General features: G+C 43.9%; 2 protein-coding genes and 1 long non-coding RNA gene across 8 annotated transcripts; 1 reads left to right on the top strand and 2 right to left on the bottom strand.

Annotated features, from left to right (window-relative positions):
* Nucleotides 1–61,130: 61,130 nt before the first annotated feature.
* Nucleotides 61,131–74,435, bottom strand: LOC122459221. 2 transcript variants are annotated; one of them, XR_006279755.1, is made up of 4 exons: nucleotides 74,200–74,435; nucleotides 72,212–72,532; nucleotides 70,575–70,678; nucleotides 61,131–61,760 (listed from the first exon to the last, which is right to left on the bottom strand). It is a non-coding gene; the product is annotated as an uncharacterized LOC122459221 (long non-coding RNA). The 2 variants fall into 2 exon arrangements; XR_006279754.1 differs by lacking the exon at nucleotides 61,131–61,760 and having other exon boundaries at nucleotides 70,344–70,678.
* A 102-nt stretch (nucleotides 74,436–74,537) lies between these two features.
* Nucleotides 74,538–193,415, top strand: HPCAL1 (hippocalcin like 1). Of its 5 annotated transcripts, XM_038393982.2 has the most exons (6): nucleotides 74,979–75,250; nucleotides 97,295–97,430; nucleotides 98,623–98,668; nucleotides 184,834–185,236; nucleotides 186,628–186,733; nucleotides 192,469–193,415. In XM_038393982.2, the coding sequence occupies exons 4-6, from the start codon at nucleotides 184,859–184,861 to the stop codon at nucleotides 192,564–192,566; spliced, it is 582 nt and encodes a 193-aa protein (XP_038249910.1). In that variant the 5' UTR covers nucleotides 74,979–75,250; nucleotides 97,295–97,430; nucleotides 98,623–98,668; nucleotides 184,834–184,858; the 3' UTR covers nucleotides 192,567–193,415. The 5 variants fall into 5 exon arrangements, with proteins under 5 accessions (XP_038249911.1, XP_038249912.1, XP_038249910.1 ...); XM_038393983.2 differs by lacking the exon at nucleotides 97,295–97,430 and having other exon boundaries at nucleotides 74,538–75,250; XM_038393984.2 differs by lacking the exons at nucleotides 97,295–97,430; nucleotides 98,623–98,668 and having other exon boundaries at nucleotides 74,789–75,250.
* Nucleotides 193,416–231,895: 38,480 nt separating this feature from the next.
* ODC1 (ornithine decarboxylase 1) lies at nucleotides 231,896–242,689 on the bottom strand. The gene is made up of 12 exons (XM_038396472.2): nucleotides 242,550–242,689; nucleotides 239,896–240,035; nucleotides 239,680–239,808; nucleotides 238,859–239,032; nucleotides 238,462–238,634; nucleotides 237,392–237,526; nucleotides 237,099–237,180; nucleotides 236,574–236,657; nucleotides 235,045–235,207; nucleotides 234,842–234,954; nucleotides 233,918–234,132; nucleotides 231,896–232,375 (listed from the first exon to the last, which is right to left on the bottom strand). Exons 3-12 carry the CDS (start codon nucleotides 239,779–239,781, stop codon nucleotides 232,231–232,233), a joined length of 1,386 nt encoding a protein of 461 aa, XP_038252400.1. The 5' UTR covers nucleotides 239,782–239,808; nucleotides 239,896–240,035; nucleotides 242,550–242,689; the 3' UTR covers nucleotides 231,896–232,230.
* Nucleotides 242,690–288,358: the final 45,669 nt, after the last annotated feature.

Genomic DNA, 288,358 nt, shown 5'->3' with positions numbered 1-288,358 from the left:
CGAGGACGTCCCAGAACACGTGGTAGAACTCCACGGTCAGCCCATCCATGCCCGGAGATTTATTGGTGGGCATGCGAAGTAGGGCTTCCGAGAACTTGGCCAGAGTGAGAGGCAGCTCTAGCTGGTCTCGGTCGCCCGCACAGACTGTCAGGAGCTCCTCCCAGAGCACTCTGCAAGTTTTAGGATCGGTCGGATCTGGGGAGAAAAGGCTTGCATAGAAGGCTCTCGCCCTCCCGCACATCTCCACCGGATCCGTGAGGGGGGTGCCATCTTCTGCCAGTAGGCAGATGACATGTTTTTTAGCCCCCCCCCTTTTTCTTCAGGGCGTAGAAGAAGCGGGAGCCGCGATCCATCTCCCGAAGGAGATGGATGCGGGATCGAACAAAGGCACCCCGGGCCTGATGGTCCTCGAGGGCCAGGAGCTCCTCCCGCTTCTCCCAGCACACTCCGCAGAGGGGTGGATCCTCGAGGTTGGCAGCCAGATGCCTCTCCAGCTCTAAGACCTCCCGTTCCAACTGCTCTATCGCCGCATCCCTCCGTCGGCTGGCGCCCCGGTGTAGTCACGGCAGAAGAGCCGGGCGTGCACCTTCCCTAGGTCCCGCCACGCCAAGGGAAAGGCACGCCGCTGCCCTCGCCATGCCAGCCAGAACTCCCGGAAGGACGCCACGAAGCCCGCGTCCTCCAGCAAACGGTTGTTAAAATGCCAATAGGCCGGCCCCGGCCTCTCCGCGCAGAGGGAGGCTGTCACGGGGGCTAAAGGATGGTCAGAAAATGGGGCCAGCTGGATGCTGGAGGAGTGGTCTCGTGAAAGATGAAAGCGTGATAAATAAATGCGGTCCAACCGGGAGTGGCGTGACCGATGGGCCTCCACCTGGACAAAGGTGAACGTGGAAGTGTCATCCGGGGGGTGGTCGCACCAGACGTCCACCAGGGAGTGGTGTTCGACTATCTCCTGGAGGGCGGCGGCGGCGGCCGGGTTCTGCTCGGTCCCCGAGCGGTCCCGTTCCTCAAGGGTGATGTTAAAGTCCCCTCCCAGGACCAGGCACTCATGAGGATCCAAGGTGCCGAGGAAAGCGGACGCCTGCTCATAGTATTGCAGCCGCTCCGGACTTGCTGCTGGGGCATAGATGTTGACGAGGTTGACTACGAGCCTCTCCACGCAGACCCGGAGGTGCAGCAGGCGTCCCAGCACAGCCTCGGCAACCCCCAGCACCTCGGGCTGTAGGTCGGGGGAGAACAGGGTCGCCACTCCAGCCGTACGAACTGTGAGATGGCTAAAGTAGACCCTGTCCCCGCAATCCAGCCGCCAGCTGTCTTCGGCGGTCGGATCCGTATGGGTCTCCGGCAGGAAAACCACAGAATAGCTCCCCTCTTGAAGGAAGGAGAGCACCTGGGACCTGCGGAAACCCATCCTACAGCCGCGGGTGTTCAATGTTGCGATGGTAAGAGGTGCCATGAGGAGGGCTGGGGGGGGATCCTCACTGGCAGGGACGCACGCGGCTCCCGACGGGCCACGCAGCAGTCTGTGACCTACCCTGTAGGTGAGTAAGGAGTCACGGAAGAGGTGGACCTGCTGGTAGGCCACGGCGCCCTGCCTCCCGGTCCTTTTACCCTCCCCCATGAGGGCCCTTGCAGCCCGGAGGATTTGATTAAAATCCCCCCATCGCTGGAGAGCAAGCTGTACTTTGTTGCGGGAGCCAAGGACATCTTCTAAAAACTCCCGCTACTTCTCTTGCCGCGCATGGGGGGCTGGGGTTACGATCTCCTGGTTACTTCCCGGTGGGGCCTTTGGTACAGCCCCATGGCCCACCAAGACGGGCAGACAGGGTGCGGACCCCCGCCGGGGCTCCTGATGGGTTGGTGCTTTGAACTCTGGGGCGATAGGGGGCGGCGGAGGGAGGATAGCAGCCCCTGGTGGTTCGGGATGGGTAAACACAAAGGCCGCTCTCTGGGAGTCATTGATTGGAAAAGGGAAGGAGACAGCCCTGGGACGGCAATAATATCTTGGGAGGTGGATGGAATAGGGACAGGGGTAGGGGCAAGGTTAGAGGTGAGATTCTGGACGGGGAGAGGGCTCTCAGTGATGACGGGTGCAGGCTCGATGGTGGATTTGGCAGCCACGGCATCAGGAGGTGGACTCTCTCGTGTAGGGCCCTCTCCCGGGAAGGAGGTTGAATACTCCTCACCAACAAGGGGTGCCCCTGGTGGCTCAGCTCCCGGCCACGTGGCACTGGCTGGCGCCTCAATAGGCTCGGCGGCTCTCAGCAGGGTGGCATCTGCAGCCGGATTGATGGAGGAGTCCAGGGGCTCCTCGGAGGTGGGAGCAGAAGCAACGGTTAGGGGGAGGGAGCATGGGGAAAGAGGGGCTGGAGTGAAGTCACCTAGATCGAGGCCCGCTGGCATAGGGTAGTCCTCCCCGTGCGTTACCGGGGTCAGACCCAGGGCCTCGATCTCCTCATATATGGACGGGAGATCAGTTTCTGCCACCCCGGGATTCTCCCCGCCGGCACCTGATGCGATGGTCGCCTCGGGGCACACTGAGGTTTCAGATGGCGCCAGGGTGGGGGGGGGGGTCCCTCAGGGACCTGGGAGGGGACGGACTCCTGTGGAGGGGAGATACTGCCTTCCAGTGCGGCCACGTCTTCCCCAGCCGGCACTGGTGGATGGAAAACACCCGTGGGTAAAGCGGAAGGTTCGGCATGATGCCCCCCTTCCTGGCCTTCCGGGGGGCCTCCGCATCAGATGGAAGGAGCGGAGCTCGAGCCTTCCAATTGTCCCGCTTCCCCTGGACTAGGGCCCAGCCCTTCATGGCATCATCCAGGGGCTGGCTAGCAGGAGTCGTGTCAGGGGGCAGAGGCGATGGCTCAAGGACTCGAGGGGATAACAGTGGGGCAGCAAAAAGGAGGGAAGATTCTCCTTGGGGTGGGCCCTCTGGTAGTACCTCCCCCACTGGTAGATGGTCCTCTTCTTCCCTCCGTGGGGCTTCAGCAACTCCAGGCAGCAGACTCCGCAGCAGCAGCAGCTCCAGGAACTCCAGGTGGTGGTCCAGGCAGGCAAAAAGGACCCTTCTCAGGTGGTGGTGGTGTCCACAACAGCAGTGGTTGGGGTCCCTCACTCCTCCTCTCTGGAAGATGGGACACCAAATTCGTAAATCGCGGAGGTCCCTCTTCTTCGGCAATAAGGCGAGCACGGCTCGCCTGCACGAAAGAGGGAGGACTCCGCTCTGCAAAGACTCGGCCCAGACGGTGACTAGGTCTGGGCCGAGGACATCCCAGAACACGCGGTAGAACTCCACGGTCAGCCCATCCATGCCCGGAGATTTATTGGTGGGCATGCGATGGAGGGCTTCCGAGAACTCAGCCAGAGTGAGAGGCAGCTCTAACCGATCTCGGTTGCCCGCGCTGACTGTCGGGAGCTCCTCCCAGAGCATTCTGCAAGCGTTTAGGATCGGTCGGATCCGGGGAGAAAAGGCTTGCATAGAAGGCTCTCGCCCTCCCGCACATCTCCACCGGATCCGTGAGGGGGATGCCATCTTCTGCCAGTAGGCAGATGACATGTTTTTTAGCCCCCCCCTTTTTCTCCCGGGCGTAGAAGAAGCGGGAGCCACGATTCATCTCCCAAAGGAGACGGATGCGGGATCGAACAAAGGCACTCCGGGCCCGATGGTCCTCTAGGGTCCAGAGATCCTCCCGCTTCTCCCAGCACGCTCCGCAGAGGGGTGGATCCTTGGGGCTGATGGCCAGATGCCTCTCCAGCTCTAAGACCTCCCGTTCCAACTGCTCTATTGTCTCATCCCTCCGTTGGCTGGCATCTCGGGTGTAGTCACAGCAGAAGAGCCGGGCGTGCACCTTCCCTAGGTACCACCACTGCGGCGCTGAGGGAAAGGCACGCCGCTGCCCTCGCCATGCCAGCCAGAACTCCCAGAAGGACGCCACGAAGCCTGCATCCTCCAGCAAGCTGTTGTTAAAATGCCAATAGGCCGGCCCCGGCCTCTCCGCGCAGAGGGAGGCTGTCACGGGGGCTATATGATGGTCAGAAAATGGGGCCGGCTGGATGCTGGAGGAGTGGTCTCGTGAAAGATGAAAGCGTCATAAATAAATGCGGTCCAACCGGGAGTGGTGCGACCGATGGGCCTCCACCCAGACAAAGGTGAACGTGGAAGTATCATCCGGGTGGTGGTCGCGCAAGACGTCCACCAGGGAGTGGTGTTCGACTATCTCCTGAAGGATGGCAACGGCGGCCGGGCTCTGCTCGGTCCCCGAGCGGTCCCGCTCCTCAAGGGTGATGTTAAAGTCCCCTCCCAGGACCAGGCACTCTTGAGGATCCAAGGTGCCGAGGAAGGTGGACGCCTGCTGATAGAATTGCAGCCACTCCGGGCTCGCTGCCGGGGCATAAATGTTGACGAGGTTGACTACGAGCCCCTCCATGCAGACCTGGCGGTGCAGCAGGCGATCCGGCACAGCCTCAGCAACCCCCAGCACCTCGGGCCGTAGGTCGGGGGAGAACAGGGTCGCCACTCCAGCCGTACGAACTGTGAGATGGCTAAAGTAGACCCTGTTCCCCCAATCCCGCCGCCAGCTGTCTTCGGCAGTCGGATCCGTATGGGTCTCCTGCAGGAAAACCACAAAGTACCCCCCCTCCCGAAGGAAGGAGAGCACCTGGGACCTGCGGAGACCCATCCTACAGCCGCGGGTGTTCAATTTTGCGATGGTAAGAGGTGCCATGAGGAGGGCTGGGGGGGGATCCTCACTGGCAGGGACGCTCGCGGCTCCTAGTGGGCCGCACAGCAGTCTGTGACCTACCCCGTAGGTGAGTAAGGAGTCACGGAAGAGGCGGACCCGCTGATAGGCCGCGGCGCCCTGCTTCCCGGTCCTTTTACCCTCCCCCATGAGGGCCCTTGCGGCCCGGAGGATTTGATTAAAGTCCCCCCATCGCTGGAGAGCAAGCTTACTTTTTGCCGGAGCCACGGACGTCTTCTAGAAACTCCCACAACTCCTCTCGCAGCGCATGGGGGGCTGGGGTTACGGTCTGGTTACTCCCCGACAGGGCCCTTGGTACAGCCCCGTGGCCCACCGAGACAGGCAGACAGGGTGCGGACCCCCGACGGGGCTCCTGATAAGTTGGCTTAAATGCTGGGGCGATAGGGGGCGACGGATGGAGGATAGCAGCCCCTGGTAGGTAGGGACAGGTAAAAACAAAGGCCGGTCCCTGGGGGTCATCTGTTGGCAAGGGGCAGGAGACAGCCCAAGGGGTGGCAATAGTATTTCGGGATGTGGACGGGACAGGGACAGGGGCAAGGGCAAGGTTAGAGGTGAGATTTTGGGTGGGGAGAGGGCTCTCAGTGAGGCCGGGCGCAGGCTCTATGGTGGATTTGGCAGCCACGGCATCAGGGGGTGGATTCTCTCCTGTAGGGCCCTCTCCCGGGAAGGAGGTCGAATGCTCCTCATCAACAACGGGTGCCCCTGGTGGCTCAGGTCCTGGCCGCGTGGCACTGGCCGTCGCCTCAACCGGCTCGGCGGCCCTCGGTGGGGTGCCATCTGCAGCCGGGTTGATGGAGGAGTCTAGGGCCCCCTCGGAGGTGGGAGCAGAAGCAACGGTTAGGGGGAGGGAGCATGGGGGAAGGGGGGCTGGAGTGAAGTCGCCTATATCGAGGCCCGCTGGCATAGGGTCATCTTCCCCCTGGGTGACCGGGGTCGATCTCCTCGTATATTGATGGGAGATCAGTTTCCGCTACCCCAGGATTCTCCCTGCTGCCACCTGACGCGACTGTTACTTTGGGGCATACTGGGGTTTCAGATGGTGCCTCGGGGGTCTTGGAAGGAAGGGACTCCCGTGGAGGGGAGATACTGCCTTCCAGTGCTGCCATGTCTTCCCCAGCCGGCAGCGGTGGATGGAACACACCCGTGGGTAAAGCAGAAGGCTCGGCATCAGTGCCCCCCTTCCTGGTCTTCCAGGGGGCCTCCGCATCAGATGGGAGGAGCAGAGCTCGAGCCTTCCGCTTGCCCCGCTTCCCCTTGACTAGGGCCCAGTCCTCCATGGCATCAGCTGGGGGCTGGCTAGCAGGGGTTGTGTCAGGGGGCAGAAGGATGGCTCAGGGACTCGAGGGGATAATGGTGGGGCAGCACAAGGGAGGGAAGATTCCCCTTGGGGCGGGCCCTCTCCCATGCCCGGCAGTGTCCCTGCCACGCCCTCCTCCACAGGCCCCACCAGACTGCAAGCAGTGGGGGTGGGGCTCTCCCGTTCGTCTGGGCATAGTTGGGGAGGTGCCCCTTGGGCCTGAGCGGGAGCAATGGTGGACTTGGAAGGAGGAGGGGTGGTTTCGGGCGCTGGGCAGCCAGGGGTGCCGGCGATGATGGGGCCGGTGCCCTGCTGGGGCTCGGGGGTCCTGGATGCCCCTCCTTGCCAGGGCAGGGGGCAGTCCCTCCGGACGTGCCCCATCGCCCATCAGAGGTAGCACCGGCCCTCCCCCGTGGAATAATGCACCCAGTAACAGGCCCCCTGGTGGGCGACTAGGAATGACCCCTCCAGCACCTCTGCATCATGCGCCAGCGGCGGCAGTTGAAGCTGCACTTGCTGGCGGAACGAGAGAACGTGACGGAGGGCGGCGTCTTTGCAGCCCAACGGGAGAGGGCTGATGACAGAGATGGGCTTCCCCAGGGTAGAGAGGGCGGGTAACAGGGCGGCATTGGGAAGAAAGGAAGGGACAGAGGTCAGGACCAGGCGGACGCCCAGGTCCTCTAGCGGCTCTAAGGGGACAAACACACCCCCCACCGCCACCTTCTCCACTGCCTCCTGGGCGGCGGCCTCCGATGTTAAGAAGAAGATGACCTTGCCATACATTTTGGAGGCCACCACAATGGCCGTGGGCCCCACCACCCTCGCCAACGCCTGCATATAGCTCTCCACGTGGGGTGAGGCGGGCACCAGGAGGCAACGAACGCCGTGCTTCCTGGTCATGGTGGGAAAGGGGCCCCGGCCGCTATAGATGATAGTGGAGGCGGTGGAGAGATGACCTGGGCGTACGCTTTGGGGGCCGGGGGAGGGACACCCGCAGAGCTGGTGGAGGGAACAGCGGGGAGGGGCGCCCCAGCCGGAGATGGGGCCAGGGCATTGAGGGCAGCCCCTGCCATGGAGGTCCTCGTCTTTTTAGAGGGGCCTTTCCCCTTCTTCTTCCCCTGGCCCTTCCTGCCGGCTGGGGGGACTCCCCCCGAATCTGAGGGGGTGAGAGACGTGGCAGCAGTGGAGGTCACCCCGGTGCTCATCGCTGCTGGTGCCCCAGCAGGGGCGGTGGCAGATGGTCCAGCGGCGGAGGTAGAGGCTTGGGGGGGTGACAGAGGGGCAGGTGCGGGAGGGGTAGCTGGGGCTGCTGGAGGAGCCCCACCCGTCTCATCCCCCTCCATCCTGAGCAGAGAGGGAAGGAGAGACACCAGAAGGAGGAGGGGAAAGGGGAAGCAGGTCGACCACTCCTCCCTGCTAGGCTGCAGGCAGGGGAGGAAGGCGCCAAAAGGGGTGGGTTGGACGGGGGGCAATCAGGGGTTAGGGTTCAGTCGCCAACACAAGGTGGAATTCCGGCTTCTCTTGGTGCACTAGGGGAGGGGGGGATACAACAACATTGGGGGTGCAGTGAAGAGGGTTCAGACTAAAATGGGGAGTTGCACAAGTGCATGGGAGGGGACATGGGCACACGGAGGAAGGGGCTAAGCAGGCTGGAGGTAGGGCAGGGAAACCAAGGGGCTAGCCTCAGAGGCTGGGGCAGGGCAAACAAACAAAGGCTGCAGGAGGAAATGGGTGGGGCAGGCAAACAAACTGAAGGTAGTAAGCAGGGGCTGGGGCAAAAGCGGGGGGCAAAGCTGCAGGTAGCAAATGGGGCAGGTTGCAAGGGCAAAGCTGGGGGTGGGAAGTCCGCGGGGGCACTTGCACCCACGTGCGCTTTCACAATGTCACAAGCTGGCTGCTGCTTCTGGCCCAAAGGGTGAAAAGAGGGTGTGGCAAGCCAAGCAAGCAGCTAAGTCCAGAGGCAGGAGCTGAGGCAGATGGTATACAGCCAGTGGGGGTGGTGAAGGGGGCAGCGGTGGTGGTAGTAGTGGTGGGGGTTGGGGGGACACACAGATGGATCGGGGGGCAGCTCCACGCCACACCCCCTGTGTCCCTACAAACACAGTCAGGACCCCCACCACAAGAGCACAGTTTTGAAAATTACTCAGTCTTAGGGCCCCCTCCACGGTGGTCTGCAGAGTCTCTAGGTGCTCCCCACTGGTAGATGATCCTCTTCTTCTCCTCCTCGGGCTTCAGCAGCTCCAGGCAGTGGCCTCTGCGGCAGTGGCCTCTGCAGCAGCAGCAGCTGCAGGAACTCCAGGTGGTGGTCCAGGCAGGCAGAAAGGACCCCTCTCAGGTGGTGGTGGTGGTGGTGTGCACAACAGTAGTGGCTGGGGTCCCTCACTCTTCCTCTCTGGGGAGTGGGCTAGCAGCCCCCCCTCCGCCATGGGGCTGCAGTTGGAGCAGTAGCAGCACCCGAGAGTGGGGGATCCAGCAACCAGATAGCAGAGAACGGGGGGGAGGGGGTGTCTGGCCCAGCCAGGGGGGCAGCTGGAGCAGCAGGGAGAGCTTAGGGCCTAGCAGCAGGAGTAGCAGCTTCCCACCTCTCTCCAAGCTAGATGGCTATGGGAGAGCAGTGGGAGAGAGAGAGAGATTCGTTCCAGGCTAAACAAATGCCTGGTATCAGGATAAGTGAAATGGCAGCTGCTCCAGTTCAGTTAAGACACCTGGGGCCAATTAAGAACTTTCCAGAAGGCAGGGAGAAGGCTAGGTTGATTGGGACACCTGAAGCCAATCAGGGGCTGGCTGAAACTAGTTAAAAGCCTCCCAGTCAGTCAGGTGGGGGTGCATGTCAGGAGGTGTGGGAAGAAGTTGCGCGTTTGGAGAGGCTGAGTAGTACACACCATATTAGGCACGAGGAAGGAGGCCCTGATGTAAGGGTGAAGAGGAGCTTGAGGAAGTGAGGGCTGCTGTGGGGGAAGTAGCCCAGGGAATTGTACATGTCATGTTTCTAAAAGGTCAGCTACCATAGCTGATACTATTAGGGTGCCTGGGCTGGAGCCCAGAGTAGAGGGTGGGCCCAGGCTCCTCCCCCCCCCCACCTTTGCCCCCTGATTAATCACTGAGACTGGGAGACAACAGAGACTGTGCAAGGAAGGATAACTTCTCCTCCCCTCCCTCGCTGCCTTATGATGAAAATGGATCAGTAGACTGTGACCCTTGTCTCTAGCGAAAGAAGGGTCACAGTGAGCCTCTGAGGCTAGCAAAATCCACCAGGAAACACGGGACCCACGGAGGCAAGGACAGAGCTTTGTCACACTACGTAAAAGAATAAATGGACACAAATCAGATGTCAAGAATTATAACATTCAAATACCAGTTGGAGAACAGTTCAATCTCTCTGGTCACTTGATTAGAGACCTAAAAGTGGCAATATTTCAACAAAAAAAACTTTAAAAACAGACTCCAACGAGAGATTGCTGAATTGGAATTAATTGGCAAACTGGATACAATTAACTTAGGCTTGAATAGAGACTGGGAGTGGATGGGTCACTACACAAAGTAAAACTATTTCCCCATGTTTAGCTCCCCCTCCCCCCCCACCACTGTTCCTCAGACATTCTTGTCAACTGCTGGAAATGGCCCACATTGATTATCACTATAAACGTTCCCCCCCCCAACTCCACCCCCGCTCTCCTGCTGATAATAGCTCACCTTAAGTGATCACTCTGGTTACAGTGTGTATGGTAACACTCATTATTTCATGTTCTCTATGTATATAAATCTCCCCACTGTATTTTCCACTGAATACATTCGATGAAATGAGCTGTAGCTCACGAAAGTTTATGCTCAAATAAATTTGTTAGTCTCTAAGGTGCCACAAGTCCTCCTTTTCTTTTTGCAAATACAGACTCACACAGCTGCTACTCTGAAACCTGTCATTATGTAAATACAGTTTACTCCTGTTCTGCTTAGATATTCAGCAGATAGAACGGTGTCAAAGTGATCAACTTTGGCTGGTGTTTGGTTACGAATCACCTTAGTACTGAATGCAGGGGTAGTGAAATATGGTTACCAATGTTGTAATTCTTGTAGGAAAGCAGATGTTGTAATTCTTCTGTTTAACTTGTCCCAAATGACAGGGTCACATGCAGTTGAAATAACCTCATTAAGCCTGGGGCTCGAATGCCAGAACCCTGTGAAAGTAAAAGGGGTGGGGCCAGGTATCTCAGCCAGAAGGCTGCAAACATTACCAAACGTTCTCCTTACACTGGTTTAATGTGTTCCTCCCCACTGTTCAAAGAATAGTGCTTAATGGGCTTCATTAGGAGCCTCTTTGTTATTTTAAATGCTCAATCAGAGCTGAAATCGCTTGTGGGAGGACTGTGTTTCTGCCCTTCCTACTAAGAGATAAAAATCAAAAAATCACTGAGAGCTGAAATCACTTGAGATGGGGCAGTGTTTCTGCCCAGCCTGTGAAGAGCTGAAAATTACTGAGAGATTGATCTGCAGAGGTCACAGCAGAGAGGCAGGTGGCAGCAGAAGGTGACTGACTGTGGCTGACGAATGAGTGCTTGGTGAGGTGGAGAGGTGCAGCACGTGGCTAGCAGGGTGGCTGATGAAGAGGCGTGGCGTCCGGGTGGCTGGTGGAGAGGTGCAGTTGGCAGAGGTGTAACAAATGGCCAGAAGTCCAGCTGGCAGAGAGTGCCAGAGCAGAGCCCCACAGAGGGGGGCGGAGAGAGTGCTCGAGCAGCGGAGCAAGTAAGGTGCCTCTTTACCCGCCTCCCCTCCACCCAGGGTGGGAGGTAAACTCTGCAGATGCACCTCTGAACTCTGGGTCTACACTGACCAAGGACAGCAACTGTGAGTGGGGTACAGAGATGGGAGGGGCATGATAAAGGGACTTTTGGGTTGCTAGACTTAAGAACTTGAGGGGAAAGGAGGATGCCCACCTTACTTGGGGGTGGGTCTTTTGCTCTTGGGTTATGATAATGAACTCTGTTTGTGGTGTTTTGCCAAATTAATGCCGAGTTACTTCCCTCCTTTTATTAAAAGTTTCTTTTCTACACTCAAACTCTGTGCTTGCGAGTGGGGAAGTATTGCCATTCAGAAGTGCCCCGGGGTGGTGTGTAATTTTTCCCAGGTTACTGGCTGAGCCAGTTCTGCGTTGTATGGATGGAAAAGAACCCCTAGATATTGAACTGGACCCTGCTTGCTGCTGGCTTCGCCGGGCAGAAGAGTTACACTTGGCACCTGATGAAAAGAAGGCTGTTCCAGGTGTAGGTATGATGGGCTACAACAGGGATCGGCAACCTATGGCATGCATGCCAAAGACGGCATGCGAGCCGATTTTTAATGGCACGCTGCTGCCTGCCAGATACCAGCTGCCAGCCCTGTTCAGCCCACTGCCGAACCAGGCCAGGACCCCGGCAGGCAGCAGCGTGCCATTAAAAATCTTGCCCGCCCCGGCCTGTTCTTCTCCGCCCCCCCACAGGGGCAAGGTGAAGAAGCTTGGTCCTGCCGGCTGCTGCTGCAGGGCAGGCAAGTTCCCCCTCCCCCGCCGCTTCCCCCAGTACGCTGGGTTCCTGCCCCTCCTTCTCTCCCTCCCTGCCGCCCATCAGCTGATGGCCCTTGCGAGGGAGAGGGAGAAGTGGAGCCGCAGCATGTGCGCTGCTCTGGGGAGGAGGCGGAGAAGAGGTGCGGGGGGTGGAATCAGGGCATATCCCCTCCAGCCCCTGCTGTGAGCAGCTCTGGGCAGGGAGCTGGGAGCGCCCCCACCACCCTAGCCCACACCCCCAGCCCTCTGCCCTGACCCCTGCACCCCCCTCACACATACCCAGCCATGACTCCAGCACCCTCCCACACCCCCCAGCCCTCTGCCCTGACCCCTGCACACTCTACACACCCCAGCCTCCTGCCCTGACTCCTGCACCCCCCACAACCCCAGCGCTGACACCAACACCCCCCACACATGCCCCCAGCCCTCTGCCCTGACTCCTGCACCCCCCACATTCCCACACCCACCCTGAGCACCAAATGGGAGCTCCTGCACCCCGTCCCCCACATTCCCATCTGCACCCCTCGCACCAAATGGGAGCTACCCAGGTAAGCACTCCACACCCAGCCTCCCTCCTGCCCCAACCCTGAGCCCCTTCCCTCATTCTAGCTCCTGGCCAGACCCTACACCCCAACCCCCAGCGTGCTCCTTCACCCCCAGCCCTGTGCTCAGTGCACTCCCACCCTTAGCCCAGTGCAGAGAGAGAGGAAGAGAATAGGCTAGAACTAGGGAGAAGGTAGGTACCCGCTGTAAGTGGGCAGGGCTGGGACCCCAGACCGGCAGCGGACTGAGCAGGGCTGGCAGCTGGGACCCTGGCTGGCAGGAGCCAGTGGATGGAACCCCAAACTGGCAGTGGGTTGAGTGGTAGTGGGCTGAGCTGCTTAGCCCACTGCTGGTCTGGGGTCCTGGCCGCTGGCCCCACTCAGCCCGCTGTCAGTCTGGGGTTCTGGCTGCTGGCCCCTTGCCAGCTGGGGTCCCGGCCGCAGGCCCCGCTCGGCCTGCTGCTGGCCTAGGTGAACGGAACTCCAGGCTGGCAGTGGGCTGAGCGGGCCGGCGGCGTAAGATCAGCATTTTAATTTAATTTTAAATGGCGCTTCTTAAACATTTTGAAAACCTTGTTTACTTTACATATGTCATATAGTTTAGTTATATAATATATAGACTTATAGAGAGAGACCTAAAAATGTTAAAATGCATTACTGGCATGCGAAACCTTAAATTAAAGTGAATAAATGAAGACTCAGCACATCACTTCTGAAAGGATGCTGACCCCTGGGCTACAAAAAGCCAGGAGGTTACGTTCAGGAGAAGGACACAAAGAACATAGATTACCAAGAATTGGCTACAGGGGTGTGTGGATAAGCAGGATATAGAGCCATAGAATGACAAGTGAGATGGGCATTATCACCTCATGAGCAGTGCTCAGTTGTGCTTGGCACTATAAAAACACATAACACTTTCCTGCCCTAGAAGCTTCAGTATAAGTAGACAAAACAGACAACGACTGGAGGGGAAGCAGGGGTACAGAGCAGTAAAGTGGCTGGCCCAAGCTCATGAAGCTTGTCAGTGACAGAGCTGAGGATAGCACGCAGGCCTTCAGAGTCCCACTCTAGGGCCCTATTCATCAGACCATGTCAGACAATTTGTTCTCATTGCTGAAACTTCCTGTTTGGATTAAGACTTCCTTTGAGTCTGCATAGAGACACAGATCAAAGACAGGAAATAGAGACTGGGAGGGGGACTACACCCAAAAAGACTTCTTGAGATAGTTTCTTTCTTGAGCACAGAGCTGAGGGCCAGATTCTCAAAGATATGTAGGTACCTAACTCCCACTGAAATCAATAGGAGTAGGCATCCTACTCCTAAATAGATTCACAGATTACAGGGCCAAAAGGGATCATTGTGATCATCTAGTTTGACCTCCTGTATAATACAAACCATAGCAATTCCTGAAAATAATTCCTAGAGCAGATCTTTTAGAAAAACACCAATCTTGATTTAAAAATTGTCATTGATGGAGAATCCACCATGACCCTTGGTAAATTGTTTCAATGGTTAATTATTCTCCCCATTAAAAAAATGTATGCCTTATTTCCTGAATTTGTCTAACTTCAATTTCAAGCCATTGGATCATGTTACATTTTCCTCTCTAGACTGAAGAGCCCATTACTAAATATTTGTTCCCCATGTAAGTACTTGTAGACTGCAATCAAGTCACCCCTTAACTTTCTCTTTTAGCTAAATAGATTGAGCTTCCTGAGTCTATCACTATAAGGCATGTTTTCTAGTCCTATAATCATTCTTGTGGCTCTTTGAACTCTCTCCAATTTATCAACATCCTTCTTGAATTGTGGGCACCAGAACTGGACACTCACTTCCAGCAGCAGTCACACCAGTGCCAAATAAAGAGGTAAAATAACCTCTCTACTCCTACTCGAGATTCCCATTTCAGTATCCAATGATTACATTAGCTCTTTTGGCCACAGCATCACACTTGGAGCTCATGTTCAGCTGATTATCTACAAGCAGCTCCAAATCTTTTTCAGTCATTGCTTTCCAGGATACAGCCCCAATTTATTAAGCAATCCAGATCACTCTGAATCAGTGACCTATCCTCTTCATTATTTACCACTTTCCCAATTTTTGTGTCATCTGCAAACTTTATCAGTGATGATTTTATATTTTCTTCCAGGTCATTGATAAAAATGTTAAATAGCTTGGAGCCAAGAACTGATCCTTGAGGGACCCTTCTGGAAACAGACCCACTCAATTATGATTCCCCATTTACAATTCCTTTTCAGGATCTGGGTCTATGTGCTATGAGTGCAAAGTGAGGATGTTCCTTTCAATGATGAGTTCAAATAGTTTTCTCTATAAGCACACGGTGTATGCTTTAATAAGTACTGAGTTGTATATTACCATAAATATGTATCTTATTAGCATTTTTGTCTAATATCATCTTCATGTTTCACTTAGATATAGGAATTATTTAAAAACAAGTTGTGAATGCAGATTTAATGATGTTGTAATTACTGTACCAGACAAGTTGGCTCATTTTAGAGGGAAAGTAGCTACAAATACAGCCTGTCTCATAAAAGAGACTTCAATTAAGTTGAGAGGTAAAGTATAATAACAGTATATTTAATGTAGGTGTGCTGTATCAAATATCCCCAAGACTGACAGGGATGGGTTCCCACTGGTTATGGTTTCCACGTCAACATAATTGTTGATTTTAGCACTTAGCTGATTTAATGATCCTGGTTTTATTTTGCTAGCTCCAGCTATTTTTTGATAAGACGGTTTTCATTTTCATTCGGAATGACTGGCTTAATAGAGCACGCTCTTTTTTCTAAAGATGGGTGAGAGGTCCTAAGTTAATGGAAATGACCTAGTTTCTACTAGAGTTCTTCAAACTAAGCTTAAATGCTGGACACCTTTATTCATACCAGACTGCACCCACTCAGCAAAGCTACTTACTTAAACAGGGTGACACATGGTTATTGACTGTTACTAGCCTAGCAGGTGGGAAACACTTCAGTCTTCTCCCCAAAGCTGAATGTGAACTGTTCTTGTCTTGGTCTTGTCTGGGTAGCTAATGGACTAGGAATTATTTGATCCCCCTCTGCTGCTACGATAGACAGTGACTTTTATACAGTCCCCATGAGCTGGCAGTAGCTTCCCTCTCTCTGGAGCCTCTTGACACCTTTCCCCAATAGACCTACTCCTTGCCTTGGGCTTCCTTTCCCATGTGAATCCTCTGGGGATGTCTTTTGATGGCTTCTGTCTCCGCTCCCTTCCCCACCGGAACTCCTGACAACTTCTTGGAATGGCCCCTCTCCATCGTCTCCGCATCCCCCTTAACAGCATCATTCCAGGACTCCCCTCCTTGCTAGAATCCCCTTGACATCTTTTCAAGAAGTTCCACTGTGCACTAGAACGTACCTGGCAATGACTCTGCTTCTGATTCCAAGCTTTCCTCCTCAGTGGGATGTGTCTCTGGTATTTGTAAAGCACCAAGCACCTTGGTATCTGCGTGCTGCTAACTATTCCCTCTCCATTGCAAAGTGATAACTTTAGATTAGTGTTGAAACACATGAATAGGGTCCTTGAGGAAGCTTGCACTGCTTCTTCCCAGGTTGTACGTGTTCTGTGGAGAAATAATGGAGTCTCCTCTGCTGTCAATACTGCACTTCTCACAAGTGCTGAATTCACAATATGAAATCTAATGATAATAAAATGGCAAAGGGAAGCCTACCAGAGGGTGGATAGTTCTAAGATTACATGGGTCTTGAGGACAGGAATTTGTACTACTTTTTTATTGTTTAATAATGCAAACAAACACTTTGGCTTTCAGAGCAGAGCAGCGCTCTAATGGATTAACTTGCAATCCAATTAGTAGTCATGTATGCTAATTTAAGCACATGTTTCAGAGCATATTGATTACATTTTCCAATTTGCTTGTGAGCAGTTTCATTTATCCAGTTTAGAAAATAGATTTGATTTTTGTTGCTGAATTGGTGGCTGTTGTGAGGAGCAATGGAGTCTCCCTGAATATTAACTAAGCTCTGAAGAGTGGCTTCAAGGAAAGCAGGAACTTCCATCCACAGGGCTCTGTACAGTTGAGCTTTTTTAAAGGATCCACTTGTTAAATCTAACCAACATGAGAAATTCTGCAGGTATCAGTAATGTAGATGGTGGAGATGTAAACACTTTAGGAGTAAAAAGAAAAGGAGTACCCGTGGCACCTTAGAGACTAACAAATTTATTAGAGCATAAGCTTTCGTGAGCTACAGCTCACTTCATCGGATGCATTTGGTGGAAAAAAGACAGACAGACTTTAGGAGTAGAGACTGGTTGTATTCTCTCTTGGTAACATGATCTAGTTCTACGTTTTTTATCACTTTGGACCTACCATATGCTGTGTGATTTAACCAGTATATCTGATCCACCAAGTATAGGTCTCATTTTTTTTTTTTTAAACGGGCACAATACTCAGTTCTGTCCAGAAGGCAGCTAATCCTGTCAGGTAAATGGTACAATCACCCAGATTTAAGAGGTCAAGGTGTTGTCATTTGATACTAATATGGCCTTTGGAGTAAAAGAACTGACTGGCCAGTCCAATGCAATTTCTGTTGGATTTGGTATTAATTTTTAACTTCAGGTCCAAAAGAATTGCTGAGTTCTCTTCTGGTGGTGAGTGAACTGATTAGAGGCTGAACTCTTGAGCTCCTCAATCAAACTGCAGCTGAACTGGTTTCATGCAGGTGTAACTCCAGTGAAGGATGGCTTTATGATTAAGGTATTGGGTTGGAATTTGAGAGACCTGGATTATACTCTCAGGTCATCCACAGGTTTCCTGCAAATCCCTTAAACTCTCAGAGCATTGGATTCCCATTTGTGAAATGTGGATAAGAATGCCTCCTTTCTCCCTCGATTTGTTTGTCTTGTCTATCGAGTTAGTCAGTGCTTTGGAGGGAAGGACTCTCCCTGTGTATGTGCAGCACTTAGTACAGTGGTCCCCCAATCTTTGTTGGCATGGTATAAGAGCTACCACAACACTATTACTATTACTATTTGTAGTTGTAAAGAGGCTAAAAACTGGTTAGGGAGTGGAGAATCAACTTCCATATTTGTTCATTTGACTTAAGTGGGACTGTACAAACAGTAGGCTATTCCTCAGCGTGAATAATGGAGGCACAATTTGGCTCAGAGCACACACATTTTGTGTTTTGTAAAGAGCGCTGGGATCTCCAGGAGGGAAGGTGGAATGTGAATGTTATCTGCAAGTGTTCAATACTTTGCTGACTTAAAATAATTACTGTTCTTGTCAGTGTGATTACTGGAATGAAGCACATTTTTTGGATTCAAATGAGGCTTTGAGAGCATCGCTCCTAGAGATGATTCCACATTTGTTGGCGTCCTATTAAATATGCTGTCAGCGGGAATCCACTCAAACTGATTCTGCAATACAAAGAACAGTCAGGTCTGCTAGCCTATCTTATACCAAGCCATTTATTGAGACAAGTTTGAAGATGGGGTATTAACTGCCCATTTGCAACAACAGCTGGTAGCTGGGATTGTCATGACTACTTGAAAAACTTTCAAAGATAGGAACATTCCCACTGGCAACATATCAGCTCACTATTCCTGTACCAGCAGCTGGTAGCAACTTTAATGGCCTCTCATCCAAACCACATCCTCCTGCAAAACTTTGTTTTTCTTATAACCTTTGGTGTTGGTAGTTTTTATTCCTTCAGACCAGTGGTCAGTTCCTTAACAATTATTTAAAGTGCATCCACTGCCATCAGCAGTACATCCAGGAGGGTTTTCAGAGGGGAAAATCCCTGTTCAGTTTGTCAGTTTCCTGCCTTTAAGATCATTTTTCTAAAATGAAAGCTAATTGGGATGCCTAACTTCAAGGTTTGGTTTGCAGCAATTCAATGAGTTTATTGTTTTAGTTCTGTGCAGAGGCTTGTAATCATGAGGCTATTTGTGTGAACTGCTGACCTGATTGCTTTCAGAATGACTTCACAGGCATCTGGCTGCTCGCAAAGGCTCCCATCAAAGCTGTCTGTCATTTTTCTTCCACTACCTCATGCCTTAGGTGCTGTTTGCTTACGAGTCCTCCTGCTCTGAGTTGGATTGCCCGAAACACTTCACCTAGGCTCCAAGCGCTCGCAGCTTGTAAAAGGTATCTTAGTTCCATAGCTCCTATTTTATTTATAAATCTGAGCTCTCCATATTCATCCTCTTCCTATTTGTCCTCCGAGTTCTGTGAATCACATACTCATTTGTATCTCATCACTGCCTTATTGGTCCCCTTCAATTTCTATTGGTGTCTTCACAATCACATAGTGGTAGTTCTGCAGAGATATCAGTTTTGACTTCTTGTTTATTTTATAGCACTCACAAGTTTGCTGAGCATGTCAGGGCAGGTACCTGGGTTTTAGGTATTTTCTGTAAAGAATTTACAATCTTAATGATGGATTAGACAGCAAATAAAATGTACTGGGAAGGAGGACATAGATATGATAATGCAGTCACTCAGGCATACATACAGCTTGAGGGCTCAAAAGTGTCTTGTATGTTAGTGTAAACACTTTTTTTTTGTAGTTGATGCAAAACAGTGAGCTGAAATAGGTGAGGGTGGAGGGTTGACAAAGATTTTTGGAAAGTCTCCTTAAACATCAGGGCAGAATGGAAGGAGGTATGGAGATGTTTCTGAAATACTCTAAAAGGGATCTTGAAACTGACATCACTGAAGTGGATGGGACAAAAGGAGATCAGGTCAAAGATATAGACAGGACCTAAATGAAGAAGAGACTTGAAAGATGACAGCAAGTTTGAATGTGATGTACAGCACAATGGGGAACCAGTGAAATGACTTAAAGGCATGGTGGATGTGTTTAAAGTAAGACTAAAGACAGTCAGAGGACCAGTGGCTAAGTCTGCTTGATTGACACATAATGGGTTTTTGAAGTCTTAGGTCATGACAATGCAGGAGGTGTAGAAAAGCATCTTCTCCTCCATCACAACATCCACAAAATCACTAACAGTTGGGATGTTCCAAGTGGTGGGTAGCCTGGGTAATATGAGTTGCGTCCACTCGGTTTGAGTGAAGATTTTCTTGCTTCAAGGAATTTTCATGCTGTTCTGCAGACCAGATTGCTCAGATTCATACTCCACCATCTGTCTCCATAGCAGCAAAACAATGTCTCGTGGGGACAAAGGGTATACCTTTTTTGCTTGGACTTTAGCCAGCGTTGCTCCATGGATGCTATGGAGGCACTGGGGGAGCTTTGGATCATGACTTCTGAGGTATATTCACGATGCTTGGGTTTGTGAAAGCCAGTGGGTAAACATTGGGTCTGCTCTTGGTATGCTCAATATCTCCTTTAAGGAAGGCAAGGTGTCAGGTTACTGCAAGGAGGCACTGATGAAGCTGCTGCTCTAAAAGCCAACATTTGATATGTACCATTTTGCCAAGTAGTATGAAATCTTCCGTTTTGGGACCAGTGTATTCATTGAGAAGGTTTTGGCAAGGCAATCCTGAGGGTGTGTGCAGCCCTCACATTTTCTGGACTACAGTTCATCTGGTTTGGGATCTGAGTAAGAAACTGAACTGATCATGTTGGTTAGTGACTTCCTCCAAGTAATGGATGAAAATTGCGTGTCTGATTCTTTTCAATCTGTCAACCTACTTTCAGTACTCTTGGCCATGACATACTGTTGACACACCTCCTGTCCCCAGCAAAACCCATGATGTCATTTGTGAGGAGCTCCATTCTTTTCTTTATGACAGGTCCCAGTACTGGGCAATTGCTTCTGTTCCCAGCAGTCTCTGATGTGGGGTACCACAGTGTTCTAAGGTTTTATCCTCCCATTCAGTGTGTACACATTGTACTGGTGACATGTGACCCAGCTGGCGTGGTGGAACAAATGACGTGGTGTCTCTATTGAATTGTGGCAGTTGCTGGCTGAAGCTTAATCCAGAACAGACTAAGATACAGACAGTCAGTGTGTGGGGAAGAAATAGCAGGAATTATACCAGCCTCCCTATCTGAGGCAGTATTTTGCAGGTTTAAATGTGGGGGTCATTTTAGATCCCCAATCGCCTCTAGATATCCAGAGTATCTTTTAACCAACGTAGACTCACTGGAATTACCCTTCAGGGCATACTGCAAAGCTCATCTGTTTTCTGAGGCTCTTGGAAAAGGGTGGTTGGAGGGTAGTTTGTTTTTACTGCATTATTGGTGACTTATGCTGTTGGGTTGGAATGAAGCAATTCATTTTTGCTATGGTTTTCCCCTTAAGATTGTATGATCTGGAAAAAAGTGCAAAAGCACATAGAGACACTGTGATAGGAGCTATCTAGAAATAATACTTTTTAGAGAGCACATACCTGTAATTCTGTGTGGCCTAGTGGCTAGAGCACAAAAGTGGGACTTAGGAGAGCTGGGTTCTATTCCTGATCTGCCACCAGCTTGCTGGGTGACCTCGAGTAAGCCACTTAACCTCTGTGTGCCTCGGTTTTACCATCTGTAAAATGGGGGTAATTATACTGACCTCCTTTGTAAAGCACTTTGATATTTATGGATGAAAAGTTCTATATGAGAGCTAGGATTTACAATTATATTAAAGAAGAGTTTTTAACCCAGAAAAATCAATAAATTTAGAGACAAGATATTCTTCCTCTCAACAACTCCTCATCACGCTATGTATTTTTTCTCACCTACTCACCATCCTCACACCTCTCTTTGCTCTGTCCCCTTTGCATGCATGCTGCTACTCTTTTACACCTAGCGATGCTCCACATGCTTTTGCACTTAGCGGTTGATGCGCATTGGTGGGGTGGTTTTTGTTACCATTGGCCATGGGGTACAGGTTCTGTGGACAAAAAGCTTCACTGCCCAGGGATGCCAGTCTGGTATCTGATCAGAGTGTTCAGTAGAAATACTTGGGAAAAAAAATAAAAGAATCTCATCAGACTTCCAGTAACACTTGCATCTCTACAGCTAAGAATTCTTATGTACTAGCTTTTCCTGCTTTAATATTTAGAAATATCATTCACTGCTTTTAAAGATGCAAATTAATAATAATTCTTGCTGGACTGGATCCCCTGTGATGAATTCTGTTTTGGTCTACACCTATGTGACTCTGAGTAGAAGTCAATGCAGGTGGCTAGGTAGGTCAAAAGGAAGAATTTGGTCTCCTGCCTTTTACACATGAGGACACCAGAACAGGGGAAGCGGTGGGGGGGGAGGGGCAAGAGGCCATGGCCCTCCCACTTTTGAAAGCGGATGGGCCTGTCCTGTCTACTTTTTTGCCACGGGCCTGGCCTCCCACCCCTCCTCTTCCCCCGGAGGCCCCACGCCCCAGTCAGGCTGGCAGCTGGAATCTGACCTGGGTAAGATTGGCCTGGAAAGCCTGGGCAGCTATGGGGAGCCATGGATCGTCTACCTGCCTAGGGTAGGGAGGCCCACAGCAACCCATTTCCCCGCCCCCCGTCCCTCTGCCCAGGGCAAGTGGAGGTCTGCCCCTTCCCACAGTTGCCCGGGCAGCCCTTAGCGTGGCCCGGCTATGGCTCTGTGGCCCCCCAGGCCAGACCAAAAGCTGGAACCAGGTCGGGGTAAGAGCTGTGAGGGCAGCTGTGGGGAGCTGTGGACCCTCCACCTGCCCTGAGCAGGCAGCTCAGGGGGCCGGACCAGGGACTGCTCTTGGGACCTCCACTCCAGCCAGGTGGTGGGGACTGGGTGAGGTTGTGGCCTGAGATGTACAGGAGGTCAGACTAAATGATCACGATGGTCCCTTCTGGCCTTAAAGTCAACGAATCTTTGAATTCTTCAATTGGTTCTTGATATCAAAATGGTAGTAATCCAAATGTCTGAACATCTGAACAAGTTTTGTTATTAGTCAGTCCAATCCAGGAACTAAATGAGTTAAACAGGAATGAATGGAAATCCCACTTCTACATTAACAGTATCTCCTATTCATTTCTTTGATGCTGCCAGAATGATGCTCTTTGCTGGATTATCATCCCTAGAAACCAGTGGTGATTGCATGGAGAATATATCCATTCAGAAATGTACCTGTCAAGTTAATATGACAAAAGGTGTCTGTTAGGATTACAACCTGTATCTTAAACACAATAAATTGTCCTGACATGCACTCATGCCTGAATAGTGCTGCATTACTCTACAGAAATGCTCTGACTCATGAAGATCGCAAATAAATCATAGGAGGAAATACGACAACGTGGAAAGTTTTGATATGAATCCCTTGGGGATTTGGAAATTGTACTGAATCCCAACAAATCCCATTCATCCTTCATACTCCTTGGAGGGCAAAACTGAATGACTCACAGATATGCTTAAATGACAAGCTGTATATCATCCACGTTCTTTCAACCAAAGCATGGCTGGGGGGGAAAAGGCATTTTTAATTTATTTTGTTTGCCTCAAAAAATCATCTTTGAAAATCCCTTTAATAAGATCAGAGAGTAAAGCAGATGCACTGAGGCATGAAATGGCTCATGTCTTTGTGGAAAAAATGGTGATTTGTAGAACATATATATTTCTTTACTGTCTTTTAGTACTATCTGGTATTTGTTTGTCTCCATGTACATGGATTTTGACTGTAAAGTTTATGGGCCTATGCGGCCTCAGCTAGCGTAAGCCAGCATTGCTCCATGAAAAAAGTGGGTGCTGATGTACTCAAGAGAGGATCTGGCTCTGTTTCACAACTTACCATATTTCTAGTTCAAAGAAGCCAGTACGATTTTCATATAATGTATGGGCACAAATTGTACAGATGAAAATAAAATGGAGCTGAGTGCTGAGTGACTGCAATGTTTGTTGAAGTCAATGGAATCTTCAAATGCTCAGCACCTCTCAGGAGCCAGCCCACGGAGTAGCATATATGTTGTGAAGGACTCGGTTTACCTGATGGCAGGGGTGCCCAACCTACGGCCCATGGGCCATACATGGCCCACCAAAGCATTTCATAAGGCCCACAGCCTGCTTCAACACAATATACTAATGGCCAATTAATTAGTGTTTTATTGCCATATTTACATTTTAATTTACACCTATCTAAATACATATAAAATATAAATAAATACAGATGACTTTAAGTCCTATTAAAATATGTGGAATTTGTCTGGCCCACACAAGGTTGTGCTTAGGTTTATGTGGCCCTCCTGTGTAACAAGGCTGGTACCACTGCCTTATGGTCCTCTTCCCAGGGCATCTCTGTCACAAGCTGACTGGCCCTTTAAGAGATCTAGTGGCTCAACTTAGCTATCCAACCCAACCCAGCTGGGGGATACCTGGGGATTTTCATACAGAGCTGGATGAGCTCAGTTGGAAAGGAAAGAGCCAGAGGAAAGGATGTGGGAAGTGCCCGCTCCCTCTGGGAAGCAGCCTGAAAGAAGGCTGAGAAGCGGGAAGGGGAGAAAAGCTGATATGCTACTCCCAGGGTGAGCTGAATCCTGACTAGAGGCAGGAACACTGATGAGCAGCACCCTGCCTGACCCCCTAAGCAAGGGCAGGAGTGTGCAGCGGGGTTGTAGGAGGCACAAGAGTCTGAGATTGTAAAGCAGAGGTCTTTTCCTGCAGCCATAGTGTAAGATCTGAAGCTTTTTTCCTGCAGCCATCTTAGGAGAGCAGCAGCCATGTGCCAAGTCACATCCTCACATTCCATCTAAATTGTATTAAAACAATGTAACATGGGCTATTAAGAGGGCGATCCTGTCCGAATAGCACCCACGATCACCAGATAAATAAACAGATCTTAAGATGGTTAAAGAAAACTTTGTTTGACAGCATTCTGTCTGGCAAGTTGTGGTTGTGAAATCCCTGCTTTATTGATTTATCTTTACTGTCACCACTTCTCTCTTGTTTATCTATATGGTCTCTGTCTGGTTCTTTGTTTGTTGCATAACTAATTTTGCTAGGTGTAAATCAACTATGATGGGTGGGGAATGATTGGTTACAGAATTGTTTTACAATATGTTAGGATTGGTTAGAAAATTTTTCAGTAATATTTTAGTAAAAGGATTGGTTATAGTAAAGCTAAGCAAGACTCTAGTTTCACTGTATAAACTGAAGTCCAAAAGGAAGTTCTTTGGAACCAACTTCAGGACACAGCCCCAAAATCAGAGCTGCCAGACCTCAACACCCTGCCCATCATAACCATGCAGCTGACCTGATCCTGACTGGCCATTAGGAAAAATTCATCTGTCTTATTGGGAGTGGTGAGCATTGTATGTTTAGTGTGTGCATTCTGTTTTGGTGATTGTTAGTAAATAGAGATAAAGTAGGATATTACTGTGTAAGGCTCTTTCACTGGTAAAAGACCCTGTAAACTTTCAAAGATTAAGCCCCGAGTCCACAGGGAATGGGTATTTGCTCTGAGTCTACAGGGAATGGGGGTTTACCCGGCGCTCACAGAGTGGTAAAGTTAGGTTCCTTTCACCTGGAGCCCTAGGAACTGGGAAAGGGTGGCGGTGCCTAAATCAACTGGGTTATGCCTTGAGCCCTAGAAACTAGGTAGAGGTGGAAGCCATAAGCCCTAGGAACTAGGTAGAGGTGGGATGTCTTAGAGTGTGCAGGCAACAAATTTACTGTAAAGTTGGGTGCCTTATACCCAGAGCCCTAGGAACTGGGAAAGAGTGGGGGTGCCTAAATTAACAGGGTTACTCCTTAAACCCATGGAAGGGTAAAGGGCAGGTGCCCTAGAGTGTGTGTAATCGCGAATTTTGTGCAGGTAACAGGGTTAGGCATGAGGAAAGGTTAGAGCAATCGAGGTGTGCCCAGGAGGAAGAGGTGGCCTGCTGAGCCTGGCTGGGCTGGAGGTTTAGTTATGTTCATATTATCTGTTGGACTTTGATAAAGGACTCTGTTTTACAAAGTCCAGCCCCTTCTGGGGCCCCAATCTGGCTGGAGGGCCAGTTGCTCCTATGGCCAGAATAGGCTACAGAAAAGCATGGGAAATTGGGGGGAAAGGTGCTGCAATTCCACATCCAGCCAGGAGGGGTTGTGCTGGCATGGAAGCTCTGCCAGAATACACTCAGGGTATGTCTACACTATGAAATTAGGTCGATTTTTATAGAAATCAATTTTAGAAATCGATTTTATACAGTCAATTGTGTATGTCTCAACTAAGCACATTAAGTCAGCGGAGTGCATCCTCACTACCATGGCTAGCATCGACTCACGGAGCAGTGCACTGTGGAAACCTATCCCACAGTTCCTGCAGTCTCTGCTGCCCATTGGAATTCTGGGTTAAGCTCCCAATGCCTGATGGGACAAAAACATTGTCGCGGGTAGTTTTGGGTACATGTCGTCACTCTCCCCTCCCTCCCAACCTCCCTTCCTGAAAGCAACTGCAGACAATCATTTTGCGGCTTTTTTTCCTGGGTTACCCATGCAGAGGCCATAGCACGGCAAGCATGGAGCCTGCTCAACTCACCAGTGCTGTTGCGAGCATTGTAAACACCTTGAGCATTATACTGCAGTATGTGCAGAACCTGGCTAAGAGACGGCAGCACGAGGATGATTGTGAGGAGGACATGGTCACAGATGTTTCTGAAAGCACGGGATGTGGCAATTGGGACATCATGGTGGCAGTGGGGCTGATTGATACAATGAAATGCCGATTCTGGGCCCGGCAAACAAGCACAGACTGCTGGGACTGCATAGTCTTGCAGATATGGGATGATTCCCAGTGATGCAAAACTTTTGAAGCGTAAGGCCACTTTCCTGGAACTCTGTGAGTTGCTTTCCCCTGCCCTGAAGAGCAGGAATACCAAGATGAGAGCTGCCCTGAAGTTGAGAAGCAAGTGGTGATAGCCGTGTGGAAGCTTGGAATGCCTGACCGCTACCAGTCAGTTGGGAATCAATTTGGAGTGGGCAAATCTACTGTGGGGACTGCTGTGATTCAAGTAGCCAATGCAATCACTGACGTTCTGCTATCAAGGATAGTGACTCTGGGAAATGTGCAGGTCCTAGTGGATGGCTTTGCTGCAATGGGTTTCCCTAACTGTGGTGGGGCGACAGACAGAACCCATATCCCTATCTTGACACCAGACCACCTTGCCAACCTCTACATAAACCGCAAGGGGTACTTCCACCAGGGCTTGCAGCACCATTGAGATCACAAGGGACGTTTCACCGACATTAATGTGGGATGGCCGGGAAAGGTGCATGACACTCGCATCTTTAGGAATTCAGGGCTATTTGAGCAGCTGCAAGAAGGGACTTACTTCTCAGACCAGAAAATTACTGTTGTGGATGTTGAAATGCCAATATTTATCATTGGAGACCTAGCCTACCCCTTGCTCCCATGGCTTATGAAGCCATATACAGGCAGCCTGGACAGTGGTAAGGAGCAGTTCAACTATAGGCTGAGCAAGTACAGAATGGTGGTAGAATGTGCCTTTGGACATTTAAAAGCTCGCTGGTGCTATTTGCTGACTAGGTTAGACCTCACCACAACCAATATTCCCATTGTTATTACTGCTTGCTGTGTGCTCCATAATATCTGTGAGATTAAGGGGGAGACGTTTATGGTGGGGTGGGAGGTTGAGGCAAATCGCCTGGCTGCTAATTTTGAACAGCCAGACACCAGGGCAATTAGAAAAGCACAGCTAGGCACGCTGTGCATCAAAGAGGTTTTGAAAACCAGTTTCATGACTGGCCAGGCTACGGTGTGACAGTTGTGTGTGTTTCTCCTTGATGCAAACCTGCCCCCTTTGTTGATTTTAATTCTCTGTAAGCCAACCACCCTCCCCCCTTCGATGACAGCTGGCAAAGGAAATAAAGTCACTATTGTTTTGAAACCATGCATTCTTTCTTAATTTAAAAAAAAAGGGAGATAACTGATAAGGTACCCCGGGTGGGATGGGGGAGGAGGGGAGGACAAGGGCACATTGCTTATTGTAACCAAACTACAAATCAAAACTGTTTAAATGACAGCCTTCTGTTGCTTGGGCCATCCTCTGGAGTGGAGCGGCTGGGTGCCTGGAGCCTCCCTCCCCCGTCCCCCGTGTTCTTGGCGTCTGGATGAGGAGGATATGAAACTTGGGGAGGAGGGCAGGCGGTTGTACAGTGGATGCAGCAGCGGTCTGTGCTCTTGTTGGCTTTCCTGCAGCTCTACCAGATGCCTGAGCATGTCCGTTTGCTCCCCCATTAGCCTCAGCATTGCATCCTGCCTCTTCTCATCACACTCACTTAATGCTTTCCTGGACTCTGCCACTGAATGCTTCCATGCATTCAGCTGTGCCCTATCAGTGCAGGAGGACTGCATAAGCTCGAAAAACATGTCATCGCAAGTGCATTTTTTTTCGCCTTCTAATCTGCGATCTCCTCAGGGATGGAGATGATAGGGGGAGCATAGAAACATTTGCACCTGCAGGGGGATAAAAAGGGAGAGTACAATTTAAGATGATACATTTCTGAGAACAAAAGGGAGACTTTTTCACAGTGAATCAAGAAGTTCACAGCAGACAGCACATGTGCTTTAGGTACAAGGTCGCATTTTGCCTTTGATATTGAGCGCCTGCTGGTATGGTGACATCACACATGGCTGGGCAACAGAATTCGGTTTCCAGGCAGCCATGGTAAGCCAAAGGGTATGCGGTTTTGGCTTCTAACGCCTTCATAACATGTGGGAATGTTTTCAAACTGCAGCATCCTCCTTTCCCATAGCAAGCAATGCCGGTTGGGTTTGCCATTTAAAAGGAGGGGCTCTGGTTTTTTGGGTGGATGTCCAGCACAGACTTCCCCCCATCCCTCCATGTGGCTATTTGGGATGATCCCTTCACCCCTCCCTTGCCGCATGGCTATGGGATGATCCCTTTTAGCCAAGTGCAAACAGCCCAGCATGAATGGGGTCCTTTTACTGTTCCCTTACAAAAATTCCCCTATTTCAACCAGGTGACCATGAATGATATCACTCTCCTGAGGCTAACACAGAAAGATAAAGACTGAATGTTGTTTGAATGTGACCAGAATCCAGGACCATTCGCTGCCATGCTTTGTGCTGCAATGATTCCAGACTACTTGCTAATGGCTTGGCATGGTAAAGTCTCCTACCGTGGAGGACGAAATAAGGCAGTTCTCCCCAGAAACCTTCTGCAAAGGCTTTCAGAGTACCTCCAGGAAAGCTTCATGGAGATGTCCCTGGACAATTCCTGCTCCATCCCCAGACACACTAACAGACTTTTCCAGTCTATACTGGCCGCGAATGCATCCCAAGTCTTCAGGGCAAATCAAACATTAAACACTATTGCTTTTAAACCCTGTACTGTAGTTACAAATGTGCACTCACCAGAGGTGCCTTCTCCGGCTTCAGGGTCAAGGATCCCGCCTTGGGAGGGTATAGGCTCCAGAGTGAAGAAAAGGTCCTGGCTGCCAGGGAGAACGGATTCACCGCTTGCCTGCTGCGCATTCTCCTCTTCCTCCTCCTCTTCCTCATCCACAAAATCCTCCTCCGTTTTGCATGAGACTCCCCCCTTGCAGGTGTCCATGGACAGTGGTGGGGTAGTGGTAGGGTCCCCCCCTAGAATGCCATGCAGCTGATCATAGAAGCGGCATGTATGGGGCTCTGACCCAAAGTGAACGTTTGCCTCCTTTGTCTTTTGATAGGCTTCCCTGAGCTCCTTGACTTTCACATGACACTGCTGTGTGTCCCTGTTGTAGCCTCTGTCCATCATGCCCTGTGCGATTTTGGCATTTCTTCTTTTTGATCAGAGTTCTGCCTGCACAGACTCTTCTCCCCATACAGCAATCAGATCCAGTGTCTCCCATTCGCTGCATGCTGGACCTCATTTGCGATTTTGGGGGGACTGCATGGTCACCTGTGCTGCTGAGCTCGCCATACTGACCAAACATGAAACTCGCCGGGGAGGAGTACAGAAGTCTATTTTAAGAGACCTTTAGGTCGAGAGAACGGGGTTGCTTTTGTAGACACATTCATTATAAAATCAACCTAACATGGCTAAATTCGACCTAACCTTGTAGTGTAGACCAGGGCTCTGTGTCTCGTTTCTGCTTGGCTCATCCTAATGTAGATGATGGCAGTCTCCCCTGCTCAACCAAGACCAGTAAGTCAGATATCACAATGAAGCAGTCATAACTGTTGTTTCTCTGACAATATACGGGGAGCATGTGCAGCTGAGCATGTGCAGCTGAGAACATGTAGAAATAAATTGGATTAAAACACTTAGTCACCACATACCACCTTGTCATCATGCATCAGGAGATCTTTGATCATAAAAGGAAATGTTAGATATGGGTTCCTTTCCTCAACATTGTCCCAGACTTCCTTTGTATCCTCAATCACACTCAAACCACTGTGTGAGGGTATGTCTACACTGCTATAAAACACCAAGGGTGGCCCATGTTTGCTGACTCAGGCTTGCGGGGCTCAGGCTGCGGGACTATATAATTGCGGGGCTATAATAGTGTAGACATTCGGGTTTGGGATAGAGTCTGGGCTCAGAGACTCTCTCCAACCTGAGCATCTGCACTGCAATTTTATAGCCCCACTGCCTGAACCCTGCGAGCCCTGGTCAGCTGATGTGGGCCACCCATGGGTGTTTTATTGCAGTGTAGATATACCCGGAGAGGCTTCATTCTTCAGTGACTGTAGAGCACTTGGTGAACCTAAGATTCACATTGCTATTGGAATGTAAAGTATGATCATTTCCTAGCTCCTGTTTAGGGATAAGAAATCTTCATGTCTCTCTTGCCATGACAGGCTGTCCAGCATGGCTTGGAATTCTTTCCTGCTCATCCGGGCAGTGACTTGCTAATGGCTATTTAAGGCTATGTCTACACAAGCACTTTTGTTGGTTTACTTATGTCACTCGGGGTGTGGAAAAAACACCCCTCTGAGCGACATAAATTATACCAACAGAAATGAGCTGTGGACAGCTCTGTCGTCGGCCGACACAGCTACCGCTGCTCATTGAGGCTAGTTTAATTATACCGGCAGAAGAGCTTTCACCCATTGGCATAGAGCGGCTACATAGGAGCTCTTACAGCAGCACAGCTGCATCGGTACAGTTGTGCCACTGTAAGGTCTGTAGTGTAGACAAAGCCTCACTGATACAGAGGATCATCCCTTTGTCTTTCTAAGTTTGGATGTTGGAGACAATATTTCAAAGCCCTCATTGACCTTTAATTATTTAAGCATCTTCCTTGACTATTTCAATATTGGGTCAAACTCTCAGCTGGTGTAATGTAGTGTGGCTCCATTGACTCCAAAGGAGCTATGCTAATGAACAGCCGCTGAGGATGTGGCCTTGCCTTTATTCTAGTATAAAGGAAATTAGTAATTGTACAGGTGGGTAACTGACACCCCCATGCCCCGAGCTATTAAATTAGCTTTCACGCTTCTCCTTTTGATGAGCTATACAGGGTGGTTTTCCAGACAAGGATTCAATTAATGTGCAAATACCTGACTGGAAAAAAAATAGCTAACACCTCTGTCTCTTTCTGAACTTAATTCACAAAACACTGTAAGTGAAATTATTGTAATTGCTGAGTAGGTTAAACTAAGTGTTCAGAAAGATCACTGCAATTGTAGATACAAACCAGGAATTAATAGGGCACACAAAAAATGTAAGCTCATGGAACTCTTATTTAGTACCATGGGTTTCCTGCCCATGGAGGTCTTACAAGATAGGGGTTTAATATTGTGAATAACATTTGTAACTAGCTATTACACCAGGACAGTAAGGTACCTCAGTCACTTAGACATTAAAGAGGTAGGTGCTAAGTGTAAACTTAAGAGATCATAGAATCATAGAAGATTAGGGTTGGAAGAGACCTCAGGAGATCATCTAGTCCAACCCCCTGCTTAAAGCAGGATCAACACCAACTAAATCATCCCAGCCAGGGCTTTGTCAAGCTGGGTCTTAAAAACCTCTAGGAATGGAGATTTCACCACCTCCCTAGGTAACTCATTCCAGTGCTTCACCACCCTCCTAGTGAAATAGTGTTTCCTAATCTCAAACCTAGACCTCCCCCATTGCAACTTGAAACCAGTCCTCCTTGTTCTGTCATCTGCGACTACTGAGAAGAGCCTAGCTCCATCCTCTTTGGAACTCCCCTTCAGATAGTTGAAGGCTGCTATCAAATCTCCCCTCACTCTTCTTTTCTGTAGACTAAATAAGTGCAGTTCCCTCAGCCTCTCCTCATAAGTCATGTGCCCCAGCCCCCTGATCATTTTTGTTGCCTTGCACTGGACTCTCTCCAATTTGTCCACATCCTTTCTGTAGCAGGGGGCTCAAAACTGGACGCAATACTCCAGATGTGGCCTCACCAGTGCCAAATAGAGGGGAATAATCACTTCTCTCAATCTGCTGGCAATGCTCCTACTAATGCAGCCCAATATGCTGTTAGCCTTCTGGGCAACACGGGTACACTATTGACTCATATCCAGCTTCTTGTCCACTGTAATCACCAGGTCCTTTTCTGGAGAACTGCCGCTTAGCCAGTCAGTCCCCAGCCTGTAGCAGTGTAGACTAATTTCCTCTGGATCCTCTGAATCTGACCCCAGGACAGCATTTTACAGCTGGCTAGGATGGTGCATTATTGGTTGGGAGGAGAGTGTTGTCTAAGGTATTGGCCACTTGCTGAGGCAACATGCCAAGCCAGGTCAGTGATCTCATGCAGTATGGCAAACATTTCCTGACTGTGCTTTGTGTGGGTGGACTGGCACAGGGAGAAGGAGCTCATTTTTCAAAAGCTGTTTTTCAGAAGCAAAATATTGAAGAGAGCTATTTCTTCTCAGTATGTTGAGAGCGAGAGAGAAGAAACACTTTATTTGGTGAAACCTCAGGTACCAAATTTCATTGTGAAGAAAAAACTTTTGTAGTGGAGTTTTCGGCTTTTGAGTTTCATAGATTCATAGATATTAAGGTCAGAAGGGACCATTATGATCATCTAGTCTGACCTCCTACACAACGCAGCCACAGAATCTCACCCACCTACTCCTGCGAAAAACCATTCACCTATGTCTGAGCTAATGAAGTCCTCAAATCGTGGTTTAAAGACTTCAAGGAGCAGAAAATCCTCCAGCAAGTGACCCGTGCCCCATGCTACAGAGAAAGGCGAAAAACCTCCAGGGCCTCTTCCAATCTGCCCAGGAGAAAAATTCCTTCCCGAACCCAAATACGGTGATCAACTAAACCTTGAGCATATGGGCAAGATTCACCAGTCAGATACTACAGAAAATTCTTTCCTGGGTAACTCAGATTCCACCGCATCTAACATCCCATCACAGGCCATTGGACCTATTTACCATGAATATTTAAAGATCAATTAATTGCCAAAATCATGTTATCCTATCATACCATCTCCTCCATAAACTTATCAGGTCTAATCTTAAAGCCAGAAGGTCTTTTGCCCCCACTGCTTCCCTTGGAAGGCTATTCCAAAATGTTACTCCTCTGATGGTTAGAAACCTTCGTCTAATTTCAGTACTACTGGGAGATGGTTAACTTTGATCGCACACTTGGCACAGATACAGTAGCAATCAGAATGTTAATGAGGAATGTTCTTAAAAATATGCGAAACAAAAACCTTAGCATAATTTGTCCTTAACTTGTGGTGGTGTTTGCACCTGCACTTGAAAAATGACATGTTTGAAATTGGGGGTGGGATTTTTGAAAATGCGCATGGCAGGTTTAACTCTGCTCCCACAGAACTCAACGGGATATCTGCCATTGACTTCAGTGGGGTCAGTCAGGCCAGCGCATAATGCTTTGAAAATGCCACCCTGAGGGTCAAATATGCCCACTCTCCTGTCCCTTGAACTGATGTTGGATAAGTGCTTTTGTCCAGGTGTGACCAGGATCAGCTAAATTCTATAACCTTTGCACCACTGAGGGATTGTCTACATTTAAAATGCTGCACCAGCACAGCCGTAGCGTGTCAATAAAGACAATACCTACCCTGATGGGAGGAGTTCTACCATTGGCGTAAGCAGTCCACAGTGGTGCAAGTAAAATCCATTTCTTATCGGTATGGGGGTGGGGCACCAGCTAAGGGGGGCATCTGACCTCCCAATGTAACCCTCCATGTGACTCCTCCCCACCCGGGGCTCCCACGCTTTCCCTGTCCCCTCCCCATGTTACCTGGGGTGGGGGCTCTGTCCTCCTCCTGCTGCGCCAGAGACTTCAGGGCAGGGCTCTCCCGGGAACTGCAGTGGGGAAAGGCGCAGAAGGAAGAATGGAGATGCAGCTGCGTGGAAGGGCAGGGGGTGGGACTGGGAGTTCTGCTCCTTTCTTCGTTGGGAGGGGCAGCAGCATGCGGGGAAAGGAGCAGAATGCCGGCAGCTCCTCCAGCAGCTGCACTGCCCCCAGCCTCGCTCCACCACCCCGGCCCTGTCCTCCTGTAGTACACAGACAGAGGAGAGACAGCTGGCGTGGGGCTGCCCAGTGGCCCCATCTTCTGCTCCTCTCCCTGCTGCAGCTCCGGAGAGCCCTGCGGTTCAAGGGCCAGCTCTCCCAGGAGTTGCAGCGGGGAAAGGAGCTGAACCCCCAGCCCCACCCCTTGCCCTTCACAGAGCTGTGTCTCCATTCTTCCTTCTGCTCCTTTCCCAGAATCCCTAGCCCTCTCCTCTGGCAGGTCTGCTGCTGTGTCTTTCTGGTACGCCATACCAGCTATAAATAGCGTGCTGGTACAGCCTACTTGCACTGCTGGTAGACCACCTCCCCGAGAGGAGGTAGCTAGATTGACAGGAGAATTCTCCCAACAATTAGCGCTGTCTACACTGAGAGTTAGATCTGTTTACCTGCATCACTCAGGCGATTTTTCACGCTTGGAGAGGTAATTATACCGATCTAATTTCCTAGTGTAGACCAGGCCCATGTTCATGAGGTGAAGATGTTTTGCTATCATGGAGAATGAATACAGGTGTACATGTCTACACCAGCAAGAAAATTATTTCCAACAGCAGCTTAGTAAGAATAAGGCAGCTGCTGTACTTGACACCTAGTATCCCGTATGTCTGTTTCAAGTGCACAAAGAGCCTTTGTGTTTCTGTTCTTCCAGCCCTAAAATGGAGAAGACAATAAGACTTACCATGCTTTATGGGAATGTTGTGAGGCCTCATTCATTTATGTTTTAATGCACTTTTTGAAATCATTGGTTGAAAGTTGCGTTGGCTTCATTTGGATTACCCTAGTGAATAAGGGCTTGCAAGATTGGGTCCTATTACTGTATAACAAGGTGTAAGGCTATTCCTCTGAGGGAGTTTGTCATTGCTACTAAATTAAGCTAGAGAGACTTCTGCAGTGCTGAAAGGCCATGGTATAGTCAATAAAGATGTCCTACTTGTTCTTCAGGATTTAGCTTATTGCATCAATGATACTTCCTTTCACCTACCTTTCATCTGTCTTGTCTATGTAGACTGGAAGTAGGTACTGGCTGTCGATACAACATTTAGGCAAAGGGGCCATAGCTCAGATTTAACCTCCAAGTGTTACTATCGTATAAATAACTGCACCTTAACTAAATGATGGGGAAGACATAATAATATGATCATGAGTCATCTACCATGAAATGTCTCTTGCATTTCAGAAGCTAATACCCCTACATACACATACTACGCTGTAACTGTGATTATTATCATAATTTAAATGTTAAGCACAGACAATATATTCATAATATTAGTGTGATATTTCAGAGTTCTCCTTTCTATACTTTTGAAATGTCAAAAAATTTTCATTCTGGAGTCTGCATTTTTAGTGTTATCTCTATTCATCACACTAAATTATATTTCCTCCCTTTCTGATGTGCATATCAACTGGGGTTCACAATTTTCCCTCTATTATCCAAGATTAAATTTCTCAAAATTGTGTTTTCTCTTTCAAATAAGAATGACCATACAGTATGATATTGCTTCTTCTCTGGGAGTATTAGATTTCTCAACAGATAAAATATAGATGCTATTAGAGAACACTGACTTTGTTTTTAAACTGTAAACAGTAATGGATAAAATTGGTAACATGGACCTTTTTAAAGCAAATTTTATCTCGTTCTAATGTCCCCAATAATACTTTAGCTCAGTCTGAGATGGAAATTAATTTTACATAATAGGAAGAGAGAGATTCATGAAGGTCTCAACGAATATATCTTCCTATATATGTCCCTGAGGAGAGTAGTTCTATTGTCTCACAAGACTATTCCATTCTCTGAGGTAAAAGACTAATGATGATATATTACTGGATTTGTGTTAGATCTTCCACATACATAAAAAGGTATCCAGGTCTGAGGGATAATTATTGCAATTACTGTATGTGCTAGTTTTATAATTGGGTATAAAAGTACACTGGATATGGAAAGCAGTATTTTAGTCTAGGCTAAGGTCCTTGTATATTTGGAAGGCTGGTATTTATCAGAGGTTTGTATGGTGCCGAGCAGCACTATAACTTTTATCAAAGTAAGATCTGTAAGGGTGAAATTAATTGTATAGCCCACTACATAGCCCTTGTCAATATTTAAGTTATACCCTAGGACTGTGTGCTGCTGTTGGGGAAGGAGAGGGAGAGGGAGAGGGAAGTGAAGTGGCCGTGCATTGTGGACCTCTACTGCTCCCATGTATTGTGGAATAGGTTCTGAACTGCTCTGAATATGTGAGTGTGGAGGGGCTGTTTTTTGGGTGTGGGGCAGCATTGGATCTGCAAATGTACACAGAACCAGAAGTTAGAGGCTGATGGCCTACCCCCTAGACTGGAGGGTTGTTATTAACCTGCCCTCCTCCTCCCCACTCCCCAATGTCCTCTGCAGAACTGGAGCAAAAAAACCCAGATTACTCTGGGTTTTATATACAGCACTCACACACTTCAACCTCAAAGGAGTTAAAATAACTCATAAAATGCAGGGTTCTGTTCTGACTTGTGTGCAGGGACCTTTCTGGATACAGACTAGAAAAAAGGTGGGGCTGAGTGTGGGAGAAGCAAATGGAATGGGACAGGGTCGATCTGTGTAATGCAAGGGGGAAGTGAAACAAAGAAAAGCTGGGCTGGGAAACAGTAAATAGTGGTACTAGAATGGAGATAGTGCTACCTTCTTTTGTGAAGCACTTTGAGATCTATGGCTGAGAAGCTCTGTGCTGGTAAGAGCAAAGTATTACTAGTTATTGGTATTGCAAGAGTGCCCAAAGGGTCAGGCACTGCACAAACACATAAAAGCACCAAGTAAATTTAGATAGAGTTTAGTTAGTGACTAACTTCCACTTTCACTAAGATCATATGAACATAAAAATGGCCATACTGAGTCAGACCAGTGGTCCATCTAACCTAGTATCCTGTCTTCCGACACTACAAATACAGACTAACACGGCTGCTACTCTGAAACCTGTCTTCCGACACTGGCCAATGCCAGAAACTTCAAAAGGAATGAACAGAACAGGATAAAGTGATCCATACCCTGTTGTCCAGTCTCAGTATCATGCAGTCAGAAGCCTGATCATCTTGGCTAATAGCCATTGATACACCTATCTTCCATGAATATATCTAATTATTTGTTGAATCCAGTTATAGTTTTGGCCTTCACAACATCCCCTGGCAACAAGTTCCACAGGTTGATTGTGTGTAGTGTGAAGAAATTCTTTCTTTGTTTCTTTTAAACCTGCCTATTAATATCATTGAGTGACCCCTGGTTCTTGTGTTATGTGAAGGGTAACACTTCCTTATTCACTATCTCCACACCATTCATAATTTTACAGACTTCTATCATACCTCCCCTTAGTTATCTCTTATCCAAGCTGAATAGTCCCAATCTTTGTAATGTCTCCTCATATGTAAGCTATTCCATACTATTGACAATTTTTGTTGCCCTTCTCTGAACCTTTTCAATATCTAATATATATATATATATATATATATATATATATATATATATATATATATATATATTTAGATGGAGCAACCAGAACTACATGCAGTATTCCAGGTGTTTATATTTATATAGTGGCATCATGATATTTTCTGTCTTATTATCATCTATCCCTTTCTGAATGGTTCCTAATATTCTGTTAGCTTTTTTGGCTGCTCCTGCATATTGAGCGGATGTTTTCAAAGAACTATCCACGACTCCAAGATCTTTTTTTTACTGATAACAGCTAATTTAGATTTCATCATTTTGTATGTATAGTTGGAACTATGTTTTCCAATGCAAATTACTTTGCAGTTAACAGCATTGAATTTAATCTGCCATTTTGTTGCCCGGTTACCCAGTTTTGTGAGATTCCTTTGTAATTCTTCGCAGTCTGCTTTGGACCTACCTATCTTGAGTAATTTAGTATTATCTGCAACCTTTGCCACCTCCCTAGGGTTGCCAATTTTGGTTGGACATATTCCTGGAGGTTTCATCACATGACATAATCTTTAATTCCTGGAGATTCCAGAACAATTCTGGAGGGTTGGCAAACCTACACCTCACTGTTTACCCCTTTTTCCAGATCATTTATGAAGATGTTGATCAGCACTCATTCCAGCACAGATCCCTGGGGGACACTGCTATTTACCTTTCTCCATTCTGAAAACTGATCATTTATTCCTACCCTTTGTTTCCTATCTTTTAACCAATTACTGGTCCATGGAGGACCTTCCCTCTTATCCCATGACTGTTTGCTTAAGACTTAAGCCTTTGGTGAGGGACCTTGTCAAAGGCTTTCTGAAACTTCAAGTACACTATTGCCACTGAATCCTCTTTGTCCACATGCTTGTTGATCCTCTCAAAGAATTTTAATAGATTGGTGAGGATGATTTCCCTTTACAAAGCTGTGTTGACTCTTCCCCATCAAATCATGTTCATTGATGTGTCTAATAATTCTGTTCTTTAGTATAATTTCAATCAGTTTGCCTGGCACTGAAGTTAAGCTTACTAGCCTATAATTGCCAGGATCACCTCTAGAGCCTTTCTAAAATATTGGCATCATATTAGCTATCCTCCAGTCAACTGGTGTAAAAGCTGATTTAAGCGATAAGTTACATACCACAGTTAGTAGTTCTGCAATTTCATATTTGAGTTCCTTCAGAGCTCTTGGGTGAATACCATCAGATCCTGGTGACTTACTACTGTTTAATTGATCAATTTGCTCCAAAATATCCTCTACTGACATGTCAATCTGGAATAGTTCCTCAGATTTGTCACCTAAAAAGAATGGCTCATGTGTGGGGAATCTCCCTCACATCTTCTGCAGTGAAGACCAATGGAAACAATTCATTTAGCTTCTCTGCAATGGCTTTGTCTTCCTTGAGTGCTCCTTTAGCACCTCCATCATCCAGTGGTCCCACTGATTGTTTGGCAGGCTTCCTGCTTCTGATGTACTTTAAAAAAAAATGCTGTGAATTTTTTCAATCTTTTGCTAGTTGCTCTTAAATTCTTTTTTGGCCTACCTAAATTGTACTTTTACATTTACTTGCCAGAGCTTATGCTCCTTTCAATTTTCTTCAGTAGGATTTGACTTCCAATTTTTGAACTATGCCTTTTTGCCTCTAACCACTTTTTTTACTCCATTTAGCCATGGTGCTTTTTTTTGGTCCTCTTATTCTTTTTAATTTGGGGTATACATTTAACTTGGTGTTTTTAAACAGTTTCCATCCAGCTTGTAGGCATTTCACTCTTGTGACTGTTCCTTTTAATTTCTGTTTAACTAGTGTGACACTCTATACCTCAGGGGAGCACCATGTAACCCCCATATTCCTCATTTTTATATAATTGTGATATTTTGTATAACACATGCCATGTGAGGTATTGTGGGAAAGACTATGATCTACTGAAAGCCATTGTTCTATCTAAGTATGTACATCATTAGTGCATATAAAGTTATGAGATTATGTTGTATGGTTGTCATTAAAATATGTTGAGAGTTGGGGAATCACCCAGATATTAGCTCCCCAGCAACAACAACAAGGGAGGTAACCAACACCTGGGAGGGTGTAAACAACCATCAAAAGCCATTGTCCAGCAAGGGAGTTACAAGTCAATGACTCACTTGCACAAGGCCACAAGAGGTGAATTGCTCAACCTTGCCTGGTGACTCAGCAATGCCCACCAATCATGCCTTGACTTGTGTTCTCCAAGTACAGGAAATGTGGATATAAAATAGGACACACAGGCCATTTGGTTTGTCCTTTCTCCTCTCCCACCTACACTGAAGACAACGAGAATGCTGAAGCTAAGGACAGTGATCCCCAGGCATATGAAAGACTATAACCAACCTGTAGTATCCAATGGGGTGAGGAAAAACTACTTAGTCCAGATATTGCCTAGTCTAATAAGGTTGAGAATTTAGACTCCGTGCTTATCTTTTATTTTCCTTTGGTAACTACTTAGACTTTTCCTGTCACTTACAATCAATTAAAATTCATCTTTTGTAATCAGTAACCTTACTCTAGTGTTTATCCTTACCAGTGAGTTTGACTGAAGTGCTTGGTAAATCTGCTCAGGTTACGAAGACTGGTATATGTCCACTTTCCATTGATGAAATGGTGAACCAATTCATAAATTTGCATTGTTCGAGAAAAGGTCTTGAACAGTGCAAGACAGTATATTCCGGTGATTCAAGGCTGGGAGCTGGGGGATTTGGCTGATGCCATTCTCTGTGTGATCTGTGAGTGACTCTGGGTGTGGGGCTCCACATGTGTTTGTACTGAGTGGTAACAGCACCTGGAGGGGTTTGCTTCTCATCACCAGAAAGGCATTGAGAGACAACCCAGATTAGTGAGTTAAGGTGGTACAGTGGTCCACAGTCCCAGGTTGCACCCTGGGGATTCCATCACAACTAATTTCCTCATTTTTTGTAGTTCCCCTTTCTGAAATTAAATGCTACTGTGATGGGCTTCTTTGGTATTTCCTACCCACCCCACAGATGTTCAATTTAATTATTTAATGGTCGCTATTACCGAGCGGTTCAACTATATTCACTTCTTGGACTAGATTCTGTGCTCCACTTAAGACTAAATCAAGAATTGCCTCTCCTCTTGTGGGATTCAGGACTAGCTGCTCCAAGAAGCAGTCATTAACTATAACTATACAGAATGTTTTAAAGAACTTGTATTTGATCAAACTTTACCCTTTTTTAAAGTGCTACTAGATCCTTGGATGTATATACTTCTTATCCTTAATGGTAAGTGCTGAAAAATGTTGCTATAGGCAGAGCTGGCAGTGATGCCTACAGTTAAGGTTGCCTAACACTTTCCACCTTTATAAGGCCCTGTTTTCTGTTGCTTATAACTTTGCTAAGATTTAACATTTGGGCTGAAATTTTCCACGGCATGTATCTGCCTCAGTCTGAATTGTTTTGGAAAATTTCAGCAAAGTCAGTCCAGTCGTTTCAGAGGAGGAGGCTAGGGGAATATACCTTGTCTTGCCAATGTTGAAAACGATTCTTATAACTATTTAGTTGAGAAGCTCTAGCACCTCATTGCTTTGGAGCAGAGATGTGAAATTTGGCAGCAGGGGTTACTCTGGAGTCTGAGGTACCTCTTTACTATTCCTGTTAAAGTCCACAAAATTTGGCCAAGTTATAAGCTTCTGAAAATTGCCATTTCCACCTGCTGAGTAGAAGTTTGTCAGTTTTGCAGTTAAATTCTCTGCAAATTCTGTCTGTACTGAGCATGCTCCAAGGCTGCAGTCACTGAACAGGGTCTTTCCCAGCTATTGCTCCTCCTGATTCCTAGGGCCACTCTGACACCAGGCACTGGAACTGAGAGCAGGAAGATTGTCTTTCCAGGGCTCTTAATCTCCTGCTGTTGGTGCCTACGTAACATGGAAGGGGTAGCAGCATCTGGACTCAAAAGGAAAAGGAGTACTTGTGGCACCTTAGAGACTAACAAATTTATTTGAGCATAAGCTTTCGTGAGCTACAGCTCACTTCATTGGATGCATTCAGTGGAAAATACAGTGGGGAGATTTATATACACACACAGAGAACATGAAACAATGGGTTTTATCATACATACTGTAACGAGAGTGATCACTTAAGATGAGCTATTACTAGCAGGAAGGGGGAGGGCGGGAAAGGAAGAAAAGCCTTTTGTGGTGATAATCAAGGTGGGCCATTTCCAGCAGTTGACAAGAACATCTGAGGAACAGTGGAGGGTGTGTGTGTGTGGGGTCGGGGGGGAATAACATGAGGAAATAGTTTTACTTTGTGTAATGACCCATCCGCTCCCAGTCTCTATTCAAGCCTCAGTTAATTGTATCCAGTTTGCCAATTAATTCCAATTCAGCAGTCTCTTGTTGGAGTCTGTTTTTGAAGTTTTTTTTGTTGAAGGATAGCCACTCTCAGGTCTGTAATCGAGTGACCGGAGAGATTGAAGTGTTCTCCAACTGGTTTTTGAATGTTATAATTCTTGACATCTGATTTGTATCCATTTATTCTTTTATGTAGAGACTGTCCAGTTTGACCAATGTACATGGCAGAGTGGCATTGCTGGCACATGATGGCATATATCACATTGGTAAATGCGCAGGTGAACGAGCCTCTGATAGTGTGGCTGATGTGATTAGGCCTTATGATGGTGCCCCCTGAATAGATATGTGGACACAGTTGGCAATGGGCTTTGTTGCAAGGATAGCAGAAGAAGACAGAGGCGGACTAGAGGGTGGGGACACAAGCAAAGGAAGACTGTGGTAGGCTGGGTGGAGGGGCATAGAAACAGGAACAGGTCAAAAAGAGGATATGCTGGGGAGACATGCTAAGGAGAAGGCTGTGAAGGAAAGGGGCAGAAGGGTCTGTAACCAATTGCAGCACATTTTCTCCCAGAACCTGGAAGTGAACTCAGGATTCCCGAGTCTCAACATTCATCTGCTGTGCTGCAAATATCTGGAAAAAAACTAAAACCCACTAGCACAAAGCATGTCTCCTCCTCTTCCAGTGGCTGGTATACATAGACAGTAAGAGCCTACTACAGCTATCCGTTATTCCCTTAGCTCAAGTGATAGAGGTCTGCGCTGTGGATCTAAAAGTTCGAACTCTGATGATGATCCATTAAAGCCTATTGGACTAAGTGATGAGGACACATGCCACTCTCCAAATACATTAAAAAAACTGGGTTAAAGTAAAGGTTGCAAACTCAAACGCTCATACGTTGTATAATACCGAATGAAGGGTTATTGTCTGTCCAATCTTAATTTGCCTTCTTCTGCCTATGCATTTTGATATGGTCTTGGGAATGAATCAGGGTTGCGTAGGGAGTGAGGCTGTAGGACCGTTTGTTGGCTGTAGCTTCATTTGTTGCACAGGTTGGAAAGTAGAATGAGGCAGCGGACTGCAGCATGATGGTGTCATGGTTAAAGCAGTGGAATGCCACCTTGGAGCATTGATTCTATTCCTACCTCTGCCATAGAGTGCCTGCATGATGCTGGGTAAAGGTATGTCTACACTACAGAGACTATACTGACATAGCTACAGTGCTGTAGCTATGCTGGCATATCCCTGTAGCATAGATGCAGCTTACACCAATAGATTTTGCCATCGGTGTAAGAAAGCCACCTTCCTGAGTGATCATAGCTAGGTTGACAGAAGTGTTCTTCTGTTACTCTAGCTTCCTCTACACGAGGGGTTAGATCAACATAATTCCGCCACTTGGGGGAGGATTTTTCATGTGCCTTCACGATGTAGCTATGTTGACCTAAACTTTAAATACAGACCAGATCTTAGTCACTTAAACCAAAGTTTTCATACATGGCCATTAATTGTCTGTTCCTCGTTTTCTGAGTACTCAACTAGACACCCCTGGCTGCTGATTTGCAGAAGGGCTGAGCACTCTCAACTGCAGTCTATGAGAGCTGTGCTTTGGACATATGTTGTGCTATAAACAAGCATTGAAAAAATGAGGCCCTAAGCATCTAAAGTTTGGAGTTCAAAATTAATGGACCTTCTTTTTGACAATTTTGTCCTTAATCTCTGTGCCTCAAGTTCCCATCTGTAAAATGGGGATCATGGTACCATTTCATCTTATGGGGTACTGGGAAAAGAAATTCCTTAACATTTGTGAAGCAATCAGATACTGCAATGATGAGCATCGCAGAAGAAAACTACGAGGAAATTTAATAATTCTGTATTCAGTGCAGGGTTTGGATGGTGTGCAGTAAACTGAGGCATGGGGCCACACATAAAATACTGAAGATAGGTAGTTATTCAATATATATTTTTCTGTTCAGTGAGCTCTGTCCATTCTGTGCACTCAATGAGGGAGTTGTCCTGTACAAACAATAGTATGTGACCATGGAATTAAAGACTGTATCATAGTGCATATGCACAAGGAACCTTCATTCTGCTGTTCTTAAGTTCTGACTGTCTGACTTTGAAACCTTAATGTCCTTTAACATAGTTTTTAATGTAATATCATATAGACTGATAATTGAATCACTGGTGAATGAAAGCTAACAACATCTATGTGAGGATAGTACGTATTATTGTATGATGCTGTATTCTGATCAAGAATCACTGCTGCTGAGTGATGCTTCTTCTGGAATCATATAGTGATATAGTTAGAATGATACAGCTGAAATACTAGAAGACACTTGAGGGAAGGAAGAAACAGATATTACTTACATAATTTGAGCATTCTGAATATATGAACTAATTGGAGTTGACGTGTCACATGTAATTGGAAAGGTAATTTTCTCTGGATTTGCAACAAAGTCTTGAAGTTGACCCATAACCTTGATATCACACAGTACTTATGATCTCAGTGTAGTCCAATGATGATTGATTTGCTAGAAGATAATTAATTTGCAGGAATAAACTCAAATAGTAGAACTCATTCATTTGTAAAACTTTCCAAAAGCCTAGTGTGAGTTTTTGTGCCCTTGATATATGCACACAGAATCCTGTTAACGTCCATAGAATTCAACATGCAGATCATGGAATAGACTATTGATTAGTCTCTCAAGCAAGCTGCGGGAAGCCCCTCACTTTGAATAATTAAAACTAGACTGAACAAAGTACTAGAAAGTTATTCTTCGGGGCTAGTCCTTCACTGCAGAGAGATGGCCTAGATGACCTTGGTTTTCTCATTCTCTGTATAATGTGATATGTTACAGTATCTTATTTTTCAAATGAGAGGAGGATTTCAGAAGCTGCAAGTGCTAAAGTGAACCTATTATTTGAGGATTGGGACAGCCATGTAGGCCATTTAAAAAGATTTTGCTACTTCAGTGCAAGGAGTAAAAGCAGCTATTTTGCTCCTTGTCCACCTGGAAGTGACATACTAGTCCTGGGACAAACTTTCAGCAGAGAAACTTGTAGGAAAAAATCAGCGGTGCTGGGTTGATACGTCCTGTCACTCAGTCGTTGGGATTCCCTGTTGAGTCAAATGACTGTGATCGGGGAACTCGGGCACCTGCTTTGATTTGAAGCCCCCACTTCCTTTTCTTAGGTTCATAACTTTGTGAATCCTTTAGTTTAGGGGTCTTCTGTGTTCAGGATCTATCCCTAGCTGATTTTCTTTCTTCTGAAGAAAGATTGTACACGATCCCTTCAGCTGTTTGAGTTGTATGAATATGTGAATAATACTCTCCTTGTTTTAAAAAGCCATGCATTTTTATACAGAGCTACAGCAAAAAACAATTGAAGTTTGAAAACTTGGCATGGGCACGTTCCTCACTGAGAATGAATACCTGTACTAATGGTACTATTGATTTTCATATTTAAGTAAATACTTTTTGTGGGGGGAGTAACTTAAATGAAGCTGCTATAGAATTTGGAGTCTGAAGCCACTAAGTGCTGTAGAATCTGGGAAACTTGCAGCAGAATGCAGGTTCAGCTTGCCTTGGGGTACTTGGGGCCTTTATTTGTAGTTTAAAGTTAAAAGCCAGAGGAATCCTGAGACACACTGTACCTCAAAATAACACTCTGTAGCCCCCATATTCACCACTTTTATATGGTTATGATATATTTTGTACAAAGTATGCCTTGTGAGATATCATTTGAAAAGTCATAATTTGCTGAACATCATTGTCCTCTTAAAATGTGTGTATTGTCATTGTATATGAAGTTATGAAATGTTGCTACGTGTTTATTACTGAAACAAGTGAGTTTGGGGAATGCCCATGCACTAGCTCCTTGGAGATAACAAAGGAACTGTAAACAAAGGCCTTGCATGTCATCCCCAGAGATGGTTCGAGCCTTACGTACACAAAAGGTGTGAGCAAGAAATACACAATTCACCTGAAAGACGCTTTGAATCTCACACATACAGGAGACTGTTTTGTCCCCACCCCATCGGGTGGGTATTCCTCAAAGAGAGGAGGGTATAAAATAAGAGATAATGACATCATCATTTTACCTCCCCTCCCCCTCCTCTACTCATGGAGCAAGGTTGTTTGAAAGAAAAAGGAGCATAATTGAACTAGTGTAGTGGCTCTCAACCTTTCCAGACTACTGTACCCCTTTCAGGAGTCTGATTTGTCTTGTATACCCCCAGGTTTCACCTCATCTAAAAATTACTTGCTTACAAAATCAGACATAAAAATACAAGTATCACAACACATTACTACTGAAAATGGCTTACTTTCTCATTTTTACCATATCATTATAAAATAAATCAATTAGAATGTAAATATTGTAGTTGCATTTCAGTGTATAGTATATAGAGCCGTATAAACAAGTCATTGTCTGTATGAAATGTTAGTTTGTACTGACTTAGCTAGTGCTTTTTCTATAGCCTGTTGTAAAACTAGGCAAATATCTAGATGAGTTGATGTACCCCCGGAAGACCTCTGCGTACCCCCAGGGGTACACATACCCCTGTTGAGAACCACTGAACTAGAAGAGTGGTTCCTGGCTGGGGATCCAGCCTGTGAACTGAGAACTGTGAACTGCCTGCAGTATCTGTGAGGTGAGACAGTTGCTTATTTCAAATTTTACTTCATTTGGTAAAGTTTAGGAATTAGATTGCTATTTTATAATTTTATTTCTTATTGTAACCAATTCTGATCTTTTATGCCTGTATCATTTATAATCTATCTTTCTATACTTAATAACTTGTTTTAATATTTTATCTAAACCCATAAGCTTTGACTGAAGTGGTTGGGGAATCTCTGCTCAGGTTAACAAGGCCTGGTATGTATTCATTTTCTTTGGTTAAAATGATGGAGTTATGAGTTTACACTTTCCAAGAGGTTCTTGAACAGTGTAAGATGCACATTTCTGGGGTGCAAGGCTGGGGGGATTTGCGGGTGTCTCTCTGTATACAGTTCATGAGTGGCTGGAAGAGCTTTCACGTAACTTTGGGTATCCCTTCACATGCTGATGGCTGTGTGAGAGCAAAGCCTGGAGAGGCTGCTTTTCACTAGCATAGCTATATTAGAGACACCCTGGGCTCAAGAGTTAAGGGGGCAAAATGATTCCCCCGTCCTAGTTGTATCCTGGGGGATGTCTCAAAGCCCCTCTTCCTTTAATTATAATATACGAACAGCCTTTCATATAATATATGTGCCGCTGCCGACTACTGGTGGAGGTGAAATGCTCCAGGTAGAAGATTCCATTGGTCTGACAGATAGTTGTTCCCCAGATAGCTGCCGCATCCTAACCTCCCCCCAATGTCTGTTGAAACATGGTGGGCTGAGAAGCTAGTAGGGTTATAGCCTCAGCCAAGGCACCACTCATGGAAGCCCTGACTGGAGGATCACCTGACTTCACCGATTGGTCCAACTACTCTGTTTAAGCAAGAAGGAGGCATAGGAAATTTGTCTGAGCAACATGGTGATTTCCTGTTGTGGATGCATTGTGCCTGTGCCTCCCTCCTGCACCCAACTCTGTTCCTGATTCCTGCTTGACTCCTGTCTCACCACTGCCTTCACTCCTGTTCCTACCATGCTCCTGATCCTTGCCTCTCCTATTTGTTGGGAAATAGTCAAGATGGTTTATGTAAAGGGAAATCATGCCTCACCAATCTACTAGAATTCTCTGAGGGGTTCAACAAGCATGCAGACTAAGGGGATTCAGTGGATATAGTGTATTTAGATTTTCAGAAAGCCTTTGACAAGGTCGCTCACCAAAGGCTCTTAAGCAAAATAAGCAGTTATGGGATAAGAGGGAAGGTGCTCTCATGGATTGGTAACTGGTTAAAAGATAGGAAACAAAGGAATAAATGGTCAGTTTTCAGAATGGAGAGAGGTAAATAGTGGTGTCCCCCAGGGATCTGTACTGGAGCCAGTCCTATTTAACATATTCATAAATGATCTGGAAAAAGGGGTAAACAGTGAGGTGGCAAAATCTGCAGATGATACAAAACTACTCAAGATAGTTAAGTCCCAGGCAGACTGCAAAGAGCTACAAAAGGATCTCACGAAACTGGGTGACTGGGTAACAAAATGGCAGATGAAATTTAATGTTGATAAATGCAAAGAAATGCACATTGGAAAACATAATCTTAACTATACATATACAATGATGGAGTCTAAATTAGCTGTTACCACTCAAGAAAGAGATCTTGGAGTCATTGTGGATAGTTCTCTGAAATCATCCACTCAATGTGCAGCAGCAGCCAAAAAAGCGAATAGAATGTTGTGAATAATCAAGAAAGGGATAAATAATAAGACAGAAAATATCATATTGCCTCAATATAAATCCATGGTACACCCACACCTTGAATACTGCGTGCAGATGTGGTCGCCCCATCTCAAAAAAGATATGTTGGAATTGGAAAAGGTTCAGAAAAGGGCAACAAAAAATGATTAGGGGTATAGAAAGGCTTCTCTAGGGGTATGAGGAGAGATTAATAAGACTGGGACTTTTCAGCTTGGAAAAGAGGCAACTAAGGGGGGGGATATGATAGAGGTCTACAAAATCATGAGTGGTATAGAGAAAGTAAATAAAGAAGTGTTGTTTACTCCTCATAATACAAGAACAAGGGGCCACCAAATTAAATTAATAGGTAGCAGGTTTAAAACAAACACAAGAAAATATTTTTTTCACACAACGCACTGTCAACCTCTGGAACTCCCTCCCAGAGGGTGTTGTGAAGGCCAATACTATTATGGAGTTCAAAAGGGAGCTAGATAGATTCATGGAAGATAGATCCATCAATGGCTATTAGCCAGGATGGGCAGGAATGGTGTCCCTAGCCTCTGTTTGCCAGAAGCTGGGATTGGGTGACAGGGCATGGATCACTTGATGATAACCTGTCTGTTCATTACCTTTGGTATACCTGCCATTGGCCACTGTCAGAGGACAGAATACTGGGCTTGATGGACCTTTGTCTGACCCAGTATGGCTGTTCTTATGTTCCAGTCATCAGTTACCAGACCTTAAGTCTGGCTTGACCCTTGGCTCAGGAATTTGGTGTTTCACCTGAACTCTGACCCTCAGCATTGATTCCTGGTTTTGACTCTGGCTTTACCCTTGGTTCTGGTAACTGGCAGTTGACTCTGTGCTAATCGTGGACTTTGTTTCCCAACCTGGATGCCTGCTCCGCCCTCTAGATCTGACTCCTGCTCTGACTAGTAGGCCAGACCACATACATCCCAGTCCATAAGAGCAGGTTTACAGTTTTAGGGCCATTCTCCACAATTCTACCTTAAGAGGTGACTTGATTACAGTCTTTAAGTATCTACATGGAGAACAAATATTTGATAATGGGCTCTACAGTGTTGCTGAGAAAGGTATAACATGATTGAATGGCTGGAAATTGAAGTTAGACAAATTCAAACTGGAAATAAGGGATAAATTTTTAACAGTGAAGATAATTAACCACTGGAACAATTTACCCAAGGTCATGGTGGATTCTCCAATACTGACACTTTTGAAATCATGATTGGGTGTTTTTCTAAAATATTGTCTCTAGGAATTATTTTGGGGAAGTTCTATGGCTTGTGTTATCCAGGTCAGACTAGATGATCACAGTGTTCCCTTCTGGTGTTATAATCTATGAATCATATGGTACATACATATACAGAAAATGTTACATATGCAACTAATTTGTGATCTATACTGAACCATAGATGTGCATGGCACTTTGTATTAAAATAAAATTACAGGTCCATCCTTTGGTGAGCTTATGATTTAAATTAGGCATGCAGTATATTGCCAAATATATCAGCCTCTCCACCACCCCCCCCCCAAAACCCCAATACTGATATTGGCTTAAAAATCATGAGATTTTTTAAAAATCATTTTGAATTTCTTGTGTTTGCCTTCTGATGTTGGAGCATTTAGGGTTCATATTTTCAAGCTTTTGACTGCAACAGTGTGGGCTAGAAACTTACATTTTATTTTTTAATGAAAGCTGAGATTCTCAGGCAGTAACCTTGTTCTAGCAGCTGGAGCTTTATGAAAAACACCAAATATTATGAGATTTGCAATGAAATTGGGAGTTGGTAACACAGGACACGGGATAAGAAAGGGTGAGTTGAGAATTATATTGCTGTTAGAACATGGTGTTAAAGAAAATATCACTCAGTATTTACACCTGGGGCATAAATGCCATAATGGAATAACTTCACTCAATTCTTTCACATTTTCTATAACAAGATGTGCTATTTTAGTTCTCTACTCACAACATCAATCTAACAGAAGGGTTTGCTTTCTCTGACTGGGCTTAACCCATCCCTGGAGCAGCTCTGTTGAAACCAACGGAGTTATGCCAGGGATGAACTTGCCCCATTCTGCCAAACTGTCCTAGTAATAATTTGTCCTGGGTCCAAATGTTCCCCCAACTTGTTCTATAATTATCCTAAAATTGGATTTTTCTAAGTTTCATCATTTTACAGTTTCTTATAGTGTTGGCAATTAATTATTCAGAGCCATGGATACTCTCGGCAGCTTTTCCCACTGGCTTTTATGGACACTAATGTATATAACTAATGTAAAGTGGAATGTCTGCACACGCCGATATTTCAGAGTGAAAAGGAAGTGATTTTTTTCTTTAATATTACACACTTCATGCCCAGCATTTTCTGCTCTGATGTCCTTTCAAAATCCCTTGTAAGCCATTTGAAATCTCAGTGCCTAAGTGAAATAAATATTTCTCTTCTGTTGTCAGAATGCTTTACAGTTGCTCTTTATCCTTTACTGGATGCTGTTACCACTGATGTAAGCAGATCGACTAGACCATTACTTAATTCTATGGCAGCCTTAGAAGCCTAACTACAATCTATGAAACTAGATAGTGTAGGCCTAAGGTGCAGACCCTCTTCCAGGACTCCCACAACACATTAGCCTGATCCTGCAGGTCCCACCTGACCTTAGCACCCTGGCCGTGAGAGAAGAAGAGTTCTCTAACTGCCCTTTCTGGCTCATAAACTTTATCTTTGACTTCATCTCTTCACTTCACTTCTCTTCCCATTGTCTTGCTGGTAATAGGGGGTCGCTCATAGATCTGACCAGAGGATGCCAATTCTGTTTTGCAGCAACTTCTGAGATTTTTGAAAGTTAGTTTCATTTCACATTGTGACAAAATCAGAACCTTTTAACTGGTTCTACAAAAATGGAATTGTTTGGAGGGGAGTGTCTGTCTATCCCACTGGCTAGTGCACTAGCCTGGGATTGGGAAACCCAGGTTTTAGGCCCTATTCTGTCTGATTTAGCATAGACCTTTTCATTTTAGATCACTGTCAATCAGGCAGAGCAGGGATGCAAACCTGGGTTTTATACACCCCAGGCTACTGCCCTAACCACTAAGACTGCAGAGAACCAGGCACTCACAAAACCTTCCAGGTGAAAAAGTTGTCAAAACCAACATGTCTTTGTGGTGTGTTCAGACCAGCTCTAGTCACTAGAAGTTGCTAAACCTCTCCAAGAAGTGGTGGTGATGGTAACCGGTAGGCCAGAGGTGGCCAGTGGGATTGTTGTAGATATCCAACAACAGAGAGATTGTAAGTCAGAACTGGATCTCACACACCACTTTGCCTCACAAAATGTAGTGCTAGTACTGCAGGTTTCTTTGAGTAAAGTCTCTGTTTGTACTGTTTCACAGTCTGTTGTGGTACAGTTTGTTTCCTCTCTTGCCCAACATGTGTAATGTCCCTATTGGTAAGAAGCGATACGTGACCATGCCCATCACCAAAATAAATGAAAGGATGCTGTTTAAAATAGAACATGTGGCTCTCCACACAGCAACACTCCCAGCCCCCTTGGTGGCAGTTTCTAAAAGGAGAGGTATTATTTCAGGACACTAGATTCTGAAGACTGGATGAAGGCTCCAGGATGAGGTAATTCCCAGCCTGTCCTCACAAAGTTCTGCACTTCTCACCTGCTGACAGTTCCTGAATCCTCAGGACTTTAACTAGTAACAGTCATACACACAGCAGTAATTCAGATCAAGGCTGTGACGTGGCTTGGGGACACCTGCTTCCAGCATGCGACAGAAAAGCTAGGGAGAGACTAGAGATCTCATTTTGATGGCGGAGAGAGAGAAGTGGAACAGGAGTGAGGAGGGGATTGCAGGGCTCTTGTTGGGAAAGGAGTCAGAGGGATACTCATCTTCACTGTCTCACTGCAGACAGTGCAAAGTGAGTGTATCTGTCTTCTTTGTCCTATGTGGAATTTTGAAGGATGCTGGCACCAAGACATAGAACGAGGCTGAAATCAGTCCATCAGTGAGCAGGGCACAGTTTTGCTTGTTCAATAAGGAATGTATTTCTTTTAAAGTGCAGTTGTAGTCAGGAAAGCATGTGTGTAAAACTGTCACTCTCACACAATATATTTGCTCCCTCTGATGTGCACATGAGTCAGAGCTGCTTATTTTACTGACAAAGATCCCACCTGGGTAGACCTTTATGCCCACATGATGCCACTGAAGTGAATGGGGCTCCATCAAAGCTTAAGGGTTCAATCACATGGAGCTGCTTTCAGGATCAGGAGGAACAAATCTTTTACCTTGGTTATTCTTGCAGAGTTAATACGGTAAAGGAAAGTGAGCTACATTCTATTCTGCCACACACATCAAAGGAGTTAGTGCAGATTGCCAAACTTTTAGTAGCAGTGCACCTGTATGAGGCAGAGAGAACGTGTGACATTCAAATCCTAAGTGAAGTATGAAGGACTGGCAGTCAAAACAAAAATCATGTCTTGATACATAAATTAAGCAACTTTGATTGTGATGTAATTATAAGAGGGTAAATATGGAATCCCAGTGTCATTTTAGTCACTATTCTGACCACAGCAACACTTAAAATATTTTATTTTAAATCATACAGTGAACTGATATTAAAAGTAAGCTTGTTTTCACAAATGCTGCAAAGTTCCATCTTGTAACAATGCTGTAACACACAATGATGTAACAATATTCTATATAAAAATTGAAATTGTATATAGTACTGAGCATCATATATAGTACTCTGTTCTGTGTACTTCACTTTTAAATGTAGATGCCTGTCTGCTAAGCATACCTCTCAACCTGCCAAGGCACAAATGTGAGATGCAGTAATATGTGCAAAGACTTTAAAATGTAGAATGCAAAATAATTAGTCATAGATTAATGGATTATAAAACCAGAAGGGACTACAATGGAAATCTAGTCTGATCTCCTGCATAAAACAGGCCGTAGGCCTTCCCTGAATTAATTCCTGTTTGAACTAGAGCATATCTTTTAGAAAAACATTCAATCGATTGGATGTTTATATATATATTACATTATATATAAACCCATCAAGAACCCTGATTCAGCAAAGCACTTAACTTTAACTTTGTGACTACTCCTGTGGAAGTCAGTAGGACTATCTGTCAGTTTTAGATTTTAAACTGCTCATCACCATGGTTCCAGAGAGAGCGCCTCTGGCTTAAAGTTAAACATGTGATTCAGTGCTATGTAAGACTGGCGGCTCTAGACTGAAGGTGTAGGATCTGTATAGAACACATAACACCGGATAGTTTAGCACTATCTATTCCATGTGCTGAATGAAGCAAGTGTCCTGGGGAAAAAATAGTGCTGTATGTGGTCATGTAACTAAAGACTGCATCATAACACATGCATAAGGGGGCTGATTTAAGGTTGTATAGGCAACCTTGATTCTGGTATTTCTGATTCTGAGTGCCTGACTTTTCAATCTTAACTTTCTATAATGTAGGTATTATATATTCTGACAAAGCTCTGTCCTTGCCTCCGTGGGTCCCGCATTTCCTGGCAGATTTCGCTAGCCTCAGAGGCTCACTGTGACCCTCCACGTAACCCTTCTTTCTCTAGAGACAAGGGTCACAGTCTACTGAGCCATTTTCATCATAAGCCAGCGAGGGAAGTGAGAAGAAGTTATCCTTCCTTGCACAGTCTCTGTTGTCTCCCAGTCTCAGTGATTAATCAGGGGGCAAAGGTGGGGGGGAGCCTGGGCCCACCCTCTACTCCGGGCTCCAGCCCAGGGACCCTAATAGTATCAGCTATGGTAGCTGACCTTTTAGAAATGTGACATGTACAATTCCCTGGGCTACTTCCCCCACAGCAGCCCTCACTTCCTCAAGCTCCACTTCACCCTTCCTCAGGGTCTCCTTCCTTGTGCCTGATATGGTGTGTACTACTCAGCCTCTCCAACCGCGCAACTTCTTCCCACACCTCCTGACATGCACTCCCATCTGACTGACTGGGAGGCTTTTAACTAGTTTCAGCCACCCCTGATTGGCTTCAGGTGTACCAATCAATCTAGCCTTCTCCCTGCCTTCTGGAAAGTTCTTAATTGGCCCCAAGTGTCTTAATTGACCTGGAGCAGCTGCCTTTCACTTATCCTGGTACCAGGGATTTGTTTAGCCTGGACCTAATATATCTGTCTCTCATTACTCTTCCATAGCCATCTGGCCTTGCCCTGTCACATATTCCCCCCCCCCCCCCCGCTCAACACCATAGAGTTGGGCAACTTGGGACGCCAGGCAGTATGCTCATGACAGACCATCAGCATTGCCATGGTGGCATACAGCCCTATGCCGTATGCAGAATTGGAATGGTTGGAGGGATAAGAACCACATGGTGACCCTTGCAGTCTTTTCCTTATTCCGCTGCATCCAGTAGAGGGGTGCATGGTCCGTCACAAGAGTAAATTGCTGGCCTAAGAGGTAATAACGCAGTGTCTCCATAGCCCATTTGACAGCAAGGCATTCTCTCTCGACTACTGCATATTTCTGTTCTCTTGAGAGAAGCTTTCTGCTTAGGTAGAGTATGGGGTGTTCCTCTTCTCCCACCATTTGTGACAGAACTGCTCCCAACCCCACCTCGGAAGTGTCTGTTTGTAAAACAAATTCCCTGTTAAAGTCTGGGGCTATGCGTACGGGGTCATTACAGAGGGCCATCCGAAGGTCTGTAAATGCCCCCTCTGCTGCGTCAGTCCACTTTACCATGTCTGGACCTCGGGCCTTCACCAGGTCCATTAGGGGACTTCCCCTAGTGGCGAAGTGGGGAATAAACTGTCGGTAGTAGCCTACCATGCCTAGGAACGCACGGACCTGCTTCTTTCAGTTCGGCCGGGGCCAGTTTTGAATAGCCTCTAGCTTATTCATTTGGGGCTTCACTATGCCCCTTCCCACAATATATCCCAGGTACCTAGCCTCTGCTAGCCCTATGGCGCATTTAGCGGGATTAGCAGTGAGGCCAGCTCACCTTAAGGTGCGCAGTACTGCCTCAACTTTCTCCAACTGGGTTCCTCAGTCTGGCATATGGATGATGACATCATCTAGGTATGCAGCTGCATAACTAGTATGGGGGCACAGCAGCTTATCCATGAGGTGCTGGAATGTGACTGGGGCCCCATGTAGCCCAAAAGGGAGGACGGTGTACTAGAATAGCCCATCCAGGGTGGAGAATGCTGTCTTTTCTTTAGCTTCTTTGGTCAGAGGAATTTGCCAGTACCCTTTTGTCAGATCCAGTGTAGACAAGAATCGGGCACTACCCAGTCGGTCAACCAGTTCGTTGATGCGTGGTATGGGGTATGCATCAAACTGGGATATTTCATTCAGTCGGCGAAAGTCATTACAGAATATCATGGTACTGTCAGGTTTAGGCACTAGAACAACTGGACTGGACCACTGACTGTAAGATTTTTAAATAACCCCTAATTCTAACATTTTCTTTACTTCAGTCTTGATTTCCTCTCTTTTGGCTGCTGGGATTTGGTAGGGTCTCAATGTTACCTTGGCTCTGGGGATCGTGCGGATATGGTGATAGGTCTCAGTCGTCCGCCCTGGTTTTGTAGAGAACACATCTCTGTTGCGATTAATCATGTTGGCTGCCTCGATCTTTTGGATCGGCGTCAAGTTGGATGATATCCTCACTTACTCGTGTAAGTTATCCTCCTGGGGAAGGGTGCATGCCTCTCGATCGTGCCAAGGTTTTAGAAGATTGATGTGGTAAATTTGCTCTGATTTCCGGCAGCCTGGCTGCTGCATGTTATAGTTCACCTCTCCCACGGCTTCGATTATTTTGTAGGGTCCCTGCCTTCCGGGATTTGGCTCCTCTTCCCAGGCTTCTCTGGCTATGCCCCGAGGGTGGCGCCCATATAGTAGTTTGAATGGAGAGAAACCCGTGGAGGCTTGTGGAACCTCCTGGATGGCAAACCTGAGGTAAGACTATTGGGTATCCCAATCTTTCCCATCCCGGCTCACCACTTTCCTGGTCATGGCCTTGAGGGTCCTATTGAACCTTTCCACAAGGCCATCTGTTTATGGGAGGTATACAGAGGTCTGTAGGGCTTGTACATGGAGCAATGAACAGAGATCTTTCATCAACTTGGACATGAAAGGTGTTCCTTGATCAGTCAATATCTCCTTGGGTAGCCCAACCCAGGCAAAGATCTGTACTAGCTCCTTAGCTATTGTCTTGGAAGCTGTGTTGCGCAGGGGAACAACTTCCGGGTACCGGGTTGAATAGTCCAGTACAACAAGTACATGTTGGTGGCCCCGAGATGTCTTCTCTAGGGGCCTTACCAGATCCATGGGTATCCGTTCAAAAGGAACCTCTATTATTGGAAGAGGTATCAAAGGAGCCTGCAAGTGCGGGTGAGGGCTATGTAACTGACACTCCGGACAAGAGATGGAGTATCGCCTGACATCTTCATGTACTCCTGGCCAGAAGAACCTCCGCAGGATCCGTGCCTGGGTTTTCTCTACCCCTAGGTGTCCTCCACACAGGTGACTGTAGGCGAGACGCAATATGGCTTTTTGATGTTTTCGTGGCACCAGAAGTTGTTGTATCTCTTGCTCCTGCATTTGCACCACGCGGTACAGGAGATCTTTCTTCACTAGAAAGTAAGGTCCGGGACCCCGGACCTTCCCATCCACGGGTATCCCATCAATCTTGGCCACCTCTTTCTTGGCATTTTCATATCTGGGGTCCTCCGCCTGGTCCCACCCAAAAGTCTCTCTCCCGGGACTAACCTGCCCAAGCTCCTAGGGGCCGGCTTCTGCTTCTTCCAACGGCTTGCCGCCGTCATGGCTGGGGGCAGCTTCTGGCTCACCTTCTGTGGTGGAAGTTTCTTTGTTGGCTGCTCGCGTCCATCTGCCTACTAGGGAAGTCTTCTGGCCCTGGGTCAGGATCCGGGTTCCCAAGGCCTTTGTGGCCTTCCTCTCCTTTTTTGTCTTCCGGGTCTTTCGGGGGGGCTGAGAACAGATTCTGAGAAATCTCAGCAAACATCGGGGGTTGACATTCCCCCGGTGACGAGTCACTGTCCTCAGGGTCCCCACCTCCCTCCAGCCTCTCCGGGGGGAGTAAATTATGAAATCCTGGATAGTCCCTCCCAATGACTACAGGATATCGGAGTTTAGGAATTACGCCTACGGTCACCTCAATGGGGTTTCCCTAAACCTCTATCTCCACTGGAATGGTGGGGTAATGGCTCATGGCCCCGTGCACGCATGTCACTGGTACACGTTTGGCTTGTAGCAGCTGACTATTTTTTACCAGCTTACCCGATATGAGGGTGATAGCACTCCCAGAGTCCACAAGCACTGTAGTCTCTGCTCCATTTATCCTCACTGGCCTGGTGTAATTATGTGGGGCTAATGCAACCCCTGCGAAGTGGATAAGGGAGCATGGGACCTCCCAATCCCCAAGTTACATTGCATAGGCTCCTCGGTGCTGGGACACTGTGCAGCTATGTGTCCCCACTCCCCACATGCATAACATCTGTAATTGTTTTTAATCACTCCCCTATCCCGGGGGTTAGGGGGTTTAGTCCCAGGGCTCCCCCCCACTCAGGCCAATCCCTTCCTTCTGGGATCCCCGCTGGTTTTCAGCCCCCCCCTTCTTCCACCTAGGACTCCCCAGGGGTTTGACTGCCCAACCTTCCAGGGTTGGGATCGGGTGCTTGCTTTGAAAGGGACCTTCCTTGTGTATTCGGGTCAGTCCCCTGGCTGTCACCCGTCTTTCTACCAGTATTATCTTGTCGTACGTTGGCGGATCGTTCTGGCCTATCCATTTGCGGAGATCTGGTGGCAGTTCCCACATGTAATGGTCTATGACCAGGGTTTCCAAAATCTCCTCCGGCCTGCACACCTCAGGCTGTAACCACTTCCATGCGAGGTTATGAGGTTGAATAGCTGAGACCTCGGGGGTTTGTTCTCCTGGTATTTCCACTCATGGAACCTCTGGGCCCTTACTGCTGCCGTTACCCCTGCTTGTGCTAGGATCTCTGCCTTCAGACTGATATAGTCAGTGGCATCTGTGGCAGGCAAGTCAAAGTAGGCCTTCTGGGCCTCTCCACACAAAAAAGGGGTGAGAATGCTGGCCCACTGCTCCTGAGTCCACGCCTCACGCTGAGCAGTTCTTTCGAATGAGAGGAGATATGCCTCTACGTCATCTCCTGACGTCATATTTGGCAGACAACTAGTGGCCCTCAGGATTTGTGTCCCGTTGGACCCCTGAGCCTGGGTGGTGAGGATCTTCAGCTGGTCCACCACCTCTCTCAAGAGAGCATGATCTTGGGTCGCCTGGCTCATCAATAATTGATTGGTTTCCTGCTGTAGCCGCATAGACTCCTGTTGTGCCATTGCCTGAACCTGGGTGGCCTCCTGCTGGGCTGCCGTGGCTTGTACCAGAGCTCTTACCACCTCCTCCATTGTGGTACAAAGCAAACAAACAGAAACCACAACAAAAAAAATCCAAACCCCCGTGCACTTTTTAAAAAAAACAACAACAACAACAAAACCTCTTTCTTCCGCCACGCTGTGAACGAAATCCCACTCCTGACACCAGTTGTGACAAAGCTCTGTCCTTGCCTCCGTGGGTCCCGCGTTTCCTGGCGGATTTCGCTAGCTTCAGAGGCTCACTATGAACCTTCTTTCTCTAGAGACAAGGGTCACAGTCTACTGAGCCATTTTCATCATAAGCCAGCGAGGGAAGTGAGAAGAAGTTATCCTTCCTTGCACAGTCTCTGTTGTCTCCCAGTCTCAGTGATTAATCAGGGGGCAAAGGTGGGGGGGAGCCCGGGCCCACCCTCTACTCCGGGCTCCAGCCCAGGGACCCTAATAGTATCAGCTATGGTAGCTGACCTTTTAGAAACATGACATGTACAATTCCCTGGGCTACTTCCCCCACAGCAGCCCTCAATTCCTCAAGCTCCACTTCACCCTTACCTCAGAGCCTCCTTCCTTGTGCCTGATATGGTGTGTACTACTCAGCCTCTCCAACCGCGCAACTTCTTCCCACACCTCCTGACATGCACCCCCACCTGACTGACTGGGAGGCTTTTAACTAGTTTCAGCCAGCCCCTGATTGACTTCAGGTGTCCCAATCAACCTAGCCTTCTCCCTGCCTTCTGGAAAGTTCTTAATTGGCCAGAGGTGCCTTAATTGACCTGGAGCAGCTGCCATTTCACTTATCCTGGTACCAGGGATTTGTTTAGCCTGGACCTAATATATCTGTCTCCCATTACTCTTCCATAGTCATTTGGTCTTGCCCCGTCACAATATATATATATTTAACTTTGTACATGGAAACTCCTATTTCTTAGAGAAACACTGTTCACAATCTAGTTTAATCTATTTGGGTGGTTATCAAGTGTACAGGTGCCAGATATAATTGTCTCTCCACCTTTCCACTCTAAGGCCACATCTACACTACCTGCCGGATCAGCGGGTAGTGATTGATCTATTGGGGATCGATTTATTGTGTCTAGTGTAGACGCAATAAATTGATCCCCGATCGCTCTGCTGTCGACTCCAGAACTCCACCAGGGCGAGAGGCGGAAGCGGAGTCGACAGGGGAGTGGCGGCTGTCGATCCCGCGCCACAAGGATGTGAAGTAAGTGATTCTAAGTCGATCTAAGATATGTCGACTTCAGCTACGCTATTCTCGTAGCTGAAGTTGCGTATCTTAGATCGATTCTCCCCCCCCGCTCCCCCCCACAGTGTAGATCAGGCCTTAGAATAATTCCAGGGGCTGAGTTGTTAGCCCAAGTTGGCTTAGTCCTGCTAAGGGGCACACTAAGATCCTGATAGAGATCTGACATATACAGTTATGAATCAGGAATCACTCAGTGGAGTTACACCAGTATAAAAGTGCTATGAGATCAGAATCCAGCCCCACTGCAGTCTTTGTGATTTACTAAAACAAATGGCACCTCCTGAATTCTTTACTCTTTGGAATATTAATGATCTGTTCTCTTGATTTTTGTTTTAATAGTAATAGAGGGAAATCATATTATTGTGGAGGCCTCTCCAGCCACAGTTCAGTTCTACTGCAAGGAGATGCAGCTCGGAGTGGAGATACTGTGCGACTACTGTTTGAACAAAGTGCTGTCCTGCTGTGACAAAGGCATTGGGCTAGGTGTTGGGGGGGGAGGGGGAAGCTGGCAACCCCAATTATAGGAGGACAAAGTAGAAGGGGGTGGAATAAAACCCCAAAGACATCAGACAAAAAGTGGAATCTCTGCTTTGTACCTAGGGTTTGGGTACCTGGTATGGCAGTTCATTTACTTAGGGCTCCTCTTTCATTTTCAAATAAATCTTATCTTCCATAGCAACATGCTGCCAATCCCTCAAATGAATCCAAACCAAAACTGCATTCAGTGATAGTGTTCTTGTGAACTCTCCTAGGCAGGGATAACAAGTTCTCCTTTGTATTTGAGACTTGTTGCAGCTGATATTAAAACCTAAATTTAATTAAGAAGATACAAAAAGATTGAAGTCCAACAGTTTATATAACAAAAGTAATGGAGACAAGCACTTTCAAATATTCAGAAACTCATCTGGTGCCCTTTATTATTATTTCTCTCTGCCAGCATGCACAAACAGAAGGGAAACCTAGACAATGCCCAAAGGAGCTTACGGTCTAAATCAGACAGAGATAACAAAATACAGACACACAAAGCACTGGATAAAGGACTTCTCTAACTTGTTGGGATGTTATTTGATATGAAATAGGACACCTGGTATCACTGATCATGTTAAGAATCTAGCAGGATTTGCATTTAAGAGTGTGGGCATTTGAAGTGCTGTTGGGACAAAAATAATGTTTCGGAATGTTTGCGGTTCGTAATGTTTGCCTCAAACACTGTGGGGCATATCAGCAGAAACTACACGCACTGTTTTGTGCCTGCTTGATCTAGGTGTCTTGCCAGAACACTGGTGGGATGCTGATGGGAATGCAGGCAGTGACACATTTTGTCTGACTTTTTCTCATGTTACTGTTGGTTGTTTTGTGTTTTTAAATCCTATTCTTTCTGCCTGGTTTGAACTACATCTGATAAGAAAGAGGGTGACATTGCACCCCTGAATACTAGGAATGGTCCTGTTTGCAAGGCTTTGCCTCTGTCTCTGTCAGTTGATGTTTTATACTGCTTTCATAAACATAAGAATTGGCCTGAGAAATGAGCCCCCAGTGCCCATTAGTCCAGTATCCTGTCTGTAACCATGGCCAGTACCATATGCTTGAGAAAGGTCCAAGAAATCCTGCAATAGCTAGTTATGGGTTAACCTGCCCCCAGGCAAAGTTCCTTCCTAACCCCCAAAAGTAGGAAATTGGCTCCTTGGTATCCTGACCTGGCCTGATTCTGGTTCCTGGCTCATAGTTCTGATCACCAGTTTGTCTCCTGCTTCTGAAATCCTCCAGCTTTCCTGCTCCAGCTGACTCTTGACTCCTGTTTCATGACTGTGGACTCTGGCTCTGACTGCTAGGTGTGGCTGCCTACAACCTTGCTGTGACACTGCATCAATGCAAAAAATCCACCAAGCCCCCTGTCCTGCTTGGAAGGGCACTGTGCTACTGATGGTGTGAGATCACCATGTACCTCTTCTGGCTGCAGTGGGTACTACTCCTCACTCTGGGGTGTTGTGAGGCCAAGCCCGGAACGTGCTGCTCCTCATGGGTGAGTGCATCCCCCCAGCACTCCAGGATGACAGAGTACTGGGACCAGGCCCCCTTTTGGCTCAGTTACAACATTGCTTCTGCTTAATAGTCCCAGAACGGCATTCTGGCTCCACTGCATCACTAACCTTCCTGCCCACCCACCAGTCCAGTGTGGTGAACAGAAGCTGCAGCTGGCCTGCTGAATCAGTGAAGCTAATCACAGCCTGGCTAAACATGTGTGTGCCCCAAAGACCTACACCTGCGAAGCCTGCCACTTGTTGCTATCCCTGTCTTCCCCATTCTCTGGAAGGCCAGCCATTGATCTCTCTATTTCTTACCTTCCCAGGTGCCAAATGCCTCTGGTGCATGCACCTCCTCAGGTTCCCCGACATGGTCAGTAGAGCAAGTTAGAAATTTTTCATCAAAATGATTCTGAGATGGAAAATCAGAATATTTAGAAAGTGTCGCATTTTGATGAAATTTCATTTAGAAAAAAACTGAAATTAAGTATTTTGATGTCAGAACATCCTGTTTCAAGATTTTCAGAACATTTTAATTTTGTTTTGTTTCAAAACAATCTTTTGAAACTAAATGATTGGGTTTTATATAATTTTTATTTATATTCTTAAAACCATTAAGTTTGAAATTGGAACAAAATGTTTTGCTTTTTACTGAAATGTAACATTTTGATTAAGCTGGATCAAGATTTCAGTTTGTTTGTTTCTTTTCAGGCTTTCATTTCATGGGAGCTCTTGAAATGTTTTGGTTTTGTTCCAGTTTGAAATTCTGGAATTTCTCACAGATCAGAAAATCTGGTCCCTGCCTAGCTCTAATAAACAGTCTCTGTACTGCCTTCCTCTCCTGCTACTATTAAGCCCAGCTTTTCCTCTCTGAAAATCTGGTCGCGCTAGGAAAACTGGCAAGCTACACAGACAGCCTGGGCAGCACCAGGTGGCCTTAGCCTATGAAGTAGCTTCTGTGTCTGATTTAGGGTTCAGTCCTACAAGCTGGTCCAAATCCAGCAAAGCACTTAAGCATTAGCTTAATTTTAAACACACCACTAATCTCATTGGGCTAGAGGAAAAAGGCATGTTCTCGCCTCATGCTTGTTTATATATGATACAATCCTAGCAAAGACAATGTTTTCATACATGCAAGTGGCTTAAAATAAAGATGATGGGGGAGTCTAGCATTTACACTAATCTGCGAACTCAAGTTAAAATTACAACTGTCTTGTCTTCACTGGGATTGTACCTCATGTTAGGTGTCTTGTGTTACGTTCATTCTGACCTGGTGTTACCTTTCTTCCTAGTAAAGACTTAAATGAGACTATTCATGTGCTTGAAGCTAAGCACATTCTTCGTGCTTTGCTGGATTGGAGCCAGAGAGCTTGGCAGTTTGCAGGACTGAGACCTTACTACTGTGACAAGGGGGCTGCTCCCAACCCTCTGCTCCCACTGCAATGAAGTCAGAGGATATTTAAACATTTTAATCATAATCCTAATTTAATGATTATCTTGTAGTATTTGCTAAATGCCAACAATGTGCTGAGTTATTTTTAACTTCTTACTTAAATACTCTTTTCTGCAATAAACCTCCTTTTAAAAATTACTAACTTTTTTTGTCTTTATTTAAAATATTTTTAATATCCTCATCTGTGATTTTAATTTCCTTAATTACCAACAGGAGCAAGACAAGAGCTCTCCATAGCTGCCATGCTTGGGCAGATTTTAATCTGACTTCTTAAAAATATTATATGTTGGTTTAGATATAACAAAGCAGCCCACACTTTAGGCTCCAGTCACACAATCCATTACAATAAGTAACTGGTCCTGTGCAGAGCCCAATTGTAGTCAGTAATGATCCAGATGAGTATCCAGTTGCAGAATTGAGCTGTAGACCCTGATTCTCCAAGAATCTCCATATGAGCAGCCCCCCTTCCCCTACCCAGAGCTCCAGTGGGGCTTCATACAAGCACAGGAGCCTACCTGCAAAGGCAACCTGCAGGATTGGGGCCCAGATCGTCATGTGGAAAGGGTTCCAAATTCCCTGTCACTGTTCGTGTAAAATTCATTGACCTTTTAAAAAAAAACAAACAAAAAAAACAACCCAAAAACCCTGCAAGATTTCACAAGAGTAGCAAGTCCTCTGTTTTGGGTGGAGGCAGTCTTTCTTGGGCAGAAACCTGATATACAGGTTGAGTGTAATACTTCAAACAAACAAACAAACAAAAACCCCCTCACAATAGGAGTCAAGATTTTTTTTTTTTTTTTGCCACTACTGTTTTGGAAGTACTTTGGCCTGTTTGGAAATCTTGCATTGCTCGAAATGATTTTTTAAAAATAAGAAAGTTTGCAAAGTCTATGTGGGGATGTATTATTTTGATTTCGTAGCACTTACAGCCAAAATAGACAAGAGAGGAGAAAGTGGTGGGAGCAGAAAGAGGTGCAGAGAGAGCAACTGAATTACTTGCCCCAGGTTGCTCACCAGATCAGTGGCTGAGCTGGGAATAAAACCCAGGTCTGATAGATTCCAATGCCAGAAGGGACCATTGTGATCATCTCGTCTGACCTCCTGCATAACACAGGCCATCGAACTTCCCCAACATAATTCCTAGAGCCTATCTTTTAGAAAAACAGCCAATGTTGATTAATAGTTGTCATTGATGGAGAAACCACGATGATCCTTGGTAAATTGTTCCAATGGGTAATTACTCTCATAATTACAAACGTATGCCTTATGTTCAATCTCAACCGGGAGTCTGCTGCCTCCTAGTTCAGTACCCTATCCACTAGATCACACTGCCTCCCTGATCTAGTCCGTTTTCCTAGCTCCCTGGGCTAGCTGCATCTCCAGGAGCCTTGCAGAGGCTCATTCCATGGGAAGAGGGTGCATTTTGAGTTATTCCTGTGGATAACATTCAAAGTTGTACTGAGAGCCTCTGTTAGGTAAAGAGAAAGTCAGTGACATGTGGCCTTGGGAAAGGGGGAGTGATTTCTGAAGGACATCTCTCCTCTCAAAAAAGTGAACCTTTGCCCTGTGCCTCTGCATGAGCTCATTGCATGGACCATATATTGCAAGTAGAGCTGGCTGAAATATTTTGCACTAAAATTTGTCCTATGTGCAAATGTGGCTTTTGTCAAAATTCTGCAGGGGAGAAATTTTCAATTTTCTGATTGAAAGAATCAGAATGAAAAGTTTTGTTTCATAATGTCAATTTGAAACAGAGCTGGTCATTTAGAACCTTCTCATCCCATGAAATATTTCAATTTTCTGTTATGATTTGAAATGGAAAGAAATTTCAAAATGTTGGTTTCCCACTGGATGAAAATTCTATTTCCAGATCAGTGGTCATCACAAGGTTTTTCAACCCTTCCCTATAAAATTTGTCTTGGTATGTTGAACATGCATTGAAATTGTCAAGTCATCTGTATTTAAGAAGAGATCAAGGCACAAATGAAAAGCAACTATTGCTTGTAGATATTTAGCTTTCTCCTCATTCCATCCTGCAGGCCCAAGAGTTATTCTCAGGTATAAATGGATACGCATTTCGTGTGTATTTTGAAAAATCTGCTACTTGATCTGGAAATAGCAGGGCAGAATTTCCAAGATGGTACATACTAGGGCCTGCACACTGCAATTAGATCCATGCAGGCAGACCCTTCATGTCAATCTGCACAGGGGTAAGGGTCCACCTGTACCGATCCAGCTGCAAGAGGAGTGTGACATTCTGGGGAATCTTGTGAATTTGGGAAGATGTTCTTATGAAAATTGCTGTTCCACGGAATACTTCTGTCTATCCATTGTAACTGTCAAGACTTTAAGCACATCCTTCCCAGACTAGATACAATGGACTGTAGTTAACCTTTACAGTACTCTGACTAGTCAAAAGGTATGCTAAAGAAGTTGTATGCTTTGGGGGGTGGGGGGGTTGGTTTAGCTGCAGGACTAACAAAGGCCAGAAAAAGCAAAGGGAGTGTTAGGATATAGATATTCAGGCCTGTCTGTAAAGGCCTATACTCTAACAATTTAGGTGTATTCTTATCACTTGGCTAGTTATAGAGGTATAAAAGAAAGTATCAAAATCACTGTCTGCTGGTATAAGAGCCTTCTCTTACTGTAGAGACTAACAAATTTATTAGAGCATAAGCTTTCGTGAGCTACAGCTCACTTCATCGGATGCATTTGGTGGAAAAAACAGAGGAGAGATTTATATACACACACACACACACAGAGAACATGAAACAATGGGTTTATCATACACACTGTAAGGAGAGTGATCACTTAAGATAAGCCATCACCAGCAGCGGGGGGGGGGGGGGGGGGGGGAGGAAAACCTTTCATGGTGACAAGCAAGGTAGGCTAATTCCAGCAGTTAACAAGAATATCAGAGGAACAGTGGGGGGTGGGGTGGGAGGAAGAAATACCATGGGGAAATAGTTTTACTTTGTGTACTTTGTGGAAGCCCTCTACACCAACATTCCACACAAAGATGGACTACAAGCCGTCAGGAACAGTATCCCCGATACTGTCACGGCTAACCTGGTGGCTGAACTTTGTGACTTTGTCCTGACCCATAACTATTTCACATTTGGTGACAATGTATACCTTCAAATCAGCGGCACTGCGATGGGTACCCGCATGGCCCCACAGTATGACAACATTTTTATGGCTGACTTAGAACAACGCTTCCTCAGCTCTCGTCCCCTAATGCCCCTACTCTACCTGCGCTACATTGATGACATCTTCATCATCTGGACCCATGGAAAAGAAGCTCTTGAGGAATTCCACCATGATTTCAACAATTTCCATCCCACCATCAACCTCAGCCTGGACCAGTCCTCACAAGAGATCCACTTCCTGGACACTACGGTGCTAATAAGCGATGGTCACATAAACTCCACCCTATATCGGAAACCTACTGACTGCTATTCCTACCTACATGCTTCTAGCTTTCATCCAGATCATACCACTCGATCCATTGTCTACAGCCAAGCGCTACGATATAACCGCATTTGCTCCAACCCCTCAGACAGAGACAAACACCTACAAGATCTCTATCATGCATTCCTACAACTACAATACCCACCTGCTGAAGTGAAGAAACAGATTGACAGAGCCAGAAGAGTACCCAGAAGTCACCTACTACAGGACAGGCCCAACAAAGAAAACAACAGAACGCCACTAGCCATCACCTTCAGCCCCCAACTAAAATCTCTCCAATGCATCATCAAGGATCTACAACCTATCCTGAAGGACGACCCATCACTCTCACAGATCTTGGGAGACAGACCAGTCCTTGCTTACAGACAGCCCCCCAATCTGAAGCAAATACTCACCAGCAACCACACACCACACAACAGAACCACTAACCCAGGAACCTATCCTTGCAACAAAGCCCGTTGCCAACTCTGTCCACATATCTATTCAGGGGATACCATCATAGGGCCTAATCACATCAGCCACACTATCAGAGGCTCGTTCACCTGCGCATCTACCAATGTGATATATGCCATCATGTGCCAGCCATGCCCCTCTGCCATGTACATTGGCCAAACTGGACAGTCTCTATGTAAAAGAATGAATGGACACAAATCAGACGTCAAGAATTATAACATTCAAAAACCAGTTGGAGAACACTTCAATCTCTCTGGTCACTCGATCACAGACCTAAGAGTGGCTATACTTCAACAAAAAAGCTTCAAAAACAGACTCCAACGAGAGACTGCTGAATTGGAATTAATTTGCAAACTGGATACAATTAACTTAGGCTTGAATAGAGACTGGGAATGGATGAGTCATTACACAAAATAAAACTATTTCCCCATGGTATTTCTCCCTCCGACCTCACCCCCCACTGTTCCTCTGATATTCTTGTTAACTGCTGGAATTAGCCTACCTTGCTTGTCACCATGAAAGGTTTTCCTCCTTTCCCCCCCCCTGCTGCTGGTGATGGCTTATCTTAAGTGATCACTCTCCTTACAGTTTTCAGAGTAGCAGCCGTGTTAGTCTGTATTCGCAAAAAGAAAAGGAGTACCGGTGGCACCTTAGAGACTAACAAATTTATCTCCTTACAGTGTGTATGATAAACCCATTGTTTCATGTTCTCTGTGTGTGTGTGTATATAAATCTCTCCTCTGTTTTTTCCACCAAATGCATCCGATGAAGTGAGCTGTAGCTCACGAAAGCTTATGCTCTAATAAATTTGTTAGTCTCTAAGGTGCCACAAGTACTCCTTTTCTTTTTGCGAATACAGACTAACAGGGCTGCTACTCTGAAACTTCTCTTACTGTGACAGTCTGAGGCCCTGTTCTTAGGCTAAGGTCTTTGGCTAAGCAGCCGAGGCAGCCATAAACTGGAAAGCGACCGGTCACATCCTCACATTCCAACGTAGTCACATTGAAATGAGGTGCTATTGGGCTGTTAGGAATATAATCCTGTCCTGATAGTGCCTATCACCTCCAGAGAAAGGGAAGTGCCTAGAAAAAGGAAACTTAGTTTGATAGCATCCTGTCTGGCAAGACCTCACTTATCAATAGCTGGTATGTAAAATCCTCACTTCTGTATTGTTTTGTCTTTATAGTTCCCACTTTGCTATTGTTTGTCTGTATAATCTCTGTCTGGTTCTGTGATTGTTTCTGTCTGCTGTATAATTAATTTTGCTGGGTGCAAACTAATTAAGATGGTGGGATAATTGGTTAAATAATCATGTTGCAATATGTTAGGATTGCAAAAAGAAAAGGTTTCAGAGTAGCATCTGATGAAGTGAGCTGTAGCTCACAAAAGCTTATGCTCAAATAAATTGGTTAGTCTCTAAGCAATTACTTCCACAAGTACTCCTTTTCTTTTTGCGAATACAGACTAACACGGCTGCTACTCTGAAATATGTTAGGATTGGTTAGTTAAATTTCAAGAAAATGATTGGTTAAGGTATAGCTAAGCAGAACTCAAGTTTTACTATATAGTCTGGAGTCAATCAGGAAGTGAGTGGGGTGGGAACAGGGAAATTGGAATCATGTTTTGCTAAAGGGGGAAATGGGAACAGGGAATGGGGGTGGGGAAATTGGAATATGTTTGGCTAAGGGCAGGAATGGGAACAGGGACACAGGTGTAAGGCTCTGTGGTGTCAGAGCTGGGAAGGGGGACACTAAGGAAGGAAACTGGAATCATGCTTGCTCGAAGTTCACCCCAATAAACATCAAATTGTTTGCACCTTTGAACTTTGGGTATTGTTGCTCTCTGTTCATGTGAGAAGGACCAGGGAAGTAAGTGGGTGAAGGAATAAGCCCCCTAACAGGGAGCTCCAGGATTGAAAAGACAAGTGCTGTTGCAGAAAGACCATGAATGGCCTGGAGGACTCTGAGCCCAGCCCAAAGAATACTTTGGAGTGGTGAGGAAACTGAGGTAGGAAAATGCATGTAGGATTTATTATTTTTGTATATATCTGTGTATTGCTTATAATATTAAAGAGCACCGGTGGCTTAGAATCCTGTACAGTCTGTCACACTCTTGAAGAGTTAATGTCATGAGTAAGGCCCTGCAGCTGCCTCTGCTCAGTACTCCTCACATCCTAATGAGCCAGCTGGGCTGCCTGACAGACCACCCTCCCAGATTTCAGAGTAGCAGCTGTGTTAGTCTGTATTCACAAAAAGAGACTAAGGTGCCACAAGTACTCCTTTTCTTCCACCCAGATCGTCTCAGGAAGCTAGCAGGCCAGTTCTTAAACTCAGCAGCAGCCCTAGCTTGCTGGCTGCTTAACACATATGTCCCTGGACTCTTTGCCTCCCTGTGCTTGTCTCTTACCAAGCCCTGCTCTGCTCTTTCATAGCTCCAACCCAGTTCCTGTTTGTTCCCAGCCTTGTTCCCATTTCGTCCCAGCCTTGGTCCTGCCTCAGAACCAGCCCTGCTCCTGCCTTCCCTTGCTTCTGGTAATCTGGTTCTGACCCTCTGCTCTGATTCTGACTCCAACTCTGTCTTGATCCTTGGCTCTCTGATTCTGACCTTTGGCCCTACTTCCTGGTTCTGGTCCTGTCTCGACCTCTGGCATTTGGACTTTGAGCACTAGGCCTGACTCCCATTCTGACCACTAGGCCTGATGGCCTATGACCTGGCCTCCTGACAGCTAACTTCTAGACCCAGGACACCCAGGTGGCTGGAGTTCTGGGAGAGAGTGTGTTTAAGCTATGGGGCGTGGAAGGGGTCAGTACTAGCCCAGGGACTGGGCAGTTGGTCTGTGAGGTTTCAGCCCTCAGGAAAGGGTGTTCCCCTAGTGTGTGCCCAGAGATCCCCAGCAAGGAGCAGCACGTGAACTCTGTTTAGATGCCAGAGGCTTAAAGCTTACGGGATCCAGTGGTTAGATCCACTCACAGCAGTCTGGTGAGTGGCACTCAACTGGAGTTGCAACAATGAGATGTATTCGCAAAAAGAAAAGGAGTACTTGTAGCTCACGAAAGCTTATGCTCAAATAAATTTGTAAGTCTCTAAGGTGCCACAAGTACTCCTTTTCTTTTTGTGAATACAGACTAACATGGCTGCTACTCTGAAACCTGAAATGAGATAATGTAACTAAGGGTAGTGTACACAGACTTTGGCTAGCATGACAAATCCAGTTCATTTTAATAGGACTTTTTATGGGCATAGCTAAAATGCTATCTAGTGGTTTTGTTTTTTTATGACAAATTCTGGCAAAATGACATAGTGTGTTTGTAAGACTACTAAATCTAATACCTTACACAACAAAATTTCAGAGGGAAATAGGGTGTAATCAGTTTTTACAGGATTTTCCTATATTCAATCCCAGAAAGCTTCATAACAAATCTTATCTGAAAACATTAACTTTTGTGCCTCCTGTATTTATTGAAGCACATGTGCTCTATAAAATCAGCTTTGAGATCAGCAATAAGCAGGTAGAGGAATTAAAAATGAAAGTGCGTTTTTATTATAGAATTTCCTTGCCTTTGTCAGCTTTATTCAGACCTAGGTTGGTTTTTTTTGTATTTATGCATTTGATCACTCTGTTCTCTAAGAAAAATAATTTTGTAAAGCCAAGTTTCCTTTATGCTGCTTTAGTCCTTTCTTTCTTTGGCCCTAAAAAAGGATACAAAATACATGTTTCTATATGTAAATACGCATTATGGCTTTTGCTGTTCATATGCTTAGTCACACATAGACACTGGTACCCCAGGGGCAACCATCATAGAAACTGAAGTGCACATTTTTTAAATCTGTCCAGCTGTGCAGACTCACATCTGGCATTTTCAGGTTTGTTTCCAATTACCACAATACTGTGACAGCTCTTAGAATTCACTCTTCCTTGCCGGGGGGGAGAGAGGCACCACCCAGACAGTTGTCTGCTAACAGAAAAAAGAGCAATCATGCAGTGACAGGGTATTGCCACTGCTTGCTATAGTTTTGTAATAAACATCAATCTTGTGTTATCAGTACAGTCACACGCAGAGCAAGTAATGGGAGGGTAGGAAAAGAGCACACGCAACTGCATTTTAAAAAAATGTGTAGTTCACTTTATCTGTCACATGCACACTTTACTTGCTTGTTCTCTATGTATTTAAAATGAGAGAGAAAGAGACTCTAAAGGGAAGTAGCAGAAGCCCCTTTCTGCTAGGTCATCTAAAGCTGAACTGGACAGCATGCTAGAAAATACTGCAGGGAGCAGTCTTGCTTGGGCAGGAGGACATAGATAACTTTTCAGACCTGTAATGCAGACAATTGGAAAAAAGAAATATGCATTTGTTTCAATGGCAAACAAGATACTAGTTCTTTCTGTTGAAGTGACACGAATTGTCCATACTGTAGTTGATAGCAACTTGTCCAGCTGGCATTTCTCCGATGTGTTTGCTTTCTGTGCCCCAGCTGGCATTGCAGAGCATGAGAGCACCGAGGTGCTGAAGTGCCACAGGCAACATCAGCATCTGACAGCAATAGATATCTGTCCTTTTGGTAACTTAGACATGCGACGAGCTTTTGGAAGAAAACAGTTCTGTGTAGACAAACTGGTCTTAGATTTCCCAAAACACTGCCATTAAAGACAAATGCTTCTGACTTTATTACTGTAATTCATTTGAAATCCCCTCAAGTGACTTTTGGCAAGAGATTTGCAAAAGCAAGATTAAAGCAGGATGAAAAAGATAATTACAAGGTTTCTTAAATTGCCACGTTGTTCATTTTAAGACGATGACACATTGATTTATGTAGGTGCTATTTTATCTAACTGCCCTACACACTTTACATGAAATGATTTAGGCGCTGATCCTACAAGCTATTCCATGGAGGTGCCCCCTCCACATAAGTTTTGGGGTTCAACCCAGACCAGGGATGGGTTGTCACCACCTGTTCTGCAACTCTGGGTGCCTTAAATGCTATGCTGCTGTGTCTCACAGCCTGGACACCACCATCCAGCAGACATGCATGCAGGTCACCTTCTGGCTTCCACCGCCCAATTTCTGTTTGCACCAACATCCCCCAGTCCCAAATTTCCACAAAACTGTCTCCCTGAAGTGTCCAGCCTTCTCCTAATTAAGTGTGTTGCTCCTTTAAAGAGACAGAATTAGCAGCTTGTTATCTTGACTGGAGTGACCAATCACTTCAGTTCAGTCACAGCATGGCTTGGTTTAGATAAAAAGTAAAACAAATGTTTGTGTTCAAAAAGAGAGGACAGAAATGGGTTTCAGAGGAGCAGCAATGTTAGTCTGTATCTGCAAAAAGAACAGGAGTACTTGTGGCACCTTAGAGACTAAGACTAGGACAGAAATGGTTACACACAAAAGTAAAATTATACTTCTAAAACTAACACTTAACTCCAGCAAGTTACACTCTTTGTTCAAGGTAAAAAGAAAAGGAGTACTTGTGGCACTTTAGAGACTAACAAATCTTTGTTTTCCAGCTGTGGCTGATTACTTCTTACTCAGGATCCCCATAGAGGCCAAGGCGCTTGTTTTCCTTCTCTCCTTAGCTGAAAATCATTTAGGGGTTCTGTACCCCTCTCTTTGTAGTCCAGTAAATCTTTGAAAAGTATCTCTCTCGAAGTTCATTAACCCTGCTTCAAGAGTCAGGAAGACTTCCTGGGGGTGCAGTCTCCATTCCTCATTGAGATTAAGTGATTACTTTTTTCCCACTTGCTCTTCTGATGGCTTTGCATGCAAATGTGGTTTTCATTGCCTTTGGTCAATGGAACCACATTCCTTTGTCTGGAAAAAACTGGTTATCAGCTCTTCCTGACATGTCTGGTTTAAACACGTTAGCCATAATTCCAGTATATCCATATAAACCTTTGTGGATTGACTCATACATACATCACCCGAGAATATTAATGATCACTGAGTTAATAGTCTTCCAATGACATATTACATGGCACCTTTTAGAGACAGATACAACAACAGGGAGTTAGGGTACACCGAGCTGGTCAGGCCAACAAAAACTCTCTGCTAGATACCAGGGAGCCCCTGGCCTTCTGGCATAGGGATGCTCTCAGGATCGCAAACTCCCTGCCACTAGCAGCCTCCCTTTGCAGAATAATTTGCAGGATTGGTGCCATGGTGCTCAATTGTGCCATTTTGAGTAAAGACTACAAGATCAGATTAAATAGTAAATCCTCAGGCTTCTTTCTAAAGTTCAAAGGGTTGCTTCCATTCTCATTGACTACAGGAGGAGCAGGATCAGACTCATAGGGCTTTTTCCTAATGCACCAATTAAGGGCCAAATCCTGCTTTCCTGGCTCCCAGAAGTACTTCCACTGAAGTCATTGGAACTGAAAACTCCAGGGCAATGAGCCATCTACAAAGAGGCCCTTACCGACTGACCCCCTCAGTCAGTACATGAATAGCCAGCTCTATTACTTGCAAGAACTGTGATGGGGCTTATTAGGCAAACAGGGGAAATGGTCTGAACGCTCTAATCCTGGCCATCAGTTTCATTCCTTCTTTTCTGGTATTGTTAAAAGCAATTGCTTAAGTATAATGTTTAAGACCATTAATCAAAACCTAGAGTTTGTATGATCATACTGCTAAATTACAGCCAAGCCTGGTGCTACTAAAAGCTTGCATCCAGTTTATAGAATATCAGGGTTGGAAGGGACCTCGGGAGGTCATCTAATTCACCAGCGGCAGGCAAATGGCTCTAATGTGAAGTGAGTCATTTAAAAGGTATTTTTCATGAGTGCTTAGTATCTATGAATCTATGTTTATGCACTATCCACTAGGTGACCCCTAAGCATCCTCTTCTCTGGATTTGTTCTCATAAGGCACCTTCACATGTAAATAACCATTCTCAGATGTATCCCTTTAATATCCTGAGTTAGTCATTCCTAAAGATAGGAGGGCAGGTAGTGCTATTACGTTCATTAACAGGAGTCTTAATACTGTTACTGAAGTACAGGTAATTACAGGAGATGTTTCTGGAGTAGAAATAACTGTGCATTGCATCTCTCTCTCTCACACACATACAAATATTTTAATTTGCATTAATCATTTGGTTTAAACACTGTATGAACCTGCTTGGCTTGTCTGATGCTTAATCAAATTCAATCTATACTTTGAAGGAGACAGATGAGTTTAATTTAGTCTCGACTTTTCTCTTTCTTTCCACTAGAGAAATAAAATGAAGAAGCAGAAGAGAAAAATCAAAATAAAGGTGAGATACAAAAGCAGGTAAAGCACTGTGGTTTGTGTATTGCACTGCACCATTATATGAGACTATTAAGGATGCAGCTATGTCATTTAAAAAATGTTGAAGTAGGCAAAATACACCCAATGGGTCCAATTTTCCAAATGCAGATACTTTAATAGGACAATAAGATCTTGTAATAGGATGCTCAGACTGGCACTTAAGTGCATACAAGGGGAATGCCCATGCTTACCTATTGATCTGATGCAGGGTTCAAGTGTCCTAGTAACATATGCACAGTGAAAACAAAGCTCCCATGCTCGTATGTCACAGAGGATAGAGCGGAGGGAATAACTCATAACCAAGGACTTATTCCAAAAACTTAGCGTCCTTTTCTGTTGCACATTTGTCTGGGGGCCGTTAACAACTTTCTCCCGTTTGTCCTTTATTCAAATTCGGTCACAACGACACAATAATTTTCTGCTCGTGAGCACTATGTGACTGATCTGAAATGGAAGACGCGCGGTTCTTGGTGGTTGACTGCAGCGGTCAGGTGGCTTTGTTTCGGTTGCCCCGCTGGTAGGCCAGAACCCCTAGGAAAAGGGGGTAGGGGGTAAGTGCGCGTGAGGAGGACTCGGCGCTGCCCGGGCTGGGCTCGTGGCGGCCGTGGGTGCACCAACCCGCCCCGCGCGCGCGCGCTACTTTCCCCGACTTCTCCGTACTTCCTGCCCTGCCAGGCACAGCCGCAGGGAGGGAGAGACCAACCGGTTCCCGCTGTAGGAGGCGCCGCCCACCCCACGTGCCGCCAGCGCCCCCCGCGGCTCCCCTGCAAAGAGGGGCGGGCCCGGCGCCCTCCCCCCTCCGGCCCGCAGTTGGTCCGCTCCCGGAGTCCATAGGCCGTCGCGCCTGCGCTGGGCTCGGGGGCAGAGACCAGCGCGGGGCTTGCGCCGCGGCAGCGCGGGGCGCCGCATGCGGCAGTGTCAGTGACCGGGCGGAGAGCGCCGCGCCGCCCAGCCCAGCCCAGCCCAGCCTCGCCTCCCGCCGCTGCCAAGTTCAGTCTCCCCGCGGGTCCCAGCGCGGCTGCCGCTCGCTCGCTCGCTCGCTCTCCGCCCCCTCCCCTGCCCGGAGCCGGCGGCTCGTTTCCTCTTTCGCTCCTCGCTCGCCCCGCTGCCTTTCTCTCTTCGCAGCCCGAAGCGGAGCCGCCGCCGAGCAGCAGCGAGCGCTTCACTTCGCGCGGGTCCGGCGTGGGAGCGTCCCACCCCGGCAGCCGGAGCGCGGCGAGCCCAGCCCAGCCTCCGGACCCGGTAAGGGCGGTGAGCGGCGCCTGTGCCCCCTTGGCGTGCTGCTGGGGGGACCCCCCTTCGGGTTGATGCGTTGTTTTCTCTTCTCCCCCTGTGAGCCCCCCCCTCGCCGCCCCCCACAGGTTACCCTTCCCCCGGCGGGTGGGGGGGGGGGTGAGGTAATCGGCTCCTCTCCTAGCCTTGGGAATAGGGGAAATGTAACCAGGCTCCAGGCAGGCAGGGATCTGCAGCAACTGAGCTCCCCTTTCATACGGCCGGCGATTGTCAAATAAGTTCGGGTTTAAAACCCGCAGCTCGATGCAGTCGGTGGCAGCTGTCAGGGGGGTGCACGCGTGCATCTTTTGACCGTGTTTCCCCCCACCGGGGAAGCCGATACAAGGTGGGGTGGGTGGGGACGATGGGTCTTTAGAGATCGTCCCGGACATTTCTCATTTCCTCCAGGGTTCCAGGCAGCAGAGTTTTAGTCTCTCCTTCTCGTTTGGTCTGTGACCTTAGCACTTCGGGGGACCCGCCTTTCCAGTAGCTTCGTAACAATGTTGTGGTGTTTTGTTAAGTCTAGGAGATCATGACTCGTAGAGAGTTCAACAAAATGTATCCTTCTTTCTCGCCAGAACCCTTCCTTATTAACTACGACAGTCTTCTCTTCCTCTCCAGCCGTGTTTGTATGGTGCAGATTTACTATTTTAATTCCTCCCCCAGCCCCTTTGGATTTCACAGTTAACCCACTACTCTGACTGTGGGGGTGTGAAATGGGAAGTGCTGCTTTTTTCTCTGCCTGACTACAGGTATGCACGTGTGTGTATATATTTTTGTGTGTATGTGTTTGCCTATGTGGGTGTGCATGTGAATTGTCTAATTTAGCAGAAAAATATGACGATTAAAGTTAAGCAGAGACCCCAGGGCTCACAGTAATGATGGTTAATCTTTTACCAGTCAGACGTACAAATGCATAAGTATTACACTGTGTTTAAACAAACTATTTAAAAACGGAACTTCCTACTTGCCATACTCTAGAGAATGTCCTTCCAGAAAGTCTTTGTGTTCTTTACTGGTGTCTTCAAGAGTTTGCTCAGAAAAACAAAAGCCAGGCTGGCTGGTGAGAGAGAGAGAGACAGACAGACAGAACTGTAGCTAAGATACCTTAGATCTCAACAGTTACCTTTTTACACTTTAGTGGGTTCTTTACTGAAGAGGTTTTGTCGATTTTAAATTAGTATTAGAGTTGTCATTTGCTTAATGATGTGTAGAAAGAGAGAGTATTTGAGGTTATTATGAAATTTATATGTAAAATGGCACACGTTTTTACCAATGACAGGTTTCAGAGTAGCAGCCGTGTTAGTCTGTATTGGTAAAAACAAAAGGAGTACTTGTGGCATCTTAGAGACCAACAAATTTATTTGAGCATAGCTACAGCTCACGAAAGCTTATGCTCAAATAAATTTGTTGGTCTCTAAGATGCCACAAGTACTCCTTTTATTTTTACCAATGAATTTCTGTACAAATAAACCCTTTCCTGAGTGAAAGTTATGTAATGCAGTGTCGTCTGAAATGGAACCTTTTTGTCTTCAAATACTGTATATGCTCACTGTGCTGTTTAGTCACCACTAGATGTTTGTTTGTTTTTTTAAAAAAAATGTCACATCCAGGAATGTTTACAAGTAAACTTTGTCATAAGATCATAAGTACAATGAACCTAGCTGCAAAAAGAAACCTGAGACTATAATTCTTGTAATAGGGAGAGAAGGGGATGGAGACTGAGAATTGCACACTCCTTTTCCTCGTCTCAATATTTAGGGTATTTTCCAGTGGCTCTGAGCCATTTCTTGTAATTCTGCCTCAAAACCTCCTATCCCCTAAAATGAAGCTTCAGCAAGACCATGGAGAATTTCAGTAAACTGTTATCATGATAAAGCTGTCTTGAAAACTCATGCCAACACTGCTTTGGTGCTTCCTGCTGTCATTGGCAAGTAAAGCTGTGGGAACAATTAATCTGCTATGACTTTGAAATGCCCTGCCCACTCTCCTTTGGGAATAGCTTTGACCATCTGATGCTGAGTAGAACCACAAGCACATTGCTGTGACTTCTGAATGTTCTCTTTCTTACAGTAGGCGCCTTGGTGCATGTGAACAACTGAATGTTAGATATCCTCTGCTCCAGGGGATCTCAAACTTTGGGTCAGGATCCCAAAGTGGGTCACAAACCCTTTCTAATGGGGTTGCCAGAGCTGGCATTGGACTTGCTGGGGCCCGGGGCTGAAGGCAAAGCCCAAACCTCATCACCTTGGGGTGAAAGCCCGAGCCCCACCACCTGAGGCCAAAGTCAAAGCCAGAGGGCTTCAGCCTGGGTAGCCTGGCTCAGGTTATAGGCCCCCCACCTGGGTCTGAAGCCCTTGGACTATGATTTTGGCTCCTGCGCCCTGGGTTTTTCCCCCCCTCTTCCCCCCCCCCCCAGGTGGTGGGGCTTGGGTGGACTCAAACTTTGGTCCCCCCTCCTCAGGTCATATAATTTTTTTTTTTTTTTGTTAGAAAGGGGTTGCAGTGCAATGAAGCTTGAGAACTCCTGCTCTAATCTAGTGAGACTAGAAACAGCTCTTTCCTTATGGTAGACTGCAGGATACCATTGTTCTGAATTAATAATACAGATTACTTTGTGGTCCAAAGTATATTAAAGTTGGGATATGATTTTGTGTGTGTGTGTTTTGCAGGGGGGCCCCATGAGCCACTGGCTAGAAATGGAGTACTTGTGGCACCTTAGAGACTAACACATTTATTTGAGCATAAGCTTTCGTGAGCTACAGCTCACTTCATCGGATGCATTTGGTGGAAAATACAGTGGGGAGATTTATGTACACACACACAGGGAACATGAAACAATGGGTTTTATCATACACACTGTAAGGAGAGTGATCACTTAAGAAGAGCCATCACCAGCGGGGGGAGGAAAACCTTTCATGGTGACAAGCAAGGTAGGCTATTTCCAGCAGTTAACAAGAACATCTGAGGAACAGTGGGGGGGAAGAAATAACATGGGGAAATATAACGTTCTAAAATAACCGACAATGCATCCATTGTTTGGACTTGAGTGGGGCAGAAACACAAGTTATTCAAGCGGATTGTTATCCTGCTTAACTTTCTGGGTTGTAGATTTTTCTTAATGTTATGGTGATAAGCTGTATTTCTAATGCATCAATGTATGCGCGCATGTGTGCAGAATGTGCTGATGTTGGGGATGTTGCCTTTCTAAGAATCTGTTGATCGTTTCTTAAAACCTGATTTTAGGTCAGGTTCAACAACTAAAACAGTCTGTCTTCCACTGACTGCAAGAGAAACCAATGTTTAAATCTGTATTGAGCCCTCGGTTTCCAATATTAAACAAAACATTTTGATTTAGGATCAGTTTCTCTTGACTGTAGTCTACATCAGAAAATATATATTGAAGTTGGGCTGCACAGAGAAGAAACAGAGCTTAACTCATGTTAAATTACTTCTTGCCAACAGAAATTAACTTATCTCCAGATCACGTTGACTGTATTGAGGTAACATGCTGCATCGGGTGTCTATTCAATAGGTTGTCTGTGACTGTAGGATTTCAGTTAGTTTTAACCTTAATGAGTATAAAATGTTCTAAATGTCTGAAATTCCAATTGCTACAATAATGTGCTGCCATTCTGAAGATGAACAAATGTATAAGCTTATTTTATCTTCACTTTGTCAGTTTATTGCGGAACAAAAGCTTTCACAAGCTTTTGGTAGTGTGATAACTCTATAAACCAACACATTGAGTATCCCAGCCAATATGTCTTCTGCCTGTGGTCATGTTTTGCTTCACAGTATAATATTCGTAAACAAAATATTGAAGTCAAATATCTGCCTGCCTCCTGAATTTACAGCTGAAAGAATAAATGCTGAAATGATTCTTCTGGAAATCTTGTGCATCTCTAGAAGTTCAGTATTCCATTACTTTTTAACCAGGAGATTTGTTGGATCAAATATACAATAAAAGTGCATTCCTTTGTGCTTGAGTACTTCAGTGATGCTATAAGGTACAAGTTTGAGGCTGAATCGATTTAACAATCTGAAATGTGCTGTAATTCCCCTGGAGTGCACTGGCCAAGGTATGTAATTGCTATTAAAAAGTATTATTTATAACTCATAAGGTGACTAGTAAGACCTATGTGTTTTTTAAGCATCTGAATTACAAACATGGAAGAAACCAGAAATGCTGCTTCTCTCTCTTCCTCCCCCCCCCCCCCCCACATATACACAGCTCTTCCTTGTCCTTCTTGTGTCTGATGCTTTCATGATCAAGCAGGAACCAAGTAGTTCAGTTAGTTCTTATTACTAGTTCGCATTAGCCAAAGTGTGCTTCGCTCTGAATCAGACACATTTTCTGCAGGAAGCATTCCAGTTGAAAACTGGTAGTCATCCTCTCCTCCTTCTCCTCCTCCCCCACCTGTAATTTTTGGATGATCAAACTTCCTGAGAGAGGCAGTCTACTTGAAAACTAGTCAACCCAAAACCATGAAGTAAGGGCTTGGGTACACCTGTGAGTTACAGCTCAATAAAGGAGCTCCAGGTGCACTAGCTCACAACCTGTCCACACCGGCAAGGCACGTATAGCTCTCTGACTCTGCGGCTACAGCGCTGCTGGTACTCCACCTCAGTGAGAGGAATAACGTTCGCTGCGCTCCCACTGGAGCGCTGCAGCGCCAGCGTGAACGAGGTGTTGCTTTACTGCACTCTGATCAGCCTCCAGAAATGTCCCATAATCCACTTAAATCAAGTAGCTACTCTTGTCATTGTTGTGAAATTGGCTGCAGGAATGCGGAAATGCCCTTTCAAAGCTCTGTTTCAGGGAAGCGGGCTGTTGATCAGCTCCTAGAAAAAGCAAACATTTACTGTTTTGCTTTGAGTGAGTGAAAGAGAGGTGGAGGGAGAGGGGTCTGAACTTACAAGACAGCCTGCTGACACACTCAGCACCCCAAAAACCCACTCTCTTCCCTCCCACATACACACAACACATTCCCTGTCACACTCCACCCTACCCCCATTTGAAAAGAACGTTGCAGTCACTTGCATGCTGGGATAGCTGCCCGTAATGCACCACTCCCAATGCTGCTGCAAGTGCCGCAAATGTGGCCATGCCAGTGCGCTGTCAGCTGTCAGTGTGGATAGACTGCAGCGCTTTCCCTACTGCGCTCTACGAAAGCTGGTTTAACTCGCAGCGCTCACGTATGCAAGTGTAGCCATGCCCTTAATGTAGCCTCAGCTACTACATTTGCCTTTAAGGCCCTCTGTAGGTTTTACAATAACATTTTTAAAAAGAGGGTTTTCTTGCCCCTGTTGCCGCATACTCGTACAGACAGCAGAGCAGATTGACTGCCCTGGTGTAGTCACATAACTGAATGGGCATGCAGTAAACAAACCAGGAAAAATAGTTTTCTCTAATATTTCAGTGATAGTAATATGGACATCTTCAGAAAGAAGACTTTAAAATTGATGGTGTCCCTTTTAAGTATCCCGTAATGTTGTTAGAAAACATTTAGATAGTGCATTTATATGGAGACTTTATGAGGGAGGTTGAATATTAGAAGTATGAATTGAGCTTGACAGTGTGAGATGACCTGACAAATTTGCCATTTTTAAGGGCTAAAGGTCATGAAGTTGGTTGAGAAGTCAGACTGTGTTTTTTGTTGTTTCGGACCATGTTTCTATTGTAATAAATTAACTAGTGTACTGATCATCTTGTAAAGGTGTTTGTTTTTCTTTCCCAGACATGAGCGTGTGGGTGTATGCAATCTACTACCCGAAAAGAAAGCCAGGAACACTTCATTGTGAATGTCTTGGTGTGTGTTTAGTTCTAGTGATTAAGTTGTAGGCTGTTGTAATTTATTGAAAACACAAACATTATTCTTGACGGAGATTGATGGTGGAGTTAAGGAAATGTATCTTGTTGTTGGCTGGAAGTTGGCAAGTGTCTTGAGCTAAGTCATTATAGAACTGGCAGTGGCGTGGGTGGCAGGGAGAAAAAAGAATGCCTTCTGGGGGCACAAAGCCAAGTCTGTGTGAGTGTATTGTGAGCCTTCCTTTCCGTGTTTTTAATTCGCCTCAACGCTGAGCAGACGAGCACATCTGTACAGAATGGACGCCTTCGTTGCTCTGTAGTTTCAAGATTTTTTTTCAGTTCTGTAAAGTGTATTGTGAATGGAATTCCTCTACTCTTGGCTCTGCTCCCATTGTGTAGGGGGAGGAAAGCTTGTAGTTGTACTGCCGATTGTCTGATCCTGGTTTGGAGGGCGTCACTTGCTTTCTAGTAAAGCTAGTGACAGAGGATGTGGAAAAAGCTAATGTACTCAATGCTTTTTTTGCCTCTGTTTTCACTAACAAGGTCAGCTCCCAGACTGCTGTGCTGGGCATCACAAAATGGGGAAGAGATGGCCAGCCCTCTGTAGAGATAGAGGTGGTTAGGGACTATTTAGAAAAGCTGGACGTGCACAAGTCCATGGGGCCGGACGAATTGCATCCGAGAGTGCTGAAGGAATTGGCGGCTGTGATTGCAGAGCCCTTGGCCATTATCTTTGAAAACTCGTGGCGAATGGGGGAAGTCCCGGATGACTGGAAAAAGGCTAATGTAGTGCCCATCTTTAAAAAAGGGAAGAAGGAGGATCCTGGGAACTACAGGCCAGTCAGCCTCACCTCAGTCCCTGGAAAAATCATGGAGCAGGTCCTCAAAGAATCAATCCTGAAGCACTTAGAGGAGAGGAAAGTGATCAGGAACAGTCAGCATGGATTCACCAAGGGAAGGTCATGCCTGACTAATCTAATCGCCTTTTATGATGAGATTACTGGTTCTGTGGATGAAGGGAAAGCAGTGGATGTATTGTTTCTTGACTTTAGCAAAGCTTTTGACACGGTCTCCCACAGCATTCTTGTCAGCAAGTTAAGGAAGTATGGGCTGGATGAATGCACTATAAGGTGGGTAGAAAGCTGGCTAGATTGTCGGGCTCAACGGGTAGTGATCAATGGCTCCATGTCTAGTTGGCAGCCGGTGTCAAGTGGAGTGCCCCAGGGGTCGGTCCTGGGGCCCGTTTTGTTCAATATCTTCATAAATGATCTGGAGGATGGTGTGGATTGCACTCTCAGCAAATTTGCGGATGATACTAAACTGGGAGGAGTGGTAGATACGCTGGAGGGGAGGGATAGGATACAGAAGGACCTAGACAAATTGGAGGATTGGGCCAAAAGAAATCTAATGAGGTTCAATAAGGATAAGTGCAGGGTCCTGCACTTAGGATGGAAGAATCCAATGCACCGCTACAGACTAGGGACCGAATGGCTCGGCAGCAGTTCTGCGGAAAAGGACCGAGGGGTGACAGTGGACGAGAAGCTGGATATGAGTCAGCAGTGTGCCCTTGTTGCCAAGAAGGCCAATGGCATTTTGGGATGTATAAGTAGGGGCATAGCGAGCAGATCGAGGGACGTGATCGTTCCCCTCTATTCGACACTGGTGAGGCCTCATCTGGAGTACTGTGTCCAGTTTTGGGCCCCACACTACAGGAAGGATGTGGATAAATTGGAAAGAGTACAACGAAGGGCAACGAAAATGATTAGGGGTCTAGAGCACATGACTTATGAGGAGAGGCTGAGGGAGCTGGGATTGTTTAGTCTGCAGAAGAGAAGAATGAGGGGGGATTTGATAGCTGCTTTCAACTACCTGAAAGGGGGTTTCAAAGAGGATGGCTCTAGACTGTTCTCAATGGTAGCAGATGACAGAACGAGGAGTAATGGTCTCAAGTTGCAATGGGGGAGGTTTAGATTGGATATTAGGAAAAACTTTTTCACTAAGAGGGTGGTGAAACACTGGAATGCGTTACCTAGGGAGGTGGTAGAATCTCCTTCCTTAGAGGTTTTTAAGGTCAGGCTTGACAAAGCCCTGGCTGGGATGATTTAACTGGGACTTGGTCCTGCTTTGAGCAGGGGGTTGGACTAGATGACCTTCTGGGGTCCCTTCCAACCCTGATATTCTATGATTCTCCTGTTTTGATTGGGTGTTCAGCAGTAAATCTTTCCCAAAACTTACTGCATTGCATTTCTTACAACAAAAAGTCATCTGGTGTTGGCAAAATGATCTGTTTTTAAAAAGGTAGAGCATGAGTTACAAAACTTGAGTGTTTGGTTTTTATGTGTGGGTTTATAACCACTAGCACTTACTTAATTATTAAACTATTGTAGAATTTAGAAAAGGGTCTAATTGTGATTTATTATTTTAATCAAGGAAAATAGCAATATCTGTAATGCGTATTAGATTATATTGCAAAAACTTGTCTTTTCACTGAGAGAGGATTCCTTACCAGCAGTGAACTTTGTGAATTCTAGAAGATGGAGAGGAAGGGGGAGGAGAAACGAGATAAACATGGAAATAGGTTTAATAGATAGTAGAATGCAAGTGGTGATTAGACATCACTTGGTTGGTGTTTTTTCTCTTTTGGGTTGGGATTTATTGCACTCAGAACTTATGTATGTCCCTAAGGGCTTTCTTAGAACTAATGATCTTGAGCAATAGGTGGCACAGAAAGTACTTGGATTAAACCCAGTTTTTCTCTTCTTTCCCCCCCCCCCACCCCCAAGGATAACTACAACAATGTAACATAAAATGAGTGTTTGAAATGCAGATGTTTTCTAAATTGCTCCCTTGTGATTAATCTCTGTAATACAGTCAGAACCTTTTAAGTGAACATTTTAACACATGTCAGTGCTAAGAATGCCGATGTTTCCTACCCATCCTTGTGGGATGTTGTTTTTACGGGTGCCACTGGCCAGTAAAGCACAGCAAGTATGAGTAAATGGTTCAGCTTTTCACTGTTGGGACCTTAAAATCTCTCTGCAGACACAGAGATCTGATGTCCACACTGCAGGGATTATAGTGGCATATCTATTCTTCCATTGACCTATTTGTGTCTAGACCAAGGATTAGCTGGGCATAGCTATGGCACTTACATCCCTGAGCAGTGCAACTATATTGACCTAACTTTTAAGTGTAGACCAGGCCTAATTCTCCTTTGACTTAAATAGTGTAAATTGTGAGTAACTCCACTGAAGTCAATTAAGGGCTTACCTACAATATCGACGCTGCAGCAATCGATCCACGGGGGTCAGTTTAGTGGATCTAGTGAAGACCTGCTAAATCGACTGATGATGGCTCAGAATTAAACTCCGGTAATCCACCAGATCGAGAAGAGGAAGGGGAGTTGACGGGAAAGCGTCTCCCGTTGACACAGTGTAGTGTGGACCCCACGGTAAGTAGATCTAAGCTACATCGATTTAAGTTATGCTATTCACATAACTCAAATTGTGTAGCTTAAATAGACTTTTCCCTTTAGTGTAGACAAGGCTACAGACTAGGGACCCAATGGCTAGGCAGCAGTTCTGCAGAAAAGGACCTAGGGGTTACAGTGGACGAGAAGCTGGATATGAGGCAACAAGGGCACACTGTTGACAAGAAGGCCAATGGCATTTTGGGCTGTATAAGTAGGGGCATTGCCAGCAGATCGAGGGACGTGATCATTCACCTCTATTCGACATTGGTGAGGCCTCATCTGGAGTACTGTGTCCAGTTTTGGGTCGCACACTACAAGAAGGATGTGGAAAAATTGGAAAACATCCAGCGGAGGGCAACAAAAATGATTAGGGGATTGGAACACATGACTTATGAGGAGAGGCTGTGGGAACTGGGATTGTTTAGTCTGCGGAAGGGAAGAATGAGGGAGGATTTGATAGCTGCTTTCAACTATCTGAAAGGGGCTTCCAAAGAGGATGGATCTAGACTGTTCTCAGTGGTAGCAGATGACTGAACAAGGAGTAATGGTCTGAAGTTGCATTGGTGGAGGTTTCGGTTGGATAGTGGGAAAAACTTTTTCACTAGGAGGGTGGTACCTAGGGAGGTGGTGGAATCTCCTTTCTTTGATGGTTTTTAAGGTCGGGCTTGACAAAGCTCTGGCTGGGATAATTTAGTTGATTGGCCCTGCTTTGAGCAGGGGATTGGACTAGATGACCTCCTGAGGTCCCTTCCAACCCTGATAGTCTATGATTCTAAGGCCTAAGGTACACTTGTGCAGTTGAAAGGAGTATTATGCATAAGGTTGGTTTATTTTTTTTATTATTATTTTTTTTTAAATTGAAAGTGTCTGCATTGCCTTTAAGAAATTGACTTCCACCGAAGTGCTTGGTAGCTGGATTTTTGTTGTTTTTGGAGGAGATTAAGGAGGTTGTCTTTTGCTTTTGTTTTTTCCTCCTAGGCTGTTGAAAAACTAAATAGACTGTAGGAGTTTCACTCTCTTTTTCCCCCACCCCCCTTCCAAACACACAAGCATGAAGAATCCTGTTAACCAGAACGTCAAACAGCTTCTAGATAAAGCAAGTCCCAGGCTGGTTGGTGTTTTTCAAATCTGTGTAAAACATTGCTGTCTTAGGGTACATCTTTACTACCCACCAGCTCGGCGGGTAGTGATCGATCTATCAGGGATTGATTTATCGCGTCTCATCTAGACGCGATAAATCGATCCCTGAATCGACGCCTGTACTCTGCCTCGGCAGGAGCCGCCACAGTTGACTCGCTGCCGTGAGGATAGCCAGGTAACTTGAATTAAGATACTTAGACTTCAGCTATGTGAATAGCGTAGCAGAAGTTGCGGATCTTAGTTTGAAACCCCCACCCCCCAGTGTAGCCCTGGCCTTAGTCTAATCCTGTTTCATTCGGAGTTGATGGGCCTGAAAGAGAATAGGAGCCAGTCTTTAGAGTTACCTGTTGACTTTACTGTGATGCAAGAAGATTTCTAATTCACAGAACTTTGTTTTCTGCACTCAGATCTGATCTTTGAAACATGCATTGTGAGTGAGAGAAAATGGTGCTCGTTCTGGAGAATGTTGGTTTATGTTAGTGTTGTAAATTTCAGCCTTTTTTTAGAGATTGGTCTTAATTACTAAGGAACGTTTTTCCTCTCAGACTATACGCTAAATGAGAGCAGACTGTTCTTAGCCTATTAAAGAAAAGTACATAATTTAGACTCCTTTCCATTAGGATATAATCTATACTTTACTTTTCCCAATGTTGCAAATTTTCCTTAAATAAGGCCGTGATTCTGCAGCCTGATCTGTACAGGCAGAAGAACCCCTGTGCTCCTGCGGAGCCCAGTTGACTTTAGTGGAACTATTCATTAGGAGTAAGGGTCTGCCTTCATAGATCAGATTGCAGAATGAACTCATTGCTATTCACAGAGTGAACTTCATTGCAAAGCTCTTCCTTTGTCACTGATTCCCAAGTTTCTCTTTCTCACTGAGCAGCCGCGCGAGGGGGTTTTCATGGAAGCAGATTGTCTGGGACTCAGGCCCGGCAAGGTAGAAATGATGCTTGTTGGTCAAGGGAATGCTCTAAAAGAGCAGGCTGAAAGAGCACCTACTCCAGTCACTGAGGGTATACATCCACCTTCTGTCAACGGGGCTTGTCTCCTGGGAGTTTTATTGCATCCGTGCTCTTCCTGCCCTCCAGCAGCAGTGGCTGCAGCTGTTCCTCACTGGTCAACTTTATGACTTTCATCTGTGCCTTTGTTCCCTCCAGGCTGGGCGAGTATGGCATGTACTGTGTAGGTTTATCCTTTTAACATCCAGGTGGGTCCTGTGTTGGTCCGAAGGCACTTTTCCACTTTCTGAGTGAGACCAGCTGCTGTGAGCTCATCACACAAGTGCCCACTACTCAGTCAGACCTTTGCACTGCTGCACAGCTGGGGATAATTCATGGTGCTAGTGATTATCTTTAGAAGTCTGAATGATCTGGGTGCTGATCCTCAGAGAGACCATCTCTCATCCTGACTGGTTATAGATCACTGAGATCACTTTCATTCATAGGATTGAACGCTCTGGCTAGCAGCAGGACACCTTCAGTTGCAGATTTCCTAGCATGGGAATTTGCTCACCCATAGTGGCATGCCAGAGCCTGAGTCTGGGGAGCTTCAAAGCCTGTTATGGGGTCCATTTATTTTGTTCTGTGTTTGGGTGATTTGGCTGAGAGTTAGCTTTGTTCCCATTTTTGTTTTTGCTTATATTTAGTTGCTTGGTGCCTGGTCTGTTGTTGGGTCTTCTAAGATTAGCTAGTGGCAGTTCTAGCTTCCTGCCTTGTGATGAGGAGAGGCTATTAATAACGGAAACCCTTATCTGCCATACATATAAGGGCTATAAAAAGAAATAGCATTTCCTGAGCAAACTTAAACTTCTTCCTACCTAGATATTACTGTGCATATATGAAAGCCCCAGATTATTTAATATCAATATTGCAGTAGCTACTAGGAGCCAGCCAGGTGAGTGCCCCAAAAATGTGAGCCAGGGTGGTTTTTAAAATATAAGGCATATAGCTGTGCATTTCACTCATGGGTTTCTCTATTCCGTTTGTCCACTTAGACCCTGATCTTGCAAACACTTGATAATCCAATTGAAATAGTCAGTGGGAATATTCTTGTGCTTAAAATTAAGCATGTGCTTAAGTGTTGGCAGATGGATCTTATAATCTACGATGCCCTATGTTTTCCTACATGCTTGTACTATAACCTGCAAAATGCCTTCCACCCCATATTGATTGGGGCCTCTGGATGTTATAACATGCATATTAAATGATAAATATTTAACAGCAAGCACCAGTGCTTCCAGGTTAAAGGCAACAAGAGACTGTATTGACCATGGTACAAGAAAAACAATGCTTCCAGCAGCATATAGGATGTCACGATACAAAATTTCTAGGGTTAAGGCAGCCTCCTTCTATCCCCTTCCACTCTTTGTCCCCATGACTGTTGTGGGTGGTAGGAGGGGCTAGCTGCCCAAAGTATGTACCTGGGTCTCAGATGGGATCTAACTGAAGACAACTAGCTCTGCCCACTGCTGGTGCTGCCATGGCTGTGCTTCTTTTTTAACTCTCATTGAACTAGCACAGATGTGTCTCCTCGAGCTGGAATTTACACCTGGCTCTGGTATAGATGTACCCTTAAAGTTCAAGACAGCAGGCTCAGTGTTTGAGCTTCAAGGGAGGTGGTGTTGCAGTATGAGAGTAGGGTTGCCACCTTTCTAATTGCTAGGAACTGGATCCCCCAAGGTTCCACCCTGGTCGCTTGCTTGATCATCTCAAGGAATCTGCTTGCAGGTAGGAGGCATCCCCTGCTGAGCAGGGACTGATGCGGGTTCGTGACCCGGTGCCTGCCCCAGCCCTGTGGTAACTGGACTTTTGGTTTTGGTGCCATTTAGGGTAGCCAGGTCCCCTTTTTGACTGGACTTCCTAGTTGAAAACTGGGCATCTGGCAACCCTAAATGGCTTTCGGACACAGAAGCCAAAAACCGGACCCTCCAAGTAAAGTCTGGACAGGTGGCAACCTTTATATGAGAGGCAACAGGCTAAGGGTCCTAAATAGAAGGGTGGAAATTCTGTAGAGGGGATCAGATCAGTCTACTGCACACACCTTGACCCTCTACTAGATAAGAGTGATGAAGGCATCCTTGCTCCTTCCCCCGCTGGTCCAGTGCTGTTTCCGCTCCCTTAGTTCCTTGCCTTGCCCACAGACCATAAGTCAGAGAAGGAAGCTGGCACAGGGAGGAGTGGGGTGATGCAACTGCTAGGAGAGGAGCAAGTACAGCCGATGCCGCTTCTGCTCATCAGAGGGCTGGTGGCCGAGCAGCAGCCTAATCCCAACATCCTTTTTCTTCCCTCGGACTCGTATTCTTTCCTCATCCCGGGCTATTGGTCCCTCTTGCCCCCAACAGCTGTTCAGACTGTCTTGACTCCCCAGATCGGTCACCGATGCCCTTTATCAACCTCTTATGCTCTAATCTCCAAGACAGAGATTGAGAGGGAAGTCGCTTTAATCTTAAATGTGCTTGTGAACGGGACCCTGTGTGCTCTGCAGCATCATGGAACAGCATTCTGTGGCATGAGCTCCTAAATTCCACAATGTTTTTGTTTGTTCACAAAATATCCCACATTCCCATTCCTCCCAAGCCACCGCACAAACAAAGGAATGGCTTGGCACTGAAAATGCTCAATGATGTAAAATTCATGTATCTTTATTTTTAACAATTTTTTTTAAACTATGCATGCAATATATAACACTCCCCCTTTTTTTTTTTTCTTTTTTCCCCTGTTCCCTAGGTAGCTTGGCTTGGTAGGCCTTAGCTCATGTGATGTTATCTAGTCACCCAAGTCAAACCTCTTTCCTCCACCTCTCCCCCATGTATGCTGAGGAACTGGTAGCTTGTAGCTAGCTTCAGTGTCTCATCTCCCTAGCTCTCCAGGCAGTTCAGCTTGCCAGTTTGCACATCTGGCTCCTCCCTTCTGGGCTGCAAACTGGACTCCAGCTCTGGTTCCCCAAATCCCTGCTGCCTGATTCCATGGAACAATGCAAAGAGTGTGCATGGTAGTCCAATGAATTACTTCTTGTAGGGTGTGCAGGAAGCAAGAGGCAGCTGCAGGCAGGTCCCAAGAGGGGAGAGCTGCTGTGAGATAGCAAAATTCCACAGTCAAGAACCTGAGATTCATGGCATCTTGGGAGGTGAAACTTCATTTTCCATGGTTATGAAATTGCAGAGTCAATTGCAGACTTTTCTTTAAAATTTCAGTTTAAGAGCCGGCCGACACTAGTACATCAAGTACTCATTGTCCATTTTCAAGGTCTTTCTCTGCAACCATAAACGTTAGAAACATAATTCTTTATTATTATTATTTATTATATTATTTTAAGATGAGATTCTGTGTCAAGTGACGAATTATGTGGCAAATTCCATGGCTGGGAAATCCACTGGGCCGTTTCGATGGCCCATCCATATATAGGGCAGCATGGGCATGAGGGCAAAGTTAAGGTTTTTCGATGTACTTAACTCTGCAATCCCATATATTACACTTTTTTTTGTAATTTTTCAAAAGTTCAGGCTCTTCAAACTATTGTGTGTTCTATTATGTTTTGTTCCAGTATGTATGTTGATGCATATTTACAACCTTAACTCCAGTCTAACAAAGGACTTGTTTTTTCCTGTGGATGTACTTGATGAATTATACTGCAGTTAATGCCACCCCTGCCCCCTCAAAAAAAGCCTTTATAGTGCATCCAAACACATAGTGTATAGCTTTAACAGCTAGCATCCTGTGCAGCAGGGAAGCACAACAGAAAGATGCTAAAAAGAGGAAGGGAAGGATAAACTTCCTGAACAATGAACGTGTAATGATATAATTGTGTTAATCTTATTGGAAAGAGTTTAGCATTAAAAGAGGAAATGCGGTAAATGTAGCTGGCCCTGTTCCATCCCATACTGCCTTTTTCTCTCTCTTTTTACTCTAACCCAATAGTTTGTTCCCAGTCAGGCCAAACAATATGTGGCATTTGTCAATTGCCTCTTCAGTTCAGGAAGGAAAAAAATTAATTTCATATAACTATTGTCTCATGATGACACTTGAAAGCCTGCAAAATTAGATTTAATATGCTTAGTCATAGTGGAGAATTAGACTTTCCATGCTTTCTTTCTTTCTCTTGTAAACAGGGTCTTGTGGGTCTTGTACAGTATGTGATCTTATTGCTTAAATGTTGGGATCAGTCACAACCTAAAATTACTTTTTTTTTTTTTTTGGGCAGTAGATAAGTAAAGTTAGCTTAGCAATTTTTTAACAGTAAGGGTAATTAACAATTGGAACAACTTACTGAGGGTTGTGTGGTTTCTCCATCACTGGCAATTATTTTAAAATCACAATTGCAAGTTTATCTAAAAGATGTGCTCTAGTTCAATCAGGAATGAATTAAGGAAAGTCCTGTGGCTTGTGTTATACAGGAGGTCATACTCACTAGATGGTCACAGTGGTCCCTCCTGGCCTTGTATACGAATATTGGCTTAGCACTTCTTTACTGAGGAAGTCATCTTACCCATAGTTTAAATTACTTAAATTTGTACTGCAGCTTAATGTGATCCATTATTTTCTATAGAACCCAAGATCATGCTGGATGTTTACAAGGTCTCCGCTTGTGTAAAATGGGCTGGAAGATTCAAATATACAATAGGAACTAAATTGGTCACCGAAGATAGCTAGACAGCAAGCTTCTGCAAAATGGGACATTGTAGTACATTTGTCTTTAGTGGGAAATTTATTGACCAATTTATAAAAAGTATCCATTTAGTAGGAAGAAGTCAAGTACCTAATATAACATAAAAGTGCAATTCAGCCTTGCTGTAAGAGGGTAAAACTCCATTAAAGTCAATAGTTTCATCTGCATGCACTAAAATGAATCTGGCCCAGTTAGGCCCTTCTGTAGAAGTCTTGCATATTTTTATTCTTTGTACCAACTTTGTTCTTGAACTCTTTTCTTGTGAATTTGGCAAGGATAATTGACTTTTGTTTTGTTTGTATTGTGGGAGTGCATTAAGGTAGTGTCAGTCAAGGCTCCATTGCACTAGACAGATTTCTGACAGTTTTTATAGTGTGTCTGTTAAGCCCTTGAGGAAAAAATGTCCAATAAATAAACAGACTTTTGGTGATGCTGTGAATCTGGCTGTTTGGAGATGAACAGTAACTATTCATCGTGAGTGTTGTCATCCACAATTTAGATTCAAGCTTGTCAGATGTACATAAACTATACAAATATTTCTGTATCCTAAATAAAACTGACATAAAACACACACAGGTACAATGTACCATGTCAATGTATCTTGGAATATTTCTTTAAAGTTCCAGTTTAAGAGCTGGTGGTATATTAGATGACCTAATAGATATTGTCTGACTGGTATGATCCTGTATCTGTCTGTGGAATGGATGAAGGAAGAGGCTTCTGCCTGTGCAGTAATATATAAAAGTGCAACTGCACATTAAATCATTAGGCATTTCAATTAAAAAAAAAAAGGCAGAAGAGTAGGATTCCAACTTTCTTACATAGAGAAGGATCTAAAAGGGGAAGCTGTGTTTTGAGAGCTTGTATAAGCGCCCAGAGAATAGCATATAGTAGCATATTTTCAGGATCAGCTAATTTGTAGTTTGCTGCCTCTGGCTTGTTTCACTTTTCGCTTACTGGAGTGACACCTTACAATGCCAAAATCTTGTTCTTTTCTTAACTTGCTTTTGCTGGTGATTTAGCATCATGCTTTCTTTCTGTAGCTTTCCACTTGCAGGGAGATGAGCCTGTCTGCATTCAGCTTCACTGCTGCAGATTAAACTTCTCAAATGCTGTCAGTTTTGCTTAGTAATTAGGTGGCAGGTATGACGATGCCCCCCATAAGGCTTTATGGAAATATATGTATATGACATAACTAGAACGTTTTATGCTACATATGCCATGTAACATATCTCTGTAAAGGTTATGATCTACTGAATCTATTAATCCTAGTTGTATGCATGTATCATCTTTGTATTCAAAGTTATGAACATTGGCTATGTACTGGCTTGAATTTTAAGTAGCCTTTGTAAAGCATTTGGTCAGCTTCTTGGGAAAAGAGTGTGCAAATTAAATGCCCAATCAAGAAGCACTTCAGGGACAATGGATCTTGGAATGCTCCGATTCACAAAAGAAGTCTACCTGAGGATGTTCAAGGTAGCATGTGACCTATGGCTGCTACCTGTAAAAAACTGAGTCATGCATGGACATGTGACTTGCCCATGTGATTCCAAAACTCCATCTTGGAGCTGGACTTTACATAGGAGAGAGGAGGGGGTCTCCACCCACAAGAGAGTCTATTTAAGCCTATGGGAGGCCCCTCCATTTTGTCTTCAGCTGGCTAAGGAGATAGCCTCTCCACCCACAAGGATATCTGAAAGGAACAAAGGACAGTAACTACAGGGACTGTGAGTGACTGCTGGTCCCAGAGTAGAAGGAGACTAATCTGTAAAAGAAAGTTTACTGTAATTCTTCTAAGGGTGAGTTTTTTACCTGTATTCATTTTTTATTACTGTACTAGACTTGCGTGTTTTATTTTATTTTGCTTGGTAATTCATTTTGTTCTGTCTGTAACTACTTGGAACCACTTGAATCCTACTTTCTGTATTTAATAAACTCATGTTTTATTTACTAATTAACCCAGAGTATGTATTAATACCTGGGGGTGCAAACAGCTGTGAACATTTCTCTATCAGTGTTATAGAGGGTGAACAATTTTAGTTTATTCTGTATAAGCTTTTATACAGGATAAAATGGATTTATTTAGGTTTAGACCCCATTGGGAGTTGAGCATCTGAGTGTCAAAGATAGGAACACTTCCTAAGTTGCTTTCAGTTAGTCTGAAGCTTTGGGGCATGTGGCTCAGACCTTGGGTCTGTGTTGGAGCAGACTGGCGTGTCTGGCTCAGCAAGACAGGGTACTGGAGTCTTAAGCTGGCAGGGGAAGTAGTCTTGGCACATTGGGTGGCAGCCCCCAGGAGGCTTCTGTGATCCCACCTGTCACAGCCGGTGCCTGTAATACTGAGGCACACTTCATGTTGCAAAGGTAATGATGGAATGCTTCGTATGCAGATGAGAGAAGGAGGAAAAACTGAAGATGAGGAGTTGGCCATTGATGGACACACCTGTGTTCTAACTGAAAACACAGACTATTCTAAAGCATGAGAAAACAAAGTAGCCTGGGAATCCGTCCATTTATTCAGTGGGTATTAGTGGTTTTCCAAATTAACCAACAAAATCTATAAGGAATGTGTTGGATCCATCTCCATAGCTAATGCCTAATATCATTGGTGTTCTTTAACTCACTGAATTGGTGCTTTCCCTCATGCTTTGTCTATCTCCCAGATAGATCTTATGTGGCCCAGTGGTTAGGCCATTAGCCTGGGACTCAACGAGACCAGGATTCACCACAGTCTTCAGCACAGGCTTCCTGTGTGATCTTGGGCAAGTCGCTTGGTGTCTCTGTACCTCAGTTCCATGTCTGTAAAGTGGGATAATAGTACCTCCCAAGGGAGCTGAGTAGATAAATACATTGGGAAGATTCAGATGCTCCGATACTATGGTAATCGGGGCCTCAATAAATAGAAAATGTGGTATGTTACTGTCCAAATCGGAGGAAGGAAGGATTAATAGCTCCTGCTGCTCAACCCCTCCATGTAGTACTGGCTCCGCTGCGTGCATGGGGGGGGGGCGGGGGAAGAGCTGTGGAGTGTTAACTGTTCTTTATGATATTATCATTGGGGTAGGGCACCATTCTGAATGGAAATGGATTTGGGGTGAAAGCTCTTGAACGGGGTAGGGCAAACTGGCCACACCTTATTGCTTCTCCCTCTTTCCCACCCCACCACCCCCCAAATTAGTAAAACTTGTGGGGGGAAAACCCTGAGTGAGACTTTGGCTTCTCAGCTCCTCTGAGATTTCACATGTAGGGTTAGCATGTCAGCATTTATTGCAGGGAGCATGAATCTCTTTACTGACTGCTTGATGCTGACCTTGTGAATTACACTGCATGCTCACATGGCCATATTGTCCAATAGGCCCATGATAGATTGTGGATGTAACAATTTTAAGGGCACTCTTTTAAAGAGGAGAGTTGGGGGAAATGTCGTGAGGGGAAGTTGGGCCAGTAGAGGGATCCAGAGGAGCAGGTGACTGGCTAGCATGTATTGGACAGATGTAATGTCATCTAGCCTAGGGGAGGAGTGTGAGTATAGTGTAAATGCTTGGATAGCAGTGTGCACAGGAGTGGAGTACTGGGAGGAGAGAGAGAGAGAGGCTAGAGGAGCTGTAGAACTGGCCAAGGAAAGTGCCATCTTAAAGAAAAGGTGATCACATGGTAGGAGAGTTGCAGCCCTTTGATGTCTGGGGTGTTCCTGACATGACCACAAAAATAGAGAAGGGAGTGCCTAGTTCTCAGGCCTTAGAGTACTTGTTTGCATTCAGAAAGAGCAACATGTGGGATGCCAGCAGATCCCAAACAAAATAAGAACTGTAAGTGAGCAAGCTTTGCTAGATGAGAACATAGATACAGCCTCTGCTTTATAATGTCTGAAGAAAGCTTGCTGGCATGTACAGTACTTTTGAAAGAAGATGAGCTAGTGAGAAACTTGACCATAAAGGTAGCATTAATAACTGTACTGATTTGCCCTAATGCTGATGGACTATTAAGGCTGAACTTTCAAGACATGAGTAGGTGTCGTCTTAATGCCTACTACTTCTATTGATTTGACAATATTATCAGCAAAGGGAAAATTAATGGACATTGGAGCAATGCAGGGTGAAGCAGTAGCTGTTAATGAGGAAAAAAGAGCAAAGTACATTTCAAGCTCCATCATCATTTTAAGAGGAGTTTTCTATAAGAATAATAGTCATGACTAGAAATGAAGAAACATGGATGGAACAGCTTCAGAGTACGTAATAAAATGCTGCAGGTAACAGCAGTGAGTGAGTACAATCTCTCACAAATCCTGGTACCTTACAAAGGGATGCTTAACCCCCTATATAGAGACAACAGAATTAAAGTACAAATATACATTGTGCTTAACCCTGGCTGTGCTGAAAACCCCATGTGGCTGTTACGGGGTGTTTAGCGTTATGGGTGGTACATATGGAAACTAAGTTCAAATTAGTCCATATTCAGGACACTCCTTCCCCAAAGTCAGGGTTGTCTGTATAACTTACAAAGAGCAGGCTAGCGACTTCTGTTCCAGTTTCCTTCTGATAGTTGGCTCTCACTGAGGATAAAAGCCTGCTATTTCTTTATGGTTAAAGGAGTTACTCTTTCACCCCATTGGTAGGGACTTGGACATTTAATGCTGAAGATCTTGGATTCTGTGTGTGTGTGAAAGATAGAATTACTAGTTAATAGGCATTTTAGAATTTAAAGGGATCATTTGGATATGTTCAGGTTGAGTAATGTGTGTGACTTGGGATGCAGTGGTTGCATTCAGCCAGCCCTATATAGCAAAGTGTGGTAGGAGCTACATCAAGGGGTCATTCATAATGTACTGCCTTCTTTCCTTTGGTCTGTCAAAACAGCCTCTTAATAGGTATAACACTAAAAATGGTTTTGTAGAACCATCAGATTGGTAACTTGCAATCTACCATTTGCCTTGATACTAGTGTCTAGTCCAACCCTTTCTTGTCCAGCCTCCAAAAACTGATTTATCATCCTTTAATTCTGCCTTGTAATTAAATTTCTGCCATAAGCTGCTTCTGCTAATTCAGTTATACCTCCCTTTTCATTGACAATAGATTTAATGGTTCATGCTAAATATACAGACTAACTTCTGCAGCCCAGCTAAACTAGGCTTTTTAGGATTGGAGTCAGGTCTTCTGATTTTAGAAAACAGTGTCCAGTACTTCTCCTGAAGACCCTTTAAAATGAAGAAATACACACCCACCCCATATATAAATGATTGTGTGTATTCTAATCCAGAAGGCGGACATAGATTTTACTAATTAAGTGGTCAGAGTTGCTAATTAAGTGGTCAAATACAGTATTCTGTAATTTACACTATTGCAGTAAGTGGGGGAGGAGGAATAGTTCAATGGCAAAAGCACATGACTAAGAGTCAGATGAGCTGTTTTGGTTTCCTCCTCTACCACTGACTTTGGGTCTTTGGGAAAGTAATTTAAGGCCCGATTTAACTCCCACTTGAAGTCATTCCATTGAGTTTAGTGGGGGCTTTATTTGGTTTATAAACTCACCTGGCCTTCCCTCTGAAAAATGGAAATAAAAATAATTGCTCCCACAGGGGTGGTGAGGCTAAATTAATTATCTGAGGATTTTATTCTGCCACCCCTCATTGTAGTATCTGAGCACCTTCCATGTAAAATCAATAGTAATAGCAAAGTCCTAGTAGACTTCCTGGAATCTTTTGATCCTTATTTTTCTGGGTAAAAAACTCTAATGTTTGTAAAGAGCTTTAGGATCCTTGCCTGGCAGGTCCTGCAGAGATTCAAAGTAGTAGTAGTCTCTCTCCTGTTAAAGTAAGATAACTGACTGTAAGAGAAGCCATTTCTAACCTTCTTTTATAACATCATTAATGGCTCCAGAAAACGAAACTGGTGTCTGCTTAGTTTGGTTGCCTTTCTTTTACTCCTAGATCTGGACAGATAATATTTGGAGGTTCAAGACCGATGCTTGCATGTTGGGATTTTCTTTGAGCTAAAATTGACTGTTCTTTTTGAAGAATGTATAACAGCATCAAGCAGGGAGGATGGTACAAGTGGACTTTGAAGGCCAGTAGAATTGATTTTTTTCATGCACAATAAGAGAAATTTACATTCTGATCAATTCCCTAGCAGTTTTCTGTATTTCAGGACAAATAGAACGTACATTTAGGTTGTAAAGTTTCGTAGATGTATGCCGGGGTGAGGAACCTTTTTTCTATCGGGGGGCCACTGACCCACAGAAAACATCAGTTGCGGGCCAGACAGCCCCGCAGGGGGGTGGCAGCTCAGGGTTTCCTGTAGGCTACAGGGTGGGACCAGAAATGAAGGGTTCAGTGCGTGAGGGGGCTTTAGACTGGGGCCAAGGGGTTTGGAGTGAGGGAGCAGGCTTAGGGCTAGGGCGGGGGGTGGGGTGCGGGGTGTGGGCTCCGGGAGGGAGGTTGGGCCCGGGAGGGAATTCTCTCCTGTGTGGGGTCTGGGAAGGAGTTAGGACGTGGGAAGGGTTCAGACCTAGGGCAGGGGGTTTGGGGTGCAGGCTCCGGCTGGGCGGCGGTTACCTCAGGTGGCTCCTGGTCGGTGGCGCAGCGGGGCTAAGGCAGGCTACCTGCCTGCCAGGACTCCATGCAGCTCCCAGAAGCAGCTGCCATGTCCCGCCCCTAGGTGGAGGGGCTGGGGGCTCTGCTTGGTGTGCACGGCCTATGCCTGCAGGCACTGCCCCCACAGTTCCCGTTGGCCGCGGTTCCTGGCCAATGCTGGCTGCAGAGCTGGCACTGGGGGCGGGGCAGCACGCAAAGCTTTCCCGATGGCCTCTCTGCCTAGTGACCGCACAGACATGCTGGCTGCTTCTGGGAGCTGCGCTGAGCTGACCAAACTTTTAACAGCCTGGCAATCCCAGCTTTCCCCCGCAGCGGGGTGAGCTGGCGCTCATGGCTCCAGTCCCGTGGGGGGTGTGCTGAGGCTAAGGGTTTCTGGCCCATGGTGCTGAGACTTGTCGCAGGCCTGCTGAAATGAAGCAGCGGGCCGAATCCGGCCCACGGGCTGTAGGTTCCCCCACCCCCACTGTATACATTTGGAATGACTACTGAATAATACTCACAGAATTTTCACACTAAGGGCCAGATTTTGATCTCCGTTACATGTGTAGCAGCCCTGTTGACCCAAGAGATTTGCACAGGGGGGCCAAAACCAAGATTTGTCCCAAAGACTGAGACTTGGGGGAAACCCTAGGTCAAGTATGTATGTCTTATGCTTTTTCTTTCAGGCAAGTGAATGCATCTGAATTGCTCTGAAGAGATTCAAGATAAGAGGTAAGGGTGGTTTCTCCCTCTTCCATTCCCCTCCCCACCCCCCAACTTCTGTCCCATTCAAAGCACCTAATGATCTGAAAGAACAGAAAATGTAAGCCTCAAAACTTGGCTTGCAGCAAGTATTAATCCTCTGCATTGAGCCAAATTTGGGGTCACACTTGTAGACAGGATGCCATTAATTGTTGACCTGAAGGACAAGTCTTGTCTTTGTACATCAATGTTACAAACTTTTATCTTCAAACCAGAATGAATTTCCTGAGAATTCAGTAATTAAGTTTTATCTTTTTAAGCTAATTTATCTCCAGTGGGGGAAATTTGTACAAATTAGATTGTCTTCAGATCTAATAGTCTATACTGCCCCATGAGGGCAAAGTCCTCCTTTCCATTTCAAAGGATGACTTCCTTGAGAACATAACTAACCTATTTAAATTGAATAGAATGGAATTTTAAAGTTTGGAATAACTCACTCTTGCCTCTGACTAACGTGGCTTATGTCTTCATAGTATACTCGTGTATGCCGTACATCCATATGTAGTTAAAATTAGGTAGACGAAACATTAAAATAGTCAGCAAATGTGAAAAGGTAAGGTTCCTGCAGAAATGTTAATGTGGCCACATTATGCACATGCAGAGCCAGCTCTTAAACTGATGTGAATCAGTGTAGCTACCAGTTGTGGATCTGGTCAGTAGTATTCTCTTACTGTTTCTGGATAAATGTGTAGTTGTTGCTACTGCATTTCGTCTTTCAATGCTAATTTTTTCCCAGTAAGATTAACACAATTATATCATTACACATTAATTGCTCAGGAAGTTTATCCTTGAGTTTCATTTCCCCAGTGCACAGGATATAAGCTATTAAAATGGTCGTGTGTTCAAATGGGGAATTCAACCTTAGTTAATTACTGGACCACCTCCCCTTCTGTAAAATAAATATATTTTTCATTACAGAAGATCCCAGTGTATTTCACGAGTGTCCACACGCAGCACAACTGAAATGCAGCAACCTCCTTTTGCACAGCATGCTGCACAATATTTTGTGTCCATGTTGGAAGGGGTGAATTTCTGCCAAGAACCCCTACTCTTACTAAAGAGCCATTACATTTGTCCATGCAGAACAGACAGGACATCAATTAAGTTCTTTCACAAAGACCCCCACACATAATGCATGACACCCTAATTTTCTACATAGGACAAAGGATTGAGTCAAGCCTGCTAGGATTTGAACTTGTGGTTTAAGTCTAAGTAGACATCTCCTATGGCTAACACCATAACCTTTATGGATATGTGTGTAGTTTAAAGCAGCAAACCCCTCTTCTCCCAACTCCCCGATGTGGGCACAGTTATGTCAATATAGAAGTGCTTATACCAATATAGCTTATTCTGGTTCAGGAAATGTAGTACCAGTGTAACACACTTTTTATACTGTGTGCATCCTAGGGCTTTTACTGCACTATCTATATCAGCAAAAAGTCACACCCCTCACTGACATCATTACACTGGTATAGTTTTCAGTGTAGACCAGCCCATGGGCTCCAAAGTCGCTGAGGTGATTTTGAAAATGTTAATTTTTCCTGTTCTTTATATAGGATTTTCACAAACTAAGTATATTGGAAAAACATGGCAGGTGAAATATATTGTAACCCCCTGAAAGTTTGTGGGGCACTCAGAAGCATATGTAGTACCTGAAATTACATTATTCGATTTGGAAAAAAAGTTCAAATTTTGAGTTGGTGGTTTCCTAGAGCAATAGTAACTCATCACATTGCACACTTCAATGTATATGTTGTATAGCCTAAACAATAATATACTAAGATGTATGTTTGAATAGGAAAAACATTATGGTCCCAATTCAGGGAAGTACTTAATCATGTGCTTATGTGCTTTTCAGATCGGGGGCTACGGTATAGGCCCTGATTGGACAATCTACTTAACCATATGCTTGACTTTAAGCAAATGAGTAGTCCCACTGGGACTCTTTATGCACTTAAAGTTAGTCATGTGGTTAAAATGTGTGCTGAATTGGGGCCTATGTGAGCAGAGCAGCTCAATTAACATTGGTATAGGAACCTTTCCTTCTGTATTTCTTGACTTTAAAGACTTCTGTTGTGCAATGTTAATAGTCTTGCATTTATACAGCTTTGTATTAGAATTTTACTGATGAGCTCTCTGTGTGAAGTTTGACTAACGAAGCTCTGCCTTGTGTATTTTTTTTCAGAATAGAATAAAATTCATCTGCATTCTGCGATCTGTAACCTTACAGTTTGGTTTGACATACCAGTAAATATCCAGTTAATAAGTACTGAATTAATAAAATGCATTCCAAATGATGCATTTGTGATCTTGCACCTTGGAAGTTTTTTAATCCTTTACTTTAAACTCTTTCCAGTTTCAGTTTTTGTGTTGGTGAATAACTTTCTGAATAAAACTGACAGTTTTAGAACTGTAATTTAATTGGCATTTATGGGGTGAACAATCTGTCATTACATGATGCTGCAGGTGCTCTTACAGGGTTTTCACAAGATTTAATTGTGTTGTGCAAGAAGTTTAATGATTACATGATATACCTCCAGAAATGGATTTGTGATGCTCGAAACATGACACACTTAATGTTTTAAAATTGGGCCCTTCTGGTTTAATTTATTAATTGTTTTTAGAATCTGTTTTTCCATGTGACTTGATGTTTCACAGAGGCACAATATCAGGTATAAACAGGAATGCAATGAGACTCCTTGATGTGCCTTGCCTATATTTACTGTGTGTGTGTAAGATATGATGGCTTATTTTGGTGTAATAATGTTTGCATGTCATTCATGCAATGTCTCACAATTCGCTAGATCTGATGGGGATCGGGGGCAGGGGGCTAATAGACTAGGAGATGCATAGGGAACTGGTAACCACCAGTGGGGGGGAACCAACAGCTGCTGTTGGTAGTGTTGATAAGGTGAGTATCAAGCTGTTTCTTCTTTTGTTTGTTTTTAAGGATTGGTGAGCTGCATAGCTGGTGCAGAAGCAGCAGCAGAGGATCAACCTCCAACAGAGTAGATTGGGTTGGGGTCTGAGAAGAAGCAGCAAGTGAAGGTATTGGGGGAGTGAGATCAGATATAGTATAGATTGAGGGGCACAGTCGTCACGAAGGGTTTTGAAATCCAAGAGACAGAATCTGGGAGGTTTCTTTGGATGAGGTTTGGGGAAAGCAGTCTTGTGTATTCTTGGTGGTGAGCATGTTTGCAGGGTTAGTCTGAATAGACTGGAGACTTGGTGAAAGTGATTCTCAGAGGTGATAGAGGAGGGAATTGCTATAATCTGCATGAATGAGTGGCTGAGAGAGGGTAGGGGCGTGAGGCAGTGGTATGTGTACACCATTGTGGAGCTGGTAATGGCCAGATCTAGTACTGTGAGATCTGAAGGACAAAACACTGCAAACATCACCGAAAGCAATTTTTTTTTTCTGGCAGGTAAATGGGCAGCTTGGCTTAACCAGTCTCTTCCAGTTCTAGAGTGTATGGAGAAAGATCTCTGGTTCAGCACTGAAACCTACAACCAGAACTAGCAAGTTCTTGAATTCAGAATGATAGAACTAGAAGTAAAAAAGCTCTTGCAGAATCCAGAGCAAGAGAGATTTATCCTGGCAATAAACCCACTTTCCTAAACACTTTAATCAAAAACTGAGCTGTCCTTATCTTAAAGGGATGGTAAAGATGCCCCTATATCCAGAAAATTGTACCAAATGGAAGAGTGTATGAGGTATTAGGTTGACTTCTTACCCATGAAATATCACATGACTGACAGTTATAGTAATGGAAATAAAACCCTTTATCTACAGCCCAGGAAATGGTAGGTTACAGTGACAAGGTACCCTGGTTGTCCTGGAATTATCTCGAATTGGAGTCAGTGCTCCTGAGTCTGGGTTTTTGTGGAAGTTGTGTGGAAGTTTTTTGCACCCCAGCACCCAGTTTCATTAAAAATTGCCCATTGCCCATCCAGCTACTCCTGCTGGATAGCCCCTCTTATATTAAGTCTTTTTAGCCATCTTCTCCTGGCCTGCAGTACAACTTGTTCCCCCTCTTCGCACAGCCCTGTTCTTTCTCTGCCTCTGCTCACTGGCACACTGTAGCTATATATTCCTCTAGTGTGATGAAATCAGAAAGGAGGAGGCAGCAGAAAAGCAAATAATTTGGACTCTGCTAAAGCATAAAGTGGGGGAAGAGGTGGGACCTGTAGGAAGGGGAGTGCCATTTAATCTTCCCAGTAGTTGCATGTCCTTGAGTGTTCCTGAACCCTAACATGCCTATCTAGCAGCCTAAACCCTCCTGAGAGACTCCGAACTCTCATTCCCTACAAACATCACTCCCTAGCTCGAGGATTAAATCCTGATTACCCTATGCAATGCAACCTCTGATTCTTCCTATTTTTTCCTCCTCCTTGATTTGGGATTGTGGGGAATTTCTGGATATGAGAAGGTAATATCGGTCCTTGCCAATTCAGTCCATGGTCTCCAAGTCTGCCAGTAGTTAGCATGGTTCCTTGTTCACTGAGAACTAGATTAATTTGTGCCTGCTTCTCCTAAAGCCCTAAAAGTTGGTAGATCCAGAGCACCTCTTTTTTTTTTTTAATGATACCTACTCATTCCCTGTCATGAACAGTTTCCTTCACCTTTACTTTACTCTGTGGTAATGCTAGAACAAAGATAAGTATTCTTCTTGCAGATTTCCCCCCACTTTGGGGTTCCTATTGTGATACTCAGTTGGCAAACTCCATTCTTCAGTTGTTGCATTTGGGGTGTGTCTCTTTCCCTTTGATTTCTCTTAGCTCAGTCCCCAGCTCAAGTCAGCCAGAGGATTGGCTTAGGTTTACTGAATTTGTCACTTAGGGGTATGAATAAACCGCCCCCTTGAGTGACACAAATTACACCAACATAAACACCATGTGGACAGTGCTGTTGGTGGGAGAGCTTCTCTTGCTGACATAGCTTCTGCTGCTCATAGAGATGGTTTTATTATGCCTATGGGAGAGCTCTCTCCTTTCAGCATAGAGTGTCTTCACCAGATGCACCACTACACCTGTGCCACTGCAGTGCTGTATATGTAGACATGTCCTAAGGCACCACTGCTTCCTCCATGTGACAATGCAGCTCATGCTACATTTTGCCTTTCAGCTGATTAAAAAGTTAAAGAATATACCACAAATTTTTTTAAAAGGAAAATTTCATTGACTTTACATTTTTGGTATTTATCTCTTGCCACCTTTTGGTAGGAACTACAAGAGCTGGATGTCCAACATGGATAAATTAAGTACTGAAAGCCTAGCATAAACAAGTGGCTCACACCACCATTGAAGTGAAGAATATTGTGTAAGAGAGTAATGTGTATAAATAAACCTTAACCATAACAGACCTGGCCTTCTGCTATATTACAAAGTAATTAGGCCAATTTAATCTTGTATTGGGACCATTTCTGTCTTATTTACTAAATGAAGAATGTATTTTTACTCATATTTCTGCTCTTCTTCGTTTGTCCAGCTCCTTTCCCTTTCCCTTTCCCGTTTCTTCATGTTCATTGTATAATTCAGTTTTGTTAATATTTTCACTATTCAAGCTCTTCTGTATTGTACTTAATATATATCACATTTTTGCATGTTTCCTTGAATAATTCAATAATTTTTTAATTAGGGTGGATATGCAACACACCATGCATGCTTCATATTCTTCACTTTAATGAAGGAACTTGCAGTATCAACTCCTGGAAACTTCTTGATCTTTTCAATGCTGAAAAAGCTCTAAAAATTTGCAGTTTATTCAGGGAGCGTTTTAAGGTTTAAATGCACTAGCTCAGAGACCACCTTGCTTGAAAATGTAATACATCAATAGTATTGCTGAAAAATGTAATTATGGGCTAGTATTTCAGAAATGAAAGGAGATACTGAGCTTGGCATTCTCTAACAGCGGTTCTTTTCTTCTCCACATACTGAACCTACTACACACACCTTCTTCCTTCCAAATTTTGCATAAATGTTGGTATAGTATAAGAAACAAAAAGAGAATTGTATCCTACTGCAAGTATCTCATGTTGATTCACTGCTATGCAAATGTTCATCCTTTAATAGTATGGGATTACAAAGCATTATCATTCTCAGATTGACTCAGGTAGTACTATTTTTATTTAATCTGTATTAAGGTATCGTTGTGCATCTTTGGTCTTGCAACATAGAGGTAATACGATTTACTATTTTTATAAAAATCAGTATGGCTGTGTAAATCCTGTCAATACCAAGAACTGAAAAGATTAGTCATGAGCTCACTCTTTTTTCCTTCAGTAGTGAGTAGATAAATTTTGTTTTCCATAATAACTCAACCACACTCGCCGGTTTTGGAACAAAATAATCACACTTGGCTTGTGGTACAGCATTTTCTCATCACTATGTATGATGGTGAATGGAAACACAGGATGCAGTGTTGCAACACTTAAATGCTCACAGATAGCCCTATTAAAATCAATGAGGCTACTCGTGTGCATAAAGATTGCTCACATGAGGTAAGGGTGGTAGCATCATGTCTCATACTCGCAGTTACCCTTGCAGAGATGATTAGCTAATACCTCTGGCTGCAATGGTTTGTTTGTTTGGGGGTTTTTTCCTTTTAAAAATGTGGATGTGTAGAGAAGGAAAGACTATAATGGAATGAGACACATTCAGACTATATTAATACATGGCCGTATTATCCAGTTATCTGGGCAACCACTCCTAGAACTGTATCTAGTAGAGGTTTTATGAATCTGTATGTTTATGGAGTTGCCTGACAAATTCAGACAAACAAGGCTTGACTCTGATTAGTTAAAATATAAAATGAGGTGCATGTTTAAGGAGCAGATCAAATCACAGTGAAGTATTTGGAGTCTTTTCTTTGACGTCAGTGGGTTGGATCAGGTTCTAAATTTCTTGATGATCACCTCCATAATGTTCTTCACTGTTATCACCATATAGTAGCTTGTATTCTGAGGAAAAATAAATGCATGCCCATGCCCAGTAGCTGAGGTCAGACCTGCTTGAGAAGTACAGTAAGAGCTGTCTACCAATAGTATGTCAGATTAACTTTGATGTCCTGTTCCTATTGCCAGAACTGACCGCTGACTTCCATAATTTCTTGATATGGTTGAACTGTCACATGAAACAATGTAGAACTTTCAGATTTCAAAAGAAAACAATTGTAGTCATTAATGCAAGGGAAAGGCAATGAAAGAAATCAGTTCCTATGTAAAAGGATAAATGGACACAAATGAGATATTATGAATGGCAATATACAAAAACCTGTAGGAGAACACTTCAATCTCCCTGGACACACACTAGCAGATTTAAAGGTAGCCATCCTGCAGCAAAAAAAACTTCAGGAACAGACTTCAAAGAGAAACTGCTGAGCTTCAGTTCATTTGCAAATTGGACACCATAAGCTCAGGATTAAACAAAGACTGTGAATGGCTAGCCAACTACAAAAGCAGTTTCTCCTCCCTTGATGTTCACACCTCAACTACAAGAAGAGGGCCTCATCCTCCCTGATTGAACTAACCTGGTTATCCCTAGCCTGATTCTTGCTTGCATATTTATACCTGCCTCTGGAAATGTCAACTACATGACTAAGTGGGTATTCACCCACAGAAGCTTATGCTCCAATATGTCTGTTAGTCTATAAGGTGTCACAGGACTCTCTGCCACTTTTAAAGAAACCTGGACAGAGATTATGTATGAACTGTGGCTGAAATTTTTAGATTTAGGCAATTTAAAGCTAGTTACCAAAAATAAATAAATATTTTTAAAATAAAAAAAAGGAAAGTTGCTTATTTTGAAAATGGGCTCAGTAAAGTCAACAGGAGCTGTTGGGATATTACCTTAACCTAAGATTGGCCATACTGGTTCAAACCAGCGGTCTGTTTGGTCCAATATCCTGTCTTCTGGGATTAGCCAGTGCCAGATGCTTCAGAGGGACCACACTTTGGAAAATCAGGCCACATTTGTTTGAAAGGTTTGACTGAACAATTTCCTTGAAAGCCATTAGTACTAGAGCTGGTGGAAAATTTTTTCCATCCATTTAGATGAATCTGCATCCATGGAAATGCTCTGCAGTTTCCTGCCAGCTTGCCATTTGGTGGCATGTTGGGGAGCCAAAAGCCTGGAAGCCCAGGCTCCCATTTTCCTAGGTTCCTCTACAGCTTGCTTGATGGGATGCTGTAGAGCAGGGCTTCCGAGCTCTTGTCCTTGTGGCTCTTCAGCAGCCTGGTCTCCTAAGGCTTCCAGGGTCTGCAGCTCTGGGTGCAGCCTGCCATGCAGGCAGCCTCTGAATTGAGGACCCTAGGGCTTTCAGGGTTTGTGGCTTCAAGGCAGCCTGCCAGGTGGACTGCCCTGGAGTCCTGGACCCCAGAGCTTTCCATTTTTGGAGAATTCCAAAATTTGAAGTGGGGGTGTTTTGAAATAGGATTGAAACCAAATTTTGAAATATTAAAATCCTCCAAGAAATAGAATTCCCTTTCTCGACTCAACTCTCATCAGAACTGCTGGCCAAAATTTCTAACCTTGGGTGCCTGAATTTAGGCACCTAAAATTTATATTTAGGCACCTAACTTTCAATAAACGAGTTGGAAAATTTTGTTCACTAGGTTTAATGTCTTTAAATGAACATGATTGGGTCAAATTTGGCCCACAATTGGGTGTGTGTATGTTTGTAAATTCTTGCATTTACAAAGCCTCGTGGCCTTCAAAATGCTTACCGCTTATTACTACTTTTTGTCTTCTGTTCTTAATCTAAAGTGGAAGTAGAAACATCAAAATGAAATCTTTTCAACTTTCTCTCTTTAATAGCCAGGAACTCTAAATGACAGTGTCCATTTGGATAAGCTTTGCATTTAGTTTGGTTTCATAGCACGAATTCCACTTTAGACAGTATAAATTGTTATAGTTGTAGAGGTTGAAGCACTCCAGAGCCGGAGGTCAGTCCATGAAATAGAATGGTTCCGTTTTCAGCGTTTCTTGACAATAAAAATCTGTAGGTTATGAAGATACGGTAATGCTACTTTCCATAATAGTGTTAAAAACAGCTTCCTTTATAAAGCCCTATTTTAATCTTACTCTCTAATAACCACAAGTTGTTGAGCTAGATGCAGGAATCACTGGATGAAATCTATGCCTTTCGTTATGCAGGAGGTCAAAGTAGAAGATCATAAATTGCCCCTTTTGCTTTTAAAATATATGAATAACTGTGACTTGGAAAGCTTGTTGGATCGGAAAGTTGCCAGACTTGGACTGAAGGCAAAAGGAAATATTTTTGCAAGGTTTGAAGAAAAAGCATCAGTGTTTTTGAAGTACAGATTATAAAATATAATTACCCCAATCTGAAACTTTGACCCTTATCTAATAATTCTGTGTCGTCCTATAGAAAAGTATGGGCATGTCTACATTACTCGCTGGATCGATGGGCAACAATCGATCCAGCAGGGGTCAACTTATCGCATCTAATCTAGACATGATAAATCAATGGCCGAGCTTTCTACCGTCACCTCCAGCACTCCACTGGAACGGTAGGACCAGGTAGAGTCGATGGGGGAGTGTCAGACACCGCAATAAGTAGATCTAAGTACGTTGACTTCAGCTACGTTATTCACGTAGCTGAAGTTGCATAACTTAGATCGAGATATACGCCCCCACCCTCCACAGTGTAGACCCATGCCTAAGTCTTGTTTCAACCCCTTTCATGTGTAGAACTTCAGAGTTACTAACATCAGAGTTACAAACTCACTGGTCAATCACAACCTCATTTGGAACTGGAAGTATGCAATCAGGCAGCAGCAGAGGCCAAAAAAAAAAGCCAGTACAGTACTGAGGTAAATGTAAACTACTAAAAAAAAAATAAAATAAAAGGGATGTTTTTTTAAAAAAAAAAAAAATTTGACAAGGTAAGAAAACTGTTTCTATGCTTTTTTTTTTAAAAAAATGAAGAAAACATTTTTCTGCATAATAAAGTTTCAAAGCTGTATTAAGTCAATGTTCAGTTATAAACTTTTGAAAGAACAACCGTAATGTTTTGTTCAACGTTATGAACACTTCATAGTTATGAAGTCTCCGTTCCCCAGGTGTTTGTAACTGAGGTTCTACTGTATTTTCAGTAATGTTAAATCTCCTTGAAAACTCATGCATTGATTGTATTTGAAGAAAATAGAGGCTTAATTACAAAGTTAATCATTTTTGTTGATGAGATATAGGTTTTTCCAGCATCCTATTGAAGAACTGGACTCCAGTTGCTTTGTCACTTCATAGATATCAGGGTTGGAAGGGACCTCGGGGTCATCTCGTCCAACCCCCTGCTCAAAGCAGGACCAATCCCCAATTTTTGCCTCAGATTCCTGAGTGACCCCTCAAGGATTGAACTTGCAACCCTAGGTTTAGCAGGCCAATGCTCAAACCACTGAGCTATCCCTTCCCCCTTCAACTCTAGCCATTGGCTTGCATTTTCTGTACTACCTTTTCCCTCCCCTGAAAACTAACATTCTCATTTACATTCATAGTTGTGTCCAGAGGTCTGCTCTCTTTTTAACAAGAGGCTCCTGAGAGCTCCTGAAGACTCACTCCAGCTAGTCAGTGGTCATTCAGGGTTGCTGTGCTTTGACAAAACACACATTTCTTTATACTGAATAAGAAAGTGTGCAGTTTATGTTCCAGTGGAAAACTTAGTCCTTTCTAGTCATTTCCTTGCTCATAAGTACTTGGGTTTTGTAAATGATGTGATAGGTAAATATGTTCTTGTCATTTAGCAGCTTAAGGCCTGGTCTGTATTTGAAAGTTGTACCACTAGAACTATTGGAGTTATGGGTATGATTGATCGAACTATTTAAATAAAATAATCATACAAGTCCTAGTGTTGATCAGTTATACTGGTATAAAGGTGCTTTACACCAGTACCGTTATTTCTCTTTCTGTGAAGGAATAACTATACTGGTATAAGTACCTTTTATACCTGTATAACTGCACTCTCACTGGGGCAGAGTTTTAGTGCTTTAGCTATACCAGTATAATGAAGTGCAGGGGTGAAAGTAATTTAACGGACTCACCAGTGCGCAGGGTGGGCAGGGTTTGGGGGAGAGGGGCAGCTCTGAGCCTGTGGAGGGGGCGGGGGCCGCTGGGACCAGACTCTCCCAGCTAGCCCTTCAGTGCTGCAGGGCCTGTACCGCCCAGGGCTCCAGCGGCAATTTAAACGAGGCGATTTAAAGGGTCAGGGGCTCCGGCCACTGCCAGGAGCCCTGGGCCCTTTTAAATCACTGGGCCCTGGGGCAGCTGCCCCTTTTGCCCCCACCATCAACGGCCCTACCAGCACAGTCAGCTGTGTACCAGCTTTCTTACTGGTACATCAGACCGGACCAGCTTACTTTCACCTCTGTTAAAGTGGTACAGTTTTCTAGTATAAACAAGGCCTTAATTGGTTCTTGGAAGTTGTTTTGTGGAATATTTAAAACCAGTCTGCCCCCTCCTACTTATTGGCAAAACAGGGAAACCTTACAAAGGAAAAACAAAATCCTCTAATTATGGATATCCCAGTACCCTTTCTTATGCCTTGCGTTATATAGGATGAAGCAGTAGGATGGAGAGTTGGAAGAGGGTTAGAATAAGGACCCTATGCAAAGTTCCCAGTTGGTTGGAACAAGACACAACATTTGTTCCCACCATGATTAAAACGTGAACTGTAGCGTACATGTTCCCAGCCCCTGTTAAAGACCTGGCTTGATATAGATAGGTTCTTGAATGACCAGCTGCAATACAGGGAATATTATGCATGATTTGCTTATGCAGAAGATAAGCAGATACAGCAATTAATGGCTGAATAAAGCCTACGATTTACCCTAAAGACAAGCTAAAATCTGAGAGAAGTGGGTTAATGATGAAAATGCTAGCAGGCCCTTGAGTATAATGATGCTGCTGGAGGCTTCCATAAAATCAGGGCTTAGTGATGACTGTTATGATGCATGGTATTGGGAGAATGAGAAACTGCAGTCATTGAACAAAAATGGGCCTTTAAACTAATGGTAGCTACCTAAACGGTTTTGCGCAAAAGTAATTTCCATAGGCGGCTGTTTTTCAAATTATACAGGGGCCTATCAGCTTTTTACAAATTGGAAAGTACTCTGATTATGTTGCAGTGCTTCTTACATTCCTTCTAAAGGTCAAACTACCAATCTCTCTGTAGGTTTTAAGCTAGAGTTTTTAGTGAGAAAAGAATGAACGGCAACGTTTCCAAATTAGTTCACTGATCATAATCCCACTTTCTTGAAATGATGCCAATACCAAATATTCATGCCTGTACCAAAGTGGATTTCTAACCCGGAACATAATAGCTTCTTTTCTTCTTCCGTCCCTACTACCAATATATTAATAGGGTGCTTCAGTGCAGTGGGCTAAGGGTTTTCTACCGCTCTACCCCACAGAAGATGATCCTGAAGTTTGTCAAAAACTGCTTTGTCTTTCCCCTTGAATGTCATAATTTCACTTCCATCCTGCAGCCTGGGAACACAGAGTCCACAATGCAATGCAGCATCTGACCTACCTCTTATCCCACCTGAAGCCATCCTCTCAGACGGTCAGATATGTATGTCACTTCTTCCCTAGTGCCAAAGACATTCCCCAGGGGCACAGCCAATCCTTGGGAAATGCTTCAGCCAATTAGTTAAAAGGGCATCTCAAGGCAGTCAGCCAAATAGATAATCCTTTCAGGCAATCCAGGGGATTTCTTGGTATCAAGCTGCAGGGTACCTACTCTATTTACATATTCCCACTAAGAGGTGGCATCACCTGTGCTGAGTGATGCTCTGTGAAATGATTTGTAATGTGTCCCATCAGAATTGACAATGCACTGAGAGTTGCCTTGTGTCAGGTACTCTAGTAGGAATTGCGGTGACCATTATATTTAAGGTTGCAGAAGTCTTTTCATTCTAACAACCCTTTGTCAGCTTTCACCTCTTTTGCTGACTATTTCAGGCTCTTCTTGAAAGGGGTGTTTTGGGTGTGTGCTTGCTTGTTATGGTATTTGTTTGCTTCAAGCATTTTTGATTACGAGTAGAATGGGGGGAAGGGACAAAATACTCATTTTTTGTGGGGGAGGAAAAATTCTATTTAAGAACTCTACATGCAAAAGTATTTCACAGTGTAGTGTTGAAATTCATCATGGAAGTAGTCATGTATATATCACCACAGTACCTGAGCGCCTCACAATTGTTAATGCAGTTATTGTCACAACATCCCTATGAGATAGGAGTGCAATTATCCCCGTTTTACAGATGGGGAACCGAGACAGTGAAAAGCTAAAGGTACATCCCTGCTGCAGTTGGGAGATGCAACTCCCACCTTGGGCAGATGTTCACACGCTAGCTGCGCTTGAGCTAGTGCTCTAAAAATAGTGGCGCTGGCAACTCAGGCTAGCTCTCTATATACACTTGTAGGATCTTGAATGGGGTTGTACTAGGGCAGCTAGCCCAAGCCGCTGCCCAGGCCCCTGCAGCCACACTGCTATTGTTAGCACACTAGCTCAAACACAACTCCAGGAAAACCTGCCTTTGGCTTGACCTAGTTGTGAGCCTTACAAAAATACACTTTGCACATATGCAGGGAAGTTAGTATAATTATTGGCAACATTCCAAAGGCAGGCTGTACGTCATGTACCTACCTAATCTTAACTGGTTATTGAAAACTTCCAAGATGGTTTGAAGCATTGCCTCATTTGTTACTCACTTCTAAGCTTCCCTGGAGAAGATGCTCTCGTATGGACTTTCTGAGGTGGATATGGCATTCTGGTGGTGTCTTAATCCATTATTATTGTAGCATGAGATGGGGGGAGCAGGAACCTGTTGAGTTAGGAACTGACCATACATATAGTGAGAGCTTACAGTATAAACAGACGAGTCAGACAATGGGTAGGAGAAGGAGAGTACTTTTAACCCGATTTAACTGATGGGGAACAGATGGGGGAGAGAGAGTGTGTATGACCAAAGATCACCCAGCAAGTCTGACCGAGCTAGGAATTGAACCCATGTTATGGTAATCATAGAATATCAGGGTTGGAAGGGACCTCAGGAGGTCATCTAGTCCAACCCCCCACTCAAAGCAGGACCGATCCCCAATTTTTGCCCCAGATCCCTAAATGTCCCCTTCAAGGATTGAACTCACAACCCTGGGTTTAGCAGGCCAATGCTCAAACCACTGAGCTATCCCTCCCTCCCTTCTCCTATATCCTGATATGATGCCTTAACCACAGACCATCTTTTCTCTAGCTACATAGCTCCAGATTTCTTTAAAAAACAAAAAACAAATCCCTAGGAAATGTATATAATCACCACTAAAAGCACATGAAGGTTGTACCAGGAAGCACTCATGCGAATGTCAAAGCCTGATGGATTAAGTGCCCCGAATTCATCTGAAGCCCTGGTTATCTGAAGGTTTTGATTGTTCCTTTTTCAGAGTAGCAGCCGTGTTAGTCTGTATTCGCAAAAAGAAAAGGAGTACTTGTGGCACCTTAGAGACTAACAAATTTATTTGAGCATAAGCTTTCGTGAGCTACAGCTCACTTCATTGGATGCATTACTTTGTTCCTTGAGATCTTTGGATAATGAGGGTAGTCATGTCTTACGCTATAGTTCTTTCAGATACCTTTGGCTCTCTATTCACTTCCTTACCCTGTTTCTACCAAGAACAGGCCTCTTACAGATAGTCTTCTATTGAAAAAAGCCTCCAGAGAGTGATCACTGTAACAGTGATGTGGTTTAAGCAATATTTTCACATTATTGTAGAGTGTATTTGGGTCTGGAGATGAATAGGAAGAAGGTCAAATTAAATATAACCTGAATGTTTGAACAGATGGCTGACCTTTGTTACATTGAGAATAGTTTAATTTTAGAATTTTGCAGGAGGTTTTAAACTTTTGGTTTCTTGTACTTTGCAATCTGACTGTAAATATGCTGTAGAATTTACTATTTTACCCCAGCACTTCATGGAATCATTAGTTAGCTTCACTGGTGCTTTGCACATTCTGCCTAAAATGCAGTATTTCAAAGAGCATGAGTTTGAGATCTTGAAGGACCACTTCTGGTTTCTGGAGGGTCTGTACTTCTAGGTGCTAAATACCTGAAAGCTGAGTAAAGAGGAGGCAGTAGGCGATATATTTTTTTTTTTTTTTTTTTGTCACATACAGAGAAAAATTTTTGACTCCCTGCTAGAAGTAGAGCACCTCTGCTGTTTAATTAGGCCTTGATTTTGCATTTTCTTGCATGCGTCCAGCCTGCTGCACCCCTGTGGAGCCTTACTGAAGTCCTTGGGGCTCCATGCAAACACAACAGTCTGCCCAGGCACAAGGAGTAACAGGATGGGCCTTAATTTATTCATTGTTGTTGACTGCTATAGGTGTTCATAATGCTGTACAGAGAGGGTAGAGACGTGGTCCTTGCCCCCAAAAAACTTGCCTTCTAAGGGTCTGGTTTTTCAAACCTTACCAACCCAAATAGTCCTATTGAAGTTGGCTACCTTGTGAGTAAGGGTTGCAGGAACAGACCCCAGCTTGCATAGTGCATGACAGAAAGAAGACGTAATAAGGTGTACATTTTTAACAGTGAGGGGAGTTAACCATTGGAACAACTTACTTATGGCTGAGGTGGAGTCTCTGTCACTTGGAGTCTTTCTAAATCAAGGTTGAATACCTTTCTCAAGAGTTCAGTAACTCAAACAAAAGTTATGGGCTTGTTGCAGAACATTTTGGGTGAAGTTCTTTGACCTGTATTATACAGGAGGTCAGACTAGGATGATCATAATGATAAACCAAAAATTAGAATAAAGAAAAAAATACACACTCAGCCTTTATTGATTCCTTCAAGTGGGTAGGCTTAACCCTCAAGTCAATTTTTGTTAATTATTTGTAGTGCTCTTTTGGTCTGTGGAGCTGCTGAAATGAAATATAACTGGCCCAGAGTCAAAATTAAGAGGCTTTTATCAAAGCCACCCCAAGACAGGAGCATCTGCAGGAATTAACTTTTTTTTTCCTGTTTATCTTCTGTAAATAAAAACTTGGTGCTTTGAGAATATCTGTTTCCCTTCTCAATGCTAGTGATTTCTTTTTACTGTTCTTATCACCTCACTCAAACAGCATTACCCTTCTCGAACAAACTTTTTTGAAAATATATTTGGTAATTTATTCAATTAAGCTCCTCCCTCAACATTATCACTCACTATACTAAACTAATTTGTTTACACAGCAGCACCAGTGCATGATCAGTTTGGAGAACCATTCAGAATACCACTGCTTTCTGCCTTGTCCCAATTATTACTTCTCCCTCCCCCCTCAGTTTCTCCAGCACCACTTTTCCACCTGCCAAGTCTTCTGGTAGGCCCACAGGATCTGTGTTGCGATGCCAGGTAGAAGGTCTAGATTACCTGATGTAAAATCTGGAGACAAGGAAATGCATGGGATCCTGGTAGATGGTAAAGATTCTCATTCACATGTTCTAGGGCAATGGTTCTCAACCTCGGGCCACTTGCAGCCCAGTCAACACACAGTTCTGGCCCATGTGACATCGTAGCGTATATATTGTGTGGAGGCCGCCCACATAACACATTGAGAGTTATTTATGCGGCCCACAGTGGTAAATAGGTTGAGAACCACTGCTCTAGGGAGACCAGCCAGCGCCCTAAGGTTTTAAAAGCCTCTTGTTCTCACCCCTGTAGGTAGGTGTAGCAGTTGTCAATATTAGTGCTAACACGATCAATATTTTCCCTGTGAAGAAGGCAATCCAGTACTTAGAGCTGGAGGTGCTTGAAACTTGAAATGCATGGATTGCCTTCTTCACAGGGAAAATATTGATCGTGTTAGCAATTTGTAAGCACCTAGAGCATAAGGTTATAAGGAATAGCCAGGATGGATTTGTCAAGAACAAATCATATCACAGCAACCTAATCTCCTTTTTTGATAGGGTTACTGGCCTAATGGATAGGAGGAAAGCAGTAGAAATGATGCATCTTTATTTTAGTAAGGCTTTTGACATAGTCCCACATGATGTTCTCATTAGTAAATGAGGGAAATGCTGTCTCGATGAATTTATAAGAGAGGGGCACACCTGGTTGAAAGACCATACTAGTTATTAAGGTTTGTTTTCAAATTGGAAGGGCATATCTAGTATGATTTTCAGAGGTCAGTCTTGGGTCTGGTACTAGTCAATATTTTCATTAATGACTTGGATAATGGAGTTGAGAATGCCTATAAAATTTGCAGATGACACCAAGCTAGGAGGATTGCAAGCACTTTGGATGATAGGACTAGAACTCAAAATGGAGAATTCATCTTAATTCAACAAGATAAAATTCAATAAAGACAAATGCAAAGTACTTCACTTAAGAAGGAAAAATCAAATCCCCAGCTACACAGTGGGGAAATAGCAAGGTGGTAGTACTGCTGAAAAGTATCTGGAGGTTATATGGATCGTAAATTGAATGAGTCAACAATGCGATGTGGTTACAAAAAAGGCTAGTATTCTGGGTGTATTAAGAGGAATGTCATATATAAGCACAAGAGGTAATTGTCCCATTCTACTCAGCATTGGTGGGGCCTCAGCTGGAGTACTGTGTCCAATTCTGTGTGCCACACTTTAGGAAAGATGTGAACAAATTAGAGAAAGTCCAGAGAACAACAAAAATTATTTAAAAGGTTAGAAAACCTGATCAACGAGGAAAAGTTTAAAAACTGGGCATGGCTAGTTTTGAAAAAAGAAGACTGAGGAGGATCCGATAAGTCTTCAAATATGTTAAGTGCTGTTATAAAGCAGATGATGATTTGTTCTCCATGTCCACTTATGGTAGAACAAGAAGTAATGGGCTCAATTTGCTGCAAGTGAGATAGAATGTTTTCCTAATCTCTAACTGTAAGGATAGTTAAGATCTGGAATAGGGCTCCACAGGAGGTTGTGGAATCCCCCTCCCTGGACATTTTTAAGAACAGGTTGGACAAACACCTGTCAGGGATGGTCTAGGTTTATTTGGTCCTGCCTCAGGGCAGGGGGCTGATGACTTCTTGAGCTCCCTTCCAGCCCTACATTTCTGTGTTTCTATAAATTTGTTCCATAAATTGGCTGAGCTGCTGAGCTAACAGTGGAAACTTCTCAGTAAACTACTTCTAGCAAAATTGGTCCATCAGGAAGGCTGTGGGGACTTACACTTTGTAAAAGTGGTTTCTGTTGGGCTTTGTGTTTGACCTGAAGTGAACCTGGCTTTTGTGTTTACTAGGACTTTTTTTCTTTCCTGTGATCAGTGAATAGTTCATTTTGAACCTTTCTGAGAAACTGTTCACTCACTTTTCATGTCCCGGTAGACGGAAGAAAAGTGCCTCAGTGACATCCGTGTTGTTGCAGTTTATTTATAAAAATACAGGTGCAACCAGGAGAAGTGATTGGAGGCAAAGCTAAAATGGTTTTACACATAATTACAATGTAAAACAGCACCAGTGATCTTAACAGCCGTAATTGATTTTTAGGGTGTATTAGTGTTTCCTGATTCATCCAAATAAAAGAAAGGGGGAACAGTAAGAGAGTTGTATAAAAAAATGCTACAACAAAAAGGATGAACAGTTATGTATAATCTATAAATGGATTCTCTATACTCTCATGCTTTCCTTTTTTGCCCTGAAGCTTTCTCATTACAGGCTGAGGCTGCTTCTGTAAATACTGTCTCTTCCTTTTCACTTGGAGAGAGAGATCTCTGATTTACAGTCTCAGAATTGTTGCCTTGGTGATCAATAAACCTTAATCCATGTGAGATTTTTCCCATTGAAATTCTTTCTATAGTGGAGGTATGATGGAGTAGACTAAATGTAACTGAATTGGGAAGAGTTAAGTTTGGTTTGACTGACATTGTCAATGCTCTTTGCAGAATTTTGAAATACTGACTCATCCCAAAATAATTATTTCTGTCAGTAGGTGGGCATTTGTGTTTTGATTAACCTTCTGAAAAAGCTAGTAAAAATATAGCCACATGTACAATGCCAGTGTTTTATGGTTCTTTGAGCCCACTGCCCATTATTATACTGCTTACATCATCTGCTCAAAGATGAGACAAAAAAGATACTTGGAATTGTTGTAGTCTCTTCTTCTGCTAACCTAATTCTGTTGTTCACTGCTATGATTTTGTGTAGCACAGCAAAGTATTGACCTATAATGAAAGTGAAGGTGCCTGGTTACCTACCGACATTGTTCCCTTACGTTATCAGGTCGTTTTTTTTTTTAACTCCACTTTGGAGTAGTCTTAGACCTCCATTCTATAGTGTGCCCTGATTCAAAAAAACATTCAAGCTTTTGTTTAGTTGTAGCCACATGTTTGTCATGTTGACTTTGCTTATGCTTGGATGAATAGAGATGCTTAAAGGCTTTTGTTGAGTTGGGGCCATCGGGCTCTCATTGCTAAGTGATGGTAGGATGGGCGAAGAGACCATATGTAACCTGGAAAATTATTGATCAGTGATCCTTCTGCTCTTAGGAATAATGTATAAAAAGAATATACCTATTTTGGCCCTGATTTTTCAGAAACCGTTTCCAATTTTGCCTTCATGCTCTTGAAAGAGAATTTTCCATGCTTCATCAACCAACTGTCTGATTTTCAGACATAACTAGGTAGATGACTAAGCCCTGGTCTACACTAAGAGTTGAGGTCGAATTTAGCAGCGTTAATTCGATTTAAGCCTGCACCCGTCCACACAACGAAGCCCTTTTTTCCGACTTAAAGGGCTCTTAAAATTGATTTCCTTACTCCACCTCCGACAAAAGGATTAGCGCAAAAATCGACCTTACTGGGTCTAATTTGGGGTACTGTGGACACAATTAGATGCTATTGGCCTCCGGGAGCTATCCCAGAGTTCTCCATTGTGACCGCTCTGGACAGGACTCTCAACTCAGATGCACTGGCCAGGTAGACAGGAAAAGCACCGGGAACTTTTGAATTTCAATTTCCTGTTTGGCCAGTGTGGCAAGCTGCAGGTGAGTGTGGAGATCATCAGCAGAGGTGACCATGATGGAGTCCCAGAATCGCAAAAGAGCTCCAGCATGGACCGAACGGGAGGTACAGGATCTGATCGCTGTATGGGGAGAGGAATCCGTGCTATCAAAATTACGTTCCATTTTTTGAAATGCCAAAACATTTGTCAAAATCTCCCAGGGCATGAAGGACAGAGGCCGTAACAGGGACCCGAAGCAGTGCCATGTGAAACTTAAGGAGCTGAGGCAAGCCTACCAGAAAACCAGAGAGGCAAATGGCCGCTCTGTGTCAGAGCCCAAAACATGCCACTTCTATGATGAGCTGCATGCCATTTTAGGAGGTTCAGCCACACTACCCAAACCGTGCTGTTTCACTCCTTCAGTGGAAATGGAGGCAACAAGGAAGCAGGTTTTGGGGATGAGGAAGATAATGATGATGAGACTTCGATAGCTCACAGCAAGCAAGCAGAGAAACTGGTTTTCTTAACAGCCAGGAACTGTTTCTCACCCTGGACCTGGAGCCAGTACCCCCCGAACCCACCCAAGGCTGCCTCCTGAACCCGCCAGGCGGAGAAGGCACCTCTGGTGAGTGTACCTTTTTAAAATACTATACATGGTTTAAAAGCAAGCATGTTTAATCACTAATTTGCCCTGGCATTTGCGGCTCTCCTGGATGTACTCCCAAAGCCTTTGCAAAAGGTGTCTGGGGAGGGCAGCCTTATTCTGTCCACCATGGTAGGACACTTTACCACTCCAGGCCAGTAGCACATACTCAGGAATCATTGTAGAACAAAGCATTGCAGTGTGTTTGCTGGCATTCAAACAACATCCGTTCTTTATCTCTGTGTGTTATCCTCAGGAGAGTGATATCATTCATGGTCACCTGGTTGAAATAGGGTGCTTTTCTTAAGGGGACATTCAGAGGTGCCCGTTCCTGCTGGGCTGTTTGCCTGTGGCTGAACAGAAATGTTCCCTGCTGTTAGCCACGGGGATTGGGGAAGGGTGAGGGGCTAGCCATGCGGTGGGGGGGAGGCAGAATGCGACCTTGTAATGTAAGCACACGTGCTATGTATGTAATCTTAACTGCAAGGTTTACCGTGAAAGAGTGTACCCATTGTTCTATAAAATGTCTTTTTAAATACCACTGTCCCTTTTTTTTTTCTCCACCAGCTGCATGTGTTTCAAGGATCACAGGATCTTCTCCTTCCCAGAGGCTAGTGAAGATCAGAAGGCGAAAAAAACGCACTCACAAATTAAATGTTTTCTGAGCTCATGCTGTCCTCCACACTGACAGAGCATAGACGAATGTGTGGAGGCAGACAATGTCAGAGTGCAGGAAAGTACAAAATGACCAGGAGGAGAGGTGGCAGGCTGAAATGAGTAAGTGGCGGGCTGAAGCTGAAAGGTGGTGGCAGCATGATGAGAGGAGGCAGGATTCAGTGCTGCTGGAGGGTCTAACTAATATGCTCCAGCATGTGGTTGAACTGCAGGAAAGGCAGCAGGAGCCGCTACAGCCCCTGTGTAAGCACCACCCTCCTCCCCAAGTTCCATAGCCTCCAAGACGCCCAAGAACGCGGTGGGGGGGGGCCCTCTGGCCTCTCAGCCACTCCACTCTAGAGGATTGCCCAAGCAACAGAAGTCTAGAATTCAATAAGTTTTAAAGTGCTGTGTGGCCTTGTCTTTCCCTCTTCCACCACCCCTCCCGGCTACCTTGGTAGTTATCCCCCTATTTGTGTGATGAATTAATAAAGAATGCATGAATATGAAGCAACAATGACTTTATTGCCTCTGCAAGCAATGATGGAAGGGAGGGTGGTTAGCTTACAGGGAAGTAGTGAACCAAGTTGGGGAGGGGGCTCATCAAGGAGAAACAAACAGAACTTTCACACCTAGCCTGGCCAGTCATAAAACTGGTTTTCAAAGCTTCTCTGGTGCGCACCGCACCCTCCTGTGCTCTTCTAACTGCCTTGGTGTCTGGCTGTGAGTAACCAGCGGCCAGGCAATTTGCCTCAACCTCCCATCCCTCCATAAACATCTCCCCCTTACTCTCACAGATATTGTGGAGTGCACAGCAAGCAGTAATAATAGTGGGAATATTGGTTTCACTAAGGTATAACCGAGACAGTAAACTGCGCCAGCGTGCTTTTAAACGTCCAAATGCAGTCTACCATCATTCTGCTCTTGCTCAGCCTGTAGTTGAACAGCTCCTGACTACTTTCCAAACTGCTTGTGTTTGGCTTCATGAGCCATGGCATTAAGGGGTAGGCTGGGTCCCCAAGGATAATTATAGGCATTTCTTCCCAGACCAGAAAATAACCGTTGGGGATGTTGAAAGTCCCTTCCTACAATTTTTGAAACAAGCCAGAGTTCGTGAAGATGCGAGTGTCATGTACCTTTCCCGTCCATCCCACGTTGATGTTGCTGAAACGTCCCTTGTGATCCACTAGTACTTGCAGCACTATTGAAAAGTACCCCTTGCGATTTATGTACTCGCCGGCTTGGTGCTCCGGTGCCAAGATAGGGATATGGGTTCCGTCTATGGCCCCATCACAGTTAGGAAATCCCATTGCAGCAAAGCCATCCACTATGAGCTGCACATTTCCCAGGGTCACTACCCTTGATATCAGCAGATCTTTGATTGCGTTGGCTACTTGCATCACAGCAGCCCCCCCACAGTAGATTTGCCCACTCCAAATTAATTCCTGACTGACCAGTAGCTGTCCTGTGGAAGCTTGCAACACCAGGCTATTGCCACTCGCTTGTGAACTGTGAGGGCTGCTCTCATCTTGGTATTCTTGCGCCTCGGGGCAGGGGAAAGCAAGTCACAAAGTTTCCGTGAATGTGCCCTTACACATGCGAAAGTTTCGCAGCCACTCGGAATCATCCCAGACCCGCAACACTATGCGGTCCCACCAGTCTGTGCTTGTTTCCTGGGCCCAGAATCGGCATTCCATGGCATGAACCTGCCTCATTAGCACCATGATGCCCGCATTGCCAGGGCCCATGCTTTGAGAGAAGTCTGTGTCCATGTCCTCATCACTCTCGTCACCACGCTGATGTCGCCTACTTGCCCGGTTTCGCTTCGCCAGGTTCTGGTGCTGCATGGTCCGCTGGATAATGCGTGTGGTGTTTAATTTGCTCCTGATTGCCAAAGTAATAAGAGTGGGCTCCATGCCTGCCGTGGTATGGTGTCTGCACAGAAAAAAGGCACGAAATGATTGTCTGCCCTTGCTGTGACGGAGGGAGGGGCGACTGACGACATGGCTTACAGGGTTGGCTTACAGGGAATTAAAATCAACACGGGGGGTGGCTTTACATCAAGGAAAAACAAAAACAACTGTCACACAGAATGGCCCCCTCAAGGACTGAACTCAAAATTCTGGGTTTAGCAGGCCAATGCTCAACCCACTGAGCAATCCCTCCCTGTGGTATTTGAGGCAGGACTGAATGTCCATTAAACTTTTCAAGGTGCCCCAGACAGATGTCACCGAAGCGATTGTCGGCCGTTGTTTTCGCGGAGAGAGGGAGGGGGGAGCAAATGAATACAAAACAAATCTGGTCTATTTCTTGTTTTGATCCACTCCATCTATCTTTTACATCTTTGGCTGGCAGCAGACGGTGCAGTAGGACTGCTAGCCATCCTCATCTCCTGCCTGCTCACCATAAGATGGTACAATAGGACTGCTGACAGGACTAAAGAGAGTGACCTGGTCGAGTCACTCCTAATTTAGTCCCTGTGCCCATGTCTGCCCAGGGACTCCTGACCGACCTTATCGAAGCAGCCAGGAGCACCTCGGACATGATGACGATGATTATCAGGCCTATTGCACCATCTGCTGCCACAAGGCAATGGGTTGCCGCAGTACCACATCTGCCAGCACCCAGGAGACATACGGTGACAGTGAGCTGAGCGGGCTTGCCATGGTATGGCGTCTGCACAGTAACTCAGGAAAAAAGGCATGAAATGATTGTCTGCCGTTGCTTTTACGGAGGGAGGGAGGGCCTGATGACGTACCCAGAACCACCCACGGCAATGTTTTTGCCCCATTAGGCATTGGGATCTCAACCCAGAATTCCAGTGGGCGGAGGAGACTGTGGGAGAGCTACCAACAGTGCAACGCTCCGGAAGTCGATGCTAGCCTTAATACTGTGGAAGCACTCCGCTGAGTTAATGCACTTAGAGCATTTTGTGTGGGGACACACACAATTGACTATAAAAACAATTTCTAAAAAAACGACTTCTATGAATTTGACCTAATTTTGTAGTTAGACGTACCCGTAGCACTATAAAATGCAACTACTTGTCTGTGCAAAACTTGAGGCAGAATTGGAGGTCCTAATGTTTTAGAAGGCCCTGAACTTAATTTTTATTTTTTGTAAGCTTGTACATTCAGCATTTTGCAGAAATGGGTGCAGTATCATGTACAAAATTATATCTATGCAGTTGACTCAGAAAAACACTCTTGTCTGTGTTGATGGAATGGAAACTTTTATAGGCTGATGCATCATAGTTCCTAGTAGTTGTCTACCTGTCTCTCTGTGCATAGATGTCTTCAAAACATTGCTTTGCAAGTTAGGTTAAGCCTATGCTGTTCACCGCTTTGAGTAGCGATGCTACATTAGACTATGGTCTTGAACCTGTAAATGAGTAGGACCATTCACATCAATGGGACTACTCGCATGTGTACAGTTATTCATGTTTGCAGGATTGGGGCTTAATAGGTGTTTTAAAGAATCAGTTTACTTTTGATTAGTTATTCCAGCAATATCACATTTCTTTTTTGTAAGTCGCACAGTGATCCCTTTTATTTTTGCTGCCTTGTGTGTTGGGAATTCTTCTGCGATGCAGACACTGACTTCAGCTAACAATAAACTGCAGACATGGAGCCAATTACTACATACATAGCTGAAGAGAAGCTTGACATAGCCACAAATCCGATCATGCTCATGCTATCCCAACTGGTAAAGCTCATTAAAAAGAAATTGGTCTAAGTCTAACTCCAATACCTTGCCTATGATATTTTGTTTCCCCTCTAAGGCAACATCATGCTCTTAGTAACTTGTGGAGGAAGAGAAGGCTTAAAGGTCAGACTTTTCCTATTATATATATTTATTTATTTAAAGTCCTTAGAAATAATCTTAAACCTAGCTGCTAACTTGGTAAAAGAAGATTTATTTTAAATTGCGTTGGGTTGGTTGAATAAATATTGTAAGCTGCTGCCATGCAGGAGGCCTAAATTCAGAAGTAAACTCTAGCACTGTCTCTGTGCTACGCTGGGGGTCATTACAGTAAAACTTTCTCCTGGTCCCAATACGTTTTCAGTCAAAAAGCTGTTGTCATGCAGAGAAGGCACAAGTGGCTAGCCTCATTTTTACAACCGCTGTAGTTGCACGTTCTGAAATGCTTTTAATTGAAATGGTAAAGAGCAGGTCAGGCTACAAGACCCTCATCTGCACTGCAGCTCCCACCTGCTTAAAATTTAGCTGAACCCATGGAAAGTGTTTGTGTCATTGGTTTAGGTGTTGAGAATCAATGCATTAAAAGAGGAATGGAACCAGTGGCAGACCTGCTTGGAATTACAGCTAGTCTCAGCTTCTTATTGAAGGTTGAACAATAAAACTCTCTTGAAATATTACAGATGGCAGTTTTCTTTGGGGCCTCTTAAATTCCTCCATTATTTTGTTGTTGTAGTTCGTCTTTCTGAAGACGTGATGGTTGTCAGTCATCACTGTTCCTCTGATATCAAAGCTGATGACTTTTTATAGGAATCAGCATAAGTGATAAACTAAATATCATCCTGCAATTTTTGTCTGTGTCCAGGACACCTGGATTGCAAATATAAAATGCTACCACATATAAAGTGCTATATAAAAATGATAACTATAAAATAATAGATGTGACATTTTACTTTCTTGTAATGTAATATGTAAGTTTATTATATTTGACTAGGGTTGCATCCTTACCAGTTAACTGAAGCTTCACAAAGCTGAGTGTAAGCATACGGTCTTATTTTCTTTGCTTTGTTTACTGGTCATATACAGCTAACTATACTCTGAAATTTTGGCCGTGGATGTTGCTCGAATAGTTTTTTTTGCAACTGCAATGGAAGATTTGAATCTTAAATCTCTCTTGGGTGCATGCTCTGGCCAAGATTGGTGAGATGAAGGTTAGCTTCTTTTTCTTTTTCTTTTCAAAGGCTAAAAGTGAACAGACCTCTACCAGCACAGTGTATTGGCACCTTCCCCTTTATTGGAGTTGTTGCCACACTGAGACTGCTATCCATGCTGCCCTCTCACCTCTGGATCAGATGGGGGCACTGTGCTATTCTCATCTTTAAGATGTTTATTATAGATATCTAACAAGCTATAAAATTTAAGGAAAGAACAGAGGAAGCATGGCCTTGTGGTTAAGGCACTGGACTGTGAATTGGGAGATGTTGGTTCGGTTTCTATCTCTGCAAGATGCTTGCCGTGTCACCTGGGGAAAATCACTTATTTATTGGTGCATCTGGTTTTTCCCATCTGTAAAATGGTGGTGGTAATTCTTCCCTACCTTCCAAGGAGAAGAAAGGCAGGTGTTAAGGACACATCCATGAATGTATGTGAGGTGCTCTGATGCAATGGTGAGGAGCAAACAGATTATCCTATACAAAGAAGCTTCATTCACTTGGAGCAAAAGAACAATGGGTGGAAAACTTAAGGTTTCAATTTGGCTTGAAGCATTTCCTATTAAGAGAAGAATAAAATGTTACTGTTTTTTTAAAAAAAAAAAAGTGACAGTACCACTATACTGGTGGTGGTATTCCTTTCTGTACTATACCGTGCTAAGTGTTTTCCAAACAGAAAATAAGGCATAGTCCCTGCTGCAAGGAGCTCATTGTCTAAAATAGGCAGGAGACACAGAAGAGGTGCAGCCTACATATAAAGTGGTTGAGATGATCATTGGTTGCATCTTGGTAATATGTTGACACAATGGGTTTTAAGTCGTCACCCCCTCCACACAACCCCCCCCCACAGAGAACATATTAATTATGGCTAATTACTCTGCACACTTTTCTTTGTACATCAGCTAGCTTCAACACAAGCGTTATGGCAGAGATGGGTTTTTGGAAGGAATTCTAACAGAGTATTGACCTTGTGAATTAGTCGACAGACGTGGAAGAAATTATCTGAGGTCTGAAAAGCTGATTCATGTAAAGATTAATCGGTATTTGTGTACCCCCTTTATGAAGGAAGGGGAAGGAGGCTCAGAAAAATGATCCAGTGGTTAGTGCGTTAACCTGAGACTCGAGACCCAGATTAAATACCTTGTTCTGCCATAGGCTTCCTGTGTGATTGTAGATGTCATATATATTAAGGGAAGGGTAACCATCTTTCTGTATACAGTGCTATAAAATCCCTCCTGGCCAGAGGCAAAATCCTTTCACCGGTAAAGGGTTAAGAAACTAAGGTAATCTCGCTGGCACTTGACCCAAAGTGACCAATGAGGGGACAAGATACTTTCAAATCAGGAGGCAGGACAAAGGGTTTTGTCTGTCTGTGTGATAACTTTGCCAGGAACAGATCAAGGATGCAAGCCTTCCAACTCCTGTAAAGTTAGTAAGTAATCTAGCTAGAAAATGCGTTAGATTTTCTTTTGTTTTTTTGGCTTGTGAAATTCGCTGTGCTGGAGGGAATGTGTATTCCTGGTTTTGTCTTTTTTTTTTTTTTTTTTTTTTTTTTTTTTTTTTTTTTTTTTTTGTAACTTAAGGTTTTGCCTAGATTCTATGTTTTGAATCTGATTAGCCTGTAAAGTATTTACCATCCTGGTTTTACAGAGGTGATATTTTACCTTTTCTTTAAATAAAATTCTTCTTTTAAGAACCTGATTGATTTTTCATCGTTCTTAAGATCCAAGGGTTTGGGTCTGTGTTCACCTGTACCAATTGGTGAGGATATTATTATCAAGCCTTCCCCAGGAAAGGGGTGTAAGGCTTCAGGGGATATTTTGGGGGAAGACGTCTCCAAGTGGTCTCTTTCCCTGTTCTTTGTTTAAATCGCTTGGTGGTGGCAGTGTACCAGGTTTTTAACCTAAGCGGGTTCCCAAGGCAAGAAAGAAGTCTGTGCCTTGGGAACTTTTAACCTAAGCTGGTAAGAATAAGCTTAGGGGGCCTTTCATATAGGATCCCACATCCGACCCTAGAGTAGGGAAGGAACCTTGACAGTAGCTAAGTCACTTAGGCCCAGAACCTGAAAGGTATTTAGACTCAACTTCCACTGAAGTCTTTGAGGATCTTGGTCTTGGTGTGTCTCTCTGCTTGAGTTTCCTATCTGTAAAATGAGGATGAGTACATAAGATCGATAGATAAGTTGGAAGTAATATAGAGACAGACAGACACTCACAGAAAGGAAGGGAAGTGTGGTGCGGAAGGAGTGTGTGAAGTGAGGAAAGGATACCAAGTGAGCATCCACTGGAATGTAAGCGGTGGACTTGCAACAAAATGTGCCCATAAAGGGCCTTTCATGGCATGAAAACATCTTATAGCATTTCCTAGGGCTGGGAGAAGAAGTTGGGTTTACTGCTTCTACAGCAAGGTTTTATTTTATTTTCCAATAAGAGGATAGGTGGTAAATCAGATTTCCAGTGAGTTTTCTTATAGCCTGTGACAGGATTGTAAATGTATGCTGGATATTTACATTTCTGAAAGCAGATTAGCACTGTCTTCCCAGCCCACATCCAAGTTAATTTGCAGGGCTCTGAGATAGAAGTCATTCTTTTCCCTATTATATTTTCACTGAAATGCTTAATTTCCTCTAGACTGTTTCTGGCCGGTGGCTGTTCACTCTTAACACCCAAGCATTCACTTTAACTTTCCTTCTGCAGTTAATCTTTTCTGACCTATATTATCCTCTTGTGCAGAATAAGAGTGTGGGAGGGGGTGGAGATGTGATTACAGAAGCAACCATCCACCTATTATTCATGTTGATTGGACAGTTCTTAAAGGGCAGATTTCTTTCATGCCATCTAAAGGAGTCCATCTAGGAAAGGGCTGAGCACATGAAATTGTTGGCAGAGCAACCTACCACTAGCTCACTTGGTTTGTCGAAGCTTATTAAATTTTGCTGTTTACTTTTAACTATTTGATGACCATTTTAATCTGGTTTAGTACATGTGCTGAACAAAAACGTTAAGCTATTGGTTCATCTCTGCTGCAGGTAGATAAGGTTATTTACAAGGGGAGCATCGTAATTTTCCTTAGCAACATTTTGGCCTGCAGTGAATTGACTAGCTTCACAGATGTGTTCTAATCATTTTATTTAATGACATTTTAAACTACTTGCCCCTTTGTAATCAGCTGCTGCCTGGTGTTCCTGGATACTAATCAAAACAGTATATATTCATTGTTCTTGGGATGTAGTAAACACTAAATCAGGGGAGGCAACACACCAATGTGTTAGGCAGTAAGCAGGATCCTTTTCCTCACTTGTGTTTTTTCCATAACATGTTATGCTATAGCTGCTCTACTGTCATACTGACTAGACACTCATAAGGCCAGCTTCACTATTTTGTCATCATCGTTATCATTTTAAAGTGCCCATGGGATCCCAGGCACTTCACAGGAAATGCATGTAAGATGCATCTCTGCCCTGACAAGCTTTCAGTCTGAGGCCCTGATCCTACAAATATGGGCACATACAACAAAGTGCATGTTTCTAAACAGTCCCCATTCATCATGAATTATCACGTTACTAATTCACTGTGACCGCCTCAGGCAAGTAAAGTTCTGCGCATCCATAAGCATTTACGGGATTGTGGCCTACATGTTTCACTTGATAGATGAGTTGTAACTAACATCAGGTAGAATGGGGTGAATCAGGATGTTACAGAAGTTTGATTATAAAGGTAAGTCTTGATGGTCCCATTGTTCAGGGTTTTTTAATGAGTATAAACGCATGTTTTGCAGGTGATGTCACCAGTGAGTGAGTTTTTAGGAATGTTTTTTGGCAGGTAAGGGCTGTGCAATTAGCTTTTGAAAGGTGTTCCAAGTATAAGGTGCAGCATGAAAAGGCGTGGTGACATTCATGAGGGAAAGCAATGAGGTTATTGAGGCTTGTTGTGTTGGTGCAGTGGATAGGGTCAAGGGAAGGAGAATAAAGAGGAGAGGAGAACAGAGAGAGGGCAAGGGATGCATGATATAGGGTCTTGAAAGCTAGGACTAGAAGTTTGAACTTCACATGCAGCAGAATGAGGGGCCAGTAAAGTGATGCAAAGACCGAGTGGACATACTAGGAAGCAAAGGGCAGGAGATTCTTTTGGCAACAGCATTCAAGTCAGTATTGCTTCTGAACAGACCAGAGTCAGGCCTTAATAATATAACTGCAATATAAATAATTTAGCTGCTAGTTCCCTCTGGAGTTCATCAGTCTTTGCTAGTCTTAATTAACCAAATAATTTTGTGTCTTCTGCAAATGTGGTCCCCTTGTTGGTCGTCCCTCCTCTTACAGAAAATTAAAAAATAGTATACACTGAAAGATTAGAAGTACTACATTAAAAATGCATAAAATGCTGTGCAGTTGTTACAGCAATTCCCATCTTCCATAAACAGAAGTCGATCTGCTAAGAACTGGAGCTGGTTTGGGCTACCAGCAAATCCTGTTAGGTCAGAAATGTCTTTAATACAGTGTATAAAACTTTTTAGTTCAAAGGATTCTCTTTATAGCTACATTAAGAGTATTGTGCACACATGGCTTTTTACACACACACACACACACACACACACACACACACACACACACACACACACACACACACACACACACACACACACACACACACACACACACACACACCCCAAAGATCATGGAAGATTTGCACTTGCTTTACCTGTTCAGCAATTCAGATACCAGGACTCTTTGATAACCTGTAACTTGGCAAGTCAGATTTTTAAAACCAAAACCAGAAAAAGTCTAGGAAAGTGTTGTGCTGAGTATGGTGATTTCCTGCTTGACTCTGTTTTATTGTTACCTTGTCCTCTCTCAAAGTTCTCTCTAGGACAGGGATTGGCTTGTTTGTACCTGGGTCTCTGAACCTTGTTTGGGTTGCTGGACACCATGGTCATACAGAATTAATAAATAGCTGGGTACACAGCATGCCCTTCAGCCACTAAGAGTATTCTGGTAGAAAGTAGGCGAGATGGAGCACTTCACTGCTGTCTTGCTGGGCTCTTCCAGGTTCCTCATTTGGGCAGGAAAACTGAAACTGCTCCTGCCCAATCCCCATCCCCTCAATGTTTTTCATTTCCTGCCCAGCAGTGAATCTTGGCTCCTCGCAATGTGACAGCAGTATGGGGTGTGGAAGGAGAGAAAACCCAGGAGGAATCTGGGGGAAGCGGCCAATCAGGTAGAGACTGTGCAAGCTGTTGGTGGGGGGAGCACCTTCAGTATTCCACTGAACTATGGGATTGATCCTTTAAGCCCCCTGAAGATGTGGAATTCCACTAGCCTCAGTGGGAGATCTGTATGTGGTAGGCCTAGAAAAAAGGAAGATGTCACAATGGTTAGAGCGCTAGTCTACAACTTGGCAACCTAATTTCAATTCCCTGCTAGCCACAGGCTTCCTCTGACTTTGGGCAAATCACTTGGTCTCTCTGTGCCTCAATTCCTCATCTCTAAAATGGAGATAATAGCACTTCCTTAATTCACAGGGACATTGTGAGGAGAAATATATTAAAGATCATGAAGCTCTCTGATACTGTGAAAATACGGGGCTGTCTTAGTACCTAAGGTAGGTAGGTTGATTTGTAACCATAATTCAGAACATCCAAATATTCCTTTAATGAGAGTAGATGCAATACTAGTTTTCATCCTCTTTCTAGCCCTCCCTCGTGGAAACTTTGGGTGTCGGAGTATATTCATTATGATTAAGCTGGGAAATGCCTCCTATATGTGGTGCTTCAAATGTTTGCTTTTAAGTGTAAACATCCTTACTTTGTAAACAGTGCTAAAAAAACTGAGTGGTTAGGAGTTATTTGAATGAGGCAGGGATCTAGAAAAACGGATTGTGTAAACTTGTTACAAGTATAAGGGCAGCATTCCAGATGATATTACTAGGGCTCTGTGTCTGTCACGAAATTCGCGGAAGTCACAGATTCCGTGATTTTCTGTGACCTCCGTGACTTCTGCAGCAGCCCGTGTGGCTGACCCAACGGCTGCTCAAGCAGCTGACCCTAGGAACTGCCCAAACAGCGGCCAATGCAGCTGGCTCCAGAGACCACCTGAGCAGCGGTCCCGGGGGTGGCTGGAGAAGCCACTGCTCGGCAGCCCCCAGCAGCTGGAGCCACTGGCTCCAGCTCTCCCTCAGGCACCTCCCTGAGCAGCTTTCCTCCTCCCCTGCCCCCCTTCTTTACTTTACTTTCCTCTCCCCCAGGTAACAGTCCTGAGGCAGCTGGAGCATCCACTGCGTAACAGCCGCTGAGAGCAGTCACGGCTCGGCAGCCCCAGGAGCTGGTGTTGCTGGCCTCACTCTTCTCCTCCTCCCCACTCCTCCCGAGCAATGCCCCCTCTCCCTGGTCCTTCCCCAGAAGCACACCGGGGGCAGCAAGAGCAGCTGCTGCTCAGCAGCCCCCGCCGCTGGTGCTGCTGGGCCTGCCCCTGCCCCCCAGTAATGGCCCCACAGGGCACCCCCTCCAACAGCGGTCACCCCCGCCCCCTCAAGATTTAGTCAGGGGGTATTTATAGTATGTCATGGAGAGGTCACAGGCTGTGAAATTTTGTTTATTGCCCGTGACCTGTCAATGACTTTTACTAAAAATACCCATGACTAAATCATAGTCTTAGATATTAGGTGTGTCTGACTATTGCACCCTGAAGATGGGGAAAGAGTATGAGTGTCATTGTTTTATAAATGTGGAATAAGATGCCCCAATTGCTTTCTTTTTAATAGAATCACAGTTTTACCTCTCTTTCAGTAGGTGCTTTAGTTAGAGCCAAGACACTTCTCTTGTCTTTGGTCTACTGCTTTGGAAGTTGGTGGAAAAACGTATTTGTTGGTCGTAGGGTTTAAGAGCTTGAAGAGACATTATATTCAATGATGTGCATCTCAGTCTGGCATTTCCTTGACTCTTGCAGTTTGTTCTGTGATCGCGTTTTCCTGTGTTTTCCTGAATGCAAATTAGTTACATTTGTAGCTCACAAATGGAAACATTAACTATATATATTCAGAACCATGGACTTGTTCATTAGTTAATCTGAAGAAATGTGTTGGAACATGAGTGATTGGGGAATGCAGTGTGAAGTGACCAAACATGCTGTGGTTTATTTTAGAATATTGCAGGGAGGGTTACCTTATGTTGAGCCTGAAATAGAAGTAGAAGATTCCAAAGAAAAAATGATGTACTTATCATCCCTTTAGGAGAGAGTACTTGTGCATCCCTTTTGGTGCACCCTGACTGATGAAGACTTAGTTTGAGGAAGTAAATCGCTTGGGTAAACACAAACCGTGTCTGTCTATTGTAGTTGGGCAGTAAATCTCCATGCGAGTTCCATGCTTTCTCATAAACACCACCCCCATGCACATGACATTAACAGGAGTGTTCCACAGGAAGTGGCTCTTATCTAGTCAGAAGGTAAGCTGGCAGTCTTCCTCGGGAGTCCATTTTGGGCACATGCTGGATGCATAGAAATGGATTGTCCATAACCACGTCAAGCCTCTTAGTAGTCTGGGATTTGAACAGATCTCCTTATGAGTGCAAATTCATAGTCCTATTTTTAGATCATACTTTGGCATTTTGTTAGCAGACTAATGGAATGCTGAAGAATTGCTTCAATGTTTGTTTTAAAGCAGCAAAACCGTATTGGAGCAGAAATTCTCATTCTCTTGATACTTCTAAAATATGATTGAAAGCCAAGATTTTAAAGATTCTTAAACTAGTTTGCCCAGAGCCCCTCTGCCCCAGGAGGGAATCCAAGCTGGTGCCTTTGTAGCAGGGCCAGTCCCCTGTGGAATGCTGCTGCAAATTGGAAACAAATGTGTCAATAAAAAGTATTAATATTCTGTACTGTACTGAATTACATTCAGCTACTTAATTTATAAGAATTTATTTTATAATTCGGTTCCTTCTGATTTTCATCAGGAACCATCTGTCAATTTAGAGTCTTGATTAGCTGACAAGTATCATTTTGCTATATTTTGACCTCTGAAATAAATGAAGCTGGAAGATGTTTCCCTCCTCTCCCTCCCACATGACGTAAACCAGGGTGGGAACTGATCACTTCCATTTTTAGCTCCCAGCCTGTTACAAATTGCCTTCATATTTCTGCAGATATGCTTCAGGTTCGCTAAGTTAGTGGAAGGAGAGATGCATCTGTTAAAAGACTCTGGGTTAGCTTCAAGTCCTGCATAGCCTTCTGGGAGCACTGGAAAGAGGGATCCATTGTCATTGCATGTGCTTCTTTTGAGAGCTCTCCTGTGTTCACTGCGTCTGCAGGTGCCTGTGAAGCCTTCCCCGAGGGAAGCAAGTTGGTTTGAGTGGGTAGCGCACTGTATGCTGGCATCCCTTCCAGCTAATGGAGATATGAATTTCAGGTGGTGAGGAATCCTACTCAGACCAAATAGCAAGCAGAGCTGGAAGCTGGATCACTGCTAAAGGTTCTTGTTTCATAAGGAGAAAAGCAGATCTCCCAAACTACAGTAGTAGGCAAAGTAGCAAATTAAACCTGAAGATTGTATCAACAGTCTTACTCTTCTAGGGATTCAGACACTTGCCATGCTCAAGAGGAAAATCGTTTCCTAATCAAAGAAACGATTGATAGTATTTTCCATACTCCTTAAATAGAAGTTGTGTATGCCTTTGTGAATAGCTTTGTTTGATGTGTAAGTGCTGGAATTATTAATATTGATATGGGAAACCGCCAAACACTAATTTAACCATAAATTTCCTAAAGGCCAAATGATATTTATACAATTGCTCTAAACATGCCTAAAAGGCCTATCTAATAATGAATTTACTACATCAAAACAGTAACAAAACACTTCTATAAGTATTTCATCAAACTGGCTAAACCCAGGGTGCTTAGACTCGTATTGATCAGCTCCAGTGTGGTCAGGCAGGTATTAGCAATGAACCCTTTTAGAATTTACTTTTTATACCATCTAACTAACAAGTGATGTCCTTACCAGTGACTGACTTCAGCTAAAAACCAATCTGACACAGTTCACCCTTCTGACGCAGATTCATTCCTTCTGGCCTTAGAACTTATTATTTTCAAGGCCTTCTTTCTACTTGCTAGTTAAGGTCTTTCGTTATAACACATACATATTTCCTTAACCAAACTTAAGAGAATGTTAATTCTTTCATTTTATACTTATCCCACAGTAAGTGCATGTAATATGCATAAAAGACATTGGATTGACAGACCTTTCATTCAGGTCTTCTGTCCAAGAAGGAACGCAGTGAAAGGATTCTTGTTTTGTTCCAGGTAGGAACCTGCAGAGATGAAAAGGTCAGTTTCTACCTCCATGTAGTATTTGGCTTCACTGCTGAGACTACCACTGAGTGCCAGTTGTGTCTGTGATGTTCATCTCTAATGTTGAATGGGCATTGGAGAGTAGCTCATAAAATACAGACAAGGCGATTGGTCAGAATTGAAACTGTATTGTAGTACTATTTTGTGGAATGTCTCCAGCGTAGCAGAGGACCTAATGCTGTGCTACCCAGTGTCTTATTGCTGCTAAATACTCATTTTTTGTACTACACTCAGTAAAAGTGGTTACTAGGATTTTCATTTGTATTATGACCAAACCCCTTAGCCTCACAAATAGGGTTTATAAGCTACACAGCTCCATAGATACAAGAAAAATCTAATGAAGATGAGGAAAAACAACTGTGTTGTCTGCCTACATTGGGATGTGAGCACCTGTTCACACTAGGATAAAAGGTATTTTTAACAATAGGATAGATGAGTCAAGTTGTATTTTAACATGCAATAGTTGGTCAAGGTGAGCCCTTGGCTCCTTCTTAGGCTACAATGCAACCGGCTAGTATATTTTTAAAATGCAGCTTACCCTATTTACGTAAGGATTTTAAAGTGTGTTAGCTAACCTGTTTTAAAAATGCACCTTTTTATGCTAGTGTGGACAGACCTGAGGGTTTGCCTAGAATAGGACTTTTACCCTGGATAACCAGCTACTTCAGCTTCCAGCTGTCTCTGTCTCTACATTCCACACAAAGATGGACTACAAGCCATCAGGAACAGTATCCCCGATAATGTCACGGCTGAACTTTGTGACTTTGTCCTCACCCGTAACTATTTCACATTTGGGGACAATGTATACCTTCAAATCGGCGGCACTGCGATGGATACCCGCATGGCCCCACAGTATGCCAACATTTTTATGGCTGACTTAGAACAACGCTTCCTCAGCTCTCGTCCCCTAATGCCCCTACTCTACTTGCGCTACATTGATGCCATCTTCATCATCTGGACCCATGGAAAAGAAGCCCTTGAGGAATTCCACCATGATTTCAACAATTTCCATCCCACCATCAACCTTAGCCTGGACCAGTCCACACAAGAGATCCACTTCCTGGACACTACGGTGCTAATAAGCGATGGTCACATAAACTCCACCCTATATCGGAAACCTACTGACCACTATTCCTACCTACATGCCTCTAGCTTTCATCCAGGTTACACCACGTGATCCATTGTCTACAGCCAAGCTCTATGATACAACTGCATTTGCTCCAACCCCTCAGACAGAGACAAACACCTACAAGATCTCTATCATGCATTCCTACAACTACAATACCCACCTGCAAAAAGAAAAGGAGTACTTGTGGCACCTTAGAGACGAACAAATTTATTAGAGCATAAGCTTTCGTGAGCTACAGCTCACTTCATCGGATGCATTTGGTGGTAAAAACAGAGGAGAGATTTATATACACACACACACACACACACACACACACACACACACACACACACACACACACAAAGAGAGAGAACATGAAACAATGGGTTTATCATACACACTGTAAAGAGTGATCACTTAAGATAAGCCATCACCAGCAGCGGGGGGGGGAAAGGAGGAAAACCTTTCATGGTGACAAGCAAGGTAAACTAATTCCAGCAGTTAACAAGAATATCAGAGGAACAGTGGGGGGTGGGGTGGGGGAAATAGTTTTACTTTGTGTAATGACTCATCCATTTCCAGTCTCTATTCAAGCCTAAGTTAATTGTATGCAGTTTGCAAATTAATTCCAATTCAGCAGTCTCTCGTTGGAATCTGTTTTTGAAGCTTTTTTGTTGAAGGATAGCCACTCTTAGGTCTGTAATCGAGTGACCAGAGAGATTGAAGTGTTCTCCAACTGGTTTTTGAATGTTATAATTCTTGACGTCTGATTTGTGTCCATTCATTCTTGGTGTTTGTGACCATCGCTTATTAGCACCGTAGTGTCCAGGAAGTGGATCTCAGCCTGGACCAGTCCACACAAGAGGTTGATGGTGGGATGGAAATTGTTGAAATCATGGTGGAATTCCTCAAGAGCTTCTTTTCCATGGGTCCAGATGATGATGTCATCAATGTAGCGCAAGTAGAATAGGGGCATTAGAGGCCGAGAGCTGAGGAAGCGTTCTAAGTCAGCCATAAAAATGTTGGCATACTGTGGGGCCATGCGGGTACCCATCGCAGTGCTGCTGATTTGAAGGTATACATTGTCCCCAAATGTGAAATAGTTATGGGTGAGGACAAAGTCACAAAGTTCAGCAACCAGGTAAGCCGTGACAGTATCGGGGATACTGTTCCTGACGGCTTGTAGTCCATCTTTGTGTGGAATGTTTGGTGTAGAGGGCTTCTACATCCATAGTGGCTAGGATGGTGTTTTTAGGAAGATCACCAATGGACCGTAGTTTCCTCAGGAAGTCAGTGGTGTCTCGAAGATAGCTGGGAGTGCTGGTAACGAAGGGCCTGAGGAGGGAGTCTACATAGCCAGACAATCCTGCTGTCAGGGTGCCAATGCCTGAGATGATGGGGCGTCCAGGATTTCCAGGTTTATGGATCTTGGGTAGCAGATAGAATACCCCAGGTCGGGGTTCTAGGGGTGTGTCTGTGCGGATTTGTTCTTGTGCTTTTTCAGGGAGTTTCTTGAGCAAATGCTGTAGTTTCTTTTGGTAACTCTCAGTGGGATCAGAGGGTAATGGCTTGTAGAAAGTGGTGTTGGAGAGCTGCCTAGTAGCCTCTTGTTCATACTCCGACCTATTCATGTTGATGACAGCACCTCCTTTGTCAGCCTTTTTGATTATGATGTCAGTTGTTTCTGAGGCTGTGGATGGCACTGTGTTCTGCGTGGCTGAGGTTATGGGGTAAGCGATGCTGCTTTTCCACAATTTCAGCTCGTGACCGCTATTCCTACCTACATGCCTCTAGCTTTCATCCAGATCATACCACTCGATCCATTGTCTACGGTCAAGCTCTACGATATAACCGCATTTGCTCCAACCCCTCAGACAGAGACAAACACCTACAAGATCTCTATCATGCATTCCTACAACTACAATACCCACCTGCTGAAGTGAAGAAACAGATTGACAGAGCCAGAAGAGTACCCAGAAGTCACCTACTACAGGACAGGCCAAAAAGAAAATAGAACGCCACTAGCCATCACCTTCAGCCCCCAACTAAAACCTCTCCAATGCACCATCAAGGATCTACAACCTGTCCTGAAGGACGACCCATCGCTCTCACAGATCTTGGGAGACAGGCCAGTCCTTGCTTACAGACGGCCCCCCAATCTGAAGCAAATACTCACCAGCAACCCCACACCACACAACAGAACCACTAACCCAGGAACCTATCCTTGCAACAAAGCCCGTTGCCAACTCTGTCCACATATCTATTCAGGGGACAGCTTCATAGGGCCTAATCACATCAGCCACACTATCAGAGGCTCGTTCACCTGCGCATCTACCAATGTGATATATGCCATCATGTGCCAGCAATGCTCCTCTGCCATGTACATTGGTCAAACTGGACAGTCTCTACGTAAAAGAATAAATAGACACATTTCAGACATCAAGAATTATAACATTCAAAAACCAGTCGGAGAACACTTCAATCTCTCTGGTCACTCGATTACAGACCTGAGGGTGGCTATACTTCAACAAAAAAGCTTCAAAAACAGACTCCAACGAGAGACTGCTGAATTGGAATTAATTTGCAAACTGGATACAATTAACTTAGGCTTGAATAGAGACTGGGAATGGATGAGTCATTACACAACGTAAAACTATTTCCCCATGTTATTTCTCCCACCCCCCACTGTTCCTCAGATGTTCTTGTTAACTGCTGGAAATAGCCTACTTTGCTTGTCATCATGAAAGGTCCCCCCCCCCCCGTCTCTACAGGTTCTCATATTGCCGTCCATCCCCATAGTGCTGGAGACAGGGTTTCTGTGTGTCTAAAAGCTATATATCAGCATTCTTCCCTTGCACAATTCTATAATGACACAGCTAAATTTATTCTTTTAAAAGCAAAAACCAGTAGCTATATGCCAAAAAATCAATGTGGATGCCATTTTAAGGTTGCAATTTTTAATGTCAAGATTGTCTTGGGGTGACATTTTTATTATGATTCTCATAGCAATGATAACTTGCCCACACTGCCAAAGTAGCATATTTATTATCTTAGGTGTTAATGCATACCTTCAACTAACTTGAAAGAGCATAGCCATTAAAGGAGATGGGACAAGGATACTATGAGGCTGGCTGTTGCAAAACTTTACAGTATTTGCAATAATCTGCCATAAAGATGGTCTCGTGATTAATTAGCCTTAGTTCCTAGGTTGTCTGAAATATTCATGCCTGTTCTACTAATGACCTCTTCTGACACTGGTTTTCAGTTTAAACAGAATTTAATACAGTTTGGATTACTGCAGAAAGGATTTGTTTTACTTGTGCTCACTGCAACAAGTGGCTGAAAAGGGAATATTTTAAGTCTGTACCATATATGTCCTGAACATGTAGTAGTTATGCAAATTCTGCCAACAAATTGACATATCGGATAAACTTCTTTGCCACTTGAAAGATTTACTGCAAAAATCTTGCTGCGTTAGGAGTAAAGAAATGCCAAAATTCTAAACCAACAAACTTTCAGGAAGTCTTGGGCACTTGGCAATGAGCTGTCTTGGGACTTCCCTTTGTTTTAACTTTGAAATGTCAAACCAGAAGTTCCCATGAAGGCGACACACACACTCGCATCCGGCAAGTCATGCAGCTGACTCCTGAGTTTGTCTAGGACAAACAGACTGGTAAAGTTTCCAAAATCTGACAGTTTCTTTCTGCCTATACATCTAAAAATGTATCTTGAGCACTCCACTTCCATCTTGACTACTACAGCCACCTCCTCTGTGATGCATCTTGTCCTGATCCATTGAAAATGTGGCTGCTAGGATCATTTTTTTTTTTCCTGTTGCTCTGACCCCACAGCCTCTTCTCTTTGGAAGTCTTCATTGTTTCAACATATCAAGTTCAAGCTTTTTGCCCTCCTCTTCAGCACCTCAGACGGCTCGGCTCTGCTCCTTCCTACTCATCTTATCTTGTCTCTTACTTGACACACACATAGACTCTGGAACTCATTGCCACATGCAGTCATTGCCACCAAAAATTTATCAAAGGTCAGAAAAAGATTGGTCATTTATATGGATGATAAGAATATCCAGAGTTATAGTTAATGATGGTTGAAATTTTTGAAGGCATATTAAACCATCTCTGTTAGAGATCAGAATGAGACCTAAAAATATGAAGGGCAGACATCTGCCTACCATGGGGTTCTTATTCCATCTTTCAAAGCATCTGGTTCTGGCCAGTGTCAGAGACAGGATACTGAACTAGTTGGACTTGAGATCTGATCTAGTATGGCAATTCCTATGTTCCATGCTCCCTGCCTTCTATCCTGCAATTGATGCCAGCCTGTTTGATCTACCTTTTTGTGAGCTTGTCCTACAGTCATCTGTGCTTTTTCATGCTGCCCCTTATACGTGGAACATCCTCCTTGAATTAACCCTTAAGGCATCTACCCTTTCTCCTCCAAATCCCTATGCAAGACCCACATCTGACACCTGCAACAACTCTGCAGATGTTTGGTCATGCATCAGTGGGGGACAGCTGATCTTTATGTTTAAAAAACATAAACAAAAAAAGTACCTTCAGGAACATTCAGGTTCTGTAGATGGTCATACAGTCTAATTATTATTAATCTCTTCCCTTCTCTTCTTGTCTCTAGACTGTAAACTGTTTTACAGGACCCAGGACTTTCTGTTACTCTGTATGTACAATACCTTGCACAATTGACAATCAGATCCTGACTGGGGCCTCCAAGCACTGCCGCCATATAAACAAGACTCCCTCTTCTTGTTCCCCTACACTACATTTCAGTGTGGTATAATCTAACCTCTGTGGGGGAGAGGATACATCATCAGTCCAACCCAATGCCATCATTCAGGCTCAGTGTAATGAAACAATCTGCAGTGCTCTAACTGAATGTAAAACTTAATTATATTTAGCATATGTTGTGAATCTTCTTTTCAGTAGGGGAGACGGGAAACCTGAGCTAAGGCCTTAAAGCATCCACTGTTTTTGCTAAATATGTACATTAGTACATTTCCTTTTCATGCCTTCTCTTTAAGGCTAGCCGTGTTTTTTGTGCAGTTCATACTACAGCAGATGCAAATGGCTCAGCTGTAAGAATAAGCAGCAGCTTTTTTATTATTATTTTCAGTGTAGCCTGCTGTTTCTGGAGGGAAGCCAAGTGACGTGTTTTCACAATACTTCATAAAGTAATGATCTATGCATCTCATACCTTTGCTTGATAGGCTCATTTTTCATCAATGCAGGGATCTTGAGAGGCTTTTTACCAGTGCTTGGTGTAGGGTCTTCTCTTCTTCCCCCACCCCTCCCCAATTCTTAAGATGTTGGAAGAGCTTTAAGTATAAAAACCAGTATACGTTGGGGGAGGAGGGATGTGTGAGTGAAATAAGTGGGTTTGTGTGTAGTTTTGTTTTTACTTTTCAAAATTCTAAAAATAAATTCTTTGTTACTCTCCAGCCCTTGCCTCTGCTTCCTGGAGCAGACACACAGTAGACAGCCTCTCAGCTAGAGCCGTGGTGAGACTGTCATAACTGGGGGAACTTTCCTCCTGCCTTCCATCCAGCTCCGGCTGATGGTAGGTTTTGAGTGGAGCTGGCTACAGCATGCTTCCAGCTGCTCCCCTTGTGTGACCATCTCTCTAACTTTACTTCCATGCCCAGGGGGGAGAGAAGTGACTTTTCTCTCTGCCTACCTGGCTTGGGGAGCCCCAGCAGGAATATGGGGAATGATTGGTTGTATCTGCTTCTAAACCACTACCATTCTCCCCTCCAAAGCCAGCTGGTCCCTAGAATGTGATGGTGCTCCTTAGATGTCCTGGTTCTGCTTGCTCCTTTGTAAGCCCCACCATGAGAGATGAGGAGCTAGGCTGCCCTTCCTCCCACTGCTCTGAGTCTTGAAATGGGGTTGTCCAGTGAAGAGGCAGACTCATCTGGCCATTCCCCCTCTCCCTCACTTCTGGGTGGGGGTGCCAGATGGGAAATGGCAAAAGCACATTGCTTTTTCCTGGGGGTGGATTGGGAGGTATCTTCCCAGCCCCCTCTCCCTACCCCACCCCCCCAGCCTTTGCAGCAAATCGGCAGCGGTGATCTGGCCTCCCAAAGCTGGAGGATTGGGGGATAGCTCCTTCCCTGTGACAGGTCTCAGCAAAGACACTGCTCTACTTCCCAGTGTCACTAGCACAGTAACTTCAGCTCCCACTTCTAACCAGGAGGTAGAGACAGGGACTGTAGATTAACAAAGAAGATCTAGAAATAAAGGGTGCAGAAGTTTGTTTGGGCTTTTACCCTGCAATTCTGTGGCACCATTGATCATTTATATTTGCATTGCATATATACTGTATGAATATGTTTGTAGATATCACATATGTAGTGTGTATACTAGAATGAGTGAGTGTATATATAAAAAACCCCAGAAAAACACCACAAGCTCACAGGGCTTTTTGGAGCTGATCATTCACGAGTCAGCGAATTTTATACCACTTATTAGTCCAGGCAGAACCTGGCCACTTCACCTTGAATGGTCTCTTACAACATGTTAACTCCTTATGCTAAACAATCTGTTCCACCTTGCATTTAGCTGCAACACAGAGCCTCAGACCTCTGTGTAAAATCAAAAGCTTATCTCTTTCACCAATAGAATTTAGTCCAATAAAAGATATTGCCTCACACACCATATCTCTGTGATTTATTCAGACTTTCCAAAGGCCTTAAATAGATTCCTGTACCTACTAAAGAAGTTAAGTAGCTTTGGGATGAGAGGCAAAATCTTGTCATGGATCAAAAACTGGTGAACGTACAGAAAACAAAGAGTAGGATTAAATTGTTAACTTTCATTATGGCAAAAAGCTAATGGGGCCCTGCAGGTTCCATACTGGATCCTGTGTTTAATATATTAATGATCTAGAAAAGGGGGTGAGTAGTGAGGTAGCAAATTTTCAGTTGCTGCAAAATTATTTGTTAGTCAGGACTGGAGAGGACTGTGAGGAACTACATGCAAAAGGGCTCCCCACATCAGCTTGAATTCTGGAAGAAGGAAATAAAGATAGTGGCTAAGAAAATGTTTCATCTTTTTTTTTTTTTTTTTTTTTTTCCTCCTGTTTGGACTCTGACAAGGCCAGAGCTACAAACCAGTGTCAACCTGGGTTAGCCCTAAAAGACATTCAGAGCTGACTGATTACTACAACTCTGTCAGCTTTTAAAACCATGAACTGTGATTCATTTGTGTATATAAGTATGCTTGCTTTGACCTTGTAAATAACCCTCTCATTTTTTCCCCCCTAGTTAATAAATCCTTAGTTAGTTTTACTATAGGATTGGCTATAAGCATTGTCTTTGGTGTGAGTTCTGAGGTACAAAGTGACCTGGGGTAAGTGACTGGTCTCTTAGGACTGGATGCAACCTGAATCTTTTGTGATCTTTGGTGTATAACTACCATCACTAAGTCCAGCTGACCTGGATATGCCCAAGGGGACTGTCTGTGACTCCATGGTAAGGTTTTTATAGTGCTTCAGGAGTTCACATTTGTTACTGGGTTGGTGAAATCTAGTTATAAAACATACAATCAGTTTGGGATGTCTGCTCTGCTTTATGACAATCTGCGTTGAGGTTGACACTCACAGTTGTGAACCACTCCAGACAACGCGATACTTGAATCTTTGGATAAGTGGCCATATTAAAGAAATTAATGTTGTAAGAGCTTGCAAACTTAAGTCCTGCCAACGTGTGCCTGAAATCCACTTCCCAACAGAAAGCCCTTCGTGGCCACAAGTGTGCTGATTCATCCAAAAGACAGTGGGTGAAATCCTGGCCCCATTAATTTCACTGGGACCTGTATGTCACCCAGCACTTTCAACAGCACAAGTACAGTACTTGCCAACACTATGTTGGGGCATTTGGTCTGGTACTGACTTGCAGGAAAAATTGCCATGTAATAAACCCCATCATCACTTTCTTCAGCAATATGTGCTTTCCCTGAGGGTGGGGGACATCTCCCATCCACATGCTAGCCAGACACAGTCCTGCTTAATTTGTGAATCCAGTGATGACAAGATCAGAGTCTAAGGTGGCAACATGGATGCAGATCGTTTTCCTTTCATGGTATTGCATATGATAAAGGATTTCATTACTTTAAAAAAAGTAGGTTATTAATCCCCTTGTTTCTCTTATAAAACACTGGATGCAAGAATACTGAAAATAGCTTAGCATAGTTAGTGAAGAACAATGAACCTAGTGTAAATGTTGCACTTTAAGACTATAATTGCTTCACGCATGGAATACAATGTATGAAGCCAAGACCACAGACACTTGTTGTGCTTGTACAAGTTATAGAATTGATTGAAGCAGTTTTATTTATTAAGCACAGGTTTCAGAGTAGCAGCCGTGTTAGTCTGTATTCGCAAAAAGAAAAGGAGTACTTGTGGCACCTTAGAGACTAACAAATTTATTAGAGCATAAGCTTTCGTGAGCTACAGCTCACTTCATCGGATGAAGTGAGCTGTAGCTCACGAAAGCTTATGCTCTAATAAATTTGTTAGTCTCTAAGGTGCCACAAGTACTCCTTTTCTTTTATTTATTAAGGTTCTTGTTCAGATTTTAGTTAATCTAGCAGTTGCCTTTAACTTTTCTGGCAAGTGTTTTTAGATTCACTAAAGTAATAGCTCCTAGCTCTGTTGGTTATTGGTCTAATTAAAATATGTTAAAGGGTTATTGAACAGCTCTGTTAAAAATTGTTGGAGAGATTAATTTTAGCTGCTGCATGATGAATCTTTTTCAGTATTACTTCCATGAATGAGATTGCCAGTGTGCATTTCAGCAATTATCACAGTAAGAACATTGAAGGAAATTTGTGTGCAGGAAACAAGTTAGCAGAAATGTCAAATTACATTTGAAATACAAACTATTAATATGTTGTAATGTTTAATATTATCAGTGTCCAAAAGTCACTGGGCACTTTCAGAACAAACCTAAAAAATCAGTGGGAAAAATAAATCACAGAGAAAACAAGAAAAACCCATTTTCCTCACCCTCAGTCCAATTAACACACACACTCAGCAAGCATAAAATTTGAAAGTAAACCATTTTGAGCTTTGCCCTGACAGATAGCACAGATGAGCTCTGTTGTGTGTGTGGGGGGGGATTCCAGAGACCTAGGTTTTGACTCTGCATTTAGCAACAACCTGATCTCATCACTGTGCATGATAATTACACACAAGGTACCAGTAGCAAGACCCTGTGAATAGGACTTCACTTTCAAGCTTATTCTTGCAAGATGACTGATTCCAGCAAAAGCTCTTTATGAGCTTTCCAAAGCTCACACATTAGCTGCTGCTCAGAAACTGACTGTAGAGCTTTTCCTGCCCTTTTACCCTACAGTTTCTTAGTTACGTAACTGACTTAAGCATAACATTGCATCAGAGGCCTTGCTTTTCTTAACAGGTCTTAAGCATTTTTTCTTTCATCAAATTACTGTTGGAAAGCTTCATGCGTGTGCATGTATTTGTGATTCTAAGGGATACACTCAATTTACAGGTTTCAGAGTAGCAGCCGTGTTAGTCTGTATTCACAAAAAGAAAAGGAGTACTTGTGCCACAAGTACTCCTTTTCTTTTAGTCAATTTATATTTGGCCCAACATTTATATTTTTGTAAAAGTTTTATAAAATATAAACACAAGGAAAATGTTTCCACATCTTATTAAATTACATTGAAAATCATCACTAATACATTTTTAAGAATACCCTTGTAGCATTTGAAAACCCAGAAATTGCTTCAGTCATCCTGAAAGTGAAACAGTTTTTTTAATTTTTGTATTTATTTATTTATGAAGTTGAGAGAAATGCAGAGTAAGCAGAGCATAACTAATGAAAATCTAAGATTGATTTTTTACTACTTTACTTTTATTAAAAGTTTTTACTTTTAATGCTTTAAGAGGGTGCTAGTAACACATTTGTTTATAACATGGATTTTAAATTAATAGTGTCACCTTTAAATTTAGTATTCGATTTTAAAAAGTTTTTGGGGAAATGCCTTTTCAAATATTGGAGCCTGGTTTATCTGTGTGTATGGCCTTCCCATTGACTGATGTTTGGGAGATTTCTGTAAAAGCAAGCACTAGACAGATTTTTCTTGTATGTTTACATCACACAGATAATCAGTTGTGTCTCTGTTAGGGTCTGGTCCTGCCTTTGTTTACCTTACAAGGCTGTGGAGAGGATCAATTTGTGTTTGCATAACTCTTTGAAAAACATTCAGCCCCAAATAAATGCTAAATGCTACTAGATACCAGCAGAAAAAATTCCCATTAACTGTCTGCATATCTGATGGCAGGATTTGGCCCTTAAAAACACAAAGCATTTGTAATTTCTTGTGGGGATAAACTGTTGACATTTTTTCCCTTTTTCAAGATAATCTTTCAGCTAAATTAGAATTCAGAGGAAACCTGTTTCCTTTGTGTTTGCTAGGCTACACTATGTACCTACCCTCTCCTTTCTTCTCACATACACGCATGACGCATCGCTGCCAACTCACGGAGCACTGACCTGCAGAGGAATCATCTGCCTGACCATCCTGCAGGGTTGAAGGTCGCATTCTGTGCTGTTAAGGACTTTAGAATAGTAATATTTATGTAGAATTTTTCATCAGTGGGTCTTAGTGATTTACAAACATTAATTAAGCCTCGTGACCATGGTGAAGTAGATGATACAACCATTTGACAGAGAGAAAGGAAGGATGGTTTTGTGCTTAAAACACTGGATTAGGACTCAGGAGACCTGTATTCAATTCCTGGCTCTGTCATAGGCTTCCTAGGTGACCTTGGGAAAGTCACTGAATCTCTCTGTGTGTCAGTTCCCATCTGTACAGTGGGGATAATACTTTTCTCTCACACTTTTTTGACTGTCTTGTGTGGTTTAGATTATAAATTCCATCAGGCAGGGACTCTTACTATCTGTACAGCGCTTAGCACAATGGGTCCCCGATCTGTGTTTTGGTTTTTCTGTACAACTGTAATACAAATAACGATAATATGGACTGGGAAACTGAAAGTTTGAATGAGTTGTTCCATGGCGCACACTTGAATCAGGAGCATTGCTGCCAGACCGTTATTCTAACCCGCTGATCAATTTTCCATTCAAATTCTAGGAAAGAAATTACAACTTGGTAAGGTTTTTTTTTTTTTTGTTTTGGTTGGTTTTTTTTTCCAGGTAGATGTGGCCTGTCATAAATATAAAAGGAAGGATAACCACCTTTCTGTATACAGTGTTATAAAATCCCTCCTGGCCAGAGGCAAAATCCTTTCACCTGTTAAGGGTTAAGAGGCTAAAGTAACCCCGCTGGCACCTGCCCAAAAAGGCCAATGAGGAGACAAGATTCTTTCAAATCTGGAGGAGGGGACAAAGGGTTTTGTCTGTCTGTGTGATACCTTTGCCAGGAACAGATCAAGGATGCAAGCCTTCTGACTCCTGTAAAGTTAGTAAGTAATCTAGCTAGAAAATGCGTTAGATTTTCTTTTGTTTAATGGCTTGTAAAATTTGCTGTTCTGGAGGGAATGTGTATTCCTGGGTTTGTGTTTTTCTTTTGTAACTTAAGGTTTTGCCTAGATTCTATGTTTTGATTACCTTGTAAAGTATTTACCATCCTGGTTTTACAGAGGTGATTTTTTTTGCCTTTTCTTTAAATAAAATTCTTCTTTTAAGAACCTGATTGATTTTTCATTGTTCTTAAGATCCAAGGGTTTGGGTCTGTGTTCACCTGTACCAATTGGTGAGGATATTATTATCATGCCTTCCCCAGGAAAGTGGGTATAAGGCTTGGGGGAATATTTTGGGAGAAGACGTCTCCAAGTGGTCTCTTTTTATATTCTTTGTTTAAATCGCTTGGTGGTGGCAGCATACTGTTAAAGGACAAGGCAAAGTTTGTAGTTTGGGGAAGTTTTTAATCTAAGCTAGTAAGAATAAACTTAGGGGATCTTTCATGCAGGTCCCCACATCTGTACCCTAGAGTTCAGAGTGGGGAAGGAACCTAGACATGGCCTCTTAAGCAAAGAAATGAGAGAGGATGATGCTGGCTGTATATTATGCAGCTGTGTGTAATCATGATTGTTGAAAGTTACTGATTTAAAATATGGTGATGGTGTACGAGTGTGTGTTTCATTTGCTTTCAACTGACCGAAAGCAGCAGCCTCAGATACAGTAAATAAATTACTAGAGGGTAATATCAAGAAATTGGACATAAAGTAGTATTTATATAAATAATGACTGCTGCTGCATAATTCTGTTAAGGGCTGCAATCTTTGCCTACAATGAAAAAAGTCTGCTACTTCTGGAAGCCCCTGTGGCTTAGTAATACAAGCCTGTAGGAAATTTGCAATCTTAATCCTTTCCAGTAGCTAAGGAGAACTATTTCTATCAAGCAATAAATACATTTTCTGTGGGGAAAAGTAGATAAAGATGCGTGCGTACATGTACACAAAACTTACAGGAACACTAGTGAAGCAAATACCTGTTTGGGAGTTTTTGTGTATATAGATCAGTAACTGCTTCTTTAAATGCTCATCTTCGTAAAATCAATTGGATAGCACTGCGTGTGTGTAGATCAACAGGTTTGTTTGCTTCTAGCTCTCTTTGGGCTGAGCTGCATCTGTGCTGAGCCCTGTTGTGTTAACTCCATGTAGAATTGTTACTGCGAAATCTGAGTGAATTAAAATGATCCAAGTCTGAGTCTTTCCAGTGCTTTGCTTTGCAACTTTCTCCATCTGGATCTTTTATCTCTTCTCTTTCCCCCCCCCCCCCCGCACACTTCCACACTCCCATATAGCTCTATCTCATAGTGATATACCCATCATAAGGTCCAGGCAGGTTTGTCTATCTTCTGAGCAGCTTTGTCAATTGTGGTGAGAGCCCCTCTGACACAGAGAAGCTGTAGAACACACTAGGTTTTGAACAGAGCAGCCAGGTGAGTGCAGAGATGCAGTTGTGAGGTTCAGCAGAGCTGTTGCAGTCATACTATAGGGGATAGGGCAGGTTGATGCTCGGAGAGGGGAATGTCAATAAGTCCCCCCCCCCCCCCCCAAGAAAAACCCAACTATGTGTGTGCTTTTTTTTCTCAACCCCAGCTCACCCATTCCGAAGAAGTATAATGTGTGGGCTGCTCACTGAATTCTGCATCCAGGAAAGGTGACCTGTGGCACTGTTGCATTCTTAGAGAGCCATGTACTATCTTTTTTTTTTTAATGATATTGTTAGTAATCCTTTTCTTGATTGTTTTGGAGGTTACCATTTTCTTAGTTGACTCCAGATGGACCTTCCTTTTTGCTGCGGCTGTTCCGTCAGTACTGCCAAGTCTCTGATCTTCTCTTCAGAAAAACAGCACAACAGAGACTTTAAAATATGTATAATGTAAATATACTGTGACAAAGCTCTGTCCTTGCCTCCGTGGGTCCCGCATTTCCTGACGGATTTCGCTAGCCTCAGAGGCTCACTGTGACCCTCCACGTAACCCTTCTTTCTCTAGGGACAAGGGTCGCAGTCTTATGAGCCATTTTCATCATAAGGCAGCGAGGGAGGTGAGGAGAAGTTATCCTTCCTTGCACAGTCTGTCTCCCAGTTTCAGTGATTAAACAGGGGGCAAAGGTGTGGGGGAGGAGCCCGGGCCCACCCTCTACTCCGGACTCCAGCCCAGGGACCCTAATAGTATCAGCTATGGTAGCTGACCTTTTAAAAATATGACATGTACAATTCCCTGGGCTACTTCCCCTACAGCAGCCCTCATTTCCTCAAGCTCCACTTCACCCTTACCTCAGGGCCTCCTTCATTGTGCCTGATATGGTGTGTACTACTCAGCCTCTCCAACCGCACAACTTCTTCCCACACCTCATGACATGCACCCCCACCTGACAGATTGGGAGGCTTTTAACTAGTTTCAGCCAGCCCCTGATTGGCTTCAGGTGTCCCAATCAACCTAGCCTTCTCCCTGCCTTCTGGAAAGTTCTTAATTGGCCCCAGATGTCTTAACTGACCTGGAGCAGCTTCATTTCACTTAACTTGGTACCAGGGATTTGTTTAGCCTGGAGCTAATATATCTATCTCCCACCACACTCCTGTCCCTGTTATTTCATTAGTTGTCCCCTGAAATTAATTGGAATCTAGGTCCTGTGGATCCCCCTTCTAGGCTGGGGGGATCCTTTAGCTGTGGACGGGCTTCGCCTGCCCACTTCCTGGATCCCAAAAGGACTACTTTTCTATAGCCATCTGGCCTTACCCTGTCACAGTACATACACAAGGAGCTCCTCTTACTGTAACTATGTTATAACTGGCCCTTCAGTAGGACTTGTATATTAGAGTGACTCTGGTCTCTCCATAGGTCAGGTTGTGGTTAGTTTTCTGCTTTAAGCCTGAGCGTTTTGATTATATAACCCACACCACGTTACCCCCAGTTTGTCCAACAGCAGTGAAGTGGAGACGTGTGGTCCTCTGTCAGAGGACTGTTTGGGTCGGAGAAAAGGAAGTTTGAGGATTATTGGGCAAATGCATTTATGAGATCGGAGTTTGAAATACAAAAGATTTTTTATGTTAGTGTAACACTGAAAGACCCCAGTCATTGATGGGCGGGATTGAATCTGGGACCTCTGGAGCTTAATGCATGAACCTCTACCGCATGAGCTAAAAGCCTGCTGGCTGTTAGCTAAGGCTGTAGAGCAGACTCATTTTCTCTCTCTCTAAGGCCTGGTCTACACTACTCGTGTGGGGGGCGGGGATCGATCTATGATGCGCAACTTCAGCTGCGAGAATAGTGTAGCTGACATTGACGTATCTTAGATCGACTTAGAATCACTTATTTCGCATCCTCGCGACGTGGGATTGATGGCCGCCACTCCCCGTTGACTCCGCTTCCGCCTCGCTGTGGTGGAGTTCCGGAGTTGATGGCAAAGTGATCAAGGATTGATTTATCGCGTCTACACTAGACGTGATAAATCGATCCCCAATAGATCAATCACTACCTGCCAATCAGGCGAGTAGTGTAGACATGGCCTAAGTGGTCTTGGTGCCACTAGATGGGACAGAACACCACACCCAGGAGGTGTGTGGATTACATCAGCACAATTGTTCTAGCACATTTTTAAAAGGTGTTCTCTCCAATAGCTCAGCTTAGAAGCTTTGTATATAGGCCCTCCGCTCGGATAGAATGGAGTTCTCAACCTTTTTCTTTCTGAGCCCCCCACTCCACCCCAGTGTGCTATAAAAACTCCACGGCTCACTTGTGCCACAACTGTTTTTCTGCATATAAAATCCAGGACCAGCATTGGGGGAAGCAAGCAGGACAACTACCTGGGGCCCCACACCACAGGGGACCCCCATGAAGCTAAGTTGCTCAGGCTTCAGCTTGAGCCCGGGGTGGCAGGGCTCGGGGCCCTAGGCTTCAGCCCCATTAGATGAGGCTTCGGTTTTCTGCCCTGGGCCCCAGCAAGTCTAATGCCAGCCCTGCTTGGGGGACCCCCTGAAACCTGCTTACAACCCCCCGGAACTCTGATTAAAAACCACTGCCATAGAGAACTGCTCCGAAACATACCTTCACCTGGTTCTCAAGGTATGATTGGAGCCTTGGTTGGTTCTGCCTTTCCCAGTAAGAACTAATGCCTCTGAGTATTTTTGGAAAGACTAGGTAGTTACTTTTTTAAAAAAAAAAATTAAGTGTTCCAAAGTTTAGAACCTCCAGAAAGATTGCAGTGTCTCGTGTGTACTTTGCAAAAACTGTGCAGTCTGATGAAGGCATTTACAGGCATGCTAAAGTGGTTGTGCAATGGGAAGGGTTCTGACCACAAGAATGGAGGGGGGGGTCGGGTTGAATCAGACCCCAAGATGGGTATTGTGCAGAGGCTCCTGCCAACCTTAGAATTCCTACAGAGGATCCTCTGGTGGCTTTCACATTACTGCTTTCAAAATATAGAGACCATATGTTATAAGCAAGCATGTGTCTGTATATTACAAAAAATAATAACTTAGCTTATTACAACCAGAAGAATTTTAAAAATCCAATGTTTTCACTGCTCTTCATTGTTTTTATTTATTTATATTACAGCAGTTTCTAGATGCCCCAGTTGGAATCAGGGCCCCATTGTGCTGGGCACTGTACACACACATAGTGAGACAATCCCTACTCCAAAGAGCTTACAGTCTGAATAGACATAGAAAGGTGAAATGACTTGCCCAAGGTCACGCAGCAGGCTGAGGATAGTGCTGGAAATAGAACGCAGGTTCTTGTCTCCCAGTCCAGCGCCCTATCACCTAGACCAGTGTGTCCCAAACTTTTTTGGCCACGGAACGCTTTTTAGCCTATTATGGAACACTTATAATATTATTTTGTAGTCATTTGGTTTTCAGATAAAAAAATTGCGTTATTTATGCACAAATTTATTTTATAAAACAGAGCAAAAATACAAATTTAAAATAACTTGAACTAACAATTTCTAACTGGAAAGCATGTATAAAGTAGTACAAAGATCAAGTGCAAGAGTCAAAATTTAAAACAGTGTTCCACTTTAAAAAAACTGTTTTGATATATACACACACACCAAACAAATCAGATTTTTACTAGGAAAATCTATTTTTATAAACAGAAATACAAATTTGGATTTAATGGGGATTGGTTTTTCTATCACATATTCACTTAATATTAGGAATAATGCTGGAAAGTTGAATCCTCATGTCAGGTGCAGCATCTAGTCTATTCCTATATTTGGTTTTTGTTGCAGTATAATACGAAAATCCCATCTCACACAATTAAGTTGTAGTAAAAGGAAGGAGCACTCAAACTGCATGTTTAGCCACATTAGGGTACTCTTCTATTAGGCTGCTCCAAAAATTATTCAGCGGAAGATCCTTAATCTTTTGTTTCCAATCAGAATCAGAAATTAGGTCAATTAGGCTTTCATAATTGTGCACAGTAAAGCCGACCGGTTTGGCTGTAATTCGAAACTGATTTCGAACCCAAGCATTATCATCGGTAGTTATAGGAAAGTATTTTAATAGAGACTTGTAAATCACGTAAGTTCTGTAAAATGGTGGTGGAAACTTCTTCGTGGACTGTAGAATTTATTTCAGTCAGAAATTCATGTATTGTAGGGAAGCAGTTGAAGTTGTTCTGTTCTACAGACTATGCCCAGAATTCCAGTTTCTTTTTTAATGACAAAACTTTATCCATTGTAGTAAAAATGGTCACATTCTTTCCTTGAAGCGACAGATTAATTTCATTTAATTTTGCAAAAATATCAGCAAGATGCGCATGTCTCATTAGCCACAAGGAATTTTTGACAGTCATTAAATTTTCGTACTGAATTTTCTGAAGTGAAGAATACCAGTAGTTCAGTACGAAGTTCAAAAAGCCTCTCAAGCATTTTTCCTCTGGATAGCCACCTCACTTCCGTATGTAAAAGAAGCATTTTGTGCTGACTGCCCATTTCCTCGCATAAAATTTTAAATAATCTGGATTGAAGTGGTCGAGATTTGACAAAATTGATGATTTGTACTGCTTCATCAAGCACAATTTTCAGATATGCTGGTATTTTTTAACTGCAATTTTTAACTGCATTGTCTATGTAGAACACAATGGCTCTTAGTGCTTTCTGGTGCCACACTTATGATTTGCATTACAGCTCCCTTAATTTTCCCGATCGTTGCCCGAGCCCTGTCAGTATATATATCAATACATTTTCCCCAATTAATTTCATGTGTTCTGATAAAATTGTTGATGCAGTTGAATATTTCTTCTCCAGTTGTGTAGCTTTGGAGAGAGTCACAAAAGAGCAGGTCCTCTTCAATAGTATTATTAAATCTATATCGGACAAATACTAGTAGCACAGCAAGTCCTGAAACGTCAGTGGACTCCTCTAGCTGCAATGAACACTCCTGGCAAATTTTCAGTTGGCAAACTAGTTCTTTTTCTATGTCATCGGCAAGATCTTTAATACGGTGTGCAACAGTATTATTTGACAACTGTACGGCATCAATTTTTTTTACCAGACTGCTCGCTCAACATGCACGTTACAATGTCTTTCACGCAAGGCTTGATAAACTTTTCTCCAATACTGTGAGCTTCTCTGGCAAGCGCTATAAGGTAACTTACTCAATAAGGTGCCTCTGTTGCACTTTCATTGTCTGTTTTAGCAATTTTAATCATGAAGAGTTTACAATTTCCAAGTGAGTCATGCTGCCTCTTGAAAAAACTTATATTTTTGTCTTGTATTCAGCATGCTTGGTTTCTAAATGCCTACGAAGTTTAGTAGGAGCCAATGAACTGTTTGCTAGTATTTTGTTGTACACGACGCACTGCGCATCAGGAACATCTTTATTTCCAACACACGTAAAACCAAAAGACAAATAACTTTCATCATACTTTTGTTTCGGTCTTTTAACACCTGCTGCTTCTTGTTTTTTGGTATACTTCAGTGGAAATTCTTTCACCTTGGATAACTCACTAGTACTAACAGATTTTTTGGCAACAAAAGACTGTGATTGTTCATCCTCACTTTGAAGTGTCACAATATTTTGCTCGTTTATTTCGGTCACAGTGGAGTACCAGAAAAACTTGCTTTTCATTTAAAAGTTCCTTTAGCCACAAATCCATGGTGATGAGGTTTAGTAACAATATTTAGAAATACTGATTTTTTGTCCAATTTTGTTTGTCACAAACATTTATATTGTTTCGAGTGAAGCTAGTTTAGTTGTGCTTATCACACAGACGGTAACGGCCCACCGGTTTGAACCTGTTGCGTGAATGTTATATTCAACATGGTGTAAAGAGAATGGTGTGTGCATACCGCTGCAGTTTGCACATCCTCGAGCGGAAGGGGTACAACATCACTAACTGAAACGTGCCCGAAAGGGGTAGACGCAGAGGTGAAAGTAAGCCAATAAGCCCGTTCACCGTACTGGGACAGCCTGGCTTCCCCGGGGGCAATTTAAAGAGCTTGGGGCTCCAGCCACTGCCCCAGCCACTACCCCGCTGCTGGAGCCCTGGGGTAGTGGCTGCGGGGCTCCAGCTATTTAAAGGGCCCGGGGATCCCCTGCTTCTACCGCCCTGGCCCTTTAAATAGCCACTGGAGCCCTGCCGCCGCTACTCCAGGGCTCTGGGGGGGCTATTTAAAGGACCAGGGTGGTAGAAGCAGGGGAGCTGCAGGCCCTTTAAATAGCCCCCAGAGCCCTGGGGTAGCAGGGGCTCCAGGGGCTATTTAAAGGGCCGGGGCTCCAGCCTCTGCCGCCCTGGTCCTTTAAATAGCCGCTGGAGCCCCGCTGCTTCCCCAGGACTCCAGCAGCTAATTAAAGGACCTGGGCAGTAGAAGCAGGGGAGCCCCGGACCCTTTAAAGAGCCCCGGGTTGCTGCTGCTACCCTGGTGGGGGGGGGCATTTACCTTACAGGGTGGGCCAGGGCTGGCCCTGACCCCCTCAGCCCCGCTCCTTCCGGGGGCCAGAGCTGGCCCCAGCATACCGGTAAGTCACACGACTTACTTTCACCCTGGGTAGATGTCAACATGCTTGCATGCTGCATTCTCTTTACGCCATGATATTCACAGAACGCCTATTCACATCGTGCGGAACACCAGTGTTCCGTGGAACGCAGTTTGGGAAACGCTGACCTAGACTGCATTTCTGGCATGTGTCTGAGCTTGAACCATGAAAATCAGTGAAGTCGGTTTCATTCTTGTTTACAGTTTGTTTCATAAATGCTTGCTCTTTCAAAATCTAAATTTTGGCACCAAGTTTGTGTCCCTCTAAAGTTCTAAATGTGATGATTCTGGGAGGAAGCAAAATATTTTTGTCTGGATTGAATCAATATTAATATTTGAAAATATAAATGTATTGAGACTAAAGTGACCAGACAGCAAGTGTGAAAAATCGGGACGGAGGCAGGGGATAATAGACACCTATATAAGGTAAAGTCCCAAATATCGGGACTGTCCCTATAAAATTGGGACATCTGATCACGCTAATTTAGACAAATTCATCCCTGAAGTCATCAGTGTAATCACACATGACTAAGTTGGACAAAGTCTTCTAGGAAATTGAAACAATCCTGAGCCCGCAAGGTGCGAGATAAAAATGACTTAAAATAGTTCCTGATCTATAATTTCTCAGAATTGACCCCACTTACTAGTTTATTAGCGTCACTTTTTATTTTTTAAATATCCTGCATATTGACCTCTGTGTCTCACCCTTTTGCAGTTAAGTCTTTCAGAGGCTGCCATACTTTTCTGATGTTAGCAGTATAAAAAGTTCACATCAGTAGAGCCTTTGTTTTTTTCTGTGTGACAATTATAGTTTATACAGCTGAAGAGACGTTATCCTATTAGTTAGGACCACATTCTGAAACAGGGCGGGTTGAGTACAGCAACTTATGTACAAATCAGGGAACTGCATGTGCAAATGGACAAAGGGCAGAAATAGCAGTGGTGCTTAAAAGTTCCCTGAATCCCTTTCACTCAAATAGTGCTGAATGCAGCAGAACTAACCATAATTTTAGTAGCTATCCAAGGACTGTATTCTGGCCACCATTTTTCTGCAAGTCCCTCAATGTTATCCAGTGGAGAGCCACTGTAGATCAAGGCTAATGTTTGGGCCTCACTTTGTAGCCCCTGCGGTATCATTAGGGTGATCCAAAGGGAAAACAGGACACCGTGTGAGGCTAGCCAGAGCGCCATCTTCTCTCTTCTCCCCTCCCTCCCCCCCGAGGGGTGGCCCGAGCTTCCCCCCCCTTCAAGGCAGGCATCGCTGCTCACTTGAGCTCTGCCTGCCCCTCCATCTCTGCCTCCCCCCCCCCGGTGTGGGGCTGGCATCACTGGTTTCCCCCCCGCGCACATTCCTCTGCACCTTTTTTTACAAAAGCGGGCATTTGATTTGTTCCATTGCTCTTGCCAGCTGATCAATTTGGCAAGAGCAAACGGGACACATGCTGACTTTTGCCAATAGTCGGGACAGCTGGGACAGGGCTTAAAAAGGGGTTGTCCAGGCCAAAACGGGACATATGGTCACCCTAAATATCATCCATAGAATGAGTTTGACACCTCTATTCTAGGCTATCCATAAGCCAATAGGGCATGAGGGCCACTCAGGGTGCACGTACATTGGCTGACAGGTGCATACCAAGGAAAGTGTGGTTACTCACACGTGACATTCAAAGCCATTGTATGATGAAAACTAAGGTTTTTTCCCCCAATACTAACTCTAGTTGCCATAGAGCTAGGAGTTGCCATGCTTTCAGTATGTTAGAGAAACAAGGTGGGTGAGGTAATTAATATCTTTTGTTGGACCAACTCTGTTGGTGTGAGAGACAAGCTTTCAAGCTACACAGAGCTATTCTTCAGGTCTAGAGCTCTGTCTAAGCTCAAAAGCTTGTCTCTCTAACAAGATATCTCACCCGCCCTGTCTCTCTGATATCCTGGACCAGCACAGCTACAACACTTTCTTTTAATCATTTAGACTAATTGCTGCTTAAAAGACTAATGGTAAGTACGGTAGTGCTGAGAGTCTCCACCCTGTAAAATCCGCAGTGATGTTTTATGGGCGCTCCCTTGTTTTGTCCTGTTCTGTTCTATCTCAATCATAAATGATTAACCTTTTCAATGCCTGTACAAGCATTAGCTGGGAGCCTACATGGTCTAGTGCCTGAGACCCTGGACTAGGAATCAGGAGACCTGTGGTCTAGTCATTGCTCTGCCACTGTACGCCTGTGTGACCTTGGGAAAATCACTCCATCTCTCTCTGCCTGATTCTCCCTTCCTCTGAGGTCTATTTAGGTTATAAACTCTTCATGGCAGGGAATGTCTCTCACTGTCTTTGTATACCACCAATGGGCAATGGAACCTTGATCTCAGTTAACCTCTAAATATTACAGTAATATAAATGACAAATAGTAGTAATTTAGAAATCTTACGAAAATAGCAGTATTGCCTTTATTTTTAGCATTTAGTCATTCACTGAATGTTGCTAGAACCAGGCAGGCTGTTGTGATGGCGATTAGTTACTCTGGGACCAGTAAGACTGGGGCCCGGGGGGCTGCAAATTGTGTTTTCCATTTTTGGAGCTTGCACAGTTGAATGATTATCTCAATAGGTCAACGCACAGATGTCTGCTCCAAACTAGTAGATAATTGCTTTGTGCTGAGCCGTTCATGAACTAATTTTTTCCTCCAGGAAGCTGCCTTTTTTTTTTTTTTTTTTTAAGGCTTTGTATGTTTTTGAATTTCAAAGCAGTGACCCTGGTAAGTGTGTGTGTATGTGTGTACTCAGTGGTCAGTGCTTTTCCCCCAGTGTCGTCTTTTATTATTGTTGTTGCTCTTTTTTCACATGGCTACTTACTCTGTCTGCCATGATTTTTCCAAACCTGTGATTTCTTTCCTTCCCTCCATCATTTTTCCTTATTACATCTTCCATCCTACTGAAGTTCTCAGGGATGCAAATTTAGACACCTTGAGCATGCATTATTTTCTTGTTTTATGTGGCAGTTTGTGCCCTCCACACACACACTGAGAATGGATTGGCAAAGAGACTACAAATGCCTTCATTTCCATGCACCTGCTCTGGGAATGAGAATAGGTTCAGTAAAAGAGGTATAATGAAATTGCAGAATAAATTGTTGGACAAGAGAAGCTTCTTCAAATGTAAGTTGACTAGAAAAATGGTAGTGATCCTCTGTAGCAAGTAGAACTGGATGGTCTTGTGGTGTTTTCCCATTAATATAAATCTTCATTTGTAATACCTATCCCCTATGTTGGAGGGCCTGTTCCTGTTGTCTCTACGCAAACTAAACACTTTTATTGACTTCTACAGGGATTTTGTTATCAGCCTCTGTTACTAAGCATTGACATGGTGCTCAGTGCTGTTCCAAGACACAAAACACAAACAGCCCCTACTCCACAGAGTTTTATCATCTAAATGATGTAGATGCTGTGACAAGGTCAGGCCAGATGGCTACTGGAGAGTGATTTATTGGTGGGCATGCGACGGAGGGCTTCCGAGAACTCGGCCAGAGTGAGAGGCAGCTGTAGCCGGTCTCAGGAGAGTGATAGAAAGCAGATGTATTAGCCCCAGGTTAAGTAAGTCTCTTTTTCCTGGGTAAGGTAACAGGGAAGGTTCCAGAACAATCAGGAACTTTCTGGAAACAATTAAGGCAGACAGGCTGATTAGAACACCTGCAGCCAATCAAGAAGCTGCTAGAATCAATTAAGACAGGCAGGCTAATCAGGGCATGTGGGTTTAAAAAGGAGCTCACTTCAGTTTGTGGCGTGCTTGCGAGGAGCTGGGAGCAAGAGGCACAAGAAGCTGAGAGTGAGAAGGCGTACTACTGGAAGTCTGAGAAGTACAAATATTATCCAACACCAGGAGGAAGGTCCTGTGGTGAGAATAAAGAAGGTGTTGGGAGTAGGCCATGGGGAAGTAGCCCAGGGAGTTGTAGCTGTCACGCAGCTGTTACAGGAGCCACTGTAGACAGCTGCAATCCAGCGGGCCCTGGGCTGGAACCCGGAATAGAGGGCTGGCCTGGGTTCCCTCCATCCCCCTCAACTCCCTGCTTGATACCGGAGGAGTTGAACTGGTCTGTGGGTTCCACTAGAGGGGAAGGTCTCTGGCCTGTTCCCCGATCCACTAGGTGGGTCAGCAGAGACTGTGGGGATTGTTGTTCTTCCTTTTTCCCATGCTGGCCAGTGATGAGGCTAACTGAGTGAACGGCCGATTTGAGCTATGAAAGTGGTCTAACTGAGGGCTGCCGTGAACCTCTGAGGTGAGCAAATCTGCCATTAAGCGCAGGACCCACCAAGGCAGAGGAAGCACTTTGTCACAATACAAAGCAGACAGGATGTATTGGGAGCCCCGGGGGTGGGGGGGAGAAGAATCACTAGAAGGTATGCATGTGTGTAGCAATATGAAATGCACACATTTAAATATAAAAGTGTGAATTCTAATAATTGACTCACTTGTGAGGCCAGGGGAAAAGTGAGTCTTCTAAAGGTGATTTGAATGGAGTAAGGTTAGTGACTTGGCAGATCAGCATTCTATCCATAAAGAGGGGGTGGGGGGAGGAAGCCATGTGGATGGCTGCCTCAAAGCACAGTGGGCTTAAAAGTGGATGTGGTGGGAAAAGCAACGCTCCTTACATGTGACGTGAACATGTTGGTTCTTTTGTTGGGTCATGGTGTATTCAGGTAAGTGTACATCGTAGATCTTTTATTTATATATCTTCCTTTGATTGTTGGTTAAGCATAGGGAATAATTATGCAAGTAGTGCACGTCTCCATAAGGGGAATCCAGAGACCTGACTGTGACTCATGTATCTAGTGAGTTGTGATCTGTAAAACACACTAGCTGTATTGGAATCGTATGAAACTTTCCTGTTTCCATTGGTGAGGTAATTACACTTTAAATATATATATTGGGTAAGCCTCTACCAGAGCAGAGAAATCAGATGTAGCATGGCAAAAAAAACCACATCTCATTTTCAATCAATACAACTTGGTTTTCACCAGCACTCGAGGAGGTTTATTTAAAGCTCTGTGTTCCATAGAAGAGATGAGGAAGTAGGAAGTGCTTCCTCCCAGTAGATCTGTCCAAATTCCAGTGGCGCTTTTGTGTTTTTTCTCTGCAACCCCACCCCAATTTGGAGCTGCTCCAAAATCATATCTAGAGTCTGCTCTGGTATTGTTTAAATGGTTCATCCTTAGACATGTATCCGTTCCTTTCTAAAATAGAATGTTTCCTAAATGAAAAATCAAATGGTGTGTAACGTCTTGGAATGACCTATTTGAATAAGTGTCTGATTCTCTGTCATGAATCACATTTTCTGATACTTTGTTCAATTTTTAATCTTTTAATCATGAAATAGTCTGTGCTAATGGTAACCTATTTTCACTGGAGGGAATAGTCCAGAAGCCATGCATCCATCTGTAAGGCCAAGGAGTGATTTCATTAAACTCTTGTGCTGCAATGATAACATTTAAAGTTTAAATGCAAAATTTAAACAGCTGAACAGATCAGGAGAATAAAAATACTTCAGATCCTTTTAGGTGCTGTCTGTTCTGTTCAGAAGGTGGAGTGAAAGTGATGGCAATATTCTTATTTAGACTGTAGGTCAGGAAGGAGGCGAGAGTTAGTTGGCCAGCATTTACAGAGTTAGTGAGAGGAAGAAAGAGAAGATGAATATGGAAAATTCCAGTCCTGAGCAATGCCCCTCCCAAGATCTATACTGCTTCTGACTCCTTGGAATTGAGGACATGAAGGTTCCTTTCCACCAATCTGTAGGAGCCCTCAGTGTTAGCACTCCACCTTGAAGCCCGTAAAGTTCCAAATATTGATGCTAATTCCAGGTCTTATAACCCACTGGGTCACAGTAATATATTCCCTATCCCTTGATTCTTAATTTACTACAAACAAAATGTAATAAATAAGGCTCAAGATAAGAGAGGCCCCCACCCGATTGCGTGCCCAAAGAAAAACACTGCGCCGCTGGCTCTGTCTGTGCAGAGAGAATGTGTCACCTTAGAAAATGTGTTAATGGTATGGTATTAAACATTGCTTTGCCCCTACGGGTTAATCACAACATGCAAATGCATTTTAAAAGCACAACTGTCCAGGTCCGCACTAAGAAGAAAATCATGTTTAAGATTGTACTTATTGAACCGTGTTACAAACAGTGTTCATGTGATGCATTCTCCCAGCATAGACAGGACCTTTGAAAATGCCAAGGTATGGGGAAGTGGGCATAAATCAGGACATGTCTACGCTGCTGTGTAAACCCAGGTTGAGTAGAATTTGAGTTAGGAGATTCTGCGTTTGTTAACCTAAGGCTTGAGTGTCTACACTTATTTGTAACCCCATGTTAGGAATTGTTGAACCCCGGGGCTCCAGCTTCTACATTGTATTATATGGGCCTAAGTGTAACCACCCATATCCCAGACTTCCTAGCACCCTCCCAAAATATGGCCACTTTGTTCCTGGTGCAGTGTGAAGAAACTTCGTTCTCCACCAAATTTGACTGACCAGAGGACAAGGCCTAGAATCTGTGGACACCACAGTGTAATGTATGTGGGGAGGTGCTACACATCTTTAATGGACGCTGATAGTTTCACTCTCAATCATTTCTGGTTGGGTTTCTTTAGGGGTATTCACTCAAAGTCCAGATGTGATTACTATGTGTGTGGTGTGGGAGGACCCTGGCACAGGCTAGCAAGTTGGGTACGTACCCAGGGTCCTCAGCAGGCTTATACTAGGACAGCTAGCCCATGCTGAAGACCATGCCACCACATGATATGTGGGTATGCCTACCTGTGCTACTATCACACCTTCTAGAGTGATGTAGACATACTTATGTAAGGCAGCCACCACAGAAAAGCATTGTTTCTTATTCCAGAAGTTAAGCGATATTTTTTTAAATATCTATAGCCTTTATGGTTGTAAGGGGAATTTTTTAAATATAAAGCAGTATGGTAATATCTGGCAACACCACCAGAAACAACAGATCTGAAGGAAGTGTGAACTGCCCCCGTCCATTTCAGTGGGTTGCAGAGTGGATTGATTTTACATCAAGGCGATTTAAATCATGATTTAAATTACGAAGTGGAAAGCCTCAATTTAAATTGGTTTTAATCAATTTTTCCATTTAGACTTCAGTTATTTTCTAAAGAAAGGTGCATTCTCATTGGTTGATGTAACCATTAAAACATGTTGATTTACAACTAAATATAGCCTTTACACTAGATTGGGTACATCTTTTTGCTACCTAGAAGGGTACATAGTAACTATATACATATATATTTAAACAATTATTTAGTTAATATTTTCAGTGATTAGTGATTAATTTACATTTTAGTATGTTAGAAAATGGTGAATGATATATTAGTTGCAGTGTTGTAGCTTATTGCTTATTTATTGGTAATTAACTATTTGCTTATGACTTATGTCAAGCTGCATTAGGATGTAACTGGAATTTAATTAAACACACAAAACAGCATATAAAATGTATTGTTATTAAACAAAACAAGCCCTTAACACATTATATTAACTATTGTACCATATTTATAAATCTTGACCTCAAAAGGTAGATTTCCCCTTCCCCCAATCCACCCCCCCCACACACACACACACACCCATGATTCTTTCTTTATATAGAAAAGCAGTCTTTAACTCTATTTTTAAATAGAGGCTCGTGAATAATTATTATACTAAAATGTTAAGACATTTATTAATTTAGGCCTTAGCATATTTTGTATTAAATTCAGCTTTCATTTTAAAGAGGTTACTTTTAAAAAGAAAACTCTCTAATGTAAATAACATCATAAAAATCTAATTTAAATCAAATCTGATCTATTTATTTATTTATCTATTTATTTTATTTAAAAAATGGTTTTTATCCACCATGGATTGATGATTCTGATTTATGGTGATCATTTAAATGTCAGCACAGATCAGGAATGCACTTGTTAACAAAACATTCAGGAAAGGACTTGCATTAAAAGGTATGCCCCTACTGGGGAAAAAAGTGCATTTTTAGCATGTTAGCTAACCTATGTTAACATCACAGTGTAGACAAGTTGTAGTTTTAACACATTGATCAGATAACACATGTTAAAACTAGTTTGCCTTGTCTACACTAGGATTTGAACATGTTTACAAGTACACCTTTTTTTTTTTTTTTCTAGTGAAGACAAAGCCATAGGGATTAACGGTCTACTGCAAGCGACATTGCATTTTGGCATCATGAATGGCTGAAGCATAGTTTTTGCTTAAAAATTGTTATGGGTGGAGCTTCAGAGATCAGATTTTATTTTTCCATTTGAACTCTGCATTCGTTTTGCATTTAGAATAGGACTGACACAGGATATAGAAAGTATGCTGTGTTTGCTCTCTTTGTTGGTGTGGTAGGAGGTATAGGTTAGCACTTTACATTTGATGAAAGTCTGAGTACTTGTTCCAAATCAAACCTCTTTCTAAAAGAAAGATCAAACTTTTTTTTTTTAATTTCCTCCTTCAAAAAGGAAAATACACCAGAACCTGGGCTTCACTGATAACTCAGATTTTTTTAATGCAAAATTAAAGTAGTTGAACTTGACTCAACCTTCTCACCCAGCACCACACCTAGAGAGTTTATTCCAGACATACCAGGCCATGGATCTTGGGAATATATATTCTGTATTATATTTCTGTTTTATACAGCCTAGATCATGGAGCTGAGTTCATCGGTATACTTCAATGAAATTAGTGTTGTCTTGACTGCTCTTTTGTGTTTCTTTCAGAGATGACTTTCCTTTCAGATTAAGGGCTCAGAGTATCGCATACAAATGCCATCAAAGAAAAGGGTTTTTTTAGCTGTTCGTCTACTGGAAAATGTCACTGTGATCTTGGAATAGACCTCCTGTAGCTATCACCTCTTGTAGGAATTGCTCCCTTTCTCCTCTACAGGTACAGTTGGTGCCTTACTGTCCTTCTGCATATATTTATGGTGAACCATACGAACACATCAGGTTGTTAGTCTATTCAGATTCTTGGGTCCTGTGGCTCTCTCACATTGTGGTCAAGGGCTCAGTGCCAAGAAGCTAATGGGACTTATTCGTTACATGTAAAGCTAAGCGTGGGCACAAGTCTTTGCAGGATCAGGGCCGAAGTGCTATACTCTGATTTCTTTAGGAATTGAATACAAAGCATTTCAGCAAGTGCAAGAACTGACAGTTCAGTATGGCATAGTACCCTCCTTTGTCCCACTCTGCTGAACTGAATTTTAAAACAACCCTGTTTTGTTTGCTTCCTGAAGGAATTTTTCCATTGTTTAATATAGATTTTGCTATGAAATGGGCTTATTATTCAAATCACCAAGCTTATGCATGACCTGTTAGAATGCACTATTAAAAAAACAAATATAGCCTGCCTTTTATAACCTTTTAGCAGCCTGGTGGTGGTGATAGGAAAACTGGAGCTCTCTGATCAGGGCCCAGGCACAGCAAGTGTATCTGAATCCCCACCTCCCGCCACCACTTTTTGTTTTGTTGTGGATCAGTCAGATGGGTTTCATGTTTTGCTTTGAAGGCGGAAAGGTTCATGGTGGCTCTAATGCCATCTGAGTGGGAGCTCTACCCTTGCATTGTATGGTAAGTTGTGACTGCAACATGGTACTATGGTTTCTTACATTGACGCTTGTCTGAGGTCTTTGGTAAATCTTTCAAGCCCTTTGCTAGAAAAAGATCTTCTGTGCCAGCAGGTGGTAGATAATAACCACTAAATTTTTGATGGTATCATCTCTAGACTAAAGGGAGCTTATATCAATTATATACAGGTTGAAACATTCATTTGTGGCTAGCACACTCACCTGTATCAAGACCTTCGGCCCAGAACCTCAGCTGGTGTGGAGTTATCTAAATTTACACTAGCAGAGGATCTGGCCTCATGATTTGCTACCTTTGGTCTCCCTACTGCCTGTCTCCCTCTAACGGTGCCAACTAACCTTCAGTCTCAATGGCTCAGATGGGAACAGCTAGGAATGCCCAGGAGTGAAATTTTGGCCACATTGAAATGAATAGCAAAATTCCCAATGGCTTCAGTGGGGCCAGGATTTCACCCTGGCTTTTTTCTAGTGAGCTGCTGTGCTTGCTGAAACTACGATTTGTGCTGTAAAAGCTTGTGGCAAGCTCTAGACATCTAGATTTCAATACTAGAGCAATTGTGGTAGGTTGTGGTTTTCATTTTGTTTTAGGGGTTTTGCCCAAATAGGAGGGAAAGGTTTGAAACTACTTGTTTAGTTATTTTAGGGTTAGCCAGAAAATTTTGAGGCTCTAATTTAAAGGATATTTTGGGGGGCAGGTAGAAATGTCAAATGTTTAGTGGTTTTGTGCTGTTGAAACTGAGTTGGTATGTGAAAAGTAACACTGCATTTATGGGGCTTCCAGTTTACTGTTTTTGTATTGGAAGTGCCCAGTCAAAAAGTTTTTAAAATAAAACCTGAGAATTTTTCAACTGAAAAGATTTTGTTGTTGTTGTGTGTGTTGTTTTTGTTTAAAACAAATAAACGAAACCTTGGGGAGAATGAAAACTTTAGTAAAAAAACTTGATTCTCTTTTATTTTGTTGAAGCTTTTTCAGCATTTCTTATCAATGTTTACTGCATTTTTAAATAAGAAACCTATATTGTTGTTGAAATTTGAAAACTTGGCTGTGTTGGTAATCAAAAATCTTAATGTTTTTGATGGTCTTTTCACTATATATTTCTGTATTCAAATGTCACAATTTGATTTTTTTTTTTTTTTTTTTTTTTTAAACAAAAGCTTGGGTCCATTTCAAACCATATGATACAGAAGTAACTTCAAAATGTTTTGTGAAATTAAAAAATATCAACCAGTTTTAGTAACAAAAAGGTGTCTCAGCCCACCCAGCTCAGCCTCGATTTGGCATTTCTTTCCTCCTGTGCAGCCATAAAGATTCTGCAGACCAAATTTTAGGGCCTGATATAATCTGGTCATTATCTTTGTAATCCCATTGTCTCTCCCTTACTCTTCTGCCAATTTTACTGCCATCCGTTGGTTTTCACAGGTGCAGTTGATTGGTCCTTTTCCTGAGATTTAGTAGCCTAGTCTGTTGATGTGCGTGAAGGAGTTGAAAAGCTGAATGCCCCTCTTTTTTCTTTTTCCCCCTCCTTTAGCTGTGATCGTCTCTAGGGCTGACAGAAGTATAAAAGGCAAAAACACAAAACAAAAAGAAAACCCCAAACCATATTTGTCACTGAAATCAGCAGATAAGACTCCACGGTGCATTGGGAGTAGATCTGATAAGTAAGAAATTATCATTCTTTACATAATCACTTGTCAGAGTAGAACACACAATTGAAAGTTATAAACATATAACAAGTCTGATAAACCAAAAGGGAAAAAAAGACTGTTTTCTCTCTCTCTCTCTCTCTCTCTCAGTGCTTTAGAGTACTCAGTAATACAGCATAGAAAAATCTCTTATTGATACACAATGTATTTGTTGTTTTGCTGGCATCTCCTAGATTCTATTTACACTGTGAGCAGAATTCTTTCATTGACCCTGTATACAAAATGCTAAGCCTTAAAGAGGCTTTGGGCTGACAGTTAAAGGACATCTGGCATGGACAGGATATAAAGATGGTTATGATCTAAATTTAATAACTCATGTTACATATTTTAAAAAGTCAAATTAAAACACATTTGTTTTTTCTTTTTTCTTTTTTTTATTGTATGGTTATTTCTGTTCCTCTCTGATTTTTGGCTGTTTGATAATTTCCAAATGGAAATGAAATTGGAGGATTAAGTGCTCTCTCCTGTTTATTTTCCAGTCTATATTGGGTATCATTTGCCATCTGGTATGCTCACTTGCCATGAAAATTTATTTTAAAGCTTTAATTATATTAACATCTTAAATTTATATAATGTGAAAGGCATTTAGAGAACTCCTCATCCTACATGATTTTTTTTCTTGTTCAGCCCAAAATGACCTTACATTTAAAAGCATAATGTTGAGATGTTTCCCTTGTCATGAAATAACATACAGAATAAAAGTTAGCTGTCTTTCTCTCAACTCGATTTTAAAAAAAGGGGGGGAGACCCCTTAGGTTTGGGGGGGGTTGTTCTGTAATAACCTACACCCCTAATCTGTTCCCACCCAAATGAACACATCTTCCTGCCTTCCTTGGAATATTGGTTTTATTTTTCATTGCATTGGGAGTGTTTTGCCTCTTACACTTATAATACCTTCTCTCTGAATTGCAAAGCATTATATAGACTTGTGTGTGTAACTTCTGGTTCCGTAACTCGAATGACAGAGGGGATGAGGGGGCATGGGGAAAACAGAGAAAACTTATTTAGCAGCAAGCCAAGGATGAGTGGGATTTTGTGTTTGTTTTTTGGAGTAGTGTTTTTTGGTACAGTGATTAATTTGTCACTGAACGCTCAGTCATGAACTTCTGTCTAGGTGATGGAATTTGGTTTCACATTGAAGTAGGTGGTGGTTGTATAGCGTATTACCACAATGTGTTTGAAAATATTATAGTAATGATGATATTCTGTCAATGCTTTCTTTCTGTCCTGTAGCAAGATTATTTGAAAGTGAGGTTGTTCTCAGATGAATGCAGTGCTGGTGGGTGCCATCCATTGCTAAATTTGCTCAGTAAATCAGAAGTGAACTCCTTCCCTTATTGAAATCAATGGCAAAGCTCAAACTGCCTTCAATAGAACCAGGATGCCCCACCCCAGTAATGGGAAGGCTTGTACATGAATTTCTTAAGTTCCAACTGCAGTTGTCTCAATCAAATCAAAGGGGCTCTGTGCAGACGCAAGGGTGCTCTCCGCATGCAGTCATATGCAGGGTCCAGGCGTTTGTCCATAAATGCAGATTTTCAAGAGAGCTTGGAGGTGTTCAGCTTGCCCTTATAAGTGCTCAGCACCCATTGTGATGCTTATGGCCAGTTTTTCAGAACAGTTCAGCACCTGACGTGCACCCAACATGCTGAGGTTTGTTTAAAAACCATGTTGCTACTTATTTTAGTGCCTACAAGGGGACTGAGCTCTTTTGAAAATTCTGCCCTAAACATTCTGTGTGTTGAGGGGGGGAATCCACTAACTTCACTTTCATTTTTTTTTTAAAAAATAACCTTTTCAAAAGGACACTGCCAACTTAAAAATTATGTTATAGGTCAGCATTTCTTCACTTTTATATTATTAATAGTATAGATTATTAAAGGTGGAAAAAATTAACAGCACAATTGATTTGTCATTAATTCTGTTGTATTGTTTACTACAGCAGTAATTTCCCTACACCCCTTCCCCCCAGTTTTGTGAACTAGTTACATGCCAATTTAGTGACTGTTTGGAAATTTGAATTGAAATTGAAACATTAATACACACACAAAGCATATACAGTGTATGATAAAATGTGTAGCTGAAAAAGTTTAATAGATTTGAAAAGTATGAACATTAGACTAGCTTACTTATACAGCTGTTGTTTTTTTTATGGCAATGTCAGTGCATTCATTTCGGTGATGTTGGCCAACCTAATAATTTCAAATTATGATTTGTAAACAAAGTCTAAATGAGCTCTCCCTGACAGCTAGTGATGGGCTGGGGGAAAAGGCTTCAGGACCAGATTGTATTTGCATTCACACCTAATCTACCTATGTATCCAGCAAACAGAGCTGTGTTGTCCAAGTGGTAGATTTTGGCGGGGGTTGGGTTACAAATCACTTGAATGCGCGGGATGGGGGGGGATGTAATGAAATGTTGTTGTTCTTCTTGCATGACTAAAATGCAGTAGAACTGTACTTAGCCTGTGTTGATTGAGGGTATCAAGAGAGAGGGTGGGGACAGGTGTTTTACCTCGTCTGTCTGAGTCACAAGTACATTTGACCTGCCCCTCTCCACTGTTTAAAGACAGAGCTGATTAGGCTCCATAAATAGTCTTTTTTGTTAAGTGACCACTACAGCTGAAATCACTGATAATCAGGTCTAAGTGCTTAGTCCTGCTGTGGAGACAGTGTTTCTGTGGAAGAGAGGCCCAGCCTGCACTGGCAGCAAGGTTCCCCCACTGAGATCTTAGCTGAAATCACTGAGAGCCGGTGAAATCTCAAGAGACCAACTCACAGAGGTCACAGTGGCAGGTGGCAGCAGAAGGTGACTGTGCAGGGCCATTGGCAACAGAGCAGTGGAGTGAACGGTGGCACAACAAACAGTGGCCAGAGCAAACAGTGAGCAGCTAGAGGAACGAGCAAGGTGCCTTCTTGCCCCCCACCTGGGAGGTGAACTCAAGTGAAAGCACCTCTGAACTCTGAGTTTCCATTGACCAAAGACAACACCGGTGAGTGGGGTGCGGTGGAGGGAAAAGTGAGGGGCAAGTTAAATAAACATTTGTTTGTTGGTTTATATTTTAGTGACTTTGCTCCAGAATGCTAGATATGTGACTGGGAATGGAAACTTGTATACATGTTTCCTAGTAGGCCAAGATTTTTAAAATGCATTATTTGCCAAGGTTATCTCACATCATTGCTATCTTGAGAGGCCGCTATGTTGGGGAGTTTCTGTACTAAACATTTTTATTATTATTAATTTTTTATATAAGAATGCTCATACTGGGTCAGACCAATGGTCCATATAGCCCAGTATCCTGTCTTCTGACAGTGATCAAGGCCAGGTGCTTCGGGGGAATGAACAGAACAGGTAATCATCAAGTGATCGATCATTTTGTGAGCTGTAGCTCACAAAAGCTTATGCTCAAATAAATTTGTTAGTCTCTAAGGTGCCACTAGTATTCCTTTTCTTTTTGCGAATACAGACTAACACGGCTGCTACTCTGAAACCTATCTTGAAAAGTTTTGTATCATCTGCAAATTTTGCCACCTCAGTGTTTACCCATTTTTCCAGATCATTTATGAATATGTTGAATAGTAATGGTCCCAGTACCAACCCCTCAGGGGTACCACTATTTATCTCCATTCTGAAAACTGAAGATTTATTCCTACCCTTTGTTTCCCATCTTTCAACCAGTTACTGATCCATGAGAGGACTTCCCTCTTATCCCATGATGGCTTACTTTTAAAAAGTCAATTTAAATTAAATACTTTTTTTAAATTTATATTTTTTTAGAAATCTAGACCTATTTGTTTTGGTGTATTTTGCATTATCCTTATGTTAAATTTGCATTATCCTAACAAAACATTTAATTTATTCATATCTCTTTTTATATGTTGCAGGTCAAAGTGAAAATGAAAAGACAAAAAACAACACAACAATTTTTCCACTCCAAGGCCTCAGAAACTAACCAAGGTGAAGAACAAACACATCAAGAACCAAGAGTATATCAACATGTCATCTGAAGGTTCAAGTGGTGTATCTACATCCGACCAGCCCGAAGCACAAATACCGCTACCTACTGAAGAAACAGTGTCTCCAAAACCTAAAGGCAGTTCCCGATGTTCATCAGTCAAAGTGTTCCCATTTATTGAAGTTACAAAAGATGGCTACTGGTGCACCTCTTGCAAAAAAGCTTACGAAGAAGGAAAGCTTTCCAATGCTATAATCGGTAAAAGTGGAGGAGCTTGGTTTGTCAGACCGATCAGCAAAGCCAATGCTGACGAACTACATGAAAAGGCAGCAAAACACCAGGCGTCTGGACTGCATCAACATGCAGAAAGCCTTATAAGCCCACTTTCAAAGCCAATTTTAGAAGTACTTAATGAGGCTGTTAAGAATGCTGGAGACACAACACAGTTCATGCGAACAAACATGGCTGTAGCATCCTACTTTCTATTTAAGCAAGAGATACCACATAGTACAAACCGGAGGCCAATGTTAAGTGCTTTGTCACTTGTTGATCCTGAAGTTGAACACTGGTCCCGAATAAGACCAGCAAATGCTCACTATCTTTCTGCAAGAAACTTAACTGACTGGCTACAAGCATGTGGCGCAATAGTGAAAGAGTCAACAGTTGAAAAAATGAAGAACTCTCTCACCACATTCAAAAAAATTGTATACATGGCTGATGAATGCACCGATGCAAATGGGCATCAAGTATTAAGTCATTCTGTACGGTATCTTGATGTCAGTGGTAGGCCAGTAGGTGCATTTCTAAATGTTAAAGTTATAGAAAACACATTGGCTGCATCTGTGACAACCCACATCTTAGGAGAGTTAAATGCTTGTCAGTTGGACCCCAAACAGATGGTTGCTTGTGCATTTGATGGAGCTGCAAATTTCTCTAGAAGACATGGAGGACTACAAGCTTTGCTCAGAGAAAAGTGTAACCTAATCTCTTCTATACATGCTGCAGAGGGCATCTACTCCAACTAGCACTAGTATGAGCTGCAGAATCTTCAAAAGACATTTAAAAAGCTATAAATTTAATGTCTTCATTATATTCTTTTTTCAGCAAGAGTCCAAAAAGACTGAATATCTTGGAAAATATAGAAGATGCACTGGGACTGAAGTTCATATTAGTCCAACCTGGGAAAACCTTCTGGCTTTCTCATGAGCGATCCTTGGCTGTTGTCTTAAAATTACTCCAGCCATTATTACTGCCTTTGGAAAGTATCCACCAAGATGGGATGGATCTAAGTAGTGAGGTGGGTGGATTACTTTTGCTACTACATTCAGAGAAGACTATTGCCATTCTCTCTCTTGTAAGTCTACTGTGAAACCACTTGGGTCATTAAACAATGCCATCCAGGCATCTGCTACAACAGTAGTAGATCTTTTGTCCAGCAATAGAAGCTACATTTGGATCAATCAGAGAGCTATCCACTGAAAAAGTACTGGAAGAAGCAAAGACTTCAGTCCAGAAGTTGACTAATGAAGGTCTTTTATATTGAATCCTTAAGTGAAGAAGACAAGAAGTGTTTAAGACAACTGAAAAAGTACACAGACTTGATTCTTAAAAATCTACAACAGCGACTTCTAGATTCTACTCAACCTCTACGTAGCTTTTACAGATGCCTGTCCTATAAAACACCAACAGTTGAGTGGAGTGAGGCACTACCAGCAATGGGGCTGCCATGTGATCAGGACAGAATAGAGAATTTGAACACAGAGTGCAGTATCATACGACGAATGAATGAAGATTTGACTTCAACTTCTTTTTTTATCATCGCTAGTGGCTCGACCCAATCTTTGTGCTATGTTTCCTGGGATGAAAGAAGTAGGAATTCATCTCGTGCTACTCCCAGTCACAACAGCTACAGTTGAGCGTTCTTTTCATCATTGAATAGAATTTTGTGTTCTGAAAGAAGTCGCCTTCTGCCTGATCATGTAAATGAACTAATGAGCATATCAATTGAAGGAATGGAAGTACCGGATACACGAGAAGCCACCAAAGCTGAACACATTGCATTCAAGAAGTTCATTAACAGAGTTGTGCAAAATTATAAACAAGAAACCAAGAAGGAAGTAGACATGCTTCATAGAAGGCTTGAGTAGCCAACTTTTAATTTGTGTGATGATTTTAAAACATGAGTTAAATCTAATAAAATGGTCATGAAACATTTTTCAGTTTTTACTATAGTGCCATACAGCCCACTTTCACCCTCATGGTCTTACCCCTCATCGGCCCTGACACCCCCCCCCAGTAAATTCGAACCCCCCCCCAATTTAAATTCCTGGGGAAACCACTGCACCCACGCTATAACACCCTTCATTATTATTTGGCTATAATGAACCTGATCCCTGGATCCCAACTACAGGTACAGTACAGCCTGGAACCTCCAACCTCCCGCACCCCTCCGGGGGGCTGTTAGACCCAGGTGGCAGGGCTGGGTCTCGGGGCTGTCAGACCATGAGCGACAGGACTGAGGCTCAGGGCTGAACTTCTATGAAACTTAGTTGCTACCAGATTTAAATTTGGGGTCAAAGTTAAATTGACAATGTCCTGTTAAATAGCTGCTTTTGCAGCAAAGTTGCAAAGAGGTTTACATGATCTTTCCAAGAAGGACCAGATTTCTACTGCAACGTGTTTGTATATGTCCTGTAGCCTACCTATTTCAGGCTGTTGCTTAGGATACTGGCAGTAAACAGACAACAAAAACAGCTCTTTTCCTGAGAGTTATTGTCAGATACCTGTATACTTTCACATTTCATTTGCCTTACTCTCACAAGTAGGCCCACTCACTGACTCTCTTTGGGCAAAGCAAGTGGAGTGTGGTTCACCTACTTGTCATTGTAATCCCAGTTTGCGGTGTGTTTGCTACTTAATGTTAATGGCTTTGGTTCACTTAAGCTGTTTAGCATGTTACAATCATGCAGCAATGATGTTGGTCTAAAGATCAAAATGCAGCCTATTGAATTCTGCCAGGCTTCCTGCAGTCAACCTTCCCTTTACACAGGTGCAGCCTGCAGAGGTCCCAGTCTGCATTGCTCCTTCTCTGAAGAGTGCAAGGCTGCCCTGATTAAATCATAGGAGGCCAAGATCTGAGCTGCATTTTGTATTGATGGCATTCTGCTCCATTTCAAGCAAATGAAGTGCAGCTCTTGGGTCCTGGCAAGCTGCTAATGATGCCTAGAATGAGACATAGCTTGGTCTCCTTAAACTAGTATATATTTGTATATTTGTTAATTTGTATGGTTTACACTTACTTTATCCAGCATACTGCAAGTGTAATCCTGTCTCTCTCTAGCTGCTGGTTCATAGAGACTGTCATCTATTGACAGATAAGATAGTCCTTGAGCATAAGTGGTAATGGTTGGTGCTAAAGAACCAAGGCTCTGTTCCAGCTGACAGCTGTGATGTGTGTAGTAGGCCACTTATTTTATTGCGCAAAACTTTGTTTATGTTTTAGGGGGAAGAAATTTTCTATTAATTCTGGTATAAAAAGTACAAAACAGATGTGTGTTTTCCTGTGGACGTCTTACAAATACCTGACAGTGCAGATACTTATCAGCTAAAAGCCATTTTTTTCTTAGCAGTTACTCGCCAAAGGACAGTTCTTGCATAAGGGATTAAATAAAAGAACAAACTATAGAAAATAAAACTTTTCATGTATTTGGTGCCTCTTGTTGGCCTGAAATAAATAGCCAGGCTTTTTTCACTTGGAGGTGACATGTCTTGTGCTCTCCTAGCAAGACTTCCAAGCAGGAACATGGTAGGAAGGAATTGTGCTGGTCCCTGCTCATGCCTGGATTGTAATGCAGTGGCAGCCTCTCATGCAGAGGGTAAAATTTTGCCTGAGATTCCCTCTTTTTCTCTTATTACCTAGATTCATTCTCTTCACAAATGCACAGGGGTATTGCAAAGCTTTCCCACCTGGGAGTCGTCAAAGCATGCTGTGAAGGCAGAGATCGTAAGCTTGCTGCTTCTCCCATCTTCTGCCAGCTTTAGGATCAGCAATCCTGAGACTACTCCCAACCACAGCCTTTCTGTGCCGTCCACAAGGCCACAGCAGGTCAAATCCTCTTGTCTCTTCCCCGACTAAGCCCACTGACAGGGGGACGAAGGGGTCAATTGCCCAGGGGCCCAGCGATTTAAAAGGACCTGGGCGGATGGGATAGATAGAAGTCCGGTTTCCTGCTGCTGCCGCTCTGTCCAGAGCGCTGTTCCTCATTGTGACCATAACAGTTTGCCGGAGCGCTACTGGACCCTACTGGTGTGGCAGAGCATCAGCAACAGCAGCCTGGGAACCATGGCGCTTGCTGCTGCCTCTGGCTGCTCGGAAGCCGTTGTGCCTGCCGTGCTGGTTCTCTGGCTGCAGGGCTGAGGACAGGGAGACTTTGCGCTCCCTCTGCGCTTTCCTCCCCCAGGGCTGCAGTTCCTCGCCAGCAAGTTCAGCCACCCAATTGAGCCACCCTAAATTTGCTGAGAGGCAGCTGGGGCTAGCCCCTCCATTCGCTGCTGCTAGCACTGGCTGGCGAGCTGCTGTCACGAGCGCAGGATGGGGACCACCTCCACCGCTCAGCCAGGGAATGAGGTGCGGGTTTTCCCTCTACCTTGGCTGCCGACGCCTCGGAGATCTCCCGGCAGATGTTGCACACCAGGCCTGCTGTCTCCTCATTGCTCTGGGTGTTGATGTCCCATAGCACCAGCAGCGCAAGTATTGTATATTTTAACTTGGTTGGTAATATTCATTTACATCTTGTATATCAGTTTTTCCCTTGTCTTTCGATTACTCATTAACCACGATTAGGTGTTTGTTTATCCCACTTTAGGTGTTTTCTTACTTTGTGCTTCTTTAAATGTTTTGTATATTAATTTCATTCCATAATGTATTTATTTAATTTAAATATATAATTCAAAATAACCAATTCTACATCTTGTATATAGGCTCACAATTTGTTTAATACTGGTGCTGTAACTGGGGAAAAAAACATTAACTAGATCAAACCATGCCACAACTTACACATAGTGGGTTCTAATGTGTTATCAATAGGATAAAAAGTAGAGTCCTAAACTTCAGCCATCCCTTTCTAGGGGGTCCACTGACGGTTCTGCTCTGGGGCCTGGGATTGCTGTTGGTGGGCCTGTGCCCACCTAAAATACCATTGCGGTTTCAAGAGAAGTGCATCAGATGCTTGGACTGACCATTTTAATTGCTTCTAAGAAGATATCTATTGACGTAGGAGCAGCTCTTGCCTTCCAAAACCTCATATAACAATATGCCTGGCTCATGTTGTCCATTTGCTGAGCATTGCAGAGATCCCAAAGGCACAATGCAACCTATTTCAAGACCTTAATGGTCTTTATACATGATTTTACTCTTTGTAGCTCAATGAGATTGGAATGATGCTAGATTTTTTTTTTCCCCCTGCAAAACTAATGCTCTCAGATACAAAGATTTATTACATCTCTCTGTGTGCAGTCCTTCCCTGTTGAAGAATACTATAGACACACACACACACACAGGTATTTCATACATTTTCCTCTTTTTATGAACACTAAATCAACACTCAAGAAGGCAAGGAAATACCACAAGGAAGTGTATCCCTCTAAGGAGTTTGTTTTCCCCAGGCTTTTTTAACTGATTCACTAACATATCTTACCAGGAATTCAGTTTAAAGAGTTTATCTTCTAGAGGGCTGAAGTGAAAGTAGTCAGTCTTCTGGCTTCTGGGTTGTGCATGTGCAGAGAGATTTTACATGCAATAGTCAATGTTCAATTTAGAGTTGAAAACTAAAAGTGAGTGGAACTTTGTCATTATTACCTGAAATTTTTCTAGTGATGCCAACACCCAGTCTGTTAATTTTAGCAATAACTGGTATTGCTGGCTAGATACTTCAAGCCATTTGAAATGTGTGGATATGGTTATTTGCTATTGTGTCCTGCACTTACTTTCTTGTGAGTCTTCATCTTAGGTGGTTAAAAAATCCGGATTCACTCATTCTTAGGATTTTGTTGTAGGATCATTGACTACATTCTGGTGATTCAAAATGAGAAGGAAACTTAGAACAACTTAATCCATTTATTCTCTGCATCTTAACTTCTAACTTGGCTAAACTTTTAGATCTCATTTCAGCAGGGGTGTTGTTTTAGGGGGTAGAGGGAGGATAATTAAATATACAGCTAACATTTACCAAAACTCCAGGCACAAGACTTGAACAAAAATCCTTTTTCATTGTTTTTTCCCTTCCTGGGCCCTACACAGTGAATCATCTGCTATAACATTTTTTCTTTCTAGTGAACTGTACATTCCAAAGCCTAAGGGTCTGTTACATCTTCAAGTTCTTGTCTAAGCATCCTTAAAACATTCCTTTTTGTTTTTCTGTTCTTTTGTTACAGACAGGAATTCCATGTTCATGAAAATTGCAGGTGATCAACCTGAAAACTAACTCCTCTGTTTATCAAGCAAAATAGGCAAAGGACTGGCTATGATGCATGCTGTCTTCCATTACAGCACCTTATATAATGAGACATAATATAAGAGTGATAAATTAGGGGAAGGTCGTTGAGTCTCCAAGCCTATTCACTCCCCCAGGAAGTCCCCTTTATAATAGATGAAAAACCATTATGGAGCTGCCTGTATACTTTCCTGTACCTCTGATTTAAATCTCTATCGAAAGCTGAGTTTTCCTGTTTTTCATTTGCTCTAGAACATTACAAATCCCTTGATGAAATTTGTAAAGCCTCCTTTAATTTCTTTAGAGTATTGCCGTTCTTGGTGGCTTTGTCTTGCTATCTCTTTTCAATAGTACATTTGTTACTAAACCAGTAACATTTCTCCTACACCATGCCAGGAAGGAAGGTTGGCCACCTTCTCAGTGGTTAGTTTGGAGGTGGCAAAGAAATCTATTTTGAGGAACAGACTGGTGGTTTCTGAACTAATCTGCCAGTAAAGGATCTGTGGGCAGTCTAAATCTACCTCTTAACACATTGTACATGCAAATGCTAAGAGCTTTTTAAGTAAGGTCCCCAAATTGTGGGCGAGTCAACCGGAACAGCAGTACAATGTCCTGTGAAGCACAGCAAGATAAAATCAGTGCTCGTAGGTGGGTGAAGGGTTCCAAGAGTCTTTAATCTTCTTCCTCTACTGCCGTCACCTTTCTCAAACCTGGAAGAATTTCCACCAGCAGTGTATTTTAGCCAGTGCTTGTGTATATTGTCTGAAATGTATAAATCATGTGGCAAAAGAAAGTGAGACTAATAATAAGAATGACTTAAACTTTCCTGTTTGAGAGCCCACTCCCTGTGATTTCCATTACTGACTATCCTCCCAAGTGTTTCTCTGGCTAAAACAGCTAGTGAGCCTCGGGAAACTGATTTGATGAGAGTTTTAGAGCAATCGAATGAAATGTCAGTTGGATGCCAGCAGCAGGGTTTCTTGTCATGATTAATGAGATATTTGGGCATTTCATTTTGCAGGAGCTACCTGAAACACAAGTCTTATCTAAGAGCTATTTCTTTGGATGTGCTTTAATAAATTAACATTAATGTCACTTACTTAATTACTGTTAACAAATTGGTTACACAACTGCAGGTTTATATTTGGGTTTGGCACATTAAGAATCCATTTGAAAAGATCAGACACTAAAGAATAATTGCATTTTAATGCATTGCATGTTACTTTTCTAAAATCTGAACTAAAGATGGAGTTGAAGTCACCTAAGCAAACCTATAATTTGTTGAATGCAAAAGTCTATTGGAGTATAGAGCTTTTAAAGTTAATATCCAATGAATTTCATTCTAATAGCAATAAAACTATTTCCTTCTCTCAGAAGGAAATAGTGATATTCCAAGAAATGGAATCAACACAACCTTTGTTAGTTTAGCCATTATATTACAGTAGCACCTATACGCATCCACCAAGTCAAGACCCCTTGCACTAGGCAACATGTAAAAGTACAAACATACAGTAAATTACAGTCCCTGCCCCTAAGAGCTCTTAAATTGATCCCCCTACTAATAATGTGTTTGTGGTCACCTTGTGAGGATAACTTTGGAGTTTCTAATTACCAGAGGATAGTCATAAATCTCTGGTTATTTGCATGTCTGGATCCTGATTCCACAGCCTCCCTGCCACACTGCTCCTTGGGGGTATAAAAACCACAGTGAGTGATTTTGTTCATATCCACAGAATGTGTGAAGAAATTTATGTCCAAAGATCAGTCAGTTTCAGGTGGAGGATTCTTCACAGAGCAGTGGCTGATCCCAGTCAACTCTCTTCTAAAGCTAGTCACACATCCATATCCACACTGCACAGAGTTCACCACAGAAGGGTGAGAAACAACTACAGTGTCAATGGGCTGAGAGAATGCTACCCGTGCCCTTTCCTGCCAATACCACTCTCCTCAGGTTTCTCACCGTTTCGGTCCCTTCCGTGTTACCCAGTAGATGCCATGCTGTAGAGCCAAACTAATTTGGTGAACATCACTTATCTCTGAACACAGGGTGTCAGGTGCTTGACACCTGCATAAAGGTGGAGAGTTGTGCTGCTGACTCATTTTGGCAACCGGAGCAGGTGTGTCATGTAAGTTCCAACCATACTGTACAGAGAGGTTTGGAATCTCTGTAGTGTGGATGAGAATGAGGGGTGGGCCACAGAGAATCTACAGGGAGAAAAACATTAGGAAAAGAGCCAAGCTCAGGCTGAGGTTTACAATCACTGTTTAAGTTAACAATGAAAGAAACCCTGGGAAAAGAGTAAGATTGGACAGCCTTTGGAGGACAGTGGGAATGCCATGTTTTAACAGTTGTCAAGAAGTTTGGGGGGCCTCTAGAGAAATGAAGGTTCTCATTGTGCTGTGCTATGCTATGGCCTACTCTCTGAGCTCCCACACAGATCTCCTGTCTCCCCTTCCCCAGCCCTTGTGGCCAACACTCCATTCAGTGTGGGGGATGGTCCCCTGGCCTCCCAGGCTATGAGATCTCCTTTTCTTTCCCTCCCCTCCCGTGGCCAGCTGCCTGTCACTCTCGAAGTTGATGGGGATGCAGGAGGAAGGGAAAAATGCTGAGGCCTGCCTACCCAGCCACCTCCTTGGAGCCACCAGTTTTTGGGGTGGGGAGTGAAGAAGTGGTGATCATGCCTGCATTTCTCCCATGTATCTGAGGCTATTCCTGGTTTCTGCCGTTAAACAGCCGCTGCTGCTCTCCCAGATGCTGCTGCTGTTGCCCTGTGATCTGATTCAGAGCCTGTTGAACTCAACGGAAAGGCTCCCACAGACATCAGTAGCTTTTGGCCCGAGATAGTAACTCTTAGCAGGTGATGAGGTCTCTAGAAGGGAAAAAGGAGAAGGAAGGTTCATACAGGGCCGGAAGCATGACATTAAAATAATTTGCTTCCTAAACGGGACTGATTTTGTTCACTCTGACTCACCGTTCTCTGCAGAGGCCTGACAACCCCTTAAAATGCAGCAGAGTAGACAGTATGGATGTGTTTCCTGCCCTGTGTATACAGACTCCGTTTGAGTATGAATATGTGGAGCAGAGTGGGTTTGAAATACAGATGGAGAGGAAGCACTGGTAGCTGCAAATTTGCAGTTAGCTAGAGAGCTGCCTTATGCTTTCTAAATGGCTTCTGCTTTGGTGTCTGCCAGTTTAGTTTCAGCATTTTGGAAGCAAGTTAGGGATGTGTCAAAGGAACAGAGCAAACTTTGTGACTGAATGACTAGAAACAAAGCTAGTTGCTGGAATGTTTGTGGTTTCCGACAAAACAGAAGCAGCTAATGATATCAGCAGAGTTTTCCGTTGAACCTGGTGTGTTTTATTAATGAGCAGCTGGTTGGTTTTTGTTTTGAAGCAGTAAGCCGCAGAGCAGGATGTGGATTTTTTTTTTTATTGCTTAGGCTGTGTGGAGGGTAAATGGAATACAAATAAAATGCAGTTGAATTCAGTTTTTGATAATCCTCTGAAGTATTGCAGTTATTTTTGGTGACCCTTCACGTTTTTTAGGCTTTGGTGCATGAAGTGAGCTTTTGCTTTCTGCAAAGTGCTTACTCGTTATCAGATATCTTATCTCACTGCATTTGTCGTGTCATGTCTTGGTGTTCTGCTGGTCTTGTTTCTCAGTGTAGGGGTGCACAGTACTGCGCACACACACAATGCCTTATCTGGTCTGCTCATAGTCACTACATGCACATTGCACTCAGCGGTGTAAATGACTATACAAAGCAATGCAGAATTAGGTCCTTAATTTAAGCTATGAGTAAATTGATTCAAGAGTGTACAAACCTTTTTAATATAGCAATGTAAGAGATTCTTGTAGACTTTTGCACGTTAATGCATGTTCTTGAACGCTTACTAATGTCTATACAAATGAGAGGCATAACATTGCACAGAACTTCAATTTGCAAAAGCTGATGTTGCTGCAAATGAAGAACTTCCTTTGTGATAATAAAGAGCTGGCAGTATTAAGGCTTGTCTAAAGTACAGATTATGTTGGTATAATGTGTGTCGCTCAGGGGTGTGAATAAGCCCTAACACCGACCTAAGCTTCTAGAGCTTCTCCTGCCGACATAGCTACTGCCTCTCACAGCATAGACGGTTGGCACAGAGCATCTTCACCAGATGCACTACAGCACTGCTAGCGTAGACTAGCCCATAGACGGCACGTTGATGGGCTCCGTGGTACGTAGCGAAGTGTGTGTTTGCTAACCTGGAGCTCCTCTGTCTTCTCAGTTAGTGGTTGATATTGCTGGGTAACGGAGAGACTGGGGATGGTAAGAGGGAAAGCATGCACGTTACAGACTGTTTTTACAAGTGTATTGAACACCTTTCAAAGAGCCAGAAAATCATAGAAGATCAGGGTTGGAAGAGACCTCAGGAGGTCATCTAGTCCAATCCCCCACTCAAAGCAGGACCAACCCCAACTAAATCATCCTAGCCAGGGCTTTGTCAAGCCGGGCCTTAAAAACCTCTAAGGATGAAGATTTTACCACCTCCCTAGGTAACCCATTCCAGTGCTTCACCACCCTCCTAGTGAAATAGTGTTTCCTCATATCCAACCTAGACCTCCCCGTATGCAACTTGAGACTACTGTTCCTTGTTCTGCCATCTGCCACCACTGAGAACAGCCTAGCTCCGTCTTGGGACGGTAGGTTTGTATAATTTTTGCTGGTGCCCAGAACGGGTCCAAGTCCCCCCGTCCCCGTCCCTCCCCCGCCTAAGGCTCTGGGACAGAGTTTGGGTGCGGGGGGGAGTTTGAGGTACAGGCTCTGGGAGGAAGTTTAGGTGCAGGAGGGGTACGCAGTTTGGGTGCAGGCTCTGGGCTGGGGCAGGGGGTTGGGGTGCAGGAGGGGGTATGGGCTCTGGGCTGGGGCGGGGGTTGGGGTGCAGAAGGGGGTATGGGATCTGGGCTGGGACATGAGGTTGGGGTGCAAGAGGGGGTTTGGGTGGTGGGTGTGGTCTCTGGGAGGGGGGTTGGGTGCTGGGTGTGGGCTTTCGGCTGGGACACAGGGTTGGGGCATGAGGCTGGGCCAGGAATGAGGAGTTTGGGGTGTAGCAGGCAGGGGTTGGGGTGAGGAGCCAGAGAGAACAACTCCCCCCCCAGCCCTCTTCCCGCTAGCAGCAGCAAGCTCGGGGGGGCCCACCGGCACAACACTCACCCAAGCCCCCCCTAGGCTACTGCTCAGGAAGTCTAGCTAGGATGAGTCCCCTGCCTTGGAGTTGCCTGCCGGGGTGGGGGCGCTGCCATGTGCCTCCTCCCTCCACAGGCACAGCAGCTGCCTTAGCCTGCCCCCGGTGCCGCGCTCTTGTAGCTGGCTGAGGGAGTGCAGGGGGCAGCTGCCCACAGCCCAGGGCAGGCAGGAACGCTTGGGGGAGGCGCGCGGGGGCGGCAGGAGGGGCCAGAGGGAAAAACCTGGCCCCGAACATTGGTGGAGCCGGGCCCTGAATTTGCTGGAGCCCGGGCACCATGGGCCCATACAACTCACCACCCCGGCTCCATCCACTTTGTAACCCCCCCTTCAGGTGGTTGAAAGCTGCTATCAAATTCCCCCTCACTCTTCTTTTCTGCAGACTAAATAAACCCAGTTCCCTCAGCCTCTCCTCATAAGTCATGTGTCCCAGCCCCAATCATTTTCGTTGCCCTCCGCTGGACTCCGTCCAATTTGTCCATATCCCTTCTGTAGTGGGGGACCAAAACTGGACACAATACTCCAGGTGTGGCATCACCAGTGCCGAATAGAAGGGAATAATCACTTCCCTTGATCTGCTGGCAATGTTCCTACTAATGCAGCCCAATATAGCCCAATAGCCTTCTTGGCTACAAAGGCCCACTGTTGACTCAGATCCAGCTTCTTGTCCACTGTAATCCCCAGGTTCTTTTCTGCAGAACTGCTGCTTAGCCAGTCGGTCCCCAGCCTGTAGCAAAGCATGGGATTCTTCCGTCCTAAGTGCAGGACTCTGCACTTTCCTTGTTGAACCTCATCAGATTTCTTTTAGCCCAATCCTCCAATTTGTCTGTCAGTGGTTTTCAAACTTCTTTTTTTCACGGACCACTTGAAAATTACTGAGGGTCTCGGCAGACCACTTAATGATCTTTCTAAATGTTGTTTCTACTATTAGCTAACTGTTGTAAAGCACTTTCAATAAAAGCGCTATGTAAAAAAAACTTAATAATAATTCTTTTTTTGTTCTACAAATAAAAGCACACAACTCGTATTTTAATATCAGTAGTCTTTCCTTTCTAATGCAATGGATGTGCCCTCTCTCCCCTGCAGTGGCAGCCTCTGAGCTGGGGCTGGGAAGGGGGGCGGGGGTCTCTCCCTGGCAGCTGCAGCACTGGAGCTGGAGAAAATCTCCTCTTTGACCACCGCAGCCCTGCATGTCCCAAATCCCCCCCACCCTTCTCGCCCCACTGCCTCCTCCCACCTACCCCTTATTCCCCCCGAGGCCACCACCTCACCTTACATGTGCATCTTCTCCAGGGTGGCCCTTCATTCTCTTGTGCGCGGCCGCCCAGGTGCACACCTTAGAGGGAACAATCCGCGGACCACAGTTTGAGAACCTCTGGTCCAAGTCACTCTGGACCCTATCCCTACCCCCCAGTGTATCGACCTCTCCCCCCAGCTTAGTGTCATCCACAAACTTGCTGAGGGTGCAATCCATCCTATCATCCAGATCATTAATGTCATCGGGGGCTCTTGTCTGGAATGGGTGAACACCTTCAGCTTGCTCCAAATGTGTACAAAGCACTGAAATAAACAAGTGACCAAAGCCATCATAGCACTAAGGCTCCCTCCTGTCTAAGGGGCTGAGGATGTCTGTTGCACTCAGACCCTTCTTGAATACCCGATTCAACCATGAGATTTTTGAGATGCCTTTTCACCCAGGTTGGGAATGTTACATTCTGAAGTACTGCGCACTATCGTTGAATAAGCTTATATAATAGCTGCAATCTGATTGACTCAACAGGGAGCCAGACCCTTGTAATTCTCCCATCATATGCATATGTCAGGTCTGTGCAATTGCTTCAGCCAGGTTGCAAACCCAGAACTTATTTTGGTTTTTAAAATTTCATTGTATACTTTCCTAGGACCATTGTGAATTAAAATGCGTTTAAAAGAGCTGAATCACTTATGCCGTTCCTTCTCCTTAGGTGACCCAACTGCTCATGCTGCTGCCACTCTGTTGTGGGGAGGGAGGAAAAGGTCTTCTGGGTTGATCCTGTTAAATGTGTGGCCTGCTTTCAGCCCTGACTTCCCTGCAGAACTTCTGTCCTTTGTCTCTTCCCACCCCCCTCTGTTATTCCATCCTGTTTATGCTGTTTGAACGTTGGGCTCAAGCAATGCAAAGCATTCCGAAGGGCCTTGACTTGGCTCCAGCTCTGCTGCATGTCTCTGCTGCAGATCCAGGGCTGGAGCCTTTGATACTGATTGATGGTATCAGTAGAGGGGGAAAGTACTGCTTTAGGAAGGGATTTTCAAAGGCACTAGGGGGAGATAGGCACTCAGCTCCTATTGACTTACAGTGAGCGTTCAGTGCCTAACTGCCCTTTGTGCCTTTGATTTCTAAGGGGAAGATTTTCAGGCTTTAAATATGGACATTTTCCAGGAGTTTTCTCCCCATTGCTTCCCGTGCTGGACCCTGGCCCAACCCAGTAATAGCAGCATGTCAGGCTGTGCAGGGCCATGTGATTAAAGGCTGGAAAAGCACATTGCAAGCTGGACTCAAGCATCCCAAGCTGTGTCGCTGGGTAAACTGGGGTAGAGCTGTGGGGAGAGGAACATGACTGAGCAAGGAGGTATGCACAGGGTCACCCAAAACCACCCATTTCTTCTCTTCTCCATCCCAACCCACCCCCTTCCCCCAGGGTAGCATCAGCAACTGGGAGAGCTTGGAAAAAGGGGAGGAGAGAGTGAAACCAGATATTTCTTTGACAGAGAAGGTTAATAAAATAGATAAGCACTTTCTTGTTAAACGCTGAATGCAGATGCTTATATTTAACAGCCCCGTGCTCTCTACAGTGGAGCAGTACTCTCTCTGGGGTGGCTTCATCAGTTGACATGTTTGTACTTCTTGGATGACCACATATCGATACCTATCTTTCCACTGCATTACTTGTTTACAGTCCATGAGCGAAGCCTATCACTTGGAGTTCAGTCGTAGCACAGAAGGTGACACGCTTGCTCTTTTGTTTTACAGTTGTTAGATCCTAATCGAGAACAGAATGGGGAAGCAGAACAGTAAGCTGCGACCTGAGGTACTCCAGGATCTCCGGGAGAACACCGAATTCACAGACCATGAGCTTCAGGAGTGGTACAAAGGCTTCCTAAAAGATTGCCCTACGGGTCATTTGACTGTTGAGGAATTCAAAAAGATATATGCAAATTTTTTCCCCTATGGTGATGCATCGAAGTTTGCAGAGCACGTGTTCCGCACTTTTGATACCAACGGCGATGGGACGATTGACTTTAGGGAATTTATCATTGCGCTGAGCGTCACTTCTCGGGGAAAGCTCGAACAGAAGCTGAAATGGGCATTTAGCATGTATGATCTTGATGGCAATGGATATATCAGTCGTGGCGAAATGCTTGAAATCGTGCAGGTGAGGAGTGGTCTCGTTCTTTTGTAAAACTTACCTTTTGAAAAAATTACCATTTCAGTTAATATTGCTGGAACCACTTGCCCTCTGAACAAGAGACTTCAGGTCTAGGTAGAGGCATACCCTAACAGCCATTCCGCTAGCTGCTGGTACTTCAAAGGAGTTGCAGCCAGTGCATAGGTCCTGGAGCACGGTCCTGGAGCAGTGCTTCGCACTGTCATTCCAAATGGCACTGCAGAAAATAATTCTACCCACAAACTACAAATGTGCAGAGGCTCTCAGGAGAAAGGGGCCTGAATCAAAACCCCAGTCACCTTGTCTGCCTCCTATTGCCTCCAAACCCCCCCACCCCCCGTTTGAGGTGTTCAAAATTGGTACCAGTTCTAGATCCAAATTTTGGAAACGGCCCCAGGGGTTATAATGGATTGAACCATAATTCCAGATATGAATGCCATATACTCTGAAGTTGAAATTCTGTGGTCTGAGCCCTCCTCTGCTTTTAAAGTGAAAGGCCTTAAACTCCTTTTACCTCACTGCAGTACAGGGGAAGGTGCTGTATAGCTCCTTTCACCCCCCCAGCTGTGTAAGAAGCCTCTGAGGATTGGTAATGTCAGAAAGAGCCAATTCAAATCCCAGTTGTGATTGGTAGTGACAGAAAACGCAGACCACTGATGTTCAGCCTCTGACATTATTTGGTGCTCTCAGACTGGTTCCTACTGGACAGGTATTCAAGCCACAAAAGACACCATCATAGCTGACCTCTCTCTGAGTGCTTCAGCCAGTGTTGCCAGGAACAGAATTTAGCTGGAGAGTGAACAACTCTTTTCTCCCCCAAGAAATGCTTCCTCTAGAACAGGCTGGAGAGAAATTAAATTGGCAGTGAAATTTGCCTTGCCCATGCTGTACTTCATGAGTTCAATGGATAACAGGTCTTCACTCCAGTAAGTCCATCACCTTTCCAAAGCATGGAAATGTTGCTACCTCCCAGCCCATTGCACACACATAATTACTGAAGAGTGGTAAGCGCCTATGCGGGTGCGTTAAAAGCCATCCTGAAGCAATGAGACCACTCCCCAGACTCAAATGGAAATAGGGAAAATTACACGTGGGAATTTTTTTCATATATATTTTAGCTCTTGCATTTTAGTGTGTTAACTTAAATACTGACTTGGCTACTAGATTGACTAACATAGCAGTTGTGTTTGGTTTTCTAAATCAGAAATAAATGCTGGAAAAAGCAGATCAAGTTTATAATTCCTTTTATTTGTTTTGGTTTATAGGGGTTTTCAGCTGTCTGCCAAGGTCATCTGCCTTTGTTTATTGCTGAAGGCTTAAGTTCCTTTCCTCAGTCCTGATGCTTTATAGCTTTTCATTATTTTTTTATATGTATTTAGGCAATCTACAAAATGGTGTCATCTGTAATGAAAATGCCAGAAGACGAGTCCACTCCGGAAAAACGAACAGACAAAATCTTCAGACAGATGGACACAAACAATGATGGTATGATTTCCACCAGAAGTCCTTAATTAGTTCTTAAAAATAAACATGCATTGTCTGATACCATACTGATAACACTTAGCTTTTAATTAAAAGAAAAAATTGCTTCCAGGGAGGCTTCAGTTCTGTCTGTCATCTCACAGTGGTGTCAGTCACAGTAACATCTGTCTGAATAACATAAAGGCGAATGAGCCTTTGTGTTTGTAGAAACCAGCAAGGTCCCTATTTTCCTGACTTGTACTGATCTTTTTTGCAAAAAAGTGTGGCCCTTTATTTGCGACACTCACCCTTTCAGACAGTCTATCTGCTGACAAACCAAGCTAGTGAAATTGGCAGTAGGCTAAGTGTGTGTGCATCTGAAGTAAGGCCCGTCCCCAGGCTTGGTCTGCTGTATGTTACTACACTGCCCTGCCCTCTGATCTCTTCCTCCGTACACACCTGCGTGGGAAATCTTTTCTCAAACCGTATCTGCCCTCCACCCATGGAATTAGGCACCCTGTTAGACTCCAGGCAGCTCAGCTGCATGGCTATCGGTCTGTAGAACACTGTGAGGGCAACCTTGCCTTCTCCACATTGCCTTTGCACCGTCGGTGGGTAACAAATTGTGGTATGGCACAGGAAAGGCAAAGGGGAGCCTTGCTCTGGAGGGCAAAAGAAAAGACAGACTGTGAGTGGGGCCGAGTGATGGCAAAATGGTAACAGAGGCAGGGAGGAGCTAGATTGTAGAATGAGTAAGGGAGAAAATGAGCAGAAGAAAATAGAACAAGGAATAGAAACGGGAGGAGAAGTATGAAGCCAGAGAGAGAACACAAATACAAGGTGGCAAATACAATGAATGAGGTGGGGACTAGTAGAGAAGAATAAGGGGTTGCCGGGGGCCAGTAGTTTGCTTCCACCCAGTTTGTACTGTCGTGTTCCAGCTTGTATACTGCAAGAGGAGAGGATGGCAGGTAGTGTGGGGGAGAGAAGGGGGTTCTTGACTGACGAGAGGGGGAGAGAAGATTGAGGACCCTCTTCTCTCTTGCTGCACCTCCGAACGCTGCCTGCTCACCTCTCCTATGTCTACGCCTGTCCAGCTTGTTCCCTGTGCCAACTCCATGACCGGAACACCCTCATCTTTTCCTTTGCAAAAATCACCTTGCTCCTATGAGGGCCTGTGCCCAAATCAGTCTCATGCACTGTTTTACAGGGCAGTATCTGAGTAACTGCTTCTGCAAACATCTTAGTTGCATAGAGCGATCTTATGTCACCCATCTAAGTAGTCCTTGCCAGTAGAACCAAATCAGAGCTATGCTTAAAATTGTATTCAGTGACCCAGGCATCTCAGACTATGGCCCAGTGTAATTGTTGGGAGAGTAGCAGCCTGAATAGGTGTATCTGCGTACTTAGAGGGGAGGCAAAGCTGCTAGCTACCTTACATCTCTCTTCCCCCCCACTTTTTTTTTCTTTGTTACTATTCAGTTTCATCTCCTGTTGCTGTCTCTGGCAATCTGTTCCACCTCATCGTTATCTTTTTTTTTGTGTGAAAAGGCTCCTATGAGACTTCTATAGCTTCAGTGCCTTCAACTCGTACTCTCTCTGGGAAGGTACAAACTAGGGACAAAGTCTGGCTCTCCTTACAATTCCCTCCTGTGAAGCTTCTCACATGCATGAGGACAGCAAGATTTGGCCTGAAATTTGTACCTCCATTCTTTTCTCAGCCCTGCAGTTTTATATTCCTGCTTTATGCATCTTTAGCTTTTTCTACCTCCATTCTGCTGTAGAAGTGATCATGTAGGGCCAGATTTTTTTGAAAGGCAGAGGTTTGTGCTTGCAAAATTGTGCCTCTGAAAATCTGGCCCTGAACTGCACTCTCTAATGCCGCGTTATCCAAACTCAGCACTTAGATCTATGGTTTTCATAGAAAAGCTTTGATGGCCCAGGAATACAACAGTGGGCTGTGAGAGTAGGGAGCTGTGGGGGATGCTGTTGGGATGATGTGTCTAACGCAGAGAGTTATCAAACTTGCAGCCTTTGCCTCTGTGGTCCTGACATGCTCCCCAAAGTTGTTTTAGGCTGCAGGTTTGTTTTCGTTACATCAAGAGATCGCTTCATTACAATGTATAGCAATACCAGTGGAGGCAATAGCAATATTGAAGTTGGTATAACGATGTGATAAATTAATTTACCAGGCAGCTTTAGCCACTCCCTCTACCCACTAACTCCTCAAACTAAAACGTGGGAATAGAATAAATTGTTTTCCCCCATCACCCTGCCAAAGAAATGGTTCCACCTTGTCCCATCAGTTGTTAAATTTTCCCTGTAAAGTACCTTGATTAGAGGCCCAAGATGGGCAGCCTTCAGTCTTGGGTCTGCGACAGCTCTTAGGGCATGTCTGCATAGCAAAGGTGGAACACAGGCTAGCCTGCCCAAGCTAGGATGGCTAACAATAGCAGTGAAGACAGCACGGTGCTGTCTTCGGAGCAAGCTGGCAAGCAAAGTACCTACAGGGCCTGTGCCATCAGGCTTGTGCTACCCAGGCTGAAGCCCACACTGCACTGTTTTCATTGCTCTTGTTACTTGTGCGAGCTGGACTCATGTTAGCTCGTGTAGGCTCACTCACTTGCGGCTTTTGCTGTGCAGACATAACCTTCAAGAGTTTAAAATCTGATATTTCAGTGTGCAACAGGGGTAGAAACAGGAGCTTTTGCCTATTGGAAAAGGAGAGGTGTTCAGTTTCTCTGTGGGACCCACCCAGCAGTTGCTTCTAGCCCTGAAAAGGCCTGAGATATCTGACTTTTAAAGTTATGACCCTTTGATACAGAAAAGCTGTTCTGTCTTAGAGATTTTTATGGCTCCCTCTGAGTCGTGTTCTATTAAACTGACAGTAGCTAGAGCCCTGAGGTAAAATCCTGGCTTTGCTGAAGTCCACAGGAGTTTTGCCATTGACTTCAATGGGGCCAGGATTTCACTCTTTGGCTCTACGTGTGGAGGGATACAAAACTAAAACATGTAAAGTAGTCCTTCTGTGGCACATGTGGCATGCAGAGATATGTGATACGGCAATGTGGCAAAACCTGGCATATATAGATAGCTTCATTAAAGCAATTCCATAACTAGCAAAATGTTACTCCTGTACGTAATGTATTGCTAAGTAATACAGTGTACATACTGAGAGGTGTTTACATTTCAACCCCTCTAGCTGTCCCTCCTGCATTTCCAAACAAGAGAGAGGAGAATAGCACCTTGTTTGTGTGCTTCATTGTTAGGACTTGAATGGCTTCTCATTGTCTGTTGTGCAGTGGGGCAATGCTACCAGATTTTGCTTTGTAGTGTGCTTTGTTCTGGAGTGTTGCACACAAACATTCAAACAATCAACTTGTGCAGAGTTTTGTGAAAACTTTCAGACTAGCAAAAATTCTTCTCAGAAATGCCAGCTCGCCCAGAATATAAGTGCCTTGTCTTGCTTGGGGTCCTTGCATATCTCTGCTCTCCTGGCACATGACATACGTCAGGTGAGCTAATACTGGTGCTTGACCACTGAATCCAGCCCTTGTCCCCACAATAAGCTGAGACCATCTCTGTATGCATTTTTTCGAATATTTTTAATAAAAACAAAAGTTACACATCTGCTCCCTCCCAGGGCCTTACACTTGTAGCCAAAAGGGATAACGAGCAAAAGTCAAGTGCAAATCTGAATCTGTGGTAGGAAGCTTCCATTTGGAACAATAAAAGGTATGTTAGTCTAAAAAAACAACAACCCCAGAGTAAAAATAGAGTGTAAGAACAGATGCATCTATAATTCATTGAGACACTCTAATTCTCTGGGAATGAGTGTTGTAGGAAGAAAATGTGTAAATTAATACCGTATGCTGGAGTACGTAACTAAACACATGCAAGGAGCAATTAAAAACAAAACAAAAAAAGCAGTATGAGCCAAAAGTAGTGCTAAATGTTAGAGACCTGTAACCTAAGGGGTGGAACTGAAACGTAATGAGGTGGTTCTCACAGTGGAATGTTTGTTTGAGTATGTTCATTGTACATGTGTTTGAAATCTCAGCTGAGGATCTAAGCTAAAATTCTACTTCCTAATGCATGTGCAGCGTGATTGGGGCTTCGGTATAAGTGATCATATAAGATTATGCAAAATGTTCTACAAAGAGTTGTTTTTATTTTGCCAAGAGGAAATTATGTGGTGGTTATTTCTATAATGGGGGCAATTTAAATTGGGTAAGAATTGTCTTGGAATGTTGTGGTATATAATTATTATATGAAATACTGTATTTCATACGGATGTAATATAAATGACATGACTGCCAGAATATTTTGTGTAATAGACAATTCCAGTAGCAAATATTTTTATTAAAAAGTATAAAAACCTGCTGATTAAACAAATTGCACATATAAGAAACTTCTTTTATAGAGTATTTGGGTCATTAGCATCTACTAATAACTATTCCAGATCTACAACTTTAGACATGCAAGTAGGTTCATTGAATTCAGGACTGTTGTAAACTTTGCCAGCTTGTAACAAACCTTGAGATTATAAAAGCCAGAAGGCATTGCAGGAATTCAGCACACTTCAGTCACCCTCTCATAGCCTGTCTGCTGGGGAGGTTACATTGACTCAAGGGGGGAATCATCAAGCCCAGTGAAATTATCCTATAAAGATCCATTTCATTTCTCATAAATGTTTTGTTGCTTATTTCTCTCCATCAGTGGGTGTGTAACATACTATACAAGAGAATACCATTGCACATGCATCAGATGCAAAGTATTGATCAGAAAAATATAATTATATTTCAATACTGTTGTTCAAATTACAGTTAATGAAGGCGATCCTGAAAGCCTCTGTAGGCAGCACTTGCACTGAGCTCAGTGGAAGTTCCACTATCACAGGGCTTATAGGTGTGGTCCCAGAATGAAACTGTTATAAGAGAACAGTTCTAGACTTCTCAGCAATGGTGGCTAACAGATAATTACAAGCGGTGCAAACTTTGGTCGTTTTGATTAATGGACATTCACACCATTGTGAGTTTCAGGTTTTAGAAGCCATTCATAGCCACATATTTGTCTATGGCTTTCAACCTTAACCCCATAAATCAACCCAAATTGATGAAGTTAGCCCAAGTTTCATGTTTGTAACAAAGCCTGAAAAACTAATTCATAGAGGTCTGATTGCAAAGGTTTTGCCCAGCTCACCAAACAGGGCGTCACTTCAGCATCCCTCAAGGCCTGTTTCTTTAACCACAGTACAACTGACCATAGTAATAATTCACACATGGAGAAGAAACTACATTACGTTGCCCAGCGTTGTGACACTGTTACATGATCACCTATCAGTGCATATGGTGCAAATATCCTGGGTTCAGTGTGGTTTAAAGCACCATTGATTGAAGCACCATTTCTAGACTCGTTTCTGTGCATCATTAATGAATGTTTGTACTCCAGTTTTGTATTAAGCCAGTTCTCTGCTTAAATTGTTGCTCTAAGGTGGCATTATTAGTACAATTGTTTTAACTTGATAATGTCCCTGTTTAATGTCAAATGTAAAGTAAAATATTAGATTTGTTTACTTGAAAAAAATACTGCATCCAGGTTTGAGGAGGAAGGGAGTGCGTGGTTCCCCTGCACTGCAGCCAATTTCACCCTAAATCCACTTGTTGTAAGATGTGTTTAAGCTTTCTGTGAAGGTTTTATTTTCAAGCTCTGTTTGATCTTGCAATGCAAGTGACTCGTTTTTGTTTTCTCCCTTCAAGGTAAACTGTCCCTCGAAGAGTTTATTAAAGGTGCCAAGAGTGATCCCTCTATTGTGCGATTGTTACAATGTGATCCAAGCAGTGCAAGTCAGTTCTAATTAAACTCTGGACAGTTTGCAAAGAAACTGCTGGCTTGTCATTCAAGCTTTGCTCGCAAATGGATGCCTTCTCAATCATTCCTCAACTTGCTAGTGGATAAGATTCCATTGCCAGATTTTGTGTGTGCACACACGCGTGCGTGCATGTATCAGAGTGAGGACTGCTTCGCTCCTCTCACTAACACGAGTGCAACATTCCTTTTGCAGTTCTGTTTTTCTCCCCCTTCATCCCCTCCAATGTTACCACTCACTCTACACGGTTAATGTAATTGAAAGGTATGTTTACATGCTGATACAAAGAGTTCAAATTTCTGGTGAGATATCCCATCTTTTAGTCAGTAAGAACGATGACACTCTAGTAGCCCCAAGAAGATACTAGATAGAATTTTTATCCAACATAGCAGATGGTAGGTCATCATTTTTTTTGAAGCAAAATATGAACTGAATGGAGTAGAAAGAAGAAGAAAAAAGCTTTTCTGGGCATGGTTCCAAATTGTCTGTGCTTTTGAGGAAAATTGCTTGCACTTATCTAATTGTCTACTTTCTTTTAATATATATATATATAAATTATATATATATGGTGAAGTAAAATTTAATATGTAGGTCAGGTATTTAATGCATAAAGTAGAATTCAAGCTTAATTTCTTCTTGTCTGTGATTTATTCAAATCTTGAAGATTGTTTTTGAGATATTTATGCATTAGCAAATTGCTGTTAAAGAAAATGCATGACTAGCAATTTGTGGCTATTTCTTTCTGTTTCATTACTGAATGCAAATATATATTCATTTTTAAAGTTGATCGTTCCAGCATTTACTGTATTAACAAAAGAATATAAGGAATAATCCTCATTTTGTATTTCTCAGTGGAGTCCCACTTAGTGGTTGTTGCAGCATTAACTGGCTTTTGAGTGACATGAGGTGATGTGACTCACGCTGCTGTTCTGAACTTTGCTATGCTCTCCATTCTTTTGCTGTCAATATGTTAATAGTCTTGTGCAATCCAGTGTTATTTAATATCTGCCTAATGCCAAGAAATATTAATTGAAATAAAAGACTACTTTTCTGGTCAATAACTGTCTTATTTTAACCAGTGGTACAAGTTTCTATTCCATAGTTGTGCATGTGATGAATATAGTCAGGACAAGAATACTGAAAGCTTTCCTGCCCTTCCCTTACTTCCTCTCATCTAGGGGAGGGGAGGCGTCCTATTCTCCGCTGTCCTTCCATGGTTGGCGTCTCTGCTGAGATTAGCCAGCAAACAAGAGTATTAGTGCACACTATGTTGATGGTCCTTGGGATCCCTTCCCCAAAGGAAACCGGACTGAGACTATGACGCGGCGATTTCACACAGTCCACTGAAGATCTGATAGCTCCAAGTCACCACTGGCCTAGGCTGGATTTAGAGTTGGCTGGTAGATAAAGCATCAGGTACTGGAAGTCAGGAAACATGGGTTCTATCTCTGGCTTCTGCCATTGACTCGCTGTGTGAGTTCCTGCTTCTTCTCTCTCTACCTAAGAAGCACTGTATCAGTGCTCAGTATTACTAGTATTGCTTATTAACATAATGGTGTGAGGCTCTATGTCCTATTACCTGTGCGCGGTCCCCCAACAAACCTGCGGCTAACTAATGCAGCCTTTTTTATTGAAAGAAAAATGGACCAAAGTTCCTTTCCAGTATACAAAGGATCTGTGCAGTCAGAAGTACATTTCAGTGAGGTATGTGCCACTGAAACAATGTCTGGCATCAATGACATAATATGCAAAGCTTTCCTAGACCCATTATTATAAAGCACATGCTGAAGTACAGCAAAGTGCTTATGCATCTGTTTAAGGCAATGTGACTTCAGTGTGTGCCTGAAGTTAAACACGTGCATAAGTGTTTAGCCGAATAGACAAAGTCTGTGGAATCAGGATCCAAGATAGCAGCAATTGGGTGTTAGTATGCACCTTTGCTGTTTAAAAAAAATAAATAAATAAATTGGGAAAGAGGGCCACTTACAATACCCAATCAGATATGCTGGATGAAATTTGGCGTAACTTGACCTTTTACCAAACCTTAACCTGAGAAATGTTTCCATGATTTTATTTTTTTTTTAAGAAATTCAATTTGAATCTCTTAGAAAAACAAACATTCCCCTGTCACCCTGAAAGAAAAAACTAAAACTGATCTGTCTGCTTTTTCCTTGGTCACGCTGGAAGAAATGCTTAAAGTAAACCACATGAATAGTAACAAACAAAATGATGTTTTCGATTCTTCCAGTTTTAATAAATGAAGATTGTAAGAGAGGAAAGAACTAGGGTTTTTAATTAACATTTTTCTCTTTTTAAAATCATTTAACAGACAAAATATCCTCACCGATGTTACAAATTACACCTTAGATTGGGTTTATCAGTAATTTTCACTCTGCAATAATTGTCCAAGTCAAGTGAAAAAACATAACTAAACAATTTCATACTTGTTTTATAATCTGTTTCTAGTCTATTTCATGGTCAAGTTCTCATGCCTAGAATGCCGCAGCATTTGAATTGTAAAACACTGTTGCATTAATGACATTTTTGCATGTAATTATAGCTTAACATTGAGAGACACAAAGTTAAAGTTCTCACAGCAGCCATAGCTCAGGCAAATTGCACACATTAAAAATCTATAGTGTGTAACTAAGCAGCATCATACCAGTGAAGAGGACTATTTTCGAATTCCCTGTCTGCTTTGTATAATTTTTAAAATATGTTTGTGTTTAGTCAAATATCACAAAATTTTGTATGGATCAGGTAAGCAAAATTATTTTATTAGGATCTGACAAATGTCAGACTGGTGTGTCCCCCATCCATTCTTTCCTCTTGTTGTCGTTTTCTTTGTTCTGCCATTGCACATTTCCTTCCCTTTCTGTTCCCAGATTTCTCCTCCTCTGAAAGGACAATCAGACCTTAGAGATCATCAAAGATAAACCTTCATAGAGAGAGTCAAAACATTTCTGCCTAGTAATCTTTCCCATGGAAAATGTTCATCTCCACAACATTTTTTTTCAGTTGGAAAAATGAAAATTTGAGGTGACTTTTTGAAATAAAACATTTTTCATTTCAAAACTTTTCAGAATTTTTCATTCAGTGAAATTTTTCAATCTTTCAACTTTCCGTCTTGGTTCAGAACGAATTCCAAAATGTCAGCCTAGCCCACAGGATGAAAATTCTATTTCCCCACCAGCTTTGCAAGTTTTGCACGATTGCTGCAGCTTGCTGGGATTCTGCCCAGCTACATTCAAACTGGGATTTTGTCCCATTCCCAGATTTTACTGGCTCCCTGAGCATGCTCTCTGTTCTCCTCTAGCTCTCCCTGAAGTACCTTCCCTCTCCTTCCCCAACATCATTTTCTCCCCTTTTTGCATCATCCTGATGCTTTTTTAGCTCCCTCCACTCATCACCTCTGTAGGTTCTGTGTGTCCCCTTTCACTAGTTTCCTGATTTGTATGCATTAGCTACTATAGTACAACGTATTATGAGGAGTTCAAAATCCCAGAACTTCCCAGTCTTGTGCTACCTAGTCTACTCATCCCATTATTAATAATTAGTGTGACAATTCATCAGCTCAGATGTAGACTCTATTATACGGTATTATTGCAGTGCACCTAAGTATGGTTGTGTAAAATTCCAGGTTTTTGGATACCGTGACCTGTAGAAAACCCTGAGAGCTACTAAATTATTTGGCAAATGATAAAATATGTAATATGAGACCATTCTCTCATTCAACCGTAACTCTGCAGTGCTGACGGTTGATGAAACATTAAATTAAAGAAAGGAATAGGTTTTGCGTGTTTTTTTTATCATTTTTATTACATTCAGGACAAACTAGGTCAATACTATTTTCTGAGCAAATTGGAATTACGTGACCTTGCTAGAGTTCTCCATATCTTTGCTCTGTTTTAAAAAAAAAAAAAAAAAAAAAAAAATCGTGCGATGAGGAAATGCAGGCATTAGTTCTTTAAAACACTACATGGAGACACCTGAAAGGCGCCTGAAGTTCTGGAAGTTCTGCGCCCAAGCCCTCTGAAAATCAAGTACCCTTCAGGTCTCAAGTTCGGCACTAAAAAATTGGTCTTTACTCACTTTTGAAAATCTTGGCGGTGGTCTCTAAGGAGGCTTTCAAAGGGATGAGCTGCTATCCTGCCACATACTGAGGAATGAGGGAAAGCAGTGCCTATACTAGACTGGTTCCCCAAAATGTGCTTCACTGTCATTGTTCTAGATGACATTCTAAACCAGGGGTGAAATCTTGGCCCTACTGAGGTCAATGAAAAGCTGTCATAGGATCCAGAAGTTCACCACAGATACCTATCAATTTGGGATAAAATTTCCAAAAGCACCTGAGTCCTATTGAAAGCCAGTGGGACAAAGGCTCCTAAATCACTTAAGTCCAGATCCTCAATAGTATTTAGGACCCACCTTTTAAAGGTGTTTAGGTGTTGCACACAGCATTGCAATGCCTAACTGATTTAGAAACCTAAATTTTATTTTCAAAAGGGATTTAGCCACTTAGGCATGTAAATTCCATCAACAGTCAGTGAGATCCAGACTCCTAAGTAGCTAAATCCCTTTTGAAATGAGATTTAGGCCCCTAAATAAATTAGGCACTGCATCACTGAGCACAGCAGCACCTAAATACCTTTAAAAATCTGGGTCCTAAGTACCTTTGAGGATCTGAGTCTTAAGTGCTTTTGGAATTTTATCCTTTAGCTGTATTATTTTAGGCTCATTAGGCTGGCATTTTAATGAAAAGGTTAACAGACCGGTCTAGTCTCACCTAACCTTAACAGCCTGTCTGATTGTTCTCTCGGCAGCTGATGTGAAGTCCCACCACCAGGGTATCAGAGCAACTCTGAAAGCTGTGGCTAATTAGTATAGATGATCAGAATTTTTTCTAAGCAATGCAATGCCTTTTACACAAATATAAAGTTAAGCCATTAAATCTCAAATTGTTAGTGTCTCTGTGGTTCAGTCTGCAAGTAAAGTAGCCTATTCAAGGCTCTAGCGGAGGGGCGGGCAAACGTTTTGGCCGGAGGGCCACATTGGGTTTCCAAAATTGTATGAAGGGCCATTTGGGGGAGGCTGTGCCTCCCTAAACAGCCAGGCGTGGTCCGGCCCCTGACCCCATCCAACTCCCCCACTTCTTGCCCCTGATGGCCCTCCCAGGGCTCCCACCCCATCCAACCCCCCTGGCCCCTGACTGCTCCCAGACCACCCGCCCCTGACTGCCCCCTGCTGCCCCATCCAACCCCTCCTCTCATTCCTGACTGCTCGCCTGGGACTCCTGCCCCCATTCAGCCCCCCCTGTTCCCTGCCCTCTGACCGTCCTGACCCCTATCCAGGCCCCTGACCATCCCCTGAACTCCCCTGCCCTCTATCCAATCCCCCCCACACTCCCTGCCACCTTACTGCACTGCCTGGAGTGGGAACAGCAAGGGATGGGCCGGGGCCTAGCTTCCCAGGCCAGGAGGGTCCCCTGGGCCATAGTTTGCCCACATCTGGTCTAGCGGAAGCCAGAAGGATGGAGATTCTTTGAACCAGTCCATTTTTCTCTCTTGTTTGATTATGCCTGAGCAAAGTTTGTTTTAGATAATGCCTCTTGCAATGTACGCATGGAACTAGCCTTTGAGTGGGGGCAACTTTTCTTATAAAGCTGAAGAGGAAAAGAAATGCTTATACAGATGCTCCCCGGGTTATGCAAGACCCAACTTACGCAAATTCGCACTTATGGGAAAAGTTCCATAAGCCAGAATTTTTGAGTTGTGGAAATGTTTATATAACGTACGGGTATACGTTTCCAACTTACACAATTTTTGAATTACGCAAGGCTTTCCGGAACGGAATGATTGCGTAAGTTGGGGGGAAATCTGTATGTATGTATTGCACTCTCTCAGCTTTTCCCTGACAGTGTAATAGTCTGTATGGCCTCATTCCATCATGCAAGGTGCCCTTTATTCATATCTAAAAGGTTAAGAATAGTCAGCTAGTTGAATGATCCGATGGGCAGAATAAACTCCATATAGGTTTGTAGAGACCTTTTTCCAATACAAGACTGACATTTTGAGGACTACAAGCCTTGGTGAAGTCTGAGATTGCTGATAACTGTGTCATTCTCTCCTCTGGGGAAAAGAAGTTTAATTGGAAAAAGGGCTGCAGAATGTACTGTGAGGTAATAAGGCTGGAGATCACCTTGAGTATGGGTATGTGCTATGTCAAAACGTCTCAAGTTGTTCACAAAGGAAAGGCTCCCTCAGGAATCTCTTCTTGGGCATGGGGAAAATGTGATATAAAATACCAAATCCCCTTTTTTTGTGCCTGGTGTAAAATCATTTCCCAGAAGGTGTGGAACGGGGAGAGAGGAGAGATTGGAATGGAATAACTGCTATCTGTTCCTATGAAGCTGCGATGGAGGACTGAGATAAGATGCAAAAAGAAAAGGAGTACTTGTGGCACCTTAGAGACTAACAAATTTATTTGAGCAGAAGCTTTCGTGAGCTACAGCTCACTTCATCGGATGCATCCGATGAAGTGAGCTGTAGCTCACGAAAGCTTATGCTCAAATAAATTTGTTAGTCTCTAAGGTGCCACAAGTACTCCTTTTCTTTTTGCGAATACAGACTAACACGGCTGCTACTCTGAAAGCTGAGATAAGATGCAGATCTATAGATCACTACACCTGTTCATGCATCAGTGCCTCACAAATGTATTAAATTGTGTATTAATACATGAAGATCTCTACCTCCTCCTTTCCCCCCCTTCCTCCACCCTTTCATTCTTTAGAGGGGTATATTTTTAACACTGATGGTTTGGTATTTGAATTTGGTGAAGCTACTGAGGGGAAGCTAGGACAGTTGAGAACCTGGCTTCTGCAGAAAGTGGTGTTAGCAATTCAGTAAGTGACATTTCCTCAGAGTTATGTTGTGGTATTACACTGTTGCAGGTGCTGGTTTTCAAATACGGTATAAAATTGAAGGCCTGACCATTTATTGTCACAAGATTCAAAGGTTCTTTTTGTAAGAGGATGTGTGTTTAATTCTGGTATCACCAGATTCTAGTTTGGATAATCACATTCTGCCCAACTGAATTTCAACCGGAGTAGAATGTTTAGCTACAGGTACCTGAGAAATATGTATCCAAAGGTATTCTCGTTCTGTGCCAAACTGTTGTATAGCGTTGCTGCTCACAATTAAACAATGGATGCCGTTCACGGCAAAGGTGGCTTCATTTCAGTGCTGGATGACAAGAGCTGTGTGCAGAGCATAATTTTATAAAGGGCTTTCAGCTTTCTCTGAGAAAAAAAAAGGGCTTTCATATTGCTAAATGCAAGTTTGTAATCAAAAAGAAAATTATATAAGCTCATTAGCAAATCACAGTAAATTTTCTAATAGGAAGACAAAACATACTGTCTAAAAAAAAATCAGTGAGAGACAAGGTGGAAGAAGTAATATCTTTTATTGGACCAACTTCTGTTGGGGAAAGAGACAAGCTTTTGAGTTACACAGAGCTCTTCTTCAGGTCCTGAAAAGCTAAACATAATTAATGTATTTAATATTAGTCATTAATAAGCATGAATTCAGTACAAATATTAAATGCATTCTCCTTTGTTGGAAACAAAAGATTCTGACTGATTTAATCCTCATCTCGTGTAGACTGCTTTAAAATAGCGTGTCCCCCAAGGTTATTTCTGTGAGGAATACATAGCTTCTGAATTTTTAATATTTGAAAAGCCTACAGTAAACAGACTTCACATTTACAGCCGCATAGTACAGTATATGGAACAGTTGAAGGGCTATTACATTAGGCAGTTTCCTGCAAAAATGGAATTTTTCTTTGCTACACAATCATGGTTCTACAGATGAGCAAACCAGTCCCCAGGCAGCTGTTGTCATACAGTGTGATTCATTTGCAAATGTTTTAGGAATCTATTTAAATGCACCATGGATAGACTGGAATCCTAAAAGACCAAGGGCCAGATTCTCATCTCACTCCCACTAGAGTTAAATTCTTTTAGCTTCAGTTGAGTTGCTCTTTAATTGTATCCAAATCAGAGCCTGAGTTTGTGTGATTTGCCAAAGGCTGGTGCAAAAAATCAGGCCAGAAGGTCAGCTCCTGCTTTCTCTACCTGTGTCTGTGCCTTTGGCTTAACTGTTAAAAAGGGGGGGGAGGGGGCAGGGGCGGCCCAGGGGGGAGTTGTTCACTTGCTATAAAGTCCTAGCGGAGATAAGGCACTGTAGTTTTACTGTGAGGTAGCTAAGCAAAGTCAACCCGTGGGTGGGAGTACAGTGCTGACCTGGCCTAGCTACTCCAAGTAAAACTACAGTGCCTTATCTCCACTAGGGTTTTATCTAAATTACATTAGTAAAAACACACCATTTTTGGCATTGAAGATAAAACCTAAGGGGGTGTTTGCTGCACCAGAACAAGATGGTGAAGATTGCTATTTTTAAAGCAGCTGCATTCTTCCTTCAGTATACATTTGAAGTAGGGCATACCAAAGAAACATGTAGTGTAGTAATTAATCAATGCAATTGCTAGCCCATCCCCTGGATCGTTATTAAGACTGCTGAGGGTAAGTGATCTGAAATCAAGACAAACTGTTTTCTCATGATCAGTGTGTGGATGCTAATGAAAAGAGACATTATTAGCAGTGGGTCTTATCTACACTACACACTCCTGATGCGCTTATCACCCAAGAATCTAGGCACTATTGTACAGACAGGAGAAGAGGGGGAAGGGATATGCTGGTATGGAAGTCTCTCTACAGGAGCTGTGTAAAAATAAGGATTCTCCTCTTTCCCTCCCTGCCCCCACCCCCAGTAAAACTTGCTTGAAAAATATCCCCATTCCATTTCAGATAATTTCACACCCCCAATGTTTTGCTTTTCTATGAAATTTTGGGACACATTGGTCCATGTGACCACTTGGCTTCAAAATATCATGCTCGATGAAATGTGAACAGGACTGAACATGAGCTAGTGGTATTTCCCCTTGTGACGAAGAGCAGATGACAGGGAGAAAAGCTCGTATGTACAAACACACATAGCTTTTTTGATGGAGGAGCTGGGGAAGGCAAAGAGTTTCCTTTAGAGAACAGCCATACTGGGTCAGACGAAAGGTCCATCTAGCCCAGTATCCTGTCTTCCGACAGTGACCAATGCCAGGTGCTTCATAGGGAATGAGTAGAACAGGTAATTGTCAAGTGATCCACCCCCGTCGCCCATTCCCAGCTTCTGGCAAACAGAGGCTAGGGACACCATTCCTGTCCATCCTGCCTAATAGCTAGGACAAGGTCATAGTATGTCAACTGCTTTGGGATAGGTTTCAGAGTAGCAGCCGTGTTAGTCTGTATTCGCAAAAAGAAAAGGAGTACCGGTGGCTAAGGTGCCACCGGTACTCCTTTTCTTTTTGCGAATACAGACTAACACGGCTGCTACTCTGAAACCTGTGATTATGCAAGGCACTGAATTTAGCCGTATAGAGTGGAAATCTGTCAACTTCATGAAAAATAAATTTGTTAGTCTCTAAGGTGCCACCGGTACTCCTTTTCTTTTTGCGAATACAGACTAACACGGCTGCTACTCTGAAACCTGTGATTATGCAAGGCACTGAATTTAGCCGTATAGAGTGGAAATCTGTCAACTTCATGAAAAATTTGTTAGTCTCTAAGGTGCCACCAGTACTCCTTTTCTTTTTGCTTTGGGATACTTTGTCTTGGAGGAGCTACAGGGGCTTGCAGTACTAGTATGAAATGCACAGACTATAGGAGAAGGTTAGTCAAGAAAAGGGCCTATGGCCTTGATTCTGCACTAGCATTGGATGGAGGCAGTTCCTGGGCACAGTTCTATTGAACTCCATGGGGCTCTCAGGAGCTGCCGGTACAGATGCTAACAGCTGCACACTCCCACAGTGTGGTCTGCAGACAGACCTCTGGCCCTGGCCCATCCCAGTGTTTTTTTATATGTGCTGAAGGTTAAATCTCTGTATTGCATAGTCAGCCACAGGACTGAAGACCAACAAATAAGCAAGGCTTCCCCACAGGGGGCTGTCACTGAGGTTTAAGCAGGTTTCTGTGACAGAGAGAAAATGCATAATAGGTAATAATATAGCAAGGGGGACAGAGAGGGAAAATATGGCTGCTCCCATCTCCCACAAGATTTTTGTACATAAAGGAGCAGCCAGAGTGGCTGTTCAGCTGCCGAGAGATGTACACTGAGTAACTGCCTGATTGTATTGCTCAGATCATTGTCATTCCTCCCCCACCCTGAGTATGGATCATTACCCTCTGTCGTGCACATACAATTGTAGGCTCTTCAGGGCAGAGGCTGTGAGCCAGGCTCTCAGCTGGTATAAACCAGCCTAGCTTCATTGCACCAGCTGAGAATCTGGCCCTGTGTCTTTATATTTGTCTGGTAAAGTGCCTAGCTATATAAATAGTAACTATTACTAATATAGTTAATCTTGTACTCTGTGTTTATCCAGTGGGGCCTTGGGGCCTCTCGATGCTACACAGTCTTAATAAATAGTAATATGCACCATGTGATGGAATGAGGTGAAGTGGTTTTGGATTTACAGCCTATAGGACTAGGGAGTACCACAGAATCCTGAAATCTTACTGTCTGACATACTCCTATCTCCCGAACACACAAGCTTTAAATGAGCTATGGGGGAGTTCACAGATTTCACTCTATGGAACTCCTAATGGTTATATTTAAGCTCCTGAAGATCTTGGGAGTTTCTTTCCTATGGAGCTTAGGAACTCAAAAAGCAGCTCCCAGTTTAATAAACACCCGATTAGCCCACCTGAATTAGGGCCGTTTAAGCAGCTCAAACAATTGGAATCTCTATCTATTTGATACTTTCTCAGTTTCTCCTGCTCAGTTGGTTCCCAGGCTGCAATATTACTCTCATCTCCCTTATAACTAATCCGTTCTTTGCTTTAGGACTACAAAGGCAATAAGACAAAAAAATAGTATTGCCATAGCAAAATTAAGGAGCACAACACAAACCAATGTCCCCACAGCAAAACATATGCAGGAAACCAGCTTCAACGCTAATACCTGTGCAGTGTTCTGAAGACGCAAAGCACTATGTAAAGGTTAAGCATTCGTTTTGTTAGCATTTGTACAGATTTGTTTTCTCTTTCATCACCTTGCCACACTGCATCAAGTTGCTGCAAAAATCACTCCCATATTACTGGGGGAGGGAGGTGTCAGGGTTCCTTCCCCACTCTGAACTCTAGGGTACAGATGTGGGGACCCACATGAAAGACCCCCTAAACTTATTTCTACCAGCTTAGGTTAAAACTTCCCCAAGGCACAAAGTCTTTGTTTGCCCTTGGATTAGGTAAACACTGCCACCACCAAGTGATTTAACAATCAGGGAAAGGACCAATTGGAGTTCCTATTTCCCCAAAATATCCCCCCCCAAGTCCTTACACACCCTTTCCTGGGGAGGCTTGAGAATAAACAAGATGAGCACAAACCAGCCTTGGGTGTTTTGGGTCTTAAAAATCCAATCAGATTCTTAAAACACAGAACTTTATTAGAAGAACAAAAAAAGATAAGAGAACAAGAGATCAGAATGGAAGATAATCTTACAGGCAGTCAGATTCAAAACATAGAGAACCTCTCTAGGCAAAACCTTAAGTTACAAAAAGACACAAAAACAGGAATACACGTTTCCTCCAGCACAGCGAATTTCACAAGCCAAAACAAAGAAACCTAAAGCATTTTCTAGCTAGATTACTTACTAACTTTACAGAAGTTGGAGGGCTTGAATCCTTGATCTGTTCCCAGCAAAGGTATCACACAGACAGACAAAAGCTTTTTCACCCCTTTCAGATTTGAAAGTATCTTGTCTCCTCATTGGCCATTTTGGGTCAGGTACCAGCCAGGTTACCTGAGCTTCCTAATCCTTTACAGGTAAAAAAAGACTGCCTCTGGCCAGGAGGGATTTTATAGCACAGTATACAGAAAGGTGGTTACCCTTCCCTTTATATTTATGACAGGGGGTGATACATTTCAGAGTCTCCCATTTTGGATCCTGTAACACATGGATGATGCAAGACAGTCCAATATGGTCCTGTTTTTTTTGTTTTAATGTTAGATAATCTAACTCATTCTGGTATCTGAATCTCAAACCTGGCATTAAAATAATGCTCCACCAGGCCTCTGTTTTGTTCTTTTCCTTTGCATTTCCAGCTTCATTCCTGATCATTAATTTTTTCAATGTCAGACAACTTTGCAAACTATTACAATAGTGCCAAATCATTTAGATACTTTTAGTTTGCTATTGCTTTTAACTCTTTCCAACTCTTGATATCTCACCATCTGGCAGCAATTTCAACACACCAGCCTCATGTAGGCTGGCTCTAGGAGATCCACAATCCTGCCAGGCAATATAGTTTCTGCCTGATTACTTGCATGTTAAATTGTCCATGAATAAGAGGCAATGAATAGTAAACTTGCAGAACTCACCAGGAGGCTTCCATTGTTCATCTACACATGGATATTTCTGGGGACCACACGGAGGTTTCAGATAGTGCAGAATGCAATGCAGCCGACTGCATTTTGAATGGGTTGGGATAGCATGAGTAGACAAGTCTATGCTCCATACTCTGCACTGATATCTCAGTGCAGTTCCAGGTGCTGGTTATCAGCTAAGTGACCTGAGACAATCACCTCTCCTCTTATACCCTGTCATGACAGCTGCAATTAGCTGGAATGCTCCTGCTGTTTGTCACCAGGGTTGAAATCCTGGGGATGGGCAAAGGGCATTCTCAGGCAGGCAGAGAGAGATGCTTCCTGGAGGTGAATGCCTGGATGAGAAAATGGTGTTGCCAGGAGGGCTTTGACTTCCTTGACCATGGGATGCTGTTGTGAGAAGAAGGACTGCTAAGCAGAGATGGGATCCATCTGTCAAGGGGAAGAGCATATTTGGATACAGACTGGCTATCCTAGTATCTAAAGTTAGGAATATGGGCTATGTAACAATTACAACTGGGTGTGTATTGGGAAGACACCCACCAGACAACAGGCCATCAGATTTGATGGGCCATCAGGAAGGAACAACAAGACCATGAAGATGTTAATCGCTCTCCCGCTTGGGAGGGGTCTGGGGACATAACTGTGACACTACTAGATCAGGTGGTCTTGTCACCGATACTAAACATTATCTGGGACTTGTAACTCTCCACTGAGAGGGAAGGGGGATCAAGTTTGGGAAACAAAGGAGTCCTGCCTTATGTAAATCTTATATAAGGGTGGGGAGGAAGGCAAATGAGGCTCCTCCTCTCCATAGCCTGTCTGTCCAAGAAGAAAGACTGCTAAAGCCACCTGAAGGGAAGGCAAGAGGGGAGTCCAGACTGAGATGGGTCCAGTTTGAAAAGAAATGTAACAGAAACTTTGCAACCTTCCTAAAATAACATTTAGGGTAAGAAATTATATTTTGTAACCTGTTTCTTAAGTATATTGAGCTTAGCTTGCATATTTTGTTTTATTTGCTCAGTAATCTGCTTTGTTCTGACAGTTATCTCTTATATTCACTTTTTGTAGTTACTAAACTTATTTCTTGTTTATAATATAACCCTGTTTGTACAATTCACAAGGAGGGTGGGGGCGGGAAGAGGTGGTGCATACCTTTCTTCACATTGAGGGAGGAGGTTCATGATATATCTTTGGGTTTGCACTCCAAAGGAGGTGGATACCTGAATGCTGGGGGCAAGTTCCTTAAGCTGAGCCTTCCCAGAATGGATCTCAGTGTCTGTTTCGTTCTGCAGTTGGGTGTGGCCCTGCCTGTGTGTGTGCTGGAGCTGGCTTAATAGCTTGACTCAGACAGGTGAAAAGGGTGCCAAGACAGGCTTAGTGGTATCTCAGCACATCAGGTGACATCCTAAGGGGGGCAACTTGTGACAGTGCTAAATGACTTTTTTGCCTCAGTTTTCACCAAAAGTTTAGTAGTAATTGGACATTTAACATAGTGAAGGCCAGTGAAAATGAGGTAGGATCAGAGGCTAAAATAGGGAAAGAACAAGTTAACAATTACTTAGACAAGTTAAGTGTTTTCAAGTCACCAGGGCCTGGAGATATACATCCAAGAATACTTAAGGAGCTGACTGGGTAGATATCTGAGCCATTAAAAATTATCTTTAAAAAGTCATGGAAGATGGGTGAGATTCCAGAAGACTGGAAAAAGCAAATATAGTGCCAATCTATAAAAAGGGGGAATAAGGACAACTTGAGGAATTACAGTCCAGTCAACTATACTTCTTTACCCGGAAAGATAATGGAGCAAATAATTAAGCAATCAATTTGCAGACAACTAGAAGATAATAAGGTGATAAGTAACAGTCAGCATGGATTTCTCAAGAACAAACTGTGTCAAACCAACCCAATTGCTTTCATTGACAGGATAACAAGCCTTGTGGATGGATGAAAGTGGTAGATGTGGTATATCTTGACTTCACATGACCTTCTCATAAACAAACTTGAGAAATACAACCTAGATGGAGTTACTATAAGGTGAGTGCATAACTGGTTGGAAAAACATTCCCAGAGAGTAGTTCACAGTCAAGCTAGAAGGGCAGATCAAGTGAGGTCCCATAGGGATTGGTTCTGGATCTGGTTCTGTTCGAAGTCTTGATCAATGATTTAGATAATGGCATAGAGAGTACACTTATAAAGTTTACGGATGCTACCAAGCTGGGAGGGGTTGCAAGTACTGTGGAGGATAGGATTAAAAATCAAAATGATCTGGACAAACTGGAGATGTGGTCTGAAGTAAAAAGGAAGAAATCCAATAAGGACAAAAGCAAAGTAGTCCATTTAGGAACAGAGTTGCACACATACAAAATGGGAAATGACTGCCTAGGAAGGAGTACTGTGGAAATGGATCTGGAGGTCATAGTGGATCACAAGCTAAATATGTGTGAACAGTGCAACCCTGTTGCAAAAAAAACCGAACATCATTCTGGGATGTATTAGCAGGAGTGTTGTAAGCAAGACTATAACAGGGTTCAAAAAAGATAAATTCATGGAGGATCGGTCCATCGATGGCTATTAGTAAGGATGGGCAGGGATGGTGTCCCTAGCCTCTGTTTGCCAGAAGCTGGGAATGAGCTACAAGGGATGGATCACTTGATGATTACCTGTTCTGTTCATTCCCTCCGGGGAACCTGGCACTGGCCACTGTCGAAGACAGGATACTGGGCTAGATGGACCTTAGGTCTGAGCCAGTATGGCTGTTCGTATGTTCTTAAGACACAAGAAGTAATTCTTCTACTGTACTCAGCACTGATAAGGCCTCAACTGGAGTATTGTGTCCAGATCTGGGCATCCCATTTCAGGAAAGATATGGACAAATTGGAGAAAGTCCAGAGAGGAGCAACAAAAATTATTAAAGATCTAGAAAATATGACCTGTGAGGAAAGACTGAAAAAACTGGGTTTATTTAGTCTGGAGAAGAGAAGACTGAGAGGGCGCATAACAGTTTTCAAGTATATAAAAGGCTGTTACAAGGAGGAGGGAAGAAAAATTGTTGTTCTTAACCTCTGAGGATAGGACAAGGAGCAATGGGCTTAAACTGCAGCAAGGGCAGTTTAGGTTGGCCATTAGGAAAATCTTCCTGTCAGGGTAGTTAAGCACTGTAATAAATTGCCTTAGGGGGTTGGGGAATCTCCATCATTGGAGATTTTTAAAAGCAGATTAGACAAACACCTGTCAGGAATGGTGTAGCTAATACTTAGTCCTGCCATGAGTGCAAAGGACTGGACTAGATGACTTCTTGAGGTCCTTCCAGACCTAAAATTCTATGATTTCAGTGGCCATCTCCCAGGTCTGGAATTCACTCCCAGTTGAAGTCCACCAAAGTTCAAGCCTATCAGCGTTTAGGACATATTTCATCTTAATCTGCTCATTTAAAAATTGAGATCAGTTGAATTGACAAGGTGTATTAGTTGTCATCGAGGGATGGATGGAATGGCCTGTTTTGTGGCCCTCGCTGTTAACTGTTTTCCTATTGTGTAAGCACCTGGAACTAGTCATTTTGTGCTAGGCACTGTCTTTATGAGTTACTGGGGGGAGCTCAAACCCCTGCTCTGTCCCAGGTACTGCCCCAACTCCACCTCTTCCCCCAACCCCTCACCCCCACCCTGCTTCTTCCTGCCCCCATTCCACCCCAATCCCATGAGTGTGCCTACCCTCTCTCCTCCTGCTCCCTCCGAGCACCTCCTGCATGCTACTAAACAGCTGATCCATGGTGGGTGGCAGGTGTTGGGGGGAGGGAGGCACTGATCAGCAGGCCTGCCGGTGGGTGCTGAGCACCCATTATTATTTTTCTGTGGGTGCTCCAATCTGGAGCAACCATGGAGTCGGCAACTATGCATCATAGTAAATAAATAAAGTCATGCTATTTGGGGGTACCAAAATACCCTCTTTATGGCTAGATGGGGTCCTGAAACTTTTTGGTTGTTGTTACATCGTATCACAATAGGGAAAAGGTAGAGAGCCACTGAACTGGGTGACCTATTTGGAAATGTCTGCATATCTGATAAGGCACACAGCATCGCATGGAGGTGTATAAATATACAGGTAGACCATTTCCTTTCACATGTTTGCTGCCTATCTGCACCCTGTGACTTATATTTCTGTGCCAAACATTTCAAATTCTGCACACAGTATTTTAAAATTCTGCAAATTTTATTTGTCAGTAAATAAATGTGGAGGCTCCAGCATGGGAGTGGGAAGTACAGGCCACTGACTGCACAGAGGTAGGAGATGACCCTACGTCCTCTCCCCAGATATGGACTCAGAGGTAAAGTTGCACCTAACCCTGACACAGCGCAAGGACCAAGACTGCCCCAGAAACAACCCATGGCCATGCCCCTCTATGCCAAGCAGGCTCAGCCCAGCAGGATCCAAGTATGGAGTTTAGTATAGGGAGATCTAGGTGTGGGGTGATAGGGTTCTGTGTGGGACAATCTGTGTGCAGGCAGCTTGGTGGGGGGTCCAGATGCAAGGAAGATCTGGATGAACAGGGGCTCATGGGGGGGGTGACACTCTGTACTTTGAGGGAGCACACTACATCCCCACATTCATCTTTATAAAATGATTGTGTGGTATCCAATACAAAGTTTGTTATATTTGGTGTCTTCAAAAGGCTCATGATGCACTGAGCATGGTTGTTATAGTGATATTATAGGTTATAATTTCATGTATGTAGTTATGAGGCTGAAAATGTATCCTCCTGGCTTAAGATAAGCCCAGGCAAAAACTCTCCAATAGCAGAGTGACAGTTCACATCTCATCAGGGCAGTTATGGGACAAACCCAGCCCAGCATCACAGGAACAAAGGATGCTGGCCTAGGCAGCAACAAAAGAATCTGTTAGACTCTCGGGGGAGTCATCCTCCTTCCTTTGGTCAGTTTGGAACTGCGATGAGGTAATGCTCATCTGACTCTGAAGTGGAGGGGCAAAGCCAAGAGGGAAGACAGGACATGATAAAAGGGAGAGACATTTGCCATGCTCTCTCTCTTGCACCTACATCTACAGATACCACACCAAGTGACTGAAGCACTGATCAAAGGGAAGAGCTGGTTGAAGAGCAACCAGCCAGCCTATGGTAAGAAGCATCTAAGTTTGTAAGGGCACTGAAAGTGTTAAGATCAGCTTAGAATGCATTTTGCTTTTATTTAATTTGTCTTGTTATGTTTTGACTTATAATCACTTAAAATCTAGCTTTATAGTTAATAAATCTGTTTGTTTGTGTATTCTACCTGAAGCAGTGTGTTTGGTTTGAAGTATGTCAGAAACTCTCCTTGGGATAACAAGCCTGGTACATATCAATTTCTTTGTTAAATTGATGAACTCATATAAGCTTGCAGCGTCCAGTGGGCATAACTGGACACTGCAAGACGGAGGTTCCTAGGGATGTGTCTGGGACCAGAGATATTGGCTAGTGTCATTCGGTTGCGCAATCCAAGGAGCAGCTTACATGCTAGAGGCTATGTGTGAACAGTCCAGGAGTGGGGGTTCTCACAGCAGAGCAGGGTAAGGCTGGCTCCCAGAGTCAAGGATTGGAGTGACCTAGCAGATCACTGGTCCAGACAAAACTGGAGGGGAACATCACAGGGGGGTTCTGGGTGCAGACACAATGGGACTCTGCAGGGGGATCCAGGTGAAGGTGATTGGGGGTCAGCAGGTCTCATTGTACAGGTCTCAGTGGGGGCAGGGTCCAAGGGCTGGCTTGATGGGGTTCACTGGGATGGGAGTCTGGGTATGGGGGGCTAGTCAGGGTGGTCCAGGTGCAGGTGGGGTGGGGGAAGTCTGGGTGCAGGGGTGGGGTCCAGATGCTGGGAGGTAGGGCGCTGAAGGGGGGTCTGGGTTCAGGGGGGATCTGGATGCAGAGGGTGAGGCTTGTTGGGGTGTGGGTTCTGGTTCAGGGGGTCAGTATGGGGTTCTGGGTGCAGGGGGTGAGGCTTGGCAGGCCAATATGGGTAGGAGGTGGGTCTGGATGCACAGGAGTTGGGTGGATTGGGGATCAGCTCCCTGTATAGTGACCCTTCCCCCCAAACATAGCTGAGGAGTGATGGGAGCAGAAAGTGAGGGGTGGCATTCCTGCAGCTGGAGAGGTTTTTGGGGGTGGGTCTGACCCAGCCCTGGTCGATCCTTTCAGGGGAAGAGGAAGTCCCATCCTCCCCAGCCCAGCCAGGACTAGTAGCTGAGCCTGGAACAGAGTCAGAGCCACTGGCCCAGGTGTCCCCAATCCCTCCCCCCAGTGATTTACCACTCCACTGGCTGCTTCAGGTGCCTGAAACAATGCACCCATGCTGCTGGGGAGTGGTGCATGACTGCTCTTGTGGCTTCCCTTTGCTTCACTGTCAGAAAGCTATTTTCTGTGGGAAAGCAAAGAAACCTGCAGGGAACATGAATTCTGCACATGCACAGTGGTGCAGAATCCCCCCAGGAGTAGACTTAAAAGCATTTTCCTAAGAATGAAGCCAAGAGCATAAGATAATCAACTCTTTCTGTTTCCATTGTTCTCCAGGTTGATGTACAATTTCTGGATCAGTGGCGGAGCATGATTCTTGCGTTGTTTCAAGTTCAATCAGGAATCAGTACAGCTCTGTCTTTTAAGACTATCCATTCAGTTCCCTCCTCAGTAATTTAATTTCAATCACCCTCCAGTTACTAAGAACATAAGTGGCCATACTGGGTCAGACCAATGTTACATCTAGCTCAGTATCCTGTCTTCTGACAATGGCCATACCAGATGCTTCAGAGGGAATGACCAGAACAGGGCAATTATCAAATGACTCATCCCCTGTCATCCAGTTCCAGCTTCTGGCAATCAGAGGTTTAGGGACACTGGCGTATGGCTTGTGTCCCTGACTATCTTGGCTAATAGCCATTGATGGACCTATCCTCTATGAATTTATCTAGTTCTTTTTTGAACCCAGTTATACTTTTGGCCTTCACAACATTCCCTTGTCAATGAATTTAACGGATTTACTGTGTGTGTTTTTTAAAAAAATTCTACCTTATGTTTGTTTAAAACCTGCTGCCTATTAATATTATTGGGTGAGCCCTGGTTCTCGTGTTATCTGAAACAATAACTAACACATCCTTATTCACTTTCTCCACACCCGTCATGATTTTATAGACCTCTGTCATGTCCTTCCTCAGTCATCTCTTCTAAGCCGAATGGTCCCAGTTGTTTTAATCTCTCTTCATATGGAAGCTGTCTTATATCCCTAATCATTATTGTTGCCCTTCTCTGTACCTTTTCCCATTCTAATATATCTTTTTTGAGATGGGGCTGTCACGCTGTCTGCAGTGGTTCACAGCTGTGAATACCAACCTCACGGCAGACTGTCAAAATAGCAGGGCAGACTCCCCTAGCTAATTGTATGTTCTCTAACTAGATTTCACCAACCCATTAATAAATGAAGCACTCTGCTCTGGCATTCCAGTCTATCTTGACACTCAGGCAAGCTGGACTGAATGATAGCTGGTTGCCTTGCACAAAAGATTCACTCCAGGTCAATTTATACCTCAGATCTCACACCAAAGCCAATGCTTGTAGCCAATCCAATAGTAAACTCTCTAAGGATTTATTAACTAGGAAAAAGAAATGAGAGGGTTAGTTATAGATTAAAGCAGGCAACATACAGTAAAAGCTGTGTTGTCTGGCTCTGTCCCAACTGGAAAGCTTTATAAACCAGCATTTCTAATCTTCATAGAAAGTCCGATTTATAGCACAGGGCCAGCTCTTCATGGCTCCCCGGAAGCAGCGACATGTGCCTGCTGCTCCTAGGCTGAGGAACAGCCACGAGGGGTTCAGAGTGTAGGAGCGGGTGCAGGACTGGGGGAGGGGGTGCGGGGTGTGGGCTCTGGGAGGGAGTTGGTCCGGTTTCCAGCTATGAATTTGTCAGTGCTCAGCTAACGCCTACAGCCTTGAGAAGAGCTGACTTCTGGTCTAGCAGACTTACAGGGGGTGACCGGAACTACATGCAGTATTCAATATGTGAGTATACCATGAATGTAGTAAGATTATGATATTTTCTGTCTCAGTCTCTATCCATTGCCTTATGGGTCTGAACATGCTGTTAGTTTTTTTGGCTGCCACTGCACACTGAGCAGATGTTTTCAGTGAACTAGCCACAATGCCTCCAAGAGCTCTTCCTTGACAGCTAATTTAGAATCCATCGTTTTGTACGCATCTTTGGGATTACTTTTTCCAATGTGCATTACTTTGCACACATCAACATTGACTAGCATCTGCCATTTTGTTGCCCAGTCACCCAGTTGTATGAGATCATCCCCGTCTACCGCTGGCGCCTCTACACTCTCTCCCCCGAGGCATTCCCCCCACCACTCACCCACTGCTCACTCCTCTCTGCCCCCTCCACAAAGGATCCACCCACCGGCCACTTGCTCCTTGCCATTCCCTTCTCAGAACAGGGGGGACCACCAGGGGGCCTTGAGCCATGGCCCCGTCACTTTTTCCTGTCTTAGGAAAGGAGCGGGCAGAGGGAAGGGGGAGGCCTTGGGGGGACAAGGCAGAGTCAGGAGAGAAGAAGAGGCAGAGCGAGGGTGGGGCCTCGGGGGACAAGGTGGAGGGTGGGGGGAGCGCAGAAGGGACCACAGTCTGGGTGCCAGTGGCACCCTCCACTTCTATGGACCTTCACGTCCAACATTCCAAAGGGGGGCGGCAGGCCAGCACCCCTCCAGAAGGGTGACCCATGCCACAACCGTGACATTTCCCCCCTGCATGACCAGCTGTTTTTAGGGATGCTTAACCTCCCCTGGCCTTTTATACATGCTGCCCATGCCCAAGACCCATTTTTAGTTTATCCCTTAGGATCCAAAGTCTCACTGAAAGCCAATGAAATTTAGGATCCTATGGGCCAGATTTTTTAAAAAGTCTTTAGATGCTAAAATCTACCCTCTAGACACTTTCAGTAATTTTACCCATTGCACCAAAACAATTTATTCAGCTCAGTAGAGACACAATTGTGGGCCTTCCAACTTGCCAGTCACTTTGGATACCTAAATACCCAGTGGCAATTGACCTCCATATTCAAGCTGTTGCCTCTAATAAGAATGGGAAAATATAATGGCATAGTGCTGATACCAAGGCAACGTCTACACTGCAGGGACTATAGTGGCATAGCTATAGCACAGGTGCAGTCCACAGCAACAGTAGGGGTTAGTCCATCACTGTAGGACATGGGTGGTGGGTATCATAGGCTGGGGAAGGTTGTGCCTCCCCAAACAGCCTGGCGTGGCCCGGCCCACACTCCGGCCCTAGGTCCCCGTCTGCAGTTCCTTCCCAGTTCCTGCTCTTCCGTAGCCCTGGCTAGCTAGGGCTGGGGCGTACCGCAGGGACTTGGGTGGCTGGGTTCGGGGCCGGGCTGAGCCACCCACCCATCGCTTGGGGTGTCGGGATTGTGCCGTCTGGCCATCTGGCACTGAGGTTGGGGACCTGCCTGGAGATCTGGGTTTCGGGGCGCTATGGGGCTGGGGGACTCTCGGGTGGCCCAGGGTGGGGGTTTATGTGCTCTGGGCTGCTGCGGAGGGGAGGGGCTGCGGGCTAGCCTCCCCCAACAGCCAGTTCACCTACTGCGCAGGCTGTAGGAACACTACCTTCCCGAGTGATGGGAGCTAGGTGTCAACAGGGATAGGTCAACATAGCTTCGGTGCTCAAGGGGTGTGTAGATTTTTCACATGCGAATGTGCCAATAGCTATGTTGATCTAAGTTTTAAGTGTAGAGCAGGCCTAAGATAAAATCAAACGTAGATAAAATTAGCGAGTTTTAAGCGTCATTGCTATACTCTCGCACGGTCTCTGCTTGGACTCTATATAGACCAAACACAGAGAAGTGTGTGTGACCAATACAATAACAAAGGGGTTTCTAGCATGTCTGGTTACAAACTGTTAGTTCAGCTTAAAAAATATCTGGTGGCAGCATAAGTGCAAAGTATGAGTGATTTAGTCAGTTACCCAAAAGCTGAGGTTGAAATGATGGCCTTAAAGCCCCAAACTTTTTCAATCATCCCTCACCCCCACCCCCACCCCCAACTGGGCTGTGCCCTCTTGGTATCCAGGGCTGGGTGTGTGTGAGTGGGGCAAGATGGGGGAGGGGAAGCAGCCCTCAGGGCAGGCTGGGGGCAGCTGCCAGTACCACTCTCGCTGGAGCCGTCCCAGATCAGAACTGGGGGCAGAGCAAGGCTATGTCGCGCTCCCTCTAGACCCCCCCAAAGGGGCTGGGCCCAGGTCTGCCGCACCCCTTACCGGATGTTCCTCTGCACCCCCCACATAGGGGACATGCCCAACAGTTTGGGGCCCACTGCCTTAAAGTATGTATAACTTGGGGGTATCTTAGCTTAGCTCACAACATTCTTGCTGAATGTGTTTCTTGCCCTCTTCTGCTTTGGTATAGCTGGCGCTCTGGTCTCAATTGCTCTGCTAATGTTTTTGTGTCCTTGTCTCCAAATTTGACAATTTAAATTTTCAGGCTCTTTACCTTCCAGAAAGTACATACCACAATTAGGTACTTTCCTGATGTTACTTTCATGCTATGGTGCCAAGTAGTCACAGATTTTAAGGCCAGAAGGGGCTATTATGATCATCTCCTCTGACCTCCTGTATAAAACAGGCCATAGAACCTTACCCAGTAATTCCTGCATCACACCCATAATGTCTGATTGAGCTAGAGCAAATACTAAACAATTGCCAAGCATTGAACAATAAGGATGATGTAAATTGTCTATTATTGTCCTACACCTTTATTAAAGGTGCATTACCTGTCAGTGTATGATGTTTCTGAGTGCAGAAAACCTTCTGCATGGGGGATAGCTTAAATAACCACTTCCAGACCTACATTTCTATGATAAATTGTTCAGCACATAACAATAATCTAAGAGACTCAGGAAACAAATAGCTAGACCAGAGCTTCATGACAGATTCTGACAGTGTAAACTGGGACACAGGTCCTCAGGAGCTGGAAGTCTACTGTTGGGAGGTTATGGTGGCACAAGATAGCTGCAACTTTTTCTCCAGAGGGAGGAGACTTGAAAAATGGGCAATATTGACCGGGGAGGAACATGAACAGAGTAGCTGAAGGGTGCACTTATTCAGCTCATTCCCCACTGCCAGTGCCCACAGAAGAATACCTGATAGAGCAACATTGAGAACTAAAGAGTCCCTTCCCATCGGTAGGAATGCCTGCACCTTCTTCAGGGTGAATCTCCCTTGTGGTAGGAGTTACTATTGGCACTACTCTGTACGAGCCAGGTGAATTCAGCCCATTGTCTCTAGGGCAATAGCAATATTAAACATAGATCATGCTAAGTTCCTTTGACCATGTGTATTATCCTTTGCTTTAGTGACAGCTGATGAACCATTATCTAATGAATTACTTTTTCTCCTTGAGCAATATTTTACTGCTGTTTCCCTGAGAGCAGGTAGATTTGTTTGATGGAGAAAGAGATTCTTTTTTCCACAAGTTAACATTGGTTATGTTTGCTTGTAATTAACCACATTGTTGGGAAGGTCTTTGAGATCAAGGTCTCATTTCCTGTGAAAAGCAGGTGGCAACAAATGTCATCTCACTGTTTCTAGGTTAAATATGCACCTGCAAGAATTGAGGAAACAAGGCTGCCTTCAGCATGTGCTTCTGCTGCCATCTAGCAACACATGGTGTGAATGTTTCTTGCAAGGGATGCCTCAGCTTTTTCAGTTCAGTGGTGCTCATGCTGTCTCCTATTCTGATTTACAGCTTAGGAGAGAGATTCAATCATGGACCAGCTCTCTTCAGACATCCCTTTCCCAGGTCCACGCCTTCCCTGGGGCAATTGTAGTACTGGGTACGTGAAGATGTAATATTAGGACAGTTATTAAGGCTACAAGATGAAAATAAGCTCACCTTAATCTAACATATACAGCTGCTTTTTAGTTGTGGTGTTCCATTCCTCCCTGTTGTATATGGTACCACTTCTCCCCTGGTTAGCTACAGGTCCCGCTGCCTTAATCTCTCAAAGGTTGGTTTTATCCTCAGATATGTTTGCTCACGCTCTGGTTTCTGTGTTCTCACAAACTTGATCAGGGAAAGCAAGGATGGGCCTGTGGTTAGGGGGCTACCCTGAGGCTTGGGCAGCCTGGATTCAAGTCTTTGTTCTGCCACAGACTTCCTATGTAACCTTGGGCAGCTTGTTTAGGTCTAGATCCTCAAAGGTACTTAGACACTGCTCTGCTCATCACTGCAATGTCTATCCCCGAGCCTGCCACCTCCTGGGATCCTCAGCCCTGAGCTAGGCACCTAGGCTCCACATACAATACACAGGGAAAGTTAGGTGCCTATGAAAGGGATCCTCAGAAGCCAGCCAGTGGCGTGGGAAGCTGCCTAAGCTATCCAGGAGGGAAAGGTCAGGGAGAAGAGAGGGGACTAAGGGGCTGACCTGGTGCATGTGGCTCCCGCCACTCACCATCCTCTGCTGCAAGCCCTAGCCTGGAGCTGGGTGTCTAAGCCAAGTGAGCTGCTTATGTAGCCCTATGTTTCCCTGTGCACCTTTCTGTGACCCCACATCTGGCCCTCCTGTTGTGGGGATCTCTCAGCCATCAGGTTCTTGATGTACTCTGAGTAAGATAGGCATTTCCCTGCCTAGTTTGAGAATCCCGCTTTGGCTGAGCTAGGGCTCTGAGCTGCTTGTTAGCTCTGGGGGTGGCATCGAAGCTATGGGGGGAGTGGGCATGTCCACAGGGGAATTAGGTACCTGTGGGGGTAGTGGCAGCTGAGCATTGAGTTTCACAATGTCAGTAGTACTTATACAGTGGAGCTAGGTACCTAAGGAGGCAGATAGGGGCCTAACTATTTCTTAGGCTCTGGGCCTCAGTTTCCCACGTGTAGAATGGAGGTAGTGTTATTTCCTGCCTCACAGAGATGCTGTGAGACTAAATGCATAATACTGTGAGGGGCTGAGTCACCATGGTAAAGAGGGCTGTATAAGTACCATGGATTTACCCCAAAGAAAAACAGCTGACAATGAAGGACATAAAGAGGGGCACAATGGGGCTTTGTTTGTCAACCCCTCAGCAGAGTCTCGGACTGGACCTCAAGGAGGAAGCACTGCTTCTAGAGACTGCCAGAGCTCTGTAGAGCACAGCATGGAAATCACCCATTTACTTCAAAAAAGAGTCTTGTTTTGTGTATTAAAGAATAGTCCTGTTTGGCTCTTTCTCGTAATTGTTGTTTGTCGAGATATGTTGTTCCTGTCCATTCCAATCAGGCGTGTGCGTGCGCTTGTGCATGGTAGTCGGATGATTTTTCCCCTAGCATCATCTGTCAGGTCGGCCTGGGCACCCCTTGGAGTCACGCCTTCATGGTGCTCAATGTAGATCCCTGCGCCCCATCCGGCTATTCCCACAGAGGGGTAGGAGCGTGAGTATTGGAATGGACATGAACAACATATCTCGAAGAACAATAGTTATAAGAAGGTGAGTAACTGTTTTTTCTGTTTTGAGTGCTTGCTCATGTCGATTCCAAGCAGGTGACTCACAAGCCCAAGTTCAGGAGGTGGGGTCAGAGTCTTCCACTGATTGGAGCACTGCTCGTCCGAAGGGTGCATCATCTCTGGCCTGCTGGGTAATTGCCTAATACATGGAAGTATGGCTGGAGGACCGCATGGCAGCCCTGCAGATTTCCTAAGTGGGAACCTGTGCCAGGAACGCAGTAGATGAAGCCTGTGCCCTGGTGGAGTGCGCAGTGATTGGAGATGTGGGAACCCCTGCCAGGTTGTAGCACTCATGAATACAGGATACTATCCATGGTGAGATGTGTTGTGATGACCCAGGCTGAACTTTCATTCTGTCCACCACTGCCATGAATAACAGGACTAATTTTCTGAATGGTTTCATTCTCTTGATGTAAACGGCCAGCACCCTGCAGACATCCAGCGAGTGGAGTCTCTGTTCCCTGGCACTGGAATGAGGCTTAGGCTAGCATACCGGGAGAAAGATGTCCTGGTTAATGTGAAACTTGCGACACCACCTTCTGGAGGAGGAAAGCAGGATGAGGCCTGAACTGCACCTTGTCCTTATAGAACATGATGTAGGGAGGCTCTGACGTTAGGGCCCTGAGCTCAGACACCCTCCTGGCCAAGGTTATCACTACCAGGAACACCACCTTGTATGAGAGGTAGAGCAGGGAGCTTGTCGCCAATGGTTCCAAGGGTGGTCTCATAAGCCTAAAGAGACCAGGTTGAAGTTCCAGGTCGGGACAGGCTGATGGACATGAGGGTACAGTCTGTCGAGTCCTTTTAAAAATCGGCTGACCATCAGGTTAGCAAACACCAAGAGGCCCCCCAAGCCGAAATGGAAGGCTGATATAGCAGCTAAGTGTACCCTTATTGAAGACAATAAAATCCCCTGCTGCTTCAGATGGAGGAGGTAGTCCAGAATAAATGGCACTGGGGCCAGCATCAGGGACAAATGGCACTGCACCGACCAGATTGAAAATCTCTTCCGCTTGGCCAGGTAGGTGGCTCTTGTAGAGGGTTTCCTGCTGCCAAGGAGGACTTGTCTAACCTGGTCTGAACAGGAAAGCTCCATCAGGTTCAACCATGGGCTTCCTCTCCATGAGGTGAAGTGACTTGAGTTCAGATGTTGAAAACGACCGTGATCTTGTGTCAGAAGGTCTGGAAAGAGTGGAAGGGTGACCGGGGCTTCCACGGACATGTCTAGGAGAGATGTGTACCACTGTTGATAGCGTCAGGCTGGTGCTATCAATATGACCTTTGCTTGTTCCCTCCACATCTTGAGGAGTACCTTGTGAATGAGTGGTATGAGTGGAAAGGCATAAAGGAGATGGCCTCCCCATGGAAGGAGAAACGCGTCTGCTTTGGAGCCCAGGCTGTGATTCTGGAAGGAGCAGAACTGCTGGCACTTCCTGTTGTGTTGCATGGCAAATAGGTCTATCTGGGGAAAGCCCCACCTCTGGAAGATTGAAAGCGTGATGTCCGGACAAAGGGACCACTTGTGGGCATGAAACAACCTGCTGAGGTGGTCCGCCAGCTCGTTCTGTACCCCAGGGAGGTATGATGCCTGCAGGTATATTGAATGTTCCACACAGAAGTCCCACTGCATGAGGGCTTCTTGGAACAGGGGAGAGGAGTGTGCACTGTTTGTTGATATAGAACACTGCTGTTGTATTGTCCATCATAACTGACACACAGTGTCCCGTTAAGTATGCACAGAAGTCTGGCATGCTATGCGCACTGCTCTTAGCTCTCTGACGTTGATGTGGAGAGCCAGGTCTGCCTGAGACCAGAGACCTTGAGTCCTGTGGTCTCCCAGATGAGCTCCCCAGCCCAAGTCTGATGTGTCCATCACTAGCAAGAGGGGCAGCCGCAGACTGGCAAAGGGAACCCCTGAGCACACCTCCTGAGGGTCAAGCCACCAGATGAGGGAGTTGATGACCGGGTGAGGCAGGGTCATGATCCTGTCCAAGCTCTCCCGGGCTGGGCGATAGACTGACGCAAGCCATGCAAGCCGTGAGGTCGAAGCCTGAGTCTGGCAAGCTGCACCACATAGGTACAGGCAGCCATGTGTCCAAGAAGCTTCAGGCAGTTTCTTGCTGTGGTGGTAGGAAACTGTCTGATGCCTTGAATGATATCTGTCAGGGCCTGAAACCTTGCTTCTGGCAGGTATGTCCTGGCTTGGGTCGAGTCCAGTACTGCCCCTATAAACTCTACCCTCTGGACCAGGAACAGAGTCAATTTTGCTTCATTTAGAAAGAGACCCAGGTTGTCGAAGGTGGCCCTGATAAATCTGACCTGAGCCTCCACCTGGGTCCTTTGATCAGCCAGTCGTCAAGGTATGGAAACACCTGTACCTGGTGCCTGCGCAAGAACGTGGCGACGACTGCCATGCACTTGATGAAGATTCGAGGTGCTGCTGACAAGCCAAATGGAAGGACTGTAAACTGGTAGTGGGTATCATTCGCCACAAACCATAGGGACTTCCTGTAGAGTTGAGTGATTGGGATATGGAAATACACATCCTTCAAGTCGAGGGTGGCGTACCAGTCTGCTGGATCTAGTGAGGGGATGATGGAGGCCAAGGAGACCATGCAGAACTTGAGTTTCTTCATGAACTTTTTGAGTTTGCACAGGTCAAGGATGGGTCTGACGCTTGCCTTTGGCTTTGGTATAAGGAAATACTGGGTGTAAAAGCCCTCGCCCCTGTGCTCCTGAGGAACCTCCTCCACTGCCCCTAGAGGTAGGAGCAACTGCACCTCTGGGATAAGGAACTGCTCGTGAGAGGGGTCCCTGAAGAGGGACAGGGAAGGAGGGTGGAAGGGCGGGAGGGCACAGAATTGGATGGAGTACCCCCTCTCTACCATGCAGAACACCCAATGGTCTGAGGTGATACAGGACCATGCACGGTAGAAAGGGGATAGTTGGGACGAGAAGGTAAGGCAAGTTGGATCCAGTTGGGGATCTGGTGCTCCATCCTTGACCGCACCTTCAAAAGGCTTGTTTCTGGCCAGAGGGTAGTTTAGATTGGCCAGAGTCCTGGCCAGGATGGGTGCAGTCGCCTTGTGCCATTCCTGTTCCTCCTCTGGGAGCTGTCTTGTTGGTTCTGCGGCTGGTAGAACTGTGGAGGAGGTTATGGCCTAAAATGTTTATGCTAAGTAGTAGGAATATGGAGGCCCAGCAATTTGAGAATGGCTCTTGAATCCTTCAGGCCATGCAGCCTTTTATCCATCTCTTTGGAAAACAGAGCCGGACCCTCAAAGGGGAGGTCCTGAATAGTTTGTTGGCCCCCCATATAGCAAGCCCAAGACTTGGAGCCAGGAGCCGCTCTTCATAGCTATGCCTGTGGCCATGACAAGGTGAGCGAGGAGGGTCCGGACTCAACCGTCCTTCCATGTGACCAGGCGTCAGCACGACTGTCACCAGTGAAGCAGCACTAGTGTGGCCCGACTCGGGTCTCACAGCAGCAGGCTCTTTAGGCCTAGTAGAGGGAGAGCAACCCCTCTCTGGCCTCTTCTTTTGCGGCACCAGCGATTGTGAATGATGCCTGAGTGCAGCATGTGAGCCGTGAATGGAGCAGAGACAGTGCCGTGAGTCTTTATCCTTACTCGGCACCGATGCTTGTGCTGACAGTGCCAGAGTGCTCTGCACCGAGGAGGAGGTACTTGGCGCAGGGTCTGTTAACCCAGGTTTGGACTGGGGGCAGAGTGCTGCCTCCATCAACAGGACCTTCAGGCATTGCTCTCTATCTTTTAAACTCCTGGGCTGAAAGGTCTTACAAATAGCATAACGATCCTTCTGATGGTCCGTCTCCTAAACACTTTAGAGACGAGGTGTGAGGATCGCTTCTGGGCATACACTTGCTGCAGGCTTCACAGGCTTTGAAGCCCAGAGACCCCGGGCTTCGGGAGAGCGTAGGAGGGGATTCCCACTCCCCCTCCCCCCCGAAGGAAACTTATATAACACTAACGAACTACTAACTATTAACGAATCATGGAAAACTAATGGAGAACAATGTAAGAAATTGCTAAATGCGCTTGTTGAGTCAAGAGCACAGGGACGTTCCAGCTAACCATCACTGGCGGTAAGCAGGAACTGAGGGGGTGGTGGATCGACAGGGCCCTATATCGCGTGCCATGAAGGTGAGATTCCAGGGGGCGCCCAGGCCATGGTGGATGCTGCTAAGGGAAAAATCTTCCGGCTGGTGTGCACGTGCACACACCTGATCGGAATCGACATGAACAAGCCCTGGAAGAACTTGAGCCTTTGCTCCTGGTTTTTTAAGGTCTTGGGAAGAAACCTCTTACAGATCCTGCACCTCTCGTCAGGGCTGTCCCTAACTATTCTGAGGCCTTATGCAGCCCCCCTGTGAGGGTGTGGGGGGGGCCCAGGCCTCCACTGGGGTGGGGAACTGCCGCCCAGCACTCACTGGCAGCGCAGCTGAGGCTGGGTCGCTGCACTTCCTGCCACTGGTGAGTGCAGGTCCAGCCTTGCTGCAGTCCTCAGGGGAGTGGGGGCAGGGGCGGTGGAGCGGAGCATGGGTGGGGCCTTTTGGGGAAGGGGTGGGGTGGGGGCGCAGTAGGGGTGGGAAGAGGTGGGGCTGGGGCTGGAGCAGCAGACAGCTGCACAGGGCACCAGGAAATTTGGTCCTCCAAATTTCTTGGTGCCCTACGCAGCTGCGTACTTTGCGTATGGGTAGGGACAGCCCTGCCTCTCCTTTTGGTGACTCTCCCCAAGACACTTCAAGCAGGAAGTGTGCAGGTTGCTCCTGGGCATAGATTTGCCAGAGTTCAAACTCCGGGGACTGAGGAGGCATGCCCCGGTGCCAAGGGAGCTTGGGGGTGGGGGAACCCCCCAAAGGAAACTTATGAACTAACTAATTACAACTATATACATTGAAATGTGGACACTGCCAAGAAAGTGCTTGCCGAGGCAAGAGCAATGGGTGTTCCAGCTAGCCATCACTGGCAGTAAGAAAGAACTGAGAGGATGGCAGGTCGGCAGGGCCTTATATCAAGCGCCATGAAGGCATGACTCCAGGGGCTGCCCAGGCCTATCTGACGGATACTCGAGAGGAAAAGTCTTCCGGCTGCCATGCATATGCCGTACGCACACCTAATTAGAATTGACATGAGCAATCACTCGAAGAAGAACTAATATTCTGCAACAAAGTATGTGAGAAGTCCTGAGAATCTGCAGTGTTTCCACAGTCATGAATTTCCCTGTCTTTCTTAATACAATCATAGAAACGTAGGTCTGGAAGGGATCTCAAGAAGTCATCAAGTCCAGCCTCCTGCACTGAGGCAGGGCCAAGTAAACCTTGACCATCCCTGACAGGTGTTGGTCCAACTTGTTCTTAACAACCTCCAATGATGGTGATTCCACAACCTTCCTTGGAAGCTTATTCCAGAGCTTAACTACACTTGTAGTAGAAGGTTTTTCCTAATATCCAACCTAAATCATCCTTGCTGAAGATTAAACCAAGCACTTCTTGTCCTACCTTCAGTAGATGTGGAGAGTAATCTATCACTGACCTCTTTAATAACGGCCCTTAACTACTGAAGACAGTTACTAAGGTTCCCCAGCTCCCACGCCTTTTCTCAAGAGAAAAACTTGTCCTGTTTTTTTAACCTTTTCTCATAGGTCAGGTTTGCTAAATCTGTTACCATTTTTGTTGGTTACCTCTGGATTTGTTTCTTTCCTAAAGGACATCTTTCCTAAAGTGTGGAGCCAAGAGCTGGGCATAGTACTCTAGCTGAGGCCTCACCAATTGCCAAGTAGAGCAGGACAGTTACTGTCCACAGCTTACATGCTTGTACTACACCCCAGCATATTGGTCACAGCTTCAGCACATTGTTAATTCATAGTCAATTCATGATCCACTGGTTTCAGAGTAGCAGCTGTGTTAGTCTGTATTCGCAAAAAAGAAAAGGAGTACTTGTGGCACCTAGAGACTAACAAATTTATTTGAGCATAAGCTTTCGTGAGCTACAGCTGACTTCATCGAATGCATTCGGTGGAAAATACAGTGGGGAGATTTATATATACACACAGAGAACATGAAACAATGGGTTTTATCATACACACTGTAAGGAGAGTGATCACTTAAGACGAGCTATTACCAGCAGGAAGGAGGGGTTGGAGCAAATGCGGTTGTATCGTACAGCTTTGCTGTAGACAATGGATCGTGTGGTGTGATCTGGATGAAAGCTGGAGGCATGTAGGTAGGAATAGCCGTCAGTAGGTTTCCGATATAGGGTGGTGTTTATGTGACCATCTCTTATTAGCACCGTAGTGTCCAGGAAGTGGATCTCTTGTGTGGACTGGTCCAGGCTGAGATTGATGGTGGGATGGAAATTGTTGAAATCATGGTGGAATTCCTCAAGGGCTTCTTTTCCATGAGTCCAGATGATGAAGATGTCATCAGTGTAGTGCAAGTAGAGTAGGGGCATTAGGAGACGAGAGCTGAGGAAGTGTTGTTCTAAGTCAGTCATAAAAATGGTGGCATACTGTGGGGCCATGCAGGTATCCATCGCAGTGCCGCTGATCTGAAGGTATACATTGTCCCCAAATGTGAAATAGTTATGGGCAAGGACAAAGTCACAAAGTTCAGCCACTAGGTTTGCTGTGACATTATCGGGGATACTGTTCTTGATGGCTTGTAGTCCATCTTTGTGTGGAATGTTGGCGTAGAGGGCTTCTACATCCATAGTGGCATTTGCTTCAACCCCTCAGACAAAGACAAACACCTACAAGACCTCTATCACGCATTCTTACAACTACAATACCCACCTGTTGAACTGAAGAAACAGATTGACAGAGCCAGAAGAGTACCCAGAAGTCACCTACTACAGGACAGGCCCAACAAAGAAAATAACAGAACGCCACTAGCCATTACTTTCAGCCCCCAACTAAAACCTCTCCAACGCATCATCAAGGATCTACAACCTATCCTGAAGGACGACCCATCACTCTCACACATCTTGGGAGACAGGCCAGTCCTTACTTACAGACAGCCCGCCAATCTGAAGCAAATACTCACCAAGAACCACACACCACACACCAGAACCACTAACCAGGAACCTATCCTTGCAACAAAGCCCGTTGCCAACTGTGTCCACATATCTATTCAGGGGACACCATCATAGGGCCTAGTCACATCAGCCACACTACCAGAGGCTCGTTCACCTGCGCATCTACCAATGTGATATATGCCATCATGTACCAGCAATGCCCCTCTGCCAAACTGGGCAGTTTCTACGTAAAAGAATGAATGGACACAAATCAGACGTCAAGAATTATAACTTCAAAAACCAGTCAGAGAACACTTCAATCTCTCTGGTCACTCGATTACAGACCTGAGAGTGGCTATCCTTCAACAAAAAAACTTCAAAAACAGACTCCAATGAGAGACTGCTGAATTGGAATTAATTTGCAAACTGGATACAATTAACTTAGGCTTGAATAGAGACTGGGAGTGGATGGGTCATTACATAAAGTAAAACTATTTCCCCATGTTATTTCTCCCCCCACCCCACCCCCCACTGTTCCTCAGACGTTCTTGTTAAGTGCTGGAAATGCCCACCTTGACTATCACCACAAAAGGTTTTCCTCCTTCCCCACCCTCCTTCCTGCTGGTAATAGCTCATCTTAAGTGATCTCTCTCCTTACAGTGTGTATGAAAAAACCCATTGTTTCATGTTCTCTGTGTATGTGTATATAAATCTCCCCACTGTATTTTCCACCGAATGCATCCAATGAAGTGAGCTGTAGCTCACGAAAGCTTATGCTCAAATAAATGTGTTAGTCTCTAAGGTGCAACAAGTACTTCTTTTCTTTTTTTCATGATCCACTGTAACCCTCAGAGCCTTTTCAGCCATACTACCACCTAGACACTTATTCCACCCCTGACTTTTGCTGCAGCCATGTCCTTGTTTTTTATGAACCTTTCAGGATGGAGATGTTTGCACCCTTGACTGTGATTTTTAGTCTTTAATGTTAGTACCAAAAGTATGATTATAATATGGTAATAGCATCATGTTTCTAGAGCACTACATTCTGTGGCTCAGCTTCTACCAGCCTAGTGCCTTACTTTATGAGTAGTTCTGTTTATTTCAGTGAACTACATATGACAGAAGACTCTCTGTAAGTAGGGTTGGAAAGATTAGATATTTGATTGGTAAGTGTCAATGAGCATTGCTTTAAACACACACATACACTACAGCCCAACATTGTAAGAAAAATGCTACTTGAGACTTTCTTAGCATATGATTTAAGGATGTTTATTTTGAAATTTCTGTTTTTATGGTTATAAACCTTTAACTTTTTGAATCACACCTACTGTCATTTGATAATTCTTGTGTGTCTGCAGCAATCTTACCAACCCCCAATTTCCTGCCACTGTGAAAATTTAAATTGGAAAAAAAAAATGCTTAACACCCATATATTGAGCACAACTGTGAAAATGTAAATTGCTTTAAAAAATAAACATTGCTATTATGTGTTGAAATGATTAAATAAAATAAACATTTGATTCTGCTATGTCTCATGTTAAGACTGGCACTAGCTGGGCTGGAATGCTGAGACTGTTTTCCTAACACAGTGCCGTTATGATTTACAGCATATTTTGACCATATTCTATAATTGTTTAACTACAGCTGAAGAGAAGCAAGGCTTGTCAAAAGACACAGCTTTTCATGTGCATATATTACCTCCCTAGTGCAAATTCCTTTCTATTTTAGGACAATCAGCTAGATTGTTTTACTGTAGACAAGCATGAATTAGAATTAAAAACATTTGTGGCATGCTTATTCAAAGCAGCTTGGGACACAGAAATACTATTGGAAGCTTTGGTGTTATTTTCCCCCACCCCACCCCCATTACTGATGTGTGATGTACTTAAAGCATATTAATGTTTAACCTATGTTTTTCATCTGACGTGATAAACTCTAAATGCTTGTGTCATCTATGTCGTTACAATTCTTTAGTGCTGAGCTGTTAAAAGGAAAACTCATTTTTCTGGCCTACTTATTAAGCTGTATAGGAAGGTTAAATTCTTTCCCTTCTCTGTGCTAGTCTGTTCCTCACATAGGTCAGATTCTGCAGGCTGAGGTGCATGCAGGACCTTGGTCAACTTCAACTGGATTCCACCTATGTGTAGGGGTCTATTTGTACAGATGAGATTGCAGAATTGGGTCCTAAGTCTGCAAAGAGATTCACACACTTACTGACCCCTGTGCCTGGGCAGGATCCCATGGGATTTCAGTGGGATGCCACCCTTTGCACGTGGTGCCCAACCACAGATTAAAATGAAGACTTAACTTCAGCTGGGGCATCATAAAACCACCTGGCCCCAGAGCCTGAGTAAGACTTAATGAGAGGTGGCCCCAGAGTGAACACCCCCCCACCCCCGGCCAGGAAAAGTACAATGGATATAACAAAGGGAGATACTTATTTACAGAGGGATGAGAGGAGAAAAACAACAAGGGGAAGTGTAGGGGGAGCAGTAGAACAGGCAAACCAAGGCCCCACAGGCCCAGTGGTAGCACAGTCTGAAAGGGCAGACACTGAGCTATGTGTCTGCACAGAGAGTTCAAGAGTCCTGAGCAAAGATCCAGTCCAGTGATGAGTCTTGGGTGCTCCTGGTTGTCTTCAGCGCCAGTGAACTTTCCCCAACAAACCCCTCCGGTGCCCTCTTCTGCCGCTCTCTGCAAAGCCACACAAAGCGACCACCTCCCCACTTAACTAGCTTGCAGCCTCCCTCCTTATTCCCAGTGCAGAGTCACAAGCCCCAGTACTTACAGCTCCATGCAGCTCTGGCCTGTCCTTCTCAGGCAATTCCTCCCTGGCACAGTGCTCCTCCTGGCTCCTGTCCTTGGGTGTCCCTAATTGGTTGACCTGTCCTTCCCAGGCTTCAGGCAGGTCTCCGCTGCTTCACTTTGTCAAGGGTTTCCAGGCTGCAGCCCATCTCTCCCCGGAGCTCCAGACCCCACCCCAGAGTTTCCCTTCTTTCTCTCACTGCTCCCTAAGAAAAAGATTTAAAGGGGCCATCCTTTCTACACCCCAAAGAGGTTACAAATATATATATTTTACTTTCCTGTAACAGTGTTACCCATTCATGAGTGGTGTGCCCTGTGAAACAAACAGATGTTTGGAGAAGTGTGTCAATTTACTACTGCACTGTAGTCCTGTGATTCCATTTTCAGTGTCATTAGAGATGGACTTGCATTGTCATGGAGTAGGTCCTCAAGGAATCCATTTTGAAGCACTTGGAGGAGAAGATGGTGATCAGGAACAGTCAACAGAGCATCACCAAGGGCAAGTCATGCCTGACCAACCTGATTGCCTTCTATGATGAGATAACTGGCTCTGTGGATATGGGGAAAAGTGGATGACATGATATACCTGGACTTTAGCAAAGCTTTTGATACGGTCCCCACACTATTCTTGTCAGCAAGTTAAAGAAGTATGGATTGGATAAACGGACTATAAGGTGGATAGAAAGCTGGCTAGATCGTTGGGCTCAATGGGCAGGGATCAATGGTTCAATGTCTAGTTGGCAGCCGGTATCAAGCGGAGTGCTCCAGGGGTCGGTCCTGGGGCTGGTTTTGTTCAGCATCTTTATAAATGATCTGGATGAATTGCACTCTCAGCAAGTTTACAGATGACACTAAGCTGGGGGAAGAGGTAAACACACTGGAGGGTAGGGATAGGGTCCAGAGTGACCTAGAAAAATTGGAAGATTGGGCCAAAAGAAATCTGATGAGGTTCAACAAGGACAAGTGCAGAGTCCTGGACTTAGGAAGAATCCCATGCACTGCTACAGGCTTGGGACCAACTGGCTAAGCGGCAGTTCTGCAGAAAGGGACTTTGGATACGAGTGAGCAGTGTGCCCTTGTTGCCAAGAAGGCCAATGTCATATTGGGCTGTATTAGTAGGAGCATTACCAGCAGATTGAGGGAAGTGATTATTTCCCTCTATTTTGCACTGGGGGGCCACACCTTGAGTAGTGTGTCCAGTTTTTGTCCCCCCCCCCCCCACTACAGAAGGGATGTGGACAAACTGGAGAGAGTCCAGCAGAGGGCAATGAAAATGATTAGGGGGCTGGGGCATATGACTTACACAGAAAGAATGAGGGAACTGGTGTTATTTAATCTGCAGAAGAGAAAAGAGTGAGAGGGAATTTGATATCAGCCTCCATCTACCTGAAGGTGGGTTCTAAAGAGGATGGAGCTAGACTGTTCTCAGTGGTGGCAGATAACAGAACAAGAAGCAATGGTCTCAAGTTGCAGTGGAGGTGGTCTAGGTTAGATATTAGTAAAAAATATTTCACTAGGAGGGTGGTGAAGCACTGGAACGGGTTACCTAGGGAGGTGATGGAATATCCCTCCTTAGAGGTTTTTAAGGCCCAGCTTGACAAAGCCCGGGCTGGGATGATTTAGTTGGTGTTGGTCCCGCTTTGAGCAGGGGATTGGACTAGATGACCTCCTAAGATCTCTTCCAACCCTAATATTCTATGCCAAACGTCAGGGTATGTCTATGAAAATGTTACAGCAATTTTAAGATTTTAAAGAGTTACTTAAACAGGTGCAAAAATTTGTGATGCTAACTAAACCACCTTAATAAAAAAAGAAATCACACCTTAAGTTGAACCCATGCAATTGTGTTTACAAGACCTAAACAAGTTATAATTAACTGACATGTCTGAGCAGTAGTTGAACTGCTCATTTTAATAAAACTTTTATTTTGGAAGACATTTACAAAACAGTTGAAACATGTTCCATTAGGTTACAGAAATATAGATGTCCCTCTGAGGCACAACACCAATGCATCCTCTTCCACTTTCCCCAGGGCAAGGTTGCTTAAAGTTTGCATTGCCTCACTTTGTTATAGTTTTTCCTGAAACTTCTCAATCTTCACAGTGCAGAAGCACTAGCTGTTCCAGGTCAGCCACATTTAATGTTCATCATGGACTTCAGTATTTAACTGTTGTAGTGCCTTGCCTTTGCTTTCAAAAAAAAAAAAAAGGCAGCTGTTGAAGTGCACTGATGAATTTTGAGAAACTAAAACATCCCTCCCCAAAGCAGCATGGGATATTGCACATCAGTAGTCAGTGTCAAAGTTTTTCTAGCTGCCTCAATTTTTATACAGGCAAACTGTAAAGTGGAGAATGTTAAGCATCCATTTGTCATACAATCTTGAGTCTTATTTAATTTGTGACATAGGAACCTAGGAAACTGGTATGGGTTTTAAGGGATGACCATTTGCTCTGAAAAGAGTTGAAATCTGATTTTCAACTGAAGGCCAGAAAGGAAAAAAGATTAAGCCTATGCAATCAGCATAGCTGCACTATTCCTGCCATGGGCTTGTCAGTCAACTTTGGCTGAAAGTTATAAAACTAAGAACTGTATTTAAGATTCTGTAACAAACTCTAAAAAGAGCTAAAAATCTTTGCTATCTCAGTGTATGTGCTGGTAAAGGAGTCATTTATCCTTCATATAGCTGCTATAAAGTCTTAGTATCTTACCAGAACTCAGTAATCTAGACCAGGGACTTACAGGTTCTACTTTTTCCTTAGAGCAAACATTCCCAGGGCTGAGGATTTCCCTAGGCAGCAGGCCGATGAGGGATGAGGCACTGAAATGCTTAAGTACTTAGAGGATCTGGTCTCAACATCTAAAGCTCAGTCCTCACTAGGGTTTGCCAGTTTTGATTGTACAATTCCTGTATTTTTATGAAAAAGATAGTATTGTGAATTCCCAGATGCTCCAGGTCAATCCTGGACGGTTGACAACCCTTGTCCCCATCCACCTATATTTAAAAAAAAGTTTGCCACAATAACCAAACTGTAAATTCTGACCTTTACAAAGTTCTTTGAGAGGACTTCAGTAGCATCTCTGGCCACTATAATATGCTACAGTGGCCAATTAATTTTAACAAAAAAGTATTATTTTTATCAGCTTCTAGTTTGCATTAATATCTTTTACTAGTCAGGGATATTAAAAATCAGATTTAATCCATTAGGGAAATGAACTAGCCACCTGTGCTGACTGTTGCATAAGTATTTCAGCTCTCATTTGTATTACTGTAAAGCCTAGAAGAGCCATGTTTACTATACACTATGTGATGCTAAAAACTTTAGCATTGAAAAACGATCTTGAAAGCACACCAGCTAAATCCACTGCACATCCTTTCCTATGTCTATTTGGCATAGAACCACCAATATTTAAACATCCATTCATGACCATTTTTAATTCATGTACATCAGAGACTAGCCAGTTATTTCAATATTACTTTATTTTAAAACAGCTAGGTCACAACACTAAGCTCAGCCCATTCTGCCAATATACAAGCTACAAATGCTTGTCTGACAGTCAAGGGTTAATCTTTAGTAGCATACTTGAGAGTGAGTAAAAATCCATATAAAATATTCATAGTTTCCATAGGAACACAGATAATGTGACCCCCATCTCCTAGTCATTCATTTTGTTGCATTTATGCAGACCCTAGACTTTAACAAAAAAACATTTAAAAATTCTAGCAAGAAATTAAGTTAATGGTCCCCAAAATGCCCTAGATATTCAATAAAACAAACTTGCAATTAAAAACAATATCTATACATTAATACTAGTTGAAGCACAAGTTGCTGGATGATGTTCAATTCCACTTTCCCAGGCACAAGACAGTGGCAAAGTACTGACATCCTGCTCCTCCACTTCAGCTAAGAAACCTTGCTCCTTAATCTGTTGCATTAGTTGCCTAAGTAAGAGGAAAAAGCAAGTCAGGAAACAATCCATATATTTTACCCTGATTTAATCAATTGCAGTATCAAGTGGATCATGTTAAAGTTAAATCATAATTTGACCCTCCCATCTCCAGATCTACTGATAACAGGAGGTTTGCTCAGAAGTAGAATGTGAACCATGAAGTAACAGCTTTAAATCAGAATTGCATTCAGAATCAGTGATTAGAATGACTTATTTGGGCATATGCAATTACTCTGTCTCCCCTCCACAACCCTAGTTACATCCCATCCCACTCAATTTTGCTGGACAGCAAAAGTCCTAATGTAGATGCAGTTATGTTGAGTGGCATGTGATTTTTTCCACTCCTACCAGACACAGCTACACCAGCAGAATTTAAGTGCAGAACAGGCCAGAGGAACACTAAGCTTCATTAGAACAAAGAGTATTTCACTTAGGGATTGTACCTCTTCAAGCCCCTCACTTTACACAACTATGTTGCCAGAAGTCTGTTGTGTAAACCTGGTTTAACTTAAATTAGTGGTGTCCCAACATCTAGCTTGCTGGTATGCATTTGGCCCCTTTAACACATTTTACGATTTCATTTTAGGTGTCCAGCCTTTCTGCTTTCAAAATACAAAGCTTCCAAATAGGAATGAAGTGTAAACTAATATACTGACATCTTCAAGAACCTGGGGTAGTGAGGGGGAAAACACCTGAGTGACCCAGCTATGCTGGCAGAATTGTGCTTTTACTGTATAGCTAGTTTCACTCATGGAGGTGGTTTTACAGTACTGGTTTAAAAAAAAAACAAAACAAAACACCCCCCCCCCCCAAAACTGCCAGGATAGCTACATCCACACTACAGAACTTTCCTGATACAGCATACCAGTAAAGCACCCCAGTGTAGAAATAGTCATTACAAGATCTCAGGAAGAAAATTTTCCATTTGCCAGTCAGATGGCCACAACAGCAATCCAATATTGTATCTGTAAAGCAACTTAAGTGACTGACATGTTTTTAAGCCTACTGTTCCCCCACCCATTTAAAATTATCACATGGAGTCTTTATAAAACCATAAGATTGGCAGAAAAAGTGACCTCAGCTGCTATGTGAAAGACCCATGCAAAAAAAAAAAAAAAAAAAAAAGATGACCTACTATACAGGAGAAACTGCATTTGTTATGACTATCTAGAAAGAGAATATGGCAAGTTTCACTAACAAGTTTCTGTTACATTAGGCTGGAATTTTCAGAGGCATTTAAGGAGGCAATGTGTCCAAATCCCATTTAAAAACAGGAGCGGATATTTATTTCCTTGGGGGGAGGGGGAGAAGAGTCTCAGTGATATAGTCCTAGGCTATGATTAGAGAGCATCCCTTTAAATCCTGCTAGCTACAGGCAGAATTTGTCTTCTAAAGTAACACCTGTCAATTCATAATAAACAGACCTGTGGATTAGTCAGCAAGGAGTTTTGGTTCAAGTGAATAACTATCAAGAGTTCTTGGCAGGCCTAGTAAGATTCTCCCACCTAAAGCAAAAGTGCAACAAGTTACTAACCATGCTGGCCTTGACATCACATAATTTATTGCTGGCCTCTGGAATCCATTGAAAGTGGAAGCAGCTGCAACTGTGTAGGCACCCATATTTTCAAATAGCATCCAATCACCAACTTGCAGCTCTGGCATATCAAAGCGCTCAACAATACGATCCAGGCCATCACATGTTGGTCCCCATATGCTACAGGAATAACAGCCCTCATCTGGTTTAGGTCTCTGAAAAGAGAAGCAAGTTACAAATTACTTTTGACTACCCTTATACTTTCAAGGGACTAAAGCAGGAGTATTCCCAAACAAATAGTTGCCATGAAGGAGATGATTAAAGGTGTAGAACTCCAGCTCCAAAGTGGAGACGAAAAATAGATGTTGGCAGGGCCTCCTACATGAACGATCTTCAGCTTTGGAATCTGCTCCACTGAATGGCCCAGAGCTCACATTTGCCAACCCAGGCATTTGTCAGGAGTGGTGGTAGGATGGTGAAGATGGTAGTGGGTGAAATACAAAGGCATTATGCTTGAGTTTATTTGCACAGTGGAATGAGCAGTCTATATGTTGGTTTACTACCTGGAGCAGAGGTGGTCAAACTCTGGGCCATAGGACCACCCTGCCCAGCCATTAAGCTCCTGGCTGGGAAGGCTAGCCCCTAGCCCCTCCCCTTGCAGCCTCAGCTCACCTTGCTGCCAGCACTGCTGGCCTGCCCCAGTGCTCTAGACTGCATGATAGGTTCCGGTCAGGTGGCTCAGCTGCCAGTCCTGGTGCTCTGAGCAGCATATTAAGGGGGTGGAGGGGGATGCAGTCAGGGAACAAGGAGCAGGAGGTGGGTATTTGGAGGTTCTGAGGGGGGCAGTCAGGCTGTTTGGGGAGGTATAGCCTTCCCTACCCAGCCCTCCATACAGTTTTGGAATCCTCTGGAGGTATACTGTACCTTTTGCAAGACTGGCTTAACATGTGCATGATCATATAGGATGCAATTGAATGATCCATACACGCCATCATTCACATAGTACATAAGAGTTTTGCCATTAGTATCATCTTCATCTAAAAAGATGAAAATAGGACAATAAAAACCTTTGAAAGCAAGTTTTGTATCTGGTTGCAAATGAGATTAGGAGATCTAGATTTACATACCATCAGAACCTGACTGCTCCTTTAATACAACTTTTTTTGCAATTATGTTAACAGCGAGTGTGAAAGCTGATGCAACATAGTATCTACCAGGCTCCGCAATAATTCTTATTCCAGAATCACAAGGAAAGTATTTGTCCAATGCTGGATTGATTACATTTGTGATCTAATCAAGAGACACACAAGGTTAGTGACTGTACAAAGTACCAAGCTAAAAAGTTATTAAACTGGCTATTGCAAGAGCCAAAAGGATAAGGATAAGGATCTAAAACAGTGCAAAGTGCTACGCTCAGTACATGTCTGGTTAGACTGACCTGCCACTTGGTAAGGCAACTCCCACTCTTTAACATGCTGTGTATTTATACCTGCTACTGTATTTTCCGTTCCATGCATCTGATGAAGTGGGATCTACAACCTATCCTGAAAAGTGATCCCTCATTCTCACAGCTCTTGGGAGACAGACCAGTCCTTGCTTACAGATAGCCCCCCAATCTGAAGCAAATACTCCCCAGCAACCACACAACATTAATTCAGGAACCTATCCTTGCAACAAAGCCCGATGCCAACTCTGTCCACATATTTATTCAAGTGACATCATAGGACCTAATCATGTTAGCCATGCCATCAGGAGCTCGTTCACCTGCACATCTACCAATGTGATATATGCCATCACGTGCCAGCAATGCCCCTCATGTATATTGGCCAAACTGGATAGTCTCTATGCAAAACAGACACAAATCTGACATCAGGAATCAAAACATTCGAAAACTGGAAGAATACTTCAACCTCTCTGCCACACTGTGGAAGACTGCAGGGTGGCAATTCTGCAACAGAAAAGCTTCAAAAACAGACTCCAAGGAGAAACTGCCTGAATTAATATGCAAACTAGATACCATTAACTTGGGTTTGAATAGAGACTGGGTCATTACACATATTGACTATTTCCCCATGTTAAGTATCCTCACACCTTCTTGTGAAGAGTCTAAATGGGCCATCCTGATCACTACAAAAGTTTTATCTCCTGCTAATAGCAGCTCATTTTAGCCTCTTACAGTTTGTATGGCAACTTCTACCTTCTCTGTATGTATGTGTATACACACTCACACCCACCTTCTTACTGCATGTTCCGTTCTATGCATCCGATGAAGTGGGCTGTAGCCCATGAAAGCTTATGCTCCAATAAATACTCAACTTTTATTATGCTCTAATAAATGTTAGTCTAAGGTGCCACAAGTACTCCTGTTCTTTTTGCAGATACAGATTAATACGGCTGCTATTCTGAAGCCATTTACTCGGTCTGTTAATGAAAGCCATACATGTATTAAAAGGGCTAAGGCGATCTACTTGAGTCTGCAATTAACAGGAGAAATAATTATGATTTCAGTTCCAAATCAAGAACAAAGATCCCACTAGTCTTAATACAAATCAAAAGGGAAGCAAGATACCAGGTAAATAAAGGTTTGCCCAAGTTTACTATATCAAAATACCTTCACAACCTGACAAACCAAGTATTAATTATAAATCCAACATACCTCTTCAAATTTAAGCTTGACATCTTCAGAACCAGGGAAGCCACCACCAATATCAAGCAGATGCATACTGAAGCCAAGTTCTGTCTGCAATGTGAACATGTTAAAATGGGGCAGTCAAGCAAAGAAGTGATTCTTGAATAGTCTAACAGGTCAAAACCAACTCAGCTGGAAGACTGATTTTATTTTTAAAGAGTTGCATTTTATGGATACTTCTGACAAAGAAAACAGACTAGTAAGTTTACAAAGCACTAGTACAGGAGAACTAGCAAGTCTTTTTTCCACAAAACTTAAATATTGGGTCAACTATCAAAGGATTACCAAGATTCAAAAAGTAACTGACCATATGAAGCCGAATACTAACTGTACAGGAAAGGGTATAAAGCCTCTTAAGTTTTTGTTTCCAAAGTTGTACATTACTTTTTTTTTTTTCTTCAAGTGCCATTTCATTCTGAAAAGTCAGTTGTATGGTCAATACTGTGAAAATAGTGGTCCAGAAGCAATGTTCTTAAGTAAATTCATACTTACTCCCATATCAAAGACACAACGGGCATCAGAAATAGCTTGAACAAAGGTCTCTGGGTCAGTACAGCCACTTCCAACATGGAAACTGGAAAACAGAAGCAAATCTCAGTTGTCTTTTGGAAGATTTAAGTTTTAAGCAACTAATTTAGACAAAAGTAATATGTAGTAGCAGATTATGGTGTCAGTTCTTGTGAGTGGGCAAGTCATTTACATATTTATAAAAATCTTTATTACAATGCATATTTCTAGATGGGTGTTTTGAGAGTTTGTATGTACAGATCATAGTTATTACTAACCTGACTCCAATAACGTCAAGGTCAAGTTCTTTTGCCCGCTCCAGAAGAAGTCTGCTAGTTTTCAGGGTAGCTCCAAATTTAACACTCAGGCGACAAACTGCTTTGGAGTCATCAGTTGCGATGCGCAAGACTAGCCTAGAAACAGTGACTAGTTTAGTGCCAATCCACTAGATCATAGAATCATAGAATATCAGGGTTGGAAGGGACCTCAGGAGGTCATCTAGTCCAACCCCTGCTCAAAGCAGGACCAATCCCTAAATTTTTTTTTTGCCCCAGATCCCTCAAGGATTGAACTCATAACCCTGGGTTTGGCAGGCCAATGCTCAAACCACTGAGCTATGCCTGATATTCTAGAGCAGACAGACAATCTGGTTGAAATAGGTTTCAGGTCAGGAGAATGGGGAGATTTGAGAGATGTTTACAACTTCTAGAAGGGGTTCTCAAATTTCATTGCAGCATGACCCCCTTCTAACAAAATAATTACTACATGATCCCAGGAGGGGGGCTGAAGCCTGAGCCTGCCCAAATCCTTCTGCCCCAGGCAGGAGAACAAAGCCAAAGCCCAAGCCTCAAGCCCCAGGCTGGGAAGGGGTAGGAAGGGTGGCAAAGCCAAAGCCCCAGGGCTTCAGCCCCAAGCAGGGGGCCTCTAACCTGAGCTCCACCACACAGGGCTAAAACCCTTGGGCTTTGGGCCCTAGCAAGTCTAACGCCAGCCCTGGCAGCCCCATTAAAACAGGGTCCCGACCCACAGTTTGAGAACTGTGGAGAGATTTCTAGCAAGTCAAATTTAAAATAAGCTAACTTTGCTGTAAAATGTTAAATTTGGTCCACCTTTGTCAACATGCAAGCAAGTTTATATTGTCCTTCTTTGTAAGCCAATACGCTATTAAACTATACTTGACAAAGGTCTATATTGCCAGAAAAATTTGTGTTCTCTTCCAATTTTGTGTTAGTGTTAAAAGCTTAGAAATAAAGCTGAATGTGTGCGTTACCCAAGTACCGCTAATACAGGATAGGTGAATTTAAACATGTTAAGCTCATTAAGAGGCACAAAACCAAAAACTCCTTACTTTGCCTTTGGATGAGCTCTTGCAATTTTCATTAGCTCTACTTCACTATCAAAAGTCATCATCCGCACACCACTGCTTGCAGCATGTTTAATTTGAGAGATTTGTTTACAAGGATTTGCATATATTATTCGTTCTGGAGGTACACCAATGTTCTGTACCAACTGGATTTCAGTCTGGAAAAAGAAGAAGATTACACTCTGCTAGCAAGAAACAAGGATATTTTTCAACAAATGGATGACCTCATCCAGAAAGTAGAGTGTGAAGATGTAGCACTGACATTCAAGAAACACTCCTAGTTGTTATATACAAACAAAGCTGTAACATCCATATATGAAGTTACCATTAAAAACAAACACAAAAAACCACACACACACACAACCACAACTGAAGCTCTTACCTTACTAGCACAATCAAACCCTGCACCAAGAGCAGCAAGTGTCTTCACTATAGCTTTACTGTCGTTACATTTGACAGCATAAAAGGGTGTTACTCGAGGGAGTGCTTTGTACCATCGGAAATGCTTCTTTAGGACATCCCCAAGGTCAGCAACATAGAAAGCATCTTTATCATCCTAAAAGAAAAATATCAGATCATCTTCAGGAATGCCCCCTATGAGTCATTACACAAAGTAAGACTATTTCCCCATGGTATTTCTCCCTCCCACTCCACCCCCCACTGTTCCTCTGATATTCTTGTTAACTGCTGGAATTAGCCTACCTTGCTTGTCACCATGAAAGGTTTTCCTCCTTCCCCCCCCTGCTGCTGGTGATGGCTTATCTTAAGTGATCACTCTCCTTACAGTGTGTATGATAAACCCATTGTTTCATGTTCTCTCTGTGTGTGTGTGTGTGTGTGTGTGTGTGTGTGTGTGTGTGTGTGTGTGTGTGTGTGTGTGTGTGTGTGTGTGTGTGTGTGTGTGTGTGTGTGTATATATAAATCTCTCTTCTGTTTTTTCCACCAAATGCATCCGATGAAGTGAGCTGTAGCTCACGAAAGCTTATGCTCTAATAAATTTGTTAGTCTCTAAGGTGCCACAAGTACTCCTTTTCTTTTTGCGAATACAGACTAACACGGCTGCTACTCTGAAAAGGGTTCTTCAAAGTTACAGTATAGATTTTTTTTTTTGGAGAAAGTATAATACATTTCTAAGTTTGAGTAGAGTTAATATATAAAATTGTATTTTCAGAAAATGCACTCATGTTTTGCTAGCATACTTACAGAGGAAGAAACTTCATTTATTTTTTGGTCTAGAATATCCTTGGCAGTAAAGCCTTCATCAAGGAAGGTGAAGTCAAACTCCTCATTGCTGAAGCTGAGCATTGTTTCTAAGAGTGTAAATGCAACAAACTGTGGATATAGAAAGTATGTTAGTTCATTCAAATTAGCAAAGAGACTCACAGAACACTAAATGATAGTCAAGATCCACAAACTTACATGGACAACTAAGAAATATCAGCTTTGTTTAAATTCTTTCGACAGTGCACCCAAAGCTGTGCTTCAGAAAAGCAAAGTCTTAACAGATTAAGGCAAGTTTTCTGTCCTCTGTGCAGCAGTTGTATGATGTTGCATTGAAACTGTTCAAAGAAAAAAAAAAAAAAGGAAAGAATAAGTCAGTTATGGAAGTTTAGAAAAATGACAATTTAAAAAAAAAAACTTCTTTAAAAACAGGAGTACACTGAAGAGTATACACTAAGCAAAGCAAGTTGTTATATAAAAAATGCATCACAAGTATTTTAACATGCCCAATTTTTATCATTCAACATTTCATCTCTTTCAAGAGACTCTACAGGTAGTTACATATGCAAACATTTGGCCAAGTTAGGTCTCTGAAAATTGCCATCTGCACATACTCTGAGGTTGGCAGCTAAAGTCTCTGAAAATTGTTTCTATAGAATAAGTTCCACACCAGGGACTGAACAGGCCTTTCCCTGCAATTGCTCCACATGGCTGCCAGGTTGGTGTGACAATAAGAGGACAGAAGATGGTTTCTCCTGTTCTGCCAATGCTTCCCCCCTCAGGCATCCAGGCAATGTGAAGAGAAAGTAGCCTCACTCAAATGCTAAGGGACAAGGTCTGAAGCCACTAGAGAACACTCTTCCAGGATCTGGAACTGAACTTAGAATTTTTAAGTCTCCGTTTTCCTCAGCTGTCTAACAAATAGCTGTGAAATCCACTAGTAAAGTATATGTATTTCATGCACCTCTACAGGCTGGTCCAAATGGAGGATGGCAACCAATTATTTTATTGACTCAAGTGATAGAAGTCTGTGCTGTGAATCTAAAGAACCCAACCCTGCTAATGATCTGGGTGGAGCTTGATATGGTTCCACATGACAAAGTGGAGGGTTTTTTTAAGCTTGGGAAAATACATAAACCACCACATGTTAAAAGGGTTATGGCTGCAAAATTTAGTACTCAGGAAATGCCCTAGTGTTGTATGCATTAGGGGGTCTTTAATTACCATTAGCTCCCACCTCCCCCAGAACCTGCCTTCATTCAATAGACAGGAAATAAATTGGGGTTGGATAGTCAACAAGGCTATTGTCTGTAAGACTGCTGCCTCATCTGAGTAGAAGTTTGGAAGGTGTTTAACAAATGAGGCAGGGGACTGCTAGAAGAGGGGAAAAAAAAAAAAAAAATATAAGGCAGCTGAATGCAACCCTGGAGAATTTGTAGATTTTCTCCCCGTCTCTGCCACAGAATTCCTACGTAAGTCACTTAAACTGAAGTTTTTACAGGTGTTCAACGATGTACTCATTTTCTGGGTGCCCAATTTGAGACAAATGGAACCCGATTTTTATTCATGTGCAATTGACATCTATGTTCAAACCACAGCTCCCTTTAATTTCTATAAAATGCCAAGTAGTCACATTTAGTGAGCCCTGTTTGCCATATTTCAGAGTAGCAGCCGTGTTAGTCTGTATTTGCAAAAAGAACAGGAGGACTTGTGGCACCTTAGAGACTAACAAATTTATTGGAGCATAAGCTTTCCTGAGCTACAGCTCACTTCATCGGATGCATTTGAGCTGTAGCTCACGAAAGCTTATGCTCCAATAAATTTTAGTCTCTAAGGTGCCACAAGTCCTCCTGTTCTTTTTGCCATATGCACTGAAAGAAGCAGGGAGACTATGGGGGAAAAAAAAAAAAAAAAAACAGCGCATCATGTAATTAAAACTGTATCCTAATTCACATGAGGGCTGAATTTAGATTGCGTGGGCAGCCTCAACTCTGGCATTTCTTAGCTTTTGCCGCTTGACTTTGAAACCTTGAGGTTCTTTTAACGGTTACTGTGAAACTGAAACAACAACAGCTCTAATTTCCTCACGTTGTCGCCAAACCCTTGGCCTGGCAGTTTCAGCTCATGCCCGAGTTAACACACGGGACGTCTGTAGCACCCCGCCGCCTGCAGCGTCTTACAGATTAAGTCTTCTACATGACCGCACGCCCTGCATCCCTCAAGGGCTGCTGACAGAGTTTTACAGCTCACGCCCAACTCGAGAAACCTGCAGGTTCAAGTGAAGATTTAATTCGTTCGCTCCAAAGTACCAACGCCTCAGCCCTAGGAGTAGCAGCTACACGGAAGTCCCCGGGCCCGGGGCAGGCACCCCGCGTGGACAGCTTCGCGTGTTTTTCCAACCCAGGAGGATTTCAGGGATGCCCTTGGGGGCCAATTTAAGGAACCAACATGAACGGAGCGGAAACCCCTGAACGTCGCCTTCCACGCAAGCGGTTCAGGCCAGTCGAGGTGCCCGCGGTTTTGCAGGGAGCGCGACGGCGATCAGCGGGGCTGCTTCGTACAATTGCAACCGCGCGAGCCCGTCTCGGCGGCCGGGCCGGGCCCAAGCCCCCGGGGCAGGAGGGGGCCGGCGGCCCGCGCCGAAGCGGCTCTCCCCGGGGACCGCGCAGCCCCTTCCGTCCGTCCCGGGCGCTCCCCGCAGCCCTGCCGGGGACGCCCCATCTCCGGCTGGGTCAGCGACGCTGCGCAGCGCGCCCCCGCCCCCCGGCCCGTCTCTCCGGCGGGGCTGGCGAGACACGTGGCTCTAGCGGCCGGCCGGCTTCCTTCCAGCCGCCCCCGCCCGGGCCCCTCACCTCAGGCAGCGCCCGTCATGGTTCAGCGCGTCGCCCGGCAGCCGGTCGGTCCCCGAGTCCCGTGCCTCCTCCTCAGAGACGGGCCCCGCTGAGCTCGCTGCTGGCGCCGGAGTGGACGCGCCGCCCGAGGAGGAGCCGCCACAGGCGCTGCCGACCGGCTCGAGAGCAGCGACTGACAAAAGCCGCAGCGCCCGCAGAGCTCTTATTTATAGGCCGGACTGCGTCGCTATGACAACGCACCAGCTCAAACCAGCCCCGATCGGCTGGGACCGGGCAGGAGCCGCCGCCGCAGGCCGCTATTGTGACGTTAGAGTTTTCGAACACGCGCACGGGTTCGCCACGCCTTCTCCGCCCTCCCCCCGGGGCCGGGTTCTAAGGCCTGGGGTCCAGACCGGGCAGGCAACGTTTCGCCGGTGGCTCCTCCTCCCTTCCTTTCCGATGCTTCCACCCCTCCCCGTGCTTCTCTGCTGCTACTTCCTCGCTGCTGTTCCCCTTCCTGTGCACCCGCTCCTGTTACCCGCACCCTTGCTGTTGCCCCCTCTGCTGCTTCCCTCCACCTGCTCCCTTTCCTGGAAGGGTTTCATAACAGACCGGGGGTGCTGAGACAGCTCCCAGTCCCCTCTTCCTGGCATTGGGATTTCCATTGAAGTTCACATCGGTTTGCAGGGGTCATTGACTGGGAACCCTTTAAAAATCAACTTGGATTCAAATCTCTGCCGGGCCAGTTTAGATTCGAATGCAGTAAGGGTCAGCTCACCATTTTACCTTTCTAGAGTAGATAAATTGAGGACCATGTGCTGTCTTTCACTTGAGAGCTTAAAGACAGGTTCTGGGTAAAACTTTCAAAAGAATCTGTGTGACCTGTGCCCAGATCCTCTTGGTATTTAGGTTTCTAGCTCCCATTGATTTCAGTGGGAGTTAAGCATGTTTGAGGATCTGGGCTTAGGAGCCTAAGTCCCATTTTCAAAGGGGATTTAGGCACTTCGCAGACTTTGGCTCCTGAGTGAAAATTTTACTTCCAGTCTCTGAGTAGGTTTCAGAGTAGCAGCCGTGTTAGTCTGTATTCGCAAAAAGAAAAGGAGTACCCGTGGCACCTTAGAGACTAACAAATTTATTAGAGCATAAGCTTTCGTGAGCTACAGCTCACTTCATCGGATGCATTTGGTGGAAAAAGCAGAGGAGAGATTTATATACACACACACAGAGAACATGAAACAATGGGTTTATCATACACACTGTAAGGAGAGGTTTCAGAGTAGCAGCCGTGTTAGTCTGTATTCGCAAAAAGAAATCATCAAAGAGACTTATACAGGGGAAGGGGTGTGTCTTGCTTTCCTGTGCCAAAATGTCCCTTCCCCTACTGATACTATTGCTACTATTGCGTACCCCAGCAGTGGTTGTAGTTTCACAACCTGTATGCAATCCTTTAGGCTGAAAAATGCAGTAGAAGTGTGATGCAATTATTATTGTCAATAAGCTGCTGTATTGCAAGTTAATAATGTTATTGAACCAACAATTTTAGGTTTAGTGAAAATAAATATTGTGCTGCTACTTAATTTTCCCTCTAAAGTGTATATGATTTGAACCTTGTAATTTTGTTATTTAATCTTATGACACTTAGACCTGCTTGTGATACATTTCACACATAAGACATTGCACAAAATTGTTTCTTTGTGTGTGTGTGTGTGTGTGTTTTAAATCAGATCATATTTTATGCCATGAGTCTGCATAGTGGGGCTGTGTATATGTTAAGCACATGAGTCTTTTGCAGAATCAGGGCCTAAATCTTTAACTGAAGTATGCAGTACATGGAAGGACATGTCTTCCTGCACTCTGGCCAAATTCAGTTCTGGTGTAAGCAGACCCTTCACCAACCCTGTTAACACTGTATCTGAACTTGACCCAATGTTAATTTAAAAAGTAGGGGAGTAAAGTATGTGTTGCTTAAGAATGTATATAGTACTAAAAATGTAGTTTGGGGGGAGGTTTAAGGCTAAGCCAAATATTGTCTTGACTTTGTTGAGAGTTGCTCATCCTATCTCAGAATTTAGCTCACCTATTGTGAAACTAAATTTAACAGAGATAGTTTCCTCGCACTGATAGTTGCAAAACAAAAGAAAGTTTAAACTATCTAACTGATATGTTTCACAGTTTTCTCTTTTATTACATAAGGGGATTGTAATGATAAAGTCAGCATGGTCTAACATAGGATTAAATCAGTGGCAAAGTTCCATTGACTTTAATAGGAGCAGAGTCACTCACACACGCAAACCGAAAACGAAGTGACACATCACATTTTTGGTATAAACCAAAGAAAGGAAATTCAGAGTCAAGGCTGACATTCTGGGCCAAATTAATCTTTAGTGTAATTCCACTCAAGTTGATGGAGTTACACTTGGGATAAACATCTCTTAAAGCTGTCCTGCATATGCCTATATTTCAACACATGCTATGTATGTCAAAACTGTCATCTGTATACAGAGATGCTTACCACAGCCATAACAAGGCAGAGGACCGGAAATGGCTACCAGTATCTAGAGGATGTTATGCAAAACGCTTGTTAGAACTTTAACAATTTTTTTTCCTTTTTGTCTTGACAGTGAAATGTGTTTCCTTTATGAAGTTATTTTGTCTCCTGGTGCACTGGCTTGTTATTGTAGGGCTGCTTGCATGGGATTGGATTTCTGGCATTGATTTTTTGTGTATGTTGGTGGTGGGCTTTTTGTTACTAGGGGAAAAAACAAATTGGGGGGGGAGTCACATATACATATATTTTCATGAATAATGCTCCTTTTAAAATTAACTATTTTTTCCTCCTGGAGTGACTGCCCTTGCTACCATTCTGAGAGGCACTATATTTACACTGGGACTTCTTTTCCCTCTGCCAGTATTTTCAGAGTCCTAGATTAAACATTTTGCCATCTCAGTTTAAATTAAAGGATCCTGTTCTGCTTTCATAGTGTCAGTGGGAATGTTGCCATTTTCTTTAGTGAATAAAAGACTGATTCCAAAGTTAGTAACCACAGGGCAGATTTTTTTTTAAAGTCTCTGATTATTTCTAAGAAAAGCATGAAATCTACAAGTAATTGCTATCACAAAAAGTCAAATCAGGGTGATCTGTGCTCAGGTGTTGAGCATTTTCCTAATTCCCAAAGGGTCAGCTCCTGTTTTCATTAAAGTCAGAGTTTTAGCACTGTCTTCAGGAGTAAAATGTGCTATCAATGTAGAAATGACAAGTAAAGAGAACAAAAGAGAAGATATACTCAGCCCAGATTCACCCCTCCCTCTTAAACAGGTTAGGATTTTTGCATGGGGTGCCACAAATTGTAAGGACAGCCCAGCAAGCTGTCAGCTAGGGGTACTATTGAAGCATTGTGTCTTGTAGGAGTGGTTACACCTGTGAAAAGTTGATGTAAAATGCTGCTCATTGGTACAAGTGAGTGGGAAATGCTAACCAGGTAGCATTTTGCATCAAGTTTGCCCAGGTGGAACTGACTTACACAAGATGCAAGGCAAGAGATTCTCAGGCCTAGCCAGGAAGGATAGTCTCTCATTGCTTGAGTGACCCTCTTTGGAAGGCGGAAGAAGCTGCACCCAGCTCTCCTGAGGTCTTTTGAGAGTGATGCTGACGAATGGGATCCCAGAGGATTCCCATTTATGGATTGTGTTATAGTGTGCACTCACCACCAGAGCACCCAGTTGTGTCATGGCACAGCATCACAGGGACTCTTCCTCTCTAGCGCCTCCCTGTGTCTTGGTTCCACAATGGTCTGCCACCTCCCAGCGAGGGTGTCTGTGCATCCCCTTGATATCTGAACCTGCTGCTTTTTCTTCCAGCAGGACACTTTCTTAGGGCAGATTGTGAAAAGAGACTGGGGCCTCCAGCAGGGATCAGTGAATGCCTGGTACACCCTGTCACAGACTAAAATAAAGAAAAATAATTAGAAGAGCAGGTAGATAAGAAAGAGAAGAGAATTTTGAGCAGCATCCAATGAAGTGTCTGGGAATGCTACTGAGGTTGGTTAAAAAATAAACCAATTAAAGAAAAAACAAAATAATCTCCAAAAATGAATTTTTTGAAATTGTGTGTGCGTGCATGCACATACTTAATTTTAGGAAGGTTTCATAAAGGATTAAACCAAGGAAGTAGGGGGGAAAAAATCAAGCCTGCATGAAACATCAACATTAATTTATTTTTGAAGTGCTCCTTTCCATATAGACATTTGTGGTACTGCACAAAAATTATAAATATCAAAACATCATCAATCAAGGGATGTCTAACAGAACCCCTGCCCCCCTCTCCGAAAAACATGGGGTGAATAATGCTAATGCTGAAAACATCTCTGGGAATTTTGTTTAATGTGTTAGCAATCAGGAAAGACGGACTGAAATGGATGTCATGGGGATGTCACTTTAGGGCTCACTGCAGCAAAAGTACAATTCCTTGCTGACCTAATATGGGACAGTAGGGCCCCTAAATGGCAGGTTATATCAGAAAACAAATCTCATCAGGCTGAGGCCAAAAGAGATGATCATGGATATAAATTGGGCTTATTCCTTTGAGCTTTAGAAGGCAGCAGGACCCACCTCAAGTAATTTTTGATAAGCATCCAAACTTTTGAGGTCACTTCTATTTATTGTTGGCCTGTAGCATAACTGATGCCTCACCAGGACCCTCAATTTGTTATTTTTCCAGCAGTTGTCTGCTGACCAGCAGCTGGGCTAATGTGTCTCAGAAGGTTCTACTATATCACCAATAATGGATGTGCCATTCAGAGCCTTTGGGGGCATATCAATGCTATGACAGATGAATAGGCCACTTTTTAATAAAGAGGTTCATGAGATGATCCGAATGCAGAGAAAAACTGGGGATGACAAGCGATTGTAATTAGATGGAGGGAGAACTGATCTCTGGATGAGAGAGCAAAGGCAATGAATATTAAGTAGCAATTATACTGGGTAGGAAGGCAAGAATACATGAAGGGGCAAGGGAATGCAATCATATTTGGTGAGGGAACTCAAGTAATACAAGGGAAAGAGGTCCAGATGACAGCAGGGGGTTGTAGTTACCTGAGGTGCTGGTTTACTCCTAAACTCTCCTGATGCTGTATTGGCTGCTTTAGAATTGCATTCCAATATTTGATGTATTGCATTATTTCCTTCCAAAAAAACGTTTTTGCTGGGTGATTCTCTCTTGACGCCCTTGAAAGAGTTTGGTTTTAAGGGAGGGTTGGGGGGAAGGTTAGGTTTTGCTGGGGGAGTCAACATTCAAATATATAAATGAGAAGAGGGCCTAAACTGGTAAACTGTAGAAACACAAACTGTCATAAAATGCAATCTTTGCTTCTTATTTTGTCCTCTCCCAGAAAAATGCCCTGGGTCTCAGTGCTGGCTGCCAACCTGAGATTACCAGTCATGCTCAATAGTCAACAACAAAGAAAGCTTTATTATTCTTATTTTCCTCCAGTGGACAAGCTGTCAAAAGACTTAGAAAAGTGTTATGAAGATAACAAAAACTTGGAACATGCTTCTTATGATAGAAACAAAACATTGGCAAACTTGGTGATAGTCCAAATCCTAAGTCTGAAGAGCCGACCCAAGGTCATATGGGATCCCATGGGGATATTGAGATGGAGCCTTCAGAACTTCCATAAGGCCTTAGAGACTACATTAGATTTAATAGTTACATGGTCCACTGTTGTCTGGCAGAAGAGGAAGTTTATGCTGTTGTGGCAGAAGAATGTATTTCGCATGCTACCACACATTTTTATTTTGTCCTCTTCCCTCTACCCCGTCTCTTCCTTCTACGGTCTTCTTGTTGTGTTTTGTCTAACCTTAGATTGTAAGATCTTTGGGGCAGGGCTCATGCCTTGTTTTGTAAGGCACCAAGCACACTTTTAGGCTTTGTATAGATAATAACAACAACAACAATAATAATAATATAATATAATGTATGGGCTAGCAGAAGAGTAAGTGTACGTAGCTGGAACTAGGGTAGCTTGCAGGGGAAGTCTGCTACTGGCTGCTGTGAAATACTTAATTTTGTTTCTGGTGAAGGATGTTAGACTTTGGTGTGAGTAGCAATACTTGATGCTGTAATGCTTTCCATCTGAGGCTCTCATAGTGCTTTTACATTAAGAAATTAAACTGTCCAAGACCCCATGAGATAAGGTGAATATTAGGGCTGTCAATTAATCGCAGTTAACTCACACGATTAACTCAAAAAAATTAATCACAGTTAAAAAAATTAATCGTGATTAATCGCACTTTTAAACTCACTGTTAAACAAGAGAATACTAATTGAAATGTAATTAAATATTTTTGGATGCTTTTCTACATTTTCAAATATATTGTTTCAGTTACAACACAGAATACAAAGTGTGTACTGCTCACTTTATATTATTATTTTTATTAAAAATATTTGCATTGTAAAAATGATAAACAAAGTGTTTTTCAATTCACCTCATATATGTACCGTAATGCAATATCTTTATCATGAAAGTGCAATTTATAAATGTAGATTTTTTTTTGTTACATAACTCCACTCAGAAAACCAAAACAATGTAAAACTTTAGAGCCTACAATTTCACTCAGTCCTACTTCTTGTTCAGCGAATCAGTGTCTTAGAATCATAGAATATCAGGGTTGGAAGGGACCTCAGGAGATCATCTAGTCCAACCCCCTGCTCAAAGCAGGATCAATCCCCAATTTTTGCCCCAGATCCCTAAACGGCCCCCTCAAGGATTGAACTCACAACCCTGAGTTTAGCAGGCCAATACTCAAACCACTATCGCTAAGACAAGTTTGTTTACATTTACAGGACGTAATGCTGCCTGCTTCTTATTTACAATGTCACCTGAAAGTGAGAACAGGCATTTAAAATACATGGCACTTCTGAGGGTGGCATGGCAAGGAATTTACTTGCCAGATAAGCTAAACATTCGTATGCCTCTTCATGCTTTGGCCACCATTCCAGAGGACATGCTTCCATGCTGATGATGCTCGTTTAAAAAAATGCATTAATTAAATTTGTGATGCACTCCTTGGGGGAGAATTGTATGTCTCCTGTTCTGTTTTACCTGCATTCTGCAATATATTTCATGTTCTAGCACTCTCAGATGATGACCCAGCACATGTTCATTTTAAGAACACTTTCACTTCAGATTTGACAAAACGCAAAGAAGGTACCAATATGAGATTTCTAAAGATAGCTACAGAACTCGACCCAAGAATTAAGAATCTGAAGTGCCTTCCAAAATCTGAGAGGGACGAGGTGTGGAGCATGCTTTCAGAAGTCTTAGAAGAGCAACAGTCCGATGCCAAAACTACAGAACCCGAACCACCAAAAAAAGAAAATCAACCTTCTGCTGGTGGTATCTAACTCAGATGATGAAAATGAATATGCATCGCTTCGCATTCCTTTGGATCATTATCAAGCAGAACCCGTCATCAGCATGAACGCATGACCTCTTGAAGGGTGACTGAAGCATGAAGGGACATATGAATCTTCAGAGCATCTGATATGTAAATATCTTCTGATGCCAGCTACAAGTGTGCCATGCAAACATCGGTTGTCACTTTCAGGTAACATTGTAAACAAGAAGGGGGCAGCATTATCTCCTGAAAATGTAAACGAACTTGTTTGTCTGAGCAATTGGCTGCTCGAACAAGAAGTAGGACAGCGCGGACATGCAGGCTCTAAAATTTTAGATTGTTTTATTTTTGAGTGCAGTTATTTTTTTGCACTTAATTCTACATTTGTACTTTCATGATAAAGAGATTGCACTACAGTACTTGTATTAGGTGAATTGAAAAAACTATTTCTTTTATTTTGTACTGTGCAAATATTTATAATAAAAAATAATATAAAGTGAGCACTGTACACTTTGTATTCTGTGTGTTAATTGAAATCAATATATTTGAAAATGTAGAAAACGTCCAAAATATTTAAATAAATGGTATTCTATTATTCTTTAACAGTGCAATTAATTGCGATTAATTTTTTTAATCACTTGACAGCCCTAGTAAATATCTCAATTTAACAGACAGAGAAACTGAGGCATAGAGAGATTAAGTGACCTACTCAAGGTCACACACAAAGTCTGTGGCAAATGTGGGAATAGAAATCGGATTTCATGGGTCCCAGACCTTTGTGTGAGATGCAGAAGAGAATCCTTCCCCTCTGAGCTACAGTGGGTGAGGATTTAAACACAGCCCTGCTTTGGCTGGTGGAGATGGAGCCATCTTACCACAAGCTTCATAGGGGACAGTGGGGCAGTATGAGGCTGCAATCACTCAGCTGACTTAGAAGGGAGAACAGGACCATGGCTTTGCCTCCTCCTGCTCTTCCTTGCTTCCTTTGATTAATGTGTACCCCAGAGGTACACCGAGGATCCAGTTCTTGCGGGTGCTGAGTTCCAGGCATTGCCATTGTGCCTGGCTATTGCATAAGGTAAATCTTCAGGAGGAGGGGCAGGGGCCATGTCTGTCCCTAAGCAAATAGAAATACTAACATGGATCAATGAAATTCAAGTCCAATGTGCCTAACAATTCAATGTATTTTCTCCCTCTTTTTTTAGTTTGTGAATGAAAGAAATCTTGGCCATAGCACAAGAAAAGACAACTCAAATCCCTTCCATCATTCAAAAAATACCTGCCACGGAAACATACCATTTTTAGGATATTTTTACAGTGCCTTCTAGCATATTTTCATATGGTTTGAATTCTATTTCTTTCCACTTGTTGCTACAACTGCTCAATAGCAGCAGTGCAGTTTTATTTTTTAACTTGTCTTTGTTCGCAGGTCACTGTTCTAAAACATTCAAATTGCATCATTCACTGATGGGTGTCGGGGTCAACATAAAGGTTTTGTCTTGATACAGCAACAGTTTCGTGCCACTGAAGAAAGATTTGTTTTTCACTCACTCATGCTCATAGATAAAATATCCCTATTAAACAAAACTGATACCATCATATATGTGTAATTATGATTCTGTCAGGTCCAGAGTATTGAACTCGGTAGAGTCATAGACTTTAAGGTCAGAAGGGACTATCATGGTCATCTAGTCTGACTTCCTGCATGTTGCAGGCCACAGAACTTCACCCATCCACTCCTGTAATAGACCCCTAACCTCTGGCTGAGTTACTGAAGTCCTCAAATCATCCTTTAAAGACTTCAAGTTACAGAGAATTCACCATTTACACCATAGTAGAACCTCAGAGTTACAAACACCTCGGGAATGGAGGTTGTTTGTAACTCTGAAATGTTCGTAACTGAACAAAATATTATGGTGGTTCTTTCAAAAGTTTACAATAGATCATTAATTTAATACAACTTTGAAACTTTACTAAGCAGAAGAAAAATATTTCTTTTAACCATCTTAATTTAAATGAAACAGGCATAGAAACAGGTTTCAGAGTAGCAGCCGTGTTAGTCTGTATCCGCAAAAAGAAAAGGAGTACTTGTGGCACCTTAGAGACTAACAAATTTATTTGAGCATAAGCTTTCGTGAGCTACATCTCACTTCATCGGATGCATACAGTGGAAAATATAGTGGGGAGATTTTATATACACAGAGAACATGCAACAATATGTGTTACTATACAGACTGTAACAAGAGTGATCAGGAAAGGTGAGCTATTACCAGCAGGAGAGTGGTGGGGGAGGGGGGGGGACCTTTTGTAGTGATAATCAAAGTGGGCCATTTCCAGCAGTTGACAAGAACAGTAGGGGGTAAATAAACAAGAGGAAATAGTTTTACTTTGTGTAATGACACATCCACTCCCAGTCTTTATTCAAGCCTAAATTAATTGTATCCAGTTTTCAAATTAATTCCAATTCAGCAGTCTCTCATTGGAGTCTGTTTTTGAAGTTTTTTTTGTTGAAGAATTGCCACTTTTAGGTCTGTAATCGAGTGACCAAAGAGACTGTAGTGTTCTCTGACTGGTTTTTGAATGTTATAATTCTTGACGTCTGATTTGTGTCCATTTATTCTTTTACATAGAGACTGTCCAGTTTGGCCAATGTACATGGCAGAGGGGCATTGCTGGCACATGAAACATAGAAACAGTTTCCTTACCTTGTCAAAAAAATGTTTAAAACGTTCCCTTTATTTTTTTAGTCATTGACATTTAACACAGTACTGTACTACTGTATTTGCTCTTTTTTTTTGGTCTCTGTTGCTGCCTGATTGTGGTGTGTGGGTGACCGGTTGTGACGTTCCCCTGGTTTTATTTGGACCAGTGATCTGCTAGGTCACTCCAATCCTCGACTCTGGGAGCCAGCCTTACCCTGCTCTGCTGTGAGAACCCCCACCCCCAGGCTGTTCATACACAGCGTCTAGCATGTAAGCTGCTCCCAGCTACATGAGTGAGCTCTTTTGGCCAGCCGCTGCTTGGATTGTGCAACTGAATGACACTAGCCAATATCTCTGGTCCCAGACACAACCCTAGGAACCTCCATTTTACAGTGTCCAGTTATGCCCACTGGATGCTGCAAGCTTATATGAGTTTGTCAATTTAATAAAGAAATTGATATGTACCAGGCTTGTTATCCCAAGGGGAGTCTCTGACACGCTTCAAACCAAATGCACTGCTTCAGGTAGACTAAACAAACAAATTTATTAACTACAAAAGACAGATTTTAAGTGATTATAAGTCAAAGCACAAGAAGTCAGATTTGGTCAAATGAAATACAAGCAAAACACTTTCTAAGCTGATCTTAACGCTTTCACTACTCTTACAAACTTAGATGCTTCTCAACACAGGCTGGCTGATTGCCCTTCAGCTAGGCTCGCCCCTCTGTTCAGGGCTTCAGTCATTTCGTGGTCGTGTCTGTAGATGGAGGTGGAAGAAAGAGGAAGAGCATGGCAAATGTCTCTCCCTTTTATCATGTTCTTTCTTCCTCCATGGCTTTGCTCCCCCACCCCCTTCAGAGTCAGGTGAGCATTACCTCATCGCAGTCTCAAACTGACCAAGGGAAGGGGTGTGACTCACTCGAGAGTCCAATATATCCTTTGTCTCTGCCGAGGTCAGTGTCCTTTGTTCCTCTGAGGCTGGGCTTGATTTGTCTCATATATGCCCCGATGTGGTGTGAACTGCCCCTCTGCTCCTGGAGAGTTTTGCCTGGGCTTATTTTAAGCCACGAAGACACATTTTCACCCTTATAACTGTATACTTGAAATTACAACCTATAACGTTACTATAACAACAACCAGGCTCAGTGCATCATGAGCCTTCCGAAGACACATGACATGACAAACTTTGGTTTGGATACCACACAATCATATCATAAGGATGAACATGGGGGTGGTGCAGGGTGTTCCACCGAGGTACAGAGTGTCACATAGGTCAGTTCGTAACTCTAGTATTCGTAACTCTGAAGTTCTACTGTAATTTAAACCTGCAAGTTACTCATGCCCCATGCTTCAGAGGAGCACGAAAAGCCCCTAGGGTCTCTGCCAATCTGACCTGGGGGAAAATTCCTTCTTGACCCCAAATATGGTGATCAGTGACATCCTGAGCATGGGGGCAACTCATCAGGCAGATACCTGGGAAAGAATTCTGTGTAGTAACTCAGAGCCCTCTCCATCTAGTGTCCCATCTCTAGGCATTGGGGGTTTTTGCTACTGGCAGTCGCTGATGGACCGCCCCACATGCCATCATAGGCAGTCCCATCATATCATCCCCTCCGTAAACTTACCAAGCTCAGTCTTGAAGCCAGTTAGGTTTCACTGCTCCCCTTGGAAGGCTGTTCCAGAACTTCACTCCTCTGATGGTTAGAAACCATCATCTAATTTCAAACCTAAACTTGCGGATGGCCAGTTTGTATCCATTTGTTCTTCTGTCAACACTCGCACTTAACTTAAATAACTCCTTTCCCTTCCTGGTGTTTATCCCTCTGACGTATTTATAGAGAGCAATCCTATCTCCCCTTAGCCTTTGTTTGGTTAGGTGTCAAAGGAGCTCAGAACCTCACAGTGCACTCTGAACCTCAAGATTTGGCTCCAGTACTATCATAACAATAATGCTGAGGCTTTTTATAGAGCTTCAAATCCTGACAAACAATGGACCTCATCTTGCTCCCATTGAAATCAATGACAAAATTCCCATTGATATCAAAGACAGGCAGGCCTGCTTAACTAAAGTGATACCATCAGTTTTGAAATCCGAGGCTCAGGATAGCGCATGGAACTAATGTGTTTGACTAAGGGGGAAAGAGTATGGAATTGATGGATTGTTTTATATGTATGAACAGAGGAATGATACCTTATCAGTAACAGAGAGAAAAAATGTCAGAATGAAAATTCTGCCAGCACATCACTGGTATGCTCAGACCGATAGACCATACTTCTTCTGGTAGACAATAACAGTAGTCAGTTGGGGTGAGTGGCATCTGATGTGCAATGCTTTTATCACATAGTAACGATGGTCAGAGTCTGAGTATGCCTTTATGCTGAGTAGCACCTTACTCCAAAGGTAACAGCAATGATTTAATAGTGGTTCACGCAGAGTAAGGAATTACTCAGCATGGGTAAAGCTATCAGAACGTGACCCAAAATAATTATTATGATGCCTTGGGACCCAAAGGTGGAGATGGATGTCATTAAGCTGGAGTAACCCCCATGGAGCACCTCTCCACAAACAGCCCCCCACTTAACTGCATGGAGTTCATTAGCCCCAACAGAGTTAAAGGGCAGAAATAAGGGCAGAATTTTCCCCTTAAAAAGCAAGAAAATGAGTCTAAAGGAGAATAACTAACAGAAATCACCAGATGACACTAAGTCATAAAACAGGTAAAGCATTTTCAAATAATGAAGCATGTAAAATACAATTTTCTATAAGTAGCTTTAACTATACAATATCCATAGGCCCAATTCATTCCCTGTTTTACATTCATCCAATATTATTAGCTGGAGATGGGCCTGAAACTAAATCCCAGAGCTGAATGCCCCACACTTGGGGAGCTGTTCACATATAAATCAGCATATGGATTCAAATTTTGTGAATAGCTTCTGGGTGAAATTCTAGCTCCATTTAAGTCAAAGGGAGTTTTATAACTGACTTAAATGAGTTCACAAAAGCTTATGCTCTAATAAATTTGTTAGTCTCTAAGGTGCCACAAGTACTCCTTTTCTTTAAATGAGTTAGGATGTCATCCCATGTGTTTATATTGCCAGTTGAACCAAAACCCTGGATACCATGAGCTTAGGGATGGTCAAAATCCAGATCTGAATTTTGTGGCCTGAACTCATCTCCTCTGTTTGTAAGACAGGCTAAAATACGAGCAATGGGAAAATTTGTATTAAGTGAAAATAAAAGCTTGCCTCATTTTGATGCCAGTAGGCATACAAGGGTCTCTTCATTTCACGAACGCAGTGCCCAGTCCTACAACTGTCCCATGTGCAGAACTGACTGCAGTCAAAGGGAATTTGGTGGGCGGAATGACAGCTCACAAGGAAGGTCAGGCCCTTTGAGGTATATTTTCATCATAATGTTCAGAGATTTACATATATAACTACACACCTCAGGATGAGACTGTGCCTCTAAGGCAAAACATATGAGCTCATAAAGAATTTATAATTATAATATTTGCATTTCTATAGAACCTATCATCATAGATTCTCAAGTACTTAACAAACATGAATTAATTAATCAGTCTTCACAATACTCTTGTACCATCTATTATGGAGAGACAGTTAGCAACTAGCTTTCCATTATAAGTCTCAGTTTAACTTCCCACTAATTTTTTGCCAACACTAAACCAATTCACACAAAAATTTAACATGCAACATCTTGTCCTCAATTAGGATCTCTTTGAAATGTTGAGGCAAATTGGATAAAACATTTTAAGATAAGGAGGTCTCTTCAGCTTCTACATAATTTTGTCAGCACCTTGGTGACAAATTAAGATAGACGAGACCCAGGGTAAGTTTACACTTGTGGCCTATGGAGTTTGACACAGCTAGCATGGGTATAAATAGCAGTGTAAATGGTGAGGCGCTGCTTAGGTGAGTAGAGCAGAGTAGAGTGCCCTACATGCCTGAACCCTGTGGTATGTACTTTACACACTCAAAGCTGCTGGAGTCGTTCCCCACTGCAGTGAAAGAATCCAGCAGTGGGGAAAGGCTCTGGCAGGAGGGAGGCAGTGGGAAAAGGGACTGGCAGCACTCCATCCCCCGCACACACACTGCTGGAGCTTTTTACTGTGGGGGGTGAGGGGGGAAAGGCTCCAGCATTGTATTCATAGACTTCAAGGTCAGAAGGGATCATTGTGATCATCTGGTCTGGCCTCCTGCACATCACAGGCCACAGAACCTCACCCATCCCCTCTGGTAATAGACCCATAACCTTCCTGGGCCATTAAGGCTTAGAGCAAACCAACCTGTGCTAACAGTGACAATAACAGTGGACAGTGTGACCACAGGCCATAAGGACAAGAGAAATTTCAGAAGCAGGAAAAGACTGTCCCGTGCAATATACTTGCCTGTTTTTAATTTACCTTAATCCCAACACTGTGCTCTTCTATCGTGCTCCTTAATTCCCTCATTCTCTAGACACGAATGCAAATTTCCCTTGAATTCATTTGTACCTTCATTCACCTTTTCCAGCACCCTGTTCTATATGCTTATCATCTTTGGTGTAAATACCTGATTTTCTCATTTATTCCAGAGTTTCCTTATTTTTATCTTATGTCCTCTAGCTTTTTTAAGCTCCTACCAATATGAGTCTCTACAGAGTGAGCTACATCCTGCAGTCCTGACTCAGGCAAAGCTCCCATACAGGCCCAATATCATTTCCTTAATCATGAAAACTTCTATTAGGTCACTTCCTTTAACCTGCCTCTTTTCCAGTGAGAATAACCCTAGTATTTCCAATGTTTCCTAATATTTTAGAACCCTGAGGAGTGGCAACATTGTCAGTTATTCTATTTTATGCAGGCCTAGCCTAACATGGAGATTTTTAATGTGGTTTTCCCTCCATTACTTCTTTTCCCCCCAAAGAAATAATTGTCACAGATAAATTTTTGAATACGGTCACTCACACGCACAAAACTTTTTAAAGGACCATATGAGGTTTCTAAACAGAAAAGTAACTCCATCGCAATGCAGTTTAATTCAAGAGGCAATAATGCATTCATGTTAATATATACTAATTAAAGAAAAATTGTGATGGGCTAGATTGTGACTCACACTAGTCAAACACACAGGGCAGTAAGACTCTTCTTTACACTCCTATATGACTAGATAGACTTTGGATCTGGATACAAAGCAGTAATCAAGGGTACTTGTCCAGGAAATTGGTAGAGCCTTGACTGCAGCTCCCTACATGTGGCCAGCACAGCTGAGTTGGTGCAGAGGTTGTAATAATTTAGGACACATCCCAAAAGCAAGAACAAAGCAGGAGAGGAATAGCAACTTAGAGACATGTCTCTGAATTCCAGTGCCTCCCACAGTTACTCCTGGGGTGAAGCAGTTTACACATCATCCTTTGCACAGAGCTATATCTATAGTATTGATCTCTCCCTATAATTCCAGCAAGTTCTGAAAAATTGTAGGAGAGAGAACACCACAACAGAATATTCTATAGGTAAAGGAGTCATTAAAGACAAACTGAAGGCTTCATCGTATCACATTAAGAAATCACATATCATCCTTGGAATCAAGTTGAAGGATTTCACCCTCACACATGTAAGGAGTCTACAAAATAATAGCAACTAGATTATTTTGCTGATATGGTTTAACAATACAAATGAAGCTGCTTATACAGAATAATCCTTTCCCACTGCTTGCTTGAATAGGTTAGTTTGCATAGATCAAACCTCAAAGCCTTTCTCCTGCAGTGTCAGCCTAAGTTTGGAACTGTATTCAAAGCACTGTTAACAGAATAATTTACAACAAAGACTGCTGCCTAGGGGTTCTTTTCATATGTATTTGGGTCTGTAGAACATCATAATGATAAACTGATGGATTAGTATCGAATATCTTTTGTGTTTCAGTTTATTCCATTGTATACCTTTTTTATACCATTTTTGTACTCTTTCATATAAAAGAACATCTGAGTGTGAAAAGTTAAATGGCTTTTGAAAGGCATGCTAGAACCATTTAGGTCCCAATTCTAACACCCTAACTCAATTTGAATAATAATTTACTAACCCTATTCAAATCAATACAGGTGTTTGTGGAGTAATGTACTATTCCATGTGAGTAAAGATAGCAGAATCAGGCTCTGAATTCTACAGTGGCCTGAAAAATACTGTAAGGACTTTCAGCGTGATTCTCAACTACCCTCATAATAATGGGTCAAATTACATTTTGTGACAAAGCATAAGCTTTTGTGAGCTACAGCTCACTTCATCGGATGCTATTCAGTGGAAAATACAGTGGGTAGATTTATATACACAGAGAACATGAAACAATGGGTTTTATCATACACACTGTAAGGAGAGTGATCACTTAAAATGAGCTATTACCAGCAGGAAGGGGCGGGGGAGGAAGAAAACCTTTTATGGTGATAATTAAGGTGGGCCATTTCCAGCAGTTGACAAGAATGTCTGAGGAACAGTGGGGGGTGCAAGGAGGGGGGAAATAACATGGGGAAATAGTTTTACTTTTTGTAGGTTTCAGAGTAGCAGCCATGTTAGTCTGTATTCGCAAAAAGAAAAGGAGTACTTGTGGCACCTTAGAGACTAACAAATAACAAATAAATTTGTTAGTCTCTAAGTTGCCACAAGTACTCCTGTTCTTTTTACTTTCTGTAATGACCCATCCACTCCCAGTCTCTATTCAAGCCTAAGTTAATTGTATCCAGTTTGCAAATTAATTCCAATTCAGCAGTCTCTCGTTGGAGTCTGTTTCTGAAGTTTTTTTGTTGAAGAATTGCCACTCTTAGCTCTGTAATCGAGTGACCAGAGAAATTGAAGTGTTCTCCGACTGGTTTTTGAATGTTATAATTCTTGACGTCTGATTTGTGTCCATTTATTCTTTTACGTAGAGACTGTCCAGTTTGACCAATGTACACGGCAGAGGGGCATTGCTGGCAAATGATGGCATATATCACATTGGTAGATGCGCAGGTGAATGAGCCTCTGATAGTGTGGCTGATGTGATTAGGCCCTATGATGGTGTCCCCTGAATAGATATGTGGACACAGTTGGCAAAGGGCTTTGTTGCAAGGATAGGTTCCTGGGTTAGTGGTTCTGTTGTGTAGTGTGTGGTTGCTGGTGAGTATTTGCTTCAGATTGGGGGGCTGTCTGTAAGCAAGGACTGGCCTGTCTCCCAAGATGTGTGAGAGTGATGGGTCATCCTTCAGGATAGGTTGTAGATCCTTGATGATGCATTGGAGAGGTTTTTGTTGGGGGCTGAAGGTGATGGCTAGTGGCGTTCTGTTATTTTCTTTGTTGGGCCTGTCCTGTAGTAGGTGACTTTTGGGTACTCTTCTGGCTCTGTCAACCTGTTTCTTCACTTCAACAGGTGGGAATTGCAGTTGTAAGAATGCTTGATAGAGATCTTGTAGGTGTTTGTGTCTGTCTGAGGAGTTGAAGCAAATGCAGTTGTATCGTAGAGCTTGGCTGTAGACAATGGATCGTGTGGTGTGATCTGGGTGAAAGCTGGAGGCATATAGGTAGGAATAGTGGTCAGTAGGTTTCCGGTATAGGGTGGTGTTTATGTGACCGTCGCTTATTAGCACCGTAGTGTCCAGGAAGTGGATCTCTTGTGTGGACTGGTCCAGGCTGAGGTTGATGGTGGGATGGAAATTGTTGAAATCATGGTGGAATTCCTCAAGGGCTTCTTTTCCATGGGTCCAGATGATGAAGATGTCATCAATGTAGCGCAAGTAGACTAGGGGCATTAGGGGACGAGAGCTGAGGAAGCGTTGTTCTTAGTCAGCCATAAAAATGTTGGCATACTGTTGGGCCATGCGGGTACCCATCGCAGTGCTGCTGATTTGAAGGTATACATTGTCCCCAAATGTGAAATAGTTATGGGTGAGGACAAAGTCACAAAGTTCAGCCACCAGGTTAGCCGTGACATTATCGGGGATACTGTTCCTGACGGCTTGTAGTCCTCTTTGTGTGGAATGTTGGTGTAGAGGGCTTCTACATCCATAGTGGCCAGGATGGTGTTTTCAGGAAGATCACCTGGATTGTAGTTTCCTCAGGAAGTCAGTGGTATCTCGAAGGTAGCTGGGAGTGCTGGTGGCGTAGGGCCTGAGGAGGGAGTCTACATAGCCAGACAATCCTGCTGTCAGGATGCCAATGCCTGAGATGATCGGGCGTCCAGGATTTCCAGATTTATGGATCTTGGGTAGCAGATAGAATACCCCAGGTCGGGGTCCCAGGGGTGTGTCTGTGCGGATTTGTTCTTGTGCTTTTTCAGGGAGTTTCTTGAGCAAATGGTGTAGTTTCTTTTGGTAATCCTCAGTGGGATCAGAGGGTAATGGCTTGTAGAAAGTGGTGTTGGAGAGCTGCCTAGTAGCCTCTTGTTCATATTCCGACCTATTCATGATGAAGACAGCACCTCCTTTGTCAGCCTTTTTGATTATGATGTCAGAGTTGTTTCTGAGGCTTTGGATGGCATTGTGTTCTGCATGGCTGAGGTTATGGGCAAGGGATGCTGCTTTTCCACAATTTCAGCCCGTGCACGTTGGTGGAAGCACTCTATGTAGAAGTACAGTCTGTTGTTTCGACCTTCAGGAGGAGTCCACCCAGAATCCTTCTTTTTGTAGTGTTGGTAGGAAGGTCTCTGTGGGTTAGTATGTTGTTCAAAGGTGTGTTGGAAATATTCCTTGAGTTGGAGACGTCGAAAATAGGATTCTAGGTCACCACAGAACTGTATCATGTTTGTGGGGGTGGAGGGGCAGAAGGAGAGGCCCTGAGATAGGACAGATTCTTCTGCTGGGCTAAGAGTATAGTTGGATAGATTAACAATATTGCTGGGTGGGTTAAGGGAACCACTGTTGTGGCCCCTTGTGGCATGTAGTTGTTTAGATAGTTTAGTGTCCTTTTTCTTCTGTAGAGAAGCAAAGTGTGTGTTGTAAATGGCTTGTCTAGTTTTTGTAAAGTCCAGCCACAAGGACGTTTGTGTGGAAGGTTGTTTTTTTATGAGAGTATCCAGTTTTGAGAGCTCATTCTTAATCTTTCGCTGTTTGCTGTAGAGGATGTTGATCAGGTGGTTCCGCAGTTTCTTTGAGAGTGTGTGGCACAAGCTGTCAGCATAGTCTGCGTGATATGTAGATTGTAATGGATTTTTTACCTTCAGTCCTTTTGGCATTGGCACCCTGACAGCAGGATTGTCTGGCTATGTAGACTCCCTCCTCAGGCCCTATGCTACCAGCACTCCCAGGTATCTTCAAGACACCACTGACTTCCAGAGGAAACTACAATCCATCGGTGATCTTCCTGAAAACACCATCCTGGCCACTATGGATGTAGAAGCCCTCTACACCAACATTCCACACAAAGATGGACTACAAGCATATGTATACTAAGCATAGGTATACCAAGTTGAAGACTTAGAATGCCACAAATTACAGCTCTGAATCAAAATACTGGACAAGAAATGGCTTTTATTGCAATTCATCTTAATTTGATCGCTGTTTCATCTCCTGTTCAGGCTAGATTCTGATTTTAGGCTTTGCTCGGAGCAGAGGGTGATGCATAAGCTGCATCAATCCAGGAGTAGTCAGTCCCTGGAGGCCTTGTGCCTCAGAGACACCTGTCTGAGTCACAGTTTCTATCCCCTGCTTCCTCCTTGCTCCTGAGGGGAGTGCCAAGGGGTAGTAATTTCCTGCTGGTATAGACCTGTATTAATAAACTACTGCCCCTGCTGCACTGGCCAATGGACAAGGCTCCATGCATTTCCCCACCCACTCTCTGCCCACCTGCTCCAACAGGAAAACAGGAAAGCAGTCCTGCTTTCTCCTTCATACCTAGACCCAAGGTCTGGGTAGCTCACCGTGGGCTTTAAGGATGAATAATTACTCTTTTCCTCCCTTCTGCAAACATTGTCAGAATCTAGCCCTTCATCTTTGGCAGCCTATGTAATGAAGGTGTCATCGCCCTCAGTACATGGGGCCAGTGCTAGGCCCCTCTGTACCATTCCAAGTATAGCCCTATAGTTTGAAGGTCATAGGGGAAGGAGCTAAGATTCCAGGGGCAAGCAGCTAACAAACAGATTTTCCACCATAGTTACTCAGACCTCTATCATTCTCTTCAGCCACAGAGGTGGAAGGAAAGAGAAATGGTGTATCTGGCTGGAGGGAGCACAGAAGAGTGAGTGCTGTCTCATTCTTCCTTCTACCAACCCTTTGGAAGCATCTCTGTGGTTCCTCCATAAGGGCTGAATTGAATAGCATGGGTAAGGTGGGACAGAGGCAGCAACTGTGTGGGGGGTGAGGGGGTGGGGGAGGAAGGATGGCGGGTCACACAACAAGTTGTCCCACATATATGTCTATATGTATAGAAACAAAGTCAACTAAGATGCTAAAACCCCAGTCCTGTGCTAGAGAAAGGATCAGGTTACACCTTTGATCTGTCCCTCAAGCTGATGGCAGCACTAACAAGGACATGGGCTGTGGTGTAGGCATGATCTCATGTGTCGCGACTCAGAATCCCCACTTCAGAACTGCTAGTAGGAGGATAAGGGTGCAGGGAAGTTGTGTTCTCGTTTGCTGTCTGCATCAAAATAAGATTTAGGGTTTGCATCATTTCAGCAGAGAGAACTCAGCTTGTGTGTGGCACTCTCTGATTTTGACACAAGATACCCTTCAGCATCAGGGAATCATTTATGAGACGCATGAACTTACATAGCCATCAGCAATATAAGCACTTCTTCCTTCCAAGAGCTTTGAACATGACGTCACTTTTCCATAAATTTGCCGGAATCTCCAGGATGGATGTAAATCATATGCTGCAGCAATTGCTAAAGATATTGTGGCTAAGGGGCTGTAGAGATACTAGTCACATCAAACTCTCAGGACTTTTTGGCACTTTTGCCAGGATGTTTGCCAGTTGAGTCAGATTGAGGACAAGATTATTTTTTTACCAGTAAATCTGTTGGGGAGACAGGATGGTTCAGGAGATTAGTAATGAGATATAGAGGCTCTTACCCCTAGGTACCTGGACTGGATCCTGCTCAAGTTAGGGCCTGATCCAAAGCCCACAGAAGTCAGTGGAAAGACTAGCATTGACTTCAGTGGGCTTTAGATCAGGCCACTAACATCTGATGGCTAGTGGCCTTTGTCAAATGAGCTGGTGCATGGACACACATCCATGTAATATTTTGTATTTATACAGCACCTCTGATCCCAAAAACCTTTGCTAACTGAAACAGAGATTATATGTCACCTCGCCTACCCCTAGAATGGATATCAGCCATATTTGCAGAGAAAGTGAAAAAATTATTTAGTGGCCACCAGTTACTTCAACCTACCTCCTGCTCTCGCTTCAATGAGGAGACTCTGGCTGGTTTGGGGAAATCAATATGCTAATGTCAGGTAGTATGTTTCTTTCCCCTTCCTGTTCCTCATCTCACCTCTCTGCTGTGGTACAGACCAAAGTTTAGTCTTTTCAGGACTCTATATGAGAGTTAAGTCTCTGATAGAATGAGAGCCACACCAAATCTCTAAAGGAAAACATTTACATATATGTGAATACATAACAGTTTCCTCAGTAGTTCATTTAGAAAGGGAAAAAATCAAATGCACAACTACAAACAGGGAAATAACTGGCTAGGTGGTAGGACTGCTGAGAAGGATCTGGGAGTTTTAGTGGATCACAAATTCAATATGAGTCAAGAATGTGATGCAGTTGCAAAAAAACATTTAATAACCTTCTCAGGTGTATTAACTCAGAGTGACATATGTAGGACACACGGAATGAATTGTCCCACTCTACTTGGCACTAGTGAGGCCTCAGCTGGAATACTATATCTTATTCTGGGTGCCACCTTTTGGGAAAGATGTGGACAAATTGGAGAGAGTCCAGAGTAGAGTAACAAAAGTGATAAAACGTTTAGAAAACCTGACCTCTGAGGAAGGTTAAAAGAACTGGGCATGTTTAGTCTTGAGAAAAGACGACAGTGATAACATGCTTCAAGTATGTGAAGAGCTATTTAAGAAGGACTGTGATCAATTGTTCTCCATGTCCACTGAAGGCAGGACAAAAAATAAGGGGCTTAATTTGCAGCAAGCGAGATTTAGGGAAAACTTTCTAACTATAAGGGTAGCAAACTCTGGAACAGGCTTCTAAGGGCCATTGTAGAATCCCCATCATTGGAGGTTTTTAAGAACAGGTTGGACAAACACCTGTCAGGGATGGCCTACATTTACTTGGTCCTGCCTCAGAGCATGGAGCTGGACTTGATGACTTTGAGGTCCCTTCCAGGCCTACATATCTACAATTCTACTATAACCCTTGAAACAATTGTGGATATTGTCAGTAACAACTTTTTCAAATACAAAATTTTAAGGGCCCTCACTCCCCAAGTGTTAATACTTATTACTATCACAAGTTCAATCACATGCATAAATTCCCTAGGGCTTTTCTCTCAGTTACTCTGGAATGGTATCCAAACCCTCTATAGGACATGCAAGATCCTTAAAGTCTCAAAAACAAATGATAGTGCCACAGTCTCCTTGATACTCTTTTTGAGTCTCTGCAACAAGAGTCTGTGGTTTGCACAGCCTGCAGCAATTTTAGACTTCCTCTTCTCCAGTGGGATGAGGGAGTCTAAATCTGATAGGCTGGGAAAGTTCTTGGAGCACAAGTCTTACAGTAGACTATAGCTGGCTGAAACTTGTGGGTTTTGGATTGTCCGAATTTTTGAATTTGCTTTCATTCTGATTTCAGTGGAAACCTGCCTGTGTTTCAGTGAAAGTTTAGTTGAATCTGTAATAGATTCGACATAACATTTTAATCCAGTGAATTGGTATTTTCTGACAAAACAAAGTCCAACCCCTTGAGTTCCCATTGGTTCCACTCTCAGAGAGCGACTCTAGTTATATCCTGCCAGGCTGCTTGCCCACAATGGAATTCACCCAAGGAGCTTCAAACAGCTAAGGAATATATCTAATTCCCACCTCACCCAATTTCTGGATGTTTCTGGTCTGTCCAGCAGAGCCCAGTTCTGGAAAGTCTGCAGGCACACAGAGTTCCCCAAAACAAAAATAAGACCTATGCAACCTCCCAACTGTTTCTTCCCTTATTTACATGACTAAGTGCTGCAATGCAAGCATGTGGGTTACACTGGTGCATACCCCTCTCCGTGAAGCTCCTAGCATTCTCCATTTTCATCCCTCCCACCTTATTCTATTTAAAAAAGAAATAGGTACATTATTGACATTGCTCCCAATCCTAGTGATTGTCAGAGGAAAGAGCAGTTAAAGGGAGTAAACATTTCTCTCCTGGGAGAACAGCTAAATAGGAAGGATGACATTATCATCCTGTTCTCTCCCACACAGTGGCAACTCCAGAGTTAAATAATTCATTTGGGTGGCAATTTTCTAAGCTCTATGGATTTAAATGACCCCCCCTATAAAGTATCAGAATCATGAATAATTCTGCTCTTTGGGGCTCCTTTTGTACTGTGTTTGTATAGCACCTAGTACAATGGAGTTCTGATACATGACGGGGGCTCCTAGGCACTGCTTTGGTAATACAAATAATGAATAAGCTTGTAACTAAACCAAAATACTTTATTAATGTTTCATCAAACGTAACAGAAAGGCACCTCTAGATGCCTTTGACAAAGGTTACAGACAAATAAGAAAAGGAGTAGCTAACTCTCCCTCCCCTCAAAAAAGACTCAGACACCCCTCATACCAGCCTCCAATGCCCATTAAGCCCTCCTTCGCCAAAAACCTGAGGAAATAGATGATTTTTCAGGGCATTCTGCATAATGTAGATGTAGCAGACCCAGGTTGATTTGGACCAAGGCAGAGGGGGGCTAGGAAGGCAGTTGGTTCTAAATCTGAGAGCCCCTCACAGAAAACCCTCTATCACCAGTCTCCTTTCTTTTAAAACAAGGACTATTCAGCTCCAGCACCTCAGCCTTTCCCAGCTGCAGCAGTATGGCAGAGGGAAACAGGCAGGACCTCAAGTCCTTGTAATGTGCCCTCAAATGATGTGATCTCTGAGACCGTGTTATGTCTATACTTACAGTAACTGGCTTAGTTTATAAGAGCTCAGATCTATTTATGATATAATTATAAGTTTCCTTCCTGAAGTTGATTATATGACCTGCCTTATCCTCATGTATCAAGATTAACTGATAAGCATCTGTACAAAAGAATTTCCACTTCTGTTACCGTTGTCCAGACTAGATAAAGATAAGGATGCTCTTAAAAAAAGGATAGAACGTCCCTGATTTATGTGGACAATAAATATTGTTTCAAACATACCAGTGTCCATAACCCAGCACTTGCAGAGATGGCTTGGAGTGAGTTTTTGACAGAATCACATTCCCTACTGCTAGCGTATTTCTTTGTTGAAGCATTTATCATTCCTTACCTGGTTGCACTGATCGTTTAGATACAATCCTAAAATTCTTTACTGATAAATTTCCAAATGGGGAATTCATTTAAGCATGAGATTTTATCAGGCTCTCCATTACCCTGCATATCAATTCACACTTGATGTTATTGCTTCAAGGCTCTGCCCTGGGCTGTATCTCTAACCTTGCCTCCTATCACACTGTGCCCCTTCCCCCACTTCTTCCATGCTGCCAAGGATACCAGCCTTGACAATCTCTTCCAGGCCACTTCTATACATGGATTTCCCCCCCCATCACCAATCCCCGCTTGTCAAACATCCTCTCCTCATTTTAGCCCCAGTGTCGGAAAGCACTCAAGCACATATTTAACTTGAAGCTTGTGTTTGAGTCTGATTAACTTCAAGGGTCCTGAGCATATGCTTCAGTTCTTTCCTGAACTGGGCCTTAGGGTCTGATCCAAGACCCACTGAAGTCAATGGAAGTCTTTCCCATTGAATGCCCTGCCAAAATGCTGGCTAAGCCCTGCTTTCTGTTAGGGAAGCCAGGTGCAGGGGCCCAGGCAGCCAGCAGAGAGCCCAGCCGCAGGCCCTAGTGAGGGCCGGCTCACAGCAAGGACTTGAGCTAAGTAGCGGCAGCTGGGCTGAGGAAGGGAAGGGCTATAAAAGCCCTAGAGAAAGCTCAGTCAGGAGGCTACAGCTCTGTCTCCTCTCCACAGGAATGGCACCTCATGGGCTAGGAGACCCTGGAACGGGTTAGAAAGGGGATAAAGGGGACTGCACTGTAAATAAAAGCACAAGGGTGAAACATCGGAAGAAGGTGTGAGGACTCTTATTTTGCCAGCCTAAGCACCTCAGGGGAGAGAAGGAGGAAGCCTGTGGGGACCCTGTGACACCCCTACACACCCTATTTGTCCCCCTGTCATTGCACTAAATCTAAAAATTGTGCAGCTGACTGTGCGTGGGCACATCCTTGCCTCTATGCAAATACTCACTGAGTTCAGTGAACCATCTGAGACCAGGGTCTAGGCCATTGCAGAATCAGGACTTTAGGGCATGTCTGTACAGGGGGGTAATGTGTTCTACTGCGGTGTGATTTCTAAAGCACACTAACATATTGCATGTTAATTGGTCTCCATAGATCCTGATGGTGTGCACTAAAAGTTCCCTAGTGGGCTCTAATGTGAAAGCGCACTAGAGACTTTTTCGTGTGCACCAACAATCCTTAAAAGTGTTCTACCACCTACTGCCCACTGAAGTCTCTGGGAGTTAGTCACCTAAATATCTTTGAGAATCTGGGCCCAGGCCTTTTTATGTGCTTTGGTAGAGTCTGTACCACACTTCTGAGCACTGTAAAAAATAATGAATAATCATTTGACCTACACTGGAAAGCAAGAAAAAGTTCAGCATTGCAACCCAAGATGGAAGTGCTACAATTAAGGCACAAAATAGATGGTCCCACCTGTTTGTTTGTGAAATCAAGATACTGTTCAATATTAGTTTCCATTTTCTTCTGAGGGAAAGTGTAATTGTCTATGGATAACTTCCTGGTTACATCAGTGATTGTGTGAGGAAAATCTGAACATTGAAAAGCCCCCAAAACAATGTTTGGTAATCTAAAGCATTTGAATGGAGGTCATTGTAAGAGAATGGAGCCTATCAAGACTTAGCACAAAAATGTAGAACCCTTCTGTGGAGTCACCTTAAAAGTAAGTGCTGGAACCCTGCATCCATAGTAATTTCTTCTGACTCATGCTGACAAGTGGATTTTGTTAGTTCTAGCCTGTCACTCAGAGAGGGGAGAGATCTAACATACAGGACATCCTGCAGGGAAGACCTTAGGAAAAGCCAAGCTTGAGGAAAAAGATTAAGCTGATGTGTTATTGCTGATTGTTACATACTGTTACCCATTCTGATCCACACAGTTAGTCAATATTCAGGGTTTAGTGAGTTGTTTCTGTCAGGAGGAAAAATGGATGATGGAGTCAGGTATTTCTTTGATGCAATCTTGTTTATTTACAAAGAATGTACACAGAGTCCTGTTTCTCTGAACACAGGAGAAATAAACAATTGGGGGCTGTTTCTTTGCTCACAATTCCAAGCCTCTTTCTAGCCAGTGCCATACGTCTGTCGGTGCCATACTCTTAGCTCTTGTCTGCTTGGCTCTTTGACTGCTTTTCTCTGGCTGCTTCTGAGTTCTTTTGCTCACAGATTCAGACACCTCTGTCAAATACCAGCAAAACCCCTCTGCCCACGTAGCTCTGCTTCTGACCATCCTTGCATGTGGCCCGTGTTTTGGGTGGTGGCTAACTTACTCCAGAAAGGAGCTTAATTGCTTCTTACATTTATCCTGAATAAAAGACAGCTGAATAAAAGACACCCACCAACTTCAGTGAGGGTTCATCCAACCTCCACCATAACATTGCCTATAAAGCCAGACTCAATTTCAAAATGTATATAGGAAATACTTTTACACACAACGTGTGATAAAACTGTAGAACTCAATGAGGCCAATAACTTAACAAGATTAAAAAAGGGAGTGAAAATATATACGGATATCAAGAATATTCAGAATTATGATTAATGACAACAAAATTTTTGGAAATGATGTTAAACCTCATGCTTCAGGACTTGAACCAACCTCTAAGTACTAGACAGCAGGAAGACAGGTGTGTGTGGGGCAGGTTACACCACAACTGCAGCGTGCTTACACCTTCCTTTGAAGCATCCTGGACTGGCCTGTGAAGGGGTAGACTCACCACTACTGCCTCCTTGTGGCCAGGCATAGCATCTTGCTTCCTGTCAGGTATCTCTTGCAAATGGTCACTCCAGACCTGCGGTGGTCTGCCTCTTCCTGTGACTTGATCCTCTTGCTGGTCACTTTAATGTTTCTCTTCCAGGGTGGTCAAGGAATAAAAATTCAAATATATTGAATTCACAGGTAATAGAGGTTCCCATTCAAGTTGCATCAATATCTGGCTCTCCCTTTCTGCAGGGAGAGACTGTTGTGCAACAGTTCACTAGTGAGTTCCTGCCTTCAGTCAGTCCTCTCTTCAGGAGTTGAGCTCTGAAGGTCTGCCCTCCTCTGTGGTCTGCCATCAATTCTTTCTTTCTTTCTTTCTTTCTTTCTTTCTTTCTTTCTTTCTTTCTTTCTTTCTTTCTTTCTTTCTTTCTTTCTTTCTTTCTTTCTTTAATGGCGAAACAGACTTGACTGAATAATCTATAGCTGCCATCAACTATAATTCCTAATTATTTATCGTTTATATTCTCTCACTCTGCCCTGTGTCTTTCAGGTAATATAACAATACCTTTCTAATAATACCTCATTTCCCTGATACTTTTACTAAAGCCTCTACCAAAGCACATAAAAAGGCATGGGCCCAGATTCTCAAAGATATTTAGGTGACCAACTCCCATAGACTTCAGTGGGCAGTAGGTGGTAGAACACTTTTAAGGATTGTTGGTGAGCACTAAAAAGTCTCTAGTACACTTCCACATTAAAGCCCACTAGGGAACTTTTAGTGCCACCATCAGGGTCTATGCAGACTAATTACATACCCATAAAAGGTGATCAATTGTTTTTTCCACCTTACAGAGCACATATAGTCCGTCTTTGTGTCTATTTATTCAAAAAAGATTTTTGTGTAAGCCACAATGGCCAGTTAATATGCTAAACAAAATCACTTGATGTTTCCAGTCCAGGCCCTGAAGGATGATGTTATCCTCAACTCTGGGGCACAATTCAAAATAATCTTCTTTTTATTATTTTTTTAAATCAATTTTTTTTGCCATTCCTCTTTTAATTTTTTCTGTACTATTCTTTTGACTTCCCATTTACTCAAGGTTATTTCTATGTCAATCCTTCTACTTCTTATAGCATTTTTAGTGGCTTTGTCCTCAATTTTTTTCCTTTTCCCAATATGCCGTGGGATTCAAACTAATGCTCCATGTATCCCCATCTGTACCAACTCTGTTATTAGAGTAATTCCATTGATTAAATCACTTTTACTTACTGAGCCACCCTATTTTTTATCAATATAAGGGTTGAGATTGGTTCTGAAGAAATGACCGCTGCTGCTGGTCATACACCCTAGATCCAATTTAATACTAGCATTATTGCTACTAGTTCAGTTGTCACGACAGCTACAAAATTGGATATTCTTTTAGATGTACTAATTCTAAATTTTGGTATAAAATACGTCATCTCTACTCTTCCTGTTTTTTCTTGTTTGGACCTATCTGTATATATTTAACAAAATTGACTCCACTTAGAGATGTGTCCCTAGCCTCTCTTTGCCAGAATCTGGGAATGGGTGACAGGGGATGGATCACTTGACGATTACCTGTCCTGTTCATTCCCTTTGGGGCACCTGGCATTGGCTACTGTCAGAAGACAGGATACTGGGCTAGATGGACCTTTAGTCTGACCCAGTATTGCCGTTCTTATAACCTTTCTGCCAGTCAGAGTTGACAGGAACAAGGGCTGGGTTCAATACCTAGAGGTTCCTTTTCAACAACATAACACAAAACCATCTTGAGCTCCACCCAGTGACCTGGGACAATTATACACCACCCTGGGCGCCTCTAAGAGACAATACTTCCCATCTTGCAAGCACAGAGTCTGAGTGTAGCAAAGAAACTTTTAATAAAAGGAGGGAAGTAACCCAGCAACAAACTGGGAAAACACCACAAACAGGGTTCATAAACATAAACCATGAGTAAAAGACCCATCCCCAAGTAAGTTGGGCAGTGTCCTTTTCCCTCAGGTTCTTAAGTCCAGCAACCAAAAGTCCCTTTAACATGCCCGTCCCTTCTCTTCACCTCACTCACAGTTGTTGTCCTGGCTCACTGCAGGCCCAGAGTTCAGAGGTGCATCTGCAGAGGTCATCTCCCTCCCTGGGGCAGAGATAGAAAAAGAAGAAGGTAAGGAGGCACCTTACTCGCTCTGCTGCCCAGGCACTCAGTCACCACACCTCTTTGCCAGCTGATTGGTGCTCTGCTTCTCTCCACCAGCCACCCCGCTTCTGATTGATGCTGTGCTCCTCTCCGCTAGCTGCCATGCTGGCCAATCACCACAACTCTCCATTAGCCTACTTTGCTGGCTGCCCTGCCAACTGAGCATCAACCTACCAGGCTGTTTTCAGGTCCCACCACTTAAAACAGCTCTCAGTAATTTCAGCTATTTAGAGGATCCTCAGTGATTTCAGCTCTGCAGTGTGTAACAGGACTCTCAATTGAGTCTTAATCAGCTCCATTATTACACAGTAGAGAGAAAAAATATGAAATGGTGTCTGGAGCCCTTAGGTAGGACCCACACCACAAAGACAAACATCTGTCTCCATTCACTGGGCTTTGGAACTCATGTCCCCTGCCTAGTGAGTGTTGTTTAGTTGCTGATGAGTCCCTCAATCAGGGCATGCCAAACACAGTTCTGCTGCCCTTGATTCACACAACAAGGATAACAACGCTTTATTACTCCTGCCCCAATAACAAAGGAGACTGGGGATCTAAGACCAGCCAAAAGTGATCATTTGGGCAAGCAGTCCCATCACACTGAGCACCTATGCTATGTGGGTGTGCCCATGTAAGCAAGATCAGCTCCTGAAGTCCTCTTCCACAGCTCAACACTAGATGTCAGGGGAGAGCTCATTCAGACTCTGCTTACATCCTTTTCATTTACATACTGGTATATTTCATTTTTAATACTTACTGTCTTTTTTTTATCTTAAAGTTTATAAAATAAATGTAAATCCATGTTTGGACACACAACTTTCTTTTCATAACTAATTTTTGCATAAGTAAATTTTTTGACTTTATTTAGCTTTTCCATGTCTTTCAACTTCTGCACACTTCTCCATACGTTAACTCGAACGGCATGTGGAGTTCTAACATCATGTGCTACAGTTTACATTCTTAGTTCCCAACTATCCTCATGTTTTTGTTTGGTATTTCGGCCCAGAAAATTAGGCTCAATAGTTCCAGTTGTAGTGTAACTAAAAGCTATCTATTGCATCTGTATAAGGTCATATAATTAATGCACTACTCACAATTTGCAGTGCCTGGGCTTGTATTAAATCTAATTTTTTTAAGTTCCAATTTTGATGCTACCCAAAAGCTTGGCAGCTGTGGTCAAGAACTGGTCTGATTAAGGCTCTTTATACTATCAGCAGTGTTTTCTTATCTGCCCCCAAATTAGTCCCAGCAAGACTTTTAAGCAGGTTAATCCCCCCTGTACATTTATCTTTAACATAGTCTATGATCTTTCCAAAGTAATTTAGTATCAAGTATTACTCCTAGGAATTTAAACTTTTTAACAATATCTATTTGTTCTCCATACAGATACAGTTATATTCCTTTGTAACTTCCCTTTTGGAAAAGATCACTTCTTTGGTTTTAGCAATGGAAAATTTGAAACCCCTTGCATCTTGCCAGGCAGAGACCTCTTGTAACGCTTTGTTGATTCTCTTTTTTGCCACCTCAATATTCCTGTTCCCAACCCATAGAGCACAATCATCTGCAAATAGAATGACATCTACCCCAGCATTCATTCATTTTAGCAGATCATTTATCGTAATATTAAATAAGATTGGGCTAATAACACTTCCCTGTGGTGAACCATTTTTAAAATTATATATATTCGACATAACTTTCCCAATTCTGACCTGCATGGTCCTTTTACTCAAAAATTCTCGAATCCACCCATACATTCTTCCTCTTATCCCTAGAGTACCTACTTCATACAACAAGCCTTCCCTCTATCTCATGTCGTATGCATTTCAAATATTTATATCTAATGTTTTTAAATTTCAGTTTTCTAATTTAACAGTGTGATCAGTAGTGCATCTTCATCTCCTAAAACCACGCTGCACCTTATCTATTATGCCATACTTTTTGAAATATGCAACCAATCTTTCATTCACCATTCTCTCCATAATTTTACCCAGGCAGGCTGTAAGGGCAATTGTTCTATAAGCATCAACTTTTCTGGATAATTTGTCAGGTTTTCATATTGGAATTACTACTGCATGTTTCCACTCTATTATATCTTTTTCCCATATAGAGTTATATAATTCCAAGAGACACCTCAAACTGCTTTCAGAGAGCTATTTAAACATTCTGTGGCATATATTATCTTTACCTTTATCTTTAAGGAAATTAGTTAGGGAAGTGGATTGGACTGAAGAATTTATGGATCTAAAGGTAGAGGAGGCCTGGGATTACTTTAAATCAAAGCTGCAGAAGCTATCGGAAGCCTGTATCCCAAGAAAGGGGAAAAAATTCATAGGAAGAAGTTGTAGACCAAGCTGGATGAGCAAGCATCTTAGAGAGGTGATTAAGAAGAAGCTGAAAGCACACAGGGAGTGGAAGATGGGAGGGATCAGCAAGGAAAGCTACCTAATTGAGGTCAGAACATATAGGGATAAAGTGAGACAGGCTAAAAGTCGAGTAGAGTTGGACCTTGCAAAGGGAATTAAAACCAATAGTAAAAGGTTCTATAGCCATATAAATAAGAAGAAAACTAAGAAAGAAGAAGTGGGGCCGCTTAACACTGAGGATGGGGTGGAGGTTAAAGATAATCTAGGCATGGCCCAATATCTAAACAAATACTTTGCCTCAGTCTTTAATAAGGCTAAAGAGGATCTTAAGGATAATGGTAGCAGGACAAATGGGAATGAGGATATGGAGGTAGATATTACCATATCTGAGGTAGAAGCGAAACTGAAACAGCTTAATGGGACTAAATCGGGGGGCCCAGATAATCTTCATCCAAGAATATTAAAGGAATTGGCACCTGAAATTGCAAGCCCATTAGCAAGAATTTTTAATGAATCTGTAAACTCAGGAGTAGTACCGAATGATTGGAGAATTACTAATATAGTTCCTATTTTTAAGAAAGGAAAAAAAAACTGATCCGGGTAACTACAGGTCAGTTAGTTTGACATCTGTAGTATGCAAGGTCCTGGAAAAAATTTTGAAGGAGAAATTAGTTAAGGACATTGAAGTCAATGGTAAATGGGACAAAATACAACATGGTTTTACAAAAGGCATATCGTGCCAAACCAACCTAATCTCCTTTTTTGAAAAAGTAATAGATTTTTTAGATAAAGGAAATGCAGTGGATCTAATTTACCTAGATTTCAGTAAGGCATTTGATACCGTGCCACATGGGGAATTATTAGTTAAATTGGAGAAGATGGGGATCAATATGAACATCAAAAGGTGGATAAGGAATTGGTTAAAGGGGAGACTGCAACGGGTCCTACTGAAAGGCGAACTGTCAGGCTGGAGGGAGGTTACCAGTGGAGTTCCTCAGGGATCGGTTTTGTGACCAATCTTATTTAATCTTTTTATTACTGACCTTGGCACAAAAAGTGGGAGTGTGCTAATAAAGTTTGCAGATGATACAAAGCTGGGAGGTATTGCCAATTCGGAGAAGGAGCGGGATATTATACAGGAGGATCTGGATGACCTTGTAAACTGGAGTAATAGTAATAGGATGAAATTTAATAGCGAGAAGTGTAAGATTATGCATTTAGGGATTAATAACAAGAATTTTAGTTACAAGCTGGGGACGCATCAATTAGAAGTAACGGAAGAGGAGAAGGACCTTGGAGTATTGGTTGATCATAGAATGACTATGAGCTGCCAATGTGATATGGCTGTGAAAAAAGCTAATGCGGTTTTGGGATGCATCAGGAGAGGCATTTCCAGTAGGGATAAGGAGGTTTTAGTACCATTATACAAGGCACTGGTGAGACCTCACCTAGAATACTGTGTGCAGTTCTGGTCTCCCATGTTTAAAAAGGATGAATTCAAACTGGAGCAGGTACAGAGAAGGGCTACTAGGATGATCCGAGGAATGGAAAACTTGTCTTATGAAAGGAGATTTAAGGAGCTTGGCTTGTTTAGCCTAACTAAAAGAAGGTTGAGCGGAGATATGATTGCTCTCTATAAATATATCAGAGGGATAAATACAGGAGAGGGAGAGGAATTATTTAAGCTCAGCACCAATGTGGACACAAGAACAAATGAGTATAAACTGGCCACCAGGAAGTTTAGACATGAAATCAGACAAAGGTTTTTAACCATCAGAGGAGTGAAGTTTTGGAATAGCCTTCCAAGGGAAGCAGTGGGGGCAAAAGATCTATCTGGTTTTAAGATTCTACTTGATAAGTTTATGGAGGAGATGGTATGATGGGATAATGGGATTTTGGTAAGTAATTGATCTTTAAATATTCAGGGTAAATAGGACTAATCCCCTGAGATGGGATATTAGATGGATGGGATCTGAGTTACCCAGGAAAAAATTTTCTGTAGTATCTGGCTGGTGAATCTTGCCCATATGCTCAGGGTTTAGCTGATTGCCATATTTGGGGTCAGGAAGGAATTTTCCTCCAGGGCAGATTGGAGAGGCCCTGGAGGTTTTTCGCCTTCCTCTGTAGCATGGGGCATGGTTGACTTGAGAGAGGCTTCTCTGCTCCTTGAAGTCTTTAAACCATGATTTAAGGACTTCAATAGCTCAGACATAGGTGAGGTTTTTCATAGGAGTGGGTGGGTGAGATTCTGTGGCCTGCGCTGTGCAGGAGGTCGGACTAGATGATCAGAATGGTCCCTTCTGACCTTAGTATCTATGAATCTACCTGGAGATGTATTCTTGCTGATACCAATAGCTTTCTCAAGTTTCCACATACAAAACCATTCATTCAGTATAGTAGAGCCCCCTCCAACCAAGACACTGCCAGATTCCTGAGCGGTTCTCTGGATGGCGAATTTGGATGGTACAGTGGCAACATCACTTCACTGTGGTCCCACGCTCGCAATGCCACACGTCGCCTGGGGAAGCGCATCGGTTGCCGCTGGGAGTGGTGCTAGGAGCGCCAGGAGCTGGGAATCCTGGTACCACAGATCAGGTCCGACGACAACACCATCATCACCCCGAGCACCAGGGGCATGCTGGAGAGGACCCTGAAGGCGGCCATCCACTTGCTGTACATGGAAACCCTGAAGTGTAAACCGGACCAGGGTAAAGTCTTCGAACTGACCAGTAAGTGGGACGCCAGCAACCACTTCCTCGCCAGGGGCGGCTTCACCCATTTCATCGACTGGCGGTTCATCCACCGTGCCTGGCTCAACTGCATCCCGCTCAACGGAGCCATCTGCCACGGGAACCAAGACAAGCATTGTAGGAAGTGTGGCTACTCCAACGAGACCCTTCCCCACATCCTGTGCAGCTGCAAGCCCCACTCCAGAGTCTGGCAGCTGTGCCACAACACCATCCAGAACCGCCTGGTGAAAGCCATCGCACCGCGCCTGAGGGAAGTTGCCGTGAACTCCACCATCCCTGGACGGACAGCCAGTTGTGACCTGACATGGTACTCACCAACGAGGACCAGAAAAAGATCATCCTCGTCGACATCATGGTCTCCTTCGAGAACAGGACCCCGGCCTTCTGTGAATCCCGAGCTCATAAGCTGGAAAAATTTGCCCCCCAGCCGACACCCTGAGAGCGAAGAGCTACGAAGTGCAGATGGATGCCCTGATTGTTGGAGCCCTGGGCGCTTGGGACCCCTACAACGAGCGTGTGCTGCGGACCTGCAGGATCGGTCGATGGTACGCATGGCTCATGCAGTGCCTCATGGTCTCGGACACAATCCGATGGTCCAGGGACATCTACATTGAACATATCACCGGCCACCGACAATACCAGGAGGTGTGAGCCGGTACGACATCATGCATCAACTATGGGAAAGGGACTGAGAGACTTTTTCTATTGGACCATATGAACTGGAACCATAAATTCACTGAACATTAAATCCCACCAAATGAGAGTAGATCCATCCTCATCATCATATCCGCTCATTATACTCCACAATGAACATAGCCATTATATGGACAACATACCCCCATATCTCAATGTCTGTACTTTGACCTGTTAAACTTTGATTCTCCCAATCAGGGAGATTGCAGATTATGTATTCCTTACGACACCGGCTCCTAAACTGAATTTCGCACCCCTTGATAATCTATAAATTATAATTTATTCCCTGATAACCAGAAACTTCTATGCCTAAACTCTGTACCGTTTTCTTTTTACTTCAATATTATCTTAATAAAATTATTAAATCTTCATGTTTACTTCAACTGCATAATAGATCATGACTCTCTACAATGAATTGTCTTTTAATATGATTGAAAAACTGCACTTTGATTTTCACCATTACTCATCCCCTGAGAAAGTTGCTGCCAAAACTTGCATTCTCTTGTTATCAGAACTTTGAATTATTTTGTCAGTCCCAATAAGAGCTGGGATGTACTACTCTTAGTCTGAATTCCATTCATTCTTCTAATTTGCCTGTATATTTTTGATTTCTTGGTATCTTTATTTATCCACCTGGAGTACTTCCTCTAACTCTCTTACTTGGACTTTTTAAAAATATAATTCTTTATGCTATTGCCTTACTTCCTTTATACTTCATTAGATCTTCACTTTTTCTTCTTTTTATAGGCTTTATTCCTTTCCTTAATCAACATTTTGCATTCCTCATTCCACCATGGAAGTGAGTTTTCAGTTTTGGGGTACTTCAGAATTTTACATAGGGCTACAGTAACTGTTGCTATTAATCCCTTTAGCACATTGTCATTGAAATTCTCTATGTCATCACTCACACAGTGATCATCCATAAATTCAGTACATTTACTGTTAGCTTTCTTAAAATTCCAGGTAAGTACTTTTTCATTACATGCAATCTTACCTTGCCCTTGAATAGTAATAAGTGTAGGGAAATGATCATTCCTCATTCCTTCTTCCTTATTTATTTCCCAATTGCATTTACTTGCAATACCTCCTGTTATAATTCCAAGGTCTAAGCAAGAAAAACTAACATCCACTACATTAAATCTAGTTGGGGGGACCATCGTTTAAAACCGCTGGATTGTTTTCATCAATGAACTTTTCAAAGCATGCACCATTGCTATCCATTGTTGTACTGCCCTGCAATTTATTATGACTGTTTAGCTCACCACATATAATATATGGCATTCTTCACTATTTCTTGTAACTCTGAACATTCTAATTTCCCACGTTAGTTATAGATATTATATTTGAGACTTCTTCATTCTCTACTTCCAAGTTGTTTACTCTTTCCCTTATGAAAGTACAAACTTCTCCTCCGCTTGCTAGTTTTCAGGCAACATACCTGGGAATTTTAAAAGCAAGCTTTTTAACCAACCATGTTTCCTGGCTACATATGAAATGTAGTTTAGCTTTCATTTCCAGGATATTTTCCTTTAGTTCTTGATCATGTGCTATCAAACTGTGCTTATTCCAACAAAAGATTGTGATCCCCATATTAGTCATATTTCACCATTAACCTCATTCAAAATCACATGGATTCAATCCATTGACAGATTGCTAACATACAAGCATTTTTCCACTGCCCTTGTTATAATTTTCATTTTTCCCCATTTGTGATGTGTGATGTATCACTTCTATCATAAATGGTATAAACCTTTCTTTTTTCCACTACTAGTATATTAGTGCCCATTCCTTCTATAATGTTTATCATATTCCTTTAAAGAGTGAGGTTGTGTTTGCAGTTCCTCTTTTCCTGTGATGATTTTCAATTCCTTCTCCACCTGATTATCTGGAGTACTGTGTCCAGTTTATCTGGAGTACTGTGTCCAGTTTATCTGGAGTACTGTGTCCAGTTTTGGGCCCCACACTACAGGAAGGATGTGGATAAATTGGAAAGAGTACAACGAAGGGCAACGAAAATGATTAGGGGTCTAGAGCACATGACTTATGAGGAGAGGCTGAGGGAGCTGGGATTGTTTAGTCTGCAGAAGAGAAGAATGAGGGGGGATTTGATAGCTGCTTTCAACTACCTGAAAGGGGGTTTCAAAGAGGATGGCTCTAGACTGTTCTCAATGGTAGCAGATGACAGAACGAGGAGTAATGGTCTCAAGTTGCAATGGGGGAGGTTTAGATTGGATATTAGGAAAAACTTTTTCACTAAGAGGGTGGTGAAACACTGGAATGCGTTACCTAGGGAGGTGGTAGAATCTCCTTCCTTAGAGGTTTTTAAGGTCAGGCTTGACAAAGCCCTGGCTGGGATGATTTAACTGGGACTTGGTCCTGCTTTGAGCAGGGGGTTGGACTAGATGACCTTCTGGGGTCCCTTCCAACCCTGATATTCTATGATTCTATGATTCTATGATGTTTTGAGAGTTTCTATACAGCTTTCACAAAAGTAGGGCCCTACCAAATTCACAGCCATGAAAAATGCGTCACGGACCATGAAATCTGGTCTTTTAAATGCTTTTACCCTATGCTATACAGATTTCATGGGGAAGACCAGTGTTTCTCAAATTGGGGGTCCTGACCCAAAAGGGAATTGCAGGGGGTCACAAGGTCATTTTAGGGGGGTCATGGTATTGCCACCCTTATGTCTTTGCTGCCTTCAGAGCTGGGTGGACGGAGAGTAGTTGGAGAGCAATGGCTGCTGGCCAGGAGCCTCGCTCTGAAGACAGAGCTGCTACCAGGAGCAGTGCCATGGGCAATGTGTGAACTGCTGGCTGCGGGAGGCTAGCCCCCACCCCCACCCTTTATACCTGAGGCCCCGCCCCTTACGCCCCCCATCAGAGCCGAGGCCCCCCATGTGCCCTCCCCACCAGAGCCCAGGACCACCTCCCTACTGCAGCCACCAGCCCAATCCCCCAGCTAGCTGCCCAGCCCCAAAGGAGCGTGGGGCGGGCAGGTAGTGCACAGCCCCAGCCCTGGAGCGTGGGAGGAGCGTGGCCCCAGCCTCCCAAGCCTGGTGTGGGCAGGCGGCCACTGGCTGCAGCCTCCTGAGCTCCAGAACGCAGGAGGGTGGGCAGTGTGTGGCCACAGCCTCCCCAGCTCCAGGGCGCGGGAAGGCGGGTGGTGCAGGGCCCCAGCCTCAGCAGAGGGGGGCTGGAGGACAGGTAGTAGTCACAGCAGGAGGCGGGGTCATGCCTAGCTGTTTGGGGAGGCAAAGCCTCCCCCAGTCTATGCGACCAACCGCCCATGAGTAACACAGAAGTGAGGATGGCATGGTATGGTATTGACACCCTTACTTCTCTGCTGCTTCCTTCAACCCTGGGCAGCCAGAGAGCGGCAGCTGCTGACTGAGGGCCCAGCTCTGCAGACTACAGCACACAAGTAAGGGTGCCAATACCATAGTACCACAAATACCACAAGTAAGGGTGCTGCTGGTGGTGGTGGCTCTGCCTTCAGAGCTGGGCTCCCAGCCAGCAGCCACTGCTCTACAGCTGCCCAGCTCTGAAGGCAGCGCCACAGCCAGCAGCAATACAGAAGTAAGGAGTACTGCAACCCCCCTACAATAATCTTGCGAACCCCCCGCAACTCCTTTTTGGGTCAGGACCCCTCCAATTAAACACCATGACATTTCAGATTTAAATAGCAAAAATCATAAAATTTACAATTTTTAAAATCCTATGACCATGAAATTGACCAAAATGGACCATGAATTTGGTAGGGCCCTACACATAAGATACGTTATTAACAATTTTTGTCTTTTGTATCTCTTTAGTTTTTCTTGCCGCAATACACCCTCTATATGCCAGATTGTGATTGTTACCATAATTACTACACTTGACCTCTGCCCATTCTATACAATTTTCATAGGAATGTTTCCCCCATCACATTTACCACATCTCGTTTTCCCTTTTGTGAATATTTGCTACATGCCCATACCATTGGCACTTATAACACCTTAGAAGAGTGGGGGATATAAGTCTTGGTTCTAAATATGTGAAATCCTAGTGTTACTTTTTCAGGTAGAGTCCTTCCCTTCAATGTAATCAGTATTGCTGTTGATGGCCTGCTTTCTCCTCCTCGTTTACTAATTAGAAATTTACTTACTAACATTTTAGCTTCTCCTGTGCTTTCTATTATCTCATCATTGGTCAGTTCTAATGGCACTCCATATGTTATCTCCTCCATTTCAGTCCAGTTCTTTGGTAGCTGGCAACTTATTTTAACTTTCCTTAGTGTTTCAGCTTTTAGCAGGTTATCAGCCTGCTCTTCGTTTTTACATTCAATTAAAAGATCCCCATCTCACAACCTCCTGGCTCTTATTATATCCCCTGTGCCTTTTTAAATCCAGTCAGCTACTTTCACAGGGTTAACATCAACTAATCTTATTTCTTTGGTTAGTAATCTTACAGTTTTGACATTTTGATTTATTTCCTTCCTCAGCTTTGCTTTTTTGCTAATATCATCATCATCTGATTCTGCTTCTACTCTTTTCTTCTCCCCCCCCCGCTTTGTATCCATTCTCCCTCTCTAATAGGCTCTTCTTCAGCTTCCAGAGTGACTTCATTTGGGGTCAGAAAGTCTTCCATCTCAGCAGCCAGTCTGTCAGTCTAGCCAACTTCTTGCCATCAACTGAGCTCATCTGATGAAGTGAGCTGTAGCTCATGAAAGCTTATGCTCAAATAAATTTGTTAGTCTCTAAGGTGCCACAAGTATTCCTTTTTTTTTTGCGACTACAGACTAACACGGCTGCTACTCTGAAACCTTAGCTGGAGCTCTGCCTCTTAAGCTTCTCCCTCCAATCCTGACATTTCACACAGGTGTAACAGGGCAGAGCTACCTGAACCCACATTAGCTCATTAACCCCACGTTGTTCAGTGTGGGTATCTCCTGGTTTCTATCAGAGACAGGATACAGGACTAGATGGTAGTTGTGGCTGATCCAGTATGCCAATTTTCCTGTTCCTAACTCCAGGAAGTTTAGGCTATATACGGTATACACAGACTTTCTTCAGAGCAAAGTAATTCTGTCACCCATCCAAAATTACCTCAGGCATTCTACAGAGACCAGGACAAAGCCTTCGGGTTGCCTCACTGGCTCCTTACTGCTCTTGGACACTTCCAATGTTCTTGGGATCTACAGAGTGAAGGAGGGAAAATGGATACACTGATTCTAAGAGAGTCAGCATTTAATTTGTTTTAAAAGCTTTAATTTAAAAAAGAAAGTTTCTAGCCCTTGTGATGGTGGAGATACCTTTCCAATTGCGATCCCAAGACAATGATGGCCGAGTCTGCGACATGCAGCCTGAAATATTACAGAGATTTAGTTTTACCCCTTGGCACTGTTATGGGTCTAACTTCTGTAAGGTTCCAATCATGTCACTATCACCAAATCCTGTACATGGTTGGAGTAAGAGTCACTCCCTTGCAGAGGACCAGCTCAAGAACTAGGCTTTTTTTAATGCTGCCCCACTTTCCCAGTACTCTCACCAATCCTTTCCTTGAGGTGGTTTCAGTTCTTCATAAAGAATCTTTCTTTCCATATAAGTCTCCCTGCATCGCCATAGCAGATGTTCAATGGTTTCTTTAACTTTGCATGTTGTCACAACTTGTCTGTGTGCATATTTAGTAGATATAAATTACCATTCCGGCCACAGTGACCTGTTAGCACTCTAAATATAGTCACTGTGTCATAGCTGTGAAGCATAATATTATCCTGAAGTTTAGGACATAGCTCATAGAACTTTTGTCCATTTTTCTCTTTGGTCCATGTTTCTTGCCATTCCTTCTTAGGTTCTCTCTTTATCAAATTTTTGAAGTCCTCTGTGTACTCTGAAGGATCTTTAGATCAACCTCATTTTTTAAGGGATTTTTCGCTGCTTTATCTGCCATTTTATTGCCAGGTATCCTGACATGCACCAGAATCCACGCTATTACTATAGGTATACCTAATTGTACTATCTCTATAGTTAAGAACAATATTTTATTGATTAAGTCATTCTTGCTTTTTTCTGAGGTTCCCTTTCTGATCACAATTATACCCAATAAAAAATCAGACAGGATAGGAGCTGTAGCTCAGCTTATCCAGGCCAGTGCCAACAGCATGCCTGCCAATTCAGCTGTCATAATGGCCACAAAATTGGATAGTCTCATAGACTTTAATTATCCCCCCCTTTTTTTTGAGCTGTCTGGCTCTCTTTTAAACTGCTCCTCCATCTGGAACAGGCTCTGCAGGTGCAGCAGAGTGGAAGCACATGGGCCCAGAACTGCTCCTTAACCCCTTCTGTCCCAGTGTGGGGTTTATACACCTCCTCACAAATCCACACTTAAGTCAGTGGAGTCACACAGGTATAAAACTGGGGTAAGCAAGATAAGAATCAGTCAAAACTCGCACAACTGTCACATTGTTAGTTGTATATAGCTGGAGTCTGGTCACACTTACACCCTTCTCTTCCAATTTAACTCTCTTGCCATCAGTACAGTTATTCCCGATTTAGGCTATGATCCTGCAAACACTTATGCTTGTGCTTAGCACACGTGCCTGAAGTTCAGCATGTGCATAAGTGTTTGCAGGGCCCTGCACATGTAAGGAAGATTAGAATCAGGCCTGTGTAGTTTCTTCTGGATGCCTGTGCAGAACTCCTGTTAGTACCACTAGGAGTAATGCCCTCCCAGGGAGGAAATTTAGGTCTTAGAATGAGATCATGCTGCAGTGGTTATGTTCTGCATCTGTCAGCAGCTTTCTAGGCTCTTGTGTTTTCACATGTATGAATTATCCTTTGGCGGACGGTAGGATTTTTTTTTTCTTTATGCACATACATTTTTAAAGTGAATGCAAAATTTATTTAACCTTTTAGGCTTTTCCTTCATGTTCCCAAATTCTCTTCACTTAGCTGACTCAAGAAAAGAGGTGGCTATTCAGTAAGCACTGTCAGCCCCAACAGTAATTTTATTTGTCACAGTCAATGTAAGATCCAATGGTAAAGTTGATCTTGTATTTCAGTGGGTCCTTTCTGTGTTTTTATTGTCATTATTCATAGATAATACATATGGTTGAGCAATATTTTATGCACATTTCTTATTATAATAGCATCATAATCTGTACAATGACAATACAATATGTATAATCTGTACAATGACAACTACCTATAAAGGCAAATAAACAGTGAACTGAAATGCTGGGGATTTATTCCTAGCGCTGCTACTACTTGTCTGTGACCTTGGACAAGTCACTTCACTTCACTGGGACGCGGTGTCCCCCATCTGTAAAATGGCAATAATACCTCGCTACCTTAGAGGGCTGTGGTAAAGCTTAATGCTTGCAAACTAACTTTTTTGAGGTCCTTAGCTTTAAGCACACCTCAGATTTGCTTTGTCTAAATAAACATTTAAAAGCTATTTAACAAAACTTAACATTAATAGAAATGTTTTCAGGATTAGTCTGAAATAATTGTTCAATCAAAACATTTTTCTTAATTTAAATAGCTCCTAGCCGTGTTTGCAACTCAAACACTGCAACCATGTGCTAGTGCAAGGCACACAAAACTGACTAGAAATACACTGGTGTAATTTCACTGCCCCGTGAAGGGAAATGCAAGAACTAAGCATACACTAGATCTGACGAAACATGAATTAGATTCTAACAGTTATTTCCATTTTAATACTCTAATGCAAACCAGGATCCTGCATTACAATGAACCACTTGGAGGAGGCTTGTAAAAGCAGTGGCAAACAAAAGGGCTGGAGCCAACATAGCTGCTTCTGCTACCGGGTACTGCTATCTGAGAGGAAACAGAAAGCCCCCTTAGGGATGAGAGCTGCCAGTGGGCTAGGAATGTCCAAGGGAGAAGGTAACAATGAAGCTGGGCAGTATGTATGGGGGAGGGGAGGATGCTGCCCAGCATGGCTGGAGAAGAAGGGAAGGCAAAGAGCAGGAAGATATATGCAGAAAAAGAGGAGGACCAGACAACTGGGAAGTATAAAAGGGCCAGGAAGTAGAAGAGTATGTGCAGCAGAGCAAGAGAAGATGAAGAGCAAAAGAAATCAGTAGTTCCAATCCTGGTCTGCATCTAAGCTGCTCATCACCCATAAGGGAGAGGGACAAAGGTGGTTTTACAGTCCCCCAAATAAGCCAGGAACTGGGCCAGCCCCCAACATAGGTTAGAGCAGTCTCAGGGCTATTTTAATTTACTCCCAGTTATTGTCCCTATAGTCCACTATGGCAGCTGGAAATTGCCATGGTGTAGGGATGTCCTGGGAATGCCCTGTACACCAGGGGGATGGTGGAATAAGAAACAATACAGGAGCCCTACATCACATGGACTCCCTCACACTGCATAAGAGTTACCTTCCTCTGTACTGGGCAGGGGGAGCACAGATTGACAGAGCGCCATTAATATTAATCAACATCAATGTCTCTGAGTGTGTTGCTGTAGGATCAGTCTGCAACAATGAGTGAGTGCTAGTTGCTTCCCACTGTAGAAACCAATTACTTGGTTTAGCACAGTACTCAAACATGGAAAAAACAAAGTGTACTAAAAACAGCAGCTGAATCCGGATATCTTATACCTTTTCAATGCCTACAACAGCTCAAGATCCTAGGATTATAACTGACCACTGGAAACCGGCAAAGATCCAGTTCAACTGACCTAAGCTAGTTAGTTTCAGCTCTTCTCATGATAAATAGCTTTCTCTGAGATAAGTCTAGATTTCACCTCTTGCATGGCATAATGACCTCAGTCAGCCTGGGGAGGTGAAAGCATGTCAGCAACAGGACAGTCCAATATGTGTGCATGTACACAACTTGGGTGTGCACTTTGTGCCTCAACCCAGCCAAGGTGTGAGTAGACTGGCTGCATAAAATACACCCTGCATTTCTTATTGAGCTTATTGAATCATTTAATGGGGTGGGGATGGGGGGAGGAGAAGTCTTTAAAATCTAATACATTAATAACAGATTAATCCACCTAGGAGAATAGTCATAAAGTAAAATGGCATATAAAATAAAACACATAATTAAATACAAATGAATATAAAATAATAAACATCAAACTGCAGCATAAAATTCATTCCTGTACAGAGGGCCAGCACAAGCTTCAAGTCTTCCTCCTGAGCCCTGTTCTGAGATCTGGAGTGGAACATAAGTGGTGCATCAGGCCCTCAAGAAAAGGGTGAATTCAGCCATTTGACAGTACCTTTTGAATGGTAACTGCACAGTCTAACCACAACTCAACAATGAGACAGTATGAGACACACTGAAATGCTGATTATGGCTAATGAAGACCAGCAGAAATGGTCATAGCTTCATTTTACATCATCTGAGGAGCTACCTGCTAGTGTTTAAATCCCTGCTATTGAAACACCCCGTCCCTCATTTTCTCTGCTATCCGCCCCGCGGCAGCTCTGCTGTGAGCTAGGTCTCAGACACTCACGGCAGGTCTACGCTTACAGAGCTGTGGTGGAGGCGCTGTACCACCGTAGCCGTTTAGTGAGGATGCTAACAGAAGAGCTTCTCCCTTTGGTGCTGCTAATCCACCTCTGTGAAAGGCAGTAGCTATGTCGATGGGAGAAGCTCTCCGGTCGACATAGCACTGTCTACACTAGGGGTTTAGGTCCATATAACTGCGTCGCTCAGGGAGGTGGATTTTTCAGGCCCCTGAGCGACATAGTTATACCAGCGTACATTTGCAGTGTAGACGTAGCCCAAACAGTCGATGCCTGTCCCCCAGCAACTCACCTGACTGGGGAGCAGCAGCCTGAGCAAGGCTGAAAAAGGGAAGTCACAGTCATGGCTCAATGAGTAACCAAAGCAAGACATTCTTCCAGAGCCCTGCTCCTGATCTGGTGAGTGACTGCAGAACAGCAGTATCTTTATTTTACAAAGCATTGCTCAGTCTGTTGCTGCTGAGGTGAGCGAAGAAAGCAAAGAGAGGAACAGGAGAGCCTCACAATAAGGATTTCATTAAATATTTATAATTGTAAAGGTTTGGGATTTTGTAATGAGGATTGTTTGACAAAGCACATTTGGATGTGGCATGGTGATCTGCCTGGTGAATAGGCTATGTAGTTCCAACTTCCACATTTATTGGATAGTAATCACTGGCTGAAAGCCTCCTGAGACAATCAGATTGCATTTTACGGCCAAAATCATCATGTATTGGAATGAATAAACAGAGCATACAGTGCTTAGAACAATGGGGCTATAATAGTATAACTTTTATTTGGTGATCCCAAAGCATTTTTCAAAAGTTAAGCCAACCTCACCACCCCATGGGAGGTAGGTTAGAGAAAGGCAGCCAGGAGAAGGTAGTTGCCTTTTCCCTTTGTGTGTTTTTTCCATTGGTTTGCTCCCTTCCACCCTTCTCAGTGAGTGGTGAAGAGCAGCATAGGGCCACAGACGCTGAGGCTCCAGCTTTAAAGTGCAGCTCTGCTCTGACCAGCAACTGTAAAATTGGCACCTTCTAACTCCGTGGGTTTGCTCCCTGGATGAAATTCTTACCCCACTGAAGTCACTGGGAGTTTTGCC

Source organism: Dermochelys coriacea, chromosome 3, assembly GCF_009764565.3.
Source record: "Dermochelys coriacea isolate rDerCor1 chromosome 3, rDerCor1.pri.v4, whole genome shotgun sequence".
NCBI lineage: Eukaryota > Metazoa > Chordata > Testudines > Dermochelyidae > Dermochelys > Dermochelys coriacea.
This window is presented reverse-complemented; position numbering and strand designations above follow the sequence as displayed.

Excerpts from the sequence above, each read along its gene's own strand:
- ODC1 (XM_038396472.2), bottom strand. The coding sequence starts at position 239,781 with ATGCTCAGCTTCAGCAATGAGGAGTTTGACTTCACCTTCCTTGATGAA. Across the intron at positions 237,181-237,391 it reads CTTGACGTTATTGGAGTCAG|TTTCCATGTTGGAAGTGGCT; the intron begins GTTAGTAATAAC and ends TCTGTTTTCCAG. Across the intron at positions 232,376-233,917 it reads GTGATGTCAAGGCCAGCATG|GCAACTAATGCAACAGATTA; the intron begins GTTAGTAACTTG and ends CCTCTTACTTAG.
- HPCAL1 (XM_038393983.2), top strand. The coding sequence starts at position 184,859 with ATGGGGAAGCAGAACAGTAAGCTGCGACCTGAGGTACTCCAGGATCTC. Across the intron at positions 185,237-186,627 it reads AAATGCTTGAAATCGTGCAG|GCAATCTACAAAATGGTGTC; the intron begins GTGAGGAGTGGT and ends ATATGTATTTAG. Across the intron at positions 186,734-192,468 it reads GATGGACACAAACAATGATG|GTAAACTGTCCCTCGAAGAG; the intron begins GTATGATTTCCA and ends TCTCCCTTCAAG.